The sequence below is a fragment of the Macaca fascicularis genome, chromosome 4, assembly GCF_037993035.2.
Source record: "Macaca fascicularis isolate 582-1 chromosome 4, T2T-MFA8v1.1".
NCBI classification, from domain to species: Eukaryota; Metazoa; Chordata; class Mammalia; order Primates; family Cercopithecidae; genus Macaca; species Macaca fascicularis.
Window position 1 is genome coordinate 5,991,665 of NC_088378.1, and position 288,358 is coordinate 6,280,022.

Sequence of the window (288,358 nt, forward strand, 5' to 3'; positions counted from 1 at the left end):
AGATCCCACACATTATTCTCAGTTAGGTGTTGATTTTCTTTCCTCCTTTTTTGAGATGTAGTCTTTTTCTGTCATGCAGGCTGGAGTGCAGTGGCACAATCTTGACTCACTGCAACCTCCGCCTCCCAGGTTCCAGCCTCAGCCTCAGCCTCCTGAGTAGCTGGAATTACAGGCATGCACCACCCCATGCCCGGCTTATTTTGTATTTTTAGTAGGGATGGGGTTTTGCCATGTTGGCCAGGCTGGTCTTGAACTCCTGGCCTCAAATGATCCACTGACCTCAACCTCCCAAAGTGCTGAGATTACAGGCGTGAGCCACCGTGCCCAACCCCAGGTGTTGATTTTCTCTGCTGGGATCCTTCCCTCCCTTTCCTTCCCAGCCTTAGTTCTACTTCTGTACTGTACTCAGTTTGTTTTACTCTCTACCCTCCAAATAGGAATTTCAGTTTTCTAATTCTGCCAAGTTAATTCATCAAACATACATTGAATAACCACCACAGTGAAGGCAACAGGATGGGAATTTTGATGGACATGAGGGTGTGGGAGTCACTCCACCTATTAAGAACCCACAATCTCTGCATCATCCCAAACCTGGAAAGGCTGCTTCTCGCCTTACCTCTCACCCTCTTCCATTGTATTCTGTCTCCCCAGGAACATCATGCCCATTCATCAGGCTCTCGCTCAACCTGCAGCTTCTGGGGTGGCATTTTACAAACATGGCCTAAAGAACACTCTGCTTGGGTTTTATGATGTTTTTTTCTTCATTAAAGCAGGGGTAAGTGGTAAAGTACACTGGGAGTTGCTGATTTATATGAATTTAATTAGATTTCTTTGCCACAGGATTTCTCAGAGCTTTTAATATCCTAATCTGCATTTAGAATACTCAAGTGGGATCTACTGTGTCCAGAGTTTTAGATTTGCATTTGAATTCAGGTTTGATTGTGTAGACCCACAAAAGGGATTTCTGTTTCACACCTTGGAAAACTCTGTCCAGTACGTATTGTATCATTAATTTACGATGATTGGTAACATTGTTTATATCATGTTTTTGTGTCTCATTTCTTCAATTAAATTGGCAGTCTTCCTGTTTATAAAGACTGTGGCTTATGCTTCTTTGTACCTCATAACACTACCCACATTGTCGTGTCTGCTACATACAAGGTACAACTTCAAATAAAAGTGAACTACTATTTATCTAGAACTTTTCATATGTAATCTACAGAGGGGCTACAAAAGAAACAGTGTATTAGTCTGTTTTCATACTCCTGTAAAGAACTGCTTGAGACTGGGTAATTTATAAAGGAAAGAGGTTTAACTAACTCACTGTTCAGCATGGCCCCAGAGGCCTCAGGAAACTTACAACCATAGCGGATGGCGAAGGGGAAGCAAGACATCTTCTTCACAAGGAGGCAGGAAGGACAAGTGCCAAGCGAAGAGGGAAGAGCTCCTTATAAAACCATCAGATCTTGTAAGAACTCACTCACTATCATGAGAACAGCATGGCAGAAACCACTCCCATGATTCAATTACCTCCACCTGGTTTCTCCCTTGACATGTGAGGATAGGATTATGGGGATTATAATTCAAGATGAGATTTGGGTGGGGACACAAAGTCTAACCACATCACTGAATTTCAGAAAAGCTTACCAACTTGAGCAGTTATTTGTTTGGTAAAGACCAGAAGCAAAACTGGATGTCAACATCTCTACATCTCTGCACCAGGCTTTCCACAGGAGCAAACAATTCCTGCAAGAGTGTTCACTTTATAGGGGTCAGGAAGTTACCCAAATACACATAACACAAATAACTACAATGTTGATGTTTTCTGGGGTACTGATTATAGCAGACAACCATTCTGCAAAACAAAAACAAAGGAAAAACAACTTTCCACAACTTTGATAACTATATAAAAGGGTATAAAAGGTTATAAAAGGGTGTAAAAGGATGGGTAATTCCTGAGGTCAGAGACAAACATACCCACTCCACTATAAGCTGTTTGATTTGGACAAGATTACCTAACTTCACTGGAGCCTTTATCCATCTGGTAGAACCCACGACTGTGTGTGCAAATTAAACTGTTTATTTTGTCCCTATTTCCATGAAAACAAGATCACATTTTATCAAAATTGCCAGTTTCATTTTTGTCTTTTAATGTCACCTAAATAAGAAAGTCCCTTATTCAGAGGGATATTTTCTGTCCCAGTTTTTCAGTGCATTCTTGCACTGCTATAAAGAGATATGTGAGTCTGGGTAATTTATAAAGAAAATAGATTTAATTGGCTCATGATTCCACAGTCTGTACAAGAAGCCTGGAAACATCTGCTTCTGGGTAGGCCTCTGATAGTTTTACTCACGGTGGAAGGCAAAGTGGGAGCAGGAACTTCACATGGCCAGAGCAAGAGGAAGGAGTAGGGAGGTGCTACACACGTTTAAACAACCAAATATTGTGAGAACTCTATAGCAAGAACACTAGGGAGATAGTTAAACCATTAGAAACAGCACTCAATTGCCTTCTACCAGACCCTCTCTCCAACACTGGGGATTACAATTTGACATGAAATTTGGGTGGAGACACAGATCCAAACCATATCATTCTACCCCTGTCCCCTCCAAAATCTCATATTCTTCTCATATTGCAAGATACAATCATGCCTTCCCAACAGTCCCCAAAGTCTTAACTCATTCCATTATTAACTCAAAAGTCCACGGTACAAAGTCTCATCTTAGTCAAGGCTAATCCCTTCTGCCTATGAGCCTATAAAATAAAAAAAAGCAAGGTAGTTACTTCCAACATACAATGAGGGTATAAGCATTGTGTAAATACTCCCATTCCAAAAGGGCGAAATTGGCCAAAAGAAAGGGGCTACAGGCTCTGTGCGAGTCTTAAACCCAACAAGGCAGTCATTAAATCTTAAAGCTTCAAAATGACCTCCTTTGACTCATGTCCAACATCCAGGGCATGCTGGTGTAAGGGGTGGGCTCCCAAAGCCTTGGGCAGCTCCACCCACCCCTGTGACTTTACAGGGTTCAGCCCCCATGGCTGTTCTCTTTGGCTGGCATTGAATGCCTATGGCTTTTTCAGGCACAGGGTACAAGCTGCTGGTGGATCTACCATTCTGTAGTTTGGAGGATGGTGGCCTTCTCACAGCTCCACTAGACAGTGCCCCAGTGGGGACTCTTTGTGGGGAATCCAGTCCCACATTTCATTGCTACACTGCCCTAGCAGATGCTTTCAGTGAGGGCTCTGACTGTGCAGCAGGCTTCAGCCTGAATATCCAGGCTTTTCCATACATCTGGTGAAGTCTAGGCAGAGGCTAACAAGCCTCATGTCTTGTACTCTATCCACCTACAGGCTTAATACCATGCAGAAGCTGACAAGGCTTATGGCTTGCACACTCTGGAGCAGTGGCCCCAGCTGTACCTGGGCTCCAGTTAGCCAAGGCTGAAGCTGGAGCAGCCTGGATGTCGGGAGCAATGTCCCAAGGCTGCACAGGTCAGCAGACCCCTGGGCACGGCCCATGAAACCATTCTTCCCTCCTAGCCATCTGGGACTATGATGGGAAGAGCTGCCACCAAGATTTCTGAAATGCCTTTGAGGTCTCTCCATCCTCTTGGCTATTACAATTCAGCTCCTCTTTACTTATGCAAATTTCTGCAGCCAGATTGAATTCTTCCCCTGAAAACAGGTTTTTATTTTCTGCCACATGGCTGGGCTGCAAATTTTCCAAACATTTACCCTCTACTTCCTTGTTAAATGTAAGTTCCAGTTTCAGGACATTTATTTGTTCATGCATATGAGCACAGGAAGTTAGAAGCAGCCAGGCCACATCTTGAATGTTTTGCTGCTTAGAAATTTCTTCCACCAGATACCCTAAATTATCACTGTCAAGTTCAAAGTTCCACAGATCCCTAAAGGAGGGAAACGATGCAGCCAGGCTCTTGACTAAAAAGAAAAGTTGCCTTTATTCAATTTCCCAATAATTTTCTCATCTCCATCTGAGACCTAATCAGCCTGAACTTCATTGTCCATGTCACTAACATCATTTTGGTCACAACAATTTAGCAAGTCTCTAAGATGTTCCAAATTTCCCCTCATCTTCCTGTCTTCTTCTGAGCCCTCCACACTCTTCCAACCTCTGCTTGTTACCCAGTTCCAACATCACTTACCCATTTTCAGGTATCTTTTTAGGAATGCTCCACTCCTCAGTACTAATTTTTTGTATCAGTTCATTCTTACACTATTATAAAGCAATACTTGAGAATGGGTAATTTATAAAGAAGAGCAGTTTAATTGGCTTGTGGTTCCACAGGCTGTACAGAAAACATGGAACCATCTGCTTCTGGGGAGGTCTCAGGGAGTTTTGCTGATGGTAGAAGGCAAAGTGGGAGCAGACATCTTCACATGCCAGGGCAAGAGGAAGGATGAGGGGCACTACACACTTTTAAACAACCAGCTATTGTGAGAATTCAGTCATGAGAACAGCATTAGTGGGATGGCGCTAAACAATTAGAAACTGCCCCCACGATCGAATCTCCCCCCACTAGGCCCACCTCCAGCACTGAGGATTACAATCTGATATGAAATTTGGGTAGGGACACAGATCCAAACGATATCACTCAAAAAGTGTTAAATTAAATGGAATTTGGCGTAAGCTGCCTCTGTACATACTGAACTGCAACCTAACTCAGTATGTAAACAAAATGCTAACTTAGGAGTATATTTTTGTAACAGATATTTGAGTTTCAGCTAATCACAGCAGCTGAGCTTCAGCCAATTACAGTCTGCCAACTGATCAGACCATGTCCATATAAGGCAAGTGCTGGAGCTATTACCAATCAAGCTGCTTCCCTATGTCATTTCCCTCTTCTGTTTATAAATATGACCAGCCCACAGTCCTAAATGGAGCTGTCTGGACCTCTGCTTGGTTAGGGTGCTGCCCAATTTATGAGTAGTTATTTGCCAAATAAACTCTACTAAATGTAATTTGTCTAAAGTTTTTTATTTAACAGAAGTAATGAGAAACACTGACATAATTATGACACAGATGTTGGAAGCGAATTAACTAAACTGTGTGGATTGGGAATGGTGCTCATTATGCATGTTTGGTAAATTATGACACCAATACAATAAAAGTTAAATTTAGAGATATAGGAGGAGATAAAAAATGAATATAGTAAAAATATAAGTAAGTAGTGCCAGTACAAAAACTGTAATAAAGATCATGTTTGCAAATGTATTCAAGCTATAAAAAACAAATAACAGACCATGAACAATTTGTATTTATTGTCATAATTATACAACTTTTGAACTCTAGAGTTTTATATAGTTTAACAATTCTACTACTATAATTTTGTTATAAAAGTCTTAGAGATATGAGTTACTAAATTTGATTTTAAATGTTAGATGTGAAGGACAAAATTGTTCACATGTCTCTAAAAGTATTAGTTTTCTTATTTAGTAAGGCAGGAATAATATGGCTTGCCTAGATAAAAGAAATATTGGTGCTTGACAATTTTAACAACTGTCAGAAATTTAATTAGATATAGTGAAGTATGAATATTTGCAATGAAATATTAGATTATTTCAATATCGTCTAATTTTGTCATGTTTAAATCATTACAAAAACAAAGATTCTTATAATTCCCTTTAGCTTCTGATAGTACTTTTAATTTGAGATTTATCATTGTTATTATATTCTTAGTAACTGGTCATTAGTGGGAACTCAGCTTCTTGATAATATTTGAAGGAGAACTTTGAGTTGGCTTTTAAAACACCATATGGCTAAGATACACTATTTAAAAGCATATGGCAGGCTGTCTAGCAGACAGCTACAACCGCATCTGTTGTCACTGGATATGGGTTCTTGTCTTAGTCCTTTTGGGCTGCTATAACAAAATACCACAAACTGGGAAGCTTATAAACAACAAGAATTTATTTCTCAGTCTGGAGGCTGGGAATTCCTAGATTAAGGGACTAGCAGATCTGATGTCTGATGAGGGCCCACTTTCTGGTGGACAGATGGTGTCTTTTCTCTGTGTCCTCACAGTGGAATGGGAAAATGAGCTTCCGTGGCACTCTTTTATTAGGGCTCCAATTGCATCCCAACGCCCCCATCTTCCAATACCATTACCTTGGGGGTTAAGATTTCAACATATGAATTTTGGGATGACAGAAATATTCAAATCATAGCAGTCCTGTTGATGACATAGAGCAAGAATTGTCAAACTACAGCTTGCGGGCCAACCTGGGATTGCTGCAAGTTTTTGTAAATAAAGTAGTTTGGAACATGGCAATGCTCATTCCTTTACATAGTGTCTATGACTCCTTTTGCACTGTAGTGGCAGAGTTGAATAGTTACGACACAGACTGCATGGTCAGCAAAGCCTAAAATACTTACTATTTAGACCTTTCCAGAAAACGTTTGTCTGCTCTGATACAGAGGATTGTAGTGGAAGGATACCATTTTTCCCTGGCAAGCATCCAATTTTTCTTTTTCTGGTAATAGTTCCTGTTTTCCCTTTGGAACCTCCTACACCCCAGTCCATGTTCTTTGATTGGTCCAATTTTGCTCCAGCTCCAGGAATAGGCACTGGGCCCTACCGTGGACAATTAGAGTTCAGGAAGGGGCACTTTGTTTACTTTGGGCCAATTCAGGACCTTTGATAATGGCATTTTTGATCAATTAAGGATTTTTTTGTTTTCTAAGTTTATAAGATAACTAGATTGTCACTATTTTCAGGGAGGCTGCCTAAGAATAAAGATAACCAAAGGAAATGAGTCAAGCACCAAAGAGAAAGAGATAGAGGAGATGGAACTGTGTACTTCTATCTCTCTCTCTCTCTCTCTCTCTCTCTGTATGTGTGTATATATATATACATATATATTAATATTGAGTATCAACTTGATTGGATTGAAGGATGCAAAGTATTGTTCCTAGGTGTGTCTGTGAGGGATTACATTTGAGTCAGTGGACTGGGAGAAGCAGACCCACTCTCAATCTGGGTTGGCACAATCTAATCAGCTGCAGAATAAAAGCAGGCAGAAGATGGCCAATATGGTGAAAACCCGTCTCTACAAAGAACACAAAAATTAGCTGATCATGGTGGTACACGCCAGTAGTCCCAGCTACTCGGGAGGCTGAGGCAGGAGAATTGCTTGAACCTGGAAGGCAGAGGCTGCAGTGAGCCAGGACTGCACCACTGCCCTCCAGCCTGATGATAGAGCAAGACTCTGGAAAAAAAAAAAAAAAAAAAAAAAAAAGGCAGGCAGAAGAACATGGTGGAAGGACTAGACTTACTGAGCCTTCTGGCATCCATCTTTCTCCCATACTGGATGCTTCCTGCCCTCGAACATCAGTCTCCAAGTTCTTCAGCTTTTGGACTCTTGGACTTACACCAGTGGTTTGCTGGGGGCTCTCAGGCCTTCAGCCACAGACTGAAGGCTGCACTGTCTGCTTCCCTGCTTTTGAGGTTTTGCGATTCTGACTGACTTCCTTGCTCCTTAGCTTGCAGATGGCCTATTTGTGGGACTTCAGCTCGTTATCATGTGAGTCAATACTTCTTAATAAATTCATATATATATATATATATATATAAAATAGAATATTTATATAGTCTATTTATATAGAATATATATATATATAGAATATTTATATATAAAATAGATATATATATATCTCCTGGTTGTTCTTTCTAGAGAACCTTGACTAATACTCTATCTCCATCTCTATCATCTCTATGTCTCTAACTCTACCTATCTGTCTAGAGCCCAAATCATTGTACCATGTGTTGGGGCATAGAGCCCAGTCATACTGAACCTCCTCACGAATCTAAATCCCACTTTAGGTCAGGTGTTGATCCCTGCCAAGTAAATAATTCCACTTGGTAAAGTAACTAAAAATCATTGAATTTTTACTTGAAATAGATGAATTTTCTGAGATGTAAAACTTGTTTCGGGGGGCGGAGCAAGATGGCCGAATAGGAGCAGCTCCAGTCTCCAACTCCCAGCGCCAGCGACACAGAAGACCGGTGATTTCTGCATTTTCAACTGAGGTACTGGGTTCATCTCACTGGGGAGTGCCGGACGATCGGAGCTGGTCAGCTGCTGCAGCCCGACCAGCGAGAGCTGAAGCAGGGCGAGGCATTGCCTCACCTGGGAAGCGCAAGGGGGAAGAGAGTCCCTTTTCCTAGCCAGGGGAACTGAGACACACAACACCTGGAAAATCGGGTAACTCCCACCCCAATACTGCGCTTTAGGAAACAGGCACACCAGGAGATCATATCCCACACCTGGCCGGGAGGGTCCCACACCCACGGAGCCTCCCTCGTTGCTAGCGCAGCAGTCTGTGATCTACCGGCAAGGCAGCAGCGAGGCTGGGGGAGGGGCGCCCGCCATTGCTGAGGCTTAAGTAGGTAAACAAAGCTGCTGGGAAGCTCGAACTGGGTGGAGCTCACAGCAGCTCAAGGAAACCTGCCTGTCTCTGTAGACTCCACCTCTGGGGACAGGGCACAGTAAACTAAGACACACAGACACCTCTGCACAGACGCAAACGACTCAGTCTGACAGCTTTGAAGAGAGCAGTGGATCTCCCAACACGGAGGTTGAGATCTGAGAAGGGACAGAATCCCTGCTCAAGCGGGTCCCTGACCCCTGAGTAGCCTAACTGGGAGACATCCCCCACTAGGGGCAGTCTGACACCCCACACCTCACAGGGAGGAGTACACCCCTGAGAGGAAGCTTCCAAAGCAAGAATCAGACAGGTACACTCGCTGTTCAGAAATATTCTATCTTCTGCAGCCTCTGCTGCTGATACCCAGGCAAACAGGGTCTGGAGTGGACCTCAAGCAATCTCCAACAGACCTACAGCTGAGGGTCCTGACTGTTAGAAGGAAAACTATCAAACAGGAAGGACACCTACACCAAAACCCCATCAGTACATCACCATCATCAAAGACCAGAGGCAGATAAAACCACAAAGATGGGGAAAAAGCAGGGCAGAAAAGCTGGAAATTCAAAAAATAAGAGCGCATCTCCCCCGGCAAAGGAGCGCAGCTCATCGCCAGCAACGGATCAAAGCTGGACGGAGAATGACTTTGACGAGATGAGAGAAGAAGGCTTCAGTCCATCAAATTTCTCAGAACTAAAGGAGGAATTACGTACCCAGCGCAAAGAAACTAAAAATCTTGAAAAAAAAGTGGAAGAATTGATGGCTAGAGTAATTAATGCAGAGAAGGTCCTAAACGAAATGAAAGAGATGAAAACCATGACACGAGAAATACGTGACAAATGCACAAGCTTCAGTAACCGACTCGATCAACTGGAAGAAAGAGTATCAGCGATTGAGGATCAAATGAATGAAATGAAGCGAGAAGAGAAACCAAAAGAAAAAAGAAGAAAAAGAAACGAACAAAGCCTGCAAGAAGTATGGGATTATGTAAAAAGACCAAATCTACGTCTGATTGGGGTGCCTGAAAGTGAGGGGGAAAATGGAACCAAGTTGGAAAACACTCTTCAGGATATCATCCAGGAGAACTTCCCCAACCTAGTAGGGCAGGCCAACATTCAAATCCAGGAAATACAGAGAACGCCACAAAGATACTCCTCAAGAAGAGCAGCTCCAAGACACATAATTGCCAGATTCACCAAAGTTGAAATGAAGGAAAAAATCTTAAGGGCAGCCAGAGAGAAAGGTCGGGTTACCCACAAAGGGAAGCCCATCAGACTAACAGCAGATCTCTCAGCAGAAACTCTACAAGCCAGAAGAGAGTGGGGGCCAATATTCAACATTCTTAAAGAAAAGAATTTTAAACCCAGAATTTCATATCCAGCCAAACTAAGTTTCATAAGTGAAGGAGAAATAAAATCCTTTACAGATAAGCAAATGCTTAGAGATTTTGTCACCACTAGGCCTGCCTTACAAGAGATCCTGAAGGAAGCACTAAACATGGAAAGGAACAACCGGTACCAGCCATTGCAAAAACATGCCAAAATGTAAAGACCATTGAGGCTAGGAAGAAACTGCATCAACTAATGAGCAAAATAACCAGTTAATATAATGGCAGGATCAAGTTCACACATAACAATATTAACCTTAAATGTAAATGGACTAAATGCTCCAATTAAAAGACACAGACTGGCAAACTGGATAAAGAGTCAAGACCCATCAGTCTGCTGTATTCAGGAGACCCATCTCACACGCAGAGACATACATAGGCTCAAAATAAAGGGATGGAGGAAGATTTACCAAGCAAATGGAGAACAAAAAAAAGCAGGGGTTGCAATACTAGTCTCTGATAAAACAGACTTTAAACCATCAAAGATCAAAAGAGACAAAGAAGGCCATTACATAATGGTAAAGGGATCAATTCAACAGGAAGAGCTAACTATCCTAAATATATATGCACCCAATACAGGAGCACCCAGATTCATAAAGCAAGTCCTTAGAGACTTACAAAGAGACTTAGACTCCCATACAATAATAATGGGAGACTTCAACACTCCACTGTCAACATTAGACAGATCAACGAGACAGAAAGTTAACAAGGATATCCAGGAATTGAACTCATCTCTGCAGCAAGCAGACCTAATGGACATCTATAGAACTCTCCACCCCAAATCAACAGAATATACATTCTTCTCAGCACCACATCATACTTACTCCAAAATTGACCACGTAATTGGAAGTAAAGCACTCCTCAGCAAATGTACAAGAACAGAAATTATAACAAACTGTCTCTCAGACCACAGTGCAATCAAACTAGAACTCAGGACTAAGAAACTCAATCAAAACCGCTCAACTACATGGAAACTGAACATCCTGCTCCTGAATGACTACTGGGTACATAACAAAATGAAGGCAGAAATAAAGATGTTCTTTGAAACCAATGAGAACAAAGATACAACATACCAGAATCTCTGGGACACATTAAAAGCAGTGTGTAGAGGGAAATTTATAGCACTAAATGCCCACAAGAGAAAGCAGGAAAGATGTAAAATTGACACTCTAACATCGCAATTAAAAGAACTAGAGAAGCAAGAGCAAACACATTCGAAAGCTAGCAGAAGGCAAGAAATAACTAAGATCAGAGCAGAACTGAAGGAGATAGAAACACAAAAAACCCTCCAAAAAATCAATGAATCCAGGAGTTGGTTTTTTGAAAAGATCAACAAAATTGACAGACCACTAGCCAGACTAATAAAGAAGAAAAGAGAGAAGAATCAAATTGACGCAATTAAAAATGATCAAGGGGATATCACCACCGACCCCACAGAAATACAAACTACCATCAGAGAATACTATAAACACCTCTACGCAAATAAACTGGAAAATCTAGAAGAAATGGATAATTTCCTGGACACTTACACTCTTCCAAGACTAAACCAGGAAGAAGTTGAATCCCTGAATAGACCAATAGCAGGCTCTGAAATTGAGGCAACAATTAATAGCCTACCAACCAAAAAAAGTCCAGGACCAGATGGATTCACAGCTGAATTCTACCAGAGGTACAAAGAGGAGTTGGTACCATTCCTTCTGAAACTATTCCAATCAATAGAAAAAGAGGGAATCCTCCCTAACTCATTTTATGAGGCCAACATCATCCTGATACCAAAGCCTGGCAGAGACACAACAAAAAAAGAGAATTTTAGACCAATATCCCTGATGAACATCGATGCAAAAATCCTCAATAAAATACTGGCAAACCGGATTCAGCAACACATCAAAAAGCTTATCCACCATGATCAAGTGGGCTTCATCCCTGGGATGCAAGGCTGGTTCAACATTCGCAAATCAATAAACATAATCCAGCATATAAACAGAACCAAAGAAAAGAACCACATGATTATCTCAATTGATGCAGAAAAGGCTTTTGACAAAATTCAACAGCCCTTCATGCTAAAAACGCTCAATAAATTCGGTATTGATGGAACGTACCTCAAAATAATAAGAGCTATTTATGACAAACCCACAGCCAATATCATACTGAATGGGCAAAAACTGGAAAAATTCCCTTTGAAAACTGGCACAAGACAGGGATGCCCTCTCTCACCACTCCTATTCAACATAGTGTTGGAAGTTCTGGCTAGGGCAATCAGGCAAGAGAAAGAAATCAAGGGTATTCAGTTAGGAAAAGAAGAAGTCAAATTGTCCCTGTTTGCAGATGACATGATTGTATATTTAGAAAACCCCATTGTCTCAGCCCAAAATCTCCTTAAGCTGATAAGCAACTTCAGCAAAGTCTCAGGATACAAAATTAATGTGCAAAAATCACAAGCATTCTTATACACCAGTAACAGACAAACAGAGAGCCAAATCAGGAATGAACTTCCATTCACAATTGCTTCAAAGAGAATCAAATACCTAGGAATCCAACTTACAAGGGATGTAAAGGACCTCTTCAAGGAGAACTACAAACCACTGCTCAGTGAAATAAAAGAGGACACAAACAAATGGAAGAACATACCATGCTCATGGATAGGAAGAATCAATATTGTGAAAATGGCCATACTGCCCAAGGTAATTTATAGATTCAATGCCATCCCCATCAAGCTACCAATGAGTTTCTTCACAGAATTGGAAAAAACTGCTTTAAAGTTCATATGGAACCAAAAAAGAGCCCGCATCTCCAAGACAATCCTAAGTCAAAAGAACAAAGCTGGAGGCATCACGCTACCTGACTTCAAACTATACTACAAGGCTACAGTAACCAAAACAGCATGGTACTGGTACCAAAACAGAGATATAGACCAATGGAACAGAACAGAGTCCTCAGAAATAATACCACACATCTACAGCCATTTGATCTTTGACAAACCTGAGAGAAACAAGAAATGGGGAAAGGATTCCCTATTTAATAAATGGTGCTGGGAAAATTGGCTAGCCATAAGTAGAAAGCTGAAACTGGATCCTTTCCTTACTCCTTATACGAAAATTAATTCAAGATGGATTAGAGACTTAAATGTTAGACCTAATACCATAAAAATCCTAGAGGAAAACCTAGGTAGTACCATTCAGGACATAGGCATGGGCAAAGACTTCATGTCTAAAACACCAAAAGCAACGGCAGCAAAAGCCAAAATTGACAAATGGGATCTCATTAAACTAAAGAGCTTCTGCACAGCAAAAGAAACTGCCATCAGAGTGAACAGGCAACCTACAGAATGGGAGAAAATTTTTGCAATCTACTCATCTGACAAAGGGCTAATATCCAGAACCTACAAAGAACTCAAACAAATTTACAAGAAAAAAACAAACAACCCCATCAAAAAGTGGGCAAAGGATATGAACAGACATTTCTCAAAAGAAGACATTCATACAGCCAACAGACACATGAAAAAATGCTCATCATCACTGGCCATCAGAGAAATGCAAATCAAAACCACACTGAGATACCATCTCACACCAGTTAGAATGGCGATCATTAAAAAGTCAGGAAACAACAGGTGCTGGAGAGGATGTGGAGAAATAGGAACACTTTTACACTGTTGGTGGGATTGTAAACTAGTTCAACCATTATGGAAAACAGTATGGCGATTCCTCAAGGATCTAGAACTAGATGTACCATATGACCCAGCCATCCCATTACTGGGTATATACCCAAAGGATTATAAATTATGCTGCTATAAAGACACATGCACACGTATGTTTATTGCAGCACTATTCACAATAGCAAAGACTTGGAATCAACCCAAATGTCCATCAGTGACAGATTGGATTAAGAAAATGTGGCACATATACACCATGGAATACTATGCAGCCATAAAAAAGGATGAGTTTGAGTCCTTTGTAGGGACTTGGATGCAGCTGGAATCCATCATTCTTAGCAAACTATCACAAGAACAGAAAACCAAACACCGCATGTTCTCACTCATAGGTGGGAACTGAACAATGAGATCACTCGGACTCAGGAAGGGGAACATCACACACCGGGGCCTATCATGGGGAGGGGGGAGGGGGGAGGGATTGCATTGGGAGTTATACCTGATGTAAATGACGAGTTGATGGGTGCAGCACAGCAACATGGCACAAGTATACATATGTAACAAACCTGCACGTTATGCACATGTACCCTACAACTTAAAGTATAGTAATAATAAATAAATTAAAAAAAAAAAAAAAAACTTGTTTCAATAAAGCTGTTTTTAAAATGAGGGCCAAAAGATAAAAATAGGATGAGAATGAATTCAACAACAATGCCTATAAAATATTTTTTGTTAAAATAATCATTTCTAGTGAGTAGCATATACACAGTATCAATAATATTACCATTTATAGTCAAATGCAATACATGTAAATTAACCGAATTCTAGTTCAGGAGAAACTATGTAAGATGTTTTTGGGACAATTGGAGTAATTTGAATATGATTGGGTATTAGATGGCATCATGGATGTATTTTTAATTTTCTGATACACAGTAATGATACCAAATTTTATGAGAAAAATGTAGTTGTTGTAAAGACAGTACACTGAAGTATTTAGAATAGTAGGATACTAATAATTTTAAAACCTGGGCATTTACAATATTTAATTGTTATGTAATACTCTGTTGATTGCAAGATGCATCATTATTTTTTATACTGGAAAAAGAGAAAAAATGCTGCTAATAAGAATGATACAATGCTTTTACATTAAAACAACAACAGAAAAGACAAACAAAAAGGAAAAAAGGAAGGTCCAATGAATCAAACGAAGTCCTAGGACTAGGAACCAGAAGGTGAAGCAAAGACCATCGGAGAGATGTGATCGGAATCCTCCTGCCTTTTCATCCATTATGAGTGGGGTGAAAAAAAAGAAAAATGGTGAGATGTTGGTGGGGTAGGCAGTTTTCAGGCTCAAATGCATTCTATTAGTTTAATGTTTGTTTTGTATTATGATGTATCATTGACAATTATTATTCAACAGCATTGCTTTAAGGGGTGTAACAAAAGAGTTGAGCTGCACAACACACATGGCCAGGGAGCCAGGAAAGGTGCAATCAGCTGAGTGAAAGAAACTTGAACAGGCAGGTGACTTGGAGAACGCATTGGATGGATGCCCCTGACACATACGAGCTACATGTGATGAGTAGAATCAAGATGCAATGTCTGGTTTCTGGACAATTTTATGCTAGGGTGAACAAACTATTGAGGAAGGTAGTCTGCCAAATGAGAGGATGGCATCCAGGGAGGAGATTCAGGAGGGCAGGGGTGGCTGCAGAAAGTCATTTGGGGACAATGGTCATGATCCAGGTGAGAGGATTAGGATGTAGGGCAGAGCTGTGCATGGCGCTAATGAGAAACTGGCAGAGTCTGGATGGGTTTGAGAGAACATCTATTAGTTTCTTGAACTGAGAGAGAATGTTGTTGCTGGTTACCTAGTTTCTTATGCAAGCACCTGGGTGGATGGAGGATTCATCTACTTCGATGAGGGCATTGAGGGGACGGGTTTAAGGAGGAGGAAGCTTGAGTTGGGAAAGCACAGGGTAAGAAGAGAAAGGCTGAGGTCTGAGGGCTGAGTGTTGCCAAAGTTTCTTGGTGAAACAGAGAACATATCATCAATGAAGACTGAGAAAGAGCTGGAGAGTGGAAAATTACCTGAGCATGGGCTGCCATGTAAAGTTCAGAAGAAGGGAGTCTTTCACTGTGTTAAAGCTAATAAGTGATTAGGAAGAAGAACACGCTAGTGACCTTGCCATATCATGACAGTTCTCCAAAAGTTATTTAAAATAATTTAAAACTTGGTGTTTATCAGAAGACAACAGTATAATTATGTCCAATTAAGGGTGACAGCCAAACCTATGATATGATTTCCTTGATGATGTGAAAGGGCCACTTTAGGCTATATGAAGTATGTGCTTCCAACTGTACTGTTGTTTTATATTTTATTTTTTTATTTTTATTTTTTAGATGGAGTCTCGCTCTTTTGCCCAGGTTGGAGTGCAGTGGCGCGATCTCGGCTCACTGCAACCTCTGCCTCCGGGTTCAAGCAATTATCCTGCCTCAGCCTCCTGAGTAGCTGGGATTACAGGCGCTCGCTACCACGCCAAGCTAATTTTTGTATTTTTAGTAGAGATGGGGTTTCACCATGTTGGTCAGGCTGGTCTTGAACCCCTGACCTCGTGATCCATTCACCTCAACCTCCCAAAGTGCTGGGATTACAGGCGTGAGCCACCGCGCCCGGCCCTGTACTGCTGTTTTAAAAGCACATTTAAGACACAAGACACAATAGGGTTATTTTCTGTTTCACTTCTTTTTTGCTTTATGGAATGAGATGACCTGGAATGGAAGAAGAGCAGATAATTCACAGGGATGATGATCTCTAGCTGTTGAAAGGGCTGTTTGACCTACACCAGCAAACTATTTAGCAATTTTGCCCAGTTTACCCTATAGCATCTACAACGTCAGTGAAATCCTCCTTTTCCACAACTATTTTAAAGATGTCCACGGATTTCCCAGCAAAGAATATCATACAGGGAATATTCTGGACTTGGAAGAATGCCGGGGGGGCGAGTGGAGAACACATAGGGAATGCAAACACTACATTTATTTAAAACCGGGGAACAAGCTAAAAAGAAAAAGAGCTTATCTAAAAAGCAGCCTCAACAGAAGTTTTAAGAATCAGTGAAAATATAATCCAAACCCTCACGCCCTGAAAAGTGGAGATGCTGGTATTTTTAGGGACGACTTGGATATCCAGAAGGATCCTTAGTGAAGAGTCAGTGGCTGCAGCAGCTTGACCTTCATCTACGACTGCACAGGGTCTGATGGGAGCAGGGCTCAGCCCTTCACATGTGCCTGTGGGCACCACCTGATGGGCTTTTTGGACACCTCCCACTGTGCCTCATGTTAGAGTGTATTTGTGTTCATACATTAATTATCTGAAAATTTCTGAAAGGTCGATCTCAGTTAATTTTAATAATAAAAAACATTTTCTAAATGTTAGTGATAAACACGAGTGTGGCGAATGTCTCTTTTATACTGAGTAAACATCTCTATTACCATTCCCCTTCTCTGTGTGAAAAAGTTCTGTTTTTGGATGTACAGCAGCTGGCTTTAATCCATTTAACGAAAGATACATGAGATGTTAGCTGGCAAAGAAAAATATCTGCAGTGACTGCCAATTATTGTGCCTTTACTTCTTCCAAAATTGGGCACTGATTGCCAATTCTCGTGATAGGATGGGGCCTTCATGCCATTATGCACTTGCTTTTCTTCCTTAAAGCCTAAATATCTCATCCTTTTCTAGTTAAGAAAATCCTTTTCCTTTTCTTTACCAAATCATTAAAAATTCATACGCTTTTTGTCTTTTAAAAAGCCCTTAAAGGAAATATTTTCTCTAATGCTGCCTATTAGAGAAGCTGAAACTATTTCAAAATAAGGTTGATTAGCTTTCAAAAGGGGAAAAAACACTGTACATTTTACCTGCTTGTCTTCTTCAGGGTGGCAGCTCAGGCTGGATTCTAAGTTGGTGTTGTCTGTGTTCCCTGGTAAAAGGAACTTTAAAATGAACTGAGAAAATAAGGCAGATTGTGGCTCATTGGTATCAATTTGAAAGCTCTTTTTTTTTTTTTTTTTTTAATCTGCAGTCCAGTGAAGAAGAAACAATTGTATAGGAAAGGCATTAAGGTAGTGCAGTCTCCCTCCATAAGCGGAAGCAATTTGAGACCAATAGATTGGCTACCTGAGAGTTAACTGATTTGATCTGCATCTTCTTCTGTGTGCATTTGAAATCATTTCTCTTATGTGGCTCATAAGCATTTGAAAGACCCCAATATGACATTTTCTTAACCTCAAGTAATTAACCTCATCTGGTCAGTCCTGGTGTGTTTCGATACCAACGTCGAAAACATGCTGATGACTCTGGCATTGCAATTTGTGCTTATGGACAGGAAAGTTGCTTGTCTTCAAGATTACAAAACTTCATGAGGAGAAACAACAATGGCCCTTGTCTCCTCCAGGGAAAGTGTTTTGTGTTGCTCAAGGAAGATTTCGGAAGATACCCTGAAGGTTTTCAAGTAGCACATACAGTCACATCCTTTAAAAGTTAATTTTAGGACATCACTTATCTTCAAAAAGGGAATAGGGCTGGATGGCCTAATATCTGTCAGTTAACATTCAAATGGCATCAGGTGGCATGTTGTGGAAACTTCATGCACGTATTCATCCGTCTGCCCCTCCATCCATCCGTCCGTCCATCTGTCCTTCCATCCATCCATCCATCCATCTGTCCATCCATCCATCCGTCCATCCATCTGCCCCTTCATCCATCCATCCATCCGTCTGTCCATCCATCCATCCATCCATCCATTCATCCATTCATCCATCCATCCATCCATCCATCCATCCATTCATTTGTTATTTTACTTATTCAATGAACAAACACTGAAAGCTTTTTAAGCACAGGACTTTTTTGTTAGTTTCTGGGTGCAAAGAAAAGTATAACACACATCTTACAATTTGGTGGGAAGACAAACATAAACAGACAATTATAGTGCAGTTTAATTCTAGAAAACTATATGAAATATATGAAATACCCAAATCAGTAATGTGTGAACATGAGGAGGTCCTGTTCTGCCTAAATCCCTTCCAAAAATTTGATTTAAAGAAATAATCTTTTGTTTTCCCCAAGAAAAAGCAAAGTATGTGTGTAAAGCACACCCACTTACCATATTTATAGGTCCAAGGAGTGGGGACATTTTGTGTATACTGAACATGAACACTGCATCTCAAATCTTAGATTAATAGTAATCACGATGAATAAAAATGATAACAAAGTTGGAAAGCATTTTATGGATTTAAAGAGAGATTTAACATTTAGCCTTGGAAACTTAGGATTCACATGAAATGTATTTATAATAGGTTATTATGGCAATAGACATTTTTACACAGTGGTTTTAATTGAGGTTGCATGGTATTAGGAAATAAAACTGTCAATCTTGCTATCGTAAAAGAACACAAAATTCCAAGATATTCCTTTAGATAAGAAATTATATCCTCAAAGCAAAAATCTACAACTTTGAAATATGTTCAATATTAGAAAACACTCCATAAAAGAAAGCAACATATTTCAAGCACCATATTGTAACTGATGACAGTAAAAGTAAAATGCACAGGAAACTTTTTTTGGAATAAACATATGTTCTTTTTCCTGCAAAAAGCATTCAGTCTTTACCACTCCATAGAAAATCCTGCCATTTTGTGGGCTTTCAGAAAGAATGGCATAAAAATAGATTATAAAATGGCATTTCCATACTAAGCCTCAAGATTTTAGATTTTTATTGTTGTAAATATTTATGGTGAAGAGCACAATTAATTATGCTTCATGAAACTGAAATAGTTACCTACATAAAATTCAGACCCTGAGATTTCATTTGAGCATACACAGGCTTCGTTCCTTGACAGGCTATGTTCTTCTGGCTCCAAAAATTACCAAATTCTGGAATTATTTTGGAAACGATATTTACATAGTAAAATCACCTAAATGGATTATATCTAAAGTTGATAATTCAGTTGTCAAATGTGTATTTGTATCACACAAATGTCACCATTTTCCATTTATTTTTGCATCAGGTACTCTCCTTCAAGGAGTGGAACATAGACCATGTTACCCTGTATCTTCTAATGCAGGAAAACTTTAATTAGATATAAATGAGTTTGATCAATGAATAATTAACTTCTATTAAAGTTTAAGTAGATTGCCTGACCTGGACACTCTATTCTGAATTTAATCTGGTGTACGTCTGATAATTAGTGTTAAAGCAGTTCGTGCTAGAGGTGATCCTTCTCAGTCCTGCCACTGAACAGAGTTGAGTCAGCCAAAAAGTCCATTTAGAGTCAACTTTACAAGGCTCAGCAGACCATTGTGTACCATTTTACCACGAAGTTTAACCTACAATAGGCAGATCACGCTATTGACATCTGAGGGGCTACAAATCTTACGGAGACAATAGGGATCCTTAATGAAGCCCCTTCGAATACTATGTTTCTTGCGATCTGAATTTTTAAGGCACACTTTCAAGTGTTACTAAGCAATTATCGATACAGTTTTTCATTTATTCATTTGTATTTTATTTCACACCTATGATGAACTGACAATGTGGTATTTGCTGGGCATAAAAGTATGAACCAAACCTAATGCCATTCTTCAAGGAGTTTATAACATGATACTCAGAAGGAAGCATGAACATTTAAAATGCAATGTGAAAGGGCTGTATTAAAGGCTCGTAAGGTGCTGAGGAAGCATAGCACATGCAACCCCTAATGATACCTGGATGAATAGTAATTAACAATATGAGCCTTTATGAATATTTTTTTCTAGCAACACTTAATCCCATGAGTGTAAGAGTGGGAGGAGATTGGGATAGGCAGTACTGTGAGGGGATGTGGAGGTGTCTTATACTTGAGATGAGGCTTATGAGTGTTGTACTTAGAAAGTTTTTCTCGCATACATATTTGATCTTTTGGTCTCAATTATCTGAGTTAATTTATTTAAAAATTAATTGAGTAATTACAGCATACCTGGTGATATTGAGGGCAAAGGTAAAAATAAAATAAGACATAGATCCTTCTTTTTCTCTTATATTATAATTTACTATAATGGTATAAGTTACTGCTAATAACATGAAAACTATTTTGGAGAAATTGAAGTACTGAATTTTTAGAAGCCCTGACTTTTCCTAGAGCTTGCTTTGAATATCTACCAGATTTTATATAAAAGTAAGAACTCTGAACAAATATAAATTTGAGGACAGTGAATAGATTTATATTTTTGGCGTTTATGCTACCCATCTTGTTATTCACTAACTTTAATACATAAAATGTGTAAAAGTTACTTCTGTGGATATCTATAATGTTCTTTCATAAAACTGCTACCACTTATTAATACGGAAGATATCATACGATAAACTTAAGGAAGTTTTATACCATCTCATTGATCATTTATAACAATCATATGAGGCACGTATGTTATTTCATTTTAAGATCAGAAAATGGAAGTGTCATGCCAGACTGCCTATTGACTCCAGTAGTCATAACACTGTGTCCTAGAGGCCAAAGAAGGGACCCGGCGGATGAGAGACAGGTTTTAATGGGGGTACTTCCATACAGGGCAGTCTAACGGTGGTGGGCTGGACAGGAACACCATTGTTGTTGGTTTAAAGCATTCAGTGTATATAACATTTTCACATGGCATCCTCCACCTGGCACCTTCATTTAACCCAAAACAAAGAACCTTGATCCCCTGCATGGCCTGTGTTCCAAGGGATGGGTCAAGGGTTTGTATTTCTTTATAGATAAGGAGTGAAGCTCCATGTTGGCCAGTCCTGGATTCCTTAGCTAAGAACTTTGAACAAATACTCTTCTTAGACCATGGAATCGTTCTTGAGATATGCTTCGCTATGGCTGTCGGATGCCTCTGCCATACACGAGGCCTAGTTCAATCGCTGGCTCAAGGTTCCGTATCGAGTGAGTAAAATAGTAGGGGTTCAAAGCAGGATCTGTCTGAAATTAAAGGTAAGAATCTTCTCTATTATGGATAAGGTGACCATACAATTAATTTTACTAATCAGGACACTTGTGAAAGGGACATTATTAATAACTATTTAATAATCACTCTGGGAAAATTGGTATAGACCAATATTGTTCAGATACCTGGCACCATGAAACATCTAGTACTGCCTCCAACAAATCTTTGCTCAGCTCACACTTCATACATTTCTGTTGGTCACACCGATTATATGCTAGGGCAATATATATATATATATGTCTTTTTTTTTTTTTTTAATGAAGTCTCACTCTGTCACCCAGGCTGGAGTGCAGTGGCGCTATCTCAGCTCACTGTTACCTCTGCCTCCTGGGTTCAAGCAATTCTTTGCCTCGGCCTCCAGAGTAGCGGGGAATACAGGTGCCTGCCACCACGCCAGGCTAATTTTTATGTTTTTAGTAGAAATGGGGTTTCACCATCTTGACCAGGCTGGTCTTGCTCTCTTGACCTCGTGATCTACCCATCTTGGCCTCCCAAAGTGCTGTGATTACAGGCATAAGCCACCGTGCCTGGCCTAAGGCAACATATGGCTTTTAACCTCTCATCCTCTAATGGTAGCCTGAGCAACTGGAGAGCTCAGATGAATCTTCTTCTTCTGGAACCTCTGCCTCCAGGGTTCAAGCAATTCTCCTGCCTCAGCCTCCCGAGTAGCTGGAACTACAGGCGCCCGCCACCAAGCCCAGCTAATTTTTGTATTTTTAGTAGAGATGGGGTTTCACCATGTTGGCCAGGGTAGTCTTGATCTCTTGACCTTGTGATCTACCAGCCTCAGCCTCCCCAAGTGCTGGGATTACAGGTATGAGCCGCCACGCCTGGTCGAATCTTCTTCATTTTTATATGTGTATGGGAAAATTAGGAGAGCAATATATATTTGCCTAATGAATGTGCAAACTGTTGATTTTCGCAAGGATAAGAGATGGGGGAGATGGGGATATCTCTTGGGAATTTATATCAGAGCCAGGTGGGGGTTCAAACTGCGTATGTCCTCTGGGAATTTTGATTCTTCACCTCCTTTCTCAGCATGGAAGAATCATTAGTTAGTAAGTCACTGCAGCTGAAGCAGGGGGTCCCCCCCAAGGTACGTTGTGTAGAGGACCACTGGTTTAACCATTTTGGAATGAAACTGTTTTTGCGAAGAGTGCTGTTTTACAAAAACCACTGCAGTTCCTTAAAGAAAGGTATACAACACCCTTTTCTTGGTGGGGAGATTAGTTGAGCTTGAACAACTTAATAAAATTTTTGAAAAATCTTAGTTTTAGCTGACCATTGATTCATTTTGGGTAAATCATACTATATAGTCAGGGGTCATTTAATGATGGGGATGCATTCTGAGAAATGTGTCTTTAGGCAATGTTGTCCTTGTGCAAACATCACAGAGTATAGTTATGAAAATCTAAATGGCACAGCCTACTACACACATTGGCTATATGGAAAAGTCTATTTTGTTTCTAGGTTCCAAACCTGTAATGGATGTTACTGAGTACTATAAGCAATTGTAACACATGGTATTTGTGCATGCAACCATAGAAAAGGTACAGTAAAAACATGGAATTATAATTTTGTGGGACCACCCTCATCTGTGTGGTCTGTCCTTAACCAAGATGTTATTATAGGCACATAAATGTATTGGACAATTTGCCTTTCTTTAGACCCCCATAAAAAGAAAAAGAAAAATAATTATAAGGTATAGGTTGCAGATGATAAGGACATGGAAAAGGTAACACATTAAAATTCTTTGGAAAATCTCAGGTAAGTAAAAGATTAATTAAGAATATTATGTAGGCTCTGTTTGAAACAATGCTCATAATAAGCAAGTAAGATTTAAATGCAAACATTAAATTTACGAATTGTCACAGGACCTCTTAAAGAGAAAGCTCGTCTAGCTTAAGTAGGAACTTTCTTAAAATATATGTAATCTGTAAAAGTTGTAAGATTCAAAATACAGTCACTCGTGTCAAACTCTGGCAAATGGAACTGAGGAAGACCATGAAGAGAGAGCTCTCCCTGTTTCTCTCTCTGTCTCACACACACACACACACCCACCCCCACCCACACACACACACACACCCCCACACCCCCCCCCCACACACACACACACTTTGCCCGATAACAGGAACTAGCTCGAGACATGTTTCCAAACAGCAGCTTACTACCTGAGTCACACAAAGACAGCTAGCAGCACAAGGACAGCTAGCCACTCATGCAAGAACACTTGCCTGGCACATAATGTCACAAACCCAGTGCAGGACTATAAGGACCTTATAATGCCAACATTGAAAGTCCTACCTAACAACTCTTGACCCTTGCCAATCAACTCTTGTAAGATGCTGCCGGTGGCAATAGGCTTTCTTCCAAATGTGTAACCCCCTCTCTCTCCAATAAAATCCTAACCTTCCTTTGTTCTAAGGACAAGCCACAGACCAACCCAGTCTGTGCATATGTACTAGACTTCAGTCCTATTTCTTCATTTATTCCCGGATAAATCATGTTAGCTTGGAAATCCAACTCTCTTTATATTTTTATTTCAAGTTGAAAAATCTTACGTGTAATCATGAAGTTGCCACAAATGCACAAAGTCTTTAAAATTAAAAATATATATATGCTACAGGAAAAGGGCATTTTCTGTGGCTCCATGGGTGGGGGCAGGACTTCCGGCAACACCATTTTGGGCATACCATTTTTGCAGGGCATTTGGTTTTTTCAGGCTTTCAGCTGTTGCGTGGGGTTGTCTGTCTGTGTAGTTGCTGGAACCACGCAGCTCCATGGCCAAGCAGGGAAGGACAATTGGAGAATGGTGAAATCGCTTTTGCAAAGATTATGAGGAAATTATGACAGTAAAAGAGGTCTGACATAACCAACTCCGTCTTGCCTTTAACCTCCAAGCTGCCCTTGTTTATTCCTGAGAGTAGGTCAAACTAACTTTGGGAGGAATTTAGTTTATAGTTTAGCTTCAAAGCAACGGTGATAACAGCCCCACCCTGAAACAAACCTCCTCCTTGCCTGGGGACGAGACTGCCTTTGTGAAACTAATAAATTAGCTGCAAGATTAGAAATTATGATTCAGGAGTCATGCAGCCAGAGGCCATGAGATTCCTAGCCTCCCCAATGCTCCTATGGATAGCATCAGTATTGTAAGACCTAAGATTGGTGTTTGAGATTTTTTCAGACCCTGCATTCTGATGAGTCAGCTGGCACTACCCAGACTTGTAAACTGGCTCATCTAGTCTTGTGGAGCCCACCCAGGAACTGACTCAGAGCAAGAAGACAGCTTTGATTCTCTGTGATCTCCTCCCAAACCAACCAATGAGCATTCCCCACTCCCTTGCCGCCTGCGGGCCAAACTATCTTTTAAAAAACCCAGCCTCCAAATTGTAAGGGAGGCCAATCTGAGTAATAATAAAATTACAGTCTCCCTTTTGGCCAACTCTCTGTGTATTAAGCTCTTTCTCTATTGCAATTCCCCTTGTATTAGCCTGTTTTCACGGTGCTGATAAAGTCATACCACACACTAGGCCATTTACAAAAGAAAGAGCTTTAATGGACTCACAATTTCATGTGGCTGGGGGGGGCCTCACAATCATGGCAGAAGGTGAAAAGCACGTCTCACATGGCAGCAGACAAGAGAAGAGAGCTTGTGCAGGGAAACTCCCCTTTCTAAAATGATTAGATCTTGTAAGACTTATTCACTATCATGAGAACAGCACAGGAAAGACCTGTCCACCTGATTCAGTTACCTCCCACCAAGTCCCTTCCATGAAACATAGGAATTGTGGGAGCTACAATTCAAGATGAGATTTGGGTGGGGACACAACCAAACCATATCACCCATCTTTTGATAAATTGGCACTATTTGAGCAGCAAACAAAAATAACCCATTGGGTGGTTACAAGGGGACCTGACTCAGAGCCTTTTTAGGCCCGGGACAGCACTGGGCTGAGCCCTCGGGAATCCTAGGTTGCTGCCTCCTGACTAGCTCTCTCCACACATACCACAGGGCCAGGTCTGTGACCATTTAAGAGTGTGACTGCCATCTTCACACAAAAGTAGGGACAGCTTCACCTGACCCAGAGGACACTGTCAGGTGGGGGTGAGGCTGGATATCTGTGGTGTGCAGATCTCACGATGGTGTCCTGTTCTCAAGTCACAGCTAGGCTACCTGTTGGGTAACGGGCAGGATGGTGAAGAGTCACTTGTCCTAAAGTATTTGCTGAATACATCTTCTAGGTACTACATAGAGAAGAAATCTGCGTGCCTGACAGAGTTGACATGACTGCAGCCATAGTGGAAGTCACAGGGGTCCTGTGCAGTGTTGCAATCAGTTTTCTGAACCTGGACTCTTCCTAATGCACAGCTGTCATGCATTACCAGCAGCCAAGGCTCTGCTGAAAGGCACTTACACAGAAGTTTCTTTTTGCTAGGAACAGAGGACTAGAAGACTATGTTGTGAACACAGTGTTTCTTTAGAATGAGCTTCTGATACCATAAACACCAAGGCAAGCGTAGTACCAACACCTGCCATGCAAAAACCATGCTTGCGTAGGTCATGTGGAAGATGACTCCGGTTCAACGCAAACCTTCAACCAGCAACAGGTGCAGCGGAAGGAAGGGGAGCCCATTGGAGGTGAAGAGAGCAGGACACTGTTTGTAAAGAACTGCAGAGACCACAAGTCAGAGTAATCCTCTTGCATGTGGGGGCTGGAAAGGACTTTCTTGCCAGCTCAGGCTTTCTCTGCTATCGAGTCACTCACAACAGGGGAAAGTCACACAGGGGCACTGAGTATGTGATGGCCTTTCCCACTGTACAAAGGTATGACGAGTGCAGTGAACATATGCAAGCTTCTGGCCACAAATTCATACTTGTTCAGCACCAGAGAATCCACACAGGAAAAAGGTCTTAGGACTGCAGAAAAAGTGGGAAATTCTTTCGCTGCATCTCCAGTCTCATAAACATGGGAGAATCCACCGTGGAGTAAGGCCATATGGGGACAACAAATGTGGGAAATTCTTTAAACATCTCATTAAGCATTGAAGAGTTCACATGGGTGGATGTGCACTTACAAGTGCAGTGAATGTGGGGCAGTTTTCAGTACCAACTTCTGGCTCATCTGCCAACAAAAATAGATACAAGTTCAAAATAGCTAAAGCCCTCAGGAGCACCATGAATGTGGCACAGCATTCAGCTAAAGGTCTAATCTGTTCAGCACCAGAAACTTCACAACCTATTAGGCTGGTGCAAACGTAATGGTGGTTTTTGCCATTACTTTTAATGATAAAACCCCCCATTATGTTTGCAGCAATCTAATAATAGAGAGGCTTTTAAAAGGCAGCAAATATGGGAAAGCCTTCAGACAAGACCTGACTTCTTCAGCACCAGAAAGTTCCCACTGGTGAGAGACCTTCTACTGGAGAGAATGTTCTCTCTTCTTTTGCCCAGCAACAGGACTTAACAACAGAGAGAAGATCTGGAATTTATCTTCATTTCAGAGATATTGGGCAGATGATGAATCCTATTCATGCAGTTACCCACATGGAAAGATTTTCTACGCGTGCTAGGTATGTCCGAAGCTCTGGAGCTGTGTTGCCATTTTTGGCCTGTTCATGGACTTTACCATGTTGGTTGCTATCAGGGCTTGTGGCTGAAGCTCTCCAGGGTTTGATCAGTAACCCTCGTGTTCTCATGCAGACCTCTATTCTGCCTTTCCAGTCCTTGGAGAGAATCATGAATGGCCTGAGCTCATTGACTACAAGACCTACAGGGTGCAGATGGAAATCATATTTTGTACAGAAACGCTGGGAGTGTTAATAGGGAGCTTGGGCTATAGAAAACTGGAGTAAGGGTGCCTATCCTGAAGGTGCATCTACAGATGTTCCCATAAACATGGTTCCACAAGATGAGGGTTTTGCAGAAGTTCTCGGGACCTCCAAACCAGCACCTCTCCTACACTCAATCTTACTGGCAGAGCAAATAATCTAAGGCTTTTGCAGATTACTGCAGCCTGTACGGATGGACTATTCACCTCGGTGAGTTGCTGCAGAGGCAAGAAAATGGGGGTGGAGGGAACATAGCTTCCACCACTCAGTGCAATGGCATTGGTGGCACAGCAGGTCTGATGACTCAGGTGGAAATGGCCCTCATTGCTTTCTAGTCTCTGCTGCTAATGTTGAGAACAAAGACGGTGGAATGAATATGGGCTTAGCTAATTCTTTTATTTTCTAAAGTAAATGGAAAATCTAGATTTTTTCATATGAAATACATTATTTTAATGTTTTATTGGAATACAGCTGACATACTGTGAACTATAGATCTGATGTATACCATTTTATAAAATTAGAAATATATATATATACACACACACACACAAGTAAAACAGTCACAACAATCACAATAAGGAACGTATTCATTACCCCAGAATTACCCTGTATACCTTTAAAATGGCTCCTTCTCTATCCTCCCTAGCCCTACACCCCCAAGAAACCATTGCTTTACTTTCTTTTACTATTGAATGATTTGCGTCCTCTAGAATCTGAATGTATTTAACTCTTGTCTGATTTCTTTCATACAATGTAATTGAGATTCTCTTTTGCAACGTGTGTGAATAGTTCATTCAGTTTATTGCTGAGTAATATTCTATAAAATGAATGTACCACAGTTAATCTATTTTTGTTAATTGTCATACGGGCTTTTGGCTTTTACAATTAAAGCTGCTATGACCATGATTTTATAGGCTCTCCTTTGTCTTGACTTCAAATCTAAAAGTGCAATGCTTTCCTCACAGAATACATGAATGTTTATCTTTCCAAGTAGCTGCTCTACTCTGTTTTAAAGTGTTTGTGCCATTTTATGTTTCCAACAGCAATATAAAATAGTGGCAGTTGTTAAGCATCTTTATCTAAAACTTCCATTGTAATTGCTTCTAATTTTTTGCCATTTGAATAGGCGTGTATTAGTTTGTATCAGTTCTTCGTTGTGTTTTAACTAACATTTCTCTAACGACTCATGGTTTTGAGCATTTTTTCATGCGTTTATTTGCAACTCACAAAGCTTCTTCAGTCAAATGTAAATTCCTGTATTCTGACTGTATATTTTTAAATGTTAGAACTTCATCCATTTGTCAGAGATGTTAATGATTTATTTTGTAAATGGGGTAATGGAAGAATATTTTATCACATTTTTGGGCTTGACACAATGTAAAGGTATAGATGTGGTATACTTTTAAATTTCATCTGTACTGTTGGTGTATTCCCCAACACTTTAAGCCTATACAGCCAAACAATGAATCAAGCCCTGTAAAAAAATAAAGGAACAATACAAATTGTACATTCTGCCCCTAGGCTTCCAAGTATGCAGAGAGGTCTGTTCAAAGATACCTACTGTAGGCCGGGTGTGGTGGCTCACGCCTGTAATACCAGCACTTTGGACTTTGGGAGGCTGAGGCTGGTGGATCTACAAAAGAAAAAAAAAAAAAGAAAAGAAAATTAGCCGGGCATGGTGGCGGGCACCTGTAGTCCCAGCTACTCAGGAGGCTGAGGTAGGAGAATGTCGTGAACCTGGGAGGTGGAGCTTGCAGTGAGCCGAGATCACACCACTGCACTCCAGCCTAGGCAAGAATGAGACTCTGTCAAAAAAAAAAAAAAAAAAAAAATTAGCATTTTTCTAGCAAAAATGTGAAAACAAATCTCCTCAATAGGGCATTGGTTAACTGCATCCTGGGGAATCCACACTGAAAAATATTATGCAGTATGGAAAAGATGGAGGTAGATTTGCGTGTGTTTTTGTGAATCATTTTCAAGCACACTGTCAGAATAATATGCCAAGGATGTTCATGTTTGTGTTGAACAGTGCTGCCTCTACAGTTAAAACTGGTGGCACCATGGCCAGGTGGGGTTGTTTTTATTTTATATTTATACCTTCCCTAAAAATGTAGGTAGGGCAATCAGATTTTAAATATGTGTATCATTTTGGACAAGAAGTAATCTTGAAATGCATGAATTTTAAATAGAAAAAGTCAATATTTTTAGTGATTGATTAAACATATTATGGTATGATATTTTTTGTTTTATAAAATAATTTATACCACTGTAGTGTTCTTGTTATAAATCACTAATTAGCGTAGTTCTGTAAAGAGGCCACAGGGCTAGAAGTCAGAAACCATAAGCTCCCACCATGGTCTGCCTAGCCAAATTATCATTTAAGAATAAATCTTGGTTGAATAATACAAAGAGTGTGAAAGCAGACAAGACTAAAAATTGTAAAACTGAGCCAGCTGAAGAGTAGTAAACATAAAGATATTTCTCAGAAACCATCCTGTAGTCAGAGTCACTCAGGACCTTTATATAGTTTTTGTTGTTATTGGTAGTGGATTTTTTTGATTTGTTGTAGCTTTGCTGTTTTGTTTTATTTTTTCCTGTGGAGGAAGAAAAGATTATGTTACATCTGGAAAAGGGTCAGCACTGCCTCTGAGAGTCCCACAAAGAAAATAAGTAGAGATGCCTGTGAAGGGGTTTGATGCTGCAGCCTCTGGTATGAGGCACAAATTTCACTGTTCCTGGGTTCCCTCTCATTATGTTTCCAAACAATCCTCTCTGTATCTAAACCCAGGCCTTTCCATTCATACCTGTGCCACTTATTATATAATACTTTGTGATTCTTTTATATGATTGGGGACGTGTGTGTGCATAAGCATGCTTATTTGTGCAGTTTCGATTTTGCTGCACTCTTAAATGGTTTTAGCTCTTTAATTTATGTAATAATTGAGCAACTTTACTTCAAATTTCATTTAAAAACCATAACCAGGAAGTGACATTCAAATGGAGCAATGGCGATCAGGAAGTTCTATGTATCAGAGGGAAGATTTTTTTAATTTCAAAGCAGATCCTTTGAAATAACCCAGTCAAACAAACAAATAAACAAAAGACAAAAAGAAGAAAAACTGAACAAAGCCTACATGACATGTGGAATACTGTAAAATAACAAATATTTAAATTTTCAGAGCTCCAAAAGGAGAATAGATGGCTAAAGACAGAAAATTTATGTGAAAGATAATAGCTGAAAACTTCCCAAGTCTTGCAAGAGGTACAAACATTTTGGCGCAGGAAGCTCAAAGATCCTCCAACAGACTCAACAATACTCAAATAAAAGGTCTTCTCAAGACACATTTTAGTCAAATTGTCAAACTTCAGAGAAAATTCCAAAAGCAGCAAGAAAAATATATCAATTTAACTATAAGGGAATCCCTATTAGAATAACAGCAGATTTCTCAGTATAAATCTTACATGCCAGGAGAGAATGGGATGGTATGTTCAAAGTGCTGAAAGATTACAAAAAAAAAGAACAAACAAACAAACAAACAACAAACAAATCCCGTGCTGGTCAAGAATACTATCTCCAGTAAAGTTATCCCTGAAAAATGCAAAAGAAATAAAGTCTTTCCCAGACAAGCAAAAATGGAGCGACTTCTTCACCACTAACTGGTCCTGCAAGAAATGCGTAAGGGAGAACTACACCTGGAAACAAAAGGATGATATCTACCATCATGAAAACACACAAAAGTATAGCACTCATTAGTAGAGCAAATACACGAATTAGGAAGAGAATGGAGTCAAATGTTACCACTACAGAAAACTACCAACTGCAATAATGAGCAACAGGAGAGGAAGAAAGAAAGGAACAAAGGATATATAAAATAACAAAAAGCAGTTAACAAAATGACAAAAATAATTCTTCACCTATTAATAGTGATTTTAAATATAAATGGATTAAATTATTCACTTAAAAAGTGCAGAGCAGCTGAAAGCATTGAAAAAAAAAAAGACTAAAATTATGTGCTGCCTATAGGAAACTGACTTGGCCTGTAAAGACATATGAGACACGAGGATGTTATCTACCATCATGAAAACACACAAAAGTATAACACTCATTGGTGGAGCAAATACACAAAAGACAAAAAGAAGAAAAACTGGACAAAGCCTACATGACATGTGGAACACCATAAAATAACCAAATATTTAAAATTTCAGAGTTCCGAAGGCTAAGAGTGAAAGAATGGGAAAAGATAGTCCCTGAACATGGAAACTCAAGTGAGTAGGATTAGCCATACTTACATCGGATAAAATAGACTTTGAGTAAAAATCTATAAATAAAGACAATGAAGAGATGAATGATAAGGGGGTCTATTTGGGAAGATATAACAACTCTAAATATATATGCACCCAACACTAGAGCACCAGATTTATAAAGCAAATAATATTAGATCTAAAAAGAGAGAGAGAGACTTCAATACAATAATAATGGATAACTTCAACACCACACTGTCAGCTTTAGACAGACCCTCTAGACAGAAAATCAACAAATTGAATTCAAACTACATTTAATACCAAATGGACCTAACAGTTACAGAACATTTTATCCACAGATGCAGAATAGGCTTTCTTCTCACTGGCACATGGAACATTCTGAAGGATAGATCATACATTAGGCCACGAAGCAAATATCAACAAACTTTTAACAATTGAAATCATATCAAATATCTTCTGAGACCACAAGCAAATACCAGTGAAAATGAACACTAGAAATTAATAGCAAGAGAAAATGTAAAAATGTATTTTTTCCATTGTACTTGGAAAATATATAAACACATGGAAGTTACATAAAATGCTTCTCAGTGACGATTGGGTCAATACAGAAATTAAGAAGAAAATAAAAAACATTTATTGAAACCAATGAAAGTTGAAAGACAACATACCAGACACAACAGCAAATGCACTGCTAAGAGGAAACTTTGTAGCAATAAATGCCTGCATCAAAATGAGAAAGATTTAAAATAAATAACCTAATAGTGCATCTCAAGTGACTTCAAAACATAGAACATGTTAAATCCAAAATTAGTAGAAGAAAAGAAATAATAAAGTCATAGCAGAACTAAACAAAACAGTGACTAAAAAACCGTACATAAAAGTCAACATTGCTTAAAGATAAAAACTCTAAAAAAATAGATGTAGAAGAAACATACCTCAACACAATGAAAGCCATAGATAACAATCCCCCAGCTAATACCCTACTACACTGAGAATAGCTAAATGCCTTTCATCAAAGAACTGGAGCAATACAGGAGTGCCCACTTTCACCACTCTTATTCAACATAGTACTGGAAGTGTAGGCTAGAGCAATCAGGCAAGAGAAAGAAAGAAAAAGCATTTAAATTGGAAAAGAGAAAGTGAAATTGCTCTTCTTTGGAAATGACATGATCTTATATATAGAAAAGCCTAAAGACTCCACCAAAAAACTCAGAACTGAGGAAAAAATTCATTACGGAATCAAAGAGCAGCAATCAGTAGCTACACTTTCACTACTCCTATTCAACATAGTAATGAACTAGCTGAAAAAAGTCAAGAAAGCAATTCCATTTGCAATAGCTACAAAAATTACCCTAGGAATAAGTGTAACTGAGGAGGTAAAAGACCTCTATGACAAAAACAACAAAACACCAATGAAAAAAAAAAAAAGGAAAAGAACACAAACAAATAGAAAGACATCCCCTTCTCATTCATTGGAAGAATTAGTGTTATTAAAATGACTTACTACAGATTAAATGCAATCTCTTTTGAAATACCAATGACAATCTTCACAGAAATAGAAAAAAATTATATAATTTCTACGGAACTACAAAAGACACCAAAAATCCAAAGCAAGATTGAACAAAAGAACAAAGCTGGCAGTGTTACACTACTTGACTTTAAAATATATTACAAGCCTACAGTACCCAAAACAGCATTGTATTGGTATAAAAATGCACACATAGACCAATAGAACAGAATACAGAACCCGGATGTGAATCCACATATTTACAGGCAACTGATTTTCAGCAAAGGGGCCAAGAACCTGCATTGGAGAGTGAATGCCCTCTTTAATAAGTGGATTTCTATCTCTCATGACATACGAAATATTAACTTAAAATAGATTGAAGACTTAAAGCTACAAAAGTACTATTAGAAAAGATAACATAAATGTTTCATAACATTGGTCTGGTCAAGGACATTTTGGGAAAAAAAACTAAAAGTACCGGCAACCAAAGCAAAAATAGACAAATGGGATTACATAAAATAAAAATCTTCTACACAACAAACAAAGGAAACTATCAATGGAGTAAAAAGACCACCTACAGAATGGAAGTGAGTATTTGGAAATTATTAATCTGATGGGGGGTTAATATTCAGGATATACAAGGAACTTGAACAACTCAATAGAAAAAAATAAGAACCTGATTAAAGAATGAGCAAAAGACATAAATATTTCTCAAAAGAAGACATAAAAATGTCCAAAAAAAAGGCTCAACACCACTAATCATCAGGGAAATGCAAGCAAAAACCACATAAGATACCATCTCACTCGTTAGAATGGCTATTATATAAAAAAGAAATGCTGGCATGGATATGGAGAAACAGGAAGCTCTTATGCACTGTTGGTGGGAATGTAAATTCTGCAGTTGGTTGAATCCATGGAGGAAGAAGCAAGGATATGGAGGGATGACTGTATACGTATATAATGATTTAAGATTGTAGATTTGGGCAGTGGCTCTAATGTAGAAATGTTTGAGTAGTTAAGCTCTTATAATGAAGTACTTAAACATGCATATGTCTCTCTCACAATAAGATATTTCTTCTCTAGTCAACATGGTTAAGAAATGTGTATATTTCCATTTTTCAGATTACATACACAAGTGGAGTGTATTCTAGGCTTTTTTGGATGTTATGCAGTGTTATTAATCATCAGGGAAATGCAAATTAAAACCACCTCTCAACAGTATGTTGAAGAGAGAGCTGCACTCCAATGTTCACTGTGGCATTATTCACAATAATGAAGCTATGGAAGCAGTCTAAGTACCCATGGATGGGTGAATTGATGAAAATGTGGTATATACACAATGGAATACTATTCAGGCTTAAGAATGAAGGAAATTATTCCATGTGCAACAACATAGGTGAACTTGGAGAATGTTACATTAATGAAGTCAGTCAGGCACAGAAAGAGAAACATTGCATGATCTCGCTTATGTGTGGAAGTGAAAAACGTCGAACTTATAGAAGCAGAGAGTAGAATAGTGATTGCCAGGGGCCGGGGTAAAGTGGGGGCAGAATGAGGAAATATTGGTGAAAGGGTATGAAGTTTCTGTTCGACAGGAGGAATAAATTCTGGAGATCTATTTTACAGCTTGGGGACTACAGTTAATATAGTTTATAGCAATGCATTGGATCCTTGAAAATGGCTAGAAACTCAATCTTCAATGCTCACCATAGAACAATACTAAGTATGTGAGGTACTGAATATATTAATTGGCTTTGTCTAGCCTTTACAATGTATACATATATCAAAACATTATATTGCATACCATAGATCTATGTGATTTTTATTTGGCAGTTATACCTTAATAAATCTGGGGAAAATATTGAGGTGACTAACTGTGGGACAGGGAAAGGGAGAGGCAAAATAAAATTAGGAGAAATTTTTTTTTTTTTGAAACAGAGTCTTACCCTGTTGCCCAGGCCAAACTGGAGTATAGTGGTGCCCTCTTGGCTCACTGCAACCTCCACCTCCCAGGTTGAAGTGATTCTCCTGCCTTAGCCTCCCAAGTAGCTGGGAATACAGTCATTGTATGTCAGCCAATGTATCTTCATTAAAAGATGCTATAGCCCATTTTGTTGGAGGCCACAATTCTGAGACTCCAGAAAATGACACTCCAGTTCAGGCTTGCTTACTAGCCACCACACCTGGCTAATTTTTGTATTTTTAGTAGAGACAGGGTTTCACCATGTTGGTCAGGCTGGTCTTGAACTCCTGACCTCAGGTGATCCATCCGCCTCAGTCTCCCAAAGTGCTGGGATAGCAGATGTGAGCCACTGTGCCAGGCCCAGAAGAGAATATTAAGATAGACAGTTAGAGTGGGGTTGTGGCAGAGGCCTGAGAAAGAATTAGAAGCTGGGCGGGGGGGTGGGGTGGGCAGGAAATGGAAATAATGAAGATAAACAAGAGGGATGAGGTCAGATTCGAAAATATATGAAGCAAATATTTGATGCCTCCTAAAGCCCACAGTCAATGAAAAGCCAAAGAAAATTTATTGGAAAAGAATTGCTGAAACCATAGAACAATCTAGAAGGAATGACATAAATAGAAATAAAAGTTCAGATGGAGGAGACTCATATTACACAAAGTCTTTATTGGAGAATAAGTAGTAACCACAGCACAAAGAACGATGGGGTCAAATGATATTAAAGATATTAAGTCCATGAAGTTTAAGGACAGACACTATTGGACTCTGAAAACAATAGTCTCTATGTTGTTCTCCTGTTCAAACTGGACCCGAAGCCTACGAGAATGATGCGTAATGCCAGAGTAAGTTAGATTGAGTGAGTTTCATTAAAGTTTTTCTGTAATTAATTTATATGTGGCTGCTACCGACTGGATGCATGGTTTCTCAGCAGTCATTTTTATATTGCTTTTTGGAACAACGTTATTTAGAATCACTCCTTGACCTTTCATCATCTTCAAGCTTATGTATTCAATATGTTCTCTGTAAGTTTGATAAATTGTTTTGTAATTGTCCTGTCATTTCACATTGCATCTCCCTGAAAATATTTTAAGTTCCTTGAGGTTAGGGACTTTGTCCTCTTTTTATTTTGCATTGATAGGCTATGTTTCCCTTTTTCTCCAACGTATTTGTTTCTTCTCTCTAAAACATACACACGCACATATGCATATACACATATACACAATACCCCGTATGTAGAAAATGATCTAATCATCTATCAAGACTTGGTTACTGACTAAAGACTTTGGAAAAATTAACTGACAGCTCTTATTTGCATTAAATAGACAACAATTTTGTTTTAAAACATAATAGACAAATGTGACTTGATTATCAGGGAAAATTACAACACTTAAAAATTGATAAAATATTTAGACTGCATTTGAAAGGAGTACTGTGTTGGGAGTTAGCACACATGAGTTCTGGTTTTGGCTGAGTCTCCCTGTGTGACATTCATGTAATCACCCTTGAAGTCAGCATTCTTACGTATAAAGTGTAATGTTCTATTAAATGATATCTGAAATACCTTCAATGATTTATTAGTCTGTGAAAAAAATAGCTTGTTTTGGTTTGTTAATTAAAATTTTTCCAACTTTTCTGAGGTATAATTGACAAAAATTGCATGTATTTATGGTGCACAATGTAGGGTTTTGATTAATATATATGTATACATAAAATAGCTTGGTTTTTTTTTTGTTTGTTTTATTTATGTTTTTCTTTTGAGACGGAGTCTCTCTCTGTCGCCAGGCTGGAGTTCAGTGGTGCAATCTCAGCTCACTGTAACCTCCACCTCCCAGATTCAAGTGATTCCCCTGCCTCAGCCTCCCCAAAAGCTGGGACTACAGGTGCATGCCGCCATGCCCAGCTAATTTTTGTATTTTTAGTAGAGATGGGGTTTCACCATGTTGGCTAGGATGGTCTCCATCTCTTGACCTTGTGATCCGCCCGTCTCGGCCTTCCCAAAGTGCTGGGATGACAAGCGTGAGCCATTGCACCCTAGCTTGTTTTTAAAAGGCAGTAATGGGGAATAGATAAATGGCAGGTCGAAAGAGGGCAACTGAGTGCAATGGTGGAACAGGAGCTGGAAAATGGGAACAAGGGGAAAATGGGACACTGTGATCACTTCTCAGCACTGCATTTTCGTCAGTTCTCCACTCCTATTCCTTGGTTCTTACATCCGGTGAATTTATCATCCAATTACTGAAACAGATCACTCCCCTTAAAAGAAACATCATTTTCCCTGTTCCACGTCATCTGTCACAGTGGTGCAGTGGATCATCTCACACTTGGCCAGCATGGCCTTCTCATCATGATTCTGGGCTCACATCCTCTCCGTTGATGTATTCATTTATGTTGGCCTCATGGCATGGGTATGACTAAGTCAGAGCCTGCCCTCAGAAGAAGGGAGGTTGGAATAACTTTGAGAAGCAAGAATTCAAAAGAAGTGTCAGCCTATGTATCTCCATTAAAAGATGCTATAGCCCATTTTGTTGGAGGCCACAATCCTGAGACTCGAGAAAATGACACTCCAGTCCAGGCTTGCTTACTAGAACTAAGATATTTGAGAAAAGTCAGTCAATCCAGGCTAACTAACTTCTCTTGGGGTCCTGAGTGCCTCCCCTCACTCTCACAAATTGACTTGGGGACCTTCGGAATCCCATTGGAGACCCTGCGGTCCTCTAATCCAGGGGTCCCCACCCCCCAGCCCACAGACTGGTGCCCATCAGTGGCCTGTTAAAAACTGGGCCACACAGCAGGAGGTGGGCAGCAGGTGAGCAAGCAAAACTTCATCTGTATTTACAACCGGTCCCTAGAGCTTGCATGACCATCTGAGCTCCATTTCCTGTCAGATCAGCATTGGCATTAGATTTTCATAGGGGTGCAAATCCTATTGTGAACTATGCATGGGAGAGATCTAGGTTGCATGCTCCTTATGACAATCTAATGCCTGATGATCTGTCGTTGCCTCCCACCACCCCCAGATAGGACCATCTAGTTGCAGGAAAACAAACTGAGGGCTGCCACTGATTCTACATTATGGTGAGTTCTAGAATTATTTTATTGTGTATTACAGTGTAGTAACCATAGAAATAAAGTGCACAGTAAATGCAATGTGCTTGAATCATCCCAAATCATCCTCCCCCAACCACCTCTGGGTCTGTGAAAAAATTGTCTTCCATGAAACCGGTCTCTGGTGCCAAAAAGTTTGGGGGCCACTGCTGTAATCTCACTTTGCCTGCACTCATATCCTCAGCCACCATCTCATCAGCTGCCTCTCATTCCCCACAGTTCCACCCTGGGACTTCTTTCTGCTTACTCACATCTCTTTCTATGTCCTACTGCCCAACTCCATCTCCAAATACTTCTCTATGCCCAAACATGTCTTATTACCAAGCTGAACACATGGTATCTTGACTCTTTGACTTAATGCTGCTTTTAACACCTGCCTCAGCTGTGCCATGGGGACCCTGCCACACCTGGAGGGCTCCCCCAGAGGCAGTTACTTATTGCTCCTCACATTCACCTCTGTCAAATTCCAGAGACGCTGTATTTTCCTTCAGCCTGATTTCTACATACAGACTATTACGCCTTTAAAAAGGAAGTGAAACACAACTACTCCCCAAAACACACAAAAGTCCCCGGCTTTGCCAAGGCACACATCATATCCTTTCCATTCTTCCTTCTCATCATCTCCTGGGATCCACAGCCCCACCAGTCATTGGAGATTTTGGAGGCAACCTCACAAGTGTCTTTCCCTCTGAGTGTTCCCACCAGCCTGGTGTCTCTTGTGTGGTCAAATTCTGATGCAATCAAATTCTACCTTATGGGTTTCCAGACTTCCCCAGATGGTGGTTTTCATTCAATTTTCACTTATATTTTAAGATCCCTCACTAAACCTTCCCTAGCAAAGATGCTCATCTCGATTTTCGGGATCTCCAGCTCCCTGTTCCCTACTTTTTTCTTCAGATTTCTCAGTCTTCCACCTGTCTTCATTTCCTTTGGAGTCTTATTTAGACTTTAGCCCAGCACTATAAGCATTCTCTTCCAATGGCCTGAGCTCCCTTGCTGTGCAGCTTTTGTTGTATCTGATACCCAGATCACCTGATATCCACTTTCAACTTGGCATTGGACTGTAGCAGCTTTGATTTTTTTCTAGTAAACTTTTGCACTTTCCTCAAAGTCCTCTTCCACTTGCTGCACACTGCTTAGAGAAAATGCAACCTACTAATATCAGAAATCCTTCTATTTCATGCCATCCAATTTAAATATCTGCCTCTGTCTTCTGCAGTTTTCTTCCTTTGTCTATGTCACGATACAAGAGGTGTCCCCTCTCCTGTCTAAAGCTCATCGTCCTATTTGTCTCTGGATCCAATATCCACTTGTGCCCACCCCCAGGGACATCCCTCACCTGATCTGTCCCCTCCTCTCTCTGTGTTTTCCATTCTCTCCCTAGAAATTGAATAGCTCTTATCAGCGATTGAATAACGCAAGCGTGCAATTCACATTCATTAACATATCTTCATTATCTTAAAAACCCTCAACTCTGTATCTCAATCATTATCTACTCCACCTCTTACAATTTATATTCCAAGTCCTTTATGCAGTTGTCTTTATGTGTTTTGTGCACTCTAACATCCTTTCCTCTCTCATTCTAGCAAATTCCGGCTTCCATGTCTCATTTCAACTCTCAAACCTCCTCATCTTTTAATCCAAGTGTCAATTTCTATTCTTACCTTCCTGGACAGAGTGTGGCAATGATGACTGCTCTCATCTTCTTGAAATGCTCTCCAGCCTGGATTTCACGCTATGTTATTCTTGTTTTTTCCTGCCCATCTTCCTGAGTCTTCCTTAGAGCAATCACTTTTTCTGTCCTGCACATATCGCTTTTGTCCTGGGCCTCATTCTTTTTACTATCTATACGTTCTTTATTAATTCCTTCTATGTCAATATTCTAAATTACTGTTTCCAAGCTGATTACCCTCACGTATATCTTTTTCTTGTTGGATGGATTTTCCAGACCTCTGTGGATACTGGTTTACTGAATTTCCCCACTTACGTGACCCACAGATACTTCTAACCCACTACATTCAAAACTGGACCACACTTCTCCTCCTGCAGCAACAGCCTCTAACTCAAATCCTAGCCTCAAATTTCATTATCCCCAATTTATTATCCATACCCAAGAGTCACCTTTCTATACCATTCTGTCATGTCAATCTCTTCCTTAAAAAGCAATTTCCTTGCATTAAAAAAAGTAATTAAACTCAGAGTCAAAAGCCCATGCTTGCCGGGCGCTGTGGCTCACGACTGTAATCCCAGCACTTTGGGAGGCCAAGGCGGGTGGATCAAGAGGTCAGGAGTTCAAGAACAGCCTGGCGGACATGGTGAAACCCCGTCTCTACTAAAAATACAAAAATTAGCAGGGCATGGTGGTGCGTTCCTGTAATCCCAGCTACTCGGGAGACTGAGGCAGGAGAATTGCTTGAACTAGGACCCGGGAGGCAGAGGTTGCAGTGAGCTGAGATGGCACCACTGCACGCCACCCTGGGCTACAGAGTGACACTCTGTCTCCAAAAACAAATAAACAAACAAACAAACAACAAAGTCCCTGCTTAAATTTATAAACACTTACTAAATTTCCACACACATTGTGCATTCCAGCTCTGTGTCTCTTTTGCATACAGGCCTTCAATGCATCATTGTCTCCTCCTAGGACATTCTTACTGCTCAAATAATTTGGTTCAGTTCTACTCGTTTTCTTAGATAAGGCATCACTTCCTCCAGTAGCTATTCCAGATTCTCCAAAAGAGGCTCACTTGGAATTTTTAAATTCCAGAGCACCTGCCCTTACTTATGATAATGTAAACCAAAATTAAAATTCCAAAGCCCTGGCTGGGTGTAATGGCTCACGCCTGTAATCCCAGCACTTTGGGAGTCCAAGGCGGGCAGATCATGAGGTCAGCAGTTCGAGACAAGCCTGGTCAACATAGTGAAACCCCGTCTCTACTGAAAATACAAAAATTAGCTGGGCGTGCTGGCATATACCTGTAGTCCCAGCAACTTGGGAGGCTGAAGCAGGAGAATCGCATGAACCTGGGAGGTGGAGGTTGCAGTGAGCTGAGATCACACCACGGCACTCCAACCTGGGTGACAGAGCAAGACTCCTTCTAAAAAAAAAAAAAAAAAAAAAAAAAAAAAAAAAAAAAAGGGCGGGCACGGTGGCTCACGCCTGTAATCCCAGCACTTTGGGAGGCCGAGACCGGCGGATCACGAGGTCAGGAGATCGAGACCATCCTGGCTAACACGGTGAAACCCCATCTCTACTAAATATACAAAAAAATTAGCTGGGCGTGGTGGTGGGAGTCTGTAGTCCCAGCTACTCGGGAGCCTGAGGCAGGAGAATGGCCGTGAACCCGGGGGGCGGAGCTTGCAGTGAGTGGCGATCACGCCACTGCACTCCAGCCTGGGCGACTGAGCGAGACTCCGTCTCAAAAAAAAAAAAAAAATCTAAGGCCCCTACAACCATCTGAATGGACTTCCTCAGCCAGGGCACTTTTAAAATTTAACCTGAGACTGGTTCAGGCCATGATGGGAAGGGGACTCAGACAGGCCTCATCATACATCTCCAGTATTCACATCAACACAGATTTTAAGTCTGATTAGAAACACTTTACAACCTATTATCTCTGAAGCCTGCTACCTGAAGGCTTCCTCAGCAAATAAGAATTTTGGTTTTCACAACCTCTTATCTGAACCCAGACATTTCTTTCTTTTGATTCCAGGTCTTTGGATAAACTTAACCAAATGTCAACCAGAAAAATTTTAAATCTACCTGTGAGCTGGAACCCCCCTGACTCCGCCACCCATTTCACATTGTCCCACCTTTCTGGACCAAATCAATGTATTTCTTAAAATTATTTGATTAAAGTCTCATGTCTCCCTAAGATGTATAAAAGCAAGCTACGCCCGACCACCTTGGGCCCAGGTTCTCAGGACCTCCTGAGGCTGTGTCACCGGCCATGGTCATTCATATTTGGCTCACGATAAATCTCTTCAAATATTTTACAGAGCTTGACTCTTTTCATAGATAGTAGCAAAAAGTCACATTATAATTTCTCCTTTTTTTGGTCTGCATTTTTTAGTTCATTACAGGTTCCTTAAGAGAAAATGTAGATCTTTTTTACTATTTTATGTGCAGTGCCCAGGGCAGTGCCTGGATAAAAGAGATGTTTATTCAATATCTACTGAGTTAATTAATTAACTCTTTCCTGCCATTGAAACAGGATTTCTTCAGTGCCGTTTCATCAGCTGGAAATCTCTGCAGTTGCGTGATCTCTGCTTGGGGCCTCACTTAGGCCTGCTGGACTCGCTCCACCTCCTCAGCTTAGCAGGCTGCTCTCGGCTTGTACATGCCTGGATGTTACACCCACCATGGCTCCATGCACAGCCTGTGGCTGAGTCACATGTGCCATGAGCAGCTTCCACACTGGGTACCAGTGTGTAGATGGATGGAACATGGTGGTTCCCCAAAACCTGGAGATGCCAGCAATTGTGGAGCCCCAAGGGCTGTTACAGATCTTGCCTGGGAAGTCCTGGGGTCTGGGTTTCCAGAAGTGTCATGCTCTTCACTCCTATAGCTTGGTGAATGGAAGCATGTTTCAAACTCTTTTATTCCCACTGCTTGAAGCTTGGTGAATGGGGGTGTGCTATAGCTGTCTCATTTCCGCAGTTCAGTGGGTTCCAGGTTCTTGCCCTGTGACCAAGAGGAATGAGGTATGCAGACACTGGAGAGCAAATAAGGCAAAATAGAAGTTCATTGAGTATAAAAAGGAAAACTCTCAGCTGAGAGAGGGGACTGAAAGCAGGTAGCCATCTGTAAGGCTGAGTTTGGGGTTTTTATAGGTTTGGAATGAGGAGACGCAGGCTGTTGGTAGTCTTGGAAAAGGCAACATTCAATTAGTTAAAAACTATTATTCAGAAAGAACCAATTGGGAAAGAGTGGGCAAACAAGTAAAGTTCTCACTCCAGTCATGGACTCTATCTGGAACCAGCAGTTCGGTTTTCAGGATTTAAACTATCTTTGGCTCGAAGCTTGGGTTTCACCGGGGAACCATCTCTGTATGCTTAGGAATCTGTCTGTCTCCTATCGCTATGAATCCCCCCTCTGAAGAGGTACATCTATCTACTGTTAGGATAGGAATGGTGACTGCTCTCACTGCTTCATGCTGACAGGGGCACTGTTTGGGAAAATGGCTGTCAGGTCTCTCTCAGAAGCCTCTCTAAGAGTCCCTGGTGAAAAGACTCCATCATCTGAAGCTCCATTTGCATGACCATTTGGAGTTCGATGGCCTCTTGGTGAGAGGAAACATCTTACAAGGAGGTTAACTATGAATAAACCAAATACGAGTATTATACAAAGAGGAGCTAAAAGGAAAAAGACCTAGTGCCAAAGATAACAGAAACAGGAAATAAATAGACTAACCATTCTGAAAACAAGGTTGTGGCCTGAGCTGTTTCACTCAACGAAAGATATTCAATCTCATATGTGGAAGGGAAGCTAAACTTCAGAAGAGACACAGCTGTTTAAGGGAGTAGATAATATCATGGGCCTTTGGGATTAAGTGGTCCTTGGCAAAGATGTCTTATGGTGAGGAACAGAATAAAGACAAGAACAGCAACCATAGGCAAGACTATAAAGAGGACATTCATGGAAGGTTAATTATTGACATTTATCTTTTGTGATCTTTAGCTTGAGGTCTCTGATTTTCTCACACTGGTGCTTTGGGTACTCTTCTGGTTCAACAGGTAATTCCATCAACTTCCCAGGCCTGTACTCAAGTGTAATAAATCTGATAATCTATTGTAGTGACCTTCACTGCCAAAGGAGTAGAACGAAGTCGGGTGTAAGCTTCCTCCCACTCCGGACCTAGAGAAGGAAAAAGAAGGAAGAGGCTTTACCAGTACTAAATCCCCTTGGTTAAATGGAGGTGACCCTAGTTCACAGTGTGGGACCTCCAACAGTTGTTTGAGTTCCAGTTGGAAATGGGCCAAGAAGTTATATGTTTAATCAAATCAGCAGTTTCTTGGTCTAGCAAGAGATATTGGTGAGAAAAGGCTGTCCATACATGTCAAAGGCACTGAAACCCAGCTTTGAACGGGTGTTTCTAACACATAGTAGGGCCAAGGGAGAAGAGTAATCCAGAGGAGATGAGTCTCTTGAGACAGTTTTCTGATATCTCTTTTGATAATATCATTTTTCTTTTCTACCTTTCCCTAGGATTGTGGTCTCCAAACACAATGAAGATGGTATTGTATACCTAGTACCCTTGAGACCCACCTTGAGCGAGGGGCCATTATTCTGGAAGTACTTAGGGAGTCATAAGCGAGGGGTCATCTCATTAATTAGAACTTTTATCACCTCAGAGGCTTTATTTGCCTGACAAGGAAATGCTTCTGCCCAGTTAGTGAAGGTATCTACCCATACAAGGAGGTACTGGATGGCCATCTGTCAGTTCTTCCTTCAGGTAGCCTCCAATTCTTTGGGTTTTGGCGGGCATCATTTGAGGAGATTATTTTTAAGTCAAGTCTCACAAGCATTAATCACCTGTTTGACCATTGTTAGCAGATTTTTACATGAGAACAACCTTTGGACCAATTGATAATTTTTGTCCTTATGCATGTGGAGGGACATGTGTGCTTGGTGAAGGACTTAAAGAACTTAGCATTGGCTGGAGGTTGGTAGATGAAGTTTTCCATCCTCTGATTGCAGGCATCCTGAGGACTGAAAGGTGTATCCCTGAGATGTGGCCCATTTAATTTCTTCAGGAGAATATTGAGGTTATATTTCTTTTATGGAGCCCTCCCAGATCAGAGGGGGCTCAAGTGAATTGGAAATCTGGAGCCCTTTTTCTGCTGATTTAGCTGCTTGGTCTGCCAACTTATTCCCCTCAGCTATTTCATCTGTCTCCTTTTTTTTTTTTTGAGACGGAGTCTCGCTCTGTCACCCAGGCTGGAGTGCAGTGGCTGGATCTCAGCTCACTGCAAGCTCCGCCTCCTGGGTTTATGCCATTCTCCTGCCTCAGCCTCCCAAGTAGCTGGGACTATAGGTGCCCGCCACCTCGCCCGGCTAGTTTTTTGTATTTTTTAGTAGAGACGGGGTTTCACTGGGTTAGCCACGATGGTCTCGATCTCCTGACCTCGTGATCCGCCGGTCTCGGCCTCCCAAAGTGCTGGGATTACAGGCTTGAGCCACCGCGCCCAGCCCATCTGTCTCCTTTTGATAGCCTTTACAATGTATTACTGCCACTTTCTGTGAAAGGAAAACTAAGGATAATTTCCTGATGGTATTTAAGGGTAGACTCATTAGCTCCCTCTTTCCAGATTGTGGCATAGGCATGATGGACTAGAACATACTTAGAGTCAGTATAATTGTTAACTGCTTTTCCTTTGCTTAATTCAAGCACCCTCGTGAGGGCAATTACCTCAGCTAGTTGAGCACTTGTGCCCAAGGAGAGAAGCACACTGTCAGTAGTGCCATTCAGGGTGACTATTACATACCCTGTTTTATGAATCCCTTGTTCTACAAAAGAACAACAATTTATAAAAAAAAAAAAAAAAAAAAAAAAAAAATCCAATCTGGTTTCTCTTGGGTGGTTTGGTTTCTTTGAGGTCCTCCCTGGCTGCATAGGTTTGTACTATTCTCTATTTGCATTCATGTTCCAGTTCCCCAGCTTCTTCCCTAGGAGGTTTAGGGAAGAACAGCTTCTTAACTGGACTTCAGATCCCTCTAGTAGCAGCACTTGATATTTGAGGAGGCAGTTGTCCATTAGCCATAGACTCCTCTTAGAAGACAGCAGTCCTGCCACACTATGTGGGGCATAAACAGTTAAGTTATTCATGGTTAACTTGGTATCCTCTGGCACCAGCAAAGCTACCAGTGCAACTATCCAGAGGCAGGCAAGCCATACTGTAGGCACCAAATCAAGCCCCTTGCTCAGGTAGCCTACAGGTTGCTGGGCTGGACCTCAGGCTTAGGTTGCAACTCCCAGGACCATTCCCTTCCATTCTGATACATAAAGATTGAACATCTTCCCTGTGGGAAGACTAAAGGTTGGTGCCTCAACCAAGACTTGTTTCAATTGGTCAAAGGCCCTTTTAGCTTCTGATTTCCAAATTAGGGAGTAAGTCTTAGCTGCCTGACTCTCCTTAAAAGCTATTTCACTATACTGAGGTATCCATAATCTGCAGAATGCTATAATGCCAGGGGTTTGGGGGAGGGGAAAGGAGGAGATGGGCTTAATCCTTTCTTCACCTACTTCCCTGGTTCCTTCTGACAAAACTAGACCTAGGTACTTCCCTGAAATCTGATGGAGCTGAGCCTTAGATTTTGAGAACTTATATCCTCTGTTAGCCAAAAAAATTAAGAGGAACCTCACTGTTCTCCTGAGAGACTTCCTCAGTTGAGGCACAAAGGGTAATGTCACCTAAATATTGTAAGACTTTAACATGAGGATAAAGGAAATCAGAGATATCTTTTGACAACTCCTGCCCGAACTCTTGCCATATGTGTAGCAGTTAATAGGTGCATCTTGGGGATTCTGGGGTTTGTAAGCCTGCTAGGTGGCCATTAGAACCTCTGCCTTTTTCTTGGTGCTGTCTTGGAATTCCTGAGATAACATCATCCAGGTTAGCTGGGTGTTCTGGTTGGAGAGATTGTTAAATATGAACAAATAGTGGAATTTGGGGTTTGACAGTATGCAGAAAAGGGCATCCTTTAGCTCCACAACTATGAACAATTTAATTCCCTCAGATATTTGAGTTAGCAGTTATAGAATTGGGAATCACCAAGTGAACTGAAACCACAGCTTCCTTAATGAGGCAGAGGTCCTGGACCAGTCTCCATTTCCCACTGGGTTCTGTACCACCAATACTGGGGTATTACAAGCACTGTTGCAAGGTTTGAGGAGGCCCTACAACCTAAAGTTATCAATGATGGCTTCTAGCCCTTTCCTAGCTTCTGGTTTTAGGGGATATCATCTCTGGTTAGGAAGGGAGGTGGGATCCTGAAGGTCCATCCCGGCTGGTATGGTGGTTGTGGCTTGGCCAAATTTCCCTTGAATTTCCCAGACATCTGGATCGATATTGGTCTCCACCAGGGGAGACAAAGAGTCTGTCCTGAAGCCATAATAATGGTGGTTCCCACCTGAGCTAAAATATCCCTGCTTAGCAGAGGAGTTGGACTTTCCGGCAAGATTTAAAAGGCATGTGAGTAAACAAGAGGTCTACCCAACTACAACTAAGGGTTGGAAAAAATATCAGGCTAAAGGGTTTTCTGAGATGCCCCTCACAATCGTGCTAAGGGAAATGGGGAGGCCCGGATTGGAGAGAGCTGAAATGGCCACTCTGGTATCCAGGAGGAGGTCTACCTTCCTCCCTTCGACCTCCAGAATAACTCTGGGATCCTGGATGGTAATGGTGGTCTGAACCATCAGAGCCAGAGAGAGGAGTCCTGGAACACATCAGTCCTGTTGGACTATGTGGGACACTGGCTCTACACCTAGTGACCTCTGTCTCTGAGGACAGTCAACCCTCCAGTGATCCCCATTGCAGACTGGGCAGGGTCGATGTGGCTTCGTCATGCTGTCTGGGCAGTCCTTCCTAAAGTGTCTTGGCTTGCACATGTATAGCAGTTAACAGGTGCATCTCGGGGATTCTGGGGTTTGTAAGCCTGCCAGGTGGCCGTTAGAGCCTCTGCCTTTTTCTTGTGTCTCCTTTTCCTGTCTTGGGCCTCCTCCCAATCCCTATTTTAAAAGAATAGAGTGGTCATTTTCAGGAAGTTCTCTAAAGGACTGTCTGGTCCCATGACCTTTGGGTTCCTTAGACCTCATCTATGCTATGGATGTGAGTGAGTCCTCCATCTATGAAGGGGGAAGGCCTAGTTGGCAGGGACAGTCATGCTCACCTATGCTGTGCCCTGGCTTTCTTCTGTCAACTGTCTCTGGGTCCCTCAGATCTAGTTTTGCTTTAAGGGATCCAAACCAAAGCTTAGAAAAACCACTGGAGTGATGAAGCTGTGAAACCAGATCCTCCTGAAGCAAAGGAGATAAAGAGAGTCATGGGAGTTGGGGGCCTGGCCTAATGAGATGCCCTGCCAAAAGGAAAAAAAAATCCTGCATATAGAAAACTTCCTGTATTCGCAGAACTATGTTGACTCCTGACGTGGTGGAAACATCATCAACAACAACAACAACAACAACTTAAATGCTGAGGAAGGAAAGCGCCTGGGAGAAGTAGCCTCTTGCCCTCTGCTAATGGATTTCTTCAACAGGGGGAAATAAAACTCTCTTACATGTTACATCTTTTTGTTTCTAAGAATAGACAGAAACAATACTGCTCTGAATTACACTTCGGATGACTAAGCCAAGTGCTTATTCTATCCAGTAATATTATCTCTGTGGTTTGCAGCAACACTCTTATATTGTATGTAAAGAGGGGATCGCAGCCATGGCATTCTCAAAAGAAAGAAAATGCAATATGAAAGATCATTGGTCTTGGTGCCAACACCATAACAGGTTGTTGGGGACTGGAACTGGTCTGAGAGCCTTTGGATAACACTAAGGTGTAGCCTTGGCCAGATTCCTTCAGTTGTCCCAGGACCTTATTCTGATTCCATGTGATAGCTAGACCTCCATGAAAGGAAACTGAATTGAAACAAAGCCAACATTCCCAACACCCAAGAGTGATGGGAGATTGACAAAGTCCTCCCCAGCAAACCTCTCCTCTGAGTCTTGTAAACCTGGCAGCCATACTACTCACTCTTAACTGACTGACAGAGGTCTGGTGTTTCATCTGCTTTTGGAAAAAAAAATCTGAAGACAAGAAGCCTCAGAATGACAGTAAAGAGTCATAGGTTTGCACTTACCCTTCTGCAGATCCCGGACACCACCCCAGAAATGACACAGGATTCCTTCAGTGCCACTTTGCCAGCCAAAAATCCCTGTGGCCACTGTGACTTCTGTCCAGGGCTTCTCTTGGGCCCACTGGTCTCATTCTGCCTGCTTGGCCCAGCAGGCTGTGCTCAGCTTGCAGCCACTTGGATCCTGTGCCCACCACAGCTTCACACTCAGCCCATGGCTGAGCCAGGCATGCTCCAAGTGGCTTCCACACTGGGTGCCAGCATGTAGATGAGGGGAACTTGGTAGCACCCAACAACTCAGAGATGTCAGCAATTGCAGTGTTATAAGAAGGAGTGTTATAGCTTTTGCTTGGGGAGTTCCATTATCTGGGCCCTCAGAAGTGTCACAGCTCTTCACTCCTGTAGCTCTACAAGTGGAAGCATGTTACAAGTTCTTTTATTTCTACCACTGACAACTTGGTGAACAGGGGTGTGTTACAGCTCTCTTGTTCCCACAGTCCAATGGGTTCCTGGTTCTTGTCACATGACCAAGAGGAATGAGGTTTGTGGACACTGGAGAGGGAGTAAAGGAGAATAGAAGTTTATTGAGTGAAAGAAGGAAAGCTCTCAAAAGGGGACCCAAAGTGGGTAGCCATCTATAAGGCTGATTGCAGGGTTTTTATATGTTTGGAATGAGGAGGTGTGGGCTATAAGTAGCCTTGGAAAAGGGAATATTTGATTGGTTAAAAAGCATTACTCAAAAAGAACCAATCGGTAAAGAGTGGGCAAACAGGAATAGAAGTTTTCACTCGGGTCATGGATTCTATTCAGAACTGGCAGCTCAATTTTCAGGGTTTAAACTGTCTTTGGCTTGAAGGTCGGGTTTCACCAGGGACCTGTCTCTGTCTCCTTAGAAATTTGTCTGTCTCCGGTTGCTATTTTGTTGTAATTATTTGAATCTCTGTAAAGATTTTTATTTAAAAAAACCCATTAAATATCTTCTTAGAGAAAGAGAAGACAATGGTGTAGTATTTGAAATTTATTCTGTGTGGAAAAATGTTTAATGGCTCAGCAAAGCAGTGGTTAAAAAGGGCAGGAATCAGATGCTGAATACGTTTGAAATTAAAACAATGCTAAATATATTTTACATAACAGAAAAGTAATAAAATCATTTTCTGAGTTTGATGATGTGATCGCAGGCCAATAATAATAATAATAATAAAACAAAAACCCAAACCCAAAAGCATAAATTCATACACTGTTGGGTCTTTATCAACACTGGCAGGTTGAGGAAGGATAAGCTGGGCAAGAAAGGAATAAGGTAGGCAGATCTGGGACAGAATCTTGGCCATGTGATCTAGAAGTGATATTGGATTTTGTCTTAATCTAAGTTTCCATATCTGTGAAATGGGGATGGTTAAAAACTGCCTACTCTAAATCTTAATAGTGAAGATGAAATGAGATGATGTGTATGTGAAGCCTGCACCGTAGAAGGAATTCAGTCTGTGCTGGTTCTTGGTGTCCCTGCCATTGCTGCTTCCCTGCCATTACTGCTTCCCTGCCATTACTGCTTCCTGCTAAGTGTTTCTTGAAAGACTGCTCAGCACCAGGAAATGGGAGCCAACATTGAGAAGCAGGAAATGAGAGACAGTTCTAACAAAGCAATGTATGTGTTTAGCTCCTTTGATATCTTGGTGCTTTCTGAAATGGAATAAAGAAAATAATTCCATTTGCGAAGGAATACTGTCAATAGACAATGCCGCTGGGAGAAAAGAATAGTACTTTTTGTAAACATTTTCTGTAAACTGCATTTTTAAAAAGGAGTCATGTATTCATGTATCTCCCCACTCGGGGAAAAAAATCTTTTTTTTTTCAGTTAAGGCCTGTGAATATTTAAGAAATAATGTCTGAAAATCTCTTTGTGCTGCCTGGGGTAAATAGCTTTGACATGCTTAAAAATAGGTATTTTGTGTTTTTAAAAATTTTCACTTTAGAAGATAAGAAAAAAAAATTTTAATGTTACATTTTTTTTTCCCTGTAGCTTGAAATCTTCTTATTTCCCCTCAGTAAATTTTTCATTCATTTTATGAAGCTGGAGATGTTAGAGTGAAATTCAAGGAGTGAGTTTATTAGTGATACTGTCAGTGGAAAATTCATTGTGAAACAGACAAGCTCACGGCCAATAGCTTAACAAATACTGGGCTCACTGAGACAGCAAGTGTTACAGGTGAGAAGTAGTCACTGAAAGGGCAAGGTGTGTTTTTTGTTTTGTTTTGTTTTCTCTGAAAAAGGAACTTCAGTGTTGTATTTGGAGAATGAATGTGAAACTGCAAAGGTAGCTATCATCAGTTCACCCTCCACAGAAGTTGTGAATCCCTAGTTCTCACAGATTTGAGAGTAATTTGTAAACCTTTTGTGTTATTGAAGAAGATTTAAGAAAGAGTGGGTAGCAATTAAGACTTTAAATCACAATCTCCTTGAACTTGAGATAAATTATTATGGTGCTATTTTCAAAACTGTATTCATGGGTTTTCAAGAAAGATAATGAAGGTTTCCAAAACAAACCAACCAAACAAAAGACAACTAGTTTTGGATCAAATGCATTTTGCTTTACTGAAGGATACCTTGAAGCTGTCTCTATACAAAGGGGATTTACTGTGCAGTTTCCCAAAGGTTGTATCACCTGGACTGTTTTTATGGTGTATATATTTTGTGGAACACAATTGCTGAGTGGAACATAGTTTGGAAAATGGTGATATAAGAGAGAGTTTGACATTAGGTAGGTGCCTCTGAATTTGCACCCTCAAGGACAGTTACATAAATCTTATCAATAAAGAAAGGCATATATTCTGAAGCCTTGGTGTTTGAGAAAAATAAAATGAGGAAGAAACTGTTTATCTTTAAGTAAATTCTAAGTTTATTAAAATAGGCCTTCTTCTTTCCATTTTCTTTGTGGGGGTCTGACCCACAGACCCTGACCCAACAATGAATGAATAAAGTACACTGACACATAGATATTCTGCTTTGCCAGTCCAGCTGAATATCCGGACCGCTTACAGACTCCACACAGAGTCCTGTAAACAGCTGTGACACGGCCATGACCAGCCAGAGAGACTTGCATTTATTCAGTAAAGATTAATTGACAAAGGCTTGAGTCAACACCACTAGAGGGTAATTAACATTGTGGACTTCCCGAGTAGAATACAATTAAGCACCCACAGTAGAACAAAGGTTAGTCTTAAGACCACATGAGTAAACAAGTTATTTAGATAAACTCCCCATATTCCTTTGTTTCTACTCTAACTTATTTAACTAAAGTAAGGGGACTAGGCTGCCTTCAGCAAGATTTATTACCGAAGTTATGCAAACTCTCAGGCCTTCCAAGAGGGTTTGTGGCTATTATAACTAAAATTTTCCCCAACAGCCTGACTGAACCCCTACATTCTTCACCTCTTTGTTAGGACAAGCTATGTTTGTCCCTCACGCTCTGGTTCCTATGGCACCCTCTAATTGTTCTCCTGGCACTGGTTTTGAATCCTATCTAATTTGTCCCTTGCATTGCAGCCAGCGTTCTTTTCAAACATCAAGTCTGTTTAAGTTCACTTTTTATAAAGTCTTCATTGGCTGCCATCCCAAATCTGTACCATGGCTTCACTAAGCCTTGGCTAGCCTGTCCTCTCCCCACCTCCGTGGTCCCGTCCCACATTATTCTCTGTGTTGTGCTCTGCATTGACCTTTCACTACCCCAGAACTCCGCCTTGTCCCTCACAAGGTTCCTAAACACACAGTCCCCCAACTGTAACCCAATTTCCTGTTTAAGTTAGGAAATTGATTCTTATGGTACAGATTGCACCTCCACGGTAATTTCTTTGAGGAGGTCTTTGCTGATCTCCCTGCATATGTTAAATGCTTCTACTATGTTTGTTTTTGACACCTTTCTGATTTGCGCACTGATGACTGTGGTGATTGCGCTTGTATTTATGTGATTAATAATTATCTACTTCCCCCTAGACAGTGGGCTTCATAAGATCAGAGACCTCATCTATCACCCGTCATCATTGTATGCTTTGTACATAGCACAGTGCTTGCCACTTAGGAGTATTTAACAAACACCTTGTTGAGTAAATTAGACATTTTTAGTCTCCCTAATGAATCACCTTAAACTCTGGAAGGGAACCTATTCTGAACCATATTGAGGCTTCACAAACTTGACCAGAAGTACTCCAAAGAGGTAAACTCTCAATCTCTCAATCCATTTCTATTACACGCTATGCATAATATAGACATGTGTAGCCAGGTGCAGTGGCTCACACCTGTAATCTCAGCACTTTGGGAGGCCGAGGTGGACGGATCACCTGAAGTCAGGAGTTTGAGACCAGCCATGGCCAATGTGGTGAAACCTTATCTCTACTAAGAATACAAAAATTAGCCAGGAGTGGTGGCGCATGCCTGTAATCCCAGCTACTTGGGAGGCTGAGGCAGGAGAATCGTTTGAACCTGGGAGGTGGAGGTTGCAGTGAGCCGAAATTGTACCACTGCACTCCAGCCTGGGTGACAGTGCAAGACTCCATCTAAACAAACAAACAAACAAAATATATATACGTATATATGTATATGGTGTATATATATGGTGTGTATAGATATAATATGTTATATCTTTACGGGCATAGCTTCATGAGCATGTGCAGGTTCACACACACAGCACATGTAGGAATCTGACTTATTCCAGCACGTTTTCACTCCATGGAAGTCATGATCTAGTGACCATAAGGTTAATGTGAACTTCTGCCTGAAGGAGAGGCCTGGAGCAAAGCACTCCACGGTGTGTCAACACCGTTTCATTGACTCAATTGTCTAACAAGTATTTTCATTCAAACCACAGCCTGTGTGGCTCCCGCTCACCCTTTCCTTGCAACACATATCCCCTGGGAAAGATTCTCCTCAATTACAGACATTGGCACTGCTGCTGCCCTTTGATGACTTTTATGGCTCCCTCTTCCTGTCAGTTTATTGCTCTGTCTTTCCCTGTTATAAAGCAAGTCATTTCCTGCATTTTATGAGTCTCACGCATGGATCTCTGCTCATAATTAATTCGTGCACAATCCTAGCTCAATGCTAAAGTAATGATATCTTTGAAGACGGGAAGGAGCACCTTCCTTTTGGAGGGATGTAGAGAATGAAAGGATAATTGAGAATAATTTTCCAAACTGTTTTGCAGCATATGTGGCCCGACTTCACCCAGGAGAAGCTTGACAGGAAATGAGCCTGGGTTCCTTCCTGGGGTCCTTCCTCTTTCCTTCAGACTTCACATCACCAGGCAGCTCCTGTTGACTGCAATAAAAGAGCTGTCACTTACCCTCCATTCTCTTTCAATATGTTGCTCATTCTTTCATTTGTTTCTGCAGTTGCTAGTGGGAAACATATTTATTTCCTATTTTCTTTTGAGACTGAGGCAAATTTTTTTCCTTTCTTTGCTTTTCTTTCTGAGCTTGTGTAGAAATTTTACTGTAGTCACTTCGAATACCATGTCTTCCTTGCCGGAACCTCTTCTTCATGCTCCACATTTAGGGCTCATTCTGAGCACAAGATGAATCTTGAACTTAAAGATAAGACTAATAATTAGGGTAGTCGTTTGAATTTTTTTTAACAGATGAAAAATACAAATATGTATTGGGCATATGAAGTAGGCACTCAATAATTTTTTTTGAGTTAGTAAATCAATTTTAAGTATAAGACACAGATTTCAAGTCTAAGACTACTTAGTTTTGAAATAAAAATACATATTTAGTTCAGTTACTTGAACTAATTTTCTGGTATGATTTTAAATTTTATGGGAATAGAACAATTATTCAAGTTCTGCAACTCTATCACTTAGCATTTGCTAAATAACAAACCATCCTCAAACTCAGCAGTTAGAAATAATAAATATTATTTCTCATGACTGTATGAATAAGCTGGGAAGTTATTCTGATCTGAACAGATCCAGCCAGGATCAGTGATCCAGGAAGTCCTCTGTCATGTCTGGTGCCTGAGAGCCAGCTGGTCTAAGGGGTATGGTGGGGGCTCTTAGCTGATTGGCTCACTTCTCCCTGAAGTGTCCTATCTTTTTCCACAAGCTAATGCAGGGTTCTTATATGAGGACAGCATGATCCTCGGCAGCATAAGCCAGGACCCATTGCACGAGCACTTTTCCAGCCTCCGAGTTTGCCACGTTTGCTCTAGTTCATTGTTCAACACTAGTCATGTGAGCAAGCCCCGATGGGGTGCGGGGGTGGGAGGACTATGGACGTGCAGGGAGACAGGGAGGTAATTAGAGCAGACATTTTGCAAACAATCTACCACGGTGACATATGGTCAAACACGAAGAAAGTTTAAATTATGATTCATGGTTATGCAACTCATATCTATTTTATAGATAAATGACCTACTTTGTAGCAATATATTTTTCTTTCTTTTTCTTCCTTTTCAGGGATGCAGCTTGAACCACAATGTAAAAAGATGTATTCAATCGTAATGTTAGGATACAATTGCAGGCTGAATATTCCTTATTCAAAATGCTTGGGACCAGAGTGTTTCTGATTTCAGATTTTTTCCAGATTTGGGAATATTTGCATATACATAATGAGATATCTTAGGGATGAGACCCAAGTTTGAACATGAAATTCATATATGTCTCATATACACCCTATATATGTAGGCTGAAGGTAATTTTATACAATATGTTACATAATTTTGTGCATGAAACAGTTTGTGTACATTGAACCATCAGATAGCAATGGTATCGCTACCTCATGTCCATGCTCCAAATGGCTGCATTTTGGAGAATTTTGGATTTTGCATTTTCAGATTAGTGACGCTCTACCTCTACTATATATAAGGCATTTTTTATGGAATGATGCCAATGCCAAGGTATTAAAGGTATAATAAGGAACACAAATAATTTATATTGTCCTTATAGAAACATAGAATCCCAGGCTTTTGCTGTCAATAATCTATTTCTTCTTAAAACCTAGACTCTGGCATTGAAAGATGTCTTAATGTGTTGGAGACAACAGTGGGTAATGTCAGCTTTCCTCCCTCAGGAGTTCTCATAGTCTACTAGGACAGGCAGCCTAGTGCTCACATGATCACAATACAGTAATGTCACTACTAGGACAAAGGGTTCTAGAAGGTACTTTTGGAGAACAGAAGAATGAATCCACATGGTGAAGTAGCAGAGAGGTCAGGAAAGACTTAAAGACTGCTCTCAAAAGGGATAAAGAGTGAGGTACAAATAATGGCAGGAGCCTTCTGGTTAGAGGGGATTCAAAGGAAGGAGTGAGCGCCCTCAGGTCAGGACAGCAGGCAGGTGGGCGTGGCTGCAGCAGAACGTGCTAATTAGGAAAGGAAAGTCTCAGGACAGCAGGAGCAGGAAAGTGCCCAGAAGGAAGCGGGGCATGCCGTTTTGCTTCTTTTACTCATTTATTCCATAAATAACTACTGGAGGCCTAATGTTTGAGAGGCAGCTTGCGGAGGGATGGGGGCATGGTAATGAGCAGGGGCAGTGAGAGTCCTGCAGGTTCAGGAGGCTCGCACCCAGCTACTGTGGAGAAGGTGGAGACCAGAACCATAGGCATGATCCACCATGGCTACGCATCATGGCACCAGCGAGGACGGAGGCTTTCACTGCATCCTTGGGGAGCGACAAAAGGATTTCTGAAAGAAGAAAAGATTGACCAGATTTTAGTTTGAGAAGAAAAACTATCATGAAGGCCAAAGGAGGAAATAATTTCAAGGAAAAATGGATGTTGCTCATGTGTTAGATAAGGTTTAAAATATCTGCTGTGTTTACACAGCATTGGGTGGCCAATGAATATTTGCTTAGTTGTCAATGTATTTTATAGACATTTAAACACTTAATATTGATGATCTTCCAGGGCAGTTTAGATAGGAGATGATGATAGAAAGCAGGTTGTGATGTGGTGAGAAAGCACACATAGGGTTCAGTGGAAGCTCCGAATTTGGTCAATTAAGTCTACTAGAAGACATGGGAGACTTCACAGAGGAAGCACGTTTTGAACTAAAATCAAAGGTTAGAAGTATGGAGGAGACTGGCATTTTACCATATAATGAGGAATAGGAAATAAGCATATTTGATGACTTATTAGATATTTAGTTATAAATACAGAATTCAAAAGCCTAAATTATAAAAGGTAAGGTTTTTTTTTTTTTTTGGCCTCAATATCGGAAATGGTCTCATCTTCAGCTTTATATACATCCCCAGGCATCTGCCAATCATGTCTTGGCTCTGCTTAACCTCTGTGATAGCTTTGTCTCCAGGCAGGTCCTTCTTGCATGATGAGAAAAACAGTTCTCAACCGCTCCCGACTTCCATAGTTTTTACATCATGGGATCTACGAAAGGAGACATTTTGCTCAAAGCATCCATATTGATCTCCAGATCTCTAGAAAGGGCTGTTAACTGATGCTGTTCAACCATGTTCTCAAACCTGGGGCTTTGCAAGTAACTACCGACTATTCGATTCTGCTAATAGTGGTTCTCTGGACATAAAAACCTACGAATCAACAGTCCAGGAAGTGGAGTACAAAACGGGCATGGTGCCATGGTGGCAAGGGGGCTTATCAGTGACATTGTTTAGGATTACAAGGTATGATAATAAGCAGAAGCAGAGCCTTCTAATTTTTAAATTCTCTATAAGCAATGCATTCTTTTATTGCCCCTCTCAATTGGTACACAAACAAGTGAGATTTTCATTTCAACTTCTTTCATAGCAATTTTGACATTTTTGTTCTTTCAAGGGAGAAGGGTATATCATCTTGATTTTCTAGCATTTAAGTGAATGACAGTTATTACAGAAGATAAAGTTCTAAGAAAGGATGTAAAAATTAAGTTCTCAAATAACCTTTAGGGTTAGAATGACTTTAGAGAAGCAAAATTGTGCAGCAGAGAGAAACCCACTAAATTAGTATTAGAATCATCTGCTTTTGAAGACCATTTCTGGTCCTATATTTAGCAGTATATATTTCTCATCATATGGTAATTGGTAGACTCTTTGCCATTTTTTAGAAGTTTTAGATCAGTGAGCAGCTCTCTGTGGGAGACATTTCTTTGGATATTAAATGCTATTTCCTAAGACTTTAGGTCATATGCTGTCGACCTTCACTAGCTATAGTGAGGTTTGGACACAAAGCATTTAGTTTGTTGCTGGTAAGTATGGATTCTTTATGGTGCTGCTTATAATGCAGAGAGGGAAAAATCAGTCATTGTAATGACACAGAGGCAATGGACAGAGACTACAAAAGTCTCAAGCCCTGAGTTATAATTCAAATTCTGTTATTCAGCAGGTGTGACCCTGAGCAATTCATTTCACTACTTTCTGATGCAGGTTGTTGACCCGTTAAATAAAAATTGAATTCAATCATTGCCAAAATCCACTGTAGCCCTAACAGGATATGAAGTAGATACCAGGATTCAAAGTGGAGTCCAACATTAGCCCAATAGGAAATGGAAAAAATCCAGGGAACAAAAATGAACTAAGCAGTTATCTTTAAAATAATGACTTCACTGCTGACATGTTGTCAGAGCCAAGCCAACTGAGATGCAGCTGAACATTTCATATGTGTGCACCGTGTGCTCAGTCTTTCTCATGGGCTTCTTGTCTCTACTGAACATGTGATTTTTTTCTGCTCTAAGAAATACATGAAGCTGTTGGGGGAGGCTTGTGATTCTCTTCCCAGCCAGTGACCTAGTAAACCCACCTGCCGTCACAATGAGTCACATCCTCCACTTACCTTATGAATAATGAAAGCAATATTTTGACCTCAATCTGTTTCATTGTCATATTTTTCAAGTGGTTCTGCAATGCAGGTAAGGAAAGGGGGTGTTATACATTGACACCTTCAGGCTCCAAGAAATGGGAATATTTTGTGTGTGTGATGGCAGAATGTCCTATGATCAGGAAAACAAGGAGGAGCCAAAGGTCATTTTGCACCTGCCTTGCAAGACTGCTTGCCTGTGAAGCAGGTGGCATTTGCTTGGAACCTCAGCCTCTCCACTGTGCTCCTTTCTCTGCTCCCGTGACTCCCTCTAGCCTGCCACCGCAGTCACCCCATCTATAACCTTTTCCTTTTCTCTCTCTTTCCTATCTATGGGAACCATTCTATTTAGATTATTTGTGAGTATTAACATAAAAAATGCTCTAATTGTCAAATTATATCACACTATAGGTCCTGGTTTCAATTTTGAAAACATTTCAGGTACTTGCATTCCTGCTGCTTAAGTTAGAAATTACGTTCATTTGCAAATAGTAAAATCCCCAAGAATAGCTTTAAAAAGTTGAATTTTTGTTTAAATTTTAGATTCAGAGGCTACATGGGCAGGGTCGTTACACGGATATATTGCATAATGGGGAGGTTTGGGCTTCTTGTGTACCCATCACCCAGATAGTAAATACCATACCCAATATGTAATGTTTCAACCTTCACCTCCTCCCCCCACTTTTGGAGTCTCCAGTGTCTATTATTTTTATCTTTGCATTGATTTATTTCATCTTTCATCCATGTATACCCACTGTTCAGCTGCCATTTATAAGTGAGAATACATAATATTTGATTTTCTGTTTCTGACTTATTTTACTTAGGATAATGGCCTCCAGCTCCATGGAACACTACGCAGCCATAAAAAGATGAGATTGAAATTTTTTTTTCTCACCTATCTGGAAGTTGCCATCCACGGTTGGTGTGGTGGCTACATAATAGTACCCAAAATCTTTTCCCCCAGGCATCTGCAAAATGTAGTCGTTCCACTTCCAAATCCCCTTCCCCACCCCAAGTTCTCATTGGCTAGTATGGTTGTGCATGGAAAAGGATGCTGGGAAATGTAATTTTGTTACTAAAAAAAATTAAGGTGGGTGGATGTTGAGCAGGCATCTAATAGGCTGCTCTCATTGCCACAATACTAAAGATACCATCAACGTGGGATAGGCCCACTCTGGCAAGTTTGAATTTTAACAGGGATCAAACATATAAAATAATTACTTTGCAAATCACCATTCTGTATGTTAGATATCAGCCAGCTTGTAGTGTTGGCCCTTTTGGAGCTGTGGGACCTCCTCAAGGCCCTTGCTATCATACTGTATGGGCAGGTAATAACGATGGGACAATTGATAGTTACTCTAATTAGAAGTATTAGCCCTTGATTTGCTCAGCATATTTGACCATGGACAAAATAATTCTGACATGAAATAAAGATGTGATATTATATTGTTATAATAATGTTATCATCAAAATGTAGAATCATTAGAATACTGTAATGGTCCCTTGGACATTTCTACTTTTCTTTGACTATCGTCTGTTTTTGGTAGCTATATCCTATTGTTGCAGCCTAGAAGTGAGCTGAAAGGAAACCAAGGACAGGAGGTGAAGCCATTGATGTGAGTTCTTCTGCTTCTTTGTCCTTCTGCAGTCATTGGAAGGCATAAGGTGAACCCTGACCCTGACTCTGGTTCTTCTGCTTATGAGAACTCAGAGGACCCACAAACCACCTAGGGAGAAGGTTCTTTGGAGAGGCTTTGAGATAAGGGCACCGCTTTCTCTGTTTCTTTTCCAACTGGACCACCCACCCCTCACCACTGCACACTGAATGCTTCTCTTCTGGGGAAAAAGCTATTTTTCCTTAACCACTCAATAATTGCTGCGCTTGTGTCAGAGGCTGTTTCTAACTGGTTAACACAGTTTTTCATTTTCAGCAATTAACCTATTCTCATTTTTGTAGGATTATGGTTACTTTCCACTTGGTTCTTGATAGTCACAGTGAGTGGTGGTTTTAAAACTTAGCATCCAGCATTTCTGACTGATGTGGTGGATGCCCCGGGCTTGGAGACTAGGAAAAGTCCCCAAGCACTTGCATAAGTGAGTGCCACCTGCACAATAGAAAGAAGCGCAAGACTGCCTGTGAGCCCATGTTCGTGATTACCCTTGGAAGGTGTAAGGAGAACCGAACATGTCTTCTCATTCTGCTTTGGTACTATGTCATTTTCTCATATCATTGTGGAACTCAAGTACACGTCCCAATATGTGGAACTGATGTTTTTAACCTAGCCAACTTTGTGCAAAGAAACTTCATCACCAGGGAATTAGATACTTGAAGTTATTGGCATAATAATCTGTATAATTTTATAAAATATAATTTGCAAAATGGATTCTGCCATATTTTCCAATCAATGTTTTACATTTAATAATTGTAAATGTTCAGAAATTCTCAGAATATTATTTGCAGAGTATTGAGGCCAGGATTACACAAAGGACCCAGCCCTATGGGAGTCGATTTTATTAGCTAGTACAGATGTGTTAGCAGTGGAAGAGATCTGAGCTACCCCGAGTTACTGGTGGCAAATCTGTATGCGTCTGCAGCAACTTCAGTTCTTGCCTCCTCAGAAGAAAGAATTCGACTGAGGGGCATAGAGCAGAGAAAGAGATCAAGGCAAATTTCAGAGCAGGAGTGGAAGTTTATTTAAAAGGCCTGAGAACAGAAAAGAAAGGAAAGCTCACTTGGAAGAGATTCAAGAGGGCACGTGAAGGCTAAAGAGAGAAGATCAAGCACCCTGTTTAACAGTGATTCTAGGACTTTTAGAGACTCGCCTCTTCCCCATGATTCTTCCTTTAGGGTGGGCTACCTGCGTGCACAGTGCCCTCTTTGCCTTTGGGAAGTGAGCATGCGCCATGTTTTAGGAAGTTGTACGCATGCCCAACAGAGGCTTTCTTCCCTTTTTCAGTGGAGTGTACCTAACGATCCTATTTTTGTGTATTAATGTGCATGTTTCTTCTTCTTGGGACGGCTTTTAATTAATACTTGAATGTTAACGGGTGTGGACCATCAGGAAATGGCATCTCCCTGGCTCCGGCTGCCAATTTGTCACTTCTAGAGAGGCGATTTGATAATTGCCAAACCATTACCTGACATTTTTAGTGGGTGGGAGAAGAGCCCTCTCTTGCACTGCTCATGCTTAACCACCTGGAACAGATGGGTTTTCTTCCTGAGAATAGAAGTAGAAGACTTTCTAAATTGCTTACAGGAAAAAATAAACAGAAAGAACGAGAGGAAAAACAACCAATGTACTGGAACAATGAGGGTTAGTGAGACACAAAAGAAACATCAGAAAAAAGAATACATTCTTGTCTTCATTTATACTTTCAAATTCTCTTGATGGAATGGCATCAATGCATTCCACTAAAGCATTCAGTCGACATAATGTCAGTTGACATTAAATGTCATTTAATTATTTTTACTGAAGAACTAATGTGTTCAAGCAAATAGCTGAAATGGCAGGGATTTTTGTCTTCCATGTTTTGAGATATGTATTATAAACACTTTTCTATCTAGCTTTTAATTTTTTCCCTAAAGATAAATCTTCATTCTTTGATTCTTTCATTTCTCATGTGATTTAAAAAACCAACTTAGGTTTATGTACACCTGTGTATTAGCTGGCATTTTTCTTACAAATTGCTAAACTTAAGTAATATTGTATTAATTAAATTTATCTTCACAATTTATTGGTATCATTTGCAAAGGTTGAAAGAGCATTTATGACTTCATTTTTCAACTTGGCAAGTGCAGGGGGAAAAGAGGTCGAGTGTCCCGAATTAAAGAGCATATTGATAAAGCCAAAACAAAGTCTTAGGTCCCAGAGATCCCAATTTCTTGCCAAAATAAGTCTGTAAATTTTGTTTCCATCAGCATCATATCCAAGTTTTATTGAACCGTTACATTTCATTTTCCCTGATGTAATCACTGCACAGAAATAAAGGAGCTCAGGACTGTTTTGTCATCTTCTAATTATGAATTTGTGCACTTTAATCTTCAGTTGTCAATCAGCCAGTTTCTATCAGGACTCCCAGAATCTCACCATTTGTCTCCATTTCAAATTCTTTACTACTTTTCTTCAGTTTAATGAAAAGCCTCATTGCCATCATCTCCATTCTCCTCAACCCCATCCCCACCTCATCAGAATGGGTTTAGGGAACGTCTCATGACACATTTCTAAACACCTCTTTATTCTGGGTGGTAATGAGACACATAGAAATACCTTTTTATTCTTTTCTCGGTTCTGTCTTATCATCGTGGTCAACCAGACAGCAGATGTTCAAAACTGGAGAGGTGGCCATGTAGCCTGAGGCCTGCCAAGTGGAATGACAGAAGCCCAGTGCCTTCCTAGAAGGAGAGTTCCTGATGGCCCAAGGGTGGGATCAGGCTCAGTGTTGAAGGGGCACAGATATCTCTGTCCATCGCTAAAAACAGCAGGTGGTGAACAGCCAGGGTGAGTGGTGGGGACGTGTGCTGGATTGCTAACACATTCCTCCTAACGAGACACTTGGGGTCTCATGATTTCACTCTGCCATTTTGATTCTATGATTCTATTTTCAGTTCCTCAACAGTTATTCATTGTTCAAGCCTTACACACTTAAAAGGTTGTTTCAGAACCCATACTACTAACTAGTTTTCTATTTTTGTCTACAATTCTTTTGAAAATGTTTGAGATAAATTTCCATACAGTGAAAAGCAGAGATTTTAGGTGTACAATTAGGTGAGTGCTGACAAATATATATAATCCTGTAACCACACTCCTACCAAGGTATGGAATATTTTCATTATTCTAGAAAGTTTATTTGTGGCTCTTTCTCCTCAATTGCTCCCAAGAGGCAGCCCATGATCTGATTTTTGCCACCATACACTAATTTTTGATGTCCAAGAACTTCGTATAACTAGAACCATACAATGTGTGCTTCTGAATGTTTGGCTTCCTTTGCTGTATTCAATACTTTGACATGTATTTCTATATTTGAGTAGTCTGTTCCATGCTATAGCACTATTGTTTGACTCATTCTGCTACCAATAGACCCCTGGATCATGTCCAGAATTTGGCAATAATGAATAAAGCTGCTGTATATATTCTTATCTATATCATTTTAGGTGACATATATTTTTACTTTTATGGTTTTCCTCCACTGGTTAGAATCACTGGAATAGAAATGATGAGGACAGATATCCTTTCTTCATTCCTGATCTTAGGAAAAAACGGTTACATTTTATCCCATTAAATACGATGCTAACTGTATTTTTGAAAACTATGTTCATTGATTAGAGGAAATTTCCTTTTATTCTTTGTCAGCTGAGACATTTCATTATAAGTAAGACCTTTCATGGGTATTGATAAATGTTTTTCTTCATTTTAATTAATATAAATGGTATAGTTGATCTCATTTTGTTAATATGGTGAATTACACTGATATTCAGTTAATCTGCCTTGCATTTCTGGGATAAGACACATTTGGTCATGATGTATTGTACTTTTCATATATTTCTGGATTTTATTTTTCATATTTCGTTTTTGTTTGCTTGTTGGTTTTTGGCCAATGTTCAAGACAGATATTAGTCTACAATTTTTATTTCTTATAATGTCTTTGTCTGATTGTTGTTAGTTAATGCTGACATTTTAAAATGAATTGGCATGGGTTTCCTTCTCTAGTTTTTGAAATGTTACTCATATTTGTTTTCTAATATTTGGATTAATTTTTCAGTGAAACAATTCAGGCCTGGAATTTTCATTGTGGACAGGTTCTTGATAATGAGTTCAATTTGTATAATAGATAAAAGACTGTTCAGATTTTTTTTTCATCTTTAGTCAGTTTTGGTAAGTTGCATTTTTCAGGAGATTTGACTGTTTCACTATGTCGTGAAATTCACCTTTTAATGATTATATGGTTTGTAATAATATCTTATTATGATATTGGTAGTCTGGGGTCTTTTTTTGGCCTTTTTTTTAACCTTTAATCTATCAATCTTTGTATGTTGTCATTTTTCCAATTGTTTGCCTAATCTTTATTTCATTGTTTCTGATTTCATTTTTATAGATTTTTTTTCCTACTATTGACTTTGACTTTAATATGTGCATCTTTTTCTAGCTTCTTGAAGTGGAAACTTAGCTTTTTGATTCTAAATTTTTATTCAGTTTTCTAATATAAATATTTATAGCTATTAATTTCCCTGTAAACATTGTTTTAGAAGTATTTCACAGATACAGCTTATTGTACTTTGCATTATTTAGTTCCAAAGATTTTCTCCTTTTCATTGTGATTTCTTCATTGTTCCACGGATGATTTAGAAGCATGTTGCTTAAATTACAAATGTTTGAAAACTTTCTAGATATTTTTTCTAACGTATTTCTAATCAATTTTATGGTGACTGAAGAATATACTCTGTACAATTTAAAAAATAAGGTTCAGAATCCAGTCCCAAATCACTCACTGTTTAGTTCTCTTATGTAATGTTAGTCTTCTTTAATCTTGAATAATTTATTAGTCTTTGACATTTTTGATGAATACAGGCTAGATATTGAGTTCACTAACTTTTAATTTGGGATAGTCAGATGTTTTCTAATGAGAATATTCAAGGTATGTATTTGTAACTGAAATAATACAGAATAGGTGCTGTTTTTAGTACATTCTATCAGGAGGTATATAGTGCTGAATTGTCCCTTTTCCACCAATGATAATTTTTTATCATTTTTAAAAAGTTATATCTTCAATGTCTCTTGCTATAAGATATTGCTTTAACTTTGTGATTAATATGTATCTTGAAGGGAGATACTCTGAGACTAAATTAATAACACTCTTTTTCCTCAAATGTTTCTTACACTACTTTTAGTAGTCATTGATTATTTTTGTCCAAATAAATTATCCTAAGTTGATTGTCAAATAGTGCTTTTCTAATTCAATCATTATTTCTGAATTTATTCTTTGGGTTTCTACTATAAAGAAAAGGTTTTGCTTTTCTGCTATTAAGTTATTTATTTCAATATGGAATTATACAATCTTAATTTCAAATATGCCTTTTAGCCAGTGGAAGCCTCTTAAATCTGATTTCTGTGGTTTTTTACCTGTCCCCATTATTTTTCCATTGATTTCATTATTTATTAACAAAATGCTCTACTCTCATTTTTTATTTCCCATTTCCAGCCCTGGAATTAGTATTTCCTCCAGTTAGTCTTTCTTTCTTTTAGTGAAGATGGCGTTTAAAAACCAAGGTTTGGGCACTAGATATGCTCCTTGCTACTAGATGTTATTGCTTTTAGTTCCTCTCAGCAGATAGGAACCAGAGCCAGGAAACACACACACACACACACACACACACACACACACACACACACACACAGTGATATCAATTGTAAATGTATATATCAATATGTTCATTTGTATCTATGCCCATTGATATGGTTTGGCTGTGTCCCCACCCAAATCTCAATTTGAGTTTCTCTCCCAAAATTCCCACATGCTGTGGGAGAGACCCACAGGGAGGTAATTGAATCATGTTGGCCAGTCTTTCTCATGTTATTGTTGTGATAGTGAATAAGTCTCATGAGATCTGCTGGGTGTATCAGGAGTTTCCGCTTTTGTTTCTCCCTCATTTTTTCTCTTGCTGCCACCATGTAAGAAATCTCTTTTGCCTCCTGCCATGATTCTGAAGCCTCCCCAGTCAAGTGAAACTGTAGATTCAATTAAATCTCTTTTTGTTCGCAGTTTCAGATATGTCTTTATCAGCAGCATGAAAACGAACGAATACACTCATCTATTAACCCATAGGTGTACATTGATACCTCCAATTCCAATTTAATACAAAAGATTTATTCTCATCTCCTTCCTCTCTGTATTACCCTGTTCTCATACTGCTATAAAGAGCTGCCTGACACTGGGTAATTTATAAAGAAAAGAGGTTTAATTAACTCACGGTTCCAAATGACTTGAGAAGGCTTAGGAAACTTACAATCATAGTAAAAGGTGAAGGGGAAGGGGAAGCAAGGACCTTCTTCACATGGCCACAGGAGAGAGAAGTGCAAGCAGGGGAAATGCCAGATGCTTACAAAACCATCAGATCTCGTGAGAATCCACTATCAGGAGAGCAGCGTGGAAGAACCACCCCTATGATCACCTCCCGCCCTTGACACGTGGGGATTACAATTTGAGATGAGATTTGGGTGGGGAAACAGAGCAAAACCATTTCATCCCACCCTGACCCCTCCCAAATTTCATATCTTCAAATTTCAAAACACAATCATGCCTTCCCAACAGTCCCCCAAAGTCTTAACTTATTCAAGCATTAACCCAAAGTCTCATCTTAGCCAAAGGCAAGTCCCTTCCCGCTAGAAGCCTGTAAAATCAAAAGCAGGTTAGTTACTTCCAAGATCCAATGGGGGTACAGGCACTGGATAAATGCTCCTATTCCAAATGGGAGAAATAGATTAAAACAAAGGGGCTACCTACTATATATTTCAAAATAGCTAGAAGAGAATAATTTGAATGTTTCTTCTTTAAGCTTTTTAAGCTTTTTTTTTAGCATAAAGAAAAGACAAAGATCCCAATTACACTTACTTGATCTTTACAAATATATGAATGTATTAAATTATCACATGTCCCCACAAATGTGTACATCTATTATATCCCATAAAATAATAAAAATGATAAATGATTTAAATAAAAATCATAAATGTGAAAAAAACAACAAACAAACAAAAAATAACAAAGGGGCTACAGGCTCCATGCAAGTCTGAAATCTAGCAGGGCAGCCATCAAATCTTAAAGTTCTGAAATAAGCTCCTTTGACACCATGTCTCACATCCAGGGCACGCTGATGCAAGAGGTGGGCTCCCCAGCCTTGGGCACTTTCTATACCTGATGTTGAAAACAATAACTTCCTAGCCAAAATATATTTACTTATTTGCTATATCCTATAATCCAAAGAAAGGAGTATGAGTATTACTAACTCATACCACTGCAAAAGTGTACAAATCCCTAAGTAAGTAGAGTTCAACATTTGTTTACGTTTTTTTCTCTTTTCATCCTGAGGATATATAATAATAACAAAGTATCTAGAATTTACTTGGATCAGCTTTTTCCCCCTTTTCCATGTCATGATACCCCTCCTTTAGAATATAATTAGGTTTATTTCTGTTTGTGTTTTAGAATTATGATTGACTTTATTATATATTTTTGTATATATGATACATATCCACGTATGTGGATATCATTGCAACATCAAACTATGCAAAATCATATACTATTCTAGATGTTATCTTCTACACTTTTCTGACCCTACTTCCTATTTGTTTCTTGTTTATACATCCTGTGTTTTACGCAGGTGTGAGTAGTTATGTATTTATTTTCTTATTCCTCCTTATCATATAAAAGGTCACGAACCATGGATACTTACACTTTACTTTCACTTAATAATATACCTTGAAAATGACTTCACGTGAATTCATAGGGATGCTCCTCACTCATTTTAAGAGCTTCGGCATATACCCTTGTGTAGATATACTCTTTTTTCAACTCCTGTGAATGGCTATTTGGTTGTTGCTAATAATTGGCAATTATAAACAGTTTTGCAACGAATAACCTTGTGTATGTGTATATTTGCATTGAGGTGTATCTTCAAGGTAAACTACCAGAAGGAGGGCAGCTAACTAAGAAGATAAATGCTAAGTAGGCTTGCTGAACATTGCATGAACCAATTTCATTTCGATCAACAGCGCATGAAAGTGCCTGTTTTCCCAAAGTCTCAACAAAAAATGTGTTGTCATACTTTTTAATTTTTGACAATCTGATAGGTGAAAGTGGTTAATGGTATAGTTATTCTTATAAAATGTATAGCGGTTATAGTTGATATTTAATGGTTTGCCTACATTTTAATTGTATAGTTTGACTAATGTACACATCAGTGCAATCACCAGCATGCTCAAGTTAAAGAGCTTTTCTATTCCAAAATGTCCACTTGTGCCTCTTTGCAGTCTTCCTTTCTACCCCTGACAACTACCAGCATCTGGCATGCATTCTGCCATTGTAGACTAGTATTGCCAATTCTACAATTTCACGTAAGTAGAATCAGAGCATAGGTTTGGCTTTCCCTCAGCATAGTGCATCATGTTTTGACATTCATTCATGATGTTGAGTATTGGCTTTTTATTGCTGCAATGTATAAAATATATGGATATACTACAAATTGTTTATCCATTCACCTGATAAGGGACATTTGGGTTATTTTCAGTTTGGGGATACATTGATAAATTTGCTATGAACACTGATTTAAAAGTCTTTGTGTGAACATATGCCTTATTTTTCTTGATTAAATTTCTAGAAGTAGAATGTTTGGTTAATAGGTTATATAAATGTTCAACTTTATAAGAAATTGTCAAACTGCTTTCAAAAATATGTCTACCATTTTATACCCCCACAAGCAATGTGTAAGAGTTTCAGTTGCTTCACATCCCCATCAACACTATGTGTTGTCACTCTTCTTAATTTTAACCACTCTAGGGTGTATGTTGCATTATCTCATTAGGGTTTAATTTGTAATTTCTCTATGAGTAAAGATCTCGAACATTTTTCACATTCATATTGATCATCTTATATATATTTTCATATTAAATGGCTTCAAATATTTTGACTATCTTTATTGGATTGATGCCTTCTTATTAATGTGTTATAAGAATTCTCTTTATATTCTGGATATCATTATTTTGTCAGATAAATGTACTAAAAACATTTTTTATTTGTCTATGGCTTGAATTTTTATTTTCTGAGCACCATCTATGAAGATCAGAAGTTTTACATTTGAATTAAGTCTAATGTATTTTTTGTTGTTGTATCAATTCTGTTTCTGGTTTCATAGCATAGATGACTTCATGTATTGAGATTTTATTCCTGATCTTTTCTTCTATACATTTTATAGTTTTGGTCTTCGACCTTAAGTCTATGGTTTAGTTTATGTTCACTTTTGTTAAAAATCAATTGTCCATGGATGTGTGGGTCTATTTCAGAATTTTTTAATGTTTTCCAATGGTCAATGTGGACATAATGCAAAATTGCCCTGACTCCCAGGAAAGGTGAAGTAACATATATAATTATTTATGGATGTCCCCACTTTATAGTGGCGACTTCTCATGAAATTGGTCCACCTGAAAGACCAGAAATCAACCTGGTCACTCAGTAGTCAGTCACTGGACTGTCAGGTTTATGTATTACCTGAAGTACCCCGGACACTTCACTCCCAATTAGCATAGTAATTTGTATCTTACTTCGTTAAATTAATTTTTTCAGTACATTTTGAAAAGGGCCAGAAAGTGTTGGAATTAAAAAGGGTAGTGTGTCTTTAGTTAACACACAAGGGAGAAGAGCAAATTCTGACTCTGCTACTCACCGACTTTGTGAACTAAGCGAGTAATCTAGCTACCCTGAGCCTCAGTTTCCTTATTTAGAAAGTAGGGACAATAACAGTAAATATACACTATTTGGTATCTACTATCATATGATATCTATCCCATACTGAAATATTAGATATAAAACACTGAGTAGTGGTATATAATGATAACTAACATAATTTTTAATAAATTTGTATGAATAATATTTTTATTCTTTTACAATTCAAATGTTATGTCTTTTGAAAAATTTCCCAGTACCTTAAAATACCACCTCTGTGACACGTGCAAGGAGAAATACATACATCATCTTTGGGTGTTCACTGAACCACCTTTAAAAGAATCCCTTTTTATGCTTTCAGACATATCAAATTAACTTGGTGCCTGTAACATCTTAATTAGTTCTGCATTGAAAATCCAACTTCAGACTTCACAGTGGAAATGTAACTCATGGAGAGAAATTGATATTTACATGCTCAGAGTTAAGCAAAACCAGGTTTCATATCACCAGGCGCATCAACTTAGTGCTAAGACCAAGAGATCTGTGCTAATCACTGTTGCCCTTTTAATTGATAACGGCAACTAAAGTTAATGATTCTCAGCTTTTCAAACAAACCGCTGCCTTTGTTTCTGAGTAATTTCTTGATGCACAGTAAATGGCTAGCAAAATTCCATGCATTTGATTTGAAAGACAATGTGATTATGTACACACGATTTATTTAAAAAGAAATCATTACTATTAAAACATTTTCATGAATCAGAAAAAGAAAGGTTTCTGTGTGGGAAAGGATAAACATTTATATTAACTAGAACATTTTTTAGCTTACTTCAACAATAAACTAATTTTATTTGTTTTTACTCTACTGGATGGATTAGCCTGCAATTTCAACTAATGGTCTACTAACTTTATGGAGACTAGTAAACCCTGTGCTTAATTAACACTGTCTTTGACCTTGCCAATAGTAAGTTTATGTTACAGAAACATGCTAAATAATTTCAGGGCCTTTAATTCCTGGGGAAATGACCTAAGAACATATTATAATAGATGAATTTAGAAAAATTAAGAACGTTGTCCAAAAAATAAATTTTTCCAAAGGCCTGACTTCTAGGAAAGTGTGGTATTAATTGTACAACAGATACTAGTATTTCTTCAGTTCTAGGTCACATCGTCCACTCACATGTTGGCATTCTGGTTTCTAGATCAATCTCGCAGGAATTGGCCATAATGAATCATTTTGATCACCTGGGAATAGGCAGATAAAAAACAGCCTGGCCTTCCTATCCTGCAACAAACAGTGGGGAGTCCTGGGCTGTGAAATCTGTGTTAAAATTATAATCAATTCACTCCCTGCAGGCTTCGCTTTGGCTGAGGTTCTGGCAGGGCTGCCGTCTCCAAGGACTTGCGAGGTTCTCAGCAGGAAGGCCTGTGAGGTTTCCTTCATGGAGACACTCCTGTCCCTGATGACTGCAGGTTGTTTCTTGAAGAGCTGTATTTACTTTGACTGTAAGAATAGATATCACACAGTTTACTCGCAATAAGAGATTCGGACTTCACGTACTCAACCAAATACTCTTGAAGAAAAGATTTATTATTTGTCCTCATTTTGCTCACCAAGATCTGGGATTTACTCTCCTTAAATTCCTTAAGTTATTCACTGTTTACTAAATTTTCACCTTGTGGAGAGTGATACAGCTTTGAGAGTAATGTGTTCATCTCAAGTCCAAAGGGCATTATAGGCCCAGATACTTGGGAGGCTGAGGCAGGAGAATTGCTTGAGGCAGAGGTTGCAGTGCGCCAAGATCGGGCCACTGCACTCCAGCCTGGGCAACAGAGCGAGAGTCTCCCCAAAAAACAACAAAAAAAACAAAAGCAAACAAACACCACAAAGGGCATTATAAAAACAAAAGTAGTTTTTTTTAAATTCCAAAATAGCAATTTTCTATGCCAATGCGCATTGGCAGGATGAAGCTGCTTCGGGGATGATGATCCATGAACCTCCTGAGGACAGGCACGTGGAATTTTATTTTAAAACCTCCTTAGTCATTAGTGTGACCATTATTCAGGCCTGCAGAACCCTCCAGCATCTGATTCCTGCTCCTCTCCTAGACTTCTTGTCAATCACTCCCAAGTTCTCAGGTTTTCTTTCAGCTTCATAAAGCACTTTATAGAAACTGCAATCTAGGGCTAATAATTCCGTATTATAATTTCATGGGGTGCCAATACATCATCCTCATAAAACAAATCGTCGTCCTCATCATTGCGATCTACTGAATGCTTGTGCTCCCACCAATGATACATGTTGAAAACACCATTGTGATGGTGTTACACAGTGGGGATTTCTGAGAAGTTATCAGATCTTGAGGATAGAACCCTCATGAATAGGACTTGTGCCCTTATAAATAAAGACTCCAGAGAGCCCTCTCACCCTCTTTCCACCATATGAAGACACAGTTGTATGTCAGCTGTCTCCAACCCAGAAGAGGGTCACCCCAGACCCCAACCATGCTGGCACCTTGATCTTGGACATCCAGCCCCCAAAACTGTGTGGAATAAACTTCTGTTGTTTATAAGCCACTCTACCTGTAGTATTTTGTGAGCAGTCTAAGCTGACTAAGACATGACTAAATGGGATGCCAGGCTTTATCACTTAAGCAATTAAAAATTGTTAATTAAAAAAAAATAAGCCAGGGACTATCAATAGGAAAGAGGCTAAGAGCATGTGTCAGAGGAACAGGAGCAGCTACAACAAATAAGGCCCAAGGTGTCCATGGTGCAGCACAACAGGAATTTCTACTCACTCATCTGGAAGTCCATGGTGGATTGTCCTAGTCAGACCAAGTCCATGGTGGATTTTCCTAGTCAGACCGCAGTGATTTAGAGTCTAAGACTCCTTAAATCTTGCACTTTTATTACCACCAAGAGCCTTGCCACCAACCAAAAAAGAAAGAGAGGGTAAAGAATACATGTCAACTTTGTCTTGCCTTGCTTGTCAGTGGCAAATATGCTTCTGCTCATGGGCATGGTGGCAAGAACTATGCTCATGGCCTTCCCTGGATGTAGAGGAGAGGGGCAGGGAACTCTCACCCTGGCTACTGCCAGTGCTTTCCTGTGACAACTCTGCACTCTGGGAAGAAGCATTTGAATGTTGGTAGTGTCCGTGTTGTCATCCTGTAGCAGAGATATCTGTTTGCACTCTTCTTCCCATGCTGTGTATTCTAACCCATCCCCCAGAAAGACAAGAAAATGTCCTACCCAGTCAGTACATGGAACTGAAGGTCTAAGACCTCTGGCTGATGGTCAGTACTCACCACAAGACCCAACTGTGGCTTCTCAGCATCTAGAAATCAATATCCCGGTAGACCAGTTGTCTGTGCCTTCCGTCCAACAGCAGTGCTGTGGGATGGGGACACGTTAATTCCAACACGGTCTCAAGGACAGAAAAGAATAAAGAGAGAACACCACACACTGGGGACTATTGGAAGGTGGAGGTTGGGAGCAGAGAGAGAATCGGGAGAAACAACTTATGGGTACTAGGCTTAATGCCTGGGTGACCAAATAATCTTTACAACAACCCCCACCCCTGACACAAATTTACCTATACAACAAACCTGCACATCTACCCCTGAACTTAAAAATCTTTTTAAAAACTTAAAAACAATTGTAAAACAATACGATTTTAAAAATAAAAATATAAAGAAAAATAGAGGAAGACAAGTGCACTCACTGGTCCATAGCATTTAAGAGCTAATGCTATATATCCTTGTCAAAACTCACTAAATTCTGTAATAAAAGGGTGAATTTTACCCTATGTAGATTATACCTTAATTTGTAATTTGTATACCTTAATTTTTAGAATTTTGTATCTTAATTCTTAAAATTGAGGATGGAAGAACTAAAACAGGGATAGAGAACTGTTTATTGGTGTGGAAATCTATAGGTATGTCTTACTTCCAGTGGGTCAATTAACATTTTTATTGTTTTTATATATAGCAGTTAGGCCATCTCCTCTGCTATGTGGACTTTGGCTTTTTCTCTGAGATGGGAAATCACTGGGTCATTTGGAGTAATGGAGGAGTGTGGTCACACCTGTTTTCACCCATTGGGTGCTGGATTGAGACCAAAGGGCAGGGGTAAGAGAGCAGCTGACAGGATCCTGCACCAGCCCCGCGGGTTACCCCAACCCATCTGGACCGAGCATGTTTTATAATGATAAGCAGTTAGGATGTTTGTTCACTTACCCATCTTCCAATTCTAAATTTCAGCAAGTAACTGCATCCTTGGTTGTCTTCACTTTATCTTTATTGATACCATTTGGTCTTTGTATTTGCAGATTAATTTATGAAGATGCTTAGGGAAGAAAAGACTAAAAGAATGGCTTGAACAGACGCGCACTGAATCAATGAAATGCACTTATTCTGAAAGATCATAGATATATTTTGCTTAGTTTATGGCGTCTACTCATTTCTTAACTCACATGAGAAATCTGAACACTAAAATTGTTTTGATTTTCACACAGTCAGATATCAGATTGCAAGGAAGTGAGTGATAGACTTTTTCCTAACTGTTATATATAAAAATATAAAAAATTAAATTGACTTATTGGAAGTAAGACAATATATCTATAGATCCCCATGTCGATGAACATTTCTCCCTGTTTTATGTTTCTTTCTACCCCCCCAATTCAAAAAAAATTAAGGTCTAAAATTTTAAAAATTAAGGTATAATTTACATAGCATGAAAGTCACCTTTTTAGTACAGAATTTAGTGAATTTTGGCAAAGATATACAGGCATACTACCACTACAATAAATCTTTTGAACAGTTCCATTATTCTAAAATATTTCCCTGTGTCCCCTGGGGTCAACCCTTCATCCAGCCCACAGCCCCTGCCAACAACTGACTGATCTGTTTTCTGTCTCTATAGTTTACTTTTTCAAGAATAATTCAGCATTTAGCTGACGTGTGGATTTTTCTTTTCAGTTTGTAAGTTTTTGCTTCATTTATTGTCAACCTCTGTTTTAAGATTCACCTATTTGTGCATGTGTTATTTTTGTAAATGGGCCTTATATTTTAGAAGAGTTTTAGGTTTGCAGCAAAACTGAGTGGAAGATACAAGCTCTCTTATGCTCCCCACCCTCACACATGTAACATCCCTCTCTATCAACCACTCTGTCTACAGTCGTACTTCTCTTACAAACGACAACCCTGTACTGACACATTGTTATCACCCAAAGTCCAGAGTTCACTCCCGGTGCTGTACATATTCTATGGCAGCAGTCCTCAAACTTTTTGGTGGGACTGGTTTTGTGGAAGGCAATTTTTCTACGGACCAAAGAGGGTGGGGGGATGGTTTGGGGATGACTCAAGTGCATTACCTTTATTGTTCCCTGTATTTACATCATTTCTACATTATGATATATATTTAAATACAACTCACCATATTGTAGAATCAGTGGGAGCCCTGACTTTGTTTTCCTGCAACTAGACAGTTCCATCTGGAGGTGATGGGAGACAGTGACAGATCATCAGGCATTAGATTCTCATAAGGAGCACACGACCCAGATCCCTTGCATGCGCAGTTTGCAATAGGGTTAGTGCTCCAATGAGAATCTAATGCCATAGCTCATCTGACAGGAGGAGGAGCTCAGGTGGTAATCCTAGCGGTGGGGAGCGGCTATACATACAGATGAAGTTAGCTTGCTTGCCACTCACTTCCTGCTGTGCTACCTGGTTCCTAACAGGTATTGGTTCATGGCCCAGGGGTTGAGGACCCCTGTTCTATGAGTTTTCAGAAGCAGTGGCGTTATCAACCCTTAGAATTTCATATAGAAGAGTTCCACTGCTCCCAAGTCCTCTATGCCCTACCTGTGCATTCTCTGCTCCCCTGCTCACCCTAACACCTGGCAACCAGAGATCCTTTCACTATCTCCACAGTTTTTCCTTTCCAGAGTGTCATATACAACTATGTGCTGCATAATGATGTTTTGGTCAATCACAGACTACACATACTACAGTGGTCCCATAAGATTATAATGGAGCGAAGGTTCTTATCACCCAGTGATGTCTTGACCCTGAGTAGGCCTAGACTATAATGTGCGTTTGTGTCTTAGTTTTTAACAAAAAAGCTTAAAGAATAAAACATATCAATAAAAAACTTAAAAATAGAAAAAAGCTTATAGAATAAGTATATAAAGAAGGAATTTTTTGTACCGCTCTATGATGTGTTTTTGTTTTCAGCTTTGTTATTACAAAAGAGTATAAAAGGCCAGGCACGGTGGCTCAAGCCTGTAATCCCAGCACTTTGGGAGGCCGAGATGGGTGGATCACGAGGTCAGGAGATCGAGACCGTCCTGGCTAACACGGAGAAACCCCATCGCTACTAAAAAATACAAAAAAAAAAAAAAAAAAAACTAGCCGGGCGAGGTGGTGGGCGCCTGTAGTCCCAGCTACTCAGGAGGCTGAGGCAGGAGAATGGCGTGAACCCGGGAGGCGGAGCTTGCAGTGAGCCGAGATCGCGCCACTGGACTCCAGCCCGGGTGACAGAGCGAGACTCCGTCTCAAAAAAAAAAAAAAAGTGTAAAAGTTTAAAAAATTATAGCATATGTATAGGAAGCACATTACAGTAAGCTAAGGCTAAATTATTGAAGAAAATTTTTAAAATAAATTTATTGTAGCCTACATGTGCAGTTTTTTAAATCTATAGTAGCGTACACTAATGTTCTAGGCCTCACATTCACACCACTCATTCACTGACTCGCCCAGAGCAACATTCAGTCCTACAAGCTCCTTCATGATACATGCCCAATACAGATGAACCGTGTTTTAGATTTTATACCATATTTTTACTGCAACTTTTCTATGATTAGATACAAAGATGCTTATCATCATGTTACAATTGACTCCAGTATTCAGTATGGTCACATGCTGCACAGGTTTGCAGCCTAAGAGCAATAGGCTACACCATAAAGCTAAGTTGTTTAGTCGGCTGCACCACCTAGGTTTGTTTGAGTACACTCTGTGGTGTTCACACAGTGACAAAATCAGACAAAATCAGGTGTTGATGCATTTCTCAGAATGTATCCCCATTGTTAAATGACACATGACTGTAATTGAAATCACACAGTATATAACCTTTCCAGCTTGCCTTCTTTCACTTCATAAGATAAATTGAAAGTTCTTTGATGTCTTTACACGGCTCAATAGCTCATTTCTTTTTAGCACTGAATAAGATTCCATGATGTGGATGTATTACAGTTTATTTATCCACTCACCTACTGAAGGACACCTTAGTTGCTTCCAAGTTTTGACAATTGTGAATAAAGCTGCATTAAACATTTGTGTGCTGGTTTTTGTGTGGACATATGCTTTCAGTTCATTTAGGTAAATACTAAGGAGAATGATTGTTGGATCATATACAAGAGTATGGTTAGTTTTGTGAGAAACTGGCAGACTGTCTTCTGAAGTCGCTGCACCATTTTGAATTCCCACCAGCAATGGATGAGAGTTCCTGTTGCTCCACGTTCTCTCCAGTATTTGGTATTGTCAGCATTTTGTATTTGGACCATTCTAATATGTGGGTAATGTTTTAATTTGCAATTTCCTAATGACATATATTAAGCATTTTTTCATATGCTTATTTGACACATATTATCTTCTTGGCTTGAGGTGTCTGTTCAGGTCTTTTTCTTATTAGAAAATTAGGATATTTTTATTGCTGAATTTTAAAAAGTTCTTTGTATATTTTGGATAACCACTTTATCAGACAGACATTTTACAAATATTTTCTTTTTGTTTGTGACTTATCTTCCTTATCTTTTAACGTTCTTGACAGTGTCTTTTGCAGACTTTTAAATTTTAATTAAGTCCAGGTTATAAAGTATTTATTTTGTGATTCATGCCTTCGGTACTATATCTAAAAGTAATCACCATAACCAAGGTCATGTAGATATTTTCCTATTATTGTCTACGAATTTAAAAGTTTTGTGGGAGGAGTAAAGTTTTTTTTTTTTCTTTGCATGTGGATTTCCAGTTTTTCCAGCCCTTTGTCTTGAAAAGACTACCTTATTTTCTCCACTGCATTATCTTTGCCCTTTGGTCAAAGATTATTTGACCATATTTATGTGAGTTTGTTTTGGGGCTCTCAATTCTGTCCTATTGAACTATTTATCTATAGTTTCACCATAACCACACTGTCTTGATTAGTGCAGTTTTATAGTAAGTCTTGAAGTCAGGTAGTACCAATCTTTTGACTTTGTTCTTCCTCAACATTGTGTTGGTTATTCAGGGTCTATTTTCTCTCGAAATAAAACTCATAATCAGTTTCTTAATATCCACAAAGTAATTTGCTGACATTTTCATTGAGGTTGCATTGAATCTATACATCAAATTGGTAAGAATTGATATATTGAAAATATTGACTCTTCCTATTTCTGAATATGAAATAGTTCTCCATTTATGTATTTTTTCTTTGATTTCTGTCATCAGAATTTTGTAGTTTTGCTCATGTGTGTCTTGCACATGTTTGGTTCAATTTATACCTAATTATTTCATACTTTTTTGGTGCCAATGTAAGTGGTATCATGTTTTAAATTTCAAATTTCAATTGTTCATTGCTGGTATAAAGGGCAGGGAATGTTTTTGTATATTAACCTTGTATCCTGAAACCTTGCTATAGTCACTTACTGGTTTAGAAACGTGGTGTTGTTGATTCTTTTGGATTTTCCACATCAACAATCATGTCATTTAAGACTAAAGGCAGTTTTATCTCTTCCTTTCTAAGTGCATATATTTTCTTTTCTCTTCTTGTATTGTCTTTTTGCATTAACCAAGACTTCCAGTGGCAATGAAAAGGAGTAGTGAGAGGGGACATCCTTAACATCATTCCTTATCTCAATGAGAAACTTCTAGTTTCTCACCATTAAGTATGATGTTAACTATAAGATTTTTTGTAGCTATTATTTATCAATTTGAAGAAGTTTTCTTCTATTCTTAATTTGCTGAGAGTTTTTATCATAAATGGGTGTTGAATTTTGTCAAGTACTTTTTCTGCATCTATTGATAAGTTAATATAATTTTTCTTCTTTAGTCTGTGGATGTAATGAATTGCATTAGTTTATTTTCTAACGTTGACCTAGCCCTGTACACCTGAGATAAATCCCACTTGGTTGTAGTATATAATTCTTTATGAATATTGTTGGATTTGATTTGCTAATATTTTGTTAAAGATTTTTGCCTCTATATTCATGAGAGATGTTAGTTCCAGTAATGTCTTTATCTGGTTTTGGTATTAGGGTAATACTGGCCTCACAGAATGACCTAGGAAGTATTCCCTCTACCTCTATCTTCTGGAAGAGATTGTAGAGAACTGATAGAATTTCTTCCTTAGATGTTTGCTAGAATTCACAAGTGAACCCATTTGGGTCTGATACTTTCTATATTTAAGGGTAAATAATAATTATTAATTTAATTAAAAAATAAACATGGCATATTCGCATTCACATTATCTACTTGTTCTTGTGTGAGTTTTCACAAATTTTATATATATATATAAATATATATATATAAATAAATAAATATATATAATTTTTTTTTTTTTAGACGGAGTCTCACTCTGTCACCCAGGCTGGAGTGCAGTGGCAGGATCTCTGCTCACTGCAAGTTCCACCTCCTGGGTTCATGCCATTCTCCCGCCTCAGCCTCCCGAGTAGCTGGGACTACAGTCACCCGCCACCACGTCCGGCTAATTTTTTTGTATTTTTTTAGTAGAGACGGGGTTTCACCATGTTAGACAGAATTGTCTGGGTCTCCTGACCTTTTGATCTGCCCGCCTCGGCCTCCCAAAGTGCTGGGATTACAGATCTGAGCCACGGTGCCTCACCATTATATTTTTTAAGGATTGGTTCATTTCATCTGTGTCACCAGATTTGTAGACACACAAAGTTGTTAAGGCATTTTTTATTATCCTTTTACTGTCATTGGATCTGTAGTGATAGTTTTTATTTTTGATATTATAAATTTGTGTCTTTGCCATTTTTTCTTAGTAGCCTTGCTAGTGGTTTATTGATTTTATTAATATTTTCATAGAACCAGGTTTTGATTTTGTTGATTTTCTCTAGTAATTTCATTATTCCAATATCATTTATTTCTACCCTAATTTTTATTATTCCTTTTCTTCTGCTTACTTTGGATTTAATTTGCTCTTCTTGTTCTGGTTTCCTAAAGTGGAAGCAGAGCTCATTAATTTTATATCTTACCTCATTTCCAATATATACATTAAATTACTTAAATTTCCCTCTAAGCACTACTTGAGCTATATACCACAAATTTTGCTAAGTGTATCTCATTTTGATTTAACTAAAAAAACAATTAACTTCTCTTGAGACTTCTCCTTTGACCTATTTGTTATTTAGAAATGTGTTGTTTAATCTCCATCAATTTTGGGATTTTCCAACTATCTTTCTGTCATTGATTTATAGTATAATTTCACTGAGTTCTGAAAGCAGGCATTATATGATTTCTATTTTAAATGTGTTAAGATGCATTTCATGATCCTAAATTTGGTCCATCTCAATAAGTATTCCATGTGGGTTTAAGAAGAATGTGTAGTCTGCTGTTGTTAGATGAAGTCGTCTATAGATGTCAATTACATCCAATTGATTGACGGTGTTGTTCAATTCAATGATGTCCTAATACTGATTTTATGCTGACTGGATCGGTCTACTTCTGATAGAGCAGATGTTGAAATCTCCAATTATTATTGTGGGTTAATCTATCTCTCTTTCCAGTTCTATCAGGTTTTACCTCATGTATTTTGATGCTGTGAAGTTAGGTGCATACATATTAAGAACTGGAATTTCTACTTCTAGAATTGACCACTTTATCGTGAGGTAATGCCTCTCTCTGTTCCCCATAACTTTCCTTGCTCTGAAGTATGCTTTGTCTGAAATTAACACCGCTAATTCTGCTTGCTTTTAATTGGTGCTAGCTTAGTCTATGTTTCGCCATCCATTTACTTTTAATCCACATATGTCTTTATATTTAAAGTGGGTTTATTAAAGACAAAAGATACTTGGGTCTTAAATCCATTCTAAAAATTGTTATACTTTAATCTGTATATTTGGAACACTGACCCTCAAAGTGATTATTTATGTATTTGTACTAATATCCACTATACTTGTTATTCTATTTGTTGAACTTGTTTTTTGTTCTTTCACTCTTTTGTTTTTTATAATTTTAGTTGAGAATTTATATTATTATTTATGATCAATATTTTCTCCTTTCTTAGTAAATTAATTTTAATTTTGTACTGGTTGCTCTAGAGTTTGTAATATACATTTATGACTAATCCAAGTCCACTTTCAACTGATATTACACCACTTAATGGGTAGTGCACCATCTTTTAGTAGCAAAATGATATTAATGTCTTCCTCTTGCCTTTTGTATTATTGCTGCCCATTTAGTTATGTATAAGCAAACACACACACACACGAGCACACATAATTGAATGTTTCCTTGCCATTTTTTTAACAATCTGTTATCTGTTAAATAAATTAAGAATAACAAACATTTTTATTTACCTTCACTTACATCTTCTTCAATGCTTCTTTTTCTTTAAATCTGAGTTTATGAATGTAGAGAATAACCTATATGTGGTGGTCCATTTTCAATAATAAGTGCTTTAGTATAAGTTTAAGCAGGCTTCATGGAAATAAAGAAATAAAGAAGCAGAATGTACTGAGCTATGAGCCACCACCCTGCCTTTCTGCTTTCTCTTTCACTCAGTGGCCAGGCACCTATCAGTCAGGCTCTCCCGTTTAAGTCCTCTCATTCTCTGTAGGGAATATAAATCACTCCTCTTGTCTCAAAACGGGGGGCGGGGGGGGGTTTCAATGAACCCATGGGGGAGCTTTCAACCTGCACCCACGTCCTAAATGTCACCGGTAAGCCAGACTGTGGCAACTACTCTGCTCTTCATATACCCTGAGGCAGATGTCTGGGAGTACTGTGGGACACGGAACCTCTGTTAACTTGTTATCGTCCAATTGAACCGGAACTTGTGCTTTAGTGCAATTGGCTATTCCCTTCACCTTGACATTCCGTAGTAGGATGCCTAAAAACACACATGGTCATTGAGACCAAATAAATCTAACAAGTTCTTTTGACCCCAATGTATATACTGATTCCATAGCCGTCCCTAGGAGAATCCCTAACACATTTAAGGCTCAAAACCAAATACCCGCTGGATTTAAGTCAGCAATCTTCTGGTGGTCAACTATTAACAAAAATATAAACTGGATCAATTACATCTATTACGATCAGAAAAGATTCAACAATTACACTCAAGATGCCCTTCAGGGTATAGCCAGCCAACTAAATGCCACCAGACAAATGCCGTGGGAAAACAAAATTGCACTGAATATTGTATTAGCAGTAAAAGGTAGTGTATGTTGTACATTCATTCCCAACAATACTGCCCCAGATGAAACCATTACAAAGGCACTACAAGAACTAACAAGTCTGGCCAATAAGATGGCAAAAAAAATGCAGGAATAAATATCACTTTTACTGATTGGCTAAAAGGTTGGTTTAAAAAGTGGAAAGGAATGGTAGCTTCATTTCTTACATCGCTTGTAACTGTGACAGGGGTTTTAACAGCCATAGGATGTTGTATCATTCCCTGAGTGAGGGGATTAACACTAAAGTTAATTAAAACAGCTATCAGTAAACAAATTCCCCTAACGACCCAACAAAATAACCTACTATTATTAGAAACTAAATTAAACTCCTCCTCCTATGAAAAAGAAAGTAAACTTCTGGAACAGTTTAAAAAACAAAATAATTTAAGTGAAAATAAGACCAAGAAGGGAAAAAACCAAAGAGGAGGGAATTGTAGAGAATAACCTATATGTGGTTGTCCATTTTCAATTCTAAGTGCTTTAGAGTAAGTTTAAGCAGGTGTCATGGAAATAAAGAAATAAAGAAGCAGAATGTACTGGGCCATGAGCCACCTCCTCCCTTGTTCTTGCTTTCCCTGTCACTCAGCAGCCAGGCGCCTATCGGTTGGCTTCACCCCCCTTAAGTACCCCTTCCCCACCCCAGGAAAGAATTTAGTTTAGGCTAGCTTGCAACATAGATAATTGCACCCTTACTTATCAGCTAAGTGCAGCCATTAGGGCCATAAGGCAAATGTTTAAAGAGTCCTGAGACAGTCACAATGCATTATGGGCTGCAATAAAGTGCAGCAAAAACACCCTAAAGAACATACTTTAAGCCTTAACCCAACTACCAATAGACAACGTCCAGGAAGACGGTAACCCCATAGTATTCAGCCAATGAGGAACTGGGGGAGGAACTTGTGCACTGAGGCAGAAATTCCTTGTTGAAACCGTTTGTAAGACTGCCATTGAAGTCTCGCTTCTGCTGTTCTCTGTGTCTCCGAGCGTATTCTTTGGGTTTGGATGGGTGAGTTTGTTTCTCACGGGACCTATATCATTTTCCTTCTCCGTGAATAATTTCTTTTAACTATTCTTGTAAGGCAGGTTTGCTGGCAAAATCTTCCCTAAATTTTTGCTTCTCTGGGAAGTCTTTATTTCTTCTTCGCTTTTGGAGGATAATGTGTAGGGTACAGAATTCTACCTTGGTGTTATTTTTCTCTCACACTTTAAATATTTCACTTCGCTGTCTTCTTGCTGCATGGTGTCTGTGGAAAAGTTGGTTGTATGTAATTCTCGTCTTTGCTCCTCTAGAGGCTAAAGTATTTTTTCCCTGTGTTTTTCAGTATTTTTTCTTTACCTTTTATTTTCTGAAGTTTGACTGAAGTGTATTTTTTTATTTTTTTTCTTTTGAGAGGGAGTCTCACTCTGTCGCCCAGGCTGGAGTGCAATGATGCGCTCTCGGCTCACTGCAACCTACGCCTCCTGGGTTCAAGGAATTCTCCTGTCTCAGCCTCCCAAGTGGCCTAGTATTACAAGCCTGTGCCGTCACGCCCGGCTAACGTTTGTAATTTTAGTAGAGACGGGTTTTTGCCATGTTGCCAACTCCTGACCTCAAGCGATCCCCCCGCCTCAGCCTCCCAGCGTTCTGACTACCGTGTCTTGATGTGGCTTTTTTTGGGGGGGCGGCATTTATCCTGCCTGGCACTCTCTGAGCTTACCATCTGAGGTCTGCTGTTTGAGAGTAACTTGAATTAAATTCTCAGTTATTGCTTCAAATATTTCTTCTATTCCTTTCTCTATTTCTATCCCTTCTAGTGTTCCCATTACACATAGTTAAACCTTTCACAGTCGTCCCATACTTGCCGTATATTCAGCCCTTTTGTTTCAGTCCTTCCTTTCTCTTTGCTTTTCAATTTTGAAAGTTTCTGATGCCGTATACCCAAGTGCAAAATTCTTTCTTCATCCATGGCTGGTCTACTAATGACCCTATCAAAAACATTCTTCGTTTCTGTTTCTGTGTTTCTCTCCGGTGTTTCCTTTTGACTCTTTCTTAGAATTTCCATGCCCTTGATAACATGATGCATTTGTTCTTGCATGCTGTCTGAGTTGTCCATTAGAGCCCTTGACAGATTATTCATAGTTGTTTTAAGTTCCCAGTTTGAAAATTCCAAAATCCCTTTGATATTTGGGTCTGGTTCAGTTGTTTGCTCTGTCTTTTCAACCTGTGTTTTTCTCATTTTGGTATGCTTTGCCATATTTTCTGATAAGTGTACATGATATAATGGATTTTTAAAAAACTGCAGGCCTGTAGCTGTGTGGTGGTGGGTCAGGACTGTAAAGCTCTGTGAGTAGGTCGTAGCGTTTTAGCAAGATTGGGCCTCTGCACTATGAACTTTGCCTCCCTTAAGTGGGACAGGATGGCTAGCGTGGGCTGAAATTAGGTACTTCCATTCTCCCAGATATGAAAAATCCTGTAGGTTGGGCTCTGGTTATGTGGTTTCTCCTGCTAGGAAGAACTGGGTGCTCTAGTATATTTCAAGTGATTTCTGTCCCCCTACCCCTGCCAGCAGCATAAGAAGATTTTTTCTTATGTGATCCTCACTGTGAAAACTTGGCAGAGCTCCTGGAGCTAAGACTCACAAAAGTGTGGGATCCCTGAATGACTGGGTCCCCCTGGTGTTTTTCACTCTCAGACTTGTTCACACTGCGCCTGCAGCCACGTGCCAGTGTCCATTCAGGTTTCCCCACCCTGCCACTGGTTTTGTGGGGGTTCTGCTCTGGTCCGTTGTCATTTTCTCATCTGCCTGTAGGTCTCTCCAATGTGGGGTAGTGGTTTGCCCTGTGGCCTTGTTTCTCTGACAGTAAGAAGCATTCTTGATTTTTCAGTTTGTTCGGTTTTTTACTAGATTTCCAAACTACTTACATGAAAGATCAGACTTTTCTGAATTTAGTATATTAATAAGAAAATATTTAGTATTAATAAGGCTCTCCATTACTTTAGTGAGCCAAGATTATATAATGAAATGAATCCTATGTCAACTTTTTCATGTAAAATAAACATATTACAGGGAAAGGGGTACTGGGAAAGAGGTATTTATTATAATGGGTAGAATAAAAAGCATATATATATTAAACCACCAATATTTTAAACTATAGGTCAAACTGATATATTTGTGTTAATTTCTAAATATTTAATACGATTTTCTAAGACAATATTATTCTTGTATTTAAAAATTTTTAAATGTCATCTATCTTTAGTTTACATTAACAAAAGAAAACTAATAGAATTGTAAAGTATCTAAACACTCTTACTTTATCCCTAAATATTTTACATTCAGACTAGAAGACCAGGCTGTGAGTTACATTTTTAAAATATTTTTTCCTCTGAGCTGAGAGTTATTAGTAAGTAGTAATTTTCAAACTTCTGTTGTTAAATATTTTTAGCCATAGGAACTGATAAATGTGATTGAAGACCCGTTGATGTTTTACCTTGAATATAATGGAAATGTTTTAATTTGTTAAAAATGCTTAGGAAACCTATTTATTTTCTAAATAAAAATTCAGATAATTCAAGAAAATCTTGTTATACTATAGCAATTTGGTTGTAGGTTGATTTCTTTCTCTTTTACTTCCTTATAAAAATATTAAGGGGGCTGTGTGCTGCACAACACCAGGACATATTATTCAGACACACTACAAGGTGGGTGGCACTGCCTGGATTTATGCACTGTAGCACTCTTGTGTGAGAATTAAAATGTGTGCATGCATTTAAAAGGTGTTCCATTAATCCTATTTTTCCATTAACCACAGTCAGTATTATCAGAGTAAAAGGAAGAGAAAACGTTAGAGCATCATCGTGGATTGTACTGTATTTATTTCCATTGGGATTCTACAAAAAGATAGAATGTCATGCTAAATAAGTTTGGAGTTTGCCTTCAACCTTTTATTTATTTCTGTCGTCTTTGCAGGCAGTCCTCAGGAAGATGAACAGTGGTGATTTAATTATCTTTTAAGCTGCTCTGGACTGTTATTACATGCATCCTGATTTCTGTGAGTGAATGATTGAGTAGTTCCAATATTGAAACTATTATATTTAGAGAGTTTATTGATTTGAGTCTTGGAACAAAAATGGTCAATACACTGGTTTGGTATTGTAACCCATTTAAATTCAAAAATTCCTAGTGATAGTAAAGATGGAGGTTCTGCTTTCAAATTAAAGCTCATAATAGCTACACAGTTTCCAAAAGCTTGAACTTTCTCTTCTTGGACCTTGGAAGATAATGTTAGAAGATCAATCTGTGCATAGGATTACTAAACACACATAGAGAGGCTTATTGACATCAACAGTATAAAATGAATATCTCTAGCTTGACATGATTTGGGTCTTGAGAAATTGTGCCTTGTGGTAATTGATTTCTTCTTTACTTGAATCATCTTGGTAATATTCTACTCAGCCTAATAAAATTGGTATATTCTCCAGTTAGGCTTAAAATTGATCATCAAACCATCACTAGTAGAAAGAATTGATGATTTTCAAAAAAATCAATCATCATTTATTGAATGTCTACAAGAAGCAGGGAACTCTTGTCAGAAGCATCTAGCTTTGCTGAAAATCAGGTTATCTTTATAAATGATTCTGAAAGATTTAAAGTGGAATTAAATTTGAATTGCTAATTTCCATCCAAAATGGAAATGACATTCAGCTTGGCAGTGCTGGACACCTGGCCCTTGTGTTTAGGAAATGTACCAAGTCAAACCAACTGGAGATGGGGCAGAACAGAATGCTGTGCTGGAGGAGGCCCAAGTAGAATGAGTGTTATCAGTTTTTAATTGATGGAGCTCCGGTGGTCTGAATTCCTCTAAGCCCTGGAAGAGATTTAACCATTTTAACACTGCCCATATGCCAGCAGACTTCAGCATCCAGCTGGCAGGATCAGGCATTTAGGTTGGTTAGTGTAGAGGCCTACAGGCCCACAACAACGTCAGGGACCACCCTAGGAGCCAGTTAGGAATGAAAGTGCAGGAAACAGACGTCTTTGTGCATATAGATATCCCAGTGGATGCTTGGACAGCGCAAGGAGGGACTCTATGCTGGTGTTACTCATTCTCAATAACTTGGAAAATTCCTAAACATGTAAGAAGAGGTTTGGGTTTTTAATCATAAATTTGCATCTCTCCAGGGTAACCACGACCACTTTATTCGAAGTAAGTGTCCCTTGAGAAGATGTGGCAAAAATGGATTTGCCTCATAAATAGTGCTTTCGTCTAGGAAAGTCATAGCCACCTCCAGATGGCACTCAGTCCTCGTACCTTTTTTTGGCTCTGGCTTCGTTCATGTTTGCTGCCATGACTGGTTCCTGATCCCAAATGTTGTCTTTGGGTATCTGCTGGGTGGGAGCTGCACATCGTGACAACATATCTGTAGGAGGAAATGTTGCTTCTTTGATTCCTCTGAATAAGAAAATCCAGGAGAAAATGTCAGTGGAATTTTCAGAGGAGAGAGAGAAAAAACCTGAACAGAGGCTGGTTAGCCCCCCTCCCCATAGCATTGAAGTCTCCTATTTTCTTGTCTCTTGAGCTCATTTCCAAAGACCTACAATACTTGCTTTGCCCAATTTCCTCCCCAACTCACTCTTTTAGGTAGAGCTCATTGTTTTTGAGATAATCTGGAACATGTGACCCTTTTAAATATGACATGATATTCCTTGTAGTGAAGAACCAAGAAAAGGGAACTGTTTTGCTACATCAGGGCTACTATTTTTCTTATGAGAAAGTTAGAGAAGCAAATGCTTAGAGATGGGGTCGGAGAGCAGCAATTTCGGTCAGAGGTGGCAATGCTGCACCAAATGTGAGACAACCAGCACCATCTCAAAAGCAATCTACTGGTTTAATTCCATTACCAATTGTCAGTTACTTCTTCCTTTGTGGGCTCCCAGAATGCTATGATACATCCATTCTCAACCTAAATCAGCATTACATTTCTCCCTAGGGAACTGGAACTTCTAAACCCTCCAGATCCTGTATTCTAGGTGGTTTAGAGACAACACTTGTGTTAGCCAGAATTCTAAGATGGCTGCTACCGGCCTTTGCCCCACCAACTGAGAGCAGAGTGGGGCCTGTGAATATGGTAGATGTCACATTCACAGTTAGGTCACATTGTATGCCAAAGGTGAAGGGACTTTAACATAATTAAGGTCCCTAATCAAAGATTTTGAGTAAATCAAAAGCCTGTGGGTGGGCCTGGCCTTAGCAGGTGAGCCGTTATTAGAGGGTCTGTAAGGCAGAGATGCTATCTCCTGCTGGCCTGGAAGAAACAAGTAACCTTGAGTTCTACTGATGCAAAGAAGTGAATACTACCAACAAACCAAGTGAGCTTGGGACAGTGAGAACCCCAAGTTTCAGATGAGCCCTCAGCCCCAGCCCATACTGTGCCTACAGCCCTTTGCAACTCTAAGCAGAAGATTCAGTTAAGTCATGCCCAGAATTATCACCCACAGAAACCAAGATAATAAATAAGTGTTGTTTTCTTTTGCCAAGTTTGTAGTAATTCACAATGCTGCAATGGAAATTAATACAGCACCAGATATGAGTTGCTGGTTGAAAGAACTGTATCACTTTTTTAGTACATTTCAGACTTCCATGACGTTGTCTCCAGCTGGTTCATTACATGAGTCTTTCATAGGCTGTTTCAAACTTCTATGAGGCAGGCAGCTTCTGGATGTGGCAAAGTCAGTGAATTACATCGGTGTGAGCCTACTGTAGCACTACTTTGCTGGAAAAAAAAAATGTTCTTTGTAGAAGTAGTGTACTGTGGAAAACCTTGCCTGTGACCATAGCACTCTGCAGGCCTGAGATGGTGGTGCTGGCAGAAGAACCATGGGCAGGGAAGGCGCATTCACATCTAGATTACATGCGTACAGATGGTCCCCAGTTTACGATGGTTCAGTTTAGGATTTTTTGACTTCATAATGGTGCGAAAGTGATACACATTTGGTAGAAACTGCACTTTGAGTACCCATACAACTCTTCTGTTTTTCTTTTTCGATAGAATATTCAATGAGTTACGTGAGATAGTCAGCACTTCATTACAAAACAGGTTTTGTGTTATACGAGTGTGCCCAACTGTGGCTAATGTAAGTGTTGTGAGCATGTTTAAGGCAGGCAAGGCTAAGCTATGCTGTTCAGTAGGCTAGGCATATTAAAGCATTTTTGATATGCTTTTTGACATTTTGACTTAGGATATTTTCAACATGGGATAGGTTTATTGGGACAGAACCCCATTCTAAGCATTCAAAGCATCTGTGCTCTGGTAAGGCAAAATATTGGAATGGAAGGATTCAAACATAGTCAACTTGCCACAGGTGGCTGGCTGCTCCTCCCAGCAATGATGCCATACTGGGGGTCTCAGAGGGTCTTTGCTCTTTCAGGTTTGGCAACAGGTGGCGTCTCTAACCAGATACACCTTGCGGAGGAGAAGTCCCCAAGGACTTCTCCATAGAAGGCCCTGAATAGCTTCTTTTCCTGCTACCATGGCCATTTTTTTTTCTTTTTACATAAAGCTCAGAAAATACCAGGGTGGATAAGGAAATGAGTGAGATTCACAGATATTCACTTCCTCCACCTGATTTCTGAGAGCCTTCTCTTCAGAGGCACTCTTATGGAGAATGTCCACACAAAGATCTTCACACGCTACCCCCATTCTAAGGGGGTCCACCTAGAGGTGTTTTCCCAGAATTTCTGGTCACCCATTTTCCATCTTTCCCATTTCTGTCTACTTGGCCAAAATGTTATATTCATTATGAATGTTTGTGCTCCCATAGTCCCTATGGTAAAATCCTCACCCCAAAGGTGATGGTATTAGGAGGTAGGGCCTTTGGGAGGTGATGAGCTCATGAGGGTAGAATCCTCACCAGTGAGATTATTGCCCTTTCGAAAGAGGTGCCAGAGAGCACTATGGCCCTCTTTCTGCCATGTGAGAACACAGCAAGAGACAGGAAGTGGCCCTCACCAGACAACAAATCTTTTGATATCTTCATCCTGGTCTTCCCAGACTCCAGAACTGTGAGAAATAAATGTTTGTTGTTTATAAGCCTCCCAGTCTATGCTATTTTTCTTATAGCAGCCTACACTGACCAAGACATTAATTCTGGACATCTTTCAGTCCAGGCAAAGATGACAATCTGATGTGTTATCGTCAGGTGTTTCTATCTGGTAGATTTCCCATAACTTCTGTCTTTCAGTGCCATGCATCGCAGGGCCATAATGCTCCAGCAGCAGAACGAGTCTCCTCTTCCTTTACCAACTGGCATGTGGAGCTTCTCTCAGGTATGAGAGAAGGCAGGAATGAGCAAGGGAGGTGCCATGGAAGGATGCGTTGCCTGCATGTGCACTTGAATGATATTTTCAGGATCTGCTACAATGTCTTGGGTTCACATTGGTTTTACTAAGGCACCTGGTATATTGCTATAGCTTCTTCCTGCTCACCAGGTTCAATCAGCATAAATTCCTAATGCGGGGAACTGGTGTGATACTCTGTGATGTATCAAGACAATCAATTTCCTGCAGATTAGATTATGACAAAACACAGGAGATGACACAGCTCTCAGTTAAGATAGTGAAAGCATACTACTGCTCTTGCCAGCTGAAAGCAAATTAAGGTTTCTAGACATAACTAGTTGGTTTAGAGAAAAAAACTTTATACTAAACAGTAACATATAGGGACTCTCAGTTGTATTGATTTGAGCAAGGAAAAATATCCCAGGTCGGGAAATAGCTGCAGTTGGAGTCATCACCAATGAAGTTTACAATAACTCACAAAGATTACCCAAAATTTTATCACTTTCTGGAAAAAAAGAAAATCTAACTGGTGAACTAAAGGGTGATGTGACACAAATCACAACCTCTTTCACTATCAAGTATATCACTGTGACACTAATACTTGTAAATCCCCATGGATGTGGTATTGCTTTGGCGTTACTCTTTTGGTTTGTGGGGTTATTTCCTGGGGCTTCTACATTGTTCTTTATACTATGATAATCTTCATCCAACAAATAAGGGAACCCATATGGGAATTCTTGGAGCTTTTTTTTAACTCTGTTCTAAGAGTTGGTCATATAATCACAGTGGGTCCATCACCCACCCATTAATGTCACTGAGAGAGAGAGAGATGGACTTGGATCTGACCTCTCATTTCTGACTTCCTTAAACCCTCACACTGACCAGTGAGACATACTGACATTTGGGTTTCCACTAACTGTCTTGGGCACTGTATTAGTCAGTGTTCTCTAAAGGGACAGAACTAATAGGGTAGATGGTTAGATTTATCTATGAAAGAGAGTGTGTTAAGGAGAATTGATTGACTCACACGATCTCAAGGTGAAGTTCCAGGTAGGCTGTCTATCAGCTGCGGAGCAAGGAAGCCAGTCTGAGTCCCAAACCTCAAAAGTAGGGAAGCCGACAGTGCAGCTTTCAATCTGTGGCTGAAGGCCCAGGAACCCCTGGCAAACAAATGGTGTAAGTCCAAGAGTCCAAAAGCTGAAGAACTTGAAGTCTGATATTTGAGGGCAGGAAGTGTCCAGCATGGGAGAAAGATGAAGGCTAGAAGACTCAGCAAGTCAGCTAGTTCTACCTTCTTCTGTCTGCTTTTTGTAGCCACATTGGCAGCCGATTAGATAGTGCCCACCCGCACTGTGGGTGGGTCTTCCTGAGGGTGGTCTTCCTCTCCCAGTCCACAGACTCAAATGTTAATCTCTTCTGGCAACACCTGTAAACACCCAGATACACCCAGAAACACTATTTTGCGTTCTTCAATCCAATCAAGTCAGCGCTTAATATTAACCATCACAGGGACCGAGCATTACCTTAGAGCTTGTATCAGGATGTCTAGATGTCTAGTTATTTTCTTTTCCCTTTTTGCAGGTGATTTCACCATGGTAATTGGAAACAGCATGGATGAAAATATATGAGGGATATTTATAGTAGTGTAGTAAGATTTTTCGTACGTGAAGCTGGAATCATCTTTATTTAAGATATGTCAGGCCTGTGATGTGTTCTGGACAAAAACAAACTATAATATTTGAAGAGATTTATTTTGAGCCAAACGTGAGTGATCATGGCCCATGAAACAGCTCTAGGAGATTCTGAGAACGTGTGCCCAAGTTGGTTGTGCTACAGCTCGAATTTTTTTACATTTTAAGGAGACTTAAGACATCAATCAATACATGTAATGGAGCACCTACATTGTCTGGGGTAAATACCCAAGGGTCGTCATCTCATGCCAGGAAAATTTAGGACATGGGCACACACAGGAGCTTAGACGTGGAGGTTTAATAGGCAAAAGAAAGAGAAAGGCAAACTGCTCTTTCTGTAGTGAGAGAGAGAGGACTCCTGAGAGGAAAGACCAGTTGGTGGTGGATGCACTGGATTTTACAGTCAGCTTGAAGAGGTAGTGTCTGATTTACATAGGGCTCCCAGATTGGTTTAATCAGGAGTGAGATTTAAATAGCACGTGGGGAAAGCTGGTCACCCCACCCTAATCTTATTATGTAAATGGATTTTCCCCTTGGATGGAGCTATCTTGTCTGTTTCTTGCTGTGCACATGGCTGGCAGAGAAGGAAAGATGGGGCCGCCATTTTGAATATGATTGGCATAACTGCCAGCCTCTATGTCTGCAGCTCAATTTTACAGGTTGCTCTTTGTTAGAAAGGAAAATAATTAGGGGCTGCTTTACATTAAAAGAAAAACCTTATGGAGGACTTCTGTACCTTCATTATCTGTCTAGGTAACTTCTTCTTTTTCTGAGATGGAGTCTCACTCTGTCATCCAGGCTGGAGTGTAGTGGCATGATCTCAGCTCACTGCAACCTCCAACTCCCAGGTTCAAGCGATTCTCCTTCCTCAGCCCCCTGAGTAGCTGGGATTTCAGGTGTGCACCACCACGCCTGGCTAATTTTTGTATTTTTAGTAGAGATGGGGTTTCACCATGTTGGTCAGGCTGGTCTCGAACTCCTGACCTTGTGATCTGCCCACCTCAACCTTCCAAAGTGCTGGGATTACAGACATGAGCCACTGTGCCTTACCTATAACTTATTCTTAACTCCTATATCATTCCCTTCCTCTGGAGTGGTAACCCTAACTGCTGTTAGGGGATGTTGGATGATGACTCTTTCTGGCTACTTCCTGCTGAAAAGGAGTGTTGTGTGGGAACTACAGCTAGGGCTCCTCCCGGGGTTGATCTAGGGTCCTCAGAAGAAAGGCATGTCCATGAGTGGTTCTGTCTGCAGCATCATTTGGAGTTTGATTGCTATCAGTCATTCTGATGGGTTGTAACACTGGTTTGCCACCACCAGATGTTGCTGAAATGTTAATATAAAAGTAACATTCCTTTTAGGATAAGTGGCATTGGATTTGGGTGGCTAGAGTAACTTTAGTGTTAACCTTGGCTAAATCTTTCCTGCAATTATTAATCTCTTCATGATTTTCACATACCATCTAAGACATGCTTAAACTTTCTGACATGTCCTAAACATCCTTGTTTTTAAACAACCAACTATTCTTTTTAGCACAAGTATTTACCATCCTTATAATGCTTTCATGACTTCCATGAACCATAGTCTACACCACGCTTAAATATTCCGACTTGTTCTAAACATCCGTCTTTTAAACAACCAACTATTCTCTTTAGGATAAGTATTTACTATATGAGATCCTTTGTTATATAAAATCTTTCTCCTTTATAGCCTTCTTTGTATGGCCAGGGTGTGATATATTACCAAACCCAATAAGAAATTCTAGCAGTCTCAGTGACAGTGAATTTTTCATGCTTCCTTTTTGTGGGTTACTATTATCCCTGGTATAAGGATAATAAGCAAAATACTACAGCAATGGAAACTCTCTGTCCAGTATTTCAGTTAGAAGGTGCTACTGTGTATATCTGTACTACAAATAGGAGAGTGACTACAGCAATTTCTGCAAGGTGATGTAGTACATTATTTCCATCTAAAATTCCATTTGCCAAGATAGAGAGTTTCCCTTTAGGGGTCTATGAAGTTCCTTGGTTTTATTTTTCCAAAAGGACAAATCTCAGGGTAATGGGCACCCTACTCACTTTCATTACCTGGCAGAATTTGCAGGATGGTTGCCCAGAACTAGCATATTGATTCAGATTTTTAAATTAACCAACTCTTTTTGTTTTTTTCAAAGCTGCAAGAGATCACCACTTGAATCACAGGAATAAGCAAGGTTAGTCTAAAATGTAGGCAAAAAGCTTAAAAACAATTAATGAGACTGGGATTTAATGACAAATGTGTGATTAGCTTTGGAGCATAATTTCTCTCTCCAGTCCTCATTTTTGATAAAAACAAATTATGAATGAACTTTAGTGGTGGCCTGATTATTTCCATAAACTACAGGAAGAATAACTATTTCTACTTAGGCCTTTTGGATTGGCTTTGATGGAATGCTGTTCCACAAAGAATCTTAGATAAGACCTTTTAGAGCTGAGCCCAGCCATGGGTTTGTATCCTCAGATACCTGTGAGTTGGGTGATCCTCTCCTCTTAAGGTCACAAGATAAACTTGGAACTCCTGGACATGTTAGAAAGGGACATTCTTTACTGACTACAAGTCAGGAACCTTGTACAAGATCTGTATAGGCAAGGGTATCAGGCCAGTTCTCCCCATGGGGCTTTTATCAGTTCTGCAAGTTGAGATTGATTCCTTAAAGGGAAGTATACCCTTCCAGTAAAAGGCTTGATAAAATAACCAGTTTTTCCAATTATGTTCTGTTGCAAAAGAAAAATGGATTATTATTGCACTGATGCAAACAACTATATTGCCATAAGTTAAGAGTACTCATAGATAGTTTTCAAATTCTAGAGGAACCAGGCAGAGAGAAACAAATATACTCCAAATTTTGTTCACAGGAATGTATCTTACCCAATTATTAAAGGCCATAAATAGTTCAAAATAAGCTTTCTTGACTCGGAAAAACAAAACAAGAATCAGCAATGTTCCAAGCAAAAGTCAAAAAGGTTTCTTTACCTTTCTGAGTGCGGTCCATTTAGTTAACTCCTCTTGTTTTGCTTGATATTCATGAATATTTCAGTTCTTCATAAGTTCCATATTTTTTCCCTCTATTCCAATGTTACAATCTTCAAAGCTATTAAAGACCTACATGTGAGAACACCTGTTAAAATCCTATAGCTTTATTATAAACCATCTTTTGAGAAGGAAAGAAGCAAGACAATTGTCTGTGAATGACAAAATTTGCAGGGTAGTTACAGTTAAAAACATGATTGACAAGGAAGTTTAGTTATCTCTGTGTTTTACAATAACTTTAATCTTAATTGTTATCAATAGCATATACTTAGACATTAGAAATTTATAAGTCTCATACAATTTTGGAACATATATTAAAAAATTTGCCAAAATATAACTTAAAGAAGATTGGACATTATTTTGGCAATCTCATATAACTAAGCATGTCAAGTAATCCTGTTTACATGTTCTCTACATGTTTCAGGGGCCCTCTGAACCATCCAGAAAGTCAGGCACCAGGAAAGACAATTTTGAAACTTGAAGGAAGTTTGATTTGGGGACTCCTGTTAAATGTTAGAGGTTTAAAACACTTTAATGTTATGAGATAGAATTCCAGATTGCTGTAAATTATTTATTTTGCCAAAATGATGACTCAAAAGGCAAAAATATTTCACTAGCCTTTACTGTTACATGAAAATCCTGTTCAAAGCCAAATTTTAACCTTGCATAAGTTTATTAATGATAGACCACCTTTTGATGAAACCTCATAGAAAATTCCATCTAATCTTAACCAATTTGACGATGAGGTGAAGTGTTTAAAAATCCTTTATAGACCCTTTAGCTAAAGGGCAGATTAGCTTCTTATGACAACCTTGCTGTGCTTTTATTTCAATGTTCAATTTTATGGAAAGACTGTGTAATTCCCTTTTGAATTCAGTTAATGTTTGCACATTTTTTCAAGATTAATTTTTACAATTTTTCTATTGCTTGCTTAAACCTCTAACTTGATCTTATCGAATTTAAGATAATCCCTCATCTCTAAGCAAAATTTACATTTCCTTGCTTTCTTATAATCTTTTACTAAAAAAACACATTTTATTGTATTTATACGTCTTTCAGGTAAAACTGTTTAGTGATCTCATGTACATGTTGCACTGTTAACTCTTAGCAACTTTCACTTTTGGTGAAAAACCTGTTTGGTAAGTGATTTTAATTATGTACCCGGTGTGGAGCCTAGGACCTAGATAGAAGTACTAAGGTCTGACTCTTCCCAGCTTCTAACTCTACATGTCCTAGGCCTTACCTGTTTGTAAAGCAGGCAGGATACAACCTTGAAAAATTTAGCAAACCTAGTATCTAAGTTGTATGATTTAGACCACCTATTTGCATTTTGAGGAAACTTGCATTATACCAATAATCCTTAAGACAATTTTTATTTCTTAAAGATTAAAGTCACATGAACTAAAAAATATTTGATTAAAGTGCTTATTTTTCTTTAAGCCAATAAATTAGAGCTGTTTTTAGAGACATTACACACAACACCATATATAGTGACACAGACAGTAGATTCAGCACTTTTAAGATTTTTCATTTATCAGTTTATTAATTGGATTACTGGCTTCAGGGTGGAGCCCTTGGAGGAACATGCCAGGAAAGCATGCATTTTTAGGGCCTAATAAGCAGACACAGGTAAAGGCAATGGGAGATCTCCAAAATTAAAGGAGTCATTTTATACTGGATCTTGGATCCCCAAAAGAAGGGAGATACTATGGCAGAAGACAGTGAAGTGCTTCTACTATGCATTTCATTGCAAGGCAACCCAAAGCTATTCAGCTTATTTTGTAATCAACCCATGCCCCATGGGAGTCTCATCTCTCAGTGGGGAGGGATTGTTACCATATCTTTCAGGTGACCAAGAGTATGATTCTCTGATTCAAATGGAAAAGAGTTAGGCATCCCTTTATAACTACTATTAGCCATCCCTTTAAGTATATTTCCTACCTAGTTATTACATACCAAAGTTATCTCATAATGTGAAATAATTTGATACCCCCCAAAACTCAAAATTGTCAGCTAACACAATGCAAAACATAAAAGAACCTTTGATTTTGAGAGGGAATTATCTGCTTTTAATTACTGGAGTTTTATAAGGAAAACAGAGGGTTTTCTTTTCCCAAAATGGGGCCTGTGGCCCTCTTCTCTTTTTCCCGAGGAGTCTCAGATTACCACGGGTTATCTTAGGGCACTCTCTTAAGAGTGGCAGGACAAAAAAAATGGAGAAAAATAATTCTGTCAACTAAAAAGAAAAAAATCTTTTTCCGGAAAAATAAGATCCAAGAAGAGAAAAGCATAAAGGCCTTTAAAAAATATACTCATAACTTGCATATCCACTTTTAGTTACACTAAACACTCTTTAGGAAAATCCTTTTTTAATCCTTTGATACTCAAAGTTAGCCATGCCAAGCAGTTAAGATTTTTGGCTTTTAAACATCACAAAAAGTAACTTCACCGGTGAAACCAACAACCCTTCATTAGGTTATGATTTAACCTCAAGTTTATGAGGTATTTTCAGAGGAGTGATAAGCAGCTTTTGAAACTCGTTGCAAAACCGTGACTGAGACAGTGAAAGAGATCAGACTCAACCAACTTCATCTTGTTTCCAGCCCCCAAGCTGTCCTTTCCCATCCCCAGGCATAGACCAGATCAACTTTGGGAGGAGCCTGGTTTAAGTTTGTATTAAAAAGCAAAGGAGATAACAGCCCCATCCTAAGACATACTTCCCTCTTCCCTGGGGATCAGTCCAAGAAACTAGTCACAAGATGAGAAACCATGGCTTGGGATTCATGTAGCTGGAGGCTACAAGATTTTAACCCTCTCTTAACTGCTCTCAAGATCAGTGCTTAAGATATTTTGTAAACTCTGCCTTTGATGGATTAGCTGGCCCCACTCAGATTGATAAACTGGCTTATTTGACTTTTGTGGTCCTCACCCAGGAACTGATTTAGCACAAAAAACAGCCACCATTTTAAAACGGCAGAGACTAAAACAATGGCTACAGGTCATATTCCCAAGGACATGAAACAAGGTGGAGGCCTGTAGCCAAGTCTGTTACTGACCATTTTGTTGGGCTGGTTTGAATAGCAGGCGTATGGGGTCCTGACTCTGCATCCTAACGTATGGTGCCCTTTCTTTTGACAGAACTATACAGAAAGTCACACAATGCACAGCAGATTGGCTACAGCTTAAGACCAACCTCACAAATCCTTTTTCGTTAATTAAAACTTAATAGAGAATTAGCTAAAACTTAATAGATCCTTGTTATCCCTTTTACCAGATTCCACAGGGAGAGAAGATGAAGGCCTGACTGGTAAGAAATTTTTACCATTTTGCCGGCATGTCAGGCTTCTGGGTTTCCTTCCCCCAACTCAACTCTAAGTCAAGCATTTTAAGGTTTGGAAAATTAACTTTTTCCAGGTTGGAAGAACCTTATAAAAGAAGACAGAAGCCATTTTAAACCATGAAGAGGGAAAAATACCATAGAAAAGTCTGGGTTCCAATTAGAGTTCTCAAGAGGTACTACTTTGCTTCCTATCGGCAATGGTATTTCCCCTATTTCTTCACCTTCTCTATTTTCTCTTTTCCCTTTTTGCCTATTATGGGAGTCATATTCGTCATCTCTGAAATTCTCTGCAGCCTGCGGAACTGCCTGTTTTTCACCGGCTGTTAGGGTTTAGCTTAGAAGCAGCATAACATCTCTTCATGAGAGGCCAAACACCTGTTTAAATTTTGGAAAGCTTCTATGTACCTATCAGGGTCATAAGAAAATAAGCCTAAGTCTCCCTTTATTTGCCTAAGATCCTGTAACGAGAAGGAAACTTGAGGGAGCCCCAAATAAGGGGGATCCTCTGATGGTTCCCCTGGAAGTTGCTTCTCTAATTTTGGAGAATCGTTCTCTTTAGGCTGCTGATATGACTACGAAAAGAGGTGGGTTGATTTTGTAATGCCTGCAAAGTTCTAGTAAGGAGGCTATGCCCTTGTGCCAAAGCAAATGAGCCATGTTTTCTTTAAAGTTTCAGGGTCAAAGGAGTCCTTATGCTTCAGAATTCCCCCCAGAGGGGTGCAAGCTGAAGATGATCTCTTACCCCTCTAGAAAGAGAAGTGGAAAAAAGTCATCCCTTTAGTCTCTTTCCTTTTGGTGCCATCCAGGGCAGAGGGGAAGACAGTGGGGGCATCCCCACTGCTGTTTTCCTTCCATAGTTCCTGGGTCCAGGCACCAGGCATGACTCCCAGTCATGGTACCGGAGGAACTAAGCAATTGGGATTAGTCAAGCTCACCCATGTGACCCTAGTCCTCTGCCTGTAATTTCCCATTGACTTTCTGGACTTGTGTGACCTGTGTGGCTCCCTGAAAAATGGATCTCAAAAAAACTACATTAATAGTTGACAAGGTCCCTTTAATGGAGGGGGCATGCTAGATTGAACTGTATATCCTGCTATTATGGCTCGTGTTAAAGCATTTACCCTTAGATAATGGTTCTGTTTAACTTCCTGATATAGAATGCACTTATTTTATTAAGTACCATTCTAACTGAAGCCAGAATATGTACTCTAAAAGAATATTGGGATGAAGTAACCATTTTCCTGCTGATGTTACAATGTCAAGACTAAAATTTGTCTTCGGAGTGTATTTTACTCCTAATTGCTGAAGGCAGAATTTTCCCATTCAGAGAAGCAGCATGAAGCCTGGTTTCTAGCAGAGAGGTGCAAAAAGGGCAGAGAATTAGGAAGCTAGGTGTTTTGGTAATGGACCAACAATGTCCCTCATGGAGAGGATCGCTAGTCCACTAGGTGGCGCTGTTGACCTCAAAATGCAATGCGCTCTCCAGAGCAAGGGCAGAGTGACCTTGGCATGCCATATGCTCTTAGACCAAGGGCAGAGAGAGACCTGGAAATGCCTTGCGCTCTGCAGACCAAGGGCAGAGAGTGACATTCACTGTGTTGGGGGTTTGGGTACCCTCAGTTCCTAGAAAATCACCAAGATGCCTTCCCTTAATCTAGATCTCTGGTTACTACAACATTCTCTGATCTTGCCAAACAAGGTAACGTCCCCGAACTGTAAAACATCCCGACACAGAGAGGATCGGAGATATTGTGATGCAGACAGGAAAGGAGGAAATTACGATAGACAAGTTGGGGATCCAGGGAGCTCTTTGTTAGAAAGGAAAAAGATTTGGGGCTGCTTTTCATTAAAAGGAAAACCTTACTGAGGATTTCTACCTAAGTAATTTCTTCTTAACTCCTTTATCAGTAAGATGCACATTTTTTTTTGGTCCAGAAAGGTGGGGCAAATCAAAGCTTCCTGGTCATAGTTGGATTCAAAGATTGTCTGATTGTCAGTTGATTGAAAATTTATATAAAGACCTGGAACCAATAGAAGGGGGTCCCTGGGTTAAGATAAGGGGTGTTGGAGACCAACTTTCTTATTATGTAGATGAAGCTTCCAGGTAGCAGGCTTCAGAGAGAATAGATTGTAAATGTTTTATTTATCAGACTTAACAAGGTGCCAGACATTTAGTTAATTCTCTCCTGGATCAGAAAAAAAGGCCTGGTAAAGGAGGGAGATTCTCTACAAAATGTTGACTTTTCCCACAACAGACAACTTTGCAGGGACATTTCAAAATATGTCAAAGAAATATATTTGGGGCTTATTATTTGTCATGTTGGTATCTTATTACTACATACCATCTGCTTTGTCAGTCTTAAGGTCTCTGTTTTAATGTTAACACTGATCAGCCATGCCTGAATTCCAAAAGGAGAAAGGTATAATGAGGCATGTCCAGCCACACATTTTCATCATGGCCTGAACTCATGTTTCAGTTTACTTTAGAATGCCCTTGACCAAGAGGAGGGATTCATTTTCATTTGGTTGGGGGACTAAGAATTTTATTATTGGTTTACAGTGTGCAAGAGACTGCAACTCTTCATGTTGTACTCAAGTCAGGTTTTGGTTCCCCAGCCCTACAGCTTTTCTGATGACATAGATCAAGAACTAGTTCAGTAAAGTGACCATCTGTGTCATCATTGGGTCATGCCAGGAGTGATTTTGCACTGTCAAGGATCCCTGGGTCAAAGTCTTCTTCTGATCGTTGTACCTGCCCCAATGCCCATTATGATAAATGACACCCTCTTGTTTCTGGCAGATAAATGACACCACTTGGTCTCCACTTTTCTGGAAGCTCTCACTATTCCCTTTAGACTAAGTTAGATAACTCTCTCCCCCAACAGGGGCAGGGTAATCTTAGGGGAAGGTGAGGACTTGCAAGGTTCTCAGATTCATTCAAGTGTATCCAAATGCTCATATTCCATTCTCACACAGTCAATACTCTAGTTTTTAGATAAGAAACTGGGATATACTGGCACTTAAAATAATACAATTGTGCAGCTTTCAATATTAACGTCTGGGCATGATTTCAAGCAATGTAAGCCCTGATGATAAGACATTTAGTCTTCTCAGATAAATTTCCTTATTCTTTGATCTTACCTTGATCTTGTGAAAATAAGTAATTAAAAATCGAAGTTGTTGGAACCCTAAAATATTTTCAGCCTTACCTGTAAGGTAAGTGTGGTTATGGAACCTGAGTGACATGACAGGAGCTCTAACCTAGGTAGATATAACCTTTGTTTCTCTGATTAGATTAGATTTTTTCTTTTCCTACATTGTTTTGTAAGACATTGTAAATGACTAGAGGGGCCAGGGAAAACCCCTTCCCTCCTAACTGTTGGTCTTTATTATAGACGGTTATAGATTAACTTCCTTCTTACCTTTCCCATACAGATACTTCATGATTATCACATTGTTTAAGATGCAGTATTAAATATGCTCTTTTAAATTGGAAAGGAAAAGAAAACAGGCATTAAGATAAAGAGAACAAAGTGCAATATTGTTTTAACTCATCAACTAGCTTTGTATATAAAATGTTATGATGATGCTAAATTTCTTTGTTTTATGCCAATATAAGCAAGACCTTAACTTTTAACTTCAGAGCACTGACATCATGTCCCTGGAGTCTGTGTTTCCCCAGTGGCCATTCCCAGCTTTCCTCTTGAATAAACTTATTCAAATTAAGATTCTGAATCTTTAAATTATTTCAGATTGACACTCTGAAAGTTTAAAGCTCTGAGATTTTTATTTTCTTTCTGTTGGTCAATAGAGTAGTTGGAATCAGCTAGCATACTCCACAGGTTTTTTTAAATTGTGGTAAAATAATCTTAACATAAAAATTTGCATGCTTTTAGTATAACATATTTTAGTGTACAGTTCATTGGTGTTAGGTACATTCACATTGTGCATTCAATCTCCAAATCATTTTCATCTGGCAAAACTGAAACTCTATATCCACAGTCGTATATTCATTATTCCTACCATCACGGCCCAAAGTAGCAACTTTTATTAGGCCATCATTATGCTTCCATCCCAGATAACCATAGGTGATGATTTAATGAGAATTTTGTCTGGGTATGGTGGCTTACACCTGTAATCCCAGTGCTTTGGGAAGATAAGAGAGGAGGATAACTTGAGCCCAGGAGTTGGATACAAGCCTTGGCAGCATAGCAGGAAACATTCTCTAAAAAAACAAGAAAGAAAGAAGAAAGAGAAAGAAAGAAAGAAAAAAAGAAAGAAAGAAAGAAAGAAAGAGGAAGAAAGGGAAAAAAGGGAGAAAAAGAAAAAGAAAGAAAGAAAAAGAAAGGGTGGGAGGGAGGGAAGGAGAGAGAGGGAAGGAAGGAAAGAAAGAAAAAGAAAGAAAGAGAAAGAAAGAAAAAGAAAAAGAAGAAAGGAAAGAAAGAGAAAGGAAGAAAGGAAAAAAGAGAAAAGAGAAGGAAGGAAGGAAGGAAAGAGAGAGAGAGAAAGAAAGAAAGAAAGAAAGAGCGAGCAACCCAAGTGTGGTGTGCACGCCTGTAATCCTAGCTACTTGGGAAGCTAAGGTGGGAAGTTTGCTTGAGCTCAGGGGTTTGAGGCTGCACTGAGCTATGATCATGCCATTGCACTCCAGCCTGGGCAACAAACTAAGATCCTGTCTCTAACAACAACAACAATGATGACGACGACAACAACAACAACAGCAGCAAAAATATGAGATGATAATTTTGTCAGTGCATGTCCCCAACAAGCAAGATCTCCTTTTACTCAGGCAATGAGGTTATTGTCATTTTCAAGTAGTGTCAACCCACATAACCAATCTCAGAATTACATGTTGAGACAACAATATGGGCCAAATATTGTAATAGAGAGTCTCCAATCAGGGGGAAGGTATTATAATGTGGAGAATAGGAATGAGGGGAAGCAGCTAACACTCCTCTGGCTGAAAGAAGAAGTGGGCACACTGGTTGAATACAGAGCCCCGGTGTGAGCATTTGCCAGGGAGGCTGCTGGAGACCTCTTCTGCTGCCACTGCTGCTTTTCATTGTGCTGACCCTAAAAGCCTAGTGTTGCATGGATGTTCCTGAAATTGGATCATCGGCACTGTTGCACCTCACAACTGCTTGCAATGGTCATTGCCACTGTTATATTTAAAGGCAGAATGGGGGCTTCTGCTCCCACTTGAATATGAAAGTTCACAAGAGATTTTTACTCTCACTCCAACAAGGAAAGCAGGCCAGATAACCCAAAAATCATAGTTTTGTGAGCCCATCGAGTTACTGAGATAGCTGTATAACCTAATGAACTAAAATCCAAATGGTGACAAGCCATCTGAGGTGAACTGGACTCATGACTTTGATTTTTTTCAGAGCATGTGTATATTAAAAGAAAAAATTCAGCTGAATTAAATTTAAGAGTTTAACTGAGCAAAGAATGATTAAAAAATCAGGCAGCTTCCCAAACCAGAGTAGACTCAGAGACTCCAATGCAGACACATGGTGGAAGAAGATTTATGGACAGAAAAAAAGAAAGTGACATACAGAAAACAAAAGTGAGGTACAGACACATCTTGATTGGTTATAGCTTGGCGTTTGCCTTATTTGAACACAGTTGGAACAGTTGGCCACCTTTGATTGGCCAAAACTCTGTGATTGGCCCAAGAGTAGGCTACAGTCTGTTTACAACTCCATTTAGGTTTTAGTTCCTGATGTGGAGAGAAACATTTTGGCTGAGCAAAAAATATGTAAGAAATATGTAAGGATGCAACTTTAGGCTAATCTTGATTTAGCAGGTGGAAGAGAAAGACAGGGACACAGCTAAGAAGAAAACATTTATTTTTTGGCTGAAATTATACAGCACCTGGTATTTAATCAACAAGTTAAAAAAGAAATAAAAAAGCAAGAAACTGTAGTGGTTCACAAAGGTGTAAGTTAGTCAATACATCCAGATGCAATGATGGCCTAGATGTTACAGTTTTCAGACAGGGATTTTAAAATAACTTTGGTTAATATGTTAAAGGATCTCCATAGAAAAAGTGGGTAATAGGATTGAACAGCTGTGAATTTTCAGCAGAGATAGAAAACTAATAAAAAATTAGGAATGTTAAAAATAAAAATTGTGTCAGAAATGAATAATGGTTTTTTGATGGCCTTATCAGCAAACAGATTAAACAGAACAATCAGTAATGTAGGTAGAGTAATGGAATAATCAAAACTAAACACAAAAGGAAAAAAATATTAAAAAGGAACAGAGAATTCAAGATCTGAGCTTCAATATGAAATGTCTATCAAATGTGGAATTGGAGCCCTAAAGAAAGAAGAGAATGAGATGGGAGTAATTTTTGAGGGATGATAGGAAATTTTCCCAAAATCCACTGAAAAAAAGGAAACTGACTAAGGAACTCAGATAATGACAAGCAGGCTAAATATAAAGAAGAAAAAACCTGTGAGAGACACCAAATTTAAAATTTAAAAACCAGAGATAAAAAAAATTATGAAAGCTGTTAGAGAAGTAAGAAATATTATGTACAAAAGGACAACACTAAGGATAACTGCTGATTTCTATCAGAAATAATGGAAATAAGAAAGCAATGGGACATATTTAAAGCGCTGAAAAAAAATTGTCAACACAAAATCCAATGTCCAGTAAAATATATTTCAAAATGATATAAAGATATGTCTCATGGATAAAAAAACCCTGAAAGCAATAATCTTAAACATATTTTTCCCTCGAGAAATGCTAAATGTTATAGACTGAATGGAAATGATATTGGAAAGAAATTTGGTTTACACACAGAAATAGAGTATCAAAAAATGTACCAAGGTCAGTAAATGTAAAGAACATTTTTTTAAAAATTACATATATATTTTATATCTCTAAAGGCTATCATCTGTGGCACTACTAATAGCCAACAAAATTGTCTTCATATAGAAAAGGAATAACATTGTTACATAGGATACTTATTGTAATAAATGTCAATTAACCAAAACTCAAATGCACTTAAAAATGAAGATCTTAAACGAATGAAACAAAATTATGTAACTAAAGAGAAATCTAAACTACTCATTAGTCACTAAAATGCATCATCATAGTTGGAAAATGTAACATGTACCTTTCAGGGTAGAACAAGTACACAAAATCTGGATATGGAAGATTTGGGTAACACTGTAACCCAAATATAATTGCAGTCTACACTTACTAATATTTAATCTAACTGGTATTTACAAAATACTATACTAACAACAGTAAAGTAATAAAAACATATAAAATATTCACCAAGATAAATCATATCTTTTTTAAAAATTAAATTTAAATGTTTTATGTTTTTATTTTATGTTATTTTGAGATAGGGTCTTGCTCTGTTGCCCAGGCTGGTGTCAAACTCCTGGGCTCAAGTCTCCTGCCTCAGCCTCCCAAGGTGCTGGAATTACATTACTAAGATAAATGATATCTTAAGCCATAAAGCATGTATCTATGAATTTGTACTATTAGAAATATTAGAGCTATATTCTCTGACTATAATAATATTGAGTTAAATATAAAAAATTTGGGGGAGGGATCTAAATAAAGAAATCATCAAAGGTATCAGTACAGCTTTAAATGATTCTAGTAGAAAAGAACAAAGTTCCATAATCAACAATCTCATCTTCCTGTTTGAGAAGCTAGTAAAATAAGGTCTACTCAAGCCCCAAATTAGTGAAATAAAGGGAATAATATTTACAAAAAGCCATGACAAAGATAATAGAGAAAACCGATGAATTCAAAGGCTGTTATCAGGTATTTAAGGAAAGAATCATACCAATTCTACACCAATTTATTTAAAATAGAAGAGGAGGAAATAGTTCCAATCTTATTTTATGAGGTCACTATAATCTTAATATAAAAACCAGGCAAAGATGTTACAAAAATACTGTAAACTATATTCTCTATGAACATAGCTACGTAGGCACAAGACTTGTTAACCAAATATTTTCAAGTAAAAATTTTAAAATATATAAACAATAGTATACCATGAATAATGAAATTTATCCTAGGAATGCAAGTTTAGTTGTATACATGGAAATCAATTCAATGCATTAACAGATTAAACAAAAACACTATCTCAATATATGAGAAGAAATTAATAATATTCAATACCTATTCATAATAACTTTCAATAAAGTAGTAATAGAGGGAAACACGCTCAAGTTGATAGAGGGCTTCTAAGTAAAATTTTCATTGAATATCATATATAATGGTGAGACACTTAAGGCTTTCTCCCTGAGACTAGGACTGGGGCAAAAATATGCATTCTAACCATTTCCATTCAACATTATCCTGGAAGTTAGTAGAACAAGAAAAGAAAAGGAAATAAAAGACAAGAACAATGAAAAATGCAAAAATGTCTTAATTCAGAGACATAATCTTCTATCTTGAAAATCAAAAAGAATCTGCAAAAAGACTCAGAGATTTAATATCTAAATTCAGTCATGTGGTAGAATACATTGTCAATGTAAAAGCCATTTGCATGTCTATAGAATAGTACAAAAATTACAAAATAAAATTAAAATACATAGCTTTTAAAGAGATACAAAATCACCAATTACTTATGAATAAAATTTACACAATATATACAAGATCTCTACCCTGAAAACATTAAAATATTGCTAAGAAAAATTTTAAAAGACCCCAATAAAGGGTGAGTTATGCCATGGTCATGGATTGGAAAACTCAATATTGTCACAATATTAATTATTTTCATATTGGTCTATTGATACATTGTAATAACAAAGTAACAGCAGATTTTGTTCTAGAAATTACCAAGCCAATTGAAAATGTATTTTGATATACAATGGATTCAGAACAACCAACACAACCTTGGAAACAGTTGAAAAAATTATAGTATTTATCCTTTCAGATATCAAAACTTAGTATAGGTCTACAGTAATCAATATAGTCTGCTATTGATAAAAATAAAGATAAATAGATCAATATATTCATATTCCTAGTTTCCTAGTTTACTGAGAGTTATCATGACTGTCAAGCCTAAAGAATCTTGAAGTAGATTCTGTATGCATGTGTATGTACATGTACAGATAGATAAATAGATAGATAGATAGATAATCAAATGTTTTTTGATAATGGACCAAAAAAATCTAATGGGAAAAAGAATACTTTTTCAATAGGGATGTGTTGGAACAACAGGATGGATACTCACATCAGATAAAAGAAAAAACCTGGGGTCTACCTTGCAGTATACGCTGCATTCATTCTAGATTGTTCCTCAATGTAAATGTTAAAGCTACTAAGCTTAAAGAAGAAAACGAAGATAACTATGGCCTTGATGTAGCAGGTCATTTTTAACCAGGTCAAAAACAAAAACTATAGAAGAAAAAAAGGGATAAATTTGACTTCATAGAACTTATTATTCCTAACTCGTCCCTTATTAAAACTTTAATAAAATTATCATAATTTATTATTCATAACATTTCATTTTCATTTTTTATCACTCCCCAGTTGGAGAATATTTGAGTTTGTTCTAGCTTTTGTCTATTACAAATAAAGACATAATAAATGTTCACACTCAAGCTTTCGTGTGAATGTAGGTTTTTATTGCACTCGACTGGAAAAAGTAATGTAGAGCTCACACATAATATATGAATGATTCAATTATGCACTACCATTTTCCTTTCTCAACTTTTGTGCCATTGTTTTCGTGAATTCTATATACAATACAAAATATTTTCATTTTTGCTTTAATTCATTAACAATGTTTTAAAAAGCCAAAAAACTGAGAAAGTTATCTTTTGTATTTACCCACATATTTCCCATTTCTAGCATTCTTCATTTCTTTATGTAGATTCAAATTTGCATCTAGTATAATTTTATTTTGCCTAAAAACCTTCCTTATGCTGCAGGTGTATAGACAATACATTCTTCCTGCTTTTGTTTGTCTGAAAAATCCCTGATTTTGAAAGATACTTTTATACGATATGGAAATCAAATTTTACTGTTATTTTCTTTCAGCACTTTGAAATTGTATTCCATTGCTTCTGGCTTGCACTGTGTCTAAACAATTCTTAATTCATCCTGATCTTGTTTCTCTGTAGCAATGTGTCTTTCTCCAGATGCTCTCGAGTTTTTCTCTTTATCAATGATTTTCAGCAAATTTGATTGTAATGTTCCTCAGTGTGCTTTTATTTTTGTTTACCGTTTACCCTGCTTGAATTTTTGTTGAGAAATTTGTATCTGTGTCTTTATAGTTTTCGTAAAACTGGCAATATTTTGGCTATCTTTCTGTGAAATACTTCTTCTGCCCTGTTTTTCTTTTTTATCTCTATAGCGATCCAATTACATGCATGTTTATTTGCTTAATATTTTTCCACACATCACTGACCCTGCTAATATTTTTTCTATTTCATATGGATAGTTTATCATGCTGTATCTTCAAATCCATTGATCTTTTCTTTTTCAGTGTCTAGTCTTAATCCCATCTGGTAAATTTTTCTTTCCAGATTTTGCATTTTTTTTTTCTAGAAGTTTTACATGGTACTTTTTTACGTCTTTCATTTATCTCCTTATTAAGTTCATATTTTTCTTTACAATCTTTGACAGGTAAACATTTTGTAATAGTCATTTAAAACTCGTTTGTAAATTCTAACACATCTGCCTCTTCTGCTTCTGTTTCTATTGACTGACTTTTCTCCCTCCCATGAGTATGGATCATATTTCTCTTTTTCTACCTTTGTTTAATAAATATTGATTTACTATCAGACATTCTGACTTTTTGGTTGTCGATTGCCTGACTCTTTTCTCCTTTAAAGATTTTTGGTAGGGAGTTACATTTTGGTTAGTTTTATCCTTTTGAGAGTTGTTACCAAATTTTGTTAGGGTAGACTTGAGTTCCTTAGTAGTTCATTTTTCTGAACTCATGGAATATTTCCTTATGCATGTGCAGCTTGATGTCAGGAAAGACGCAAGGAGGTACCTGTGAGGATTTCTAGAGTTTGTTTTCTGTGTAGCTCCTTTCTCTCCAGAAATTTGCCCCACATTTGCCAGCCATCACAGCCTCTCTGAACTGAAATATATTATCTCATCTACTCAGCAAGTCCAGTGATCTCTGCTTGGGACCACTACCCTTCACTGTGGTTGAAAATGCGTCTTCAGGCTAAAAGGGACTGCAATATTGTGTGTGTCAGGGATGGGGGGCGGTAGTTCATAGTCCTGCACTGCATGTTTCTCAATGTCTACAAACAAGCATTTTATTTATTTTGTGCAGTTTTTCAAATACTCATGGCAGAAGAATAAGCCTACTTCTGATTACCCTGTTATGACTAGATGTGGAACAAGTAGATTTTATATATTTATTTTTTCATCAATTTCTGAATTTATATTAGTTTTGAAATTTGTCTAAAGATACTGTTGTGATTTTTCCAAAAAATATACACATAATGACACTTTGGATATTTTATTCATGATTCTTATAATATTACTTACACATTTACTTATTTAACTTTGATGTTACTGCAATGCTAGTCTTCAACTTAATTTGAACAGAAGTGCTAATATTGTGCATTGTTTCTCATGATTTTAAAGGAAGTCATCTACTATTTCACCATTTCATATGCTTTTTTTTGGTAGAAATTATCTATGTGTAGTCAGCAAATAAATTGTCCTGTATTTCTAGTTTATTTAAAATACAAGTCATATTGAAACACTGAATGGAGTTGAACTTTTATAAAAGTTTTCTGCATTTATTGAGAGGCCATAATGTACTATGATTAACAGCATGAGTTATGGAAGCAAACTGCTTGTTTCAAATTTTGGCTTTGTCTGTTACTAGTTGTACGACCTTGAGCAAGTTACTTAATCTGTAGGTGCTCCAATTTTCTTATATGTTGTATTAAAGTAAAAATTGTTGTGAGTATTAGGAAAATTAATTTAGATAATATACGCATATAATATATGATATGTTTAATATATAATTGTGCATAATTTAATTCTAACAATAATTCTATGAGATCTATGGCACTGGGGTGGAGTGATATTCAGGCCCAAATTGAACTGCAGCCCATTCAGTACGATGCTGGCTGTGGGTTTGTCATATATGGCTTTTGTTATTTTGAGATACGTTTCTTCAATGCCTACATTTTTTATGGTTGTTTTTATCCTGAATGGAGGTTAGATTCTATCAAATACATTTTCTGCATTTATTGAGATAATCATATGGTTTTTGTTTTAAATTTTGTTTATGCTGTGGTGAATTCATTTATTGTTTTGCATATGTTGAACCATCCTTGCATTCCTAGGATAAATTTCACTTCATCATGGTATATTATCTTTTTAATGTGGTGTTGGATTTTGTTTGCTAGTATTTTATGCAGGATTTTTGCATCTGTATTCATGAGGAATATTTGTCTATGGGTTTTTTTCATTGTGCCCTTGTCTAATTTTGATAGCAGATTAAGACTGGCATCAAAGAATAAGGTAGGGGATTCCCTCCTGCTTGATCTTTTGGAATAGTTTCAGTAGGATTGGTACCAACTCACTTTTGTATGTCAGAAAAATTTGGCTGTGATTCTGTCTAGTGGATTTTTTGTTGTTGTTGGAAGATTTCTTACTATGATGTTAATTTCTTTACTTGTTATTGGTCTATTAAAGGTTTTTTTTTCCTGGTTCAGTCTTGGGAGACTGTATGCTTCCAGGAGTTTATTCATGCCCTCTAGGTTTTCTGGTGTGTACACATGAGGATGCTTGTAGTATACTCTGATGATCTTTTATATTTCTGTGGTATCAGGTGTTATGCCACCTTTATTATTTCTAATTGTGCTTATTTGAATCTTCTCTCTTTTTTTCTTGGTTAATCTAGCTATTGAGCTACCAATTTTGTTTATCTTTTCAAAGAACCAATATTTTATTTCATTGATCCTTTGTCCCTTATTTTTTGGTCTCTATATATTTTAGTTCTGCTCTAATCTTTCCAGCTTTGGGTTTGGTTTGTTCTTATTTTTCTAGTTGTTGAAATGTGATTTTAGGTAGTTAATTTGAGATCTTTCTATCTTTTTGATAGGGGTGTTTAACACAATAAACTTTCCTCTTAGCATTGTTTTTGCTGTATCCTAAAGGGTTTGGTATGTTGTATCTCTATTTTCATTCATTTCAAGCTTTTTTTGACTTCTGCCTTAATTTTGTCACTTACCTAAAAATTCTTCAGGAGCAAGTTGTTTGGTTTCTATGTGTTTGTACAGGTTTGAGAGTTTCTCTTGGTATTGATTTCTAATTTTATTCCACTGTAGTCTGAGAAGATACTTGAAAGGACTTTGATTTCTTTTGAGTTTTTTGAGACTTGGTTTATGGCTAAGCATATGGTCTATTTTGGAGAATGTCTCAAAAATTTATATTCATTGCTTTAAATAATCTGTAAATATCTGTTAGGTCCATTTGGTCTAGAGTCCAGTTCAAGTCCAGAGATTCTTGGTTGATGATCTGTCTAGTGCTATGAATGGGATGCTGAAATTCCACACTATTGTTGTATTGCTGTCTGTCTCTTTTCTTAGGTCTCGTAGTATTTGTTTTATGAATCTGAGTGCTCCAGTATTGGGTGCATATATATTTAGAATAGTTACATCTTCTTGTTGAATCAAATCCCTTTCACTGTATAATGACCTTTGTCTTTTTTGTTTTCATTGCTGCTATTTTACAGTCTGTTTTATCTAATATAAGCATGGTGACTCCTGCTTATTTTTGTCTTCTGTTTTCATGGCATGTCTTTTTTTCACCTCTTTACTTTGAGTCTGTGGCTGTCTTTACCCATTGGGTGGGTCTGTTGTAGGCAGCTTGCTGTAATTTCTAAAGATCCCTTTTCTTCTTCTTCGTCTTTTTCTTTTTCTCTTCTTTTCTTTTCTTTTTTGAGATGGAGTTTCGTTCTTGTTGCCCAGGCTGTAATGCAGTGGTGTGGTCTTGGCTCACTACAACCTCACTGCAACCTTCATCTCCCGGGTTCAAGCTATTCTCCTGCCTCAGCCTCCCAAATAGCCAGGATTACAGGTGCCCAACAACATGCCTGGCTAAGTTTTGTATTTTTAGTAGAGACGGGGTTTCACCATGTTGGCAGGCTGGTCTCGAACTCCTGACTTCAGATGATCCACCCACCTTGGCTTCTCAAAGTGCTGGGATTACAGGCATGAGCCATCATGCCCCGCCCAAGACCCATTTTCATGTGACTATTTTTCTCTTAATTTGTCTTCTAAAAAATTTAATCAAATACATATTGGACTTGCCTGGATATTTCTGTTTGAACTCTTTTCTCACTTCTTTGAATTATCCTTTTATTAAACTTAAACATATAACTATGTTTATAAAGTTTAACTTTAGAAACATATAAATCAGTATAATATCAAATATAAAATAACTATGTTTATAAAGTTAAACCTTATAAAGTTAAACCTTATAAACATAGTTATTTTATATTTGATATTGGGAAATTCCATTAGCTGTAGTATTTGGGTGCTATACTTTTTACTTTTGTTTCTGTTGCCTTTAAATCTAAAAGAGGTATATACTATTTGAATTTTGAGCTTATCATATGAAGGGTTTGGTAGAGGGTGCTTTCCTTCAAAAGCTTTTGAGTTTGTTTCTTCAGGTTGTCCTAGAGTGCTGTTAATTCAGAACCACTTTATTTCTTGATCTTGGAATCCTGGATAATTCTGGTAGTATAAATTTCACACCCAGGTGAGGTCTTAGCAGTATTTTAAATATCTAAGAAATGTTTTATTTCCCTACTTCACTTAAGGTTGAGATGGACTTAGTTAGATTTTCTCTTCCATTTGTTGGGGAAAACAATTTTTTCTGGCTCATTTATTTTCGTATGTGTTTGGTTCTGACTTTAATATATCACCTATACACTTGTACAGAAACAAGTGTTTACCTGCCATCCCTGCTTGGATATATGGATGTTAAGATCAGAGTCCTGAGTCCTAGCATCAGCAGGCACTCACAAGCTTCATGTGATAGGGGTGTTTCCTTATCAATCTGGTCTGTACATTCCCTGGGGAGAGCAACTTCTTATAAGCTCAAGTGTGTCCATAAGAAATTGCTCATCCTCCATTGTAAGGATGTTTAATGTATTTTATTCAGCCTTTGTAGTAGATTCTAGTAGTTTCTTTTTTCTAAGTCTATACATATTTGAAAGCATAGTGTCTGGCACTACCTTTAAATATAATGTCAATGGGAGCAGAATCCTTTTTTGCTTACTTCCATATCCCAAAACTTATCATATTGCCTGTCACTTAAAAAAATTAAACCTTTTATTTTGAGATAACTATAGATTGGCATGCCATTTTAAGAAATAATCCAGAGAGATCTCATGTACTCTTTACTCAGGTGGGAACATCTTGCAAAATCATAGTACGATATCACAACCAACTGACATACTCCATTAATCTTTTTGTGTTTGTTTAGTTCTATGCATTTTTATTGTGCATCTAGGATGATCTTTCCACCACCAAAATTAAGACACAGAAAAAGTCCAACACCACAAGGATCCTTAATGTTGTCTTTATAGCCACATGCACCTCCATCCTGTCCTACTCTCTCCGCTGTTCCATCCCAAATCCGTGGCAACCACTAACATGTTCTCCATTTTCATAATTTTTGTCATTTCAAGAATGCCATATAGATAAAAATCGTGTAATATGTGGCCTTTTGGATTAGACATTTTCATTCCACATATTTCTCTGAGATTCATTCACATTAATATGTGTACAAATAGGGTGTTCCTTTTCATTATTGAGTAATATTCCATGAAATGAATGTAATAGTTTAACTATTAATATGTTAGTGCTTACATCTGCCATTTTCTCATTTTCTCTCTGTTTCAGGAGTTTCATTTAGCTATTCCTTAATGCAAGTTCTGCTAGTGACAAATTATTTACTTTATATAGTTTGAGAATGTCTTTATTCCCCCTACATGCCTAAAGGAAAAACAGTTTTCTCAGCTATACAGCTTTCAGTTGACAGCTTTTTTGGTTTCCATGTTTGAAAAATGTTGTGCGACTTCCTTGTGGTCTCCAGGCTTTCAGATGAAAATTCTGCCGTCATCCATATTGGTGAACTCCTATAGGAAATGTGTCTCTTTGCTCTAACTGCTTTCAAGATTTATCTGCGGGAATGTCTTGTGGGCTGTGGTTAGAGTATCACTTTAGTTAGCAGAACCTCCATGGTACTATTTCATCTGTTTGGTTTATCTAGTCTACTGGGACTCCTACTGGTCCCTGTAGGTGCTGCCTGAGGCAGTGGAAGGACATTCCCCAGGCCAGGCCTCCAGGTGCCACCAGGTGGGGTAGAGAAACTGGTGATGAAGTGACCTTTCTCCATTTGGGCTGCTGTGGCTGGAGAATTCTCTTTGTCAGTACTGACTGGCTGCTCCGTATCTCTTGGTGAAGCAGGGAAGTCTCTCTCCCTGCAGAGAAAGGAACGATGGCACCATGGTGATTTTATGACTTCTTCTTAGGAATTAGGCATGCGCGCGCGCGCACACACACACACATCTCAGAGAGTGAAAAAATAAATGATGCTTTGGTGATATTCATGGCAGGCAGGGCAACTGACAGCTAGGTACCAGAAAGGGGAAACAGCCATCCACTGCTTGCTCTCTGTCAGGGGGCTTCGGACTCATCTCCTTGACAAAGGTGCCAGCTTGCCTGCTCGTACTGATTAGAAAGTTTTATCTCCGAAGGAAGGAGCAGCCCTGGGCCTCCTTCTGTTGTCAGGTTGGGATCAGAAATGCCAAGCCTGGTGATTGTCTTCTGGTGGGTAGGAGGCCACTGGATGTTCTGCTGTTCCGTATTCTGTTCTGCCAGTCCTGGGCTCCTCACCAGTTCTTCCCCTTTCTACCTTCAGAGTATTCCCCTTTGGTTGCTTCTTGCATTATTTCCAGGGTTTCTGATTGTTTAGAGAGGGAGACAGGGGAAAACAGTTCTGGCCTCCTTGTTCTTGTTCTCATAGTTTTGAGGTGAGGGAGTGGCTCTTGAGCTTTGGCTCATCTGACTGAACACATCTTCAGAAGCAGAAGTCAAGGCCATGTGGTTTCACTATTCTCAATGTTTATGCAAGTTTAATGTAGATGCTTTGGCAGCATTGCCAGAAGGCCTTCCTGTACTGGGTTCCTTAGCCCCAGATTTCTTGAAGGAACTCATTTCTAATATTCTAGCTCTTAATTGTTGTCCAGGCTGCCATAAATCTCAATAATATAATGTTTTTGAATTCTCCACTCTTATTTAATATGTATACATGTATTATTTTTATGACATGCAATACGTTGTCACAAAATTTACCATGGCATTATTAACTTTAGAAGATAGACGAGAGGTTCCTTTCAGTGTCGCATAGCCCTTTTTCTTTCTTCTTTCTGTAAAGTTGCTGCTTTGTCTTTTATTTATTTGTATTTTACCTCCCATGCACCTTTTTCTTTGCTAAGATAATCTCCTGGATACCTCTCTCTGTATAATTTTCAGTTTCAAAGCTTAGTTTATGCTCCATGTGGTCAAATGCTTAATTTCATTTAAAGTACCTATTAGAAAAATATTCAAACAATTTAAGATAATTGTTTTTATATAACTGATACTGAAATTACATATGTGTGTAATTTATTCATTCAAAATATCCCCTAATGTCCTCTCCAATTTCCAATTAAATGAAAAAATTAACAAATCTATATCATATGAGTTACACATATTTTAATTGGTCCTTTCGACTGATTTCTCCTTTGGTTCTAATTAAAAACTTAGAGTAGTTTACTCTTTCCCACTGGTTTCTATCTTCCTTCTAATTAAAAACATAGAAGAGTTAAAAATATTAAGCTTTTCGTGTTTGGTAGATTGAATCTCTGAATATTTGTTACGAGTCTTTTGTTCACCAGATACTATGGTCTATGGTTTGTGAGCATAAAAAGGTACAGATAGCTCAGTGGAACAGAATGGAGAGTCCAGAAATAAACGCAAACATAAACAGTCAAGTAATTTTTGATTAAGGGCACTAATGAGGAAAACACAGTCTCTTCTGTAAATGGTGTTGGGAAAACTGAATTTCACATACAAAAGAATGAAATTCGACACTTATGTTGCACCAAACATAAAAATCAGCTCAAAATGGATAAAAGATCTAAATATGGAACAAGAAAAAACTGTACAACCCATAGAACAGAGCACAAGAGAAAGTTCCTGAACACTGGCCTTGGCAATGATTTTTTTTAAATTATTACCAAAAACTCAGACTGCAAAAGCCAAAACAAATAAGTGGGTCCTCATCCAACTAAAAATTTTATGCAGGGCAAAGGAAACAATCAACAAAGTGAAACGGTAAACTATGGATTAGGAAAAAATATTTGCAAACTCTTTATCTGATAAGAGGTCAATATCCAAAATTTTATTATTTTATAAAGAACTCACACAACTCAATAGTGGAAAAAGAAATAACCTAACTGAAAAGTAGGCAAAAAATCTGAATAGATGTTTCTCAGAAGAAGACACAGAAATGGCCAAAAGGCATATGATGCTCAACATCATTAAGCAACAGGAAATGCAATTCAAAATCATAATGAGATACTACCTTATAATCGTTAGGATGGCTAGTATCAAAAAGTCGAAAGATAAATGTTGGCAAGGGTGTGGAGAAAGGAGAATTCTTGTACACTGCTGGTGGGAATGTAGGCTGGTACAGACATTATGGAAAACAGTATGGCAGTTGCTAAAGAAACTAAAAATAGACCTACAATATAACCCAGCATCCCATCTTCTGGGAATATACTCAAAGGAAATTAAATCACCACCCCATAAAGGCATTTGTGCCTCCATGTTCACTGCAGCTTTATTCACAATAACCAAAATATGTAAACAACCTAAATGTCCATTGAAGGATGAATGGATAAAGAAACTGTGGTACAACTACACAAAGGAATATTATTCAGCCCTGAAAAAGTACAACATCTCACCATTTGCCATAACATGGGTTAGCCTAGGAGATACTATAATACATCAAATGAGCCAGACACATAAAGAAAAGTGTTTGCATGATATTTACACAGAAATAGAGAGCAAAACAGTGGTTACCAGAGGCAGGGGAAGAGAGGAAATGGGAGATGTACCTCAAAGGATACAAAATCAGTGTATCAAAGGATACAAAAGCGGTGGTAGGATGAATGACTCTCAAGATCTAAGGCACAGCAAGAGGAATATAAGTAGTAAAATTGTACTGTATATAGGATTCGTGCTAAATGAAGAGCTTTTAGCTGCTCTAGCCACAAAAAAGGTAATTATGTGACACAATAGATAATATTAATTTGCTTCATTTTAGCAACTTTTTTCTCTCTATGTGAATCTCATAACATTATGTTGTATATCAGAGCTCCCCAACCCCCAATTCATGGCCTGTTAGGAATGGGGTCACATAGCAGGAGGTGAGTTGCAGGCTAGCAACCATTATGGCCTGAGCTCCACCTCCTATCAGATAAGTGGGGGCATTAGATTCACATAAGAGCACAAACCCTATTGTGAACTGTGCATACAAGGGATCTAGGTTGTATGCTCCTTATGAGAATCTAATGCCTGATGATCTGAGGTGGAACAGTTTCACTGTAAGCATCCTGCCCACACACACCCCCCTCACCACTTGCCACCCCACAGTGATCCATGGAAAAATTGTCTTCCATGAAACGAGTCTCTGGTGCCAGAAAGGTTGGGGACTGCTGTCGTATAACTTAAACATACACAATACAAGTTACTTAAAAAATATGTCATGTCAATTAAAAATATTTTACCTGGGCCTTCCTACTGATTTCTCCTTTCTTTCTAACAAAAATTTGGAGTAGGTTACTCTGTCCTACTCATTTCTCTTTTCTCTGTCATGATAAAAAACGGAGTATGTTAAAAAATATGAAGCTTTTTGTGTTTTGCCTGTTGAATCTCAGGCTATTTGGCACAATTGTCTTTTTCATTCTCCAGATTCTATGGTGTGTGCACAGAACCTTATAGTTTCAGGCCAGAGCCTTCACTCTAGTATAGCCAGCCCCTCACAACTGTCTCCTCACTCTAGTGAATCTAAGGATTTATTTAAATTTGTATTCTAGAATCTGCCACATTTTTATCTCTTTTTCATTCTCTTTGCCATCACTATAGTGTAAGTCTTTTTCGTGGACTATTGTAATATATACAGGGTTAGATTTGTCATGTTATTAATTCTTTCAAAGCTATATTTTTGTTATCTAATCAGTTTTATCATCTCATTAACATTTTGGAAGTTCTCCTTTAATCATTTCATTCCCCTTTTCTGATTTCAGGAAAAAAAAAAAAAAAACAACTCTATTTCTCTAGAATTTGTTTCTGACTTCCCAGTCAGATTTTACTTCTCACTGCCCAGCCAGAGTTCCTTATTCCGATAACATGGACCACCCACAACATTGACCCCAAGTGATTTTTGTTGAGTAGGTTTGTGTTGTTCCTTGTAGAATATTTGCCACCTAAACCTCTGCCTCCCACCTGTCCCTGTGAAAATTGTCTGCTCACAGTCCCAGAGACAGAGGACCATAAAGTAGGGTGGAAGTGACCACCTAGGTGGTTATGATTGGTCTTTTAGGGCTTTTGAAGTAAAAAGACAAACACATTAAACAACATGAAAAGATGAAAAGCAGCCTCCCCTCTTTATTTACATAGAATTTCCCAGGCAGCCCTCTCTTCTCCAGGACACTGGGCCACCGCACAGCAGAACCTGTTGGACATGGCTTGCCTCTACCCTGTGTGAGTCCCCAGGTTCCCTGAATCATGGCCTTCTCTTTGTCAACTTGATTTGGGAAAGTACATGCTACAGAAATAACCTAAGAAAGAGTTTGTGAGAGGTTTAAATTTTTGCTTTTACATGTTTGAAATTTTTTCAACCTCAAAGTTTGATGGTAAATTTGGTTTCATGTATGAGTCCAGGCTGAAAAATAATTGTCATTCATAGCTTTGGCTCCCCACCTTCCGAACAGGTAGGAAGCAGCCTGAAATAATTACTCAAAAGGCATATCTTCCAAGGATCTGGCAGTGGCCAAGGAGGATGGGAATGGAAGGGCACTGGAGAGGATAGCCAAGGGACTGAAAAGCCACTGCCAGGGTGAAGAACCAAGCTTTTAAGGAAAGAATGTCTCCTCCTTTTGGATTATGGCACCTGCCAACTATTGAGGGTGAGAGTTTGGAACTCTGCACACCAGTGTCTATGCATGCTGCTCATTTTCTTTATTTGAGTTACGATGCTTATTTTGATGATCCTGTACTTGTCTTCTCTTTATGTTGGACACGTGGGGGACAGGTAGCTTGTCTTTAGATCACAAGCCTCTGGATGGAGTATAGCAGCAGCTGAATATCCAGATGATGTCAATCATATGATCCTGACTTGAAGCCTGATGCTGGGATTGGTGGTAGGATGAGACTTCTAGGGGCTGTGGATGGAGGATGAGGATGCTTCGCAGGTGGGGGACATGTGAGTAATTCGTGTGGAGGTCTGACCACCGGTGGCCACTCTGTGTCCATGCTTTTGGCCCAGTGACCTTGCTGTTCCCTTCCTCTCAAACTCTTAGGGTATCTGTGGATTTGCTTTGACTTGGGGGATGGTAGAAAACCCAATGCAAGCAGAGGCATGGATGTGTGTTTGTGTATTCTGCCTCCCCTCTCACTCCTCTGCTTTCATCTTGAGAACATATACACATGAACTTGCTGGAGAATGCATCACACATGAGAAAGTCCAGCCAAGATGAGCAAAGTGGCCCAGTCAGCATGCAGTCGACTGCAGAAGCTGAAGCAGCCGTGCTATATTAGTCCGTTTTCATGCTGCTGATAAAGATATACCATAGACTGGGCAGTTTACAAAACAAAGAGGTTTAATTGGATTTACAGTTCAATGTGGCTGGAAAAACCTCTCAATCATGGCAGAAGGCAAGGAGGAGCAAGTCATATCTTACATGAATGGCAGCAGGCAGAAAGAGAATGTGTGCCAAAAAACTTCCCCTTATAATAACCATCAGATCTTGTGAGACTTACTCACTGTCTTGAGAACAGCACAGGAAAGACCTGCCGTCATGATTCATTTACCTCCCACCAGGTCCGTTTCACAACACGTGGGAATTCAAGATGAGATTTGGGTAGGGACACAGCCAAACCATATCATTCTGCCCCTGGCACCACCCAAACCTCATGCTCTCACATTTCAGAACCAATCATACCTTCCCAACAGTCCCCCAAAGTCTTAACTCATTTCAGCATTAACTCAAAAGTCCACAGTCCAAAGTCTCATCTGAGAGAAAGCAAGTCCCTCTGCCTATGAGCCATTAAAATCAAAAGCAAAGTAGTTACTACCTAGATAACAATGGGATAAATGGATAAATACAGCCATTCTGAATAGGAGACATTGGCCAAAAGGGGCTACAGGTCCCATGCAAGTCTGAAATCCAGCAGGGCAGTCAAATCTTAAAGCTCCAAAATGGTCTCCTTTGATTCCATGTCTTGCATCCGGGTCACACTGATGCAAGGGGTGGTGAGTTCCTGTGGTCTTTGGCAGCTCCACCCCTGTGGCTTTGCAGGGTATAGCCCCCCTCCTGGCTGCTTTCACAGGCTGGTGTTGAGTGTCTGTGGCATTTCCAGGTGCATGTTGCAGGCTGTCAGTGGATCTACCATTCTGGGGTCTGGAGGATGGTGGCCCTCTTCTCATAGCTCTACTAGGAGGTGCACCAGTTGGGGCTCTGTGTGGAAGCTCTGACTTCACATTTCCCTTCTGCACTGCCCTAGTAGAGGTTCTCCATGAGCACCCCACACCTGCAGCAAACTTCTGCCTGGACATCCAGGCATTTGCGTACATTTTCTGAAATCTAGGTGGAGGTTCCCAAACCTCAATTCTTGACTTCTGTACACTCACAGGCTCAATACCAAATGGAAGCTGCCAAGGCTTGGAGCTTGCACCCTCTGAAGCCATGGCCTGAGCTCCGTGTTGGCCCCTTTCATGGCTGGAGCAGCTGGGACGCAGGGCAACAAGTCCCAAGGCTGCACACACCACAAGTACACAGGGCCCACCCCATGAAACCATTTTTTTGCCCCTAGGACTCCAGGCCTGTGATGGGAGGGCTGCTGTGAAGACCTCTGACATGGCCTAGAGATATTTTTCCCATTGTCTTGGGGATTAACATTCAGCTCCTTGTTACTTATGCATATTTCTGTAGCTGGCTTGAATTTCTCCTCTGAAAATGGGATTTTCTTTTCTATTGCATTGTCAAGCTACAAATTTTTCAGACTTTTATGCTCTGCTTCCCTTATAAAACTGAATGCTTTTAACAGCACCCAGTCACCTCTTGAATGCTTTGCTGCTTAGAAATTTCTTCTGCCAGATACCCTAAATCATCTTTCTCAAGTTCAAAGTTCCCCAAATCTCTTGGGCAGGGGCAAAATGCCACCAGTCTCTTTGCTAAAACATAACAAGAGTCACCTTTGCTCCAGTTTCCAACAAGTTCCTCATCTCCATCTGAGACCACTTCAGCTCTGGCATTATTGTTCATATCACTATCAACATTTTTGTCAAAGCCATTCAACAAGTCTCTTGGAAGTTCCAAACTTTCCTACATTTTCTTGTCGTCTTCTGAGCCCTCCAAACTGTTCCAACCTCTGCCTTTTACCCAGTTCCAAAGTTGCTTCCACATTTTAGGGTATCTTTTCGGCAACACCCCACTCTACTGGTACCAATTTACTGTATTAATTCATTCTCACACTGCTGATAAAGATATACCCAAGACTGGGCAATTTATAAAAGAAAGAGGTTTAATTGGACTCACATTTCTACGTGGCTGGGGAGGCCTCACAATCATGGTGGAAGACAAGGAAGAGCAAGTCACGTCTTACATGGATGGCAGCAGGCAAAAGGAGAACTTGTGCAGGAAAACTCTCTATAATAACCACCAGATCTCATGAGACTTACTAGCACAAAAGCAGCACAAGAAAGACCTCCCACTATGATTCAATTTATCTCCCACCAGGCCCCTCCCCAACACATGGGAATTCAAGATGAGATTTGGGTGGGGACACAACCAAACCTTATCACCCACTGAGCCAGGCACATTCACTGTAATGCAATCAGAACCCAGCCTCATAAGCAGAAATGAATGTTTGTTGTGCTATGTCCTTAGCTCATAGAAGAAAAAGCACATAGGTCTGGTGGTTCTGTGCTGGTCACAGAGGTGCATTGCTGAGATCTCCTTGCATGAAGGGACTCACTGAGAGAAGTATAGTGAGTTGCCAGCCTTTGGTGTCACTGCTATGGGTATCTGTTGCAACATCCTCCCAACAGCTGACTCCCCCCAGCTTCCCCAGACCAATGAATGGGCACTGTGAGGGTTCTGGAATATATTCTCTCCCCATATGGAGTGAAGACACTAAGACCAGAACATTTCCACCTCATATGGGACCCCTCTAATGATCATTCTGTTTGGGGATTCCCTTCGTCCTGCTCATGGACCCCCCAGTTTCAGGCTCTTCTTCTCCAATCCACTTCCTCCATCCCTTTGCTGGCCTCCCCTCCCTTGTAGCCCTCTTAGACATTTCCACAGCAGCTCTGGTACCATGCTCATTGCACCATGATTTGTTGATTGCCAGAAAACATGCACTGACATCTTGGCAGTGCAGCATTGTGCTGTCAATTGACGAGTGGTATGCTCTCATCTCTCAAGGAATGAAGTAATGCATTTTCTGGGGCTCAAAAATTCCACTGGCTTTTGTTTTTGTTTGTTTGCTTTTGGTCTCTTTCTCTGTTCATATTTCAGAGTACACCCCTAAAAAGCCTATTCATAGCTCTGTGTGCTGGGCAGGGCAGCCGAGGGCGGGGCTCATCTTTAGAGCAATTGGTTGGCAAAACAGCTGTTTCTTGGGATGGGCAGGGCTTGGAAAGGTTTTTTTTGTTTGTTTGTTTTTGTTTTTTTCCCTGTGGCTATTGGGTTTCTTTGGAGGGGAATCCTCCCATATCCTGCCTGGAGTGATGTAAACCAGCGACTGTCACTTTAAGAGTTGGTCAGGGAAAGGTTTGAAGTCTCTGTGGTTCAGTTATAGAATTTAGTCTCCCTGTTTTGAACCTCTCACCTCACCCAGGCCACTGCTACGGCTGGATGCTCAAATCCCTGTGCCTCCAGGTCAAGCTTTTCCACAAAACAAGCCTCCAGGCTTCTGGATTAGAGGCTGGTGGTGGTGTGTGTGGGAGAGGAGTCCCAGAGTGCAGCACCTCAAGAAGACCTTCTCCTCCCCCTGACTTCAGTCTACACCCAACCCCACTCCCTCAGTGCTGAACAGCTTCACACTCTCCTCAGAGACGTTTCTGAAAGGCGAAACCAATGTCCACCCCTTCACCTAATGGAGTTATATTAGCCCATTTTCACACTGCTATAAAGAATACCTGAGACTGGGTAATTTATAAAGGAAAGAGGTTTAATTGACTCAAAGTTCCACATGGGTAGGAAGGCCTCAGGAAACTAACAATCATGGCAGAAGGCTAAGGGGAAACAAGGCATGTCTTACATGATGGCAGGAGAGAGAGAGAGAGAGCACAGGGGAAACCGCCACTTTTAAACCATCAGATCTCATGAGAACTCATTCACTATCATGAGAACAGCATGAGGGAAACCACTCCAGGATCCAATCACCTCCCACCAGGTCCCTCCCTCTACATGTGGGGATGACAGCTCAAGATGACATTTGGGTGGGGAGACAAAGCCAAACTATATCAGATATTAAAGAAAAATTATTTCATGCTACTTGTAAAGCATCCTGTTATGGTTTGGATGTGTGTCTCCTCCAATCGCATGTTGAAATGTGATCCCAAGGGTTGGAAGTGGGCCTGGTAGGAGGTGTTTGGATCCTGGGTGTGGATCCCTCATAAATGGGTTGGTGCCCTCCTCACAGAAACCAGTGAGTTCTCGCTGCTCTGAGTTCACACAGGAGCTGGTTGTTTAAAGGAACCTGCCCCTGCCCCTTGCTCTCTCTCTCACCATGTGACATGCTGCACCCCCATCACCTTCCACCATGATTGGAAGCTACCTGAGGCCTCACCAGAAGCAGATGCCAATACCATGCTTCATGTACAGCCTGCAGACCCATGAGCAAAATAAACCTCTCTTCTTTATAAATTACCCAGTCTCAGGTATCCCTTTATAGCAATGCAAATGGACTAACACACATGGTGAGGCTGAGGTTGGCTTTTTTTTTTTTGAGACAGAGTCTCCCTCTGTCACCCAGGCTGGAGTGCAGTGGCATGATCTCAGCTCACTTCAAGCTCTGCCTCATGGGTTCACACCATTCTCCTGCCTCAGCCTCCCCAGTAGCTGGGACTACAGGGGCCCACCACCAAGCCTGGCTAATGGTCTTATATATTTAGTAGAGATGGGGTTTTCACTGCGTTAGCCAGGATGGTCTCAGTCTCCTGACCTTGCGATCTGCCCGCCTAGGCCTCCCAAAGTGCTGGGATTACAGGTGTGAGCCACCGTGCCCGGCCAAGGCTGGCTTTATTCAGGGTCATCATGATAGGTCCTGGACCACCGCAGTGGGGGCTTTCAGTCAGAAGACATTGAGCTCAACTCTGACTACATCTCAGCAAGGGGAATTTATAGCCACAGAGCAGGGTAGGGGGTCTGTGGATGGAAAATGCTGAGGAAACATCAGGGACTTTGGTTATACCCAAGTAAGAGAACTGTTGCCGAAGACAGGCCAGGGTGAAGAGACACCATCTGAGTGATGGTATACAACAGAGGTGCTAGTGAAGGTAATATTCCAGTGACATTCTGACTTATTTTACTTAGTAAAATTGACCTTGATTTTAAGTCATAGAGTTACTTATATAGTTCATAGGCATGCATAATCTTGAATATTTGAATATGACTTCATCAGAAGTTCATAGAGTTTAAGGTTTAAGAGCCCTGAGAATGGGAAGGTTTCCATGAATAAAATTTCATGTTTCATCTTAAATGGGCAGTGGGAACTTTTTTCCAGGGAATAGGGAACATAATTTTTCAGTCTACTTTTACTGAGAGATTTTCTACTTTCCCTTTCCTCCAGGACAATGTCTTTAGAATTCTACAAACAGAAACATTTTATAAAAAATTGCTTACTAATGGTAATTTTTATTTACCCTTTTTAAATAAGCACAGGTTATTTGATCAGAAAAATATACTAACGACAGCATGCACAAATATCTCCTCTGTGTTTCTCTTTATTTTCATCCAGCTTGATTGTAAAACCTTTTATACTAGATTTTATTTGAAATCTGGTCACATATAGCGTATACTCCTAAATTTGGAATACCCTAAACATTATATGGCACTTTTCAGATTTTTGCAAGACTAAAATTTTCAGTTCCACATATATTGACCCGTCTGAGAAGTGTTCTGAATGCACAGAAACTCTCAATCCTTCTCTGATTCTTACGCAGTGGGACATTTATTCGGTAATCTCACTTCCAGAGGTACAATTTAAACTTGCATAGAGGTTAATATTATAGGGCTCTTGGGCTATGCAGCTGACAGCTTTTCACACACTTGATTTCTGATTTTCCTTCACGAGGACGCTACATTTCCATTAACAGCTGATGCATATTTTACAGATGTAAGTGAGTAGCCTCAGGCGGTTGCAGAGGAAAATGGTTCTTCTCTGATTTCATCTTGCCTTCCTGCTCACTTCCACAAAGTTTCCCATTCAGCCTAAGCATAATTCTTCCACAGAGCAAGACAGAGTGTGAAGTGAAATCCAACAGTCATGTTCTTCCTCTACGATCACGTAGATATATTATATTGGATTGGCTGAAAGTTTTTAGAGAAATGTAATTCTTCTCAGCTGTTATTTTACCAGCTGAATTGCTTATGAGGGCAATAAAAGCTATAATTAAACATAAAAATGAGGAACAATTCAAATTGCATTATGTAATCTTGTACAAAACACACCCTACTTATATCCCTATTCTTAGATGTCTTTTTCGTTGTTGTTGTATAAATTTATTTCCATTCCCTTCCAACTCACAGTTACAATGTTTGACACCTTCACTCCTGATATTACAACACTGAATGCTGACGGAACCTGGAAAGTCACATTTTTGGACAGTTTTGTGTTAATTGCACAGAAAATTATTACTCAGAGCACACAGCACCATGACTGACACATCTGGCTGGAAAACGATTTTGGCAATTTTCTCTTGTAGTGGTGATTATGCCACAGGCCATTATGTGGTTCATCTAGACAGCTTATATTTAGGGGGATTTTATGATGTCTGAAATTTTCTCACCCCCTTTCCTCATCAGCATCTTTCTTTTAATTGTGTTTGCAATTGATGAGTTTAAATTAACTGCTTCTGACTCCTTTGGTTCCTGCTTTTCTCTGGCATCTTTTTACAGATTCGTCTTACATTTTTTCTCTTTCTGCGCCAACCTCTTCAACTTTTCAGGCTGCTGCAACAAATTACCATTGACTGGGTGGGTTAGAAACAACAGAAATTTATTCCTTACAGTTTTGGAGGTTGGAAGTTACAGATCTGGCCTTCAGCAGATGCAGTGTCTACTGAAGCCCTGCTTCCTGGTTCGTTGACCACAGTATTTTCATTGTATCCCTCCATAGGGTAGGAAAAAGGCAGCCCTGTGGGTCCTCTTTTATAAGGGCACTAATGGCATTGATGAGGGCCCCACCCTCATGACCCGCTCACCTCCCAGAGACCCCCACTTCCTAATAGCATCTCATTGTTGATGGGGTTTCCACACCTGAATTATAGGGAGACACAAACCTTCAGACTGTATTAGCCAGAAAGCAGAGTTTAGTGGCCAGTTTTAGGATACGATTTGCTAATTACTTGTAACAGAGAAAGGCATGATGGATTTTAATTTTCCCTCAACATTTATCTTTATTTAGTACATTCCACTCTCATGCCCATACTTGCCACTCACAAACCATTTTTTTGTTGGACTTGTCAGTCAAGGTGAGAAATATCTGAGAACACCAAGATTATCAAAAGTGCAGTTGAAGTTGGATTGGGCATGAAGTGTTGTACAAATCAGTGAGAATAACAGATTCTAGATTGTAGGGAATTATTAAGTGGTGCCATCATTAGGGTCACCATATTTAGCAAATGAAAATAGAAGACACCTAGTTAAATTTGAATTTCAGATGAACAACAAATGATTGTTTAGTATAAGTGTGTCTCAAGTAGGATTTGCGATACATTTAAATGAAGAATACTAATACTAAATATAGACTACAGAATCATTCATTGTTTGTCTGAAATTCAAATTTAACTGGGTGTCCTGTAATTTAGCTGGCAACGAGAGCCATTATTCGTAATGATTCCATGAAAGGCAAATAATATTAAGCAAAATTGGATGAAGTCTGCTTACTCTTGTCTTTAATAGAAATTTATATTTCAGTCAAATGTTCTTCAAGATTCTTGTCTTGGAAATAATATTCTCAATTTTTCATTACATTTTTCTTTTGGTAACAATAAATTGTCGTCTTCCTCAAGTTTCTCATAATAAATTTTGATTTATATTTATTTTGCAGAGGAAGATGAGGAATACATTTTCATTAACCATCTAACAATTAAGCTTTATTTATATGGTTACTTGAATGATTGTTTGGATTGAACTGAAATTTTAATCAAAACTTTGGTCAATTTTTTTTCTGGTAGTCATTTTGTAGGATCAGTACTTAATAATCCAAGTGAAATATTATGCAGTTGTTAAGTATAATAATAACATGAATCAATATAATTGAAAACCATAATTAGAAAAATGATGGTGAATGTCTACATGGTATAAATAATATCACTATTAAAAATATTTCTAATACAAAAATACAAAAGCTAAACTCCTGTGGTTGATACAAATAGGGCTCATGTCTTTATTCCCATTTAAGTTTCAGATATATTTGCATATACGAACTTGTAAACGTTTTTTGCTTCATTTGACTCACACAAACATCACAATAAATAAGCTAAAATAAAAAATATCCCCCAAATACAGGAATTATAGTTTTATGAACTTCATATCTCATTCGAAATGAGCTAGAGTACAATTGTTTTTCAATATGTTAGATTTCTTCAGAAATTTAAGAACAGCAGTTAATCCTATCCAAAAGCAAGAGAAGAATAATCAGGGGAAGAAAAAGGAGCGAAACTGAGCAAGACAGAGCAGGAGGAGGGGGGCCACGAGGAGAGAGAGAAGTTGAGTTAGAAGCAGCATTCAGGCTGAAGACCCAGGACAGCTAGGGGTGCGGTTCCGGCCTGAAGGCAGTCAGTTGGAGAATGCTGCCGTATTCAGGGATACCAGCCTTATAAATAATTGCCCAAAGAAGGAAATTTATAGTTATTTATAGATATATCATTATATATTAAAGTAATTACTCTCTTTGGAAATTTTGATTTTATCCAAGAACTTAAAGCTCAACAGCATAACTGTTATGCTGTCTCATTTTTGGGATTCCCCTCCCTGCTTCGTGTTCAGAAATGTGCTTCTATGTATAAATCTGCTGTGAACATAAGAATCGCCTTATTTTCTTTCTTGGTCAAAGGGATCATACCTGGTCAAATGATGACTGTTGTCTAATATCTGCAAATGTGGATTCTTATATTTTGTCCATAGGACAAGTGGAGGGCAAAATCTAAATCCCATTGCTCCATCATAGCTAGCCAGCAGTAACTACTCAATTTTTTAGAATTACATGTTTAATGAACATTTTCAAAGAAGTTCCATGTATCTTAAATCCAAATAAGGTCTAGATTTAGCCATACTTGTGGTCTCTCTATGTGTTCTTTGCATGTGGTCCCTTTCTCACTCTATGTGTGTCTCTCTCTCTTTCTCACACACACACACACACACACACACACACTCACTCACACATACACTACTGAGGCATTTTAAAGCAAATTTCCAGAATTTTTATTATTTTACTGCTATAAATTTAGTATATCTACCTCTACAAATGTGGACATTTCCTTCCTTACCCATAATGTCTTTATCACATTTATCAAAAAATAAAGATATTTCTTTGGTACCATCTGGTATTCATTTCATACTTGAGTTTCTCTGATTATCTCAGAAATCAAATTTTACATTTGGTTTATTTGAAGCAGATTCCAGAAAGTTCATGCATCATATTTGTTTGTTCAATCTCTTAGGTCTCTTTTAATATAATACAATCCCCCCTATCATTTTTTTTGTGTGCCATTGACTTGAAGTAACTGGGTCAGTACCCTTGTAGAATGTAACTGTTTCTGGAGTTATTGATTGCTTCATGTGGCTATTTAACTTGTTCCTCCATCTTCTGAATTGACTGTAAACTTAAAGCAATCTCTAAAGGATTGATTAGATTGGAGGTTAACTTTTCAGAATGCAGAGCACTCATGGGTGGGGCTGTGTACTTCACAGCATGTCCGGCGCCCCTTCCAGCCATGCTGACACGGATCACTGGCTTCAGGGTGACACCTGGCACTGCCTTTAAAAGCTTGCCCTCTTTCACCCATGGATAATCTGAATTTATCATTAGTGTGCAAAATGGTTATTTTCTTATTCTCTTATTTCTTATTTATCAGTGGAAATTTTTCCATAAAACTTCTCTCATGAGCTAGTAGTTTTTTTATTACCTTCAGATACATTTCATAAAGGAAAGAAATATGTCGATTCGTTCCCTTTATTTTCCCACTTAGAAAGTGAGGAGTTGGTGGCTGTGGTGGACCCCAGGATGCCCAGGTCTTTTAGGCTGGGGTGGTTCAGCACAGGATTCTCCTCCTCCCAACCAGAATCTGTAGCTGCTTCCTGACAACCTTTGCTGATGACCAGATCTCACTTTGCCTGCACCACAGTGGACCAGAGTGCATCAGAACGAATGCCGCCAAGTCCTTCCCCATCAATAACCTTAACCAACAAATGGCAGGAATAGGTGAACCAAGATCCAAGAACCTTTGCCCCCAGGTGGGACACCTCCAAGGCACTTGTTCTACACTGGTTTCAAGGGTTCTTCAGCGGGGTTAAGGTCCGTTGATGATAACCAGCTTAGTAGCGGACACGCTATAAACTTCCTTTCTCCATCACTTCCCCACTCTTGCTGGTTGTTTCTCAAGTAAACTACACACAAATCTTTGCCCCAGGGTCTGTTTTGCGGGGACTCTTCAGTGATAAGTAGCACCTTTGGGTACCCTCCCACAGTTTCTTTTTCTTGTATCTAGCTCTTTCTCTCCTAGTCTATTTTAAATCATAACAGTCACCTTATGGGCACTGATGCATTCCTTGTATTTCAGTTTATTACAGTCATTTTGAAGATACTCAAATTGTCACACTTTTGGTCATTGGCAGCCTTTTTCGTGTTGTCTCTTTAATTCTTCCCTCACACATTTTTTAAAAAAGATTTTGTTTTTTTAGAGCAATTTTAGGTTCACAGCAAAAATGAGTGGAAGGTACAGAATTCCTATATGCCCTCTGCCCCCACACATGCACGACCTCTCCCACTATCACATCCCCCCGCGGAGTGGTGCACTGGTTATCATTGATGAACCTACACTGACACTTCATCATCCAGAGTCCAGAGTGTACATGACGGTTCACTCTTGGATTTGCGTATTCAACAGATTTTGACAAATTCAAAACGGCGTGGATCCATCATGATGGTATTACACAGAGTACTTTCACTGCTTTCACTGTCCGAAAATTCCTCTTGCTCTGTGTCCTCATCCCTCCCACCTCACCCCTAACCCTTGGCAACTGCTGAATTTTTTTTACTGTCTCTATATTTTTGCCTTTTCTGGAATGTCAAATAGTTGGAATTATACAGTATGTAGTTTCTTTGGCTGGCCTTTTCTCATAGCAATTTGCATTTAATGTTCTCTCATGTATTTTCATGCCTTGTTATCTCATCTCTTTTTAGGGTTGAATAATATTCTATTGTCTAGATGTACCATAGTTTATTAATCCATTTACCTACCAAAGTACATCTTGGTTGCTTCCAAGTTTTGACAATTATACATAAAGTTTCTATTAACATTCTTTTCAGGTCTTTGTGTGGACAGATATTTTCAACTCACTTGAATAAAAACCAGAGAGCACAATTGCTAGATTGTGTGATAAGAGTATGTTCAGTTTTGTAAGAAACCGGACGACTGTGTTTCAAAGTGGCTAGACCACTTTGCATTCTCACTAGCAGTGAATTCATATTCTTGTTGTTCCACGTCCTGGTCAGCATGTGGGGCTGTCAGTGTTTTGGATTCTGGCCATTATAACAGGTATGGAGTGGTAACTCATTGCTGTTTTAATTTGCAATTCCCTAATGGCATATGATATTGAATATCTTTTCATATGCTTATTTGCCATCTCTAGATCTTCTTTGGTGAGGTGTCTATTCAGATCTGTTCCCCATTTTTAAATCAGGGTTTTCATTTTCTTACTGTTGAGTTTTAAGTATTATTTGTGTATTTTGTCCTTTATCATGTATGTGCTTTGCAAGTATGTATTCCAAGTCTAAGGCTTGTATTCTCATTCTTTTTATTCACAACTCTTTTTGAGATAGTTTTAATTGAAAGTTAACACACATAAGGAAAGGCACATAAATCATAAGTATACAGCTCAATAAATTATCACAGAGTGAATCCAGCCTTGTAACTGACACTTTGGAAGTTCTCACAATGCCCTAAGTATTACTCTCTAGGTAACGTCTACACCGAACTCTGTGCTGAGTTTTGTACCATAGACTGGTTTGTCCTATTTTTTGAGATGGCGTCTCACTCTGTCACCCAGGCTGGAGTGCAGTGGCACCATCTCGGCTCACTGCAACCTCCACCTCTCAGGTTCAAGCGATTCCCCTGCCTCAGCCTCCTGAGTGGCTGGGACTACAGGAACACTCCCGGCTAATTTTTGTATTTTTAGTAGAGGTGGGGTTTCACCATGTTGTCCAGGATGGTCTTGATCCCCTAACCTCGTGACCCACCTCCCTCGGCCTCCAAAAGTGCTGGGATTACAGGCATGAACCACTGAGCCCGGCCCAATTTTTAAACTTTATAGAAATGGATGCATTCAATGTCTGGCTTCTTTCACTCAACAGCATGCTTATGATATTTATTCAGGTTTTAATGGATAGTGGTAATTCAGTCATTTTTATTGGTGCATTTAATCGTATGAATGTAGCAGGCTATGTTTACCATTTTTCTGTTGATGGACATTTAGGTGTTTTTCTAGGGGTTATCTAATATCCCTAAAATTATTATTAATGATTTAGCAATATTTTTAAGGACATAAATTTTAATTTTTTACTATGTAAATAACTAGGAATAAACTTGCCAGTGATAGAATAGTTGTAGGGTTTTATTGTATAAGAAAAAGCAAAATGCTTTTCCAAAGTTGCTATGACATTTTATGTTCCCACTGGCAATAACATTCCTGCCTCTATGCATCTTTGTCAAAATTTGGTATTGTCAGTCTTTTTATTGTAACTATTCTACTGGGTATGACATAGTATCTAAGAGTGGGCACAGTTTGCATTTCTTTGATGACTAGTGATGCTGTGTACCTTGCATAGATGGTTACTGGCAACTCATATTTCTTATTTGAAGTATGTGTACAAGTCATTTGTCTGTTTTTAATGGGTGATTTGTCTTTTATTGTAGAATTATAGCAGTTTTTAATATATCCTGGATGCAAGTCATCTGTCAAATATATGTAATGAGAATATTTTTATCTAGTATATAGCCTTTCTATTAATTTTCATACCTATTTATTTTATTCAGAAGTCCTTTTTCAGTGTTGTTGAAGTCTAAGTCATAAATTGTCTTTTATGGTTATTTGTATTTTTTAAGAAATCCTTGACTATCCCAAGGTCACTACATACATAAATACTCCTCACTCTCTACATAGGGGTGTGTGTGTGTGTATATATATATATAATACCTATATAATACACTTATATATAAGTGCTTTGATCTCCTTTTCCAGTGTTGTTGAAGTCTAAGTCATAAATTGTGTTTTATGGTTATTTGCATTTTCTAAGAAATCCTTGACTATCCCAAGGTCACTATATACATAAACACACCTCACTATATAGGGGGGTGTGTGTGTATATATATATAATACCTATATAATACACTTATATATACATATGTAGGTATATTAAATATATGCAGAGTATGTATAATGGCTTATATATACTCTTACTCATCAATATATTAACTATTTTAAGAGCTCTATAATTCTATAATTTATATGCCATAAATTTATCCATTTTAGGTGTGCAATTCAGGTTGTTTTTAGTAAAATTATAGAGTTGTATATCCTTCACCATAATCCAGTCTTGGAACATTTCCATCACCCCAAAATGCTCCCTCTTGCTAATCTGCAATCCATCCTCATTTCTACCTCCAGCCCTAGGTAATTACTAACTGCTTTCTGTATCTATAGTTTTGCATTTTGGGACACTCATGTAAGTAGAATAATACAATACTGTGTAGGCAGAATTTAGGGTGGCCTTTATGACCCTCACTCCTTGGAGTTATAATCATGACCATAGTACTTTTTATGATAAAAGTGAGACTATTCAGGTGGACTTAAGCTAATCACATGAGGCCCTTAAAAGCAGTGCGCTTTCTATGGTTGGGAGAAGAGGGAAAGGCAAGGAGGTGTTTGAAGCACTAAGGAGATTAGCTGAGCCATTCCTGGCTTCTGAGATGAAAGAGGCCCCAGTCGGGGACTGAAGGGTAGACTCCAGGACCTGACAGAATTTCCTGCCGAGAGCCAGCGAGTCAGTGAGGTGCTCAGTCTTACAGTTTCAAGGAGCTGGGTCTACCAGAAGTTTGGATGAACTAGAACGCAGATTCTTCCTTGGGGCCTCCCTTTGAGAGCCAGCCAGGCTGACCCTGGATTTCAGCCTTGCAAGACCCTGAGCAGAAGACCTAGGAGGCCATGCCGAGACTCCTAACCTGCAGAAAATGTGAGATGATGAAGCGGTGCTGTGCCAAGGTGTGATGTGTGTGGTCATTTGTTACACAGCAGTAGGAAACTAATGCAAACATGAAGTCTTTTGCCTCTGACTTTTTCACTTACACTGAGGTTCATCTATGTTTTAACATGTAACATGTTGTAAATTTTTGTCCTTTTCGTTGCTGAATAGTACTTAGTATAGATTTTAGTATTTCAATAACACTTGTTAAGTTTGAATAATGAACAATATACAAAGAAAAAACTTCAGAGTGTGTTGCTATAGTGGGAAAACATTCTTTGCATGTTCAGAGGGTGATAGGGATAAACACACATTGAACAAAGATAAATGTTGTTAGCTTTTAGAATTATAGTGGTAGCTTTTCCATTTAAGTCTATGATCAACCTCAATTCATCTCAGGTATGGTGACCACAAAAATGACCATCGATTGGCCAGTTCCTAACAACAACAGCAGCAAACAGTTAGAGGTAGTGGCTCTGGTCTCTGAGAGGTACAGGAAAATTCATTGTTAGAAATACGTATTTTAATTAAAATACTAGAATCTGGTCGATAAACAAGACTTGCTTTGTATTTTAAGGCTCTATACTTTCATATCCCTATAATAGTTAATTTAAGATCAGTCTAAATTTTTAGATAATGTAATCTAATTATAACATAGAAAAGACTCACAATTTTCCTCCACGATTATGTGTGCCAAGTTAATCTCATGAGGTTAAAAAAAAAAATAGAGGATATACAGTTTGCAGTAAAGATGGAATAAGAAAACATCTTTGAAAAGTGTTGACTAAATGTTTGAAAAAACACATTGAAAAGTGCTGACACCAAAAATTGACATCCAAAATGGGAATGTTGTTGATATTTAGTCTAGAACCATATGAGTCTTATCTGCTGTCACAATACTTTGTTTCTGAAGATGTATTTATTTCACTTTTTTACGCCCAGAGAAAAAAATAATGTGAATTAGAACCTGAGACATGCCCCTCCACCAATTTGGGCTTGGAGTTGTATCAACACTGTTTGTTGAAGGGACTTTCCTTTCCTGTTAGACTGTTTGATGCTTTTGCAGAAAATCAATTTTTCTATTACATATTAATCTGATTCTGGACTCTATTCTGCTTCATAATATATTCATTAATCCTCATTCAAATCTTATCCTGTCTTGATATGTTGCTTTATCATAAGTCTTGAACTCAGTTGAACTAACTTGCTCACTATATTATGTTTTCTAACATGATTATCATACATATCTCACTTTAGTTAGGACTTCTTAAACTGTACTCAACAAAGTATGAAACTCCTTTGAAGAGAGCTTGAAAATCTTCTGATGGATTTATTTCTGATCATTTTATATATTTGAGATTATTGTAAACAGTAAATTGTTTTGCAATTTTATTTTCTAATTGTTTAATGCTTGTATATAAAATCATAACTGCCTTTTGTATATTGACCTGTAATTTTGCCACTTTGTACAATTCGCTTATAAGATTTAATATTTTTGGTAAATTCATTTGAATTTTCTACTTATACAAACATATTATCTGTGAATAAAGCCCATTTCACTTTTTCTATTTCAATCTCTATACAGTAATCATTAAGATTTTTCCAAACGTGATATTGAGATAGAAAAGTATATTTGGAACAGAAATGCTGTCAGATTTGGCCAGAGAGCTTCCACCCCCACCGAGGAAGCTTTCCACTTTGTTTTCTCACGCAGGAGGTAAATATCTCAGTTTTTTATGTGATTATTTTGTGGAAGAGAGAGATTAGGTAACATAACCAAAGTCACATGAATATTGCATTTCTGGACTGGGATTTGGATGGAGTTTTTTCTAATTGCAGAGCTATTTTGCATTAAAACTCTGATGAATATCAAATCTGCCATTTTGTGGTAATAGCCATTTTTGAAAGTTGTGTGCATAATGGGCATGTTTCCTGCCTTCTATTTTATTGATAAGAAACTGAGACGATGGAAAAACCTCCTATCATACTGCCATTAACCATTGTATGGTATTCAATCAGCTATAGATCCACCCCAGCGGACATCAACATTCCTTCGTGGGCCTCACGTTTAAATATTCCTAGTAAAAGTCCTTTGACATGACTGAATCATTAATGAAACAGCTAATGTACAATAAGCACTACATGGATCTGCAGCTCTGATTTGCGATGTCAGAGAAGACCATCGCTGATGAGCTGCGCAGATTATGGGCGTGAAACAATGATGGCCACATTAGTCTGATAGGGCTACTGGGGAATCTTTGTCCACCTATTTGTTTTTTGATTTATGAGAAGGCATTTATCAAATGCCCTTTGGGCATCTAGCCAGCAATGAACATAAATTTAAAACACAATAAACCCTTCTTCTCTGTAGAATTTTTTTTTTTTCTGACATACTGAGAAAAGAAAATGCTACAGGGAAACGATTTAACAGAAGAAACCACAGGAGCATTAGACAGAGTCATTAAAAGTTGTGCACTGGGAAATAGAAAGAGGTTTCACTGAATACATAATCAAAATTAATTAAAAAGAAATCTCTCACAGGCTCTAATTGACTTTCTCTGTGTATGTCTAAACAGTATTAGATCCTGTGGCAAAGCAAGACTTCACCGGTACCTCTGAAGAATCTGTGCCTCACAACTGATTATTAGATAGTATGTATGTGAAATACTTGCGTGAGGTTTAATTGTATAGGTACATAAAATTATGGCTGATGATATAAACTTTACGGTATTATGAAAAGACCAAAAATGTTGTCAAAAATATTCTTTGTGATTTTGTTTTATGTATTTTTTCTATTTTGATACTAGTAACCTGAAAATGGATCTGTACTTCTGAGATTGCATTCAATGAGAAGGGATTGGGAAATGGACAAGGAGGGAGGAGAAGACAGTAAAACCCGGGCCTGACTCCTGATGCCCCCTGGACCACCCAGAGTGGGTGAGCCAGATGCTAAGAAGCCACTTGATAGGTAGATGCAGAATGGGAAAAGGGTGTTAAGGAAGCTATTGAGTGTCAAGGGTAATATTTTCTTTTATTTACATAAGAATTTCCCTAAACATATGACAATATAAATATAAGTGTGGACACAGATAATATAGATACTGATGTAGATAGAGGTAGAGATAATGCAATAATATTTTGGATTTTCTTTACATCTTCCCTTGTCATTAATCCATAAACATAATTTTCAGTGCTTCTAATCTAATAAATGTGCTATAATTTACTTAATCACATTTGTGTGAATTGGTTTCCCAAAAGATAAAATAGAACTAATGAAAGACTTTCAGCAAGAGACCCCTAATGGTGGACTAGGGTAGAATTGTTGAAAATAGTATCTCTAGGGTAGAATATGGAGGTTACAGGGGGAAGTGGAAACTAATCATTTATTGGCAAGTTCCTAACAAAAAAAAATTACATTTAGAGTCAGTGGGTTGTTGATTTTAACTTCAGGAAGTATGGAAAAATTTGATATTATAAATATATGCTTTATTCAAAAGACTTGGTTCTTATTGAAAAAATAAGACATACTCTGTATTTTAAGATTTCATGTTTTTATATTCTTTAAATGGGAAATGCAGAATTAAGCTAAGATTGTAGATAATACAATGTAATTGTATTCATAGAAAATACACAGCATTGCCCTTTGATATCATGTTTATCAAACTGCGGTAAAGATAAAATAAGAACGTAATTATGAAACCGTCATGGAAAGTACCATACGTGATGCAAAAAAGAGGGGGGTTGTTGTTGATATTTAGTCTAGAGTCATATGAGAGTTTTGTCTGTTTACAGACAACGCCATAACACTGTATCTCTTTCTGAAAATGTGTTTTCAGAAGATAAATAGATTCTATTTAAGGGAGGAGACGTACGGAGATATTTTCGGTTTTCACAGTTGCAGAGAGCTACTATTGGCATTTAGCAGGAAGAGGCCAAGGATGCTGCTAGCAGCCCACAGTGTACAAAGCAGAGCCCTCCACCCTCCACACCCAACAAAAATAAATCTGACTGCAAATGCCAGTGGTGCTAAGCCTGAGAAATCCTACTCTAGGGGAAATGTGTCTTGTCTTAATTTGCCTAAAGTTCTATATGGACCAGCAATGAGTCTGTGGTCTGTTACTGTGAACTTCCTAAGTAGAGGTGGGAGGACATAAGGCGCGCATCCTCTTTGACAATGTTTAACTTTACATCACAGAACTTCCTGAGACTTGCTCAGAGACATAAGGCCCATATAAATAGTCAATATTTATATGGCAGACTGTCATACGATGTAAAGGCAAGCTCGCCTAAACAGGCACAAGGGAAGGTACCTGCAATAGTGGCTAAGATGAAGACTGCCTTAAAATACGTGCACAATGTAGCATTTAACCACGCAGTGTTTATTGCGCAGTTCTTAATCACTAATGAATGCTAACATTTTCTTGCTGTTGATACCAGGGAGAAATAGACAAATTCATGTTGCCCAGCTGCCTCTGCAAAGTGTCTTACTAAACATAAACTCCAACCTGAAGAAAATGAGTCACTGTCTCTGTGGGAAAACAGAATTTTCTCCTGAAAATAACAGTTTGCGTGGGAATGGAAATATTTCGCCTTTTTGAGAGAAAAATGTTCAAATATCAAGAAAATTTACCACACACAGCTTTAATTTTACTTTCTATATTGAGGCTTGATTTTTACCAGTTGAGAAAAGAATTAATGCTCAGTTCACATTGTGTCCAGAGACAGCAATTCACTTCCAGAAGGAGATAGTAGAGAAGTATACATGTTTGTCTATGTGTGTGTGTGTGTGTGTGTGTGTGTGAGAGAGAGAAATTGTGTTGCATAAGTGCATATATGTGTTTCTGTGTATGAGCATGTATGTGTGTGTACATGTGTGAATGTGAATGTGAGAGTTTCTGTGGGTGCGTGTGCATACACCTGTAAGTATGGATGAGCTTTTATATATGCGTATGTGTGTGAATGTGAGAACATATGTGTGAGTGTGTGTATGTGAGTGTGTGTGCATGTTTGAGTGTGAGTTTGAGTGTGTGTGCATGCACAGGTGTATGAGTTTTCATGTATTGTGTACGTGTGTGAATGTGACAATATGTGTGTATGCACATGTAAGTATGAGTTCATGCATGTGTGTGCACATGTGGTGCATGTGTGATGTGTCAGGAATGTGCATGTGTGTGTACATATACAGTCATGCATGCATATGCCTAAGTGCTTGTGTGCACACACATGTGAATGTGTGCATGTGACTGTGTACCTAGTACTGGAGAGCTTCTTTAGAAGAAGCAATCGATCCTGAACTAATGTCAAATTCTTTTTTGTTGTTTTTTTCTGAGAAGGAATCTCACTCTTGTTGCTGATGCTGGAGTGCAGTGGCACCTTGTCAGCTTACTGCAACCTCTGTCTCTTGGGTTCAAGCAGTTCTGCCTCAGCCTCCTGAGAGCTGGGGTTACAGGCGCCCACCACCACACTGGCCTAGTTTTTATATTTTCAGTAGAGACGGGGTTTCACCATGTTGGTCAGGCTGGTCTCAAACTCCTGACCTCAGGCGATCCACCCACCTTGGCCTCCCAAAGTGCTGGGATTACAGGAGTGAGCCACCACGCCCAGCCACATCAAGTTCTTTCTAAAAGCACATGTGAATATACACCCTTTGGAAAATGAAGAGGTAATCAGTTTACTGGAAACCAATTCTGTGTGAAGCATCGCTTTCCTGCCTCGATGCTTTCACTTCGCCATCTCTGGAAATTGGAAGGAACTAAAGGGCCATTGTTTTGGAATCATAACTTATTCTACAGACAGGAGGGAACCACATTGGATTTTCATGCAGCAAGGGGAAGGATTGTATAATCATGTCTGTATTTTATAATCAACATTCTGGTGGCAGTTTCAGAGAATAGGGTGGAGGGATAGAGTTGCTAAAAGGGAAAGCCCGTGTAATGTGCATATGCTTCTGTGAGAATTAACATTCCTGGAACATGCTTGTGGCCTTACATCTCTGCAGCACTTGTTCAAAACTATTCATCCCTATGGCCAGGAAGCAGTCTGAGACCCTGGGCCCTTTACTGTCCACCTCCTTCCATCTCTGTTTCTTCTTCCAGTGACACCTAAAATGAAAGCTACCACAAAGGGACACCTGAAAGTACCTATTATCTGCTAAATATATCTATTGTCTGCTAAATGCCAGTCAGTCAGTAAGCTAGGAACTGGGATCGCAACAATGAAAAAGACCGACCTGTCCTGTCAGGTGGGGGGGGTCTCACTACAATCTGCAATATGATGGTGACCGCTCTGGTTATGGACAAAGTCCTGCAGAGAAAGCTACAGGAGTTTAATACTTTAGAGTTCTATATCAAGACTTCATTGGGATTTTTTTTTTCCCTAGAAGAGAGAGGAAGAAAAAGAAGAATTTAAGACAAGAAAGGTCACGGTGTAGTTTATGGTGGCAAAAAAGTCATTTGCTTATTTTTGGTACGTGTACCATCAAGAAAGTTCTCTTTCGCTGTGATGTTTCAACGTATCAGTCCATGTATGCACGAACAGGCTGTTTGTGAAGGGCCAGTGCACCGATTTCAGATTGTAACTTACTCTATAGACAGGAGAGAACCATGTGTTGGAGTTTCATGCAGAATGGGAAAGAAGTATATGATCATATCTGGATTTTATAATCAACACTGTGGTAGCAGTTTCAGGGAATAGGGTGGAAGGGTGGAGTTGCTAAAGGGGAAAACTCATGCGATGCGCTGGAGATCTGCAGAGGAGAGGATGAAGTAAAGGGACATTACAGAGATTAGATAAATCCCTGATTAATCGAATGAGGACTCTAAAGGGAGACTGAGTATTCATGAATGTTTCCAGACATTGTCACTGCATGGCTGGTAATGTCAGCAACTGAGATAATAAACGCAGAAAGGAATTTGAAATATTTAGAGAGAAAGAAGTGTCATTGTTACAGACTTTGCAGTGTGAAAAACAGAGCTTGTGAAGGCAGTCAGGCAAATTAAAGGCCCCAGAGCTTTGTCTTTCTCAGGCATTGAGACCTCGGGTGAGCCATAGGCTCTGGCCCCTTGATCCGTAAAACTGTGATAACCGAACATCTTTTCTGACACTGTTGCTGTCAGAGGCATCCAAGCCAGAGTAACTCCATCTTGAATAAAGCTCACACAACACCACAGCTGCCGGGTTACATTCCTGGGAAGTCAGGCTCTCTGAGTCACAGGATACTTATGGTTGAGGGAACAAGTTAATGATGCTAACCAACTAAATAAAGCCCCTTAGAACAAAAAGCATTCCTGGTTTAAGAGTAGGTTTCACTTTGAAGATAACAGGACACCCATAAATTCTTGCTGAAACCAATAGTTACACAAGAAAATGACAATACTGACAGCCTGTCACAAGCTGATCACAGCCTATGTCACAAGGCACACTAGTCCTCACCCTACTCTCCTATAGAAGCAAGAATTATGTTTGAGGAAGGGGCATTCCTCCTCTTGCTTTCTGAGGACACCCTACTCTATAGTGGAGATGCCTCTAACCATCGTAACTTCACTCTGCTCTGTGACTCACCCCAAATCTATTCCTGTACAGGGATCCAAGAACTCACTCTTGGAGTCTGGATGGAGACCTCTTTTCCAGTAACATTGTGACCATTAAATTGTGTTGTTTATATTTGTCTGTGAATTGTTATCTTTGAAGAAGTTATGACTGTGACTAGCATGGAAGAAACATTCTATTAATATTAGCTATTGTTGCAGGACATTTTTTACTCTTATTATGGTGAAAACGTGGTGAGTATGCATGTGTGTAGCTTTGGCTGTAGGAAAGGCACTTTTCTCAGTTCTTTCCATAGAGCAATTTATTAAATGTTCAGCAACCATCTCTGAGTAAGGTACTATTGTCATTCCCCCTTTAATGATGAGAAAAGTGAGATACAGAAAAATCCAGTAATGAGACCGAAGAGAAGAAGTCACTAAGGTATTATTTTTACTCAGCAAGTAAATAGAGTAATAGAATAGAGTAAATAGAATGTAGTGCCAATGCAAAGGAGACAAAGTATCAGGAGGAAGGAGATGACGCCGTATAGGTCAAGGAGGATGAAGGCTTGGCAGAGGGATCATGTGGATGCGAGAGGAATTCCCATAGACAGTGGGAAGAAAGCAGACTGCAACTGGGGTTAAAAATAAATGGAAAAAGCAAAGATGAGAAAACAAACTAGTTGAGGACAAGTTTAGAGGTAAAAGCAAGGAGAGAGGAGAAGGCGAGGTTGAGAAAGAGAATGAGAGTGGGTGAAGTAACAAATCTTAATCTTCTTATTTAATTTCTTAGCTAGTCTTTTGGTGAATTCTCCTCTTCAGCTACTTGAATTTTGTAAATCAAGAAAATGAAACAAATGAGAGACAGCAACATGTTTGGGGCTACAGTATAAATCTATTCATGAGAATGGTTTCTATTAATATTCAGAATTTGATATTTCTCAGTCCACCCCACTGAGCCTCACATTTACCACTTTGTCATGAATTGAAAAAAAAAAGCAAAACTAAAAAAATTCACCATTTAAGGCAATTATTTCTCATTTAACATCTGTAAAATACATTTGTTAGCAAGGAACAGTACAGCGTGTGTGCTTCGCATTCTAAAGCTGTTGCCTTCAAAATACTTTCTGGATGATATCTTTACAAAAATGGCTCATATTTTTTCTTTATGTATATCTCAGTTAACTTTTCTTCTGTATGCATTTAAACTGAAATATAATGCCATCGGGCTTAGAATGAGTGTTAAAATAGGACTCTTTCTGTTTGGTTTTTATGAAGCCCTCAAAATGAAATAGCAATGTAAGAGCTGCCAGGTATCCCTCAGTTCCCAAGTAAAGATGATGCACTATCTATTCAAGAAATTCTGAGAGCCTGGGTGCTGATGTTGCCAGGATTAGCCTATTATTCACCTCCAGGCTATGCAAAGTGTCCCGTCAATGAACTGGCAGTGAGCATCTCCTTGAGAGAAACGTCAGCATATCATTTATTACCCACATTTTCCTTGCAGGAAGGGAGTGGGTAATTTTCTGTTTACTTGGGAACTGGTAGTTGATTCAGTCCTGAAGAGACTAAACATGAACGACCATGCGTGGCTGGCCAGTCACCACGGGAGGGCTAAGTAAATAGGGTGGCACTATGAATAAGCTGCACGTCCACCAGTGATGCATGCTTTTTGGACACAGTGGATAAATACTGCTCATTTGTACCACTTAGGAAGGAAAAATGGTGGAACAATTGAAGCCTATGAGAGGGGAGTCATAAGCTGGGAAGGAGGTTGTTCGTGATGCCGAGGGAGGGAATCTCAAGGGGTCCACACAAGTTTCAGAATCATCCTGCTTCAGTGTACAATGCACCTCCAGCAGATTACGTCTGCCCTGGACAAGGGAAGCTGTATGTTTCCTTGTGTGTTGGAGCTCAGGAGAGGTGATGGTGTGCATTTCTTTTCCTCCCTTATTTAGTGATGTCTCATTTGTTGCACAAAATCAGCCATTGCTGGCGTACTTGCACCACTGAAATCAGCAAGCCCTGAGAAACAGTCCGTTTTGTTATTTGGAGTTAGAGCCATCACACTACTGTAATCTCCTCTCCCCTCCACCCTGGCCTTGAACGGTCCAAGAAAACAAGCAGCTAGGTGTAGAACATGTGGCTGGGATTGAAAAGGGAAAAGAAGATACATTCCCGATATCGCTTTTTTCTTTTTCTTTTTTCTTTTTTTTTTTTTTTAATTTTTTTTTTGAGATGGAGCTTCATTCTTGTCGCCTAGGCTGAAGTGCAATGGCATGATCTTGGCTAACTACAACCTCCACCTCCCAGGTTCAAGAGATTCTCCTGTCTCAGCCTCCTGAGTAGCTGGGACTATAGGCACCTGCCACCACGTGTGGCTAATTTTCGTATTTTTAGTAGAGACAGTGTTTCAGCTTATTGGTCAGGTTGATCTTGAACTCCTGACCTCATGATCCACCCTCCTCAGCCGCCCAAAGTGCTGGGATTATAGGAGCAAGCCACCACTCCTAACCACACAAATGGCTTTTAAGCCCAAAGTAGACCCAAGCTGGGGAAAGTAGAGAAACTTAATCATGAGTGGATTTTACAACTGTGAACTTGTTATGCCAGATTGAACTTGATGAAAACTAGGAGAAGCCTGCAAGGCTAAGTGATCTGATTGAGATTTACTTCAGGGATGACAAATTAGGAAACTGTTTAAAGAGGACTTAAGGAGTATAGTGAGCAAAAAATAAATTTATTTCCTATTGGTATATATTAAATGCAACTTTTAAAACTGTTTGGACTTTCTCATAGCCAGAGTCAGGCCAGCTGTGATATTATTATGGTTTAGAAATGCATTATTAAATATGACTTCAGATACCAGAGGACTGCTAATCCCTTTAGTTACTGCAAAATAAATGGTACCTGTAGCTTTCCCTTTGAATATTGAAACAATTATTTCCTAAGAGTCTGTGTTTTAAAAGCCCTAAGTAGAAGAATCGAGATGATGCATGTGGAATATGCAAGGGGGAACTGAATCCTCTCTGTTTCATCCTTGACAGTGACTACAACCAGGGCAAAACAGAGAAGGAGCTATGCTTCTACTTAGCATACAGAAAGCTTCAAGAGAATGCCACTGTCACCCTAAGAATTAGACTAAGTCATAAAATCTACAAATGTACCTTTCCTTGAACCCATCAGAGCACCAAGTATTTTGTATTATGAAGCCTGAGGAGACCTTCCAAGGACAGCCAGGGTGCATTGGCAGAGCATGGGAGAAAGAGGGGACCAACATATATGTGGATAAGAAGAAATCAGATGCAATTTTTACGAATTCCTAAATGCCAAATGTGACAGTTTAGATTGGAAGCCCAGGATGTAAGAGGAGTCCATGCTTACTCTCAAATGCTTTCTCATAGACCTCCGTTAGGTGCTGACAAGGAAGATCCCAGTAGGGCAGGAGACAGGAGCACCTCTGCTGTGGCCGATGCAGGCATGCTGGCCATCATTGCTTCTTCTGGGCAGCTGAGAAGCATCATCCACTTCCCCAGAACCTTTTTTATATGGAGTGAAAGCTTTAAGGGGCTGTTCAGCTAACCCTCCAACCTCCAGAGCCCATGCCAAGTTCTCTGCTTCTGCAAAAGGAGTTCAAGTGAAAGACATCTGCAGCTGTGAAAGGGGGCAAAACCCTCCCTGTCCCAAGCCCCAAGCAAGGATTTCCCTAGCAGGGAGGAAGGTAGAATCAAAAGACCTCTACCCCTGGGAGAGGAGGGAGGGAAATCGCCAAGGACCAGGGTTATGCAACAGCACAAGGGAAGTGCCTGCTGGTTCTGGGGTCAGGGGAGGAAGATGCCTACTGCCCAAGAGCCAGCACAGACACAAGGCAGAGCTAGACTGCCATGGGGCTGGGGTCAAGAACACTGAGAAAGCTCAGCTTGCAGCTCCTGAGGGTAGGGCTTGCCCCAAATGGAGGAAAGATCAGAATGGACTTCTGAAAGCTGATGGTAGAGCTGAAACACCAGGAAGATACCCTTGTCATCTGAGGCCCAACTGCTAAGCACAATGCAACAATCCACTGCTGAACAAACTTAAATCCTGTGGTGCATTGCAGGTAAGGAAAGCAACAGTGACCTGCACGTCCAACTCAACTGATGAGACTGAGCCAAACATCTACACTAATGGCCTTAGAGAAGAAGAGATATGACTGTATTTGGCTATGAATAAAATTTACTTCAGTGTCTACCATTTAATCTATACAGTATCATAGAGTCAATAAAAATTGTAAGAAGGATATTAAGCAATGATGGAGAAAAAAATCAAGTGTCAAGAGATAAAGCAATCAACAGAACAAGATTCAGAGAAGACCCAGATATTGGAGCTATTGGACAGGAACTTTAAAGTATGCTTACTGTGTTAAAAGATACAGTGGAAAGAAATACATAGTTCAACATATATGAACACATGGAGAATTTTAGCAGAAAGTTGAAAACTATAAGAATAAAAGAGAAATACTAGAAAAAGCCCCACAATGTCAGACAGGAAAAACTTATTTGATGACTAACCAATAGGCTGAATAGGAAAAAAAAAAAAAGGAATTAGTATGCTTGAAGGTTAGGTTAATAAAAATTTTCAAATTGAATTACAAAGAAAAAATAATATGAAAGAATAGAATGGAGCATCCAAAGGTCATGTGACAAATCCAAATTGTCTGATATAATTGGAATTAGAATTCCAAAAGGAAGAGAGAGGCAAAAGAGCACACAAAGCGTAGTGAGTAAACATTTTGTGAAATTAATGAAAGAATCTGAACCACAGATCCAAAAAGCTCAGAAACCTCCCTACCAAAAATGAAACAAAACAAAACACTCCACAGCTAGACACAACATAGGAAAACTCTAGGAAACCAATGATAAGAGGTCAAAGCACAAGGGAGCCTTACATACAGTGGGGCAGGGAAGACTTATAGCAGTTTTGTAATCAGGAACACTGGATGACCAAAGGCAGTGGAACAAATCTTAAATATACTCATAGGGGAGATAAACACAATTAACTCAAAAATCTCTACTCACTAAAAAATCCTTCAGTAATTAAGGTGAAACATAGACTACTGATGAAAAACGAAATTTGAAATAATCCATTGTCAGTAGACGTGTACTAGAAGAAATGTTAAGAAAATTCTTTAGGCAGAAGAGCATGAAAGCAGGTGGGGATTTGAATCTAAACACTAGATCACGAGAAACAGTTAAAATAAACATAAAATAGAGTTTGTGTTATCTTTAGCTGCTTTCAAAGATAATTGTTTAAATAAAAGTAGCTACAATCTATTAAAGCACTTGTGTCATAGCTAGAAGTAAAATTTGTGAAAACAATAGCACAGAGCGTGGGAGAGGAAATTGAAGTAAAATGTAAACTTCTCATTCTTTGTGAAGTGGTGTAATATTATTTGAAGTTGGACTGTGATAAGTTAACACGTATTTTTCGTACCTTATATCAACCACTAGAGATAAAATGAAATCATAAAATATTCATTCAATCTAAAACAATATAGATAAAGAAGAAAAGGTAACCAAGAATAGATGCGGAAAGAGAAAACAAAGCAGAGTCATACATTTTATTCCAACCATATTAATAATTTTCTTAAATTTAATTGACTCACCAATTTTACTCCTAAATATATGCCCAGTGGAAACGAAAGCTTATGCTTCCACAAAGACTTGCACATAAATACTCATAGGATATAGGATGGTTCTATATATTAATGGTCATTACACAACTGTGTACATTTGTCCATACTCATCAACTGTAAAACCTAAAGAGGTATATTTTACCAAGTATAAAATATGTCACATCAAACCTCACCAAAAAATTTCAAACAGACAAAAATATTATTCCAAGAGCTTTAAAACAGAACAAAATACCAAAACATGGAAATTACTTTGTTCATTAAAATATTACATATTTTTAAAATTTAGGTTATTTGTTCTAGATTTGTTATACTTTGGTGAGGAAATGTAAATTATGAAGCAAATAATTTAATTAAAAATATGCTGACTGCTTCCTAGAGGTTATTTATCTTTAAACAATGCCATTGTTAGGAGAAATTAAGAAATAAAATAATTGTGACACATTGTGACAATTAAAATTTAAAAAAATTCTTTTAACTTTTACAATGCATTTTTTCTTTAAAATGAATAAAATATAGATATGTAATTTTGATGTAATATTTCCCTTCTCCCTGATAAAGCTATTATTAGACAAACGTGTTTAATATTTTACGGCATTTTAGAACTGAGGAAGGCAGGTAGTAATTCAAGAATAAAATGCTACATGTTTAATCTTTTAAGTGTACTTTGAATTAATTGACCACTATAGGAAAAGCAGAATAACAATATAAATGCTTTGCTATATGCATTAGGGTTTGGCCTCTAATGACCTGTTCCTGAAGGGATGTGTCTTCTTTTTTGTCTTAGAACATTTATGTGGATTAATTTTATCACCCCAGCAGTGTAAGCCTCCAAGGTTATAAATTGGGTTTACTTGCCTTAGCTTTTATCAAATATCCGCATCACATTCTAAAAATACAAATAAGGAGTCCCATATGGTGAAGCGTGACCAGTCTCAGATTAGATTAATATTGAATTGTTCTGTTCTTTCATTTTAGAACAAACTATTACTGATACACGAAAGCCCATTGAAACAACACTGAGAACACCAAGAAAAGAGGTAGTTTCCATGTGTTTGCTTTTGAGATTTGAAATGGACTCTGTCTTTATCGTCAATAGCAGGCCACATTTTTTAACTCCTTAGGGCTGGGATATAATGCCACGTTCCTTCTCTCAAGTAGTATCCCTAACTGACCATAAAATTCTACATGCAGGCGATTCTCATTTCTCCTTTCAAACATCAACAGATTCTATATTGCATCTCGGAAAGATGATAAAACATGAAAACCAGGTTTATCTTAGTGGTGAGATGAGATACTTTCACTATTAGCAGTAGAAAATAACACTGATTCTGGGTGACAGAGTCTGGGAATCATCCAACACCAAAAAAAATGGTCTCTAGGGGTAAACCATTGGAAATACACCTTCAAGGGGGCAGAGCATAGCTCCACGCTACTTAAATCCTGGCTATGCAGTTATTTTCTTCCAAAGCATACAAGTCTGAAAATGGGGAAAAAGAGTAACTCTAAAGTGGAGAGACCTGACAAACACTACCGCTGCCAGATGACGGAGGCCAGCATCAACAGTGATGAGTCATGTGGACGGCATGTACCCGTGACAGGATGTGATGAGATTGGCACTTTATCACCGTGGCCTTCCTCTCCCAAACCCACCATGCCAGCAAAATGATGAGGAAACCTCAGACAAATCCCAATGGAGGGACAATGTGCACAATACTTGACCAGTATTTTTCAAAATGGTCAAGAACATCAAAAACAAGGAAGACCTGAGAAACCGTCAAGGCCAAGGAGACATGACAACTAAATGTAATGTGAAATCCTGCATGGGTCCTAGGACAGAAAAAGGAAATTAGGCAAAGCTATGGGAGTTGGATGGAAGTGTGGCCTTTAGTTAATAATAAAATACTGATATTAATTATTGATTATTAATATAATAATTACTTATTAACAATCCATTGATGTCGGTCCAGTAATTGCAACACATGTACCATATTAATTTAAGATGTCAATAATAAGAGAAACTGGATGCAGGTATATGAAAAATCTGTATATTTTCATAATTTTCTGTAAATCTAAAATTGTTCTAAAGTTAAAGTCTCATTTAAAAATAAACTTTGGGGAAACAACCATGGTGTGTGTCACTTCTTTATTCTATCTGGTTAATGTCCTTCATGAGCATTAAATAATATCATCTGTTTTATTTTGTAATTTTATTTTCATGTATTTTAAACTACGTTCATGTTTCCCACGTTGCCTCATTTACTTGCTGATGCTCAGTGTTGCTGGCATTAGCTACTGGCAGAAATTGTGCTCTTAGTCTCACGCATTGCCCTATTGTCATGACAATATTTAGCATGGAGTGTGAGTACCATCAGTGGTTTGATTAGTTAGTTTACCTATTTCGAATCACATCTAGAGTCAAAGTGACTCTTAAAGAAGATTGAGTACAACTCTTTGTCTCAGCCACTCAGTGACAGAGGCAAGATTAGAAACCTTATTAGTTGAAATTCCAATTTATTGAACTTTTTATTATAAACTAACTCAGAAAATAATAACCTTGTTGAATCACATATAGTAATATATAATTTATAATTAATTCAACTCCTTGAGATAACGTCAACAGGAAACAAATGTTTGTTTCCCTTTGGCATTAAACTTATTAGCTAGTTTTTCAAATAGGATTCAGTTTTCCTCAGAAAGAAATTTATTTAGAGCAGAAACCAATTCAAAGAATCTCCTGCCCCCTCTTTGGGGACAAATTCATTTGTGTTGGCCTATAGGGCACTGTTTTGTGCACTGGGGCATTATCTTAACATATGGTGCCCAAGTTTCTTGAAGGAATAAAATCAGTGTAAAAAAGTAATAATTTTCTTTTTTACATAATGGTCAGAATAAGATCAACAGTTTTCTATTATTAGATATTAAGGGTTTTAAGGACAATCATTATCAAATGAGCAGTTTTTCTACAGTGTATTACCGAACCTCATAAAACAGGATCTGGCTTTTGTTGAATCTGTAGTAGGGTGGCTTTAATTTGATATGAGATCAGAATTAAACAAAACAAAACAAAAACTATCTTTGTCTTTCTCTTTCAAATTAATTATTTTTGAGAAATAGGATGCCCTTTGCTTTAACTAGACATTTAAAACAAAATATTTTGGTAACATTTTAGCCGACTTATATGTGTTGTTGTCAAGTCAGTGCATCAGCAAAGAAGCGACTCCAAGAAGGGAGGGGGGCCGAAGGTGTTTGCTAGTGGGAAGGTCCTGATCAACTGAGTGCTGTTAGCAAAGGCATTGTTCCCACCGGCACAACATTAAAAACACTGGTCAAATAATACCTTGGCTTGAATTCGTCAGAGATCTGAAATCACAGGGAGAAACAGAACCCCAAAATTTGCTTAACTGGAACAGATGTCCGTGAAATAAGTTGGTCAGAAGATGCAGACAGAAACTCTCAATGAGTTGCTAAAGCTGAGTGTGGGTTATCCTGAGATGATGAAAATCCTGTAGGTCACGGACGTAGGGGAGGGGATTTACACACTTTCACAGGCACACTTTGCACACTTTCCTTTTCACAAAGGAATTCTCAGACGCCTCTCCAAACACTCAAGGGGAGCGTCAAGGAGAATCCCTAGAAAGCTTCCTCCTGGAGCAGTCTGGGGAAGGGAATGTTCACCACCACAGAAATTCTGCCCAGAGCCATCTCCATCTTCTCTCCTAAGAAACAACATTTTCAATCTGCAGGGGAAAAAAAGCAATAAAACAGTGGATTGAGGACACTGGTGGAAATCCCACTGAAGATGGGGGAAAGAGAAAAGGATAACAAACAGTCTACCCCTGGGTGATGGGGAGAAATACTGGACAGCCTCACTTAAACCTGAAGGCTGTAATGCTTGTGAAGACCACACCCTCAGACCCAGAATCACAGTATCTGCTTAAGAGTGAGACTTCCTCACAACACCAGAAAATGTCCCGTCTGCACAGTCTAGTACCATGCAACGAAGTGTTGAGAATAAATCGCGTGGAATAGAGCTGGGAGAGCTGCAGGGACAGTCTCTCTGGATAGCAAAGCAAAGGAAATGGCCAATGCTAAGCAGAAAGATGTAACTCATAAGAAAAGTGCTTATGTCTAAGCATTAAAATAAAAAGCTTCAGTAGCTACTGTGTGACAAAACATGCCCAGTTGGAGGCAAAAACTTATGAGACACAACAAAAGGCAAACAAAAACACAGTCTGAGGAGACAACAATCATCAGAGCCCATCTCACATGTGACAGAAATGCTGGAAATATCAGATGTGAAGTTTTTGAGAAGCTATTATTAATATGTTTTGTGAATTGACTGTTTGTGTTCCCACAAAATTCATATGTTGGCAAAGCTCTAATACCCAGTTTGATGGTAATTACAGGTGGGCCTTTGTGAGACGATTAGGGTGAGATGAAGTCATTGGGGAGGGAGGCCATAATGGGATTAGTCCTTAAAGAAGACGAAGAGCTTGAAGGTTCTCCTCTCGCTCTCTCTCTCTAACACACACACACACACACACACACACACAACTTTCTGTCTCTTATATGAGGTCACAGCAAAACTAAAAATCAAAACCAAAACTAAACAGAAACCCCGAAAAGGATACAAAATAAAGCCAGATTCGTTATATTAATTCAAAATGAAATAGTCTACAAAATGAGGACTATTATCAGGGATAAAGACAGATATTACATAATGATAAAATGTCAACTCTACAAGAAAAACGTAGCAATTCCAACATAAATCCTTATACCAGCAATTTTGACAGCAGAGATTTTTATGTAGTGCTTGTAAAGGTCACATGTGTTTGCAGCATAAATTCTCATACTTCAGCCTTGCCTATTCCTCAAGGTGTCTGTCACCATCACCGCCATATTGCTGCTGTCTACCTCAGGGCTGCGACCCGTCCCTGACGTGACTTCATCCTCTGGTTCCCATGTCCACATCTCTTCTTCTATACCCAAATCTTCTTTGCCTCCCTCTTAGACTGACACATGTGATTACATTTAGGCACCAAGGAGATCATCCAGAATAAACTTCCATCTCAACATCCTTGGTTTAATCAGATCTGTGAGGCCATGTGAGGTCACATCCACACATTCTGGGAATGAGGATGTGGACTTTTTTGTTTTTCAGCCCACTTCATTATTACTTCCAATAACTGCTTCTCTCTATTTCTTTGTTGGTTTGTTTGCTTGTTTTATTTATTTATTTTTTCAGGTTCTGAGACACCTTTTTCCAACACTTTTTAGCCATATCTTTAATTCCAAGACATTGGCATCGATGCTGCTGAGGTTGTCTTAGCCAGAACACGTTCCCGGTCTCAGGGTTTTTTTCTGCTTCCAGGGTTGTTCCAGACCTCTCTCTCTCTCTGGGACAAACAAAGTCATCTTAATGGGACTGGGCTTTAAGAAAAAGTAAAAGGAAGGAAGGAAACAAAGAGGGGACCAAGGAAAAGGAAGGCCTTTGATTCCAAGAACCTAATTTATGTTTCCTGAGACAAAGGAGCATATTGTCTGGACCATGTACTTGAAGTGGGAGAAAGGGAAAAAACAAAGAGAAAAGATACAGACACTTTAGTTAGAGGTAGAAATAACAGAGCTGAGTTTAAATCTAGGTTCAGCCCTGGTTGAATGATTTGAGCTTCGAGTGTAAAACAAAGATAAAAATTCCTACCTTACAAGGCTATTAAAAAATGATCAGTGACTTGAAAGTACCATGCAAATATAAATTATTATTGTTTTTATACAGACGGGAACAAAACAGTCATTAACTTCCGTATTTATTTCTGATGTCTTTTTATTTCTCATTGTTTTTGACTTGTGATGTAGACAGCCATGACTGATTGAGTGGGAATGTATATTTTTTCTTCTTTTAAAATTAAGGGAACACACAGTTTTAAAGTCAATTTTTAATTTTCATGAAATAGCAGTGGATTGACCTCTACTAGATTATCCTGCTGCAAAGCCATGTGCAACTGACCTGAATGAGGCAATTGATTTTTTCATAGCTCCTCATGAAGCCCGTTAGGCAGGTTTCACTGTAGAGTCCATTACTGCGAGAGAGAGCCATTGGCCCTTTTTATGACTGGCAATATAGAAAGGTTCATTAGCTCCCAGCACCTACACAATGCAGACATCCAGGGCTGAGGGGCCAGAGCAGGCACTGGAGGCACTTTTTTCTTTCTGCTTATTAGCACCTTTTAATGAACAGTAAATCACCACTTTCACGTGTCTGCTCTGAAATCCTCTCCCAAGGAACAAACACACAAAGGGCATCAGTGACCTGCTCTTCCCCTCTCGGTGTGGTTATTAAAAGCTCACAGTGGCACAGACAGGAAACATTTAGGGGGATGTGCAGAAGGTCAACTCCTAGCTTCAGTCCTCCATGACATTGAGATATAACATGAACTGGTCAGTGAGCTGTCAGCTGTCATTCAATGATCCAGTGTCAACTATTTTCCAAATGAAATGTAACTATGTTTCCTATATTTTAAGCTAGATTTTTCTCAATAAAATATAACTGGGGAGGTATATGAATTTAGAAGCATTACTAGAAATTACAAGCTGAGATATCACTTTTCTCCTTAACTGGCATACCAAAGTTGAGGGGAAGTACAATTAAAATTCACTAGTGACATGGGAACTCTCTAAATACGTGAGTTCTCACTCATAGGTGGGAACTGAACAATGAGATCACTTGGACTCGGGAAGGGGAACATCACACACCGGGGCCTATCATGGGGAGGGGGAGGGGGGAGGGATTGCATTGGGAGTTATACCTGATGTAAATGACGAGTTGATGGGTGCTGACGAGTTGATGGGTGCAGCACACCAGCATGGCACAAGTATACATATGTAACAAACCTGCACGTTATGCACATGTACCCTAGAACTTAAAGTATAATAATAATTAAAAAAACAAAAACAAAAAACAAACAAACGAAAAAGAAGTGAGTTCCCCAAATGGTAGGATGGATAAGAATGGCCTGAAACTCCCAGGGACTCTGAGTTTTTAATTTTCATCCTGTAGTTCAACATTGTATTCACTTTAATTATTTTTAAATTATCTAGGTAGTTTATCTTCTTTGAAAAAATATAATGTTCAGGGTAACAAATAATTATAAAAGTATATATACTGCACATAATTTTAAACATATTTTATTCACATATTTATCCACATATACAATTTTTGTTTATTGTTCCATGTACATTAGGAAGTGCCTTTCTGATTAATGAATGAATATCTCTGTATTATCATTCTAAATGGATACATAGTGCAAATTTGTATGGATTCACCATAAAGTGTCTAGTAAACATCTTATTGTCTTCAGCTTTCTTTTCTCCTTTTCTTTCTTCTCTCCCTCTTCCTTACGTTTTTGCTGTTTAAATATCAGTGCGGTAAACACACATAAAGTAAGGTATTATGGTGTAGCATCTGTTTTTTCTTTTAAGAGCCTTATACTCTTTGAGAGGTTGATGTCAAGGACACAGGTGTTAGCTGATGCCATCGCTTGTGACAATTCTATTCCAAATGGGACTGTGAGAAACATGTGGATTTGCTCTTGAGAACTATATTTACATCTATTTTTTTCTTGGGTTTCTAATAGATTTTGCAATAATATTCTATATTACTATGAAGATATAATAAATATTCCTGTATTGAACTTTTAGCAATGTAGAGGAATCATTTTTAAAATGTAGTAATCTTTTAAAGATATTAATATAATATGCTATGAATATAATGTACTATTAATATTGCAGCTTGTCAGCACCATTTATTGAAGAGGGTGTGCTTTCTCTAAAGCATGTTCTTGGAGCCTTTGTTAAAAATTAGTTGGCTGTAAATACATGGACTTACTTCTGGGTTCTCTATGCTGGTCCATTGGTCTATGTGGCTTTTTCTACCAATGCCTTGCTGTTTTGGTTACTATCACATTGTAATAAATTTTGAAGTCAGGCTGTGTGCTGATTCTAGCTTTATTCTCTTTCCTTGGGATTGCTTTGGCTATTCAGACAGTGTTTTGGTTTTATATGAATTTTAGGATGTTTTTGTCTATTTCTATGAAAAATATCATTGGTATTTTGATAGGAATTGCACTGAATCTGAGGACTGCTTTGGGTAGTTGGGAAAGTTGGTTATCTATATACAGAAATGTTAATCTAGACCCCTATCTCTCACCATATAAAAAGCCAAATAAAAATGGATTAAAGACTTAAATGTAAGACCCAAAACTATAAAACTACTAGAAGATAACATAGCAGAAACACTACAGGACCAGGACATTGGTCTAGGCAAAAATTTTGTGGCCAATAAGACCCCAGAAGCATAGACAACAAAAATAACAATAAACAAATGAGACGTATTTAAACTGAAAATCTGCACACCAAAGGAAAGCATCCATAGAGCAAAGAGACAGGCCGTTGAATTGGATAAAATATTTGCAAACTATTCATTAGAATGCTTACAGAACTCAAAGCAGTCAACAAGAAAACAAGCAAATAAACAATTCTAATGAAAATGAATAAAGAATATAAATAGATACATCTCAAAGAAGACATATAGATGGCCAACAAGTACTCAAACATGCTCAGTGTCACTGATCATCAGAGAAATGCAAATCAGAACCACAGTGAGATGTCAATTTAGCCCAATTAGAATAGCCATCATCAAAAACAAAAAAATATCAGATGCTGGCAAGGATGCAGAGAAATGGGAACTCTCATAGACTTTGGTGGGAACGTAACTTAGTACAGCCATTATAGAAAACAGTATGGAGGTTTCTCAAAAAAACTAAAAATAGAATGACCACACAATCAACAGTCCCACTATTGGATATTCATCCAAAGGAAAGGAAATCAGTGTATCAGACAGATGCATGCACTCCGTATTTTTGCAGCACTATTCACAATAGCAAAGATATGGAATCAATTTCAGTGTCCAGTGGATGAATGGATAAAGAAAATGTGGTATATTTACACAAAGAATTACTATTTTGTCCACACAAAAGAATGAAATCATGGTAAGCAACAACATGGGGTTTTCAGAGAACTAGAAGTCATTGTGTTAAGTGAAATAAGCCAGACATAGAAAGACAAATATCACATGTAGTTATTCATACATGGGAGCTAAAAATGTAGATTTCATGGAGGTCGAGAGTATGATGATCGTTACTACAAGCCAGGAAGAATGTGGATATATGGAGGGGGGATAAAGAGAGGTTTGATAATGGGTACAAACACACAGTTAGATAGAATGAATATGTTCTAGTGTTTCATAGTAGAGTAGGGTGACTATAGCTAACAACAATACACTGCACATTTCAAAATAGCTAGAAGTGAAGACTTGAAATGTTCTGAAAGCATAGAAATGATAAATGCTCATGGTGATGGATATCATCACTTGACTTGATCATCACACATGGTATACATGTCACAAAATGTCAAATGTACCCCATATATATGTACTATTATGTAACAATAAAACATTTTTTAAATTACAGATTTTTAGATATTAATATTAATATCTTTTTTATTTATAGGTACTTTTAAAACATAATTATAATCTTTTCAGTCATTTTTTAAAGTGGATTGTACATGAGGCGAAATTGACTAAGTTTGCCTTAAAGCAGCTTAATCTACCATATCTCTATATAATGTCCTTTTTATTTTATACTTGAATTAGGTTGTCTGTCATGGTTACTTTTACATGTCATTTTAAACCTTTTCTGAGTATTCATTTTTCATGAATTAGAAAAAGATGTTTTGGGGATGCTATGCAGATTAATTTGATTTACTTTGGCTACTTTGCTAATGGTATTAGTCCCTGGTTTCTTTGAAAGTAATATTTTATTAAGACCAGTAGAAGACTTTATATTCAAGCGGTTAGATTTGAATATATAAACCTGCTTTCTGTATAAAATTAAGAATAAGTCTTGCAATAAAAATCAGTTATTTTGTTTGTAAAATGGGAATAATACTTATTTTTCAAGATTTGTGTGAAAATCATCTGGAAAAAAATATATAAAAGCATCCAATATCATATAGGACCTAATTCATAAGAAAGGATTAAATAATTTTTTCTCTTACTTTGAAAAAATAAAATAAATTCTGTCATTGAGAAAATCAGTTGATTTAATTTGATTTGATCAGTGAATTCATTCAAATCAACTTGGTCATGTTATATTGCTGTGAAGATTCATCTTCACTTTAAAATTTTTGGAAGAAGAGAAATTAAGATGTGGATGCCATTTCTAGTTCTTTACTTGACTGAGTTTGATCTTTGACAAAATTTATTAATGGGTACTATTTCTAATTTGAATTATTAATTAGGTATTATTTTTAATTAGGTGATTCCTAAATGAAAGAAAATGCAATTGTTTCCTCAGGTCAATGCTTTCTAACTTAAACTCTTCAATATATTTCAATATTCTGCTTTTTTTCCTACAAAATTCATTTTTTTTTCTTTTTTCTTTCTTTTTTTTCACACAGAGTTTCGCTCTTGTTGCCCAGGCTGGAGTGCAATGGCGCCATCTCGGCTCACGGCAACTTCTGCCTCATGGGTTCAAGCGATTCTCCTGCTTCAGCCTCCTGAGTAGCTGGAACCACAGGCACGTGCCACCACGCCCAGATAATTTTTATGTTTTTAGTAGAGACGGAGTTTCACCATGTTGACCAGGCCTCTCTCCAACCCCTGACCTCAAGTGATCTGCCTGCCTTAGTCTCCCAAAGTGCTGGGATTACAGGCGAGAGCCACCGTGCCTGGCCGGCTGTCTTTTCACTAAGGTAGCTTGCTGAGTCATACTAACACATAGTACAAATAGCCAAAAGACACATTAGATGACAAAATAATGTTAGGAAAAGGGCAACTCTCTCTCTCTTTCTCTGAACTGATAGAGTGAAAGGTGTAAAAACACCTATTCGTATTTATTGTCAGGCACTATTCCTCAGCCTCTATAGTCTTATTTTTTTTTATCCCTGGGGCCACATGATCTAATATTTATAAGATGAGTCTCACACCATTTCGATGATTAATTAGCCATATGTGGAAGACGTTTGTTATATTTAGCTCAAAAGCCTAGAATTTGATTTAAGTGGAGCTGAGCCTATTTATCCAATTCTGAGATTTGCTTTTCTGCCTTCTTGTCCTGAGTTAAAATGTGTTTTGGTCTCCAAGTCTTTCTACAATGTGGATGTGCCTCACTCTAAATAAATGCTTCCCCTGCAATCCAGGCTGAATTCTGGGCCCGAACATTAACCCTGTGTGGAGCCCTGTGGCTGGTCTTCCTTCATGCCATTGGTGAAATCACCTGCTGCCCATCTAACTTCACACAAAACAGTCCATGGGGCTGGAATCCCTGATACTGACTGGACTGCCGTTCCTTTTTTTTCTTTTCTTTCCTTTTTTTTTTTTTTTTTTTTTTTTTGAGACGGAGTCTCGCTCTGTTGCCCAGGCTGGGGTGCAGGGGCGCGATCTCAGCTCACTGCAAGCTCCGCCTCCCGGGTTCGCGCCATTCTCCTGCCTCAGCCTCCCGAGTAGCTGGGACTACAGGCGCCCGCCACCAAGTACGGCTAATTTTTTGTATTTTTAGTAGAGACGGGGTTTCACCGTGTTAGCCAGGATGGTCTCGATCTCCTGACCTCGTGATCCACCCGCTTCCGCCTCCCAAAGTGCTGGGATTACAGGCGTGAGCCACGGTCGGCCGTTCCTTTTTTATCAGATTCTTTGGAGAGTTGGTCTTCCAACGTGACAGTCGCTTTCCCTCTCGTGTCCGTAGTACACCAGGAAACGTTTCTAGTCCCTGGTTTTTGTCCCTCCTCGTCTTTCCTGTGCCGTCATAGTTAGTATTGGTCACCCCAATTCTACATTCAGTGTCCATTTTAAACACTGCACCTTTACATCTAGTTTTCCGTTTTGTAGATGATTATTTTATACCCCCAAAGACATATCAATCTAATAAAGATGAAAACCCATTCCTACTGTCAGAAGGAAAAGTGAAGTCTTTTAGGTATTCTTGGAAAGTGAAGTTATGTGATACTGTGGTAATTCTCTTTGTTAGAGAATTACAGAATTCCCTGGTAAATTTGGAATCGGTACAGTGCATGGTAAAGTTAGAGCTAATATCTTTTTTAAAAAGTAAGACTACTAGAGCTTCCAGTTTCAGCTTTAAAATGTCGAGAGTGTGGAAGTTTCTACTCTTTACCTTACAAAAAGAAAACTTAACAAAGTGAATCTTAGGAACTTTTATTGGATCCCTCAAAAAAGTGAGATCCCAGGGCAAATTACCACCCCAAGATATGGAGAAACAGGAGAATCTAGAGTTATAGCTGAAACATACCTACCTGGAGCACAGATGCCAGCGACATAAGCTGGTAGGAACACTTCAGGAAGGTGGAGGCTAAGAAACAATTTTGAAGGTCATGGTCCAGAGACTCAGACCCAAGGAAAGACTGAGATTTAATCATGAGATTATAGGATGCTTTCCGATTCCAGGCCATGCTACCACACCAACAGAGAGAGCTTTGGTAGGTTAACAGTAGACTACAGCTGAAAGAGCTGTGAAGTACCAAGTCTCTCTGAGGAAAAGGACTCAGGGAAGCCCGGAGTCAACAGGCAGACAAAGACACTACACGAATTTGAGATCTTTGGGACCTACAGCTACATCAAATTAAACACAGCCCAATTCCTTGCCATTAGTGAAGTAAACAATACCTCAGATCCTATTGCCAGGTAATTTGTGTCTGGATTTCACTGAAAAATTACAAGATACACTAACAGCAAGGGAAGACAGAATCTAAAGACAGGAAAAACGTCAGAACCAAACACAGATGTTGAAATTATCAGACAGAGAATTTAAAATAAGTGTGATTAATATGTTAAGGACTTTTGTGGGGAAAAAAAATACAATATCCAAGAACAAAGAATAAAATAAGTGGAAAGATGGGAATGCTAAAAATATTTTAATATGGTAGAAATAAAAAAGTAAAGGGTGAGCTCATCAATAAACCTGTCATAGATGAAATACTTAGTGAGCTTGAAGATATGTCAATATAAACTTCCCAAACTGAAATGCAAAGAGAGAAAATAATTAAAAATAAACAGCAGAGAATATGCAGGAGCTGTGGGACAGTAACATATGGTAATTGGAGCACGAGAAGAAGAAGAAAAATCTTACAGAATATAGAAACTACTCTAACTAATAAGAGCCAGAATTTTCCAAGATTATTCACAGACATTATACCTCAAAACCAGAAACTCAAAGAACACTATTCAGGCCAAATACCAGACATTTTACACCTACACATAATATGTTCAAACATCAGAAAACCAATGACAAGGAGAAAATATGAAATAAATCAGAGAAATATAAAACATGTTATCTATAGAAAAAAAAAGAACTATATTGGACTTCTCATCAGAAACCATGCAAGTAAAAAGATACTGAAAAATGGGGTGGGCATGGTGGCTCACACCTGCAATCCCAGCACATAGGGAGGCCCAGGCAGGCAGATCACTAGAGGTCAGGAGTTCAAGACCTGCCTAGCCAACATGATGAAACCCAGTCTTACTAAAAATACAAATATTACCCAGATGTGGTGGCGGGCACCTGGAATCCCAGCACATAGGGAGGCAGAGGCAGGAGAATCACTTGAACCTAGAAGGCGGAGGTTTCAGTGAGCCAAGATCATACCACGGCACTCCAGCCTGGGTGACAGAGAGATTCTGTCAAAAAAAAAAAAAAAAGAAGAGGATACTGAAAACGATTTAAAGTATTGAAAATAAAAATACATCAACAACCTGGATTTCTATATCAAGCAAAATTTACTTCAAAAGTGAAAGGGAAATAAAGACTTTCTTAGACAAACAAAAATTGAGAAAATTCATTGTCAGGAGACTACACTGAAAGAGATATTTAAAAATATTTTCAAGGAGAAGGAAAATGATATAGGTCACAAAATGAGTTCTATATGAGGAAATGAAAAGCATCAAAGAATGAATAAGTAGAGGGAAAAACGATCTTTCATTTTTCTTATTCTTAAAGACCTAATTCTAGTAATCCCAGACTGTTTGGTCAACATAATAATAATAATAATACCAATGCATTGCGTGATTATAGTACAAAAATAAGTGGAATGATCACCACAACATCACAAAGGATGGGAGAGAGGAGTTAAGAGTACTTGGTTATAAGGTACCTGTATTACCCAATAAGTGGTATAGCATTATTTGAAAGTGGAGTTAAATTCCTTGTGAATGTATATTATAAACTCTAAGTAGCTACTGATTTGTTATAAAAGGTAAAATTGATATGTTGAAAGAGGAGAAAAAATGGAATCATATAAAATTCTCGATTCAAATTAGTGAAATCAGATAATTGGGGAAAATGAAAAATAAAGACCAATGGCACTGAATAGAAACATAGTACATATTGATATAAATATATCAATAATCACTTTAGATGTGAATGATTTAAATATAACAATTAAAAGACAGAGACTGTCAGAACAGATAAATAAAAATAAACACAAGGACAAACTATATATTATCCGAAATAAGTCTATCTTAATTACAAAGACATAGATCAATTTAAGGTAAAGGGGTAAACAAAGCTACGTGTCCCAGCCCAATTTTTTAAAAAGCCAGAGTAACTATATTAATTGCGGACATAGCAGTCTTCAGAACAAGAAAATGTATCAAGAATACAGAGGGAAATGCATTATGATAAAGTAGTCAGTTTCCAAGAAGTGATAATAATTTTAAAGGTGTATGCACCTAGCAACAGACCATCAAAATACATGAGGCCAAACCTGATAGAACTGCAATAAAAGATAGAAAAATCCACTACTATACTTGGAGATGTAAACACTTGTTACAGCAACTAATGGGTCAAATAGACAGAAAATCAGTAAATATATAGTTGATCTGATCAGTACCATCAATCAATTTGATTTAATTGAAGTTTGTAGAATACTTCATTCAATATTGATAGGATGCACACCCCTCTTGAGGTCTCATAAAACATTCATTAATATAGACAACATTCTAGATGAGAAAACATATCCTACCAAATTTTAAACAGAATTATATAAATTATATTCTCAGACAACAAAGGAATTTAACAAAGACTTGTATAACAGAAATAATTGAGAAATCTTCAGATTTAAAGATTAAATGACATATTTCTAAATAACACCCAGGTTAAAGAGGAAATCTTAAGATAAAGAATTTTTTGAGCTAAATGACAATGAAAATAAAACATCAGATTTTGTGGACGACATCAAAAGCAATATCTAGAGAAAAACGCATAGCATTAAATGCTTATATTAGAAAAGAAGAGAGATCTAAAATTAATAATCCAAAATTCTAGCTGAGGGAAGTAGAGAAAGTGGATCATTGTAACCCTGAAGAGATGCAGAAGAATACGATTGGTAAGAATTAGAACAGACAGCAAGTAAATGAAACAGGATGAAAATAGAGCAAATCAACAAAACTAGAGCTGATTCTTCGAAAATATCAATAAAATTGAGAATACACAAATTACCAATGTATGAAATGAAAGAGGTATTTTCTCTACTGATTATATTGGCATTACAAGGGTAATAAAGGAATACTTGAAAAGCTGTATGCCGACAAATTTGGTAACTTGGATGAGAAGGATTGACTTTTTGACAGACACAAACTTCCATACTCCCACAAGGAGAAATTGGTAATATGAGCAGGTCTATTTGAAACCCTATTATGAAATTGAATGAATAATTAGTAAATTTTTTAAAGAAGCACTAGGCCAGATACTTTTACCGGTAAATTTTACTAAATATTGAAGAAAGATATTATACTAATTTTTCATAAGCTTTCCAGAAAAAGAGACACATAAGAAATACTTACTCTTTCAACAAGGCAACCATTTCTCCACTATCAAAATGTGATAAATGCATTAAAATGAAAGAAAACAACAGATTAATATATCTTATGAACAAAGATGTAAAAATCCTTAGCAAAACTGCAAATCAAGCCGAATGAAGTACACAAGGAATTACATACCATGGCCACGTGGGAGATATTCCAGAGATGCAAGGCTACTTCAGCATTCAAATATAAATCAATGTAATCTACCACATCAACAGGCTAGAGAAGAGAAAAAATATTGCATGATCATACCAGTAGATTAAAAAGGCATTGGACAAAATGCAATATTGATTTGTGATAGAAACTCAGCAAACTAGAAATACAGATAAATTTAATCAACTTGATAAACAATACTTACAAAAATCTTATAGCAAAAAATATCTTAATATTTAGAAACTAGATGTCTCCCCTTAAGAAAGGGAATACAGCAAAGACTTCCATTTTCAATGCTCCTATTCAGCTTTGTACTGGTGATAAGAAAAGGAAATAAAAGGTGTGTGTATTGAAGAGAAATCAATTTTTACATGGTAATCTATGTACAACATTCAAAGGAATTACAAAACGCACACGGACACACACTCACACATAAATCAATCCCTGGGACTGGCAAGCAAATATAGCAAGGTCACAGGATTATAACGTCAATTAGTTTACTCTATACTAAAAATTAATACTTGGAGTTTAAAATTTAAACAATAAAATTTGCACTACCACATTACCAAATGAAGTACTTGGTTATACATCTCACAAAATATATACAGAATTTATATGTGAAAAAACTACAAAACTCTGAGTAAGAAAATCATTGAAGGTATGAATAAATGGAGAGAGGTTTTGTATCAATGAATTGTAAGTCTCAATATTGTTCAGACATTAATTGTTGCCAACCTGATCTATGTATTCAATGAAATTTGAATCAAAATATCGGCAAGTAACTTTGTAGATATCAGTAAACTAATTCTCATGTTTATATGGTACAGGCAAAAGACCTAGAATAGCCACTACAATATCAAAGAAGAACACTGGAGGAGCAACCCTACCCTATTTCAACATTTCCTATAATGTTACAATGATCCAGAGAGCATATAAATGGTGAACACATGGGCACATAGATAAATGGAACAGAGCAGAGATCCCAGAAATGAACTGCCACAAATAATGTCAAGGACTGAAGGCAATCCAATGCAGAAAGAATACATTTTTCAATAAGTACTGCTGGAAAAATTAGCTGTTCATAAGCAAAAAAAAAAAAAAAAAAAAGAAAGAAAGAAAGATTACACCTTTTACAAATATCAAATATCAAATATAAATGATTCCTAGATATAAATGTAAAGTGCAAAAATACAAAACTTCTAGAAAACACAGGTAAAATGTAAGAGAACTAGGTTTGTTGATTTGTTTTAAATGTAACAGCAAAAATACAATCAAAGAAAAACATTGACAGATTGTACCAAATTACAATAAAAAACCTGTGCCCTTCTAAGTGCACTCTTAAGAAAATGAAAAAGTAAATCACTGATGGAGAGAGAAAATCCCAATATACATATATGATAAAGGTATTTGACCAGGTGTGGTGGATCATGCTTGTAATCCCAGCACTTTGGGAAGCCAAAGCAAGAGGATCACTTGAAACCAGGAGTTTTAGACCAGCCTGGGCAACAAAGTGAGACACAATCTCTACAAAAAATTTTAAAAAGTAATAGATACGGTGGCATATGCCTATAGGGCTAATTCCTCAGGAGTCTGAGGTAGGAGGATCACTTGAGCCCAGGAGTTGGAGGCTACAGTGAGCTATGATTGTGCCACTGAACTCCATCCTAGGTGAGAGCAAGACCTTATTTCTCAAAAAAAAAAAAAAAAAAAAAAAAAAAAGTGTTCAAAATATACAAAAAATATCTAAAACTAAGAAGAAACCAAAAGATATGAACAGAAATCTCATCAAAGAAGACAGGCAGATAGAAAATAATCATGTGAAAAGATGCTCAACATTATTTGTCACTAAGGAATTGCAATTATGAAAGAGCTTGTGCAGGGAGACTCTCATTTATAAAACCATTAGGTCTAGTGAGACTTATTCACTACCATGAGAACAGTTTGGGGCACAACCTGCCCCATGATTTAATTACCTCCCTCCGTGCCCCCCTATGACACATGGGAATTATGGGAGCTACAATTCAAGATGAGATTTGGGTGGGTACATAGCCAAACCATGTCACCTAGAAATATAGAGTTTGGGACCTGCAACTTTTATTTATTATAATATGCCAATTTAGAAAACACTTTCCTATTTCAATCTTAAAATTTTAAAAGGAATTCATAATATGTATCCCAATCTTTAACTCAGCTTAGTTTTCTAGTTATTCTATTTTGATTATTAATGTCATTTTTCTTTGGTCACAGAAATATAGGCAGTATTTTAGTTTTCCTCTTTGCTCACAATTTGCTTGCCATTATTCACAGTCTTTTTTTCAATTTCTAACTTAATCCCTGCCTCTTTGCCTTTTACCTACACCAAGTTTGTCAAATATCCTATGAAATGCTGTCATTCACATCTCTTAGCCTCCTGATGAAATAAATATCAAAATTTCTATTTTCAAGAACTAAAACTTTAAAAAATTATTTGGTGTTTCTTCATTTGAAGAAAATCTACTTAAGATGTTTAATGCTTTGGCATGTTTTGATGATAGAATATTATTATCTGGCCAGCATAAACAAATGGAAGTAAATATATTAAGACTTATCCAAAAGTTTCCAAACTAAAAAATAGTTGGAAGTCTGGAAGCTACTAAACTATTTTAGGGATCCTTCTATTTGCCTCAAATAGAATGGGTGACTGAGTAAAATATAACAAAATTATTTTTGAGTCTATATTGAAATAAGAGTTGTATAATTTTAGGATTATAGATAAAACTTAAAGTCAGAGAAATGTGTGATACCTCAGGAGAATTTATACCAAATATAAATCTTAACCACAAGTGTTGTGTCTTTAATACCATATTGGGAGAGAAGTCTGTGCAACAGGCTCCATGTGAACAATAGTTAAAGTGAAATATGAGATTAAAGTTAAAATGGATAGAAAAAAATCTAGTAAGTACAGCACACAAAATAAAATGCTATAAACGAGTTATCTATATTATAAATATTAATAAAAGTAAATGGAGTAAAATAATCAACTAGAATAAATAAACTATATTATTATGAAACTTTTAAAAAATTATTAATTAACATCAGTCCTTCTCAACCTCTTTCAAATTCATTTTATGATGTCACCATTATTCTGATACCAAAGCCAAAGATACTAGAAGAAAAAATTATAGACCAATGTCCATGATGAACATTGATGCAAAATTCTCAACAAATGCTAGATAACCAAATTCATTAGCACATTAAAATAATATACACCATACCAACTTGAATTTATTACTAGAAAGCAAGGATGGTGACTCAGCCCATTTTGTGCTATTATAGCAGAATACCAGAGACTGGGTAATTTATAAAGAAAAGAAACATATTTCTCACAGTTCTGGAGCCTGGGAAGTCCAATATCAAGGTGCTGGCAGCTGGTGAGAGATTTCTTGCTGCATCATCTTATGGGAAGGGATGAGAGGGTGAGAGAGATAAAAGGGAACCAAATTCATCCTTTTATAAGAAATTTACTCATGCAATAATGCCATTAATCCCTTTATGAGGGCAGAGCCTTAATGGCCTACTCACCTTTTAAAGGTCTCATCTTTTAATATTATTCCAAAGGCAGTTACATTTCAACATGTGTTTGGGAGGGGACACAGAGTCAAACTATAGCAGATGGTTAAACATGTAAAAATCAATTAGTGTAAGGTGCCACATCAAGAGAACGAAGGTCAGAAACCACATAATCATCTCAGAACAAGAATTTGATGCAGAGTAAGAATTTGATAAGATTTGACTCCCTTCATAATGAAAACTCTCAACAAACTAGGAATTAAACAAAATACCTCAACATAACAGAGGCCATATATGAAAATCACATGGATAACATTACACTTAACAGGGAAAAATGGAAAGCCATTCCTCTAAGATCAGGGACAAGAAGGGGATTCCCACTCTCACTACTTCTATTCCAATAACACTGGAAGTCCTAGTCAGAGCAATTAGGCAAGACAAAGAAATAAAAAGTATACAAATTGAAATTGCAGAGGTAAAAGTATCTCTGATAGCAGATGACATAATCCTATGCGTAGGAAACTCCAAAGAGTCCACAATTAGTTATTATAATTAATAAACGAATTCAGCAAAGTTGTAAGATCTGAAATCAACATGCAAAAATCAGTCACATTTCTATAAACTAACAATGGATAATCCAAAAAGGAAATTAGGAAAGCAATAACATTTACAGTGGCATCAAAAAGGAAAAAGTACTCAACAATAAACTTAACCAAAGAGGTAAAAGATGGACACTGAAAACTACAAAGCATTGCTGAAAGAAATTAAAGACACAAATAAATAGAAAGACATTCTCTGTTCACAGATTGAAAAACTTAATATTGTTAAAATGTTCATTCTACCCAAAGTGATCTACAGATTCAACACAATCCAAGTCATGAATGAACTCCCATTCACAATTGCTACAAAAAGAATAAAATACCTAGGAATACAACTTACAAGGGATGTGAAGGACCTCTTCAAGGAGAAATACAAACCACTGCTCATGGAAATAAAAGAAGACCAAACAAATGGGAAAACATTCATGCTCATGGATAGGAAAAATTAATATTGTGAAAATGACCATACTGCCCAAAGTAATTTACAGATTCAATGCTATACCCATCAAGCTACCATTGACTTTCTTCACAGAATTAGAAAAAACTACTTTAAATTTCATATGGAACCAAAAAAGAACCATATAGCCAAGACAATCCTAAGCAAAAAGAACAAAGCTGGAGACACCACACTATCTGACTTCAAACTATACTACAGGGCTACAGTAACCAAAACAGGATGGTTCTGGTACCAAAACAGATAAATACACCAATGGAACAGAACAGAGGCCTCAGAAATAACGCCACACATCTACAACCATCTGATCTTTAACAAACCTGACAAAAACAAGCAATGGGGAAAGGATTCCCTATTTAATAAATGATGTTGGGAAAACTGGCTGGCAATAGGTAGAAAACTGAAAATGGACCCCTTCCTTACACCTTATACAAAAATTAACTCAAGATAGATTAAAGACTTAAACGTAAGACCTAAAACCATAAAAACCCTAGAAGAAAACCTAGGCAATGCCATTTAGGACATAGGCATGGGCAAAGACTTCATGACTAAAACACCAAAAGCAATGGCAACAAAGCCAAAATTGACAAATGGGATCTAATTAAACTAAAGAGTTTATGCGCAGCAAAAGAAACTACCATCAGAGTAAACGGCAACCTACAGAATGGGTGAAAACTTTTGCAATCTGTCCATCTGACAAAGGGCTAATATCCAGAATCTACAAAGAACTTAAACAAATTTTCAAGAAAAAAACAACCCCATCAAAAAGTGGGCAAAGGATATGAACAGACACTTCTCAAAAGAAGACATTTATGTGGCCAAAAATCATGAAAAAAAGCTCATCATCACTGGTCATTTGAGAAATGCAAATCAAAACCACAATGAGATACCATGTCATGCCAGTTAGAACGGTGATCATTAAAAAGTCAGGAAACAACAGATGCTGGAGAGGATGTGGAGAAATAGGAACACTTTTACACTGTTGGTAAGAGTGTAAATTAGTTAAACCATTGTGGAAGACAGTGTGGTGATTCCTCAAGGATCTAGAGCCAGAAATACCATTTGACACAACAATCCCATTACTGGGTAGATACCCAAAGGATTATAAATCATTCGGCTATAAAAATATATGCATATGTATGTTTAATGCAGCACTGTTCACAAGAGCAAAGACTTAGAACCAACCCAAATGCCTATCAATGACAGACTGGATAAAGAAAATGTGGCACATATACACCATGGAAAACTATGCAGCCATAAAAAAGGATGAGTTTATATTCTTTGCAAGGACATGAATGAAGCTGGAAACTGTCATTCTCGGCAAACTAACACAGGAACAGAAAACCAAACACTGCATGCTCTCACTCATAAGTGGGAGTTGAAAAATGACACAGGGAGGGGAATATCACACACCGGGGCCTATCAGGGAGTGGGGGGCTAGGAGAGGGATAGCATTAGGAGAAATACCTAGCATAGATGATGGGTTGATGGGTGCAGCAAACCACCATGGCACGTGTATACCTATGTAACAATGCTGCATGTTCTGCACATGTACTCCAGAACTTAACATATAATTAAAAAATTAAAAAATAAATAAATAAACGATAACAAAAAAAGTTCAATTGCATTTTTTTGGAAAAAATATCATAGAAAAATAAAATTCATATGGAAACTCAAAGGACCCAAATATCAAAATCCTACTATTTTGGAAGGAGAAAAAATGTTTTTACAATTTTATGCTTCAACTTTATATTCTGCACATTGAGTATTATATAAACATTTCCTTGGGATATAAATATTTGACTTGGGCAATATTATTTTGTCTGAATTTTTGTGAAGATATATATATACAACTTAGCTATTCTGCATATAAATATCTAAAAATATACCAAAAATTGAGAAAGCAAACAAAGCTGTAGGCTTCACAGTTTTTGATTTCAAAACACACTACAAATTTACAATAATCAAAACAGTAAGGGACCTGCATAAAGACAGACACATAGACCCATTAAACAGAATGGAGAGCACAGAAATAAATCCTCACATATATGGGTCAAATGATAGTTAGCAAGGGTGTGAAGAATACACAGTTGGAAAAAGATAAGTCTCTTCAACAAATGGTGTTGGCAAAACTGGATATCTACATGCAAAAAAAAAATGAAGTTGGAATTTTACCTTATGCTATATGGAACAATTAACTCAAAATGGATTAAAGACCTAAATGCAAGACATGAAACTGTAAAATTCCTGGAGTAAACCATCTGGGAAGCTTCATGACATTGGATACAGCCACAAATGTTTTGATGTGATCCTAATAGCACAGGCTATAGAAGCAAATATAGACAAATGAGGCAATATCAAATTTAAAATCTCTGCAAAGCAAAAGAAACAACGGTTTGGCAGGAAATGAAAGACAATATTTGTAACTATTTTTAGATAAGGGTTTAATATTCAGAACATATAAGAACTCCTGTAACTCAAGAACAAATAAATGAATAAATTATAAAATGGACAATGGGCTTAAGTAGACCTTTCTCCAAAGAAGGTGTACAAATGGCTAACAAGCAAGTGAAAAGATGTTCAACGTCATGAACCATCAGGGAACTACAAATACAAACCCCAAGGAGATAGTACTGCACACCTCTTAGGATGGTCACTATAGAAACAAAACAAAACAACAACAACAACAAAACAAACCTAGAAAATAACAAGTGTTGGAAAAGGTGTGGAGAAATTGGATCCCTTGTGCTACGTCGGTGAGAATGCAAAGTCATGCAGCCACTATGGAAAACAACATGGAGGTTCCTCAAAACTTTAAAAATAAAATTACTACATGATCCACCAATCTTACTTTCGGATATATATTCAAAAGAATTGAAAACATGATCTTGAAGAGATATTATCTCATCCATGTTCATTGCAGCATTATTGACAATGCTAAGAGGTCAAAATAACTTAGATGTCCAGGATATACATGCAGTGGAATATTATTCAGCCTTTAGAATAGAAGAAAATCCTGCCATGTGATGCAACATGGATGAACCTTGAGGACATTGTGCTCACTGAAATAAGCCAGTCAGAAAAACCAATGCTTCATGAGTCCATTTAGATCAAGTGCCTAGGCTGGATAAATTCTGAGAAGCAGAAAGTAGAATGGTGGTTGCCAGAAGCTGGGAGAAGGAGGAAAAGTAAAGGTGCTGTCAAAGGATATAGAGTTTCAGTTTTGCAAGATGAAAAGTTCCAGAGACGTGTTGTATAACAAGATGCATATCATTAATGCCAGTATACTCTACATATTCAATACTTAAAAGATGATTATGATGGTAAATGTTGTTGCTTTTTAACCACAGAAATAAGAAAATTGCAAAAAGAATTTATACTTGTTTGCCATTACAGCAAATTGTACTGCTCGGTTGTGAAATTTCATGTTTGCAATATAACTTATAACAGAGTTTATTTTTAACAAAATTTTGGGAAATTGAACTTTATTTTCTTTATTTGTTTGACAAAATATCGCGTTTTAAACATTTTTTAAAAGCTAAGTTGTGCTATCTGAAAGAATCTCACTTAAAGGAAATTTTTTTAAGTTGAATATTAAGGGATGAAAAAAGATATAGCAGGAAAATAGTAAGAAAAGGAAAGTTGTGGTGACAGTATTACTATTATAAAAATATTATTGGCCAGGCACGGTGGCTCATGCCTGTAATCCCAGCACTTTGGGAGGCCGAGGCAGGTGGATCACGAGGTCAGGAGATCGAGACCATTCTGGCTAACTCGGGGAAACCCCCTCTCTACTAAAAATACAAAAAATTAGCCGGGCGTGGTGGCGGGCGCCTGTAGTCCCAGCTACTCAGGAGGCTGAGGCAGGAGAATGGCGTAAACCCAGGAGGCGGAGCTTGCAGTGAGCCGAGATCGCGCCACTGCACTCCAGCCTGGGTGACAGAGCGAGACTCCGTCTCAAAAATAAAATGAAATAAAATAAATAAATTATTGATGGCAAATCACACTCAATAGGAGTAAAGAGAAACACCTCATAGTGGTGAAAAGGAAATACCAACCAAGAACAGAGATCATCATGAAACTATGCAGTAATCAAAAGAGTCTTTAATACATAAAACAGAATTTTATTAAAAAATGACATTTCCACCGACCTAATAATATTTATTAATCTTCTCTCAAAATCTATGGTATGATATTTTTTAAGGTGGCTTTAGAGGAATAGTTTGTTTCTTGTGGCTGCACCTGCTCAGGTTTGGGGGAGTAGAGGGCAGTAACTAGGGTGTGACTCTTTTCTCTGGAAGGAGACGGTGGTATCTTTGTGCCCCCAGGGTTCTGAGATTGAGCCTAAGTTGCAGGTTTCCTGTTAGTTTTGGAAGATACTTGAATCATGTTTTTCAATACAATCTTTTATTGCCTAAGATAAACACATAAAATAAATTCATGGACAGAGAAATGAATAGACATAAAATATTAGATCAAAAATAACAAGATACAGAATGTTTAAATTGATGAATGAATAAACTTTATAATGTATCTATAAAGTATATTTATATGTCATTTATGTAAAAATAAAGTATGTAGATACATTATTTTTAAAAGCAATGGGATATCTAGCAAGAATAAATGAGAAAAGACACCAAATTTCAATATAAGAATTGCCCACAAGATATAACTGCAGATTATATAAATATTAAAAGATCTTAAAGTGACATTACATACAATTTTCTTAAATTGAAAAGCTTTAAAGAAGTTGACAAACTAATAAATCTGAATGGATTTACTGGTATATTTTTACTATCCTGACTCTATAATAACTGGTGGAATCAGTAAATTCTGGTCGCATTAAAGTGGTCTCTGTTTCTTCTCAATATTGTGAATTATTAGTAGTCTTCTTGAGCTTTATCTGATTTGTAAGAATTTCTCTAAAGATGATAGTGATAACAAAATAACAAAAACAAGTCTGTTCAAATTAGAGTGATAAAGGAAAGGCCTAGCGCTACCTATTGCTTAAGTAGTTGATATTATCATGAAGTCATTTTATGCCGATTCTTTTCAAGTACTCTCTCTCCACCCCATGATTTCTTTTTTATATAAATTCAAATGGAAATGGAAATTATATATTGCAAAGTACAATGAAAGGGGGCCAATTCTAATCTTCCATCTACTATCTTTTATTTGCAAGTGACCTGGGAAAATTAAGTCCCTTGTAAGTTTTAGTTTGTATGTTTTCTAACAGAAAATAAACAGATGAATTCGGTAACATTTAGGATCACTTTTAGTTTTAATGTTTTAAGATTAGAGGTAAAGTAATTATTATATTAATAATTTAAGTATACAGTTTTTTCATTGTTCAAACCACATTTGTAAGTTGTGGAAATACATTTCAATTGTATGCACATATTAGTGTAAGCACAAAGTAATACATTACACACTTTAATAAAAGAAGAAATAAATATCTAGTATATGTCTTATAGTTCTCACCTTTTTTTCTAGTGCTACCACTTTCTCCAAGAGTACTCACAAGATTATGCTTACTTTTTCATTTTCTTTGAGGAAAAATGGCCTCACCAGTTCTATATACCAAACTGGATACTGAAAAAATAAAAACCTTCAAATTTTATGTCTGACACAGAATCACAGTCTTAAAAGAAACAGTATTCTATTTTACAGTAATTAATGTTTAGTAAGCATAGAGTGTTGTTTATTTGTTACGAATACAATGTTATAAGTTTTAAGGAAATGGATACTTTCATTATTGATTTAAATCTATTATTTAAAGAAACAGTTTTTAAATTCTAAAAGTATTATAAGTTGAAAGGTTACAAAACTGCCTTAAAATGTAAATATTCTCAAGCATACTTTTACTGTATGTATATACGAATACTATTGATTTAAAAGCAATCATTGAGAAATGACATAATTGAATCCGTGTGAAATTGGTTTATCACTAAACTCTTATGTGTGCTTAAAACATTTATTGATATGAACCAGTCTGTCATATTGAGAATTAAGTTCCTCAGTGGGACTGAGGTAGTTACTGATATTAGAACTCATACTCTGGTGAATGGTGAGATAGTAGAAGTAGTAAAATGAGGTCATGTGACATTTTAGGGCCGTTTTCTTTATCACGGGGACAGTACTCCGTCCTTCCTTTACCCTGAAATATTATTATACAACTATGGTTAAGAGCCACAGTACACATTGTATCTTTCATCATGGCAAGTGGAGCCCATTTCTTCTGGGCTCAATATTTTTGTGGTTGCTGGAGGAATATAATCAGAAGAAGAAATACACAAGCACTCACATAAACATACACACGAGTACAGTTTTAGTCCTCACATAGCTTCCAACCAAGATGTGATGAAATTTCTTATATCTCAAAATATGTAAAACTCTGAATTGTTTCAACATATTCTGGGTCCCTTGAAAGGAGGAAACGTTCACTTTTATGGAGCTAAGACTTGACAAAAGGACAACTTGAAAGTTTCGCATGCAAAACATTTTGCTCAGTGATTTATTTAATGCTAAGCATTTATCTTCCTTGCCCAATGATGCCAAAAATCATGATAATATGTAGATTGAGATGTTGAATTGTTTTTGTAATTAAGAGAGTTAAAACATTAGCTTTTGTTGTCTTCTTTTGTCATGTGAAGACCTTCCCTTTTCTCCATTTCAGTAGTGAATGACTGTTCAGGTGAAATATTTTTCCATAGCAACTGATAGTATTACTTGGAATCAATATATGGGATTACAATATTTCAGTACGTTACACACAAAATAAAGATTTAATGTACACATGTATAAACAATGTGAGGACATATTGTTTCTTTGTGGTAAAATATCACATATCCTTTCCTTCATAGGTTGCTGGCTCATGTATTTCACACTATGGTGTTACGGTAGCTAAAATGTGCACTCACAGATATGCCCAATAGGAGAAGCTGTGATCCACAGGTAGTTTACAAAGTTGGTTATAGAAGCAATAGGAAGTAAACTACTAAGTAACTTGAGAAGCAGCAGGATTTGATTTGCAGCTGAACGACTACCTTCCTTTCTAGGATTATTTTTCTTTTCCCTTCCACCTGTGATTCAATTATACTTTTCATCTGTGCTGCGTACAATATGTTATATCCTTTTAGATTGTTGCTTTTTATGGGACAAAATGCAGTGTGCAGTGTTGTTTTAACCCACACTGGATTAACCTGCTTGCTTGTTTGTAAACTGCTGCTGTGTGGCATTTACATTCTCCTCATTACATTCTCTTCGTTAAGCTCAGGTGCACAGGACTGGAGATGACTGCTACCCTACACGCTTGCATATTGAAAAAGGGAGAGGGGCTGTAATTTAAAAGTGACAATAAACTGAAAATTTCTTAGTTTATGAAATTTTCCCCAGTTCCTTTCTGATAGGATTTTCATGGAAAGTCATACTTGTTTCCCTAGTTCTCTGACAAATACAGTCAAAACAATTTAACAGTTTGCTTTTGAAACATGAAAAAATTAAATGATTTCCTTACTTTTTCCTTTCCAATATCTTCAACCTTAACACCTCCCTTTTTGGAAAACAATGGGCACAAGTTATTAAAATAATGTTTTAGATTTACGTGTTATTACATGTTATTAAATAGTATCTTAGGAAAACTGGATGGTTTTAATTTCTTGCTATTATAAGGTGTTATTTCAATAAATAAATATTCATATATTACAAAAACATGTAGATATTTACCAGAGGATATATTTAAAATAGAATTCAAGTATTGATGAGTATATATAATATACATTTGGGTTGATATTGCCAACTTGTGCTGTTTAGTCCAAGCTAAATGATATCGTAATAATGAATACTTTGGTATGAGACAAGTGTCATTGGGAATGCTTCCATTGTTTTGCCATTAAACATACAGTAAATATAAATATGTTTGAGTGCGTGGTGTGTGTATGCATGTGTGTGTGTGAGAGAGAGACAGAGACAAAGAGAAAGATGATGAAACTATTGATCTATTTTAATTTTGTTTGTCTTTTGCTTGTTCATATGAATGTGTAAGAATTTTCTCAAATGCCTTTACAATATCTATTGTGATGTTGCACTTTCTCTTTTGACCTAATACCAAGAGTATCATATTAATCAATTTTCTAAACATAGAGCATTGTTGAATTTCAGGAATCTAGCTCATTTGATCAGGAATTTAGCTCATTATTGATCATGATGAATTAATTTTTAAATAATGCCTAATTTCATCATATTCATTCATTCATTTATTCATTATTTTCCTAGACAATCCTAAATGAGATTGGTTGAAATATTTTATTGATCTACACTATTCTGTGGGGAATAGTAACTGTCTTCTTTCTTTAAAAAATGTAAAAACTGTTCCTTTTTTTCCTATGGTATGACATGGTCAACTTAATATTGAAATAATTTACTGTTGAGAGTTTGAAATTATTTGTATATGAAACCATTTGGATCTTACTCTTTGAAAAGAGACATTAACTGAATGCTTTGTCAATGTCTTCATATTTTTTGTTTGTTTGTTTTGGATTCTTACTACTTCCGGGAGCAATTTTGGTAAAATATTTTTCCATCAATTAATCTGTTTCATTGAGGATTTAAAAATTACTTTGTAGCTATAACTATATTCCCTTTTACTCTTTTGATATTGCTTCCTGTTTGTATTTCTATACTTTTAAGATAATTATTTCCAACTAGTGGCTGTTTCATTTTATTGCATTTTTGTGTGTGCTTGTTTTGTATTTTTTTCTTTTTTGGTTTTCTCATTGGTTCTTTTTTTTACTGTAATGTTATTGCCCTTAAAAAATAAATATTTGTGCTACATGGTAACACTGTTTATTTAAAAATCCTCTTTGTTATTTATTTGTGCAGTTATTAAGGCTATAAATTTTCCTGTGAATACAGTTTTAGCTATATACAATGCACTTTGATTTATAAATGTTTTCATTATCAGGTAATAATAATTTATGTATCATCTTTAGTGTAAGTGTTGCTTACTAAGATTTCATAACTTCCAGATATGTTTCTGCTTTTTGTTTTTTCTATATTGATTATAATTTTATAATTTTATTGTCCATGACCAGAAAGTACAATCTACATTCTGTTTCCCTTTTGGAATTCATTGTTCTTCTCTTGATGATTGTATATATTTACAATTTTAATTAAATGTTTTATACAACTTAACATATATTTCTATCGAGATATATTTTATTGACTATTAGTTTAATCTTATCAATTATGTTGTTTTGATCCCTTACACATTTTCTTACTTTTGTGTCTTTGCTTTCTCTGAAGAAGTGGAATAGTAATCACCACAATTTCTGAAACGTATGGGTGAGTTAGATTGTGCTAGATTGCTGCTGTCTGGCACATAAACATTTTTGCATAAAACCTTATTAAACATTGTGCTCTTCATTATTATACCTTGCTTCACTGGATCTCACTGATCTCACTCTGCCTGTGGAAAACCCACTCAGCTTTCTTTGTGTGAACATTTACATGGGGATTTCTTGTTTATTTTTTTTTTTTATTTTGAGGTTGAATCTTTTGTGTTTAACATATACTTTTTTTTTTCAATTCAGTCTTTGAGTCAACTTTATTAAGTGAGTTTATTATATCTTTATTGATATAAAATAGATATTTAGACTTTATTCAGCTATCCTTACTACTTATATTTAATCATATTGCATATTCCATAAGGCCAACTACTACACATCTTTTGGGGGTTGAATTATTTTTTATTGAATGTGTGAGTCTACTATAGACAAAATACAAGTTCAACTACATGCAAGCACAAAATCAGTTTTTCCAATGCTAACATGAATGTTTCAAATTCTGCAGCTCTCATACTCCACAGGTAAATCTTGTTTCCTACATTAGGTACTCTGGGGCCTTGTCATGCAATAATGGTAAGTATTGCCTTATCCACTACATTAATATTAAATTTAATATTGGTGAAGTAAAGATGTCAGTTGAAGCACTTGATCAATCTTTCTATATCAAAGTATGTTGTTAGCTCTTTATTAAAAGTAGAAATCACCTTCTGCAATCAATTTCCAAGAGCATTAATGTTATATGCCATTAATCATGCTGTATTCTCCAAATAAAACATCGTGAGTAACGGCCAAAACTTAGTTACTGAAAATAGTAACAGAAAAATAAAATCTCTGTATTCCACAAGTAATTTATGGTGCTTTTGCCAATTGATAGAAATTTCTTGTTATTAAGTGCTAATTAATTTGTTGGCTAGTTTACTCTATAGTCTAGCTGGATGTTCTCTTTTCTCATGCATATTTTATTACTTCAGTTAAGTAATTAAAGTTTCCTAAATAGCTTGTGTTTTGCTGTTTCTGTAGCTTATCTATGAATTTCAATGAACATGAAGTGAGTCTCTTTCAGGCAATCTATTTCTGAAAGCCACAAGCTGCACTTGGGAATGGCTTATAACTCTCCAAGTGCTGTCTACTTCTGCTGCCCCACGCTGCTGCCTGTGATGCCTGGAGCCCAGGGAAGCCTGGCCTCCTGTTGATGTAGCCTGAATGAAGTTGCCTTTCCTGTTTCCTAAGTGCCTGTGATCCAATGGAGCCACCTGGAATCTGTGGCTTCATAGGGATCGAGTTTCACAACACTCTGGATATGGAAACAGAATTTGGGAGATAGTCCTTGGTGTCAAGGGGCTGAAGGACATATCATTCCGTGCTGTGCAGGTGTCAGCAAACAGCATCCTCTCGGGATGGTTCTCCCACAATTTTCTTTTGATTATTCTCACGTTCTCTTATTTGAATTTGATCTTTGCATTTCAGAGAATTAAAATGGATTATATAGGTAAATGTCATTGCTGGGAGAAAGTACATGGAACAAAATGCCTCAATTTACCAAAAAAGACACATTTGAGACGCTAGGCCAGACCGTGAGGAGTAAACTGTTTTTGTTGATTACTGTGTCCTGTCCCTAAGAACAAACATGGAGGAAGCTCATGGGCGAGTAAGTCTTCCTCATTCTATCCATTCTCTGTTTGCTTCACGGTATTAGTGCCCCTGGGCATAGGCTTCTAGTGTCCCTGGGTGTACCTCATGGACAGCCTTATCCACAGCATGGTGACAGCAGCTAGAAAGGCCAGTGCCTCTACCTGAGGTTTGTCTGGTAATATCATTTCCGTATTACTGTTGAAGGTTTTTTTTTTTTTGGTGTATAAAACTTGCTTTGTTTGTTTGTTTGTTTGTTTGTTTGTTTTTGAGACAGAGTCTTGCTCTGTCACCCAGACTGGAGTGCAGTGGCATGATCTCGGCTCACTGGAGCCTCCATCTCCTGGGTTCAAGAGATTCTCTTGCCTCAGCCTCCTGAGTAGCTGGGACTTCAGGTGCGCAACACCATGCCTGGCTAATCTTTGTATTTTTAGTAGAGACAAAGCTTCACTATGTTGGCCAGGCTGGTCTCAAACTCTTGACCTCAAATGATCCACCCACCTTGGCCTCCCAAATTGCTGGGATTGTAGGCATGAGCCACTGCACCTAGCCTGAAACTTGCTTTTTATAGATAAATGAATACTTAGTGTTGTGAGAAGACCTGTTTTCATGTGTAAATAGGTAAGTATGCACATGAGGCACTACTTCCACTTTATTGCAGGGGTCAGTGCTAGTTTTTGCTTTTCTTCTTAAAGCACTAGGATTTTTAATTGAATGTACCTTAGTTCTGAGTTTGATTTGCAGAAGCGTACAAACCATATATATATATATATATATATATATATATATATAGCAAATAATAGTCTCGTGATTCAGCCTCAATGTTATAATGTACTATGTAATTTATAAAAGCCATGTACAGAAGAGTGAGGAAGTATTGGTTCATCCCGTTCATTACTGAGCTGAGTTAGGTCTTGCTGGTTTTCTTTTTCTGAATCTGTTTCATCATTCATAAAGTGAATGAGTGGATATCTGCTTAGCTTCTAATATCAGTATCTGTGTCTTTCATTTTGTGAGAGGACCCATTCCATTTTTTTACATTAGACATCTAAGAAATACTAAGTTAGAAAATACTGAACAATATTAAACATTCCAATGACATTAAACATATTTTAAAACTTCTTTCAAAATTCAAAAAAGGGGGTACAATAGGCAACAGGAATCTAATAACTGAGGTTTACTGAATTATGAAAAATTATTCTCTGTAAAAATTCACAAGTTGAACACATGTATTTATAGAACTGATCTATTAATATGGACACATTAATATTTAATGTATATGAATATTTGAAGTAAAAGAATGTTCCACATTTGAAATGAAATTTTCTAAAAACATCACTGTTTTTAACTATGATCAATTGAAAAACTCTTTCCTATGAATAATTATAAACCTTGAATATGTGTTTATCTCATGATTATTTATATTTTCTCTCTCATTAGCCCTTTGTTACATTTTTAGGCAATTTTTTATTCAATTATAACAATGCTAGTGGGCACCTTTCTATGAATTAGTATTTAGCTACAAATTTCAAACATCTGGGCAGTGAGTAGCAATTTATTTTGTTGAACACTGATTTTTCATAAATATTCAATAAGAAAAGTAATTAAAGAATAATTTCATTTGCCAGCTACAGAACTCTTCCACAATATTTTTCTTTGGTCTTTACCTAATTTTCTTCTTGTAAAAGTATAACTTCTGACCTTCATTGGCAGCCTATTTTTCATAATCCTTTAGTAAAACCTGAAAATTTCTTTAAGAGGCCACATCTTTGAATCGAGAAAGGACTAATGAATTCCCAGATGAACTGATATCCTGTTGCCTCAGCTTAGTAAAAAATCTCAGACTTTAAAATAAACATGAGAAATAATATATTAAAATAATTATTACCTTCCACATACAAAAATGCTACTTAGGAATGCCATCTGCATCCACCAACCTTGGTGGTTATTCAGTACATATTTATAGAACCTCCCAAATTATCTTTGGAGCCTAGAACTAGCTTGTCTGAATATTCTAAGTGGCAGCAAACTTTTGTCTCGTGTGTGTGTGTGTGTGTGTGTGTGTGTGTGTGTGTGTGTGCTTTAAAACCCCATTGCTATTTAGAGCAAAATGTGCTTGGTGGCTAACCCTAATACTATTTGGGATCAGAAATAAGAGGTGCTTACAAAATAATGAAATTTATTTATTCTGTGTTTCATAAGCTGTTCCTAAAGTCAATTCCCTTGAAAACATTATACAATAACTTTGAACAATAGCAGCTTCATTATAACAAGTATGTAACCTTTTAAAATGAATAATTTAAATAGTGTTATAAATCATAGAGCATCATGGGTTGACAAGTGAAAACACCATCTATCAGATCAAATGACCAAAGCATCTGGCTGTAGGAATGGCTACAGGGGTGCAAATGTTACCTGCACTTGTTTTCACCTCTCAGACTATCTTCAGTTATATGGACTTGGGTATCTGACTCCATTTAAGCGGACAGCCATGCATTCCTGTCTGGCTGAGAAGGGTTTATCTCTAGCTGGCAACCTCAGATAAGTCTTGGAATTTACTCTTGCCAAATAAAATTGGGTCCCAGGGGATGTAATTGCATTATTTGGCAGATCCTAGGCCATGTATCTATCAGTGAATCCATTGAGTGAAAAAGTTTAATGTTCCATTAAATGTAACCTTCGTCACATGCTTCATCCTTGGGCTGCCGTTGGAGCCCCACCCTAACACCTGGACCAGAGGAGCAAGACGCTTGTTTCCTCAAAGCAAAGTCACTATTAATGTAAAAAAGGAAAATGGATATTGAGGTGGCAGAAACAACCTGTTAGCCTACAAACTGATGCTTTTGAAATCAAGTGTTGGCTTATATTGCTGAAAAAGAAATCTCATTATTGTAAGCAATCAGATGTGAATGTAGATGTGAAGATCTGTAACATAACCGTGTGTGCACATCCATTTCCACTGCTGTAAAAGAATACCTGAGCCTGGGTAACTCATAATAAAAAGGGGTATATTTGGCTCATGGTTCTGCAGGCTGTACAGGAAGTATGGGGCTGGAATCTGCTTCCAGTGAGGGCCTCAGGAAGCTTCCAATCATGGTGGAAGTTGAAGGGTAGCCAGTGTGTCACATGGAGAGAGACAGAAAGAGAGAGAGGCGAGAATCACACTCTTTTTAAACAACCAAATAACAATGAACTCAGAGTGAGAACTCATTCATTACTGTGAGAAAGCCACCAAATCATCATGAGGGATCCACCTCTATGACCCAAACACCTTCCACTAGGCCCACCTCCAACATTAGAGGTAACATTTTAATATGAGATTTTGAGAGGACAAAACATCTAAGTCATATTCTTCTGTCCCTGGCCCCTCAAATGTCATGTTGTTCTCACATTGAAAAATACAATTACCCCTTCCCAATAGTTCCCCAACGTCTTAACTCATTCCAGCATCATTCAGAAGTCCAAAGTCTCATGTGAGACTCAAGGTAAGTTCCTTCCACCTATAAACCTGTAAAATCAAAAATAAGTGATTTGCTTCCAACATACATTGGTGGTACAGATATTGTATAAACATTTCCATTCCAAAAGGAAGAAATCAGCCAAAAGAAAGGGGCAACAGGCACTACACAAATATGAAACCCAGCAGGGCAGACATTAAAGCTTAAAGCTCCAAAATAACCTTTGACTCTATGTGCTGCATCCTGGGCATACTGGTTCAAGAGGTGTGCCCCCAGGGCTTCAGGCAGCCCTGCCCCTGTGGTTTTGCAGGGCATAGTCCCTGTGAACTGCTATCACAGGCTGGAGTTGAATGCCTGGGGCATTTCTAGGATCACGGTGCAAGCTGTCAGTGGCTCCACTGTTCTCAGGTCTGGAAGGTGGCAGTCCCCTTCCCACAGCTCCATAGGTGGTGCCATGGTTGGGACTCAGTGTGGAGGCTTCAATCCCACATTTTCCCTTGGCATTTCCCTAGTAGAGTTTCTCTGTGGGCATTCTGCCCCTGTGGCAGTCTTCTTCCTGGGCACCCAGGCTTTCCCAAACATCCTCTGAAATCTATGCAGAGTCTGCCAAGCCTCCCTCACTCTTGCATTCTGTACATCTGCAGGCTTAATACCATGCACAAGCCACCAAGGCTTATGGTTTTTTTTGTCTTCAGAGTGGTGACCAGTGCAATATCTGGGGCCCTTTGAGCCAAGGCTGGAGCCAGAGCAATGGGCATGTGAGGAACATCCTTGTGGGGTGGCTCATAAAAGCTGTGCCCTGGACCTAGACCCTGAAACCATTCTTTCCTCCTAGGTCTCTGGGCTTCTAATGGGGAGGCACTACCCTGAAAATCTATAAAATGCCTTTGAGGTCTCTTTCCAATTACCTTATATATTAGCACTTGGCTCCCATTTAATTATGCTAATCTCTCTAGCAAGTGGTTGCTCCACAGCCCACTTATGTTCCTCTCCTGAAAATGCCTTTTCTGTCTCTACTAGATGGCCAGGCTGTGAATGTTCCAAATTTTTATGCTGTGTTTCCTTTTTAAATGTACGTTTCAACTTTAAGTCATTTCTTAGCTCCCGTATCTTATTGTACATTGTCAGAAGCAGCCACGTGACATCTTGAGTGTTTTGCTGCTTAAAGATTTCTTTTGCTAGATACCCCAAGTCATCATTCTTCAGTTCAACGTTCCACCAGTCTCCTGGGCATGGACACAATACAGACAAGTTGTTTGCTGTACTATAACAGGGAGATCTTTGCTCCAGTTTTCAATAAATTCCTCATTTCCTTCTGAGACCTTGTCACCTGGCCTTGTTCGTGTATCTGTCAGCACATTGATCACAACCACCTAACCAGTCTCTAAGAAGTTACAAACTTTCTCTCATTTTCCTTTCTTCTTCTGAGCCCTACAAACTCTTCCAGCCTCTTACCTAGCCTGTTACCAAGTTCCGAAGCCACTTTTACATTTTTCAGGTAGCTTTATAGCAACATTCCACTCCCAGTACCAACTTTTTTGCATTAGTCCATTTACACTGCTATAAAGTAATTCCTAAGACAGGGTAATTTATAAGGAAAAGAGGTTTATTTGGCTCACAGTTCTGCAGCCTCTACAAAAAGTGTGGTGCCAGCATCTGCTTCTACTGAGACCTCAGGAAATTTCCACTCATGGCAGAAGGTGAAGTGAAGCCAGCATGTCACACGGAGAGAGGGGAGCAAGAGAGAGAATGGGGAGGTGCCACACTATTTTTAAAGAACCAGATATCACATAAACTGAAAGTGAGAACTCAAGTCATTACTGTGGGGAGGGCATCAAGCCATTCCTGAGGGATGCACTCCCATGACCCGAACACTTCCCACTAGGCCCTACCTCCAACATTGGAGGTCACATTTCAATGTGAGATTTGGAGGAGACAGCACATCCAAACAATATCACCTAGTGTTAAAACTAGCTTCATTAGAAGTATTAAAAAATGGATTCAAATTCACAATACTGTATTATTCTTCTCCATTCATCATCTCCTGTAGGACAACTGTGGGTAATAAACCAGGCTCATTTGTTATCACTGTCATTGTTTCAGGAAACTACCCTCACCTACTTAGGCACAGCTCAGTGCTTAGAGATTTGCCCAATTTGATATGCAAGTTCAGTGGTCTTATTTTTTCTTTAGAATCAATTTAATTAAAATCTGTAAGGTGTTCCACATTTTTTTATATATTTATCTTAAAGGCTTCACTTGTGGCTTTAATTTCTTCTATAACCTACATGTTTTTGCCCTTTTGTATGATAAAATAATCATAAAAATGTGATGCAGGATAAGATCCAGGTTAATATGTCATTTATCACTATATAAATGACAATTTAGTGTCCACTTCTTTTTTCCATACTGCACATTTAGATTAATTCCTAAAGCATTTTTCATCTTTAGAAGTCACTAGACTACTCACTGTTCTCTCTTCCTATTATAAAATAATATATTACCACTTATTTTCTAACTTTCTGTGTTGCTAAAATATTCAACCAATTATCTCATGAAGGTATGCTGAGAAGATATAGAAAAAGGAGAAGTAGAGGGAAAAGAGGAAGACTTGGCTTTGAAACCTACTCTACTCTACACTACTCTACACTTCCGTTGGCCTTGAAATCTTCTCTTGAAGCTACAGTTAGATAATTGGCCAAACTTTGTTTTATTTTGTACTCGTTCTGTCATTGGAATTGAATATGATGCCTCAATATGTATTCTTTTTTCCAAATTTGCCATATAAATTTTAAAAAGGCACTTAAATCTAAAAAACATCATCTCCTTGGTATAAAATAAATTACTTAATTCTTTCTCTGATAGTTTTTGAAAAAATGTAGACTGATGTATAAAAAGTATTAAGCACATTTTAAAAATTTTGTTTTCATTTCATTTGAGTTTTCTTTTTCTTGTTTTTTATGTTATTTACGTACATTACTTTAAATGATATTTAAATATTGCTAGGATGAGTAGAAATTGAGAAGCAGAAAGTCACTTGTGTTATATGCAATTTGTTTCCAGTACTTTAACAGTGAAATCTGGAAAACACATTCATTAACTCACTGCTAATGTACAAAATGGAAATATTTTCTATTTATACAAATGAAAATCTTTAAGGATATTTTCCTCAAGTAAGGAGAGAAGAGATCTTTTTATAATGATTTGTCACTATCATTTCTTTTCTCTACATACTTTAAAAAATAACCAGTCACCAGTTGAGAGTAAATGCTCACCAAGGATCCATATGCTCTCTTGTCTTTCCCAGGATCTTGTGTGGAGCCCTAGGAGTAGCTCCAGCCAGTGGACTAGGAGAAGTCCAAGGTGGTGAAGAGCAGTGTGACCTCCCCATAACCCTCTTATTTGCCACAAAAATCTTGAAGACCATATGTGCCTTATGGCACAATCACAAGGAGGAGGAAGGCTGGTCTACCTGAATTGCACATTGTATGACTGAGAAATAAAATTTTACATTGTTAAACTATAATGTTTCCAGATTTGACCACCCTGATGGGTAAAATTAATCCAGATGTATGCACCAAATTTTATTTAAAACATTTGTCTTACTCTCAATTGTAAAAGCATTATGAAATCCTTGTAAACAAAATTTAGAGAAAAAAAAGTAAAAAACAACTACTTTATGTCATCAGAATTAGTATGACTATTCTTTGGTTTTCTAAAAACACTATGCTGTTATGGTCCTAGAGACTCCCAGAGATTGTTTCTCAGGTAGCCATACCAACTCTATGATTATTTCAGAAAGCTTTGCTACTGTGAAAGGTATAACTGTCACACACCATTGCTTTATTTGCACTGGTTAAGAGTGATCCAAATTTGTTCTTTAGTTTATGAATCAATGATATTTTAAATTATATAATTTTTAAATATTCTCATTTGTTAATCTTTATAATAGACTAGGATATTTCCTCATAATTTAATTTTTAATTATGAAATATTCAGATATATGAAGTATTATAAGAAAAGTAAATACATGTGAAGAACTGTTAAAATCATCCGTGTAATCATTATGCAATCAGCTACGTTTTCCTCTCTGGTCCTCAAAGGTAATCATGATGCTACATTAGGTGATTAACATTCACATATTGTTACATATTAACTACACACATATGTAAATAATACAATTTTTGATATATCTTGATTGATATAGAGCATTAATTTACTTAATTTTTAGTTGTATATTCTATTCTCTGATTAATTTTTTTTTCAGTATTTATCATATTTCCTAGCAAGTAGTAGGTGTTGGGTAAGCATTTTTTTTAATGGAATTGGATATGTGTCATAACTTTCATTTAAAATATAGCTTATTTGAAATTCACAAAGGTATCTAAAATATTTATTAAAAATTTCATCAAAACATCTTCCTTGTATTGTTTTTCTTTCCCATTTGACAGTTACTTTTAAATTGCTTAAGTGATGTATATTTAATTGTAAAATGAGCATTTTTTACTTTTCTATGTAATAGGGAACAATTATTGCTCTAATACTCAATATTTAAATTTATAAATTAGCCACCTCGTAAATCTCAGCCACAACCTGTGCTGTAGTTCGAATCCTTCAGTGTGTCAGGAACACAGTTGAATACCATAATGGAACAACTTACAATTCTTTGGAAACCAGAATATGATGTATAAATCTGAATCTGCTGAGAATTCTTATTTGTTGTTCATTCCAAAGGTCTGCAGACATTTCCCAGATACTTTTGGAAGAGGCAAAAATGAATTACAGAAAATTCAATAAAAATTAAAATTAGAAAATTATACAAAATAAGTGACTATCAAGAATAAAAAATCCTTTAAAAATGCAGCTAGAAAGAAGCAATTACAGAATAGAAGAGCAAGGAACTCCAGAAATCCACATCTCCATAAAAGTGGCAGAAACATTGGTAAAAATTGTCAAAATCAACTTTTTGGAACTATAAAAATTAACCAAAGAATTGCAAAAATCAGAAAATATTTTATTCAAAACAAATGACTCAATCTTAATAAGAACAATGAGTTTGTGGTATTTCACCTTTTCCATTCTTCTTTCCCAAGCCCCATGATAGCTTTCAAAACCAGTAGCCTTGCATTCATGAAGGTGAAATCCAGCAACCCATGGGCTACTGGGAAGGGCGTGGGTTTGAAGTTCCCTCAAAGTTCCAGTCCCACAGACTTTTAACAATTTTTGGTCCATCTGGAAGCTCCTAGGAAACTCCTCCTGGCAAGGTCTATCTTTGTTTGACCTGACTCAGAATCTGCTCAGTGTGAATAGCCTATTATCTGAGGTGTTTGCCAAAAATAATCAGTGGCAATTGCTTAACATGATACCTCCCTGAGACAACTGTAGCAGTTCAGACAAACAAGAAGTTGACCAAAACATTGAAGGGGTGACCTGGAGAGTGAGATGTCCATGGAGGACTTAAAAAAACTCCAACATATCCCTGGGGATTTAGAAAGCCACATGCAACTGCAGAATGATGCACATACCCCGGACTATCTGAGAAGGCCTGTTTTCTTATTTCTGACTGAACTTGAGGGTTTGTACAAGTAGGAAGCAAAGGCTAAGGCAGAGTTGTAAACTGTGAAAGCATGGAAGTCTTGACCAAACACACACACAGACTGCTTCAACAGAACTGGGAGGCTTATTGGTGAAAGGCATTTAAAAAAAAACTCTCTGCCTAATCATCGATTGAGCAGTACACTAAGCAAGCAGAAATCTCCATGGCCACACATGTCAAAAAATACAGTTTTACAGAATTAGTTTAGCAAAGTCACTAAATATAAACAGCCATAATAACAACAAAAATAAAACCACAATGGAAAAACAAAATTTGAGTAGAATGGAACACAATTTCTAGAGTTTTATATTATTTAAAATGTCCAGTTTTCAACAAAGAATATGAAACATAAAGAAACAGAAAAATGTATTCATATATAGAAATACAGCAGTTAATGGAACTGTCCCTACCAAAGGTCACATGTTGGAATTGCTACAAAAAGATTTAAATAATCTGTTATAAGTATCTTCAATGAACTGAAGGAAACTGTGTGTAACAAACTAAAGGAAAACAAGGAATAATGTCCCACCAAATAGAGAAGACCAGAAAGGAAATAATAAAGTAATCAAATAGAAATTCTAGAGTTGAAAGGTAGAATGAGGGAAATAAAAAATTTACTAGAAATGTCCAATAGCAGATTTGAGCTAGCAGAAGAAATAATTAGCAAACGTGAAGACAAGTTAATCGAAATATCTAGTCTTAAAGATAGAAAAAGAAATAATGAACAGAGTTCCAGAGATATGGGTGATGCAATCACTTGTACCAATATACACATAATGACAGTTTGACAATGAAAAGAGAGGGAAGAATGAATATTCACAGAAAGAGTGGCAGAATCCTTCCCAAATTTGATGGAAAACATAAATCTACATATCTAAGTAGATTTATAAACTTCATGTAAGATAAATGGAAAGAGACCAGAGAGATCTGCAAAGACACAAACTGTCAAAAGCCAAATTAAAGTGAATTATGAAAGCAGAAAGATAGAAACAACTCTGCTTGTGTGTGTGTGTGTGTGTGTGTGTGTGTGTGTGTGTGTGTGTGTGTTTAAACAGAGTCTCACTGTGTTGCCCAGGATGGAGTGCAGTGACGATCTCCTCTCACTGCAACCTCTGCCTCCCTGGTTCAGCAATTCTCCTGCCTCAGCCTCCCAAGCAGCTGGGATCATAGGTGCAAGCCACCAACCCCCACCAAGTTTTGCATTTCTAGTAGAGACAGGGTTTCACCATGTTGGCCAGGCTGGTCACAAACTCCTGACCTCAAGTGATCCACCCACCTCGGCCTCCCAAAGTGTTGGGACTACAGACGTGAGCCACTGTGCCAGGTCAGAAACAACTCTTAACATCCAGAAATGCTTTGTATTAAAATTGAATTTGATTTAATTATAACATAAAAAATAGGGAGTAGAAAAAATAGAGAAAGATCAATAAAATGGAGGTTGTTTTTCCTTGAAATGATCAATAAAATTGACATATATTTAGCTAGATTGACAAAACTTAGACAACTCAAATTTCTAAAATCAATTAAATTGGGGGATCATTGCTACCAATCTGGGCAACAACAACAAAAGGACTATAAGAGAATACAATGAGCAATTTTATGTCAACAAGTTACATACTGTAGATGAAATGGAAAATTCCTCAAAAGACTCAAATTACCAAAAATAACTTGATAAGAAATGAAAAATCTAAAAATTCTTATAACAAGTAAATATTTAGGATGAATTAGTAATTGAAAAAAAAATTCACCAACATTTCAAAGTAAAGTTGAGTCCAGATGGCTTCACTGGTAAATTTGATAAAATGTCTACAGAAGAATGAACATCGGTTCTTCATAATACCTTCTGAAAGAAGAAACAAGAAGAATCACTTCCCAATTAATTCTATGATGCCATCATTGCTCAGATACAAGACAAAGGCAACATAAGGAAATAAAACTATCAGACCAAAATTCCCTTTGAGTATAGCAGCAAAGTCCTCAACACCACACTAGCAAACCAACTCTAACAACATAAAAAAGGATTATACACAGTGACCAAGTGGGGTTCATCCCGGACATGCAAGAGTGTTTCAAATTGGTAATACACCATATTAATCCACTAAAAGACAAAAAACATATTATGGTATTAATAAATGTGGAAAAACATTTGACAAAATCCAACACTGTTTCATAACCAAAAAAAATGGCAACTTTGTAATACAAGAGAACTTCTACAATCTGATAAAGAACACTTGTTAGAAATCAACACTAAATTTAACTGCGAAAGACTGAATGCTTTCCACTATTGCAACTTCTAGTCCACATTGTACTGAAGGTTCTAGCCAGGACAATTTGGCAAGTAAAATAAATAAAAGACATCCAGATTCTAAAGGAAGATTTAAAACTATCTCTATTCATTGATGATATGGTTTTCTTTATGGAAAATCATAATAAAAACACAAATAACTTGTTATAACTAATAATGGAATTCATCAAGGTGAGAGGAGATGAGATCAACAGGAAAAGTCAATTATATTTCTATATACCAGCAAAAAGCAATCTGAATGTAAATCTTAGTAAACAATTTCAATTACAACAGCATCAAAAAGAATAGAATACTTAGAATTCAATTTATCAAAGAAGTTCATGACATGTACCACTGTAAACTACATAACACTGTTGCACAAAATCAAAGAAGATCTACATAGTTATTCCATGTCGATGCATCAGACTTTATATTCTGAAATTAAATAACTCAAACTTCATTCAAACTTAAAGCTGTTGGAACTTTACATTATTCTGAGCCTTGAAGGAATGTGGCTATGCTACCTAAAGTAATAGGCATTCAGCTGCAACTTCTGCCTTTTTCTGTAAATAATTAAGACTTAAGGGCACCAGAGATAAGATCTGCTCAGATCACCACCCCTCCTCCTGGAGTACTAATCTTCCTTGGAATGTGGAGATCAACCTACAACCAACCAAATCTGTGATCTATGCCCCTGGTCTTGTATGGAAAATGTAATCCTGCTGGGACTTTTCCGTCTCTGCCTATAAAAGTGGAATCTTAACTTCTCCACTTTGGAAACACAGACCTCATTCGTTTAGAGTCAGTGTTTTTCTGGATGACCATCTTCAAACTTTGCCCTCCAGTAAACTCTATACACAGTCATAGTCTCTGAACCCATTATTTAAGGTTGACAATATATTTAAGGTAGTAACACACCCCAAAACTGATACACACATTCAAAATAATTCCTATCAACATCCAAGCTGCCTTTTTGTAGAAATGAAAAAGCTGATCCTAAATTCATATGAAATTACAAGGAATTCCGAATAGCCAGAGCCTTGAAATAGAAGAAAAGTTGAAGACTTACACTTTCTGGTGTTGGCATATAGCTGAACACATAAATCAGTGGAAGGAAATGAATGGAATTTGAAGTTCAGAAAAACATGTCTTACAGTTAGGCCCAACTGATTTGCAAGTAGAATGCCAACTCAATTCCATGCGAAAAGAGTCGTCTTTTCATCCAACAGTGCAACAGCAACTAGTATCCACTCGTAAAACAATGAAATTGAATACCTACCTCACAAATTATATGCAGACTAACTTAGAATTGACTGAATACCTAAAGCCAACAGCTAAACTAAAAACCGTTAAGGTAAAACATAGGATTAAACATCTGTTTCTTAGGATTAGGCAACTTTTTTTTTTTTATCTGTGACAACAAAAGCAAAAATGATAAAAAATAAATAAATAAGTTGGATTTCATCAAAAATTAGAAATGTTTGTGTTTCAAAGGTTACCATTAAGCAATTGAAGAGACAAGCTAAATATCGGGAGAAAATATTTACAAATTAGGTATCTAATAAGTCTAATAAGGACTATTCACCCAGAATATATAAGGAACTTATAGCTCAACAATAAAAGGAGAAATAACCCATTTATAAATGGGCTATGGACTTAAATACATACTTAACCAGAAAAGATAAACAAATAGCCAATAGATACGCGAAGAGATGCTGGACATATTTAGTCATTAAGAAAATGCAAATGAAAAGCACAATGAGATATTACCTCACCACCACTATAGGCATTTACAAGCTGTAATTTATGAGGCTGACAAGTATTGGTGAGGATGTAGAGAAATTGGAACCCTCAAACATTACTAATGGGACTGTAAAATGGTTTAGCCACTTCGAAGCACAGTTTGGAAGTCTCTCAAAATGTTAAACATATATTTACTATACATCTCAGCAATCCCATCCCTAGATATTGACACAGGCAAATTGAAAATATATGCGCACACAAAAAAATCTATATGGGAATGTACTGCAACATCACACATAATAAGCAAAAAGTGGAAATAACTTGAATCTTCACAACTGACGAACGTATAAATAAAACATGGTAGATCCACAAAATAAAACATTATTCACAAATAAGAATGAATGCAGTATTGGTATGCTGTAACGTGGGTGAACCGTGAATATATTATGCTTAAAAAAAGAAGTCAGGGCAGGGCGCGGTGGCTCACGCCTGTAATCCCAGCACTTCGGGAGGCCGAGGCAGGTGGATCACGAGGTCAGGAGATTGAGGCCATCCTGGCTAACACGGTGAAACCCCGTCTCTACTAAAAATACAAAAAATTAGCCAGGCGCGGTGGTGGGCGCCTGTAGTCCCAGCTACTCTGGAGGCTGAGGCAGGAGAATGGCGTGAACCCGGGAGGCGGAGCTTGCAGTGAGCTGAGATCGCACCACTGCACTCCAGCCTGGGCGATAGAGCGAGACTCCATCTCAAAAAAAAAAAAAAAAAAAAAAGAGAGAGAAAAAAACAGAAAGAAATTGGAAACAGGAACAAGTACTATATGATTTAATTTATACAATCAGAATAAACATATTTATAAATACAGTATGTAGATTAATGATTACTAGCTTGAGGGAAGTGGGGAATGAGGCATGACTGTTGATGGCTACTGGATATATTTGGAGGATGATGGAATATTTTAAAATTAGATGGTGCTATGTATTTATTTATATAAATAAATAATCTCAGTTCTGTTACCCGGGCTGGAGTGCAGTGGTACAATCATAGCTCTCTGCAGCCTTGAACTCCTGGCCTCAAGTGATCCTCCCACCTCAGCCTCCCAAGTCATTGGAACTGCAGGGAGGCACCACTACACTTGGCTAATTTTTTTTAATTTTTTTGTTGTAGAACTGGGAGTTTATACCACCTTTGTTGTCCAAGCTGGTCTCAAAGCTCCTGGTCTCAAGCAATTCTATGAGTCACTGGTATTACAGACATGAGCCACTCGCGTGGCCCATATCGTTTTATCAACCACCACCATCCTTCCCTGTTGTACCCTTTAAAAAGTGAATTTTATGATGTGTGAATTATATATTATATGTCAATAAAGCCTTGTTCAACTAAATTTGGCCTGAGAAAGCCTCTATATTCATATACTTGAGATCTCATGTAAGGGAAGGGCAACCTAACTTACTACGTCATAAAACCAAAAAACACTTTGGAGTATGCTTCTGTAATAGCTGAATCCCAGCCAATCACAACAGCAGTGTTTCAACCGATCACAGGTGGCCAACTCTTCAAACCGTGTTCACGTAAGGCAAACGCAGAGTTGCACCCAGCCCAACTGCTTCTGGACCTCTTCCATTTCCCGTACACCTTTCCTTTTTCTGTCCATAGCTGTTATCCGACCATGCGGCAGCCCAGTCATGTCTCTGAACCTGTTCTGGTCTTGGGGGCAGCCTGACTGACAAATCATTATTTGTGCAGTTAAACTCTGTTAATTTTAATTTGTCTACAGATTTTATTTTAATATATTTTATTTTACATGAAGTTAAAACCGCATCATTGACATGCAAAAGTGTTTATATTTTCACTTTACTTATTTGATCAGCTTATTAGATGATGTACTGATGTCTGATTTCCAATGTCCATTTAGCATATATTTATTGGTTTACAATCAGTAAAATAATCTCCTATATAATAGAAGTGTGCACATTTATCAGCAGCTATATTAAAAAATGACAGAGCATTATACCTGTGTCACCATGTCACCACTCCTGTATAGTTTCAATCAGCCACTGTTTTGAGATTTAAATCCCACAAAAGGATAAACAGGCTGATGAGGACAGGCCTGCTACCTCACAGCGCTGCACCAGCTGTCTCCAGACTCCTATTTTTGTTATGTTTAGATGACATCAATTCCACACCCAAGTTTACTAACTTTGTTTTTTGACTGCAGCAAATTTAATATTAGGCTCAAGAAAGAAGCCTTTTGGAGTGAAGGTGCATGCTTCCATCTCATGAGGATTAATGGAGCAGCTCCTGATACATATCTTGGTTATAACTTCTAGGCAGAGAGGTCTGGGCACAAACGCAATCAGACTCAGGAATGCTATTCCACAATATTCTCAGACCAATTTAGAATTAACACTTGCTCAAAAGTCAGACTGCTCACCTCAGCTGCTTGCAAAATAAAGCGAGCATACTAAAATTCTGCACAAAGAAAAGCTACGTTAAGAATCCAAAGGACCTTAAAACGCAATCCGGAACTGGGTTTAGAAGCATGTAACCTGTCACATCCTAGTATTGTTGTTTATTTCATAATGAAGTCCAGATGTTATTTTAGAATAAATATCCAAAAGATCCTTGGCTGGATGCTGCAGGATAATTCAGTATGTGCAGGAGTACACATGGGTGCTGTGAATGTAGAAAAACATGGTGATTCTGGAAATGGCACACCTATAAAATATTTTGTATGCTTTCATTGAACGGCTAGTATGTGTGCTTGAAATCTGGAATATAAAATAAGTGATACCTAGTGACTGTTCTCAAGGAGCTCAGAGTCAGGCAGAATATGGGTGTAACTATATAAGCAAAGCATAATAAGGTAAATACTATAACCAAGGGAACACAAAAAGCCGAGAAAATTATAGGCATCAACATTTAGTACTTGCTGGGTTTTCAGGGAGAGATACTGGAAAAAGAAGTATTATTGAATGTAAGTTTCAGAAACAAGCTGACAGGGAAGGGAAGGGCATTATCATGAGAGGTTAGCTAACACGAACAGATGGAAGTCAAATGGATTTGTGAAAAAAACAAGTAATAATGTATAGGATGGCTGCCCAAGAGTCACTTTTGCAACTTGAAGGCAGGCTACAAAGAACACAACATTATGCTAAGGATTATTTTATTTATTTTTGAAAGAAATTAACAGCCATCTGTATGTTTTATAATTATGGAAAATTACAAACACATAAAAAACAGAAAAATATGCTACATACTTATAACATAGCTTAAAACATTATCAACTCATGGTTAATCTTGTTTTATCAAAACAGAACAACACACACACATACATTTTATTTATATCCGAGATTATTTAGAAGCAAAGAAAAAAATTTATTCATAAATATTTTAGTGTATACCCCTACAAGATAAAAGCTCTGGGAAAGCATAAAAATTCCATTATCTCACCTAATACAATAAAAATATATTTTAATATTAATAACCACCTAATTGGTGTTTGTTTTTAAGTAATTAATTAATTAATTTATTTATTTATTTCTTGAGACAGAGTCTCTCTCTGTCACCTAGACCGGAGTGCAGTGGTGCGATCTTGGTTCACTGCAACCTCTGCCTCCCAGGTTCAAACAATTCTCTGCCTAAGCCTCCCGAGTAGCTGGGATTACAGGTGGGATTACCACCACACCGGGCTAGTTTATTTTTATATTTTTAGTACAGACGGGGTTTCACCATCTTGGCCAGGATAGCCTTGAATTCCTGACCTCATGATTCACCCGCCTCGGCCTCCCAAAGTGCTGGGATTACAGACGTGAGCCATGGTGCCTGGCCCTTTTTACCAGTTTTCAAACAAATGATTAGATTCCGTATTATCCTGACAAGGTGACCAATAAGGTCAGTTATTTGTATCTTTTATATTTTTAAAAACTAAGGGAGTCAAAAATATTTGTGTATTCAATCCACTGTGGTTATGATACTTACTGATGCTCAATTTTTTACTGTTTTTGGCCATTGAAAGCTTCTGTGGGTTTTTTCATAAGCATTTTTTACAGGAATATAAAATACATATAGAATAGGCAATATTAATTTATAGCTCACTGAATTTTCACAAACTAGACTGGTCAGATCATGGAACAGGACATTATCAGCACTCTAGAAGCTAACCTATGATAATTGCTAAATATGGAACTGTAGGGAGGGTGGCTGGGAATAAGACTTCTGGCCATTTCTCTGAACATTTTTTTTTTTTTTTGAGCTGAAGTCTTACTCTGTCACTCAGGCTGGAGTGCAGTGGTGTGATCTCGGCTTACTGCAGCCTCTGCCTCCTGGGTTCAAGTGATTCTCCTGCCTCAGCCTCCCAAGTAGTGGGGATTTCGGGCACCCACCATCATGCCCAGCTAAATTTTGTATTTTTAGTAGAGACAGCTATTCACCATGTTGGCCAGGTTGGTCTCGAACTCCTGACCTCAAGTGGTCTGCCTGCCTTGGCCTCCCAAAGCGCTGAGATTACAGGCGTGAGCCACCACGCCCAGTCAACAATTTCTATTCATTACAGAGGTGGGTGTCTTAGTCCATTTTATGTTTCTGTAACAGAATAGCATAGACTAGGTGATTTAAAATGGACAGGAAATGTATTTGGCTCATATTTCTGGAGGCTAGGAAGTCCAAGAGCCCAGAACTGGCATCTGGTAAGGGTCTTTGAGCTGCGTCATCCCAAGGCAGAAGTGGTAGAAGGTGGAAGGGCAAGACAGTGTGCAAGCAAGAGACCAGAGACGCCCAAACTCTCTTTCATAACAAGCCCACTCTCACAATAACACTCATCGCCCTCATGACCTAGTCTTCTCTTATTAGCCTCCACTTCCTCTCACTGTTGCCCTGGGGATTAAGTTTCCAACACACCATCTTTAGGGGACACATTCAAACCATAGCAGGAGGTAAAGAAATAGTCGCTTGTGAACAACTTGGTTAAAACTCACATGGTAGCATTGAAAGTCCAGGGTCTTCCTTCCATCAGAACAATCTGATATTGGAATGTGTCTACAGATTCCTAAAGGAGTTCTAGGACTTGGAACAATGTTTGCAGATGATGAGCAATTATTTAAGGAGGAAATTCTTTCCTAAATTGTAGGTTACAAGAAGAGCTCTCCTTCTGCAACCTAACCTTGACAAAACTTTAGCCCTGATAATTGAGTTGTAGCTTTGTATTACAATCCAATTGTGGTTTGCAAGTCTTACGTGTTTCAGGGAATGAGTTGAGCCTACATGAACATAGTCTGCTTAAGGAGTTTGCAAACAGGAACATAAGTTGTGATAAAAAGTGGAAAATTAATTTTTATTAAATACTATTATGTCAGGGATAGCCTTTGGTTCTTTATGTAAGCATCACAACCAAGCTTTACCAGAATTGCTTAGGCAAGTGTAAATAGAAAAGCTGATATTTTGAAAACAAACATGAAGTGACTAATTCAAGGGCAAAAAATTGGCAAGTGATTGACCTTGGAACCGAAATCCTTTCTACCATACCACACATTTCTGTTAGAATACACCAGTGTTCCTCTTCACCTCAGGCTAAATGGGGAAAGGCTACATTAACAGACTCTTAAAACTGACTGGAAACTTACCAGCAACTGTTCTGATATCTTACTGAAAAAAATCAGTAGCTGATCACAAGAGTCAATTCTATTAAATTGATAATCATATACCCTCTCTCAAGTGATCAATTCTTGTCTCTATCTAGATGTAATAACTGAAGATTTGGGAAAAGTCTAAGACAGATTCTGCACAAGGCTTTGTCAATGCAAGGCCTTGTACTCTGCTATCAATATCCTACAAGCTGATCACGCCAAGGAGCTGTGGGCTCATACCTTTATAACTGATGTCACCCAGAAAGGTGATGTTCTCTTGTGGCATGAAACATTAACCTACTGGAAAGATGATTCTCCCAGGGTTATTTGGCAAAAGACAGAGTCACCGGAAGCATGTTCTCTTGGATAATGTGGTTTTGAATTTTTATTTTACCACCTGGAATGTCATTAAGGCTACACAGGAAAATGAAAATAAGTAACGATTCCTATTTATTTTTGTTGTGAAGCTCATATTACTCCCCATCGTCTGCAATATCCAAGGATAAGTCCATCAGAATGCATACATTAGTGGTTGAAATAACCAACAGAGAAGGGAGACATGCATATTAGGTAAGCCAAAGGTGACTGTGGTGCCATATTATCTGTGACATTGGTTTGTGACTGCATTTTGCATCCCACAGTGGTTTTGCCAATAATGTTTTTCACGGCAGTAAAGCACTGTTTTGTTGAAGATGTCATCATAGATGATACTTTGATTGTTACCAATAACATATCGCTTTTAATAATTAAGCCTGAGAGATTTGTCAGAAACAAAAATTTGAACTGCATGTTCTGTTTCATCAGGCTGATTCATACGTTCTTATTTAGCAAGATCAAAATGCCACGGTGAAGGCCTTTGAAGCAGGTGATGGAAACAGAGCTTTCCTCTCAGTGTCAACGTTTGAGAAGAATCTCACCCCGAACACACAGCAGCCTGAATGCAGCCCAGGCAGGCAGCCCACGGTCTACAAAGAACGGCTGCTGCTGCGTCTCACGTTCTCCAGGGACGGCAGCTAATACCTCGGGTAGTCCTTCTCTTCTATTTTAATTTGGTAACTGAAAATCAATTCATCCACCAGGAAATGGAATGGATGGAACATTATCGTTTAGATACAAATGATCTTCTTGTTTTCATCCTTTAAAGAGAACCGCTGTCATCATTGTACATCCTTGCAGAGTGTGTTCAAAGTGAGACATAGTACCAGATAATCTAGGAAATTTGTCCTTGGATTATCATATGTTTAACAGAAAGTGCAGCAGTACAAAATAGTTCCACTTGCTTTGATTGCATGACACAGAGCTTGACAACTTTATTTTTCACGTATTCCTGTAAGAAACCTAGCATTTGGGCAGTTGAAAAGAAAAATAATAAACTCTCCAACCTTTATCTCTTCCCTGGTGCCATGTAAATGTTCAAACAAACTGAAAAGTGAAAATAAATTATCTTCTTCCTTCACTATCAAAACTTATTCCCAGGAAAGATTTGTAGGTTGATAGAGAGGTACAAGTGACTGATAATTATATATTACATCTTCTGGATTTGCCTTCCTTTGGATAGGTGACATAACTATATACATATATGTGTATATATATGAGTGTGTGTGTATATATATATATGTGTATCTCCTAAATAGTTTTGGGTAACGCCTGTACAGTTAAGGATGTATGTTAATAAGTGACTGCCTGTTTCGCCCACTTAAACATAAAAGGTCCATTCACATTCCTAACATCTTGGTATTGGTCTGTACAGATGACTTCTCCAAATGCTCTCAACTTTCTGCATTGAATTAATCATTCCTTTTTCACCTTGGGTTAACTCTAGGAAAATACAGATCACCCTCTATTGATCTATGTGCACTCAATCATATGTTGTCTTTCGTATGCCTTCAGGGTCTGAGGGAGACTTGTAGATAATACAATCTAGAGACGGTCAGATTTTCAACTGATGCTATTTATGTTCTCTCTGGTATATAAAAGTACTTCGCAGAGGCCGGGCGCGGTGGCTCACGCCTGTAATCCCAGCACTTTGGGAGGCCGAGGCGGGCGGATCACGAGGTCAGGAGATCGAGACCATCCTGGCTAACATGGTGAAACCCCGTATTTACTAAAAATACAAAAAAATTAGCCCGGCGCGGTGGGGGGCGCCTGTAGTCCCAGCTACTCGGGAGGTTGAGGCAGGAGAATGGCGGGAACCCGGGAGGCGGAGCTTGCAGTGAGCTGAGATCCGGCCACTGCACTCCAGCCTGGGGGACAGAGCTAGACTCCACCTCAAAAAAAACAAAACAAAACAAAAAAAAAAAACTTGGCGGCAATTTTAATTCTACAAAATGTTAGCTCCTAGTGTGTCACGGATTTTGGTCACTTGGTAAAATAATCATATTGAATAATTATGTCAAATCAAAACACAGATATTTGGTTCTGGTCTTATTGTTTTAGTTGTTTCTGTCATTCCGAAATTAGTGATTGAGGTTGACTTACTAGTATCCATCTAACAAGCCTCAGATTTAAACCATCTAAATTTATGCAATTGTAAGACAGCCTCTGTAGAAGAGAGTTGTTTCCTTTGCCATGTAATGGGGATGACATATTTTAATATTGGAGACATAGAGAAAGGCGTCCACCCTCACCTTACTTCTTACTCTGTTTTACTCAAATGACTTTAGAAAGTCTTGCATCATTTTGAAATTGAAACAATAATTGGCCCTTTGCACCTGTGACGCCTCTTTTTAAAATGCATTTTCCTCCTTTGCATGACCAGATTTTTTCTTTGTCCTTCTGGTCTCAGCTAAAATATCATTCTCTCCCCTAATATAGTCACTTTTCTTTTTATTTTTGCTTTAAAATTTCTTTGTGTCAACATATTTCTATCTGAATTTATCTTGTTGTATTTGTTTTGTTGTGGTCTTGTCTGTTTAGCCCCGTTAGAATGTGAACTCTAGAAGAACAGGTTCCTGTCTGCTCGATGCTGTTCGCACAGGTGTAGATAAGTGTGGGCACATAGTTGGTGCCCAATAAATATGGAGGGATATGGGGCTTCTATTAGCTTTATCTTCATAGATTTTTAAAAATTAATAGGCTTTTTTTAGAGGATTTTTAGGTTTACAGAAAAATCTGGCAACAAGTACAGTTTCCATATACTCTTTCTTCCCTGTCCTCACAGTCGCTGTTGTGAACATTTGCATTGATGTGGCACATGTTTGCAATTGGTGAACCAGTACTCTTCAGTTACTTTTAACTAAAGTCCATAGTTCACTTTAGAGTTGCCTCTTGGGTTGTAGGTTCTATAGGTTCTGCAAAATGCATAGTGTCAGCCTCCACCATGGTAGTCTCTTACAGGTTAGTTTCATTGCCTTTCAGAGTCCCTGCACTTGGTCTAGTGGTCTCTCCTTCTCCCCATCCCTAGCACCCACTGATGTTCTCACTGTCTCCATAGTCTTATGTTTTCCAGAATGTCATATAGTTGGAATCATACAGTAAGTGCCTTTTCACAGGGCTTCTGTCAGTTCACAAAGTGCATGTAAATGTCTTTTCTCTGACTTGAAAACACTAAATAATTTCTTTTTATCATTGAATAATATTCCATTTATGGATAAACCACAGGTTGCTGAGCTCTTCACCTATGGAAGGGCATTGCAACTGGTTTTTATTAATAATTATTTAATCGTTATTTTGTTCATAATTTTGAAAAGTATGAACAAAGCTGCTATAAACAGTTTGTGCAGGTTCTTGAGTGGATATAAATTTTCATTTATGTAAATACTTTAGAGTATGATTATAACTCCTGACTTCAGGTGATCCACCTGTCTCAGCCTCCCAAAGTGCTGGTATTACAGGCGTGAGCCACTGTGACCGGCTTCCCATTGCTTTTTAAATTTGCAATTCTCTAATGACATATAATATTTTGTATGTTTTCATACTCTTATAAACCATCTGTGTATCTTCTATGGTAAAGTATCTGTTCAAATTATTGGTCTGCCTTTTAATTGTTTGTTTTTTGTTATTGTTTTTACTGTTTGGTTTTCAGAGTTATTTATATATTTTGGGTACAATGCCTCTATTATTTATGTGTTTCCCTAATATTCTCTCACAGTCTATGGCTTATCATTTTACTCCCTTAACAGTGACTTTTAAAGCACAGAAGTTTTTTTTTTTAATTTTAATGAAGTCGAAGTTAGTGCTGTTTCTTTCACAGATTGTGCTTTTGGTGTTGTATTTAAAAACTCACTGCCAAACAAAATGTCATTTAGGCTTTTTTCCTATTTTATCTTCTAGGAGTTTTTAGTTTTACATTTTGTCTAGATTTATTTACTTTGCATGTGGATGTTCACTTGTTTTAGTACCATTTGTTGAAGGACTAGTGTTTCTCCATTGAATTCTCACTGTTCCTTTGTCAAAGATCAGTTGATTACGTGGATATTTACGTGGAAATATTTCCAGGCTCTGTTCTGTTCTCTATTTATCTCTGTCCTTTTCTTCATTAAAACTACTCTGTCTTGGGCCGGGTGCGGTGGCTCAAGCCTGTAATCCCAGCACTTTGGGATGCCGAGACGGGCGGATCACGAGGTCAGGAAATCGAGACCATCCTGGCTAACCCGGTGAAACCCTGTCTCTACTAAAAAAATACAAAAAACTAGCCGGGCGAGGTGGCCGGTGCCTGTAGTCCCAGCTACTCGGGAGGCTGAGGCAGGAGAATGGCGTGAACCCGGGAGGCGGAGCTTGCAGTGAGCTGAGATCCGGCCACTGCACTCCAGCCCGGGAGACAGTGTGAGACTCCGTCTCAAAAAAACAAACAACAACAAAAAAACACTACTCTGCCTTGATTACTGAGGCTTTATGCTAAGACTTAAAGTCGGGTAGTATCCGTTCTCTCACTTTATTTTTCTCTTTTAATATTCGTTGGTTATTCTGCGTCTGTTGTCTCTCCATGTAAACTGCAGAGTCTATGTGTAAATCTTCACAAAGTGATGAATTTTTTTATTGGGATTCCAAAGAATGTATCTGAGGCTGGGCAGAATTAATAATTTAAAAATATTGAGTTTTCCCAACCATAAACATGGAATATTTTTCCATTATTTGCGGAATCTTTGATTTTTAAATTTTCCCCACATAGATCTTGTTCACAATTTGTTAAATTTATACAAAAATTTAACCAATGTTTTTAGGGTTTCATTTTCAATGTTGATGGTTAAGAATTTATCAATTGTATTAATCTATCCAAATAATCAACTTTTAGTTTTGCTGATTTTCTCCATTATTTTCATCTTTATTGATTTCTGCTCCAATTTTGGTTATTCCTTTCTTATCCATACATTGAATTTAATTTGCTCTTCTTTCTTTAGTTTCCTTAGATGGAGGCTGCTGTGGTTTGAATGTGTCCTCCCAAAAAGCATGTGTTGAAAACAATCCGCATTGCAATGGTGTTGGGGGGGGTGGCCCTAATTGGGGTGTGTAGTGTTAACTTGGGTTATGATGGGTCTGAGACTGAAAGCTCAATCTCTCATCCTCTGCCTCTTGCTTTTGCTCAATCTCTGGCTTTCTGCCACGGAGCAACATAGCAAAAAGGGCCTTGTCAGATGCTGGCACCTTGAAATTAGCTTCCCAGCCTTCAGAGTTGTTAGAAATAAATTCCTTTTCTCTGTAAGTTACCCAGTCTCTGATACCTTGTTACAGAAGCACACAATAAATGGAGACAGAAAGCTGGTACTGAGAGTAGTGTTATTGCCATAACAAATACCCGACAATGAGGAAGCAGCTTTGGAACTGGGTCATGAGTCAAGCCTGAAATGATTTTGAAGTGAATGCTAGAAAAAAACCTGTTTTTCCATGATCTGAGCATTAAGGGTATTTGAAGGCTCAGAAGAAGGGAACAGTTGTAGGGAAAGTTGGAAACTTCTTAGATATTACGTAGGTTGCTATGATCAGAATCTGCATTGAAATATGGATGGTAAAGGCAATTCTGATAATGTCTCAGTCAGAAATGAGGAGCAAGGTATTGGAAACTGGACTAAAGGTCATTCTTGCTATATAGTGGCAAAGAACTTAGCTGAATTATGTCCATGCTTTAGGGCTCTATAGAAGGCAGAATTTGAAAGCAATGAACTAGGATATCTGGTGGAAGGAATATCTAAGCAGCAAGCATTTCAGGTGTTGTGTGGCTTCTTTTAATGAAATGAAGCAAAACCCAAGACATAAAAGATAACGTAAAGATGAAATTTATAATTAAAAGAGAAGCAGAACAGAAAGATTATGAAAACTCTCAGCCTGGCCATGTAAAAGTATAAAATGGTGTGTTTAGAAGAGAATACTGAGGGTATAGCCAAGAGACCATTTACTAGAGATTTGGGTGGGAAAAAGGAAACTAGATTATATTCGTCAAGACACTGGAAGAATGATCCTGAATGCATTTCAGAGATTTTCCAGGCAAACTAGAACCTTAAGGCAAGGTTTCCAGAAAAGTGCCACTGGACTCCAACGTTTGCTTTCCTGCACCACCCCCAAATGTCTGCTTCCTGTATTCCGATGTGGTGCTCCTTGGGTCTGTCAGCTGTGGATCAAACCAGCCCAAGTGTGCCTTAGGCCAACACTCAAGAAGGTACAAACTGAAGCTTGGCAGCATCCAGTTAATGCTAATTCTGCAGGTTCAAAGAATGCAGAGTCTGTGGCGTCATGACTTCTTGCACTTAGATTTCAAAGGATGTTGCAGACTGCCCTGGGGCCCAGCAACGTGTCAGGCGGCAGATCAACTCCAGAGAGTCCCAATCAGGGTAATGCTTAGTGAAGCTATGGGAATAGGACCACTTGCCAATTGCAGAGCTGCAGAACCACTAGCATGTAACTTCAACCTGAGAGAGCTGCAGCATGAGAGTCTAACCCAGGAGAGCTGATGTATGGGCTGAACCCAGCAAATCCATATGGAAGGGCTGCCTGAGGCCTTTGGGATCCATTATTGTCCCACTATGCCTAGAAGGCAGAACATGGAGTCAAGGAAGATAACTTTGGAGGTTTAAGATTTAATGTTGTTTTCCCTATTGGATTTCGGGCTTACTTGGGCCTGTTACTCCTTTCTTTTTCCTGTTTCCTCCTTTTGGAATAGTGATATTTATCCTATGCCTGTCCCACCATTGTATTGTGGAAGCACATAACTGGATTTATTCTCACAGGTTCACAGCTGGAGGAGAATTTGCCTCAAAATAAATTGTACTGTGAGTCTCGCCAATATCTGACTTAGATGAGACTTTGGACTTTTGAGGTGGTGTTGGAACAAGTTAACACTTTGGGGCTTTTGAAATGGAATGAATGTATTCTGCAAGTGAGAATATAATTTAGGGGGCCCAGGCGTGGGATGCTATGATTTAAATGAGTCCCCCAAAACGCACATGTCGCAAACTTAATCCTCAATGCAATACTGTTGGGAGGTGGGGCCTAATGGGAGATATTTAAGCCATGAGGCTCCACCCTCACAAATGGATTAATGCTGATTATAACAGGGCTTGCAACTTTCAGTTGTATCTTCTGCTCTCTTATTCTCCCTCTCCCTCTTGCCTTCTGTCATGGGATGATGCTGTAAGAAAGCCCTCACCAGATGCCTGCACCTTGATATTAAACTTTTCCACCCTCAAAACTGATAAATTAGTTTCTTTTTTAAAAATAAATTATGTAGTCTATGGTATTCTGTTAAAGCAGTACAAAATAGACTACAATAGAAGCTTAGACAACTTAGTTTATTTTTTTCTCTTCTCTTCTAATGTATGCAGCCAGTGCTATAAGTTTCCCTCTAAGTGCTGCTTTGGCTGTATCCCCACAAATTTGATAAGTTGTATTTTCATTTTCACTTAGTTTAAAACACTTTTACATTATTTTTGAGACATCTTTAACATATGGATTTTTTTCAGAAGTGTACTGTTTAATAACCAAATAATTTAGATTGTCCAGCTATCACTCTGTTATTGATTCCTGCTTTAATTCCATTGTGCTCTGAGAGCCTACTTTGTATGATGTCTATTCTTTTAAATATGTTAACTTGTGTTTCCTGGCCCAGAATGTGATCTCTACTGGTGAATGCTCCCATCAGAGGAATGTGCTTTCTATAACTGTTAGGTGAAGTGATTAGTCAGACCCTGATGACTGACTGTGCTTTCAGTTCAGTTACATCCTTACAACTTTTTTGTTTGTTGGATATGTTCATTACTGATAGAAGGGTGTTAAAGCTTCCAACTATAATAGTAGTATCTATTTCTTCTACCATTTCTCTCTGTTTTTGCCTCATGCATTTCTATACTGTTTTAGGGCACATACACATTAGGGTTTTTATGTCTTCTTGGAAAATTGACCCCTTTACCATTATGTGATGCCTCTCTTTATCTCTGATAACTTCCCTTGCTCTGAATTTTTCTATCCGAAGTCAATACAGCTGCTCTCACTTTCTTTTGATTTGTATTAGCATGGTACATGTCTCTTCATCCTTTTACTTTCAGTAAATCTGTGTCTTTGTAAAGTGAGTTTCTTGTTGACAATATGTACTTGGGTCTTATTATTTGTATCCACTCTGAAAGTTTCTATGTTGTAACTGGTGTACTTAAACCATGCATATTAAAAAATTATTGACATATTTGGTTTAATATCCTCCATATTTGCAAGAGTCTATTCTTGTCTTTTTTCTTTTTTTTTAAATTGTACTTCCAGTGATTTCATGCCTTTTCTAGTTTTAGTTGAGCACTTCCTACGATTCTGTTTTCTCTATTCTGTTGGCATATCAATTTGTTAAAAACTTTTTTTAAAAAAAAGTGGTTGTTCTAGAGTTTTCTTTCTTATTTATTTATTTATTTCGAGAAAGAGTCTCATTCTCTCTCCCATGCTGGAGTCCAGTGGTGCAATCTCGGCTCACTGCAACCTCTGCCTCCCAGGTTCAAGCAATTCTCCTGCCTCAGCCTCTCGAGTAGTGAGGACTACAGGTGTGTGCCACCACACTCAGCTAATTTTTTTGTATTTTTAGTAGAGACAGGGTTTCACCATGTTTGTCAGGCTGGTCTTGAGCTCCTGACCTCAAATGATCCACCAGCCTTGGCCTCCTGAAGTGCTGGGATTACAGGCATGAGCCACTGTGCCTGGCCCTCTAGAGTTTTCAATATACATTTATAATTAATCCAAGTCCACTTTTAATAATACTATGGTGCTTCATGTTTAGTGCAAGTACCCTATAACAGAGTATTTTCAATTTCTCCCTCCCGCCTCTTATAACATTTTTGTCATTAATGTCACTTACCCATAAGCTATAATCATCGAATACATTGTTGTGATAATGATTTTGAACAAATTATTCTCTGTTCAATCAGTAAGAATAAGAAAAATGAAATGTCTCATTTTACCTTCATTTATTTATTCCTTCTAAAATGTTCTTCCTTTCTTTATATAGATCTGAGCTTCTGACCTATATCATTTCCTTCTCTCTATTAAGCTATTTTAACATTTCTTGCAGGGTAGTTCTACTGGTGATATACTGCCTCATTTTTTTTTTTTTTTCTTTTTCAGAGAGTCTTTCTTTCTCTTTCACTTATATGTTGTAATTTCACTGGATACAGAATTCTAGGCTGATGCTTTAATTTTTTTTCTTTCAACTCACTTCAAATATTTCCCTCAATCTCTTTTTCTTGAATGGTTTCTGTAGAGAAGTTCCATGTAATTCTGATTTTTGTTCCTCCATAAGTATGGTGGGGTTTTTTTTCTGTCCTGTTTCAAGATTTTATCTTTATAGAAAGTTTCTGCAGTTTGAATATAACGTGACTAGGTATAGATTTTTGGTATTCATCCTATTTAGTGTTCTGTGAGCACCCTGGATGTGTTGCTTGGTGTCTATCATCAACTTTCCAAAATGCTTCACCACTAGTTCTTCAAATATTTATTATTTTCCTTTCATTCTTCCGCTTCTTGTATTCCTGTTATGTGTATTTTATGCCTTCTATAAATTGCCCACAGTTTTGGGGTATTCTGTTCCATATCTTTCATTCTTTTATTTTTGCATTTCAGTTTGGGAAGTTTCTATTGACATATCTTCAAGGTCACTGATTCTTTTCTTGGCCATGTCCAGTCTACTGACGTGGCCATCCAAGGCATTCTCCACGTGTTTTACAGTGTTTTTGATTTCTAACATTTCCTTTTGATTCTTTTCATTTATATTATCCATATGTTTGTGCATGTTGTTAACTTTTCCATTAGAGTTGACAGCGTATTAATCATAGTTATTTTGAATTTCTGGTCTGATCATTCCAAAATCTCTGCCATATCTGAGCCGGCTCTGATTCTTGGCTTGCATTTTTTGACTTTTTTTTGCCTTTTGGATGCCCTGTGACTTTTTTTGTTGCAAGACAGGAATGATGCACTGGGTAAAAGGAATTAAAGGAGATAGGCTTTGAGTGTGAGATTTAGGTTTTTGTGGCTAGGAGTCAGGCTATGTTTACTGTTTGCTGTAACTGTGGTATGAGAAGTTAAACGTTTCCTCTATAGTCTCTGTTTTTGCCTCTCTGATTTTCACTGAGTGTCCTTAGAGACTATGAAATAGGGTCTAAGTCAAACACTTCTTTAACTACAATTGTTTATTACTATGCTATTGATGTAGAGGAGTCCTGTTGATTTGGAGGTGAGCTGTTGGGAGAAGGGAAGCTGTTGGGAGAAGGGAAGCTGTTGGGAGAAGGGAAGCTGTTGGGAGAAGGGAAGCGTCTATACTCCTAAGATTAAGTTCTAGTCTTTTAAAAATGTGACATATGTAAGGTGTACAACATGACGTTTTAGCCTACATACACACAGTGATATGATGCCTACAAGTAAGCAAATTATCATACCCCTCACCTTTCATAATTACCTTGTTTCAGTCTTTTAATGAGCCTGATTGGGTGTTTCCTTTCCCTCAGACTGGTTAGGTTTTAGAAGAAACCCCAGTGGGTTAGGCAATAGCACACTAATTGTCCTTGAGGGCAAGTCTCCAAGGAGAACAGAGAGCTCTGGGCTTATTTCAAAATAGTTCCTTTTCTTCTGCTCCAGCAGGAACTACCAGGGACTTTTTCTCAGATCTGCTCCCAGAAAACCTGGGAGGCTTCCGGAAGTCAAACTCAGGAAAGCATGCCCAACTCACCCCCAACCCACCCCCAAAACTGGGATTTTTAACTTTCAAGCTACTTCACATGGAGCCTTCAGCAATTTACTGATTACCATTTAAGGCATCCCTACTTTAAACTTTGAAGTGGTTTCAGCTGTGGGCTTCTGTGCAGGTGAGCTGTGATTTTCTTTTTTTTTTTTTTCATTGTTTTATTTATTTCTTTTTTCTTTTATTTATTTATTTATTTTTTATTATTATTATACTTTAAGTTCTAGGGTACATGTGCATAACGTGCAGGTTTGTTACATATGTATACTTGTGTCATGTTGCTGTGCTGCACCCATCAACTCGTCAGCACCCATCAACTCGTCATTTACATCAGGTATAACTCCCAATGCAATCCCTCCTCCCTCCCCCTTCCCCATGATAGGCCCCGGTGTGTGATGTTCCCCTTTCCGAGTCCAAGTGATCTCATTGTTCAGTTCCCACCTATGAGTGAGAACATGCGGTGTTTGGTTTTCTGTTCTTGTGATAGTTTGCTAAGAATGATGGTTTCCAGCTGCATCCATGTCCCTACAAAGGACACAAACTCATCCTTTTTTTATGGCTGCATAGTATTCCATGGTGTATATGTGCCACATTTTTTTTTTTTTTTTTTTTTTTTTTTGAGATGGAGTCTCGCTCTGTCGCCCAGGCTGGAGTGCAGTGGCCGGATCTCAGCTCACTGCAAGCTCCGCCTCCTGTGTTTACGCCATTCTCCTGCCTCAGCCTCCCGAGTAGCTGGGACTACAGGTGCCCGCCACCTCGCCCGGCTAGTTTTTTGTATTTTTTAGTAGAGACGGGGTTTCACCGTGTTAGCCAGGGTGGTCTCGATCTCCTGAACTCGTGATCCGCCCATCTTGGCCTCCCAAAGTGCTGGGATTACAGGCTTGAGCCACCGTGCCCGGCCGATGTGCCACATTTTCTTAATCCAGTCTGTCACTGATGGACATTTGGGTTGATTCCAAGTCTTTGCTATTGTGAATAGTGCCGCAATAAATATACGTGTGCATGTGTCTTTATAGCAGCATGATTTATAATCCTTTGGGTATATACCCAGTAATGGGATGGCTGGGTCATATGGTACATCTAGTTCTAGATCCTTGAGGAATCGCCATACTGTTTCCCATAATGGTTGAACTAGTTTACAATCCCACCAACAGTGTAAAAGTGTTCCTATTTCTCCACATCCTCTCCAGCACCTGTTGTTTCCTGACTTTTTAATGATCGCCATTCTAACTGGTGTGAGATGGTATCTCATTGTGGTTTTGATTTGCATTTCTCTGATGGCCAGTGATGATGAGCATTTTTTCATGTGTCTGTTGGCTGTATGAATGTCTTCTTTTGAGAAATGTCTGTTCATATCCTTTGCCCACTTTTTGATGGGGTTGTTTGTTTTTTTCTTGTAAATTTGTTTGAGTTCTTTGTAGGTTCTGGATATTAGCCCTTTGTCAGATGAGTAGATTGCAAAAATTTTCTCCCATTCTGTAGGTTGCCTGTTCACTCTGATGGTATTTTCTGTGTCCACCTGTCTGCCTCTCCAGTTTTTCAGGAAGCAGTTTGCCCTGTGACCTCCATTCTCTCATGGATCTAAGAAGAGTTGTTGATTTTCAGTTTGTTCAGCTTTGTTTTTGTTGTAAGGATGGGAGTGATGACTTCCAAATCCTATAACATATCAGACTGGAAACCACTTTGCATGGATTTTTGTGGGAATTACTTAAGCACTGCATGTAATTGCTTTCTTTGTACTTCATTACTGTGGGTGCAGCAGTAGGATCAAGGTGAGTAATGATGTGTCCTCTATGTATGGAGCTAAGGCCATACCACACATTCTCCTTTGACATGTGTAATTTGTGCTGACAATCATACAGATCTGGAAACATTGTTTAATTTTAAATATTTCTAAATTTATGAATAAAACCTTAGATAATATTTATACATATGTTTATAAATAAGCTATATTCATACATATTCATATTCCTTCATATTGTATATTGATTTTCATATATATTTTATATTATATGTTTTTGCATTTTGTTCATATATATTTAATTCATATATATTTCAATAATTATCACCTTCTATAAGGGGAAAAGGAATTATGACAGCTGTAAGTTAGTAAACCTATTAAATATACCTGTTGAAGGAAACAAGTCTAAAGCCATGTTCCATTCCATCCCAACATCTCTGCAAGTCAATGACAGTTTCATAGACTTGGCCTATCTTGATGGGTAAGAGCACATACTTTGGATTCAGACACACATGAGAGCAAGTTTCACATCTAACACTTGTTAGCCACAGTCCATTGTTTATTCAATAGCCATATGAATAGCACCTAACATGCCTGGTTCATTATTAGGTGAGCAAATGCATATGGGTGGCCAGAAGCCTAAGGCACTCATGTTATTATCACTGATAACATCATCAGTGACATTACAGTCATTGCCCTTTGTATTATTTTTACTGCTCCTTATACGTTCTGTCACTTTCTGCTCAGCTTTAAAGAAATTAAAAGCACAATTGAGCACATAATCTGGGTGTGCTATCCAGAAGCTACTGGCATCAACTCTCCTGTTGCCTGATAACTTTAAGATGAATATCTCCATTCCTGAACTTTCTTCTAAACTCTAGAGTAACAGTCTCATCTCTCAATTCTTCTTCTCCATCTGGGAAAGGAGGGAGCTCAAACTCATAGCCCATCTTTCCCCAGACATCATTTTTTGCAAAATCAAATGAGCAAAGATTGAAACATATAATGAAAGTTGATAAAGGTATACTGTGTTAGTACTTTTATATACTGCTCAAGAGAGTTCATGTTTATTCATGAAACCATTTGGTTATATGTATCAAAATCATTTTGGTATTCTTAATATTTATACCAATATTTCTACTGCTGGGAATCTAGCCTAGGAAAACATTCAGAAATGTGGACAAATATTAACGTAAGATTGCATTAATTATGCCTCCATTTATAACTGGGAAAATTAGGAAGAATCTGAAGGTCTGATTATTGAGTAATGATTTTATATATATATATATATATATAGACACACATATATACACATACACTATGGGGGATGCTAGCTATTCAGTATCAAGTGAAAAATTAGAAACCACAATCCATCTACAATAATCTGTGAAAGTAAACATGTATGTATGCATGCACACACAACATACTCACAGGAGAAAATTGAAGAATCCTAAATTAGTCACTATGTTATGGCTGGAAATTGAGATATTGTAAATTGTCATTTTCCCCTTGATACACATCTCCAATTCTACATTTTATAATTCTGATAAAAATAAATACTAAAATACTATAGAAAAAAGAGTAGGCTCACAGTTTGGAAATGTTGGGTTTTATAAAGTCTGTCTTCTTTATTATTAATTTTGTTCAAACTTGAACTGCTGTAGATTCATGTGGTGTTCTCTGATTTGTCTGTGGTTGATTTTTAGGGTTGTTACTTGAATACTTAATGTATTAAATGTTATTTAATGTAGTAACTGATTAAATAATACAGGCAGAATAGTACACATCACAGCTCACTTTATTCTAGAGACGGAAGTGAAAAATGGTCTGAGAAAATGAATGGCATTAGAAGATGGTACAGGCTGGGCTCCTAGAACGGCCATGCCCGGTCCTCCAGCCGCTTGCTCTTTGGAGCTCTGAGGCCATATTTCTAGAGTGCGTGGAGACGCCATTTCCCCCTCATTCTGCGGAGGCGCCTGCAGCATTTCCTACAGCTGCTTTTATAAAGGCCGGAGGGAACAGAGCCGGATGCTTTGGCAGTAAGCAGGATGGGGGAAGAGATCGCTGCTGCACGAGCCCCATGTCCGGGGGCTCATGGACAGACAGAAAAGCAAACTAGAGAAGCCAGACCTGCCTTTCATTTGTATTGTTCTCATTGCGAGGCCACATTCTCCCAGCAAGTTAAACATATTGTTATTTTTCTTTTACCCACAAAGGAAGGAGGCTCAGAGAACTTGTGTAGCCTTGTTAACTTTATGTGGCTGGGAGTTGGCAAGGCTGGGATGTGGACCCCAGATGTGTAGCTGACAGCTCAGGTTCTTGTCGTTGTTCCCTGCTGCGCTGTTGGAGTAACTTAGGGCTATTGTCCCCTACTCATACCACTCTCAGGGGAGTGACCCTATGCAGGCACTCGGGAGATGGGGGCGGGGCGATTCCAGGAGATTCAGATGGTCTGTGTGATGGTTAATACTGAATGTCAACTTGACTGGGTGAAGGATACAAAGTATTGATCCTGTGGGTGTCTGTCAGCGTGCTGCCAAAGGAGACTAACATTTGAGTCAGTGGGCTGGGAAAGGCAGACACACCCTTAATCTGTGTGGGCACCATCTAATCAGCTGCCAGCTCGGCTAGGATATAAGCAGGCAGAAAAATGTTAAAAGAAGACTGGCCTACACGTCCCGCCTACATCTTTCTCCCCGGCTGGAGGCTTCCTGCCCTCGAACTTCGGACTCCAGGTTCTTCAGTTTTGGGACTCAGACTGGCTCTCCTTGCTCCTCAGCCTGCAGACCGCCTATTGTGGGACTTTGTGATGGTGTGAGTTAATACTTAATAAATTCCCCTTTATATACATATATATGTAATACATATATACTCACATATATGCAATACATATATACACACATATATGTATATCTAAATGTATATGTATGCATATATGTATATATGTATATACATACACATACATACATGCACATATACATATATGTATAAATACATACATATATATGTATAAAGATATACATATTTATATCTGTAGAAATACATATTTATATATGTGTATACACACATTTATATATGTGTGTACATATATACATTACATACATATAGTATATTTATATATGCACGCATACATATATACATATATGCATATATGTATATATGTGTGTATATATATTCCATTAGTTCTGTCCCTCTAGAGAACCCTAACTAATACAGTCTGGAAGGGAGAGAATTAGTAAGGTCTGTGGATCAGTCCTCTTTCTCCAGTACCACAAGACCTCAGCTTCTTGCAGTTGTGATATTCTGATAACTGGTCACCTCCCTTCTCTGTAATAAACTGTATGCATTGCTGTTGGAATACAGCACTAAGTGTGTATGGACCTTGCACCAACAACACTGGTGGCTGAGGGAGTAAGATCCTAATCCTACCTGGCATTCAAATCTCTTCAAATTTGGCCTCAAACTACAGTTACAATTCTTAGTCACACATATTCTCCTGCATGTACCCTCAGAAATGGTCCAATGACATGGACATCACCTTCTTCCCAGACTTACCTGTTCTCTCACCTCCAGGGACTCACTCAAGGTCTTCCCTCTTCCTGGAACACAGTCTCCACATCTCTCAAGAATTAGCGATGTTGTCTCCACCCAGCTGGTAGAAATTGCTTCCACCTCTTATACTCTCAAGATATTTAAATGATGTAACTTCCAGGGCTCAGTCACTTTCTCTATTATGGGACGGTGGGGGCAGAGGGCAACATGACAAAGCCCAGTGGCTTCTGAGTCCACAGTGAACATACAGGCTCCATCACTCTCCTTGTGTGACCTTAAACACAACATTTGAACTTCTCTCAGACACAGATCCCTCGCTCCCCAAATGGAGACATTAATATCAATCTGACCGAGTTGTTCTTGCGATTAAAAGTGAAATTTTCTTATACCTGGTTATGGCAGATGCTCAACGAATTTAAGGTAAACGAAATAATAGCTACAACATTGAGCAACCGCACCGTTCTTAAATGCTTTCTGGATCCACGCTCATCTTAGCTTTATAACTGATGTTTGAGAGGAGCTCTGCTGCCATTTCCGGTACCATAGAGATGAGGAAACTGGGGCCAGAGAGACTAAATCAGCAGAAAGGACAGCGTAGCGCACACACTGTAGCGCACACACTAGTGGAGAAGCCGACTAGTGCCAGGCCGTACCTTCCCACAACCCTGTCAGCCCGGAGCCATTTTGACCCAGAAGGACCTCAGAAGGGAGAAAATAGGGGTTAGACTTTTTTAGCCCTAGTATACACATTAAGCAGAAAAGGTGAGGCCTTAAAGGAAGAAAACTGAGCCTGGAATGTTCTGGAATATGAAGACGGCATTTTGGTGCTCTTCTGCAGCTAAAACAGTGCATATCAGAGTGCAGACAGGTGTAGAAACAGTCCCAGCCCGTCTTTGACTGTTTGCAAGAAAACAAATGCAATACAACATGGTAAAACTACACCTTTCTCACAGTGTCCATTCCAGAAATGTGCAGCAGTGTTCGCTGCTTAATTATTCTGTCAGGAGAGGGTAGCATTGTGACTAAATCCTGGCCCTTTTTACTAAAGGTTTCTCTCAAACTCCTCAGCTGGGAAGAGAGCTCAGTGCATCCGCCATGTCCATCATACATTCGACACAGCACTGCTTGGCTGGTCTGCCCTGGCCAACTGGGTCTCCTCCGTGATTTTGTGTCCCTGCTAATGATGAGGGGTTTGCAGTCCTAGTCTTGCTGGCTCAGCCCCGGGGGATATTTAGCAATCCATCTTATCCCTTTCTCATGCAGAGGACATCTCACTGATGTAACTTATTTGTATGACATTAATTTTAGAACGTATTTTTTTCTGTTCTAATATAAATATTCATTGGCCAATAATTCAGGAAAAATAAACAATAAAACAGGATACATGCACAAAAGAAGTGAGCCCACTAAATATATTATTGGAAATATCTATACAAAAACTAGAAATGAGGATGATTTGACCTCTAGCTATTTATGAGCTCTTAAAACATTATTTTCCAGGGGAGGCCTATGTCTGCCTTCTGTTTTACGCAGGGAATAGTGGTGTTGCATCTGTGAAACCTTTAGCGTGGTTCTCTCAGCTTGCCCTGTTGGATGGTATCACAACATTAAAATATCTGTGCCTTCCATGAAAAGACCTCAAATGTATTCCTTTCTCCCTTTCTCCCCTTCACACAGCCGTGAATGCAGCTCAGGAAGCAGTGGGACTTGCAGGCTCATCCCTCTGTAATTAATTCCGCTGGCTTTCAGAGCGTCCTGAGGTTTGCAGGCTCTTTACAGAGAGGCTGCTTCCATTTCTCATGCACTGTGATCCAGCAGCACACCCCAACAAGGGCTGTGAAGGCAGCTCAGGGCTCGCAGCATCTCCAGCGCTCCGCCACAGTCCCGCCTGCCTGCGTCGGTAAAACTGCTTAAGGCAGCGCTAATTAATTTCTCCTGCTTATCCTGCACTCTCCTTGCAGGCTATCGGGTCTCAGAATCGACTTCCTGGACTTGTATTCGTTCACCATCCAAATTAGCTTAATGCACGACAGAAATCTCATCTCGACCTAGAGGTAGCAGCGAGTCTCTAGGGAGAAATCAAATACTGAGTCAATTTTTTTAAAAAAGTAAAATAAAATTAGACCTACCGCATCAAATTTATTTCCAGCACCCTTGAGATGGGAAGGAGAGGAGGGGAGGCAGTGACTTGGTTCCTCAGAGAAGCTGTGTGCACACACTTGGAAAAGCAGCTCCCGAACGCATTCCTGGATTTTAACTAAATCACGTTAGTGTCAAAATGCAACGTGTGCATTTATTGACAGCATAGGGACAAAGAAAACAAATCGTAAAGCAACAATTTTAGATAATTACCTCAAATTTATTGCCAGTTCTGTCTCCTAGTTTCCCCTCCGTCTCATGCCTATATTGTTTAAATTTGTCAGGTGGTTAGTTCAAATAAAGCACCAAGGTATCTTCAACATACCACCTGTGTTCAGGATATATTTCCCTGAGTTCCTGCCAGACTTTGGCACGTCTGCTGCTGGAAATGAATCAGAATGCAGGGAGAGGGCTAATTGACAGGTCTGTGGATGCCGAAGGTAAGCTGCGACCTGAAATGAGAACTCTTCTCTTAATGAGCCACAGCAGAAGCTCGTGTGTGGCCGCGCACGCTCGTGCCTCGCCGCGGCCAGCAGATGGCAGCAGAGCCTTGGAAGCCGGCCGGCACCAGGCTCTGTTGAAAATGCCCTCGTTCATTTCCATTCATCTTCACTTGCCAGAGTCTTTATAAGTGCTTTCTGTAGAACTGACCCTGAAATTGCATCATTTAATCTATAATCATATATTGTCAACATTTCTCCCTTTTACCGCTTATCAATGACATTAAGTCAGAGGAAACAGGGACCAGTGATAGCTTTAGGCAACTCTGCAAAAAGGAGATATTCCTAACAGGCAGACACACTGCCAGGGACAGCCAGCTTGACCGAAATAAGGAAATGCATTTGAACAGAAACGGGGGAGCACATAAAAAAAAATCACGCACACTTTGTATTTCTTTCTTCCTTTGCTTTCCTTTAGCACACTTTACTTTGTGCTCAAAATCGATTTTTGATTTAAGGTGCATTTGCTTAAACAACCAGTTGAATATTTCCCCATATTTAATGAGATTATTTTTTATGTAATGTATTAAAATACTCTTTCTCCAGGATATGTAATCAGAAATTGATGTCTAGGACGGAATTTCACATGGTAAAGACTAGGCCCTGTAATACCCCAATTACTTTCAGCAATATCTTAGTGGTCTGATGATTGCAAAGTAGAGGCGTTTCTGGGAATTGAAAAGATTCGGTAGAAGTGATGGCTGTCTGCATACATAGATTTAATTCTTTAGAGCTACACTGATGAAACAAAGAAGAAAATACATTCTTTTTCTTCTCAGACCTCTCTAAATTCCTCGGAGAGTAAAAGAATGCTTCGCTTATTAGAAAGATTGTCATGATCTCCCAAGACTCTAGATGGTACTATGGATTCGCCCTGTAGTTTCTATACTAACATTTGTTAAGATTCTTATTTTTATCCACTTTTTAGGGTGTATGGGATACTTGCATCAGAAAATATACAGAAAAGAGCAGATATAAAGAATAAAAGGCGATGCAAGTTAAATCATGAGAAATTGACAGTGTCTGAAGATGATGAGACAGACGTGTGTTTAATTTTAGATCCCATAGTTAGATTGACTTTCAACTGAGTGTAACAGTCAAAAATGTTCTATAAGTATTTAGTGGCATCACACTGCCACATTAACGTATTACGCTGAACTGAAAGGAGGTGTTCCTCAAACTCATCAGCAAATAGAAGGAGGCATCGTTTGTCAGGAAGCAAGCGCCAGACTCTTCTCTCTGTATTTTGTGTATGAGCGTGTGGTGTAGGCATGTGAGAGTTTGTGTGTGGTATTGTGAGTGTGTGGTGTTATACGTGTGTGTAGGCACATGTGTGTATGATGTTCTGTGTAAATGTGTGTTGCAGCTATATGTGTGTGTTTGAGTGTATGTGGTGTAGGCATGTGTGAGTCTGAGGTGTTGTATGTGTGTGGTATAGGTATATGTGTGTGGTGAGTGTGCGAGTGTGTGTGATGTGGTGAGTGTGTGTATAGTGTGTGTGGTGTAGGTATGAATGAGTGTGTGAGCATGTGGTATGCGTGTGTAGTGTAGGCATGTGTGTGTGGTTATGTGTGAGTGTGTAGTGTAGGTATGTGTGTGTGATGTTATATGTGAGTGTGTGGTGTTTTGTGTGAGTGTGTGGTGTTTGTGTAAGTGTGTAGTGTAAGTATGTGTGTGTGATGTTATGTGTGAGTGTGTGGTCTGTGTGTGAACGTATGTGATGTTGTGTGAGTGTGTGGTGTAGGCATGTGTGAGTGTGTGTGATGTTATGTGTGAGTGTGTGGTGTAGGCATGCGTGTGAATGTATGTGATGTGTGTGTGTGTGGTGTAGGCATGTGTGAGTGTGTGGTGGTGTTTTGTGTGAGTGTGTGGCATAGGTACGTATCTGCATTTGCATTTTAATCTTCTTTTAATGAAGAAGCAGCTCTGTGTTTCCCAATGCCCAAACCCCAGTGCACACATATGTGCCCGCACATGCCTGCACCCTGTTTCCTCAGACATACCTGCCGTGTGCACTATTTTAAGATCACTCTGTTGCCTTCCAGGAGAACAAAGTGGAGACATCGTGCCTCCTGTTGTACAGTGATGGGAGGAAAAGGAAACCAGGTACAGAGCTGAACTGGCAGTAAGGATGACTATTTACAGAAAATATCCTGTGATTATTTATAGAGCTATTCAGTCAGAAAAAGGTTATGTCCCATACCTTACATGGCAATGACCCTTGGGAAGGGGCGCCCCTCTTTAGCTCTGTTCCAGGCATGCTGAATGGTGGCCCTTGCCTTCACCTTTGCCAGGCATTTAGAGCAGGGGTCTTTGGAATGCGCCCAAATTCCTTTTCAGGCTCTTTATTCTGCTATTGCCCGCCCACCTCCCTTCCAGGCACCCTCAAGCACGAACAAACTTTACCTTTCCGTTCATGGACTATTTTTCGTCTTCTTTCCAAAACGCACACACAGGCTCATGCACACACAGCTGTCGTTGCGTGTTCACTGGGTGCCAGACCCCATCCGTAAACACTGCACTACGTGACCTCACTTTCACCACACATCGCTCTTCCTCAGAGGACATCATCCCCACGTTACCAATAACAATACTGGTTAAGTAACTCACCCCAGGGCTCTCAGCCAGGAATAATGGAAATTAAAACCTATTCCCATCTCATTCTAAATCCTTTGTTGTTAGCAGCTGTGTTAACAGGTCTTGTCATAGTGTAGGAATATCTGTCCTATTAAAAATGTACATTAAGGCCTGGCACAGTGGCTCACGCCTGTAATCCCAGCACTTTGGGAGGCCGAGATGAGCGGATCACGAGGTCAGGAGATCGAGACCATCCTGGCTAACACGGTGAAACCCCGTCTCTACTAAACACACACACACACACACACACACACACACACACACACACACACAGTCGGGCATGGTGTGGGCACCTGTAATCCCAGCTACTCGGGAGGCTGAGGCAGGAGAATGGCCTGAACCTGGGAGGTGGAGCTTGCAGTGAGCCGAGATCGCGCCGCTCACTCCAGCCTGGGCGACAGAGCGAGACTCTGTCTCAAAAAAAAAAAATGTACATTAAGAAAATCCTAATAAACTGCAACCTCTTCCCGGGTCCTTCATCTACTGCCATCTAGTACTGCCTCATCCTCGTCATTAATTAATTAGCAAAACCTTCTGCAGCCCCTGCTTGGTGTGGTCACAGTTTTCTGTGAGCTCACAGCCAAGGGAAGGCAGCCACGTAAAGCCACTGATACAACCGAGAGCGCCAATTGTGTGTCTGTGTACTTAGCAGGCCTCCAGCACATATGGCTAAGCTGTTGTGTTCTGTCCGTCTAGAGAATCGTCATGGATGGTCATGCACCGTGCAGCTTCTTTGAAAATTAAGGTCTCCATCGCTGTGAGTGGGTCACAGCTATTGTCTCTAAAGTTATTAACCTTTGAGTTTGATGTTTGGAATGTCCCATATCAGGATGTTTCATGTCAGATTACACAGCTGCAACAGATATATAGAATATACGTGTTTGTTGATTTTTCTCCACGTTCCAAAATGAAGAGAAAATATTTTTCTTTCCCTCATGATATTTCGCAAAAGGAACATGCAGATAAAAATAGCACAATATGCCCTTGGATACAAAGCCCTTCAGGAAAGGTAGGTGGGGCAGCCTCAAAAAAGCAAACATCCCGCAGTTGTAATGGGGTGAGAGGTTGCCACTGAAAGTTGAACATGCACCTGTTCTCCACGAGTGACTTTTTCCCTTTGGAAACCCGGACTTTTTCCACGGAGCAATGCTTATCCCAGCCTGGACAACATATTTACTGTTAGCAGATTGCTTTACATTAACTTATATATCCAGATATCAAGAAATCTATTTTCCTTGAGGGTAATTACTTTTACTATCAACAGAATTTAATTATGAAACATACATACAAAACAAGGAATATTCCAGCAGTTTGGGACGCTGAGGAGGGAAGATTTCTTGAGCTCAGTAGTTTTAGACTAGCCTGGATGACATGGTGAGACCTGATCTCTACCAAAAAACACAAAAATTAACCAGGCGTGGTAGCACATACCTGGAGTCCTAACTTCTTGGGAGGCTGAGGCAGGAGGATTGCTGGAGCCTGGGAGGTCAAGGCTGCAGTGAGCCAAAATTGTGCCACTGCACTCCGGCCTGGGCGACAGAGTGAGACACTGTCACAAAAAGAAAAAAAAAAAAATGGAAGAAAGGAAAAAAAAACAGCAAAAAATACCCCGTAACAATAGAATTGTACATATTGTGACTGTGGACGAAGTCCTCCTTCATTTCCCCACCCACTCAATGCACATCTTCCCAATCACGTTTTTTGACCTTTTTCCCTGAGGAAAATAGCTTTTGGAATTTGATGTTGATGCTACTTACACATTTCCTTTATACTTTTATTTAAAAATACATTTATCATTAAGCATTGTATGATATAATCTTGTATATTTTATGTACTACATAACTGATGTAAACTTAATTTTTTTCCGTCAATGTTTGTGAGACGAATCCATGTTGATGTATGGAGGTGTGATTCCTATATTTTCATTTTGGACAGTATTATATTTCTTTTCTTTTCTTTTCTTTTTTTTGAGATGGAGCCTGGCTCTGTTGCCCAGACTGGAGTGCAGTGGCCCGGTCTCAGCTCACTGCAACCTCCGCCTCCCGGGTTCACCCTATTCTCCTGCCTCGGCTTCCCAAGTAGCTGGGACTACAGGCGCCCGCCACCACGCCCGGCTAATTTTTTTGTATTTTTAGTAGAGACGGGGTTTCACCGTGTTAGCCAGGATGATCTGGATCTCCTGACCTCGTGATTCACCCGTCTCGGCCTACCAAAGTGCTGGGATTACAGGCGCGAGCCACCAGCCCAGCGACAGTACTATATTTCTTGAAGATACTACTGTCTATGTAAACATTCTTTTATTAGTAGATATATTTGTCATTTCCATGGGAAAAATACAATTAGAGAACATTCATTGGCTATGTCCACTTGTGAACTTGTAAAATATTTTTTTCTTCAGTATTAATATTAGGAAACATATTTACTGAGCTGTAGGGTATTTGCATTTTCAACTTAATATTACTAACTTAATATTCAATGTAATGGTGTGAAATGGTATGATTATTAACGGTGCAAATAACAAATAACTGTTCACATTACTCTACATACTTGGTAACATTTAACATTTTCATTTGTGCAAATGTTATGTGTGAGCAATAAATCATATATTTTAAAAGGAACACTTTTTGTTGCTTTTGAAGTTAGATTCTTTTTCATAGTTTACCTTATATGTGGGTTGGTTTGCTGTGAACTGCTAGTCTAAATCTTCCATTCATTTTTCTATTAGATTTATCTTTTCTTAACTTTGATACTGTTGTTTATGATGTACAATCTAGTTTGCTTTGTTGGTTATATGCATTGTAAATATCCTCTCCAAAAATACATGTTATCTTTTCAGTTTCTTATGGTGTGTCTAGATATGAAACTAATTTTTATATTGGTGAAACTGAATTAATCAGTATCTATTTTGTCATTAAAAAATTATTCCCAAGATTACAAAGATACTCTATAATTTCTTTCAATATTTTAATGTTAAGTATTTAATCTATGCAGAAATAATTTTCATATTATTAGAGTGTTATATACAAATTAAATTTATACAAATATAATTTTATATTATATCTGAGTGTTATATACAAATCCAGCTAAATTTTTTCTGCTACATAGCCAGTTGTAATGCTATCATTATTGACTGCTGTATAATTTGCACACCATTCTGTAATTTCACTCCTATATGCCTAAATTTTCCATATATATGAATATTCTTAGCTGTCTTTTGTTTTTGATTGTGTTTTGCCATCCTTGGCACTCAGACTTCAATCTTAGATACTACAACTTTATAGAACCTTCTTGTCTGGTAGGAAAAATCCTCTTATATTTTTCTTTTTCAGAATGATTTTGCGTGTTCTTAACTATTGTTCTATGTAAATTTCAGATTCAGCTTCATAAGATCTAGAATATGTTTGTAGTTGCTTGCAAGTTTTCTACGTAGAAATAGTACAATATAGAAACAAGACAGTCCCTATAATATTTTTTTTTCTTGCTTTTGTGTGCTACTTGGGACCTTGATACAATGTTGAATAAAATGAGGTGTTAGCATACACTGTTGTCCTTTCACTGGTCTTAGAGGAATTATTTTAGATTTTTTATAGTCATACATCTTCTGTGCTGGAGTCATTTCTATTGTTGTTTGTATTTTTGTAGTAACCTTTTCCAAAGTTAAGGGAGATGTCCTTAACCCTGGCTTTCCAGAGTAATAAATTATGAGCTAATGTTGAATTCTGTCCAATACTATCAATTTCACTAATGGATTTTTTAATTTGAAATAAACATTAAAATTCTGAAATGAATCTAATTTGAGCATATGTTTATTTTATATATTTATACATTAAATTGCATAATACTGTTTTTAGGAGTTTGTATTTATGATAAATTAAAAATTTGCTATCTCTTACTGTCCAAGTTTGGCTTAGTATTATGTTTTTTTCCATACTCACAAACTGGAAAATATTTCCTCACTTTTAATTCTCTGGAAGAACTTATGTACATTAGAACTAATTTGTCTTGAATATTTTGTTAATTCTGTTGAATAGTAAGGATTTTGTGTTTCATGTGTGAGAATAAATTAAATCATTAATTGAATTTGGTTAAGGAATATAGGACTATTCAGATTTCTGTATCCTTTTGAGTCCCTTTGGAAAGTTATATTACTATATACAAGTGTTCCTTTCACTTACATTTTCAAATTTATTGATGTGAAATTGTTCATAATATCCTTTATTATCATTTTAATACCTATAACACCTGTTGGGTTGATATCTGTTTAATTCTTAATTGTTTTTTCTCTCCCTTTCTCTCTCTCTCTCAAAAATTCTAATTATTAAAGGATTAATTTGTATATTTTAGGAACAAATTAGTTCAAATTATGATTTTATCTTTATTGATCATTTATAATCAACTTTTTTATTGCTTTCTGCTTTTAGTGTTATAAACTTATTTTTACTTTATGTAAATTTATTATATTATTTCCTATCCTGACTTCTTAAACAAATCAAATTCCAACGATAAATGCAGCTAAACAATAATTTGAGGCAAATTTATCACTTTGAATATGTATGTGTGTGTATGTTTACTGATTTTTTTTTTTTTTTTGAGAAGGAGTCTTGTTCTGTCCCCAGGCTGGAGTGCAGTGGCGTCATCTTGGCTCACTGCAACCTCTGCCTCCTGGGATCAAGCAATTCTCTTGCCTCAGCCTCCCTAGTAGCTGGGACTACAGGTGCATGCCACCAGGCCCAGCTAATTTTTTGTATTTTTAGTAGAGACAGGGTTTCACCAGGTTGGCCAGGATGGTCTCGATCTCTTGACCTGGTGATCCACCCGCCTCGGCCTCCCAAAGTCCTGGGATTACAGGCATGAGCCACCGCTCCTGGCCATGATTACTGATTTTAACCTAAGATGTATCTTTGGTATGTGTTATAAAAATAAGTTATTAATTTCTAGATATTGATTTTTTCCTCCAGTTAACTTTTCAGATTTTGATCTAATTTAATCACAGACTGGCTAAGTTTTGTTTTTACAGTATCACAGACACTTAATTTTCAGTATTATTTCTTTGAAATCACTTTTGGCTCACAGATTTTATATGATTAATTTTCTAAAATTTGCTTTTAAAAGATATGATTTGTGCCTGTAGGTCACACTTGGTCTCTTGGCAGCCCCACCATACCCACCCACAAGGCCAACTCTTGCAGTCCTAATCATCAGGCACCCATAGACCTAGCCTCTAGGCTGGCTCTTGTAAATATAGGCTGCAGGCTGCCCAATGCCAGGCTTCCCTTGAAGCCTATGACTCCGGGTTGAGACCTGTGAACTCAGCCTCCAAGCCTATCCTGGGACCAGCCACAATTCTGCAGCATCAGGTTCCAGGGTGGCCCTGTAAAGTCAGTCTTTGGGTGAGCCCCAGCACTGGGCTAGCCCCCACAGCCTCAGAATTCAAGCCTTCCCCAGCACCAGGCTGGCCAATTTGACTCTAGACATTAGGCTGGCACCCAAAGGCCTAGCCTCCAGGCTAGTCTCTGCAGATAGAGTATTGATGCCCCCCTCAGTGCCAAGCCAACTCCTGAGGCCCCAGGCTTCAGGCCTGCTCGAGTGGCACCCTTGGCCTCAAAAAGCAGGTGAACACCCATAGACACAGGCTTCAAGGCTCCCAAGGGCCAGGAAGGTCCCCACAGCCCAAACTACAGGTTGGCCCCTGCAGCCTCACAGACCCAGGTTCCAGGCCTGCTCCAGCAGACCGAGTTAAAAAGCTGTCTAGAACTGGAAAGTCCTCCAAGGGCCCAGGTTCCAAGATCACGCCTGTGTTCCCAGGTCCCAGGCAGGCCCCTGAAGCCTCAGGACCCAGGCCAGGCCTCCCAGTCCTCACTTCAGTGCCAACACCAATGGATCCAGTCTCCAGACTCCAGGCCAGCCCTAATGGACCCAGACACCAGGTTAGTGCCTGTGGTCTTAGGTACCAGACCAGCCCTCATGGACCCAGGTTCCGTGTCATCCCTTGCTGGTGACTGACCCCAAATTCAAGGCAGTCCTCATTGCTCCAAACTTTAGAGGACCCATGGTCCAGGCCTACCTCAATAGACCCTGGTAACAGGCTGGACCCTGTGGACTGAGGTTCCAAGACTAATTCTGTAGAGCTAGGCTCCAGGACAGCTTGCATGTACCAGGACTCAGAACTTGGGTACATGGTACATGGACTCTGGCTTCAGGCTTGTCTCAGTGGTCCCAGGAATCAAGCCCAACTCAGCACCAGACAAGCACCCATGGACCCAGGCACCAGATTCATCATGTTTAACCCTGGTGCCCATCTAAGAGCATTGCTATCCCTGCAGATTCAGGCTTAAGGACTACCCCAGTATAAGATCAGCCCCTGTAGATCCAGACTTCAGGCTGACCTCCATGGATAAAGGATCCAGACTCACTCTCCTGAACCCAGGTTCCAGACCCAACTCCACAAACCCAGGTACCAGGTCCATCCACCTACTTAATCCAGGCACCAGGCCAGCCTGCCTGGGGATTCTAGTAGCAAGCCCATTCTTAGACCATGCCAGACCACCTGCCAGGAATATCTAGATAGGCTGACAAGTAAAGGTCTTTCTTGGACAAAGCCCTATACAAAGTCTAAAATAATTTCCTACTTCTTCAAATGCACAGACGATAACGTAGGCAAAAAATACATAAAAAACCAAAGAGACATGGCATCACCAATTGAACACAATAACTTCTCAGTAGATGATCCAAAAGAAAGGGAGATATACAATCTGCCTGATAAAAATTGAATATAGTTGTTTTAAAGTGGTTCGGTGAACTTCAGGAAAATAGAAAGAATTTCATAAAGTCAGGAAAGCCACAAAAGTCCAAAATGGGAAATTTAACAGAAAGATTGAAATTATTTAATAAATCATACAGACGCTCTGGAGCTTAAAAAACAAATACAAAGAACAAACTTTCTAAAATGCAACAGAGAACATAAACAGAAGAGTTGACCAAGCAAAAGAAATAATCTGTGGACTTGAAAAGAGGTTATTGAAAAATATATAGTCAGAAGAAAAAAACATTAAATAAAATGAAGAAAGATTATGGGATTCTTGGGACAGCATCAAAAGTGCAAATATTTGAGTTATAGAAGTTTTTGAAAGAGAAGAGAAAAACAAAGGAAAGCTTACTAAAGAAATAATAGCAGAAAACTCCACAAATTTGGAGATACAAATATCCAGATACAAGAATGTCAGAGGTCTCTAATCAGATTCAGTCCAAGTAAGACTTAATACAAAAATATATTATAATCGATCTGTCAGAAATCAAAAACAAAGAGAGGTTCCAAAAATCAGCAAAAGAAAAGAAGCAAATATCATATAAGAGAGTTCTAATAAGGCCAGGAGAGAATTTATCAGCAGAGAATTTATAAGCCGAGAGAGTGGGAAGATATATTCAACGGACTGAAGGGAAAAAAGCAATATAAAACTGTCAGCCGAGAATACTGAACAAGACAAAGCTGTCTTGCAGTTGTCCTTCATATATTTAGTATGAATGTTAAAAGACAAAACTATGAAAACCAATAATAACTATAATAATTTCTTAAGAAATAAAATTTAAAAATGTAAATTGTGACATCAAAAGTTTTAAATGTGGAGAGGGTGGAGTGACAGTATATTTTTAAGCAATCAAAGATAACTTGTTATTTGCTTTAAATAGCCACATGTAACATGCTTGTTTAATTATTGCAACAATCCTGAGAGACCATTTTATTTTCACTAATATTTTCCTTGCCAAAGATCTCTTCTGCTAGAACCTTCAGGATTATATGCTTTGTTTTTGTCGTGAAGTCCAGGGCCTCATGATGATTTAGCAACTTCCTGCAGCCTGATTACCCATATCCAAAGTCACAGGCTGTCTGTGAGCTGGAGAAGAGGTCTTGGTGTGCTGCTGTGGCTCTTGGAAGCAGCAAGTGTGGCTCACACACACGTGCCTGGTGAGTGGGTGATTATATGCCGAGAATTATTTGACTTAAACCTGCCTTGGCATGATAATGCTTCCCTAGGAGGTGAAGAGTCAATGGCCCCTCATTACAATTGCTGTTTTTCTCCTCCTGGCTTATGGTTAACACCTTTCTTTAGCCAGTGAACTGCTCAGTAGAGAAAGTGCAGTACTTTTGTTTGTCATCTTCAGACCAACTGGAGCCCCTGATGTGTGTGGAAATGGAAGAGGCTATTACTTTGACAGCTCCAAGATTCATTGATCACCTGTACTCCTGTTATCAGAGTACAGCTTTTGGCTAAATGCATGAGATAACACGTGAAGATTTGTACAAGCAATATAATTTGCTTGCAGGTTGTTCTTCTGAGCAGTAATTTTCCTAATCATATCTCCTTTCTGGGATTAAAAAATGAAATAGCTATGAACGGATGTGTGTGATGTCAGCAAAGAAAGTATAAAACTAGTAACTATTCTGCAGATATGAGAAAGAAATCACAGCAGCCCAATAAATTCTGTGGTTCATTATTTGTTATTCATCACATAAAAAACACAAATGAAAAGACCTGACCTTTCCCCAGCAGCAGCACTGCTCTGACAGTATAGTCAATAGTAACAGCTAATAGTGTGCAATTTAAGATCTGTCGTATAATGATGCATTTGTAAACACATTTTTTTTTTTTTTTACAGAGCAATGTGAGTAGCAATCTACTGGCAGCAGGTATAAAAATAAAATATCTCCTTCCTGCTGGTTGTTATCCCCTCTTCTAGAGTTAGAATTCATGGGAGATTCATTCAGGGACACATGAGGCCAGGGTTGGAGGAGGCAGCAGAAAGAAGGTGGTTGCAGTGGAGATCCAGGCCCTCTGTGTTTTCTGTAACCAAGCCTTTTACCAACTAAAAATCTGTGGTTCCAAAAATATTATGTTGACTATTGGAGAGCAGTGTAGATGTTTGTGATGAAGGAGATGCAAAAAAAAAAAATGTGTATATTAAAAGAAAGTGGCAGAGGTGACAATGATATGGTTAGAAATATAGTCTATAGCCGGATTCACTTTCAAGTCTAAGATATTATATCTCAGTCTATTAAAACTGCTTTCTACTTGCCCTACTTTTCAGCAGTTATTTGCTGACCTCCTTGTCAATATCCACATGCACATGAAAATACGCTCATAAAAAATAAAATATCTATTTTTGTCATTTTAGAGGTGTGAATTTCATAGGCTCACTCGTTTCTCCACAGATATAAGCCGGCAGTCCCTATTCCAATACCTGCACATCTGGTACTTCACCAGGAAACCTGCCAAAACCATCAGAAATGCTTAACACAGGGTTTAGGCCAACTGTGTGCTATCAATTCATAGAGCAAAAACGGAAAAATGAAAGGAAAGGAATGGTGCTAAATTGCATCACACATTTAATTACCCTTCCTCCGCATATCCACATTCATGCATGCAGATACACACACACACACACACACACATGCGCACGTGCGCTCGCACACACTATTCACTGGAAGCTTCAAAATTAAATAACATAACGGCTCTCTTTTTCTGCTCCTCAGCTCCATAGTCTCCCAGGCCCACACACACACAGGCATGGTCCAGACACTTGCAGGCCCTGTGCCAGTGCTGCAGATAAAGATGGCTCTGCCCTGGACCCCTCACAGAACGAATCACAGTCTAGTGGGAGAAACAGAGCAGGGGAAAAAAAAAAAAAAAGTAACATAGCTCCTTGAATAGACATCTCCAGAGATAAAAGTGGAAGCAGAAGTGAGGATCTATGCAATTTTGCCTCTAGAATGAGAAAGAGCATTCTTGAGAAGGCATCTATTGAGCAGTCTCATCTACATTGTGTCAATGCAGATGCAATAGCGGGGCTTGGAACAGCTGGAACAGCGGCTGGGGTAGATGGGGAGACCGTGAATTTTGCCTGCTCTTTCTGAGGCTTACACTGGGCATGGGAACCCTGTAATGGGTGAGAGAGGAACCAAGGCCATAAGCCATGTCACAGTGGCTTTTCCTGCCCCAAAGAGGAGCTTGATCTCTAGTCCACAGTGGAGACAGCTCCCGGCTTTCTGGACTTTTTGACTCCTGGGAATCATCTCCAGTTAATCACAGTGACGACTTGATTCATTGCACATGTGTTATTGGCTACCTTCCTTCCCTGTCTCCCTTTTCCACCTCTGATTTCTCCAAGATAAAACACTTACACCTAATTTTTTTTCTTAGTAGTAACTTTGGGGAACATAATCTATAATAGTAAAGAAGGCTGTGAGAGTGCTTCTGTGAATAATATTCAAGAGAAAGAATCGTCAGGCCATAGTTGATGTTTGGATTCATAGAGTAAGGGAACGCGAAAGTACTGAGATGAACTCTAGGCTTCTGGTTAGAATAACCTGGTGAATGTTATTACCATATAGAATGAAGGACAAAGAGAAAAGTTGAAAAGGAAATTAGGCATATACATTTGGAACATGTGGAATTTCAGGAGCCCTGGAGGCAATCAGAATTGATATTAATAAATAGACATCTAGGACGAAGGCTTAGAGGGAATTCTCAACTAAAGAGAGATATTTGTGAGTCATTAATGTGAAGCTGAAGTCATGGAAGAAGAAGAGGCTTCAAGGTGAAAGAAGAGAAAGTGCCTGAAGAGATAACCATGAGTTATTCCAATATTTAAGGGGGAGAAAGAAGAGAGTCATGTAAATTGGAAGGAGAACAAGTGCCAGTAACATCAAATCACTGGGGCATGATTACATCATAGTGAAGACAGAACGTCAAGAGGTAAGGAGAAGACAAGTGCGTAATATATGCTTAGTGGTCAGCTAAGACAAGAAAGAAAGAATTTGGGGCCTGTGGTGAACAAAGGAGGATTTTGATAGGGCGATCTTATTGGAGTGAATGGGCAGAAGTGAAGGTTAAGCCGAAGATCCAAAAGCAGAGGCAGGGTTTATGCAGCAGAGCTATTCAGATGTTTAACGACCCCAGGACTGAATGCAGAAAATATAGATGGATGTTGGCAGTGGCCTGATGCAGGCTCTTCAGACCAGACTGGGCCAGGGGTGTCCTTTCCAGCTGCTGGATCATGATGCAATTCAGTTTTGGAGAAGGAGCGTCATAGTGAAGGGGACTAGGGGAGCTTGGGGTGGCAACTCTTTACTAACAGAATCACACCAAGTTGTACTTGCTCACTACCAGTCCTGCGTGCCCTTGCACTCTACATGCAAACCTTACATATACAGGTTAAAAACAATCTCCACCATGCAGTTGCAGAAAGGCCCCAGTGCGGTCAGCTGTTCCATTGTGGGGTACGGCTGCCTGTGCAGCGAGTGCTGACAGGAGGCGGGGGTGGAAGGCATGCAGGGTAAGGGCAGGGGTGCTGTGGGGTCTACCGAGAAGGAATATTTGCAAAAAAGGGAAAGGAAGTCTAGGATGCATAATTGCAATGGGAAGAGAGACGATGATTAAAATTAGTAAAGTGCTGATTTGAAATCAGACACTTTGGAATCAGGGTATCTATGTACAATGCACTGTGTATGACCTGCCAAGGAGGACTTAGAGAGAATTGGACACTCTAATCTCTCGTTGGTTGATATCTGAGGGACTTGTTCTGCTCTTGTTTCAGGGAATACAGGATATATTTAACACTGTTCCCTCTCCTGACCCATACCTTTCATTGCAGAGAAATGTATGGACCCAAACTTGTGGCCAGTTGTCTACTTTTCTGGCTAAACCTAATGCTCCTTGATGAAGTGAGTGAATGAAGTCTCCTCAGTTCATCATTGTTAGCAAGGATTCTGGAGTAACAGGAGAAGGGTCAGCCCCTAGGTGTGCAAATTCAGAGGTGTGCTACAGTGTGCCATAGTGTCCATGTGTGTGATGCTGAGGAGCTTCCCAGGGGCACTTCATTGTGTATGCTCCCAGATGTCCTACGGTGTTCAGGTTTTCAAGTGTACAGGGGCTCAATTGTGCATGTTTCCAGGTATGCTATAGTGTCAGTTTCCCAGTTGTGTAAGTTCCCAGGTGTGCTAGGGTGGACAGGTTCCCAGGTGTGCTATGGCTTTTGGTTCCTAGGTCTTCAGATTCCAAAGTGATCAGGTTCCCAGGTAGGCTATGCTGTGCTGATTACAAAGCATATTATAATGTCCGTGCTCCCAGGTGTGCATAACGTAATCCCAGGTGTATGATACTGTGCGGGCCAGGTGTGCTCTAGCCTGCAGAATCACAGATGTGTTCTTTTGTGCAGGTGCCTACATATTCAACTTTCCAGTATGGTATGGTTTTTCTCTTCAAGCCAGGTAGAGTCTTGACTGGCAATTCAACTCTCAGGAAGCATAGCAGATACAGACCTGTTTGTCTACCCACAAAGTTCACAAGCACATGTTGAGGATAATGGAGATTCACACCAAATGTTTAGGGGCTCAAATTGTGGGGAGTCACTTTAAAATTCACTTGTCCTTTGGCGAAGTGGATTGAGCAGCTGCCACACTGTTTTCCAAGAGAGGAGGCTTTGTGCCCTTATATAGAAGCGCTGGCATTTTTCCAGCTCATGGCCACATTTAGCAACAATATTAATTTCAGCTTCTCACAGTTGCAGCTGTGAACAACTAAAAAAGGTCATTTTTCTATACTTGAAATATAGAACACAGATTAATTTTCCAGTAGATTAACCTAATGATCAAAACTGGAAAAGAAAAGAAAATACTTTTTTGGGACAAGGGAAGGAAGACAGCCATTGCTTTACCTTGAATCCTCCTATTTGACACATTTTTTTTCCTGTGGAAGTGCTGGAGTCGGTAGCTGACAGCTACATTCAGATTGGGTACAGCCCTGTGATTTGATTCAGAATAAGCTTCTGAGGGTCTGCCCATGGTGGTCAGGGGAGGGGCTGCAGAGTACACTTTTGTTATGCGGAGAGAGGCATGGGCTTCAAAAGAGGAGATTTTAGGCAGTATATTCCTAAAGGTGTTGCTACCACTAATTGTCACTTTTGCCTTGAAATCTCTGGAGTTCTTCTTTTCTGTTTAAATTAGAATACCAAGATCTAGGCAACTTGAATTCCTTGACACACTTTTGCTGACCACTCTCACTTCAGTAACTCCCTCCTTTGATTTTCTAGGATTCTTACAACATAAACGCTTCTACCAATTGGCATTTTGAGAATGGCATTTAAAGGATGATAAAGTGATGTAAGCAGTTAGATCAAATCCGCCACCAAATATTCTTTTTTAATTCAACTGAATCATCTAGTCACTTCGTAATCTTGTTGCTCAGTTGGGGAATTCAAACAAAGGCTTGAAAATACTTGAGTACCTACATTATCTTAGCTACTGCAGATAAAATAAACAACGATAAGGGAATACAAGACGTGACAGAGTAGAGTGTGTACAGAAAGACAGTGTGATGAATAAGATCCCTGATCATGATACCGAAAACGAAAGCAAAAAAAAAAAAAAAAAAAAGCAAGGGTTTTGAAAACCAGGAGATAATCATTTGAAGAAGGATAGTATCTTACTCTCCTTTAAAAACTCTTTCTTGCCATACAATCTCTTTGATATATTTCTGTCTTCTTTTATTCACTTCCTTTTGGCCTACAACATGACTGGCACATGGCTGAGATCATGAAAAGTTAGCTCTGATCATAGCTCTGACTGTAAGACCATGAAGAAAGTAAATGCCAGTATTCTGCCTGCAGAAAATGGAATTCAGTTTATCTGATTTCTTATGAAGATTAGAGAGAGAACAGAAGGGAAAGACTTTGTACCAAAACCCCAAATTATGGGTAATCACTGAATTATTTATATGTGCCCCCCTTTGTGTACAGACATTCTGTGTTTGTTCTTCATTTTGGCTTTCTAAAAATACCTCCTGTATTTTCTCTCTTCTATCTTCCCCCAAATGCTGGCTTTACATTAGAAAACTATTTTCCTCAATAATATTGCCACATTTATTACTACAATCTACATAATGTCTAACTTTTTGTAACTCAGATGTGCATATTCTCTTACATTTATAACTATTTTCCACAAAGAAAATGAGGTTCAAGCATTGAAGCTCCATTCTTTACGATTGCAGGCATGCCTGCATTTGCATGTGAACTTCCCTTACAGCTATTTTGTTTGTTTATTTGTCAGTTTTGATAAAAAGTCCTGCTGGGATTTTAATCAAAATTGCATTAATCCTATTGATCATTCTGGGGGAGAATTGACATCTTAGCTTTATTGAGTCATCCAAACCACATACGTGAAATATTTTATTTAGGCCTTAAATTTCTCTTAGCAACGTTTGGTAGTTTTCAGTGTTTGGATTTTTGTGTTTTTGTCAAATTCATTGCTTAACATTTTTTAATGCTATTGTACATGGAATTTTATTTATTTCAATTTCCATTTGTTTGTTGCAAGTACAGTTGTTTCTTGGTATATGCAGAAGATTGGTTCCAGGTTACTCCCCAAAACCAAAATCCATGTCTACTGAGGTCCTACAGTCAGCCCTGTGGAAGCCGCATATACAAAAAGTCTGCTTTTCACATGGTGGGTTTCCCATCCTGTGAATACTGTATTCCAGATCCAAGTTTCATTGAAAAAAAATCTGCTGTATAAATGGACCTGCACAGTCCAAATCCATGTTGCCTGAGGGTCAACTGCATATAGAAATACAATAGAGTTTTATAGTAACTTTCTACACTGCAACTTGGTAAACTCACTTATTAGATCTAGTATAATAACTTCTTTTATAGTCTATCAGATTTCTTATGTGGATGATGTTGTAATCTACAGTGTAAGATGGTTTTTTTTTCTTCTTTTCGTAGGTGGATGACCTTTATTTCTTTTTCTTGGCTGATTGCACTGGCTATGATCTCAGTATAATGCTGAGTAGAGGTAAAGAGAGGAAGCATTCTTGTCTAATTCTGATCTTAGGGAAAATCATTCACTCATTCACCATTAACTATAATGTCACTTGCAAATTTTGTAAATGACCTTTATCAGGTTGAGGAAGTTTTACCATATTCTTCTTTTTCTACATTGCTGAGAGCACTTTCCACAAATGGATGTTGGATTTTTGTCAGATACTTTTATGCACTTACTGAGATGATCATGTTTATTTTCAGTTTTTAATCTTTTTAATATATTGAATTACATTGATAGATTTCTGAATAGTAAACCAACCTTTTATTGCTATAGTGAACCATGTTTGTCTATGATGTATTTTCTTTTTATATATTGTTGGACCAATTAGCTAAATTTTGTTAAGGATTATAGCATTTATGTTTATGGGGGACATTCGACTATAATTTTCTTATCTGGTAATGCCTGTTTTTCTGTTTTTGGTATCAAGTTTCTGATTTCTGGCCTACCAAAGCGATTGGGAAGAATTCCCTCCACTTTAATGTTCTTGAATAGTTCAAATAGAATATATTCTGCTATTAGGTGCATAAATATTTAGGATTGTGATGTCTTTTTGAATAATTTACTTTCTTATGATTATAAACATATCTTCTGTATTTCAGGTAATGTACTTTAATTTGAAATCCTTGTTTGGTGTTAATGTAGCCTATCAGATCTCTTTTTGACTAGGGTTAGCATGATTATATCTTCTCCCATGCCTTTCCTTTTAACCACTTTATTTTTAAAGTACATTTATTGTAGGCAATATATAATTTTGTCTTGCTTTTTAAATCCAGTTTGGCAATCCTTTTTAACTGAAATATTTAGACCATTTATATTTCAATGTGACTATTGATATATGCAATTATATCATCATATTTCTTTCTGATCTATCCTGCTTGTTCTTTGTTACCATTTTCTCCTTTCTTCTTTCTTTTGGAGTAATAGAGCGTGGTTTATAATTCCACAGTATCCCCTTTATTGGCTCATTTTAGTGTTTGCAGTATGTCTGAAAATGTCTTGGTTTTTATTTTGTTTTTATTTATTTATTTATTTATTTATTTATTTATTTATTTATTTTTGAGACGGAGTCTCGCTCTGTTGCCCAGGCTAGAGTGCAGTGGCGCGATCTCAGCTCACTGCAAGCTCCGCCTCCCGGGTTCACGCCATTCTCCTGCCTCAGCCTCCCAAGTAGCTGGGACTACAGGCGCCCGCCAACACGCCTGGCTAATTTTTTTTTTTTTTTTTTTTTTTTTAGTAGAGACGGGGTTTCACCGTGTTAGCCAGGATGGTCTCGATCTCCTGACCTCGTGATCCGCCTGCCTCAGCCTCACAAAGTGTTGGGATCACAGGCGTGAGCCACCGCGCCCGGCCTTTTATTTTGTTTTTAAAGATTTTTTTCTATATATAGAGTTCTAGGTTGATAGACTTTTTTCTTTCAGTACTTTAAAAATGTTGCTCCATTCTCTTCTCACTTGCATTGTTTCCAATGAGAATCTCCTATTGTCTTTAACTTTGTTCCTTTCTACACAATGTGTATTTTTTTTCTCTGTCTGCTTTTAATGTTTTCCCTGTTCATTTTAATCATTTTAAATGATTTCTTTCTCAGCATCAGATACTGTTTGTCATATAAACACATTTTGTCATATAAACACTTTTTGTCATATAAACACATCTGCTAAAAACTTGAGAGGGACCCTCTGCAAAGATTCAGGTCTCTCTCTCTTAGTTTCTCTCTCTCTCTCTCTCTAGGTCTCTCATCTCCAACATGCAGTCCTGTGATTTGTAATGAGCGTGGTCTCCCCAAAGCTTTTACTCTGTCACCTCAAATCACAGAACCACAAAATTTTGCCTAATTTCCTCTTCTCTGTGCTGTTCTGTGATAACTTTTGAAGGCAAAAGGCTGTGGTGGTTATTGCCCCACCTCAGTTGTTTCCGATATATTAGGGATCACTGTCTTTAATGGCTTGATGTCCAGTCTCTGGAAAGTAATCATTTAATTTATTTTGTCTGTCTGCCTGTTTGTTTGTTTAGCTTGTTTCAGGCAGGGGATAAAATCTAGTCTCGGTGAGTCCATCTTGGCCTGACATAAAGGTGCCATTATAGTTAAATCTTAAAATTCACTTAGAACATGAAATATCTTAATGCACTTAGCAATTATGGAAGACTGTGTATTCCTTCAATTTGTTTTTCTTTTGATCAATACACATTGATTCCGACAATTGATACAGTTGTTGGACATGCACTTCCCTTGGAATCCTCTAGTTTCAATCAAATCAATAGCTATTGGTAAAGAAAGAAACATTCATCATCCCTCTGAATTTACCTTAGGACCATAGAATATATTTATTGGTACTAAAAAGAAGTGCAGAATTGTTAAATGAAAGACACTTTCACTTAACTTTTGGTTAAGGTCCGGAAAAATATATGTTCTGGTTGTCTATTGGGGCATAATAAGTGCTTCCATAACAGAGTGGCTTTAAAAAAGCAACAATCATTTTATTATTAACTCTCATGATTTTGGACCGTGGCTAGACTCTCAAAGATGGTTCTTGCTCGCTGTCTCTCTTGCAGTGGCTGGGCTGAGGTCACTTGGAGTTTCACTCACATGTCTGCAGGTTGGTACTGGGTGTCATCTGGTAGTTCAGATGTAAGAACATCTGTAAGAACACCCATGCATAAGTGCTCCATGTAGCCTCTCTGTTCCTCATCTCATGGTGAATGGCTTCCAAGAACAAGTGTCTCAAGTGGATCTGGCAGAGAATGTCCATTGTCTAGCCTCGAAAATCACAGTGTCATTTTCACAGTAGCCACAGTCCCATTCAGGGTGCACTTGATAGTAAAGGGTGTCCAAGTCACAGTATAGGAAGGAATTAATAGGAGACCCTTTGAGGTCTTCATGGAAAATAGAACCTGCCACAGTGATCCTTGGATCAAGGAGATCCTTGACTATAATAATATGTCATAATAAGTGTACTGCCATGAGCAAGAATGTCCAAAATATACCTAAAAGCTCATTCTGGGTTTTCTGGGTCCAAAAAATACCTAAAGGCTCATTCTGGGTTTTCTGGGCAATGAACTAACTAGGACTGAGAGTTCCTCCTTCCTGTAGTGGTAGGAGAGTGATGGCATTTTCCCCCCAGTACTGGAGATGGTCCTTCCCGCAGACTCTATGTTTCCTAGCTGCTGAGCAGTTGGGCTTCCTAGATAACTCTTCTAAAGCATTGGCACCTCCATCCAGACTTCTTGGGGTGCCAGGCAGCCCGTGCCTGCCCCATTGACGAGTTTGCCTCACTAAGCTTGTCCCACAGGTGGACAGATTACCGTGGAGACTTGCCCTTCCGGAGCAGTAGCCTGGCCCTAGCTTGCCTCCCTGTGAGATGATGGGAGGGACAGGGAGCTGTCTTTGGTATAGTAAGTTTTCTTTTTCTCCAATAAAGTATTTTTCTCAAGCCATATTATGTGATTTTGTAAAACATTTCTTGGCTCCTGATGCATAATTGGCAGAAACTCAGAAGCAAAACATTATGGTACAACCATATGAAAGAGTAAAGAAATAAGTCTGATATGTATTTACATGGTATCTATCTCACCAGTAGCATTCATGGTGAACATTGATAGAATTCGATGAATTTTCTAATTTCACTTCTATTTATTTGCTAGATGGCTGACACTTGTGAAATTCAGAAGCCTATAATAAAAACTAATTTGGCAGTTCGTCGGCTCCAAAATAGCTGGGAAGCTACCTCAGATACCTCTATTGTTTAATGTGGCACCTGGCACATATCAGTGGTTCAGTACTTTAATTAAATGAATGAACAAAAGAGTAGGTAGGAATTTATTGGTCTTTCTTACTGCAAAATACCTATTTTCATAGCTCCTAAAGAGGCCACCTTGCATTTTGTGATAGGTCCTCAGTTATCTCAAATTATATTGTAAACATTATAATTAACATGAGTCTCAATGGTTCAAAGCTGATAATGTTCAATGGCTAAGAGAATATCTTAATGTTTTTTGGGTACATGATTTATCATAAGAAACTGGAGATGAAAAATTTTAAAAAGAAAAATAATTTTTATGTATAAGACAAGCATATATTCATATCTTTAATGTTTAAACACCTTCATGAATCAAACAAGAAAAATTAATGTGCATAAATGGAAATAATGACTAAAGACTACAAATAGCAATTTCCCTGTAGAAGAAATAGAAAGACTGATAAATATACAGAAACATTTTTGATGTTCACCACAATGTAAGTGATTAGTCAAACTGAGAATGATAAGAATGAATGATGATAGACAGTATCAATGACAGTGAGGTGAAAAAATGCAATGTTATGAACGTCTAAAAAGATGGCAAATTGATCCAAAATTTTTGACCAAAATTATTGACCAAGCAACTCTATTTATGTAAAGGCAGCCTAAAAAAGTAAAGATATTTTCAGGTTTTAATCTTATTACTTTGTCAGAAAATTGAGATAACCTTAGGTCCATGAAAAGAAATTTTTTAAAACAACACATCTACCCATGGAATATTATGTAGTCAGTTCAAATTTTGTCGAAGAGTAGTATTTTATAAGATGCATTTTTGTCATGTATAAGGCATATTTTAAAACACTGAGTACTGTATGATCTCTTTCTGAAAAAATAAAAGGATAATAAATGGAAAAATAACTTGGCAGATTATAATAAATTGCTGAGAGGGAATCTCGGTGGTAGTGTTGTGGGTGATTTGTATTTTCTTACTATTGTTTTTCTGTATGTTTTCATTTATATGGTGTAAATGAATTAATTTTTTGTTGGAAAAACAATAACAAGTAACAACAAATAAACAAAGCCTGAAACTGAATAGAGCCTTGAGGCTATAACTCTTCTTTGATAGTGGTCTCCTCACCAACTGAAATAGCAGTAAAGCCATCTGTAGCTGTGATTCTGAGAACATATGCACTGACAACTTAACAGCTTTTTCAAGCTCTCTTCAGTTTCACTTGGATAACTTACTGAAGTCTAAGTTAGATAACTAAGAGATTTCTCCCCAGTTACAGGATAAATAGTTTGCCTATTTCAATCAAAATATAAGTGATTCCTAATTAATTAACTCATTCATTCAAAATTAAATGAACATTTCATTGGGCCTCTGCTGCTGGGGTAAGTTGTGGGGCATTTGTAATACAGATGACTGGTGTTTGCCCACTGAGTGCTTGTTATGTATATGCCATCACAGGTCATTTTCATGCATCTTGACTAGTGATTTAAATATATATTTTAAAACAAGTTTAAATCAGCGGGTTAATCCCAACATTGTCCTGTCTATTAATTAGCTGCATTGTTGCATTCAACAGACTGTTACTTATATTGGGTAGTGATAGTTTGGCTGTGTCCTCATTCAAATCCCATCTTGAATTGTAGCACCCATCATCCCCGCATATCATGGGAGAGACCTGGCGGGAGGTCATTGAATCATGGAGGCAGGCTTTCCTGTGCTGTTCTCATGATAATGAATAGGCCTCACAAGATCTGATGGTTTCATAAAGGGCAGTTCCCTTGAACACGCTCTCTTGCCTGCCACATAAGATGGGCCTTTGCTCTGCCTTCACCTTCCACCATGATTGTGAGGCCTCTCCAACCATGCTGACCTGTGAGTCCATTAAACCTCTTCCCTTTATAAATAACTCAGTCTTAGGTATGTCTTTATTAGCAGTGTGAGAACAGGCTAATACAGGTAGTATTTATTTTTTTAGGATAGATTTTTCCAAAAGGGTATTCATGATATGTCCATTTAACCTATTGTAGATCTTAATACTTAATGAGGAGAAAACTTACTTGCAGAACTCCCATATTAACCTTAATTATTTCATCTTCCAGGCTGTTTTGAATGATCTTCACATTTTCAGTTTATGTATAAAAGGTGGAGCCAGAATACATTCTTTAAAAAATTATAGAGTAAAATGTAACCAATATTGAAGGAATCCACTGAAACTATTATTGTTAAATAGAAATGTTCATGTTATTTTAATCAGATGTCACGAGATACAACACATTGGGTAATAGTCAGGAGAAAGTGAATATGACATTGATGGAAACACAGGAATTAGATTATCAGCCACACTCCTTCCTGGATATGAAATATAAAGTTCCTCTAACATTTCACAGAAAGATGCACTTATCTTTCTGCATCTCTGAAAACCTCCTGTCTGGTTTACATAGTGAAGTAAAAATGTCCGTAATATACCAAGAAGTCTGAGGCAGGTACATAAGATCAAAGATTTTCTTTCCTAACCCAAGAGCTAAAATGAGAGGAATCCTTCTGAGTTTCCTGTTTAACCAAAGCAGCTAAGCAGTGATTATGGCCAAAGGCTGTCTTCCTCTCTTTTGATATTCAAGAGATTTAAGTCACCATCTCTCTAATCATAGCATTGAGTACTGTAATAGACTTTTCTGAAAGAAGATAAAAAACTTCCCTTATCTTTTTATGATAAAAATTCAGTGCCATATACAAGTAGAAATGCTTTTCAAGCTTCCTAGAGAAGTTCATCCCTGCAGAAGGTTAGTAATTTGACATGACAGAAACATATTCTCTTGGTAGAGAGAATAATTGTATCCTGCCGTACTCTGTGCATTGGAGACAATCATAAAGATCTACTCAGCTTTATCTAAATGCAGCCCAGCAAATTACACTAATGAATGCTTGATGCTAGTTTAACATTCAGAAAATCCATTGTTTTGGCTTCATATGATTGCAGTGACTGAACTAATTTGGGACAAATCATTCGAGTATCGTCATTGTCTTCTGTGTATAAAGTAAAACTTTGTTCACCATCCTGAATTAGTAAAAACAGTGGCTCAGATTTGAAAATCACAGAGTGGACTTAGAATGGAAAGGAACTACGCAGTGTATTTCCTGCTTGCATTTTTTAGGATTCCTATATTATCTTTACTTTGCCATTTTATCACTTGTAATCACAAATTCTTTATCGTGTGATTTTCTTGCTGATACACGTATTCCAAACTTCTGTTTTTGCCAGCACCATGGATAAATATGGATTTACAAACTGACATAGAAGATAAGGCCAATGTGAGGGTGTCCAAATCGGGTATAGAGAAAAGGAGTCCTTGAGCTTTGGGAGTCAGAACTCTGTAAGTGATGAAAGTCAAGATCAAGAAGAGCAAGGAATCAAAAGCAAGACAGGCATAGAAGAGTCAATTAAACGTAGTAAGCTCAATGGGACTTTTGGACCACAGCCATCAGAAATTAGTGGTTAAACAGAGAAGAAATAAGCATATGGGAATATGGTAACATGGAAGGTCAGAAGTTGATAGTCAAGTATCAAAAAATTTTAAAGAACCTGGTGACAACACAAGGCAGTGAATTTAACATCCAGGCTAGGAATTTCATTGTCAATAGGGTCAGATGTAGTGTAAAACTAGTGAAGAAAAGAGTCTCTCCATTATATCCCATCTCATCATATTGTAATGTCATTTTTTCAAAGGGGAGATAAAAAAATTCAAGTTACACTAGGTATTCAGTGAAGTGTTATGTCCATCCTGGTTCAGCAAAAATAATTATGTTAATCATCCTGAGTTTAAGGAGATGGGAAGTACAGTTTTTCACACTAATAGTACTCCATGTCACATTTATTTGACATGTAAAAGATATTAGACTCTTGGATATAAGGTATTATATAAATATTATTTGTACTTTAAGCCCAAAGCCTTTTAATATTGAAATAAATATACAGAGAAATATCAAATTAAATGTTTGAATTTAAACTAGGAGTCTTTTATGAGAGTCAGGAGAGAAATCTGAGACATAATTGGGTAATAATGCCCGGACAGGCTGGGCAAGGAGAGATAAGAGAAACTTTCTTCCCCAGATGCAATCCATTCAATTGCTTTTCCTTAAACCATTCTCTTTTACATTTCTAATGAGTAATTTCCTGCTTCTTATAGATGCCAGTTTCCAGGGGGGACAAATACTGGTTTATACAGAGAAACGATCATCACATATTTCTCTCTGAAAGAATTTTTTTTTTGAAAGAAGTATATGTAGGGTAAAACCTGCATATTAAACTAAACACAATATGTTCTCTCTTGTACTATAAACTTGTTTCATAATCAACATTGCTTAAACTGACTGGAGGTTGGAAATAACTTTGTTCTCCATAATGTGGTCTGATTAGTGAGTGTTCGAATCATCACTCTTATGATGCCACTCTTGTCTTATCCTATCTACTTCCCCAGCCTGCTTTTGTTTTCAAGGAATGCACCAGAAGCATTGATGCTGAAGGGATCCATAGCTGCCACCTCCAACCCTTTTCCACTTTGCCATTTGGAATGGAGCTGCAGGAGTGCATTGCAGAGTTTCCTACCATTTGAGTCATGGCCTACTAGCTGCACATGTTGCCTGATATTTTCACTCAAGTTAATCTTTAAAGCAATAGAATGTGATAAGTTCCAGATGTCTTTCATAGGAACACCTAAAATTCCAAAAGCACAACTGGTTTTTTCTCTGTCGATACAGAATATTTGCCGCCAAGGTATTCCAGTTTTGCTGGTCAGAATCAGTGATGAAGATTAAAGGGAGCAACGATTTTCTGATTGAGCAGAGAGGGTGATAGAATTATGTTTACTGATCTCTTCATAAGGCAATTTAATCTTGCTTTACTTTCTTGCAAAGTCCCCTAAGCTGTGTCATCAATGTTCTCTGCGACAAAGAATTTGAACTCTTTATTTCTTTGGATAGCGAAGGCAGGACTCTACCCCTTTTGATCTTAGATTATAAACTTCCTAAGGGCATGGACTCTGTTGGCTAAATTCACTTGAAATCAAGTGTTGTACCATTACAGAGAGAACTTGACATTCCATTCTTTTCTATGGGTGAGTGTTCCCTACCAATATTCATCATACATACATTCCTTTTTATGTCCAAGTTTCAGAATGAGTCAGTACCTTCCATACTCTTTGTAACAGGACGAAAAAGATGGCTGTTTCTCCAAAGGAAATGACTGTATCTACAACTTATTGATCAACATAATATAGCCTTGCATTTTTGCAGGAATGTCTCAGAACTCTTTGTTGAATGCACGGCCATCACACTACCTCCTGCTCATTCCCTTAAAGTTGAAATAAAAATTGAATTTTACAATCTGGGTTCTCTTACCTACCAGTGCTCTTGTATTCAAAGGTGCTGATGGTAATGACCATAGCAATCAGGATGTTTAGAAGAATGATGGAGGTGACTGAATGTTGCCATTGAATTGTGATTAAGTTGTTTGAAAGGGCCATCTTAGTTTACAGCTCTGCTTGTAGATTTAATGATCAGTGTGAAGGCTTTCCTTTAAAAGAGCGATTTACCCTTTAGAGCTCCTAACCAGAACAAGTTGCCTTCTGGGACAGCTTCCTAGCTCTCCACAGCCTGGTTACTCAAAGTGTGGGCCCTGGCTTGCTATCCTCAGCATTGCCTCGGAAGCTGTTAGAAATGTCGAAATCTCGGCCTCCAGGCTCCCTCCAGACCTATTATATCAGACTCTGCATCAGAACAAGATTTCACTACAGCTGTGCACGTTAACATTTGAGAAGTGGGGCTCTAGATTGGTTCTGAGATTGTGATTTAAAGACCCGTTTGTCTTTGCTTCTTAGGATGTGATGCCCTGTTTCAACAAGGCCTCATTGAGCTGGGTACTGGTCCTCGTTTTATGCACCTGAGGAGTCCAGCAGAAACACCTCATGGAGAGCATCTCTTCAGTGCCAAGCGACTTCCTGAGTCTCAGGTCTGGTTATTGATGATTTTTGTTCTGCAGCCCTCGTGTCTACTGCCACTGTTTCTCAACGTATTTGGTTAATACACATAGAATTGTGGTATAGTATGATGTGGAAGAACTTTTATTCCTCTGAAGGCTTCATATGGCTACCAGTGACAAAAGAAACCAAAGACTTATGTGTCCACAGCCTATGCTAGTGTTTTGGCGCCTAGATGTCCTGATGCTGAAAATTAATGCAGATGTCGTTTTAAGTTTTGGAGCAGGGTGCTCAAGAATGCCTATTTAAACGTAATGGATACAGTATTAAAGATGTTAGACAAATATGCAGAACATTATCAATTAGACTAAGTTTATAATTAATTGAACTTTTTGGAGCACCCCTGGACGAAGTTGAGAAAAGTAAAACTGTACCCGTGACTTCATCTTTGTCATACCCTCATGAAGTGATTACCTGTATGGAATTTATTTTTTTATTTTCTTTGAGATGGAGTCTAGCTCTGTCTCCAGGCTGGAGTGCAGTGGTGATCTTGGCTCACTGCAACCTCGGACTCCCAGTTTCAAGCGATTTTCCTGCCTCAGCCTCCCGAGTAGCTGGGATTACAGGTGCGTGCCACCATACCCGGCTAATTTTTGTATGATTTTTAGTAGAGACGGGGTTTCACCGTGTCATCCAGGATGGTCTCAATCTCCTGACCTCATGATCCACCCACCTTGGCCTCCCAAAGTGCTGGGATTACAGGTGTGAGCCATCATACCCAGCCTACATGTATGGAATTGTAAGGCTCCCTGAGATATAATAAAAGTACCACTGGTATACAAGATTGAGAATTCCTCATCCACTATTAATATTGCACACAAGTTTCATTTGAACACTGGGTTTGCAAGGTCCTTGCTACAGACTCTTCAATGTTCCATTTTCAGAATCATGCGTGCATGGAACAAAGTATAATCATTTTGATCACACCAGGGATGAACTTCTCATCATTACCTCAGTGTCATCACTTAGCAACAGTTCATAATTATCAAAATTAGGCATAGAAACAGTTTTAAAATCTGCTATCTTGCCAGGTTTTTTCAGATCTCTGTCCCATAGGCTGATCTTTACCCTGCTTTAGTTTGGATTCTAGTTGAACGGACTATTCATTTCTCTCTTTCACAAAGTTTGATTATCTAACTTTCTGTTTTTAATTTTTGAAGAGTTAGATTTTATGCAAAGAGCTACCTACGACATAGAAATTTAAGAATTATTTCAGTGTCTAATCCATGAGTAGGGACTTAAACACTTTCACACTATCGTTAACTCAGAGCTCTCTAATGATTATAAAACACTTTATTATTATTTGTGAGTATCGTCTCATATGCACTGTGACATTATGATTATTCAACAATGTCTATTTCTGGATACCTCTCTTCCTCACTTTTGGTGCTGCTGGTAGAACTGTATGCTGGTAGCATTTCACAGAAGTCTAAACACAAAACTCTTAGGGCTCTTGCTTCATCATGGGCATGGATGGCTGATAAGAACAGATTGATCTACACAGCGTCTTTTCAATTTTATATATTTTTACCCTGGTACATTTACGGCATATTAATCTGCAGCTGTGAGTAAACTCAACAGGATAATTAATTATTATAGACAGACATCAAAGCTTGCTTCTTAATACTCTGTGGAGTCTAAAGGCTTGTAGACATCCTCATTAGCTCATTAAATATTGAGGGTCTAGTATGCATCAAGCATTGCTATGCCCAGAGGATGCAATGTAGAAAACTGGCATAACATGCACCTTTACACCAATAAGTGGGCCAAACAGACATTAAATCATCACAAAAATAATTGTTCCCTTATTTGACTGAAATAATTTGCATTGTCTAGAGATAGAAACTGAGGAGGCCGAGGGACCTAGGGTAAGAGTTTGAAAGAACGCACTAGATAGATCTCATCAGAACTCCTCTTTGTGTAACTAAGGGAGCATTCTTCAGGCAGTATAGGGCTTTTTTTCAGTCCCAGCCAGTCTGGAGGAGAACCCTGTAGAAGTGGAGAGAAAGTAAACATTTTTCTGGGAACATGTTCAAATTATGTGACTTTCAGTGATTTATCTTTTTCCACATTACAGCCTTAAACTATATAGCCTCTGAGAATATATATTCACTGTATCAAACAGGTTGGAAAGTTAAACCTTGCAAATTATTTGAGAAGAGACATATGCATCTGTGCAACACATGCCAGTGAGGTCTTGCATGGAGATCTGGCACGAAGGGACCATTCCTACCTAATGTGGGCTCTGTTGTTATAAACAAGCCCATTCCTTGGGCCAATTTTATGATAATTGATAAATTAATAACTAGCGCTAGAATTCATAGTAGTCAAATTCCCCTGTGAATGACTGGGATGGAGGAAAATGCACTAATAGGTAGGAGGGGAAGTGATCTCCCCTTTGAGTATCGGTGAGGTTCTAAAAGAGTAGAGGGCTATTCCTAGGGAGGAGTTTAAAAGAAGAAGGAGTTGCAGAAGAGATGGGAACCTGAGAAGAGATTTGTGCTATGTGATGGCAGTATGCCAAGAATAGGCCCTTTGGGGGGGAAAAAGAAAGGATTTAGCTTCCTAGCAGCTTTTCTTTTGGTGGTGAAAACATCAATGTCATGCTAAATATTAGCATACCTCTCTAGATTTCTCCCTCAGATATCGAACAGTCCATATAACAGTCCCGTCTGTAAGCCTACGCACAGCGGTGTTGTTTATAGCTACAGTATCTGGTGTAAGGGTGGAGCCAGTGCCACCAGAACAAGCAGTAACTGGGGAGCAGTGATGATGCCAATCCACATGGCTTGTACTGGTGAAGGGCAGCAACATCGTATTTAGGTTGTGGGTCTTCAGAGGAATAAATGTGGAGTGGTGGCCCGTATAAGGGCACCCTCATGTGGAGAACTCAGGATAATTTGAGGTCAAATATGTCCACGCTGCCTAGAAAAACTTGGCCTGCAAATATGCATGGTGGTATAGGATGATGAATGAATGAAGAAGCTTAGAGTTTAGTTAGAATCTGCAATACTTCCAAGGACAAACTATGTAGAGAGTGTTGTTCTTGCTTGCTTGGTTCTGATCATGCTCATTTTAAACACATGCACACACACACACACACACACACACGAATACAATGGGAGAGGAGAAAGAAAGAGGAAACAGGAGAGGGAAATTGATTTTGCAAATGAGAAGCATAAGATGAGGTTGATCAGGTTGTCAGGGCTCAGATTATATAAAGCCTTGTAGATGTTACTAGGATTTCACATTATATCCTAAGTGTAACGGTTTTAGGCTGAATAAACTTTAAACTGTTCTTTTTGTGTTTTCACATTAGAGATGATCCTGCCAGCATTCAGAGAATAGATTAGTCAGGGGCAAGGATGAAATAGGGCACCAGTAAAATGACTATGACATTAGTTCTTTGGAGAGCTGATCCTGTCTTTTTAGTTTTTACAAAGCCAAGCGCATAGATTCCAGTTATGTTTTAAAGATATTCATATTTTAAAGATATTGAGGGAAAGTGTGATACTTGTGTCTTAAAGGTACTGAGGGAAAGTGTGATACTCGTGTCTTAAAGGTACTGAGGGAAAGTGTGGCACTCGTGTCTTAAAGGTACTGAGGGAAAGTGTGGTACTCGTGTGTTAAAGGTACTGAGGCAGTGTGGTACTCGTGTTTTAAAGGTACTGAGGCAGTGTGGTACTCGTGTGTTAAAGGTACTGAGGGAAAGTGTGATACTCGTGTTTTAAAGGTACTGAGGGAAAGTGTGGTACTCGTGTCTTAAAGGTACTGAGGGAAAGTGTGGTACTCGTGTGTTAAAGGTACTGAGGGAAAGTGTGATACTCGTGTCTTAAAGGTACTGAGGGAAAGTGTGGTACTCGTGTTTTAAAGGTACTGAGGGAAAGTGTGGTACTCGTGTGTTAAAGGTACTGAGGGAAAGTGTGATACTCGTGTTTTAAAGGTACTGAGGGAAAGTGTGGTACTCGTGTGTTAAAGGTACTGAGGGAAAGTGTGATACTCGTGTTTTAAAGGTACTGAGGGAAAGTGTGGTACTCGTGTGTTAAAGGTACTGAGGGAAAGTGTGATACTCGTGTTTTAAAGGTACTGAGGGAAAGTGTGGTACTCGTGTGTTAAAGGTACTGAGGCAGAGTGTAGTACTCGTGTTTTAAAGGTACTGAGGGAAAGTGTAGTACTCGTGTGTTAAAGGTACTGAGGCAGTGTGGTACTCGTGTTTTAAAGGTACTGAGGGAAAGTGTGGTACTCGTGTGTTAAAGATATTGAGGGAAAGTGTGATACTCATGTTTTAAAGGTACTGAGGGAAAGTGTGGTACTCATGTTTTAAAGGTACTGAGGGAAAGTGTGACACTCGTGTTTTAAAGATATTAAGGGGAAATGATTATGGGTACAGAAGTACCAATAATGATTTATCTTGGAAACACTGTTAAAGTAATGGATGAGAAATTCATATTTGAAGGGTCAGGATTTGATTATGTTTTGGGGATACCTGTGGGATCAGTGGAAACACAGGCAGGTGAATTTGAAGGTGTATAGGTTTGCAGTGAAGACATACGTACATTTAGAATAAGCAGGACACATAGCATCATGTCATATAAGATGATGTACCAGAACAAATCTCAAATTTCAGAGTCTAGAAACTAACTAGTGAAACAGGGATGGCAAAAAGGAATGAAAGTTGAGTTTACACAAGAAACTCAAAAAGATCTGCCAAAGAGAAATAAAGAACACTTGTAATTTGTGATATTGTATGTATCAAGAGAAGAGAATGTTTTAAGACAGAAGCTAGTGGGAAGCTATGAGAAGTCACAGAGAACTACTTAAAAATGTCAATTGAAGTCACCAGTATGAGCATCATTGGTGACCCTAGCAGGAGTAGGTTAGATGCATACTATTGGGTAGATGTATACTAGAGTGGATAGGTGTCTACTGGAGTGGATAGGTGTCCCTTGGAGTGAGTAGATGTCTACTGGGGTAAGTAGATGTCTACTGAATTTGGTAGATTTCTACTGTATTGGGTATGTATCTACTGGAGTGGGCATATGTCTAATGGAGTAAGTAGATGTCTACTGAACTGGGTAGATGTCTACTGGAATGGATAGGTGTCTACTGGAGTGGGCGTATGTCTACTGGAGTGAGTAGATGTCTACTGTTTGGTAAGTATCTACTGGAGTGGGTTGGTATGTACTGGAGTGAGTAGATGTCTACTGTTTGGTAAGTATCTTCTGGAGTGAGTAGTTGTCTATTGTTAGGCTGATGTTTACTGAAGTAAGTTTAAGAGTAACTGGACTTTGAAGAAGAAAAGGCGTGCTCTATAAATGTGCATTTTTATATTCTAAATATTCATAATTCAGAATATTGGGCAATTTCTTCAAGACTAGTTGTGGAAGCTTGTATATGAACTCTCAATTCCTTATTTGAAAAGTTCAGCAGATATTCTCTAAATCCTGGAGTTTTGTTGAAACCTGACGGCATTGGTGATGTCATCAGAAAGCGGGTAAAGGTCCATTTTCTGAGTCTGCCTACAAACAGAATTTGCAAACTGTTTCCATTGAAGCTTCTCAGGGGTGCAAATTTTGCTCTCCAGAGCCTTGTGTCTCATTGATCATGCTTGCTATTTTCAGCTGGGAAGTCTAATATGACTTTCCCTGAATAACAACAAACATTAAAATATTGCACTGGCATTTCTTTCTTTCCTTCATTTAATTCTAAATTTCAACCTGAAACAAAAATTATTGGGTGTGAAACCCCAAATCTGAGACAGGTCTCAGTTTATTTAGAAAGCTTATTCTGCCAAGGTTGAGGACACTCACCCATGACACAGCCTCAGGAGGTCCTGACGACAGGTGCCCAAGCTGGTAGGGACACAATTTAGTTTTATACATTTTAGGGAGACATAAAACATCGATCAATATGTGTAAGATGTACATTGGTTCAGTCCGGGAAGGTGGGACAACTACAGGCAAAGGCAGGGCAACTAGAAGTGGAGAGGGGACTGCCAGGTCACAGGTAGATAAAAGACAAGTAGTTGCATTCTTTTGAGTTTCTGATTAGCTATTAGCCTCTCCAGATGAGGCAGTCAGATATGCATTGATCTCAGTGAGCAGAGGGGTGACTTTGAATAGAATTGGAGGCGGGTTTGCCCTAAGTGATTCTCAACATGACTTTTCCCTTTAGCTTAGTGATGTGGGGGCCTCAGGATTTATTTTCCTTCCACATTGGCATGGCTTGATAGTGCCTAATATGGCAATCGTGGTCTAGATGGTAACAATCACTAAGTATAAAATAACAGATTTAAATACATGGCACATGGTTGGTGCTTAATAAATAAGACCTCTTAGTAATATTAGTATTAGAAATTACTAAATATTACTTAGTAATATTACTATTAGCTGATTCACCAAAGTGAATCACCTAAATCAATTCATCCTTAGACATCAGAGGCATTTTAAACTCCCAAATGGAATCTCAGATCAAATTTTAAAAGCATGGGAATCCAGAACAAATTTAAGGATCAAAACACATTTCATACTGGACACCATTTTATTTAAAAATAGAAACAATCTTATGTTTATTGAATGCTTATTCCATGCATTCACTTTTTACCAAGAAATAATGTGCATCTGGAAGGAAATAAAGCCCTGATTTAATCATGTGTGGAAAGGAAAAATAAAGATTTTCCTTCTATCATTTGTTCAAGTTGTACTATAAAATTTAAAAATGCCTGTTTTCTTTTTTTAATTTTTATTATACTTTAAGTTCTGGGGTACATGTGCAGAATGTACAGGTTACATAGGTTACATAGGCATACATGTGCCATGGTGGTTTGCTGCACCCACCAACCCGTCTTCTACATTAGGTATTTCTCCTAATGCTGTCCCACCCCTAGCCCTCCACCCCACTACAGGCCCCAGTGTGTGATGTTCCCCTCCCTGTGTCCATGTGTTCTCATCATTCGACTCCCATTTATGAGTTAGAACATGCGGTGTTTGGTTTTCTGTTCTTATGTTAGTTTGCTGAGAATGATGGTTTCCAGCTTCATCCATGTCCCTGCAAAGGGCATGAACTCATCCTTTTTTTATGGCTGCATAGTATTCCATGGTGTGTATGTACCACATTTTCTTTATCCAGTCTGTCCTTGATGGGCATTTGGGTTGGTTCCAAGTCTTCGCTATTGTGAACAGTGCCGCAATAAACATGGGTTGGCGTGTTTTCTGATATCCTTGCACTAGGCTGATACATTGTTATAACAGAGATTCACAGATCTACATCTCTAAGCTACTCACTGGTGACAGAGGTGGTGCAGAATAGGCTCAAGGTCATCTTAGACAATATCTGGAAATAACCAGAACTAAACTATGAACTCCTCATAGTCAGACTCCCAGGTCAGAGCTTTTAGAAAAAAAACCCAAGAGGTTGCTATACCATGATTACATCCTCTCATCTCTACACAGTACAATGATCATTGTTGGAAGTTTATTTTGTTTCTGGAAAGTTTGGAATCAATAACTCAGTATTTATGGAATGCAGCAAAACTACTTCTTATTCTCTTCAAATATACTCAAAGCAATTGTATTACCATCACAGATATGGCACATTTACCTTCCCAGCCACTAAGCCGAGACTTTAAGCCAATTTAGAAAACAGCCACACACCAAAGTGAATCACCTAAATCAATTCATCCTTAGACATCAGAGGCATTTTAAACTCCCAAATGGAGTCTCAGATCAAATTTTAAAAGCATGGGAATCCAGAACAAATTTAAGGATCACAACACATTTCATACTGGACACCATTTTATTTAAAAATAGAAACAATCTTATACTTATTGAATGCTTATTCCATGCATTCACTTTTTACCAAGAAATAATGTGCATCTGGTTTATTTTGTCTAAAAAAATCTTATAAAGCTAAACTATTTTTATGTCTAATCACATACGAGAAAAAATAAAATGTTAGGAGCTCATGTAACTTGCCTGTGTTCATGGCAGATAGGTAGCATAACTAGAATCTGAAATGGTGCTGTCTCCTCCAGGGTCTGTGCTCTACCCTCTGAATTACATTGCTACTCTAATGCAGATCACTGAGTTCCCATAATGTAACTTCCAGAAATTCATACTGTAAAAATAATCATAGATGTTTTCCAACAATTATCCTTAAGCATGTGTGGCCTGATATTTGTTATAAAAACACAATATTAAAAATGATCCAAGTGTCCTAAATAGATTATTTCAATAAATAATAAAAAGTCATATTATTTTATCCTATGCAGTCAATATAAATGAGCATTTTAAGTCTCATAAAAAGCTTTCACTAGGCCAGGTGCAGTGGCTCATGCCTGTAATCTCAGCACTTTGGGAGGCCAAGGCAGGTGCATCACCTGAGGTCAGGAGTTCGAGACCAGCCTGGCCAACATGGGGAAACCCTGTCTCCACTAAAAATACAAAAATTAATCAGGCATGATGGTGAATACCTGTAATCCTAGCTACTTGGGAGGCTGAGGCAGGAGAATCACTTGAACCTGGAAGGCGGAGTTTGCAGTGAGCGAAATCACATCACTGTACTCTAGCCTGGGTGACAGAGTGAGACTCAGTCTCAAGAAAAAAAAAATCCTTTAGTATAATGTTGAGTGCAAAAAGCAGAGTACAAATACTACATATCATTCACAAGCACATAAAAACTTTAATAAATATGCACACTAAAGTAGTTTAAGACATACTCCAAAATGTAGACATTGATTATTTTTAGATTGTGGCATTAAGACAAGTTTAGTCTTTTTTTTTTTTTTTTTTTTTTTTGGTTTTCTGCATTTTCAAATTTTCTACAATGACAATGTATTGTTTTTAAAATAAAACTACCATTAAACTAAAAAAGTGTGTTTTTTTATACCTGTAGTTGAAATTTAATGAAGAAGTTATTCTATAAATTTTTTTCAGTCAGAAAAATGACCATTTATTCAAATATGGCCCTCAAGCCCCCAAATCTATTAAATGTGAGCCCTTCCTTGACTTCAGCCTCCACCATTCTCCAAGCCTTCCATACAGCACCATCTCTATAAGTATAAGTTTGAGAACCCTCACTTGACCTGTGCTTGCACTTCTAACTTCTTGATTCCAGCATCTGATTTTTTTTTTAGTAAGTCCTGTAGCAACTGAAGCATTTATAATAGTGTGTCTCAGTGTCCAAATCAAGTTCAATAACTTTTACATCAGATGAGGTGAAACATTCTGTCAAACTCGACCACCGTGAACTTTCGTAGACCCGATGCTAGTCAAGGAAAGTGACTGATATTGATCGTCTTCTCCTTATGTGGGAGGCAATTGGTCTTTGTGAAGTGTATACAGGAAGGAAGGAGTGAAAATTTAGCTAAAGTTCCTGACCAGTATTGGATTCTTGGCAACTAATAGAATCTTTGGGGAAATACATTGTTCCCTTATTCTCACAGCATATTTGTCCAAATTTTAGATGCTGTAAGTAGCTATAAGGTGTTTAGAGTTTGGTTCAATGTATGTTAATGTCAATATTGAACCTTATTTAATGAAATACAGAAATAACATACACATGAACCTGTGTAAAAGAGACTTTGGGATGTTGACTTTGTGACAAAGTCAAAGGTAACCTTCTGGCTTCAGAAAGGAGCAGAGCACTTTGCCTGCATTTTTCCAATCAATTGTAAATCAATAATATTGACTGCTTTTCCACTGTGGAACAGGCACTGTACTGGAAGATGGAGGAACAAAGAGTGAGTGATAGGACAAAGTTTCTTCAAGGAGCCCGGAGACATTTTCTTTCTATGAGTTTGAGTCTGGGAGTTAGTTCTGCAAAATTTCAAATAATACACACAGTCATCTAGAGCTTTTCCTCTCAGGGTACAAATACACACATGCAGATACACAGAACATAGAGATACCAAACACTTTGCCATTTGTAGTCATATGGATGGTGCTGTTTTGTCACTTCATTTCTTTTATTTCTTTTTCTTTTTCTAGCTTAATTCCCTTAGTACCTTAAGTCAAATCCTTATTTGTTTATTTTTCCCCAAGCTGGCCTAGCACAATAACTTTCTAATTATTCTCTTTGCCGCAGCTATGGACACTGCAATAAATCCCTCATAATGGTGTCAGATTATTCTTTCTAAAATCCAAGTCTAATCATTATTATTCTTGCATAAAAATCTCTGATGATTTCTCCATGTCTAGAGCAAGGACGAACTGTAGTATTTCTTTAAATACATATATATGTTTATATGTCAATGTATGTGTGTATGTGTGTAAACATATTCACATATGCGACTTGAAAACAGCATTCATTTTTGACAGAAAGTTTTGATCATGATTTCAAGTAATATTTTCCATGTAATTTAATTATCTTCAGATATATAATAATAAAATTTTGAACAGTGCATGTTATTTTATCTATAACTGTATTGCACTATATTTAGACAAGCTACTATCACTGGACATTTATTTTATTTCAATTCTCCCTAGTGTAAATAATGGGTGATAGCCATCATTATGTTAAGACATAGAAATTATATAGAAATCTTACTTTAAATCTATGGTCATTTACTAGGATAAAATTACTAGAAAAAAGAACTTACTTATTTTGATGTAACTGCAGTTTTCAGTACTGTATGCATTTTTTTAAGAACTCGCCATTTAATGATGCTTGTGTAGTTCTTTTCCCTTAAAGTTTGTACTTCCAGAAATCACCAAAGATGCATTCACTTTTAAGTTCGAAAAACATCTGCCTTTGGGCATGAGAGGGGAAATAATCATTTAGATTGAGCATTTCAAGCAAAATCTTGAGGCAATGTTAAATGTTAACTTGTCTATGTATAGTAGGTAATGTGTCAAATTCTCAAATTGCTTCTCATTTTTAGGGAAATTACACCCTGTATATCTTGAATATATTCAGTCTTTATTTGACATCTATTTTTAAATAAAACAAAATTTTTTACCTGTCTATATGCATCAGCTTGGTCTTTTCTACTGTGCAATGCAGAAAGAAATGTTGGGTACTTGCTATTTGTTGAAGACCCTGAGGCTAAGGGCTAAGATATTTACTATAATATACTGCTGGTTGAGTAAACAGAAGGGTGCATATCATTCTAAAGTATATTCTTCCTGAGAAATGAGTTGCACACCTGCTACCTACTTGATGAGAATGACGAGTACACTCGGTGCCAAGTGAAACATATTGGATGGGCACAGGAGAGAGGACAAATTCGCTGAGCTTGAGCCATTGATACATGAGTCCTTGGGAAGAAAAAGTTGGCAAGTGCCGGGTGTGAATGGTTAAAAATAGTTCTCCCTTTAATTAGTTGCAGGAAAGGAACGATAATATGCCTTATTTTTGTGGGTTCCTAGATAACAGGAAATTTAAATATTGTATTGAATTTATTTTACTAAGATTTTTGCTTTAAAGATTAGTTTTAAAATAAGGAAAAAAGTGTCCATGTAAAGTTGGTAATTTATCTTGGGCACATTGCTTTCTATTTGTTTATATTTTTTGCTTTTTCATAAGGTAAACATTTTTTTCTAATTCTCAAAATCTTGTATTTTCTCCAGAAAGAACAAAAAAAATAAAAAGAATAACAAAAGTACAAATTAAATCATTGCCCCATTTGCCCATGGAAGATAGAAATCATAAATGGGATAGCTTTTTAAATGTATTCATTTTCTATAATGTTTACATGCATTGACAATGAATACTACTAAAATGATACACTTTTCTTGTGCACATCTGTGAGAAATAAAAAAGCGCTTGGTATTTTTCACTATACGCTGCTTCTTGTTTGAATCTAAACATTAACATACACATAGATATAGGTCTCTGTGCTGGCCCATAAGAATAAAATTATGGCCTCGTGTGTGTTTACAACTCCATCATAAAGTAAGAGTCTGCTGCTAAATGAAGGTGCCTTTAGTTATGGTCATTACTGACTGTCCATGTGAATCAAGGGCTTATATTTAACAAAGATGTGAACTACAGACTTCACTAAATTTCCTAGCCGGTGGACAAGCTCTGTAAACAGCTTCACAAGAATGGCAGCTCTGGAAAACACAAAAGCGGTGAATAGCCTGCGTCATGAGGATGGGAATGGTGATCTTGGCCAGCGGGGAGGAACGGGGCCTCAGCAGCCCAAGGCTCAGAGGCAGGATGAGGCTCTCAGTACTGCCCAGATGGCTGCAGCCCCTAGTTTTCAGTGAGATGACTCTGACCTCATCTCCTCCCAAGACTCTAACATTTTCTCCGTGCACCTGCACCGAGCAGAAATCACACTTCCTTCTTCACAAAGGAAAAAGAGAAGATACCAGCATTCCATCATAGGTTTTTCACCAAATCTACTCGTGTAGGTGCATCTGTGCTTAAGCCTCTGTCTTCACTCCTGTTACAAAGAAGAGCGTCTTCATGCTCCATAAAGCAGTGTTGCTCCAACTTTTATTCCAGAAATGTTTTTAGACTCTTTTCCCTAATTTTAGCACAACAGGTATATTGAGTATCTGTCTATTAACTGTACATCTAGAGCTACATCTGTGCTTTACACGTAAAAATGGTGAGACACCTTGCTCCCCAAAAACCAAGTTTTACTTTGCTGGCAGTAATATTGACCAAATTGAGAATGCATACTAAAAAGAAACAACATGCTTTATGTTAGGGTGTGTGTGTGTGTGTGTGTGTGTGTGTGTGTGTGTGTGTGTAGGGGAAAGGATAAGTAATAGAAAACCCAGATAAAATCAATGTAAAACTGAAAGATTTATTATTGACTCATATCTCCTATATTTCAAGGGAGAGCAAATTTCATAAAAGGTATTATCAGGGCTCTTGCTTGATTTACCTCAATTCTCTTGACTCATTACTCCCATCTTAACCTCTCCTGACTTGTTGTTCCATGCTAAAATGGCTTCTTTCATGTCTACAAGATGGCGGTCCTCAGCAACATGGACTACCCACTTCTTCGTTCACTCTTAAGAAGCACGTCTCCTTCAATAATCATCCAAATCAGACCCCTCAGTTTTGGAATGATTAGGGGACTTCTGAGTAAGTGTATTCAGAAAACCACCATGTGTTTAGGCCTGTGTTTGCAATAAACATTACTGAGAGAATGATGATGGGCTTTGGCCATTAAATGTTTGTCTGGAATTGGGAAGTAAAGTCAATTCTAACCAAATGTCATTGATACTCTACAATGGGCCAGAAGCAAATTAATTTTGGAGAGATAATCAATACCCAATGGATCATTTAATGATGTCAATTGTTTCAATATTTTATTGCTAAAGTTATTCCTTCTGCCTGCTGAATCATATATTTTTTCTTATCTAGTGTGGCAGTCATATGGAAATGCAAATGTAATCTATTATCTCCAACTTTCAGAAAAATCTTGTTGTTCTCACTTCCCCCTCCAGTCAGTCCTATTCCTATTCCTTCTCTTTCAGATTATAAAACTCACTGAGTGTTGTTTCTGCTCACTGACATCATTTCCATAATTACATTTTCTTATCAAAGCATTCTAGTTGAGTATCTTTTAATTTCATTTACTAAAATTATTATTGTCCATGTCTTTAACGTTGTCTCTTGCAAAATGTTGACATTTAGATTTATGGTCCATTTTGAGTTAATTTTAATAGAATTCAAGATATTTATCAAGTTTTTTTCTTCTCTTATAAATATCCAACTCATTTAGCATCATTTGTTGAAAAGACTATTCTTTCCCCATTGAATTGCCCTTGCATCTGTCTTTGTCTAAAAATCAATTGACTTTCTATATGGTTCACTTTAAGACTATTTTGTCCCTTTGATTCTAATAGGTAAATCATTTCTTCCAATATACTGTGTTTTAAATATTGTAGCTTTATAATAAATCTATTAAATAGTGTAATTCCTCCAATTTTGTTCTTTGTTTTAACATTTGGTAATTCCAGTTCCTTTTTATTTCTTTATAAATTTTAGAATGATCTTTGTAATTTCTACAAAAATGTTTGCTGTTATATTGTGTCAATTTTAGTTGAATCCATTGATCAGTTTTAGAATAACTAACATTGTAATAATATTGTAAATAATATTGAACCTTTCAGTTGATCAACATGAAATATCTCTCTGTTTATTTAAAATTTCGTCATTTTCCTTCATCAGTGTTTTGTAGTTTTCAGTACATAGGTTGATATGGTTTGGTCGTGCCGCCACCCAAATCTCAACTTGAATAGTATCTCCCAGAATTCCCATGTGTCATGGGAGGGACCCCGGGGAGGTCATTGAATCATGGAGGCTGATCTTCCCTGTGCAATTCTTGTGATAGTGAATAAGTCTCAAGAGATTTGATGAGCTTATCAGGGGATTATGTTTTTCCTTCTTCTTCATCTCTTGCCACCACCATGTAAGAGGTGCCTTTCACTTCCCACCTTTATTATGAGGCCTCCTCAGCCATGTGGAGCTGTAAGTCCAATTAAACCTCTTTTTCTTCCTAGACTTGGGTATCTCTTTATCAGGAGTGTGAAAACAGACTAATACACAGGTCTTGCATACATTTTGGAAGATTTAGGCAAAATAATTTTATGATGTCTCTGGTTTATTTTAAAGGACATTTTAAACAAATTTAAATTTTATATTCCTAGCTTGATTTTTAAAAATCTACCTTATGGTCCATGGTGATCCTAAACTCACTTATTTGTTCTAGTGATTTCTTTGTTGCTCTTTGTGAATATCTAACATGATAATCATGTCATCTGAAAATAAGAGGGCTTTATTTATTTCTTTCTAATATGTATGCTTTTTATTTCTTCTCTTTGCCTTATTGCATTGCTGAGGACTTTCAATAATTTGTTGAAGAGGAATGATAAGTGAACAACTGTGCTTGTTTCAGATCTTATGAATAAAGCATTCAGTCTTTCACCACTACATACAATGTTACTCATCAGATTTTTGTAGATACCTTTTATTAGGTTGAGAAAATTCCTTTCTCTTCCTAGTTTGCTAAGAATTTTGATCATGAATATAAAATAAGAAGAGAAGCATGGTCGGGATGAAGCCACTGGTGACTCCCACATGCACAGGCAGGGAGAGGAATGGGCCACCAAAGGCATCTCAGCAGGAACATAGAAGTGATGCTGTTGAAGAATCCAAATGAATGTGTTAAAAAAGATTAAGATGAGAAATGACTATTGAATCCTGCTGCATGGAGGCAATTTTTTTTTTTATTATTATACTTCAAGTTCTAGGGTACATGTGCACAACGTGCAGGTTTGTTACATATGTATACTTGTGCCATGTTGGTGTGCTGCACCCATCATCTCATCAGCACCCATCAACTCATCATTTACATTAGGTATAACTACCAATGCCATCCCTCCCCCCTCCCTGCTCCCCATAATAGGCCCCAGTGTGTGATGTTCCCCTTCCAGAGTCCAAGTGATCTCATTGTTCAATTCCCACCTATGAGTGAGAACCTGCGGTGTTTGGTTTTCTGTTCTTGCGATAGTTTGCTGAGAATGATGGCTTCCAGCTGCATCCATGTCCCTACAAAGGACACGAACTCATCCTTTTTTATGGCTGCATAGTATTCCATGGTGTATATGTGCCACATTTTCTTAATCCAGTCTGTCACTGATGGACATTTGGGTTGATTCCAAGTCTTTGCTATTGTGAATAGTGCTGCAATAAACATACGTGTGCATGTGTCTTTATAGCAGCATGATTTATAATCCTTTCGGTATATACCCAGCAATGGGATGGCTGGGTCATATGATATTTCTAGTTCTAGATTCTTGAGAAATCGCCATACTGTTTTCTACAATGGTTGAACCAGTTTACAATCCCACCAACAGTGTAAAAGTGTTCCTATTTCTCCACATCCTCTTCAGCACCTGTTGTTTCCTGACTTTTTAATGATTGCCATTCTAACTGGTGTGAGATGGTATCTCATTGTGGTTTTGATTTGCATTTCTCTGATGGCCAGTGATGACGAGCATTTTTTCATGTGCCTGTTGGTTGTATGCATGTCTTCTTTTGAGAAATGTCTATTCATATCCTTTGCCCACTTTTTGATTGGGTTGCTTGTTTTTTTCTTGTAAATTTGTTTGAGTTCTTTGTAGGTTCTGGATATTAGCCCTTTGTCAGATGAGTAGATTGCAGAAATTTTCTCCCATTCTGTAGGTTGCCTGTTCACTCTGATGGTAGTTTCTTTTGCTGTGCAGAAGCTCTTCAGTTTAATTAGATCCCATTTGTCAGTTATGGCTTTTGCTGTCATTGCTTTTGGTGTTTTAGACATGAAGTCCTTGCCCATGCCTATGTCCTGAATGGTATTACCTAGGTTTTCTTCCAGGGTTTTTATGGTTTTAGGTCTAACATTTAAGTCTCTAATCCATCTTGAATTAATTTTCATATAAGGAGTAAGGAAAGGATCCAGTTTCAGCTTTCTACTTATGGCTAGCCAATTTTCCCAACACCATTTATTAAATAGGGAATCCTTTCCCCATTTCTTGTTTTTCTCAGGTTTGTCAAAGGTCAGATGGCTGTAGATGTCTGGTATTATTTCTGAGGGCTCTGTTCTGTTCCATTGGTCTATATCTCTGTTCTGGTACAGTACCATGCTGTTTTGGTTACTGTAGCCTTGTAGTACAGTTTGAAGTCAGGTAGCGTGATGCCTCCAGCTTTGTTCTTTTGACTTGGGATTATCTTTGCAATGCGGGGTCTTTTTTGGTTCCATATGAACTTTAAAGCAGTTTTTTCCAATTCTGTGAAGAAGAAAGTCATTGGTAGCTTAATGGGGATGGCACTGAATCTATAGATCACCTTGTGCAGTATGGCCATTTTCACAATATTGATTCTTCCTATCCATGAGCATGGAATGTTCTTCCATTTGTTTGTGTCTTCTTTTATTTCACTGAGCAGTGGTTTGTAGTTCTCCTTGAAGGGGTCCTTTGCATCCCTTGTAAGTTGGATTCCTAGGTATTTTATTCTCTTTGAAGCAATTGTGAATGGAAGTTCTTTCATGATTTGGCTCTCTGCTTGTCTGTTACTGGTGTATAAGAATGTTTGTGATTTTTGCACATTGATTTTGTATCCTGAGACTTTGCTGAAGATGCTTATCAGCTTAAGGAGATTTTGGGCTGAGATGATGGGGTTTTCTAAATATATAATCATGTCATCTGCAAACAGGGACAATTTGACTTCTTCTTTTCCTAACTGAATACCCTTGATTTCTTTCTCTTGCCTGATTGCCCTAGCCAGAACTTCCAACACTATGTTGAATAGGAGTGGTGAGAGAGGGCATCCCTGTCTTGTGCCAGTTTTCAAAGGGAAGGCTTCCAGTTTTTGCCCATTCAGTATGATATTGGCTGTGGGTTTGTCATAAATAGCTCTTATTATTTTGAGATACATTCCATCAATATCGAATTTATTGAGAGTTTTTAGCATGAAGGGCTGTTGAATTTTGTCAAAGGCCTTTTCTGCATGTATTGAGATAATCATGTGGTTTTTGTCTTTGGTTCTGTTTATATGCTGGATTACGTTTATTGACTTGCATATGTTGAACCAGCCTTGCATCCCTGGGATGAAGCCCACTTGATCATTGTGGATAAGCTTTTTGATGTGTTGCTGAATCCGGTTTGCCAGTATTTTATTGAGGATTTTTGCATCGATGTTCATCAGGGATATTGGTCTAAAATTCTCTTTTTTTGTTGTGTCTCTGCCAGGCTTTGGTATCAGGATGATGTTGGCCTCATAAAATGAGTTAGGGAGGATTCCCTCTTTTTCTATTGATTGGAATAGTTTCAGAAGGAATGGTACCAGCTCCTCCTTGTACCTCTGGTAGAATTCAGCTGTGAATCCGTCTGGTCCTGGACTTTTTTTGGTTGGTAGGCTATTAATTATTGCCTCAATTTCAGAGCCTGCTATTGGTCTATTCAGGGATTCAACTTTTTCCTGGTTTAGTCTTGGGAGAGTGTAAGTGTCCAGGAAATTATCCATTTCTTCTAGGTTTTCTAGTTTATTTGCGTAGAGGTGTTCATAGTATTCTCTGATGGTAGTTTGTATTTCTGTGGGGTTGGTGGTGATATCCCCTTTATCATTTTTTATTGTGTCTATTTGATTCTCCTCTCTTTTCTTCTTTATTAGTCTTGCTAGCGGTCTATCAATTTTGTTGATCTTTTCAGAAAACCAGCTCCTGGATTCATTGATTTTTTTGGAGGGTTTTTTGTGTCTCTATCTCTTTCAGTTCTGCTCTGATCTTAGTTATTTCTTGCCTTCTGCTAGCTTTTGAATGTGTTTGCTCTTGCTTCTCTACTTCTTTTAATTGTGATGTTAGGGTGTCAATTTTAGATCTTTCCTGCTTTCTTTTGTGGGCATTTAGTGCTATAAATTTCCCACTACACACTGCTTTAAATGTGTCCCAGAGATTCTGTATGTTGTATCTTGGTTCTCATTTGTTTCAAAGAACATCTTTATTTCTGCCTTCATTTCGTTATATACCCAGTAGTCATTCAGGAGCAGGTTGTTCAGTTTCCATGTAGTTGAGTGGTTTTGATTGATTTTCTTAGTCCTGAGTTCCAGTTTGATTGCACTGTGGTCTGAGAGACAGTTTGTTATAATTTCTGTTCTTTTACATTTGCTGAGGAGTGCTTTACTTCCAACTATGTGGTCAATTTCCGAATAAGTGTGATGTGGTGCTGAGAAGAATGTATATTCTGTTGATTTGGGGTGGAGAGTTCTGTAGATGTCTATTAGGTCCGCTTGGTGCAGAGCTGAGTTCAATTCCTGGATATCCTTGTTAACTTTCTGTCTCATTGATCTGTCTAATGTTGACAGTGGGGTGTTGAAGTCTCCCATTATTATTGTATGGGAGTCTAAGTCTCTTTGTAAGTCTCTAAGGACTTGCTTTATGAATCTGGGTGCTCCTGTATTGGGCGCATATATATTTAGGATAGTTAGCTCTTCCTGCTGAATCGATCCCTTTACTATTATGTAATGGCCTTCTTTGTCTCTTTTGGTCTTTGATGGTTTAAAGTCTGTTTTATCAGAGAATAGGATTGCAACCCCTACTTTTTTTTGTTCTCCATTTGCTTGGTATATCTTCCTCCATCCCTTTATTTTGAGCTTATGTGTATCTCTGCATGTGAGATGGGTCTCCTGAATACAGCAAACTGATGGATCTTGACTCTTTATCCAATTTGCCAGTCTGTGTCTTTTAATTGGAGCATTTAGTCCATTTACATTTAATGTTAATATTGTTATGTGTGAACTTGATCCTGTCATTGTGATATTAGCTGGTTATTTTGCTTGTTAGTTGGTGCAACTTCTTCCTAGCCTCGATGGTCTTTACATTTTGGCATGTTTTTGCAATGGCTGGTACCAGTTGTTCCTTTCCATGTTTAGTGCTTCCTTCAGGATCTCTTGTAGGGCAGGCCTGGTGGTGACAAAATCTCTCAGCATTTGCTTGTCTGTAAAGGATTTTATTTCTCCTTCACTGATGAAACTTAGTTTGGCTGGATATGAAATTCTGGGTTGAAAATCCTTTTCTTTAAGAATGTTGAATATTGGCCCCCACTCTCTTCTGGCTTGTAGAGTTTCTGCTGAGAGGTCTGCTGTTAGACTGATGGGCTTCCCTTTGTGGGTAACCCAACCTTTCTCTCTGGCTGCCCTTAACATTTTTTCCTTCATTTCAACTTTGGTGAATCTGACAATTATGTGTCTTGGAGTTGCTCTTCTCGAGGAGTATCTTTATGGCATTCTTTGTATTTCCTGAATTTGAATGTTGGCCCGCCTTACTAGGTTGGGGAAGTTCTCCTGGATGATATCCTGAAGAGTGTCTTCCAACTTGGTTCCATTTTCCCCCTCACTTTCAGGCACACCTATCAGACATAGATTTGGACTTTTCACATAATCCCATATTTCTTGGAGGCTTTGTTCATTTCTTTTTCTTTTTTTTCCTCTACACTTCTCTTCTCGCTTCATTTCATTCACTTGATCTTCAATCATTGATATTCTTTCTTCCAGTTGATCGAGTCGGTTACTGAAGCTTGTGCATTTGTCACGTATTTCTCATGTCATGGTTTTTATCTCTGTCAGCTCGTTGATGGCCTTCTCTGCTTTGCTTATTCTAGTTATCCATTCTTCCATTCTTTTTTCAAGATTTTTAGTTTCTTTGAGCTGGGTACGTAGTTCCTCCTTTAGCTCTGAGAAGTTTGATCGACTGAAGCCTTCTTCTCTCAACTCGTCAAAGTCATTCTCTGTCCAGCTTTGATCTGTTGCTGGCGATGAGCTGCGTTCCTTTGGAGGGGGAGATGCACTCTGATTTTTTGAATTTTTTGAATTTCCACCTTTTTTGCCCTGCTTTTTCCCCATCTTTGTGGTTTTATCTGCCTTTGGTCTTTGATGCTGGTGATGTACTGATGGGGTTTTGGTGTGGGTGTCCTTTCTGTTTGTTAGTTTTCCTTCTAACGGTCAGGACCCTCAGCTGTAGGTCTGTTGGAGATTGCTTGAGGTCCACTCCAGACCCTGTTTGCCTGGATATCAGCAGCGGAGGCTGCAGAAGATAGAATATTGCTGTACAGCGAGTGCTGCTGTCTGATTCTTGTTCTGGTAGCTTCGTCTCAGGGATGTACCCCACCGTGCGAGGTGTGAGGTGTCTGCCTGCACCTAGTGGGGGATGTCCCCCAGTTAGGCTACTCAGGGGTCAGAGACCCACTTGAGCAGACAGACTGTCCGTTCTCAGATTTCAACCTCCGTGCTGGGAGATCCACTGCTCTCTTCAAAGCTGTCAGACGGGATAATTAACATCTGCAGAGGTTTCTGCTGCTTTTTTTTTTTTTTCTATGCCCTGTCCCCAGAGGTGGAGTCTACAGAGACAGGCAGGCCTCCTTGAGCTGCGGTGGGCTCCACCCAGTTTGAGCTTCCCGGAGGCTTTGTTTACCTACTTAAGTCTCAGCAATGGTGGGCGCCCCTCCCCCAGATGGAGGCAATTTTTAACCTCAGCAAGAGCAATTTCATTGGAGTGGTGGGAATAAAACTAAGTTTCAATAATTAGAGGATTAAATAAAGTATGTTCAGTGGACAATTACAGATGTTTACATTGTTTCTTTCTGTAAAATGGGTAGAGTAATAAGGAGATATTATGAGAAAGAAGTGAAGTTAAGGGTCAATTTCTTATATAAATATAGTATAGCATGATTTCATATCGAAGGCATGATCTGAGAAAGAAAGTGAAATTAGAGATAAAAGAGAAGGAACGGAAATAACTACAGATGTAAATTCATGAATAAAGCCACAGTGGAAGGAATTCAAAGCAAAGCTGGATGGGCTTGGCCTTTGAAAGGAGCAGGGACACTCCTGGTTCAATACATGTAGCCAAGTATATTGTTATTCCTAACACAATACAGTAGGAATTCATAAAGTAAATGAGGAGAACAGATAACCAATAGGAAAAAAGATTTTGAAAGCAAGATCATACAATTTATGATGGAAAATATAAATAGCAAACAGAATCATTTAAAAAGGCTCATTAATAATAATAATGCAAATTAAAATATCTAAAATGAATTTGAGTAAGACGGAGTAATCACACACTTCTTTTTATTAATTCTCACTGAACTCAGCTATAAAACTTGGACAAAATGCATGTGTAGCTGGTGACGATTCTGAATAGCCTGTAGATTATATACGTAGTGTGACAGTGTGTGTGTCTGTGTTTGTATGTATGTGCAGATGTATGTTAGGCGGGACAGAGATGACGAGAATTTGACCGCCACTAAACAGTGATAAGGTGGATATTATTTTCCTTCTAGTATCCTCCTTAACAAAACATAACTCAAACCACCATGGTGTGACCTTAGAGAGAGCCAGAAAAGGCTCCCTAGTTCTTGCTCACACAGTGGAAAAGGAAACTTTTAAAGCTCAAAGAGAATGGGGAAAATCCCCCAGGAATTTTTTTTCTTTCCATTTTATCTGTTTGCTCATGCCTCAGCCCCTGGGCTGTCTTAGGCAGAGGCAATAGCAAAGCAACATCATCAGAAGTGGAGCTGGAGGTGTCAAAATTCTGAGGGAAGAATCCTTTCTTTTGTTTTGTGGAGCTGTGGCTGTACATGCCAATGCCACATCTGTAGTGTTTGTTCCTCTCCGCAGGTCCTCTCACTGCATGGCCCCAGGTCACAGAAGGCAAATCAAGGAAGTGAATTGCTTCTGGACAAGGATTGAAAATGGGAACTCCTAGAGGGGACAAACATTGAGAAATGATGGAAAATGACCCTACGATGTAATTGTATAAACTCCTGTCTTTGTCCAGTCTGTGTGGACCTCATCCTAGTTACATACTGAGGATGCAGGAACGAAGCCAAGCGTGGACTCCTGGCCATATCCCAGACTGACCACCAGATAGCACAGAATAGCACTGCAAAGGATCTGAAAACAGCTGGCATTTCAACCACAGTCTACAAAAATATCAACATTCTCTATAGAATATAAATCAGAGCTAGAGTCTCGTATTTAATATTCCAATAAAGGATCCAAAACCACAGCAGATAGCAGAAATAATTTCCAATGTGCTGTGTCACCATAGGATAACTATAGTTAACAGTAATATATCATTTCAAATAGCTAGAAGGAAGATTTTGAATGTTCCTAACATAAAGGCATGATAAACTTTTGAGATGATGATATGCTAATTACCCTGACTTGATCTCTATACATTATATGTATTGAGACATCACTATGTTCCCCATGAATTTGTACAATTATTGTTTGCCAATTAAAGAATACAAACCCAAAACAATTCTAAAATTAAAAATAATTCAAAATATTCAAGATACAAATTAAATTACTTAGCATATGAAGCACAACAAAAATCTCTACTTACTTTAAAAAAGACAATCAAGTGAACCCAGGAGGCAGAGGTTACAGTGAGCTGAGATCATACCACTGGACATTAGCCTGGGTGACAGAGCAAGACTCTGTCTTAAAAAAGATGAGAAAAAAAAAGACAATATCATGTGAACACCAAAAGAGATAAAACATCAAGTTTACTGTAATATACATGCAATTTTCTAGAGTTGGAAGCATGAGGATTGGAAAATATCACATTGTTCCTCACAAAAACTGTATGTAATCAGTACCACTACTTTTCTCATTTTGCATTTAAGTAAAATGAGGTGAAGACTGTTTTATTTATTTACTTATTTTTGAGACAGGGTCTCACTTCAGTCACCCAGGCTAGAGTGCAGTGGCACAATTACAGTTCAATGCAGACTAGACTTCCCGGGTTCAGGCTATTCTCCTATGTTAGCCTCCTGGGTAGCTGGGACCACAGGCATGCGCCACCAAGTCCAGATAGTTTTTTGTATTATTAGTAGAGATGTGATTTTGCCATTTGCCCAGGCTGGTCTTGAACTCATAGGCTCAAGCGATCCACCTACCTCAGCCTCCCAAAATGCTGTGATTACAGGAGTGAGCTACTGTGACCGGCTGACTTTTAAATAACATATTCACAGTCGCATACCTAACCAGTATATTCTGCAGGTTAACTCTGACCATCTGATATCATCCTTTCCAATCATTATACAATTCTGCCTCTCAAAGAAGTGAAAAGCAAAGACAAAAAATGTTGGGAAAAAAAGAAATAGAGACAAAATAATTTGTAGGAGCTTTTCCATTCATGTAAATAAATTTACTTAAATCTTTAGCATTTCAAAATATTTATTTTAAGTACAGATTTACTGTAAAGATAAACATGGAGAGGAGACAGAATGATCTGGTCACTGTCTTTGTCATAATCTAGTAGGGAATTTAGTTCTTAAAGGCAATAGAAATCCATACACCTTTTTAGATCTATGGCCTTTCTTATAGATTTTGTGTCTTCCCCAAATTTATATATTGACATCTCAACCCTTAATACCTCAGGATGTAACCTCATTTTGAGACAGGGTCTTTAAAAAAGTAATTATGCTAAAAGGATGTCATTAGGGTGGGTCCTATTCCGACACGACTGGTGTCCGTATCAAAAAGGGAAATTTGGTAAAGATGCATAGACAGGAGGAATGCAGTGCAAAAAGAGTTAGGTTGACACAAGTCAAGAAAATGCAAGACCGAGAAGGAAGGCCTCAACAGATCCTTCCTTCGCAGCCTCCAGAAGGAACCAACCCCGTTAGCAACTTGATCGTAGCCTTTTAGACCCCAGAACTGTAAGGTGTTGCAATTCTGTTAAGCCAACCATTCTGTGGTGCTTTGTTATGAAAGCCTCAGGCAACTCTCGTATACATGGGGGATTGGTTCCGGGATCCTTTCGCAGATACCAAAATCCTCAGATGCTCAAGGCCCTGATATCAAACAGCATAGCATTTGCATATAACCTCCACACATCCGGTACACCCTAAATCATCTCTAGATTACTTACAATAACTCATTCCATGCCTACACATCACTGCATTTGCATGCATTCAACATGTTACTCGGCACACAAAATTCAAGTTTTGTTTTTAGAACTCTGTGGACTTTTTTCCTGAATACTTTCAATCTGTTTTATTTGAATTCATAGATGTGGATTCCACAAATGGGGATGGCTGACTGCAATACAACCTTAGTGATAATAGCTCAGGAAAGAACCAGTGACTCTGGTCCTGAAGAGAGGAATGTGTTAGAAGTTCTGAGTAGTGAGGCATACCATCTACTTCCTGAGAACTTAAGAGACAAACAAAAGGATTCGAAACTCATTTGCATGAGAAAAGTTTTGTGGAGGTGACCCTGCACTCTTATGTCCTTAGTATAGATTAGATTCCTTACAGAGCTACTTTTATATTGCTTCTATTCCAGCAGGCCCTTGGTGCATTCCTAGCTAATAGTCCCCCCACCACCCTCTCCACTACACACACCAGAAACGGAATGAGTTTGGCATATTCTCCCTGAATGGCATGTGGTGAGAAATCACAATCTCTGATGTGCTTTTGGTATCCCAAGTTGCAAGTCGGAAAGCTTGTTCCAAGTTTTACAGGTAGGTAAGCAAACTGTACTCAGTGATAAATGTTATTATCAAGATCATCACTAGATGGGATGGGAAAATAAAGAATGGATGAGTAATCTATACCAATAACTTTCCCAGGAACTGAGTGGGGGTTGAGGATGGAAATGAAACTGTGAATTAATCTTTTTTTTTTTTTAATGAGACTTAGCCTCAGGAAAGATAGAGTAGATATTTTTTCCCCTGTTTCTCTGCTAAGTCTAAATAAATACCATGGGCCTTACATAATAAAACAAACAAAAGGGAACTCTGAAAGGAGGAGAACAGGCAAATAAGCCAGGGACTCAGGACTCAATAAATGATATGGTCATGGTGGCGAGTTCTGTGAGTTTCCAGGTGTCGAGTTAGCAACCCAGTAACAACAGGTACAGAAGAAAAAAAAGAGGTTCCCAAGAAAAGCCAGCTCTTTCCAGCCAAAAGATCAGAAAAGGGACAGCCCACAGTGATCTGTGGACATGCCCTTTTGTCTTAACTAAAGCAATATCAATATCCTGGTAGCGATACTGTCCTATAGGATTGCAAAATGTCGCCATTGGTGAAAACTAGGTAAACTGTTTGAAGGGGTCTCTTTGTATTATTTCTTAAATCTGCACGTGATTATAAAGTTGTCTCCAATTAAATGTAACATTTTAAGAGAAAAGAAAGAGAATTCAGAAAAGGAAAAGGGTGGTAAAAACAATCATATGCGAATGCATAGAGCCCTTAATTTAACAATTTGTACTCATAATCTGACTTGCGTTTTATGCATTTGTGAATATTTTATCAGCCTAGCTTGCATGTGATGTGAGCATGGACTATGGGACTAAACTGCTTGAATTCAAATTCTGGCTGTAGCACTTACAAGGCACATGGCCTTGGGCAAGTTATTTACCCGCTGTGGGGTTCTGTTTCTTCATCCACAGATTGGCAATTAAAAATTGTGCTCAAGTCAGTGTTTTCTTCTTTGTTGAAGATAATTAAATCAGTTCATATACATAAACATTTTACATCAGTGTTCACACTGTATGTAAATGGATGATCAACTACTTTCAACTTTTCTTTAAGTCAACTCTGAAGGCAGAGACTTGTCTCTCTCAAGGTTTATTTTCTAGTGCCATGTCAAATATATTTTGGGAGTAAAAACCATTGGTTTAATTCAAATTAAAATATATTCTGAATTTCAAATAGTTAAGTTACTGAAAAATGAGATGTTTTAAATTCATTTACTGTAGGTAATTCTAAGAGTCTGTTCCTGCTAGTATAATAAAACCAATATGGAAAGAGTAATTGGTCTATTCTTGAATTATTTTGTCATCTTGTAAGCTGCAAAGAAATATGTAACACATTTTATTTATTTAATTTTATATAAAGCCAAGACATAATTCTACTTAGTACACTTTACATTACTTTATTCTTCTTGAAGTCAGTGATACTACATACATGTACACCTACTGAGGGCAGATTTGGTAAGTATTGCAAAAAAACCCACAAAAAAACAAAGAACAATTTTATAGTTAAGCTAATATGGTGTCAGACTGCAGCCATCAATTGTATCTAAAACAGTACGTGTATTTTTTTTCTGTAGTTTTGTGACTAGATAGGTGTTTTACACCAGATATATTTGGTTTGCAAGGCAAATGTAAAATTTCCTCACAAATTATTTATATGGTTTTCTCAATTTGCATTTGCTTCTAAAAATGTGTGATTCATTTTGGTGATGACACTGAAAGATTTCTCATATGAAATTCAGTCTATCAACTTCGATTTAAGGATATACAATGGATGACCTCACCTAACCATTTTATTCTATTCATAACGAGGAAATAATTTGAGCAACTGTTCAAAGGCATTTTGTCACATAAGTTAAATTTAAGTCAATGCAGCAAACATGCTCAGAACATCCACTATATACATAAAAGATTACTAGATGCCACACATAATTATAAAGGGAAGACATGCATGTTCAGTATCATAGAGGAATCCATACCTAAAATTATTCAGGTAATTATATACCTCTTGTTAAGTGCTAATATGTGAGGGAGCTACCCTGAGACCACATAAGAAGGGTATTTAACTTAAAACTGGGGCCTGGGTTAGGGAAAGCATGCCTGAGGAGTTGGTGACAAAAGTGAGATCTATGAGATATGTAAAGTCGCACAAGGAAAAAGTTTGGGCACAAATGAGGAGAAGAGTATACCAGGCAGAAGAAACAACATCTATTAAGGCTCAGATGTGAAAAAGAGAATGAAACTACCAGCTGTAGGATCTAATGGTGACTTAGTACAGCTGGAGGGAAAAGCATGAGAATGAGTGGTGAGCGATGGGTTTTCAGATGTCAGCAGATATAAGATTTTGTAAGCTATGCATATTATTAAGAGTTCTCCAGAGAAACAGAACCAATAGGAAATATATGAAAAGATTTATTATGAGGAATTGATTCATGCAGTTGCGGAGGCTGACATGTCCCATGATCTGTCATCTGCAAGCTGGAGACTCAAGAGAGCCAACGGTGTAAGTCCCAGTCTGAGGGTAGGAAAAGACTAACATTTCAGTTTAGTAGTCAGGCAGAAGGGGCAAAGTCTCTCTTCCTCCATGTTTTGTTCTTTTTAAGCACTCAATAGATTGGATCATGTCCACTCACATTGGAGAGAACAACCTGCTTTACTAAGTCACTGATTCAAATGCTAATCTTATCTGGAAACTTCCTCACAGACACAATCAGAAATCATATTTAGTCAAACATCTGGGTACTCTATCATCTAATCAACTTGACACATGAAATTTTATCCTCACAAGTCCATCCCTTGTCAGTTTGGCATTTATACCCATCTCCCTAAATCATACTTAATCTCCAAATAAAGACAATAACAAGGTCATAATTCTGCCTAAGATAATACACCTATCCTGTGAACAACCAAAAGTGCAATAACCCCTTTCCCAGAAAGGAGGTAAATATAATGTATTCAAACAAAATAAAGAGTAAATAATTATGAAAAGTATAGTCCTAGTTTCTGTAACTGGCCACTTGATTGCAGCTGTTATTTATAATAGTCTTTTCTTAACTACCCACTCTGTACTTTTTGCCTTCAGCAAGCATCTCAGCTGGTTGTAATTCTATGACCCAAAGCTTTACTTCTGAAAAGTCTGGACCATTCCTAGTCTTGCCTGGATTGGTGTGTCATGGTTTTCCATTGCCCTTAGTCAGAGGGCAGGGTAATACTAAGAGACACTCTGAGGGATCTCCTGTATTTCAGACATGCTTCTTCTTACCTTTGCAGAGAAGCAATCTAAGCTCCCATTGGTAGTCAGAATCGATCACCACAGCCAGCAAGTAACTCTCATCGTTGCCTGTTGACTCAGAGGCATAAGGAGCCCAAAATGGCCAGGTAGCGGTTTGAGCTTCCAGGTCAATGGAATCATTGTTGTGTCTCCTGGTGGAAGCATTCCTTCCTCTGGAATTAAGACCTCTAGGCCATCAGAGCAGAAGCTTGCAGAAACAGAAAGCAAACATTTTTCTAGTGGCTCTGAGGGATAATAGTGAGTGGTGCTACTCTCATTTTTGCCCCTTCATTCCTGGGCTTATGAATCTTGGCTATGAGAAAAATAGCATGAAATATTGGATCTTGAATTAGAGCATGTGCAGCCTTCTGGAGAAACGTGTCCCAGCTGTGCAAGGTTTTGTCACTCAGTGGGCACTGTAACTGTTACTTCAAAAATTAGTTCCAGGATTCTATAAGGCCAGCTGTTTCAGGGTGGTGGGGAACACAGTAAGACCACCAAATTCCATGAACAAGGACCTATTGCTGCACTTCTGTGGTTGTGACGTGAGTTCCTTGATCAGAGTCAATGCTATGTGGAACACCATGAAAGTGGATGCAAATGTCTGTAAGTCCACAGATGGTAGTTTATGAAGAATAATTGTATGCAGTGAAGGCAAATTCATATTCAGACTTAAATGTCTATTCCAATAAGAACATAAATAATGTCCCTTTTATGATGGAAATGAACAAATGCAATCAATCTGTTAGCAGGTTGCTGGCTGATCGCCCTGGGAACGGGGCCATTTCAGGGACTCAGTGGTCTCCGCTGCTGGCAGATTGGGCATTCAGTGGTGGCCACAGCTAGGTTGACCTTGATGAGTGGAAGTCCATGTTGCAGAGTCCACTTATAACCTCTATCCCTGCCACCATGTCCACTTTGTTCATGAGCCCATTGGGCAACAAAAGGGTTGACTAGGGAAAGAGGCTGAGTTGTATCCACAGAACAGGTCATCTCTTTGATTATTAAAGTCTTCATCTGCTGAGGTCACCATTTGGTGAGCATTCATGCGGTGCACAAATATCTTTGTGGTTTTTGCTCATTCAGAGAGGTCTATATTCACGTATTTCCCTAAATTTCTTTGTAACCAATTTTAGAGTCATATTCCTTCCAAGTCTCTGACCATCCAGCCAAACCGTTGGCACAGCCCATGATCGCTATACAATCACACATCTGACTATTTCTACTTCCAAGCAAAGTGAACAACTAGCTGCACTGCTCTAAGTTCTGCTTACTGGGAGGATTTCTCTTTACATCTGTTCTTCAGGGATGTCCCAGAAAGAGGCTCTAGTGTTGCAGCTGTCCACTTTTGGGTGATGCCTGCATGTCATGTGAAATGAACTAAACGTTTATGCTTCCCCACAATTCATGTGTTAAAATCTTAACCCTCAATATGATGGCATTAGGAGATGGAGCCTTTGGGAAGTAGTTAAGTCATGAGGGTGGAGTCCTCCTGAGTGGGATAAGTGTTTTTATAAAAAGAGACCCAAGGGAGCCCTCTAGATCTCCTTCCACCTTTTGAGGATCAAAGGAGAAGTTAGCTATCTGAACATAGAGGAAGGATCTTTCCAGAACCTGACCATGCTGGCATTCTAATCTTGGGATTCCAGCTTCCAGAACAGTGAGAAATAAATTTCTGTTGTTTGTAGGTCCCTAGTCTACAATAATTTGTTACAGTATCCCAAGTTGACTTAGATATATGAAAATGGATGCAGAACCATCTGTAAACCAGGCCTAGCCCAGGCTTCTCATCCAGTGACCTGACTGTAAGGTACCTTCCATGAGGCTGTAGGTGCAGGCTGGCTGAGCGATGGTGACATAGCAGGAGTGGAGACCATGAGCATTTGGACAACTTCTTCATGTAACTTACCTGTTCCTTCAGGGCCTGCTTGGGCCTAATCAAGTATGAACTGCTTCCATTTGGTGACGGAATGCTATGGTGCATGCCCAACTTCATGACCTGGTGGATCAGATAACACCCAGTTCATAATGGGCAGCTCAGGTCATATGGTACCTTGGTAACCCATGGTTAAGCAATCAGTGTCTACTAAGGCCCAGAAGCAGGCCAAGATCGATTCCTTAAAAGGGAAGTAGTTACCTGCAGACAATGACGGCACAGCCTTGCACTGAAATTCTAAGGACTCACTGTAAGATTTACCTCAAGGGGACTGACAAAGACTCCAAACAGCGGTCCTCTTTGTCAATGACACTTTAAGCACTATTGGATTGCCTGAAGTGGCAGAGAGATTTGCACATCAGCCTGGACCTGTTGCAGACTTTTCTCCTGCTCTCAGCCCCACTCAAAACTAGGAGCTTTTCAAGTCACTTGGTAAATGGGCCAGAGTAACACACCTAGATGAGAAATACGTTACATCCAAACTCCAAAGAGGCCCAGTAGGCATTGTACCTCTTTTTTGGTTGTAGAAGGGGATAGATGCAGCAAATTGTTCTTTAATTCAGAAGAGTTATCTTGACATGACCCACGCCATGGATCCCCTAGACATTTCATTGAGGTAGAAGGTCCTTGATTTTTGGTCAGATTTATCTCCCACCTTCTGGCACACATGTCTTACCAGTAAGTCTAGAGTAGTTGCTACTTCTTCCTTACTAGGTCAAATAAGCATGTCACCAATGTAACAGGCCAGTGTGATATGTTGTGGAAGGGAAAAATAATCATGGCATAAGCCTTGAGATTTGATATATCCAAGAGGTATGGCAGTGAAGGTGTAGTTTTGCCCTTACCATTCGAACAAAAAGTGTTTCTGGTGTGTCTGATTGACAAGGATGGAGAAAAGGGAATTTGCCAGATCAATAGCTGTATATCAGGTACCCGTAGATAGGTTAATTTGCTCAACCAATGAAGCCACATCTAGTACTGTAACTGCAATCGAAGCCACCACCTATTTAAGCTTACAATAATCCACTGTCATCCTCCAAGATTAATCTGTCTTTTGCACACGCTAAATAGGTGAGCTAAACGGGGATGTGGTGGGAATTGCCAACCCTGCTACCTTTAAGCCTTTGATAATGGCACTGAATCTCTGTAACCCCTCCAGGGATGCAGCATGCTTTTGATTGATCATTTTCCCAAATAGATGCCTTTCTGGTGGCTTCCACTTGGCCTTTCCCATCATAATAATCCTCATCACACAGGTCAGGGAACACAGGTCAGGAATGTAGGGATTCTGCAAACTGCTGAGTATTTCTATTCCAATTATGCATTCCGGACCTTTGCAAATAACCACAAAATGGGTTCAAAGACCCACTTGAACCACTGTGAGATGGCCCTGAAGTAAAACTCTATTGATTACCTGAGCTTCATAAGCCCCTACTCTGACTGGGTAGCCTGCAATAATATTTTGTGTCTCTTCAAATTAGTGTCAGTTTAGAGACAGTTTCTGGCTCTCCCCAAAAGGCTTTATTATTTCTTTTTCCCCAGTGCCAAGTTACTCTGGTAAAAGCAGGTACATCCTTTTGGGGGAGGTTGAGAGAAAAATTAACTGTATAAATTTTCAGTAGTGTGCCAAGGTCATTCCTCAAGGGAAACCAGGCTCACCTTTGCTCAAGGTGTTCTGCAGTTGTAAAAATGGCCCCAGTCTGACAACTTATTAAGGGATCATGACTGTCTGCTTATGATTTAGGTTACGGTCATGTTCACTTGCCTTAAACTTTTCTGCATATACTGATCAAACAAGAATTTGATAAGCTTTCTATTTTACTTCTAGTAGCACCATAATCAACCAGCAAACATCATAGGTCTTTGAGTCAGTATTCTGATGTCTGCTTTCACTTTGCTGTTCTTTACTATACCACGCCCACCTTGCCATTGGTGGTTGAGTGCCTCCACTTGGCCACTGTCACTCCAGGATACAATTACTTCCCTTGAGTTTAGGTTTCCTCATTCATTGGCTGAACTTCCTACTGTGAGGTCTGTCCAATGGAGAAAAGCAACCACAGATCTCTTTGAGAACATTGGGCCTCCCCTCACACATTCATTTCTCACACTCGTGGTGAAAGGTATGTCTTCTGGACCTTCCCAGAGTGGATGTGTCCAATCTTCCTAAGCCTTTGAAGTCCTTCCTCTTCATTAAATCAAAGCAGGGCTGGCACTTTTAACTTGCTCACTGTGGGCTGCTTTTGGGCCCACATTTTAGCTAATCAACCAAACCAACTATGAAAGCCCTTTCTAACTCCCTGAGCTGCAACCTTAAATCCAGAATATTCTTATTGAGCCCACATCAATAAATTTATCTTGATCCAATTTTATGTTCCTTCCACCATTATCTCACACCTTTAGTATCCATTCCTGCACATGTTCCTTGGATTTCTGACTGTAGCAATGAGAAAAACCAAGTAATTCTTTTGAAGTGTAGTTTACCTTTTCAAGGGCCACACTTTGTACTTGATTTTAGGGGTCTGCTGGAACTTGGGTCCTGTTATAAGCCTAAAAACTAATAGGGATTGTGAGAGTGGGTCTTGAGGAGAATCAGCATTGTCTTGCATGGCAACTGCCTCATGAGAGGCCAGCCACTACAGTTTCCTTAGACAATGATCTGTTAGTGAGTCATCTCAGATGGGACTGGGGAGGTTGATTCTACTGGGGATAGGGAAGCTAATTCTCCTGGAGGTGGGAGTCTTCTACTGGCAAAGAAAGCTCAGCATTATTTAAGGCTCAATACTCTAGCTTCTTCAGCTTCCTCCCACCCATCCTACCCCAGTTTACAAAATCCTATTCTTCCCCAATCAATGCCCTCCCTTTAATAGTAGAACTTTGTGAGGATGGGAGCTCAAATTGCATTGTAATTCAGCCAGTTGAAGGATAAGATTCTGTGTTTAATTTTCAGCGATCTCAATCCTGCTGCTGCAGGAGACAAGGGTCTCCTTTAGGGCACAAATAGAAGTTTTCAACTTTTTTGGTGGTGTGATGGTTAATTTTACATGTCAACTTGACTAGATTATAGAGTGCTCAGATATTTGGCTAAACACTATCTCTGTAACTGTCTGTGGGGGTGTTTCCAGATGAGATGAGTAGATGAGATGAGATTTGAATCAGTGGACTCTGTAAAGCAGACTGTCCTCTCCAGTGTGAGTGGGCACCATCCAATTGGGTTAACTCACTGAAATGTATTTTGAAAGGAGCTAGAATTAACTGAAACAGTACAAAAATTGTTACCTTTGAAGTGGGGTGCTGCCAAAATAGAAATCATCTTAGTGGTCACAAAAAAAGACAGTAAGAAACTGATCTAGATTGGAAAGGAGGCACCTCTTACATGCAGTGGCAAAATATTAGATAAAATGCCACGTGTCAAACTTGAAAAGCAACCCACGTGTCTACCGAGATGTATGCTAGGATAAGAGATAGGAAAAAGCCAAAATGTGGTATAACAACTTTTACTCTCTGCTTTTAGCATGGAATGAAAAAAAAAAAAAAACAGGTGAGATTAGCTTAAAGACATTGCAACTTGCACATGTTTGAAAATTCAGCTGCCTCCTGATCTCAACAGGAATAGAAAAGAAGGAAAATAAAAAAGATTGAGATGAAAAATGTTCATTAAGCTTTATAAGTTATTCAAAGAGACTCGACTCTGAGTGTCCTTTGCTCCAAGCCTAATTTTCAGATGGTCTCAAGCTAATTAACATTAAATTGAGAGAGACTGATATAGGGACAAAAAGGAATCAGGCTTGAAAGTTATGTCTGGGGGGAAAAATGGTTGCAGTTATTGCCAAATGTAGCTGAATGAAGGAAGGTAGATCAGAAACTCGCAAAATTTAAAGTTCAATTATAGTGTTAAGAAAGGCAAAACAATGCTTAGCTCTCAGACTGCATCAACAGGAGGCCTGTGGGGGCTGTGAAAATCCCAGAAGGGAAGGACATAATCATTGGTGCCCCATTGGATATGATGTGGAGAGTAAGGAGCAGAAATAGTTTCCCAGGAGTGAGCTGGGTCCACAGAGAAAAAATGGGCAAGGAACAGAGAAGGAGGGTGATTGGACAGTTGGTTTCAAGCTGCCCAGTCATCTTGGCTTGCCTAGGATATTCCCAGTTTCAGCATTGGTAGTCCTGCGGTCCTGAGAATTCCTCCACTCCTTGGCAATCCCACATGGTTAGTCAACCTAGGATTGTTCCAAGAGTTATTTTTCCAGGTGAATTCTATGATAGAATAATGTGAATAAGTAACATAAGATATAAGCAAAAGAGTGACTGTAGTGATGGGTGACGATTCCAAGCTAGCTGACACAGGGACTGAGGTCAGAATAAAGCCCAGTCATACCCACACTGAAAATAAGATATAACTATAATGACAGAAGAGATGGTTACCTAAGCTTGGATATCTTACCCCATATAATGCATGCAAATTAAGTTACTTTAACTGATGACAGAATTTCTTTTAGAAAGACAACAGAATTCAACGATGAAAATACTTTGGTAAGCCATTTTGTGTGTGAAATTGTGTTAGTGTACATGTTTTTGGTGTGTTAGCCCTGATGTATTATACATAATGTTTTCAAAGTGTTTTGGATGTCCTATGGCAGTTTCACTCATGAAGGGGAATACATTTCATTTTTATTCAACTTATGAGGTGATTTGAAATTTATACTACAAGCAAAGGGTATTCTAAATTATTATGCAATGAAGCAACTATAATTTTCACTAATTTAGTAATAAATGTTTAAAAGAAAAGAACACACACTTGTGTGCACCCCCCCCAACCCACACACACACAAACACACTCTTCTTCATTAATGCAAAAAGCTTGAAGGCATACTAGAATAAGTCAAGAATAAGAATGTGGAGGAAAGATAACAGGCTCCTGCAAGTGATTTTTTTTTGTTTAACTTCAGGGTGCAGTTTGTACTGACAGCCTAATGCAATGAATGTCTAAAAGGGAGAGTATATTCCTGGTCTTTTCCTGAACTCTCCCACAGATATAAGTGAACGAAAAAGGTTGAAGCCAAAAGTGGGGCAAGCCAGTGCTTCCCTGACTTTCTGTCATGCTTATTCAGTTCTGAGTGGCTCTGTGTATGTGAGCAATACATCTTGGTTAATATCCTGACTTCAGTCTCACCACTACTTCCTATGGATACTAATCTAGAAGACACCAAGCTGGCTTCACTTATGAATGACATTCTTTTACTAACAATTTAGGTGGGTCAGGAAGAGTTAGGGCTTAAAAGGTTACCTTCTGAAGACAGATCAGAAGGCAGAATTGGTTTTGGTTGTATTTGAATGTACTTATTTATTAAATAGTGATATTGATAGGTTCAGAAGAAGGTATGATAATACGGAGGGTAAATGTTAACTCAATTTAAAATATATAAAGTGTTGAGTTAAAAAGAATGTGAAAATAAGTTGTCTTATGGGTGGGGCTAAGAGTTAAGCTTGGAACTAGATTCCATTGTTTATGCTCTTTTACTTCACATTTGAGCAAGCTGGAAACAATCAATTGACAGGAAACATTCCAGGCTGTTTGCAAATGAACATTCACCCAGTCTCACCGTCATGCTTATCTGTGATATGCAATAGTAAAAGTTTTGTACAAACCACACTGCAAGCAACAAATTTGAATTAGGCAGTTGTCCTGATCATCTGAGTCTCAGACAAAAAACAAAATAAAGCTAGTTAACGAGATTTATTTTCATGGGTTACTCTACAATAAAATGAATAAAATTGAGTTTAAGCACTAAATTAAGAACAAGCTGACCATCTGCAGCAGCCCTCACAGCCTGGAAATATAAAGAGCTGTAGGATGGCAAATGGTCACTATACATTATGGACACACCCTTGCAATGACTGTGAAGTACCATAAACAACACTCAGTGTGCCATTTAACTGGTTTCCTTTATCTTCAATTCCTTGTTTAGAGGCACTGAAGTTCATCAGGGTGAATCTGTGGCTGGCAGTTACCAGGATAAAACAGTAGTATTATGTTTTGGGATCCTGATGAAATGAACAAGTGGGCTTTAGCCTCCGCAGAATCTGGAAGAATGTAGCATAAGCCTCATTAAGCGTAACAGGTGAACAATCATGGTATTGTGGGCCTCATTACCCTTCATCATTTGCCTATCTTTTCAGAGGGGGCACCTACTGAGATTATTAGAAAAATGTCAAGGGAACAGGACTTACTGGGAAGGAGAATCAATTTGATTTCATCACTCGCATCATTTGGCTTTGATTGACCCAATCTGAGTACCTTGTAGTATTAGAAAGCCATAGAGAAATCTTATTAGAATATACAATAGACAAATATGAGTCATATGTTAAAAACTTTCTCCTGAATCCCGCACAGAGTTTTTGGGACAATGTCTCCCATCAAACTGAGGAAAAGGATATTGTTATTTTGTTATTGCTGTTAAAAAGGCCTCACTGGAAGCTAGGCAGCAAAATCTCTTTGATCTCCCTATATCTAAAAATGCCAGCTCTTGAATCTGACCTCATTTCTTTACATAGCAAACACTTCCCTTACTTGTTTATAAAGAATGCCAGGATCTTTTGACTCAGAATCCAAAAGACATTAATTGGCTGTCTCACAGTACACGTTATAAGGTGTTGGGAAATATCTGAGGAAAAATGTTATCCTGAAGAGGCTATCAGTCTAACAGCTTTTGGGCCATTTATGTTTAAAGCAACATAATGAATTTCCAACTGGTTTCCTGTTCTATGAGCTTTACCAGTCAGTGTATCCTTGTTTTCAATTGTTTACTTCACCTACTGAAATGACAATATCACCAAAGGTAGCTCATAAATGTATAAGTTAGGTCTAGGATGTAAAAAACTAGAAAGAGCATTTCTCTCACTCTAATGACAAGAAAAAGCTAAGTACAGTATAACAACAATGCTATTTTACCCATAAGAAAGCTGAGATCACAAGTCAACCAATTAGACTAAAATCCAGAGAGAGAAGGCTGCCTCCCATTCCCTGCCAAGTAAAGACCTGACATACTGCCAGTCTGACTGGTGTCAGTGTCCTATAGGAAGGGGTGACTGTCATGAAGGAAGGTAAAAGAAAGTCAGCTCAAATTTTAGTGTGTTGCTAAAGCGTGAGTATGAGCTACGGCGATCATGTGGACCCCTTGAGAGCCCCAAATTCAGGGAGAGACTACGTTCACTCACAGGGTCTTTTCCTTTTCCATGGAGCTCCACCATGTGCTCATGAGGGGGATTTAGGGGAAGGGTGGGAGATCAATGGGGAATTCCTTGTGCAGGACTGCAGGGAGGAATCAATTGTCTCTGTGGAAAGGCACAAAACCTTGGAGCCACTGCCTGGACTCTTCTCTCATAAGGAGCAAGAGTCTTAAGTACTAGGGGAATAGGACAACAAGCCCAGTCAAAGCCCTGTCATTGTTGTTGGACAAAGGAGAAAAGAAATAACCTCTCAACCTATGGTTAGTACCAAGAAAAATCTCAGAGCTCGTGATCCTATACCAGTAAAATTAGAAGCTTTCCACTGCTGGAGAGAGGAAGAAAATTCTGGCTTGCATAAGATGCACACAAATACAAGGCAGAGCTTCGCTGATGTGAAGAGGAAGGATGAGAATGCTGAGAAAGAACTCATGAAATGATAAATACAAAAGTAAATGTAAGATAATTTTTCTTATTTTAAATGGCTAATAGATAATTGATTATGTAAAGCAAAAATATCAATAACAAGTTTTAAGGTTAATAAAGTATATAAAAGTAAAATGTATGACAAAAATAGCATAAAGGATAAAATAAGGATAGACAGTTATAAGTTTCTTCAACTATATAGAAAATGGTATGTGTTTTATGAATGTAAACCATGATAAAATAAAGATGTGTATTGAAAACTCTAAGGCTATACAGAAACATAAGGAAAGAGGCGTAACTAATAAGCCCTTAGTGGGGATGAAATGGACAATATAAGCACTGTTTAACTGACCTAAAAGCAATAAGATAAAGGGAAAAACAAAACAAAAGAATAGAACAGGAAAAACACAACCTGCAGGATGGTAGATTTAGATCTAACTATATCAACAGTTACTGTAAGTGTAGTATAATCTCATCAAAAAATGCAGACACACTTGAAAATTCATATAAAAAACTGACACTTTACATGATCTACAAAAATTAACTGAAAATGAATTATTGACCTAAACATAAAACCTAAAGCATAAAAAAATGAGAGGGAAAAAACCAAAAACAAAATAGGAACAAATTTTTATTTTACAATCCTTATTCAGGTAAATAATTGTTTAGATAGGACACAAAAGACTCAAAAAAAGGGGGGACAAATTGTACATCATCAAAATTTAAAACTTCTACACCTTGAAAAACCTTGTTAAAAAATTTCAAACATAATCCATAGACCAGGAAAAAATATGTGCATAAAACATATCTTATAAAGGACTAGTCTCCATAATATAAAAAGAACATTGACAACTCAGTAACTACACAAAATTTAAAACCTGGCAAATGATACACTTAGTTAAAGAAAGAACATGGATGATGACTAAGCACAGGAAAGGATCCTCAACAGTAATCATCATCACGGAAATGCAAATTAAAACTACAATGAGTTACTTCTACATATTTCAATGGCTAAAATAAAAATTTAAAAATCTTTCAATACCAAATACTAGCAATGATGTGTAGCAACTTGAAATCTCATACATTGCTTGTGGGAATGAAAATGGTATATCTACTTTAAAAAAATACTTCTTAAAAAATTGTGGAAAATACACATCATGTAAAATGTACCATATTAACCATTTTTTAAAGTGTAGTTCAGTGGTATCAAGTACATTCATATTGTTTAACCATCACCACTATTCTTCTCCTAAATTCTTTTTTTCTTGCTAGACTGAAACTGTTCTCATTAAACAACTATTCACAATTCCTCTCTTCCCAGAGTCCCTAGCAACTACCATTCTATTATCTGTTTCTATGAATATGACCTCTCTAAGTACCTTATATATGTGGAGTCATATGTCTTTTTGTGACTGGCTTATTTCATTTTGCATGTTTTTAAAGTTCACCCAAATTGTAGCATGTGTCAGAATTTTCTTCCTTTTCATGGCTGAACAATATTCTCTTGTACATATATACTACACTTTCTTTAGCCATTCATCCTTTGATGGACATTTGAGTTGCTTCAACCTTTAGTCTATAATGCCACTATGAACATTAGTATGCAAATATCTTTTTCAGACCCTACTTTCATTTCTTTTGAGTGTACACTGGAAAGTGGAATTACTAGATCATATGATAATTATATTTTTAATTTTTGAGGAACCACGATACTGTTCTCTATCGTGGCTACAACATTTTAAATTCATGCCATCAGTGCACAAGAGTTCCAGCATTTCCCCTTATTTTCTGACACTTGTTATTTTCATCTTTTTTTAATAGTAGACTGAATTTGGGGCCTTACATATGGTCTATACGTCCTGTGTGCACTTGAGACAGATGTGTAGGCTGTTGTTTTGGGGCAGAGTTTTCTGTATAGGTCTGTTAGATCTAGTTGGTGTATTTTGTTGTTCAAGTACTCTATTTCTGTACTTATATTCAATCTGATTATTCTATTCATAATAAAAGCACATTATTGAAATCTTCAAATACTATTGTAAAACTATTTCTCCATTTACTTATCTTAATTTTTGCTGCATATATTTTGATGGTGTTTTATTACATTCATAATTATTCATAATTTTATATGATTTTTGCTTTATTGAACCTTCTGTTAGTATATAATATTCTTTGCCTTTGTAATATTTTACATATAAACTCTATTTTGTCTGACATTAGTTATAGCCACCTTTGCTCTCTTTTAGTAACTATTTTCATGTGATATCTTTCTGTTCTTTCACTTTCAACCTATTTATATCTTTGGATCTAACACAAGTCTCTTAGAGACAGCATATATATGGGTTTCTAAAAATACATTCTGTGAATAGTTGTATTTTGATCAAAGAGTTTAAATCATTTAAATTTACATTTGAAATAATTATTAATAAGAATAAACTTACCTTCTGTCATTTTTCTATTGTTTTACACATACCTTATGGAATTTTGGTCCTCCATTTGTTCATTAGTGTCTTATTTGTAATTTTTTTTGGTAAAACATATTAATTGCCTTCCCATTTTCTTGTCTGTATATTCTATAGCTATTTTTTTTTTTGGTTAACATAGGAGTTATATTTAAGATCATAAAATTATAATGCCTTAATCTGAATTTATACCAGCTTAACTTACTCTTTTAACAGTTCCATTTTCATTATTTCAATTATTAATATCACAGAATTACATTCTTGTACATTTTGTTTCCCAAAACATAGACTAATACTTGTTTTTTAATGCATCAGTTTCTTAAAGTATGAAGAAAATAAAAAGCAAAGTTGTAAAGCAACATCAAAATAATATGGGGTTTTATAATTTCCCACGTATTTCTCCTTACAGAGATCTTCAATTCTTCACAAGACTTCAAGTTACTGCCCACTGTCCTTTCATTTCAACTTGTAGGACTCCCTTTAACATTTCTGGCAGGGCAGTTCTCATGGTAACAACAAAATCTTCAGCTTTTGTTTATCTAAGAATGTCTTTACTTTCCCCTTATTTTCATTTACTTTCCCCTTGCTTTCAAAGAAGGTTTTTCTGGACATACTTGGTTCACAAGTTTTTTGACTTCCAATGTTTCTGGCGAGAAATATGCTGATAATTTTTCTGGGAATCTCTTGTATATAAAGAGATGCTTCTTTCTTGCTACTTTCCAAATTCTTTGTCTTTTGATGGTGTGATCATAATGTGTCTTGGTGTATTTGTCTCTTTTTTTTTTTTTTTTTTTTTGAGACCGAGCCTCACTCTGTCATTCATGCTAGAGTGCAGTGGCATGACCTTGGCTCGCTGCACCCTCTGCCTTTGGAGCTCAAGTGATCCTCCAGCCTATCAGCCTCCCGTGTAACTGGGACTACAAGTGTGTGCCACCACACCTGGCTAATTTCTGAATTTTTTGTAAAGACAAGGTATTGCCATGTTGCCCAGGCTGGTGTTGAACTACTGAGCTCAAGCAATCCACTTGCTTCAGCCTCCCAAAGTGCTGGGATTATAGGCATGAGCCACCACACCTGGCCTGTGTGGTTCTCTTTGAGTGCATCCTGTTTGGAGTTTGTGGAGCTTCATGAATGTTTACATTTATGTCTTTCATAAAGTTTGGGAAGTTTTAAACCATTATTTCTTCAAGTAATCTCCATTTTCTTTCTTTCTGTTTTATCCTTCTGGGATTCCCACAGTACCTATGTTGGTGCCTCACACCGTCTGTTAACTTTTCTTCAATCTCTTTTTTCTATTTCAGACTCAGTAATCTCAATTGTCCTGTCTTCAAGTTTGCTGATTCTCTCCTCTTGCAACATGCAGCTGTAATTCAAGATCTCCTAAGAGACAACCAAATAAGAGCTGTGAAAGGTGGAAAGAGAAAAGTGAACTGGTTAGACATACCAAGACAGGAGGAAATGCATAGTGGTTGGTCTTGTTAAGACCCCCACCTAACAGTAGAAAATGGCCCTGACCTGGTGATGTGGTTTGGCTCTGTGACCCCACCAAATTTCGTCTTGAATTGTACTTCCCATAATCCCCACGTTTCAAGGGCAAGACCAGGTAGAAGTAATTGGATCACGGGGGTGGTTTCCCCTTGTTGTTCCCGTGATTGTCAGTGAGTTCTCACATCTGGTGGTTTTATAAGCATCTGGCATTTCTCCTGCTTGCACTCACTCCATCCTGCCACCCTGTGAAGAAGGTGCCTACTTTACCTTTGCCTTCTGCCATGATTGTAAGTTTTCTGAGGCCTCCCAAACAATGCATAACTGTGAGTTGATTAAACCTCTTTCTTTTATAAATTATTCAGTTTTGGGTATTTCTTTTTTCTTTCTTTCTTTCTTTTTTTTTTTTTTTTTGGAGATGGAGTTTTGCTCTTTTTGCCCAGGCTGGAGTACAGGGGTGCAATCTTGGCTCACTTCAACCTCTGCCTCCCAGATTCAAGCGATTCTCCTGCCTCAGCCTCCCAAGTAGCTGGGATTACAGGCGCCTGCCACCACGCCCGGCTAATTTTTTGTATTTTTAGTAGAGACAGGGATTCACCATGTTGGCCAGGATGGTCTCGATCTCTTGACCTCGTGATCCACCCGCCTTGGCCTCCCAAAGTGCTGAGATTACAGGCGTGAGCTACCGCGCCCGGCCTGCTTTGGGTATTTCTTTATAGCAATGTGGAAACAGACTAATACACCTGATAACATTGACCTCCACTTGACCACAGAATGTATCCTGTGTAGGATTATTCATCACCCAGGTCAAATTGGAGTCCTGACAACAAGACCGGAGGAGCACAGCATGACAAGTGTGGGGCTTCAACCTGAAGCATCACTGGCAGTGCATAGACAAGGGAACCTCTCTGTGTCTCCGCTGAGCCTGAGATTCTGCTCCAACATCCCGGGGTCCTGCTATGTTGGGCACTGACAAGAGGGACCCCACCACAACAAGACCCCTACCTGGGATGCATTCTAAACCACAGAGAGAAAAGAAACTGAAAAAAAGAATGACCTGTGGGACAATAACATTTGTGTCATCAGAGTTCAAGAATTCTAGGAGGAAGAGAGTGGAGCCGAAAGAGTACTTGTAACAATGATGGTCAAATACATCCCAAATATTATGAAAGATAAAACCCACATAACAAAGAAGCTGAGCAAATCCAAAATGTGATCAACCTAGAGGAACCCATGTCAAGATACATTGCAATTGCTGGAAAATAAAGACAAAGAAAATGTCTTATGACTGTGGTGGTGGTTACATTATTTTGTACGTAAGTATTTGTCAATATTTACAGACTGTAGAACTGGAAAGGAAAACATTTGCTCTATGAAAATCATACCTCAAAAACCTGAATTAAAACATATCTGGCCGGGTGCAGTCACGCACGCCTATAATCTGAGCACTTTGGGAGGCTGAGGTGGGCAGATCACTTGAGGTCAAGAATTCGTGACCAGCCTGACCAACATGGTGAAACCCCATCTCTAATAAAAATATAAAAATTAGCCT

At 38.3% G+C, this 288,358-nt stretch overlaps 1 long non-coding RNA gene across 1 annotated transcript; it reads right to left on the reverse strand.

The window, feature by feature from the left end:
* Positions 1 to 88,635: 88,635 nt before the first annotated feature.
* Positions 88,636 to 217,353, reverse strand: LOC123573077 (uncharacterized). Its single transcript, XR_010586166.2, has 4 exons — positions 217,224 to 217,353; positions 215,098 to 215,368; positions 95,711 to 95,839; positions 88,636 to 92,433 (listed from the first exon to the last, which is right to left on the reverse strand). It is a non-coding gene; the product is annotated as an uncharacterized lncRNA (long non-coding RNA).
* Between the last annotated feature and the right edge of the window lie 71,005 nt (positions 217,354 to 288,358).